The sequence below is a fragment of the Triturus cristatus genome, chromosome 3_2 (genome assembly GCF_964204655.1).
Source record: "Triturus cristatus chromosome 3_2, aTriCri1.1, whole genome shotgun sequence".
NCBI lineage: Eukaryota > Metazoa > Chordata > Amphibia > Caudata > Salamandridae > Triturus > Triturus cristatus.
The window spans coordinates 862,172,187-862,460,544 of record NC_140584.1 but is presented as its reverse complement, the minus strand read 5'-3'; the positions used below and the strand labels follow the sequence as shown (position 1 = coordinate 862,460,544).

Genomic DNA, 288,358 nt, shown 5'->3' with positions numbered 1-288,358 from the left:
GCCTACAACCCTAAGGGCTGGCGGCTCAACCAGTCCTAAGCAGTAAACACAGCTTTTTGGCCAACAACCCAAAGGGCAGGCAGCATATTCCAACCTCTGATTGCAGGTGTAATGGCTCTTGGAACACACCAATTGCATTTAGCTATGCAGTCAAGATATACAGTCGTATACAATCTATCACATCATAAAGTGCAAATGCCCATTCAGTCCCCAGCAACCTGTGTCATACAGTGTGTTGCGACTAGCGTGTCTCCCCGCCTCCCCTGTTAGGTTCTGATCTGTTATTCCCTCTGGATGCCTTGCGCTTCTCGCCTGACCTGGGTTTGATCCAATCACCCAATACCAAGGGGGTGCCAGTTATCCCTTATGTGGTGCGTCTATCATCAGGATCTCGTATATTATTGGTCGGGTGCCGGAAGCAGTCCCACCTTGGTCATCTTCTCTAGTAAGCAGGTACGAAGTATGTAGTCCCCAGAAGTTTTGGGCCTACTCTTGGGGGGCATCAATTCACTAAAGGTTTCAGTTTGTGTACTGCAATAAAGCATGTCCTGCGACCATTGTGCTAATGTAGGTACCGGGCCTTTCAACCAACACATTGCCACTCGCCGCTTTGCCACGAGCAGACCCATAGCCACCAGTCTGCGGATCGCCTCAGGTAGCCTCTTAGAGTATCCCAAAAGCGCTAAGGAAGGGTCTGGTGGTAATTCCGTGCCCACCACCTTTCCCAGTTCTAGAAAAATCAGTTCCCAATATCTGTACACGTCCGGGCAGTGCCAGGCTAGATGGACAAAGTCCGCTGAAATCTGTCACAAGCCGAGTTGTCCCGCAGCCCATATCTGCACATTCTCTCTGGAGTGTAATACAATCGGTTCAGAAACTTAAAGTGGACGAGCCTGTGAAGCGATATGCGTCGGGTGTTGGTACAACAATAGAACCATATAGAATCATCTATCTCCGTTTGCAAGTCTCGTTGCCAGGGGAGTCGAGATTTCGTGTATTGATTCGCCCTATGAGACATTGCTAATTTCTAAACATTAGACACCATCTTGCGTGGGGATTTAGCTTTAATAATGTATGACAGTTCCGGCATCTCTGAAGGTTCCTGTAAGTCATCACCCAGTATTTACCGTAGAGCTCTCCTCACTCTGTGAAACTGAAATCTCTGGAGTAGAGTACCGTCAGCAGCAGAACCTTCCACCTCGTCACATGTCTTCACAACACCGTCTTGGAACAAATCTCCCACAGTCAGAACTTTCAGCGCCTGCAGAGCTCGAACTACCCCTTTGTCCCTACACGGAACTAGCCAAAGAGCCCACTCCAGAGGCATGACCAGAGAATACAGCAGCGCTCCCGCCTGGAGATTCAGCAAAGTATGCCAAGCATGGCACGTCAATTTAAGTGAGTCTAGTATCCCTGTCCTGCGGTTAGCTGGTTCACAAAGCGTGGCAGGAAGAGGTGTCGGATCTGCAAAAAGCCGCTCGAGGCGGAGAAATGGGATATCTGGCGAGCCATGAATCCAATGGTACGCGTTCGTGCTCTGCGCTGCCCTGTAATATAAACTCAAATCTGGTGCTCCCAGACCTCCCATGTGGTATGGGAGTGTAAGTATCTGCCAGCTGACCCGTGCATGCTTACCTGCCCAGGCTAACCTAATCAGCAGTGTTTGGACCCGCCGAAAAAACAAAACTGGTAGGACAATAGGGATATTTGTAAATAGGAACAGGAATCGGGGTAGAATCACTATCTTTATGATGGACACCCTACCAAGCAGTGATAGTGGTAGTTTAATCCAAGCTTCAATGTCATCCTCCAGAGCACTGACTGCCCTGCCGTAATTTTCCCGGAACACAATCTCCGAGTCAGTGTGTATACGTATGCCTAGGTATCGTATCGCCTAAGTGGACCAACGTAGTGGATAGTTTGGTTCAAACTGTGCTGTAGCCGGAGTGAGTGGGAAGAGAATAGATTTGGACCAGTTGATGCGTAATCCCGACAATGCTCCGAAATGCACTACTTCTCTGAGGATGGAGGAGAGATTGTTCACTGGGTCTCGGACATACAGCAGCGTGTCATCCGCATATGTGGAGACCACTATCTGGTAAGTTGGGAAACAGATACCTTCATGTCCATGAAACTCACGTAGGGCGCACGCCAACGGCTCCACGACCAAAGCGTATAAAATAGGGGACAACGGGCAACCTTGTCTCGTACCACGCGTTATAGCTATGGGGCCGGTGACCAAGTTACCTAGTTTTATTTGTGCCCTGGGTGAGGCGTATAGAATCCCTATCAGTTGAAGAAATACAGGGCCAACTCCCAGTTTGTTTAGAACATGTCGCAATAAAGGACACTCAACAGAATCAAAGGCCTTTTCCATGTCCAGAAAGACCGCTGCAGCAGGAACATCCTGCCGAACTTGTTGAATGGTGTCAAACACCGTGCAAATATTATAAGTAAGATTCCTATCCGGGACAAACCCCGTCTGCTCCGGAGCTACCAGTTCTGGCGCTAGAGGTGTAAGGCGGTTGGCCAGTATCGTAGCAAATATTTTGGTGTCAACATTGCGCAAAGAAAGTGGGCGGTAAGACCCACACTCATCAGGCAGCTTATCTGGTTTAGGTATGGCGACAATAATTGCCTCCCCAATCGAAGGCGGCATTGTGCCAGACACGCACATGTCATCAAACAGCTGAGCGAGATGCGGGAGTAAAAAATCAATAAAGGCCTTATAGAACCCCACTGTCAGGCCATCCACACCCGGGGCACTAGTCGCACGCATTCCTGAGAGTGCGAGTAATATCTCCTCCTTTTCAATAGGACGCATAAGAAACTCGCGATGCCAGTCCGCAAGGAATGGCCTTTTAATATGTTCAAGGTAGTCCAAGATTTGGTCTTCTATACCAGGAGATCGAGAAGTGTATAATTCCCTGTAGTACCTTTTAAACCTGTCTGATATGTCCGCTTCGTCCGTAAGCAAGTCCCCCTCCTCAGACTTAATCTCAGTTTTCAGTGTTCTACTGCGTTTGGCTTTGATGATTTGTGCCAATACTGACCCCGGTCTATCCCCCTCTCCGTAGGTGCGTGCACTCGCATATTTGCCCATGTGTTTTAGTTCAATATCTGCCGCTTCCAGATACTCCCCCAATCGGTCCTTAATTGCTTGCGTGGTAGTCCCATCCGGATGTTCAATCAGAGACTGTTCCAGCGCTCCCAATTCCTTTCCCAGAGTCGGCCTCGTATCGAGCGAAGTACCCCCGAGTGCTTTGCCATAGCCACACCCCGAATATATATTTTAAATGTTTCCCACACTACTTAGAAACTATCTACGGAGTTCGCATTTATGGGAAAAAAGGTTTCTATGGCCGCCGCCAATTCTGCTTTAAAAAGCGGGTCATGTAGAGAGTAAGGGGGGAATCGCCAGGTGAATGGCGGGATTGTTTTCCTCGGTGTACTAATAACCAGTAGAAGCGGAGAATGATTGGACAGTGTCCGCGGAAAGATCAATCATTCCCGGACCTGCTCAACAAGGGAATTGGAGATTAACCAGTAGTCTATTCGGGTGTGCAAGTTGTGATAGGCAGATTAGTGTGTGTAGCCCCCCTGGTGTGGATGCCTTTTGCGCCATGCATCGCATAAACCCAGGCTCATCATTACGCATTCAAGTGCCCTTGCCGCTGCCGATGCTTTCCTCGCTGGTCCCCCAGATCTGTCTAAAGTCGGCTGTCTGACCAAATTAAAGTCTCCGCCCCAGATATACCGTGCAGCTTCGTATCTGGCTACCACAGCCGCCAGCGCCGTGAAGCACTCCGGACAATCAAAATTGGGGCCATAGACATTAACTATAATGAAGTCCATGCCCCCTCCCTGACATTTGGATATAACATAACGACCATTCTTATCAGCTTCCAATTGGACCAATGTGTAAGGGGATTTAGGGTTTACCCGCGTCAGCACCCCTCTAGCATGCGTAGTGAATCCCGACACATTAATGTGGTTCAGCAGGCCTCTGCTACGCAGTACTGCGCTATTCAACGGGAGGTGTGTCTCCTGCACCAGGGCTACATCAATATTCTTTCTCTGCAAATAATGTAATACCTTACGCAGTTTGGGATGATCCTTGAGCCCCCATACATTCCACATAAGCGCGCGAAGGGAGTCTATCGGTCTTGACATAGGGGTGTCATCAGATCCGGCCATCTATCTGAATTTTGTGTGTAGTGCAACCTGATGTGAACAGCCTTAGACTATCGAGTACGCACATATGAGGCACATCGGAGACTTTAAACAATAAAACGCTCCCCCCGACCACCCCCTCCCACATCAGACCTCCCCCAACTTGGCCGTGTAGAATTTTCAGTAGCAACCCCATACCCACCCTCCATCCCCCCAAAAAGACATTATCCCTTTCGTGTGATGCACACGTGGGCAGATGTTGCTCAACCTTGTTAGGAGAACTAACGCTAACAATCAACAGTCCCGCCCCCGTACATCGTCCCTAACATAAACAACAACATCGCTATCCCTGAGTGTCCAGGTCAGAATTAACACTCAGTGCCCCAACTTAATAAGAACAGCTCCTGACCGTGTGTGTAAGGGCACCGATTACCCATCTAGTATACACCTATCACTCTTTACCAGACTCCAAAGTATTCTCCCCCTGTGCCACCTTGTTAACTTTATTCCAAGTCTCTAAGAAGTTATATATCTGGTGCTCACACAGCATAAGCGCTAAGGCGAGAGTTGCGCTCAGCAGTCCAGAACACCAGTGTGACAAGAGTGTACCCATCGGCACTATGTCCAGTCAACAGAGCCCTGGGATCCCAATACCACCCCCCCAGTTTCCCATATCTGCGTCATACTTAGCAGTGTGGCCCAGTGTTCCGCTGCTAATCTTGTTTGTCCAGCTCGCTTCCTGTTGCCTCACTCCGCTGCCGTCGTTCCGGGCTGTGACGCTTCTCTTTAGACCAGCCTTTTAAAGCCTTCTGGAACGCTTTTGGGTCCGTGAAGATATGGGAGCACCCCTGCGTGTTGACACGGAGCTTGGCAGGATACAGCATGGTATAGTCAATGCCCAGTTCACGGAGTTGCTTTTTCATGGGGACAAACTGCCGGCAGGCTTCCTGCACTCGTATCGTGAAGTCCGGAAAGAGCGAGATCTCTGAACCCTCATAGGTCAATAACTGCTTGTCTCTAGCAACTCGCAGGGCAGTGTCTCTATCCCGGTAGTTAAGTAATTTTGCGATAATCGGGCGCAGAGGCGCTCCTGAGGGTGGTCGTGGACCCAGGGAGCGATGCACCCTTTCTACAACGAACATTGAGGAAAATATCCCTTCTCCCAGCAGCAAGACCAGCAGTTTTTCAATGAATGTCTCCATGTTACCAGTTTGAGTGGTCTCTGGCAGGCCGACAATTCTGAGGTTGCATCTATGAGAGCGTGCTTCCAGATCTTCTGTCTTGTCTTGTAGAACATGCATAACTTTGCCCAGCTGTATATGTTCAGTGTCCAATGCGGTGTGCGCTTCTTCAACCTCCGTAAGTCAGTGTTCCGACATATCAAGGCGTTCTGCATGCTTGTCTAAACGCTCGGCCATTCTATCCATCCTTTATGAGAGGGCGTCCATCTTAGTGCCCAGCGAGGTGATGCCGCCCTGTAAGTTCTTTTCCACAGTCAGTAGCATGCTCCATATGTCCATGCCAGGATCGTCTGGCGTATGAGCCTGCATACTTGCGACTGCTTCCGTTGAGGCATCGTGTGACTTTGACCGTTTCTGCTCAAAGGAGAGTTTGGGGTGAGCCCTGTCCACCCTGCCCATAGTCAGTGGTAGGCGTGTGCCTCTTGTCGCACCTCTGAACTCCTCTGCGCTGAGGTTCCTCAAACCATTCCTCCGGGCCAGTTGTGCGCGTCTCAGGGGCCCCGTGAGTCGGAAGTTCTGCCAAGTTGAAATTTGGGCAGTAATCTCCCCAACCGGTTCAGCTGTCTTACTCACAGACGTCCTCGCTCCTCATCCAGCAATCTCCCGCAGTTCTCTCTCAAGCAAGTTCCGAACAGCGTTTGATGTGTTCTACCCCTGCACGTCTTGGTCAATGCAAGATAGCGTCTCTAGAGCATACCCCCAGTATGTCCCATTCGTGCCCAGGGCACCGTCACGGTGGGGGCTGCCTCTGGGTGAGTTCACCGCCTGTCCAAGGCAGTAGCGTGCACCAGCCTCCACTCACCCAGGGAGAGGCGTTCTTCCTCCAGGCAGCGTCAGGTTAAAGATCCACACCCTCCTCGTATCTCCCTGCAAACACCGTGGGATTCTTCTTCCTCCTGCTGCAGTTATTTCTGCGCCTGATGCCGGCTATTCAGGGGCTCCCACCAATGTCTGGCCCCACTTTCCTGATCTACAGTGGTCAGTCACTTCACATTCCGCAGCAGCAGTGCCCGTGCAGATGGCTTCCCAGCCCGATCTACAAGATGGCTGTCTCTCCCAGCATACCAGGCCCTAATTCATCCCCAGGTGGGCCTCAAAACTAGCCCAAGGTGGAGCAAATTGCACCACCCGGGCAATGGGGCAATAAGTAGGGAAGGCAAGTGTCCGCAACACGCTCCGACCTGGGCTCCATCAAAAGGGGACACACTGCTTCTCACCTGGCACTTCGCCTCGCTTCACACCAGTCAGTGCTCTATGGCTGCCGCCTCTCGGCGCTCTTCCTCCCCAACTCGGGTCAATATTCGCTTTCCGCCTTGTAGCGTGGATTAAACACTTCGCGCCGTGCGCCCTCCGACTGAGTCGTAGGCCACCGCACTCTGTCTGCCATAGGAGCCCCAGGCTCGTCCGACACCACCTCTCGTCCGGCAAGGGGAGGGCCCACGCCATGCCGCAGGCAGCGACTGCCACCACCCCAGGTGGCCAACACCAGGAGTCCCGCGGTGCAACAAGCTCCTGCCGCTGAGCAGCGGCTGGGCACCGCCGCCCCGCGCTTCTCTGTTTGTCCGAGCCAGGCTAAATGTACAGGCCTCCGATCTAGAAAATGGCAGACGTCCATGGGAGGAGGCACCCCGAGCTCCGCCGCTTCCCAGCGCAGTCCATACTCTTGACGGCGGGCAGCCCCAGGAATGTTCCACGTCGTGTCGCTGCACCGGTATATGTCCCCTTAATTATCCCTGGGCGAGCGGGCGCCGGCAGCAGTGTGTAGCTCCACAAGCTCCGCAGCAACCTCCCAGCTACTAAGAGTCGCTAGTAACTCACCGCCGCTGCACAGCCCTCTCTGTCCAGCCAGCTCTTATGTACTTTCTGGCATTAGGCAGCTCGAGGCGAGAGCAGCGATAAGGGCCCCAGGCCACAACAGCACCAGCAGGGCAACAGGGGGCATCCTGTCTTGGCCCCAGCTTTCGTCCGTCCCTCCAGGCAACTCGAGACCGGGGATACAGGCCCCGTCAGCCAAGCAGCGGCCGGGCCCTTAATCTCAGGCATTACTGGTCGTAGGAGCTCCGGGAAACCTCCCCCGCATTCCCCGCAAGCTCCTGTGATCGATTTTCGGTGGCACAGCCGTGTGTACTATGCAATGCTGGCGGATTATTGTCGGATCAGTGGACGATACTACAGAGCTAAAGGCTCAAGCGGCCATCTTGGTCGCGAGCAAGCTCCGCCCCCAACAGCTTTGGAGACTTATCTGGCAGTAAACTGGGGGACCATGGACACTAGAGCGGTTGAGTGGGAGGCTGTCAAAGTGGTAGTTAGGGGAGAATGTATAGGGACCATCTGTGGAGTTCGGAGGCGCCTAATGGCAGACTTTAAAGTCCAGGAGGGACGGTTAGCAGACCTGCAGAAACGTGATGTGTACTCTGCTGACGGGCGCACAACAATTCAAGGGGTACATAGAGAAATGCAGATACTCTGGGACACAATGGATAAGACTGCCCTTAAATCCTACCGTCTGTTATTACATAGAGAGGCTGATAATATGGCAAGCTCCTGGCTTGGATCCTCAGGCGTGAAACGAAGTTACCTCACATTTGCATATCCCGAACAAATGCAGGTAGTTAGAGGCCCGGCGACAACACATTTTTTCGGCCCTGATGGACCACTTTAAGTTGGTGTACTGGACTGGCCCGACAGACCTTGAGAGAGAGACAGATAGGTTTTTGGCTAGGGTCGGGCTCCCCCAGCTGCGACAAGACCTCATGCAAGAATTGGTATGTTATGTTATTAACATTTATATCGCGTCAGGCTACTCAAGAGTGTCCAGGCGCGGAAGCCACATGAGAAGGCTCCGGAGCTGAAAGCAACTGCAAGTTAGATGAACAGCAGGGTTTTTAGCCGTTTCCTAAACAGCCTAATTTATTGCATTTTACGCAGTTCATATGGAAGGGAATTCCAAGCTTCTGCTGCCTTAAAAGATAAGGAACTGCCACCCATTTGTGTAAGATGAAAGCCGGGGATTACAGCAAGACACTGTGAGGCTGAACGCAATTGTCTTTATGGTGCGTAAAAACGAAAGCGTCTCCTGAGATATAGCGGGCCAGATCCATGAAGGGCTGCATGGGCCAAAGTAAGGACTTTAAATTTGACACATTGAGCCACAGGGAACCAATGCAAATCATGCAAATGTTGTTTTATGCTTGACCTTCCTGGGATGTTTAAGCAAAGCTCTGGCTGCAGCATTTTGTATTACTTGCAGTTAGTTTCTTTAACTTGTATCTTGGCAAGCCAATGTACAGTGTGTTAGCATAGTCAATGCGTGTGAGAATCAGGGCGCGAGTAACCATTTCCTTGGTTGACCTGGGTAGAAAGGAGAAGAACTTTCTAAGGGTTTTCAGTGTTCCAATGCACTGTCCAGCTAGTTTCTTTATCTGCGTGGAAAACCGGAGATCTTCATTAAACCAGACCCCCAGATCCTTAACTAGTTGACCCACAGAATTCGGTAGACGATAATCTGCCGGCGAAAGTGCCTCCCTAAACTGCAGAGGAAAGGACCCATACAATAGAACCTCCGACTTATCCTCGTTACACTTAAGCTGAGCAGATGCGAGCCATTTAAAGACAGCTGTAAGACAGTCTTTGGCCTGGTCCAGGGACAAGTCATTTAGAGGTGGACCTCTCACTAGACGAGTAAGGGGGAGGCCATGAAGGCGCTCAATAGATTCTAGGCCCTGGGTGGAGATGGGTTTCAACCTAATCTGCTAGCCTTTAGGAGAAACTGCTGGAGGTCTTTCTTGAGGTGAAGGAGAAAGTCCTCCTCCCACTGACACTGCGAGAGGGGATAGTACACTTGGCAGACTCTTCCTCTTACAGCCCCCTCAATATGCTTAATACAGATCTCAAGATATCATGCAAATAAACTAGCAACTAGATTGCAGTGAGTGATTTTCGAGCTGGTCCATGAGGACACATAACACTACTCATAACGTATGCAGGCTGACCCTTGGACAGAGAAAGGGAGACAGCTTTGGTTTCCCTTGATCTCGAAAAGGCAATTGATACAGTGGAAATAGAGCTGTTTTATGGCAGTGCTGCATGGCATGGGTTTTGAACTTACTTTCTGTGCCTGGATACGACTCTTGTAAACAGAGCCCTCTATACGAATCAGGGTGGGTGAGATCTTTCTGAGTCCCAGACGGTAGATAGGGGAACCTGCCAGGGGTGTCCTCATTCACCCCTTCTTTTTGCTCTAGCAATCAAACGTCTTGCACTCTTACTGCACAAGGAATTGGATCCTGGGGGGATCAGGGTGAGCGACGCTAAACATATTGTCTCATTATATACGAATGACGTGTTGGTGTATGTAAGATCCCCCGGAGGATCTGCTCCATTCCTGCTAAGGCTGCTGGGTTCTTTCACGCGAGGTTTAAGGCCTTAGGGGCAGATTTATAACGGACTTGCGCCACTTTTACGCCGCCGTTGCGTCACTTTTGTGATGCAGCGGCGGCGTAAACCCTGCGCCATGTTGCGCCCCATTTAAAATGTGACGCATCTAGGGAGATGCATCACGTTGTAAAGCCTGCGCCACATGTGGGCGTACCTGCACAGGGGGGGGGGGCGTTCCGGCGCAGGAAAGCCTCCGAAAAGTGGCTGAGTGAAATCTACAAGATTTCACTCAGTCACTTTTCCGGCCATGCTGCGTCAAAACCCTGCGCCTGCTTGAAGCAGGCGTAAGGATTGACGCAGCATTGTAACGATAGGGCACCCCCGAGCCTTGCTGGAGCTGCGTCGCGCTTGCGACGCAACTCCAGCAATGCGCCAACCTTCCGCTATCAGATGCGTCACGCATCTGTTTATCCTTGCGCCACGATGCGCTGCATTGTAATTGCGGCGCATCTATTGTGGCGCAAGGGTAAACTATCGTGACGCATCTTCCCTGGCGCATCCATGCTGATTTGCAGGGATGCGCCAGAGAACATAAATCTGCCCCTTAGTGTCAATGCCTGCAAATAACTTGTTCCCCCTAGGTGGACTGATCGGCAATCAGATAGGCGAATTACCCAATGTGGGTCTTCTTTGGGAATTGGAGGGGTTTCATTATCTGGGGTTATGGGTCACACACACAGAGGCACAACACCAACTTAAAAATGTAGATAGGGTCTTGACGAGCCTTGAGAATTCCATCTTGTTCTGGACCAGGCTCCCTCTTTCTGTAATGGGAAGGGTGGCCGTAGCAAAAATGGCTGCTTGTACCTTGTCCAAAATTCAGTTTTTCCATTGGCAGTGCTTAAGTGGTACCTGGAGGATGGAGAATTGGCAGTCCCTGATTTACAGTTTTATTATTATGCTGCGTTTCGGCAACATGCTGCAAGATGGTTGACAGTCTGATAATTGGGAGAAATTACTATTGGGGAACGTGATGGGAGGAGACTGCTGCACGGGGGCAGGTCGGAATACCCATTCCTATATCTAATCAAAACCACAGCGGAAATCTGGAAGAGGGTGGTCTAGAGGGTTCTCCATAGAGCCCTCTTCAGTAGGGAGCTATGGTTGTGGGATCTTGCTCCCTTTAGAAACAAAAATGTAGATATTTCCATAGAACACTGAAGTGCGGGAGAGTGTCAGGTAAGGGTGATATCTACCCCAGACAAACCTTCAGCACTTTTCAGGATGCTCAGGACTCTTTTGGGATCAGACCGGCCCACTTCTTGCACTATGCTAAGCTGGAGAGCATTGCGAGGGAGCTATGGATTTATTTCCCTATGTCGCCGCTGCCCTTCGGGGTGCTAAATGGCATATTTGGATGGGGAGGGATGACACTTAATCATGCACTTTTACAAAGCCCTCAGGTGTGACATACAACACAAGCTATTTGCAACACGTTGGGCATGGGAATGAGATTTGGGACTGCCCATTTCTGATTCAGAATGGGCAAGTGCAACAGACCTGATGCGCACAGTGTCTTGTAATAACAGATTCAAACTACTTCATTTTCACTTTCAACACCCTACATATGTAATACCATATAAATTGAACAGACTGGACCCCACAAGAGGAGCTAAATGTGTGCGTTGTGGGGAGGAGGGCACTACTTTTTAGTTCGAGCCTGGGCAGCACATGCTCTGCTCTGCGAAGCATGCTGTATTCGAGTACGGCCTTGAAGCTCCGACACTCTCCGCCCATATTTTTCATTGCTTGTGGCATTGTCCTTTGAAAATGCTGGCTTCTGATTCATTAATAGGCTTGTTAGCCCCTCCTTAGTACCGCCTTGTCTTCATTTGTAACCTGTATCAACAAAGAAGGAGGGAATGAGGGCGTTTTCGGAGGTCCAGCATACGTGCTCCCGGTGAGACAATAATATTGAATAGAGTATGCAGTTTCTGAAAAGAGGAGGTAGTATAACGAGAAAGTTAGGAAGGTAATGCCCTGATTTAATGGTGGAGACAGGGTGTCTCCCAATTTCGGAAGTGGTGCCCTCATACACCCAGGTTGGGTGTCATGCTTCATCATAGGGCATGCTCCTCATCAGCCCGGCGCTGCAGTGTCTGACGGGCACCCTATGAGGGGCTCTTTGTCAGAGATCTTTTGTCCCAAGCCGTTTGGTGCAGTGTGGGTGAGGGGCCTAGAGGTGTAGATGTGTGAGTGCAGCTGTGCAGGGTAGATGTGGGGGGTTAAAAATAAAAAGGGTTGCCAGTGGTGCTCTGGAGAAACAATTTTAATCAGATGAGCCCACTGGTCCCTGTTAAAACCAGATAGTGAGCGCCACCGTAGGAATAATGTCCAATAGTGGCTATGGGGTCGACGTGTTTCTTGCCTGTTATGTTCAAATTATCACGTGGCAATTCTTCAGGACTAATAACTTATGTTCTATCTACACTTGTGGTTGGATTACTGGTAGTATCACATTGTTGACCCAAAAATTACAACCTGACAGTGAGGTACCTTGATTAATTAAGACCAACCCACTGTGGGCGACTCACTTGCTCCCTCGAATCAATGGCAGAGGAACAACGCTAGATTTTAGCGTTAGTTCAGCAGTAGCTGAGACGGCCGGCAGCTACCCTGTCCTCCGTCAAGTCGGGACTCCACTCACTCGCTGCACTCACACATCTACATCTCTAGGACCCTCACCCACACTGCACCAAATGGCTTGGGACAAAATATCTCCGACAAAGAGCCCCTCATAGGGTGCCCGTCAGGCATTGCAGCGCCGCTGGCCTGATGAGGAGCATACCCTATGATGAAGCATGACACCCAACCTGGGTGTGTGAGGGCCCCACTTCCCAAATTGGGAGATACCCTGTCTCCACCATAGAATCAGGGCATTACCTTCCTAGCTTTCTCGTTATACTACCTCCTCTTTCTAGGAACTGCATATTCTATTCAACTTCATTTGTAACCTCCCATGAGGACTGTCCATTTTACTTCGGTTGTTACACGGTACATCTTTTTTAGTCTGTAAGCACTATTTTCTTTAATGCGTTTCTGCTACTGCAGGCACGACATGCTTTCCTGCAATATTCAGCACCCATGTGCGCTTTCACTTTCCAAGCAGCCTGGGACAATGGCGACCGCTTCCTGGAAGTGAAATAGGTCTGGCATTTTAAAGAGTTTGAGCTATTAGCATTGTAAATGACAATGCCTTTTATTTATGTGTTAATTAACAAAACAGATAAATAAAAGGCATTGTCGTTTACAATGCCAATAGCTTAAACTATAGCAAAATGCAAGACCTATTGCATTGCAAATGCTTGTTTACATCTGGCTTGGGAATGTGCCAGGGTCCAGGATTACTGGGGACAAGTGTTGCCATGCACTGAAGAAGCCACTGGGATACTGAACCCTCTAACGCTTATGGCTTACATGTTGGGCGTGGTGGTTGGACCTAAGGGGTGAAAAATTCCCTATAAATTTGTTCAGCTGGCCTTCCTCCTTGAGAAACGTTGTGTGGCCATTGGATGGTTGGGCTCTAGAGTCCTGTTGCTGGATCACTGACTGAGGGACCTGCTTGAATGGGGGGTGGCAGAAGAACACCATATGAGACTTTCATGTAATGATGAAGGGGCGGCTGATGAGATATTGTTATCGGCCCAATTGCTCGAAGACTTCCATGAAGACAGCGACTCTAGCTCCGATGACAGCTCTGATGCAGAGGGTTGATTGTGTGGAAGGCTTTTATTCTTGATATTTTTAACCGAGTGTGAAACTATTGTACTTCATATTGGAAGTTTAGCTCTTTGTCTTGGTTCATTACATTAGATTCATTGAATATTGTCGGTACCGCCCTGAAGCTATCACGATTGACGCCTGTAAAGAGATAATGTCTGTTACAGCCTTTCATTTGTACTCTCTGGGATGATATACATGAAACTGCACTCTTGCTTTGTATGTTTGTATGTTTTGCTTGTTTTACTGAAAGTAATAAAATACAGTTATAAAAAAAGTATTCAACCACTAAGGCTTCATCCACCAAACACATCAATCTTCGGATATGTTTATTGTACCTAAGATAAACATACAATTAAAAAACATCACCATATCTTCCTCATACATTCATTGCTCTTAGTGAAACAGTCCTTGTGGTCTCCATGTACAGAAGAGCATCATACTGAGAGTTCAGTATAATAAATTTGAGATTGAGGCTGAGATAGAGTTATCTAACAAAGACAACAGTCCTTCTTTTTCTTAAACATGAGTTCAACAAAAGCCTCCCAATACTGTTGATACATTTCAGCCCTTTATCAGTAATATCTGGGCCTCCTCAGGGCCATCAATGCAGGGACCTTAACATTTATTACTCAATTTCTTTAGACGTGTCTCTGAATTATGCATTTCACCTACCTGTGCCTTAAGGGTGTATACTTTGATGAGTTTTCATGTGTAAAGAATATTATATAGAAGACACTGCAGTCAATAAATCACCTGGTGTCGAGAGTGAGATGATGCTTTTTGCCTTCATATCTTAGAGGATAGGAGCATCAAAAGAATCCCCACCACCACGTCCATCAGTCAGCTTGTACGGCAGGGCTGTTGCATTGGCAGTGTGACGTGTGAGAGTATCCCTCATGGTGGCATCTGGAGTTACCGCTGCGAGGACTTCAGTGTATGCTAAGGAATTCCTACTCACGCGACCGCAATCCTCTGCTGATGACGTCAGATATTACATCACTGTATTTAGACACTTATTTACCCATGTCTTCTTCCATTAATCTTTAGCTATACATATATTACAAATATTTATTTTTCATAAAGACACATATGTCATCAGTGATGTAATATATGACGTCATCAGCAGAGGATTGCGGTCGCGTGAGTTATAGTTGCCTGCACTAACTATAACGGGGGAATTTCATTGGTTTTTTACGAGTGAAATGTCCAGCTAACTATAACATGTGTGAAACCTATGGTTTTTTAAGTGAATTTGCAAGGTTTTTTAAATGCTAATTCGTAACTATAACGTGTGTGAAACCTATGGTTTTTTCAGTGAATTTGTACGGTTTTTTAAATGCTAAGTTATGTATTTATTAATTATTGTTTTTTTCAGGTTTTTCACCGTGCGCGAGCTGTGGGCGCTCGGTGCGCTTCGCGCACCGAGCACCCACGGTTCGGCGTGCGCGCACCTCGCGATTTAAAAAAAAAATAATAATTTTTTCGCCCTTGGGGGTCCTTCTGTGACCCCCTGACCAAGGCTATGGGGTCAGGAACTGTCCACTCTGCCCCCTTTTCACGTTCTCCACCTTTTTTTTTCACCCCCTCAGACTGCGAGAGACAAAATGGCGGCCGACACTTCCTGGTTTCGACCGTTTCGAATGTTTACCGACATCTAACAACCAATCAGAATTGCACGGCAGGGTGCGCGCGCGTATAGATATTGATATGCTTTTAAATGCTATTTTCTCCGGAAATACTGAACAGATTTACACCAGACCTGCAAAAGGCACTTCCTTGACCTTATGGCTACCTCTCTGCCAAATTTCACGTAATTCTGTTCAGCCGTTCGGGCTGTAGCTGCGACTAAAGGTCCTATGGAAAAATGCATGGGAAAAATGCGTTTTGGGACCCCCCTTTTTTCTCAGCCCCCACTTGACGAATCACCCCGAGACTTTCAGGGTAGGAGCTGAACGGAGCGCCCCATTTGTTTTGAAAATTTCGCGAAGATTCGTCGACCGGCGCCAAAGTTATTCCAAATAGAATGTTGCGGTTTTCCTATGGAAACAGGGTCCTAACTATAACTACCTACTGGCGACCGCCAGTAGGTAATATATATATATATATATCAACGCTCCTGCTTGTGTCACACGACTCGAGAGGCACTCGAAAAGACAACACAGAGCTCCAAGCTTGAACTCTCATTTAATAGGTATGGAGGACGCCGGACAGCCGATTTCTTTCGCAGCCGATGCACCATGTACATGTAATTGCGCGCCCTCCAATGGGCTGTTCATAATGATGCTGCGCAAGTACTTATGGGAGTTGGAGTCCTGGTGGGAAATGCGTTCCCTTAGAAGTGCTTAGAATGTTCTGCTGACACATTTCAAACCCGCAGATGGGTCTCAGCAGGCGGGCTCCTCCTAAATCCAGTGTTGCCGCTCCACATGGTGGGAGATAGTGAATACAATCCCTCGTGGCCCCCTTTGTTTCTGGGGTGGTCCCATAAGTACTTGCGCAGCATCATTATGAACAGCCCATTGGAGGGCGCGCAATTACATGTACTTAAGAGGCGGGGACCGGACTGTGTTTTACTCCTTTCACCGTCAGCCTCTGAAGAAGAAATTGATTTTCGAAACGCGTCAGGCAGCGGTGCATCGGCTGCGAAAGAAATCGGCTGTCCGGCGTCCTCCATACCTATTAAATGAGAGTTCAAGCTTGGAGCTCTGTGTTGTCTTTTCGAGTGCCTCTCGAGTCGTGTGACACAAGCAGGAGCGTTGATCTATGGTGGCAGTCCAGCCACTGAGAGAGCACCACCCCAGAAACAAAGGGGGCCACGAGGGATTGTATTCACTATCTCCCACAATGTGGAGCGGCAACACTGGATTTAGGAGGAGCCCGCCTGCTGAGACCCATCTGCGGGTTTGAAATGTGTCAGCAGAACATTCTAAGCACTTCTAAGGGAACGCATTTCCCACCAGGACTCCAACTCCCATAAGTACTTGCGCAGCATCATTATGAACAGCCCATTGGAGGGCGCGCAATTACATGTACTTAAGAGGCGGGGACCGGACTGTGTTTTACTCCTTTCACCGTCAGCCTCTGAGGAAGAAATTGATTTTCGAAACGCGTCAGGCAGCGGTGCATCGGCTGCGAAAGAAATCGGCTGTCCGGCGTCCTCCATACCTATTAAATGAGAGTTCAAGCTTGGAGCTCTGTGTTGTCTTTTCGAGTGCCTCTCGAGTCGTGTGACACAAGCAGGAGCGTTGATCTATGGTGGCAGTCCAGCCACTGAGAGAGCACCACCCCAGAAACAAAGGGGGCCACGAGGGATTGTATTCACTATCTCCCACCATGTGGAGCGGCAACACTGGATTTAGGAGGAGCCCGCCTGCTGAGACCCATCTGCGGGTTTGAAATGTGTCAGCAGAACATTCTAAGCACTTCTAAGGGAACGCATTTCTCACCAGGACTCCAACTCCCATAAGTATTTGCGCAGCATCATTATGAACAGCCCATTGGAGGGCGCGCAATTACATGTACTTAAGAGGCGGGGCCCGGACTGTGTTTTACTCCTTTCACCGTCAGCCTCTGAGGAAGAAATTGATTTTTGAAACGCGTCAGGCAGCGGTGCATCGGCTGCGAAAGAAATCGGCTGTCCGGCGTCCTCCATACCTATTAAATGAGAGTTCAAGCTTGGAGCTCTGTGTTGTCTTTTCAAGTGCCTCTCGAGTCGTGTGACACAAGCAGGAGCGTTGATCTATGGTGGCAGTCCAGCCACTGAGAGAGCACCACCCCAGAAACAAAGGGGGCCACAAAGGATTGTATTCACTATCTCCCACCATGTGGAGCGGCAACACTGGATTTAGGAGGAGCCCGCCTGCTGAGACCCATCTGCGGGTTTGAAATGTGTCAGCAGAACATTCTAAGCATTTCTAAGGGAACGCATTTCCCACCAGGACTCCAACTCCCATAAGTACTTGCGCAGCATCATTATGAACAGCCCATTGGAGGGCGCGCAATTACATGTACTTAAGAGGCGGGGACCGGACTGTGTTTTACTCCTTTCACCGTCAGCCTCTGAGGAAGAAATTGATTTTCGAAACGCGTCAGGCAGCGGTGCATCGGCTGCGAAAGAAATCGGCTGTCCGGCGTCCTCCATACCTATTAAATGAGAGTTCAAGCTTGGAGCTCTGTGTTGTCTTTTCGAGTGCCTCTCGAGTTGTGTGACACAAGCAGGAGCGTTGATATATATATATATATATATATATATATATATATATATGCATTTACACGTATATACTTAGGGCTTGATTATGACTTTAGCGGTCTTCCAGCAGCGCTGCCACCGTGCCGTCTGCTGGAGGACCGCCAAAGCCATGGTGAGCCTGCCCGCCGGATTCAGAGTTGAATCCTGGTCAGGCGGGTGGGTCTGCGGCAGTCTCACGGCGGTGGGCTGTTAGGCTCATAGGGGAGCCTAACATGCAGACCGCCACCTTGTCAGCGCCGGCAGGATTTTCCTGCATGGTGTGGCATGCATGCCACACCGTGCATGAGCAGGGGTGCAATTACAGGGGGGTATAACATGTGCCCCTTCCCGCATGCACTCGCAGGCCCAGATCCGGCAGGGGGCCAGTTGCCTCTCTGCCACTGCCACGAAAAGGACGCTAACAAGGCAACTCAGAATATGCTTGGCGGTGCCGGCAGCAGCACCGTAGGCATATTCATGTTGGTTGCAGACCACAGGACCAGCAGGATCCTTGATCCCGGCATAGCCAGTGGTCTAATGGTGGTCTGACCACCAAATTCTGAATCCTGAGGGCGGACCCACAGTGTGGCTGTAGTTGGATCGCCACCATGAGTACGCTTGTAATCAGGCCCTTAATGGTTTGAGTTATGATTGTTCCACAATGGGTAGTGCATGGGGTAGTAAGAAGTGTTTAGGGTGTTAGGATGGGTAGTAATTAGTAGTAGTTACGAGTTTTACAGCACCAGGGATTGGTTGTTTTTAGCAATAGTAAGGCTTTTTAGGCTTCAGGGATAGAGAGTGCATTGGGATAGTAAGACGACTTATGGGTTCAGGGATGGGTTGTGTATTGAGGTAGTAAGGATGTTGTAGGGTTCAGGGATGGGTAATATATAGAGTTAGTAAGGATTGTTAGGCATCAAGGATGGGTAGTGAATCATAGTAGTAAGAGTTTTTCATGGTTCAGGGATGAGTAGAGTAAAGCGGAAGTAAAGGATTTTTAGAGTTAAGGGCTAGGTAGTGAATAGGAGTAGTAAGGAGTTTTTAGGTCTCAGAGGGAGGTAGTGTACATAGGTGAGTTCAAGGATGGATAATGTGTAGTGGTTGTAAGGGCTTTTACGGGTTCAGGAATTAGTAGTGCATTGAAGTAGTAAGAGTCATTTAAGGTTCATGGATGTGTAGTGTAGAGGGCTCAGGAGGGACCTAAAATGCATAGGTACTGGCATTTTAAAATTAATGTAAATTATTTTAAAAAGTCAATTTCTATATTTAAACATGTTAAAATTATATAATTAAAAATAAAGTTTAATCTGACAAAATTAATGACAATATTAAAATATATAGGGTATGCATATATATTTATATATATAAATTAAGTTTTATATATATTATACATTAATATGTATAAATTAATTAAAAATGGGTTTAAAGTAATAATACTACTTAACTGAGAAGTAAAGGGCAGCAGAAGTAAATGCATGCTAAGTAAATGTACACTTATACAATGATATGTGATGTAAAGGGGTTCCTGATGTCAGTGCCTTCCAGATGTAAAATTGGCAATGCAAAGACTCGTGATGTAAATGGCTCCTCAGTATCAACTGGCTTGTCTGTGAAAGAATTTAGTGCTTAGGGGCCTGGAGTGGGGTAATCTCCAGGCAGAGTGAAGGGAATTTCAAGCAGGCAACCAAGATCAATGTGATCTTCCGCACATAGAAAGAGCAGGTGGAGAGCCTCATCAGTGATGTTCACCGTGTCCTTATGGATGTGATAAGAGAATCCAGACATTCTGACAAAGGTATCCCACAATATTAACCAGTTCTTGTCATTACTGTTGATTGGGACCTACTCACTTGTCTGAAAGGTTCAGGCGCTGGTATACCTAATTGTCGATACTAAACTGATTGACACAAGTAGATGTCTTAAGGAGCTCAAATGTGTACACCAAGAGTGCTGGGAGGCCAAAGAAAGGTCTGTCTCCCAGGTCCTCCTAAATCTTCTAGTAGGTGAGAAAACTGAGTGTTAAAGTTTGTTTAAGTAACCCAACCTGGAAAGCAGACGCTTTCATTGTGCAGACTGATGTCTCTGGTTCTCAGGATGGGCACTAGCGGTCTACCTCAATGGCAAGGGCTGAGAACACCTTCTGGTCTTCATCAAAAGCAGATTACCACCCAGAAACTGGGCAGCAGTCTAGAAAGAGTGATATGCCATTGTTTGGAATTTGAAGTAATTCCTTCCCTACATATTAGGTTCCTTTCCTACATGTTTGGGATTATCTTTACCTTTCAAGCAGATTACAAGTGTTTGTAAATGGCTCATTGATTTGAATGGTGACAACTCAAAGATGCTGCAGTGTTCTGTTCTACTCCTCAGACTTCACCAGGGAGCACAACGGTGAAACTTCCTATGTGAATGCTGAGGAAATTACAAAGAAGTCCAACAAATTAGAGGGTAAGGATTCTTCAAGATTCAGCTGTCTGAATTATTTACCCTTTAGTGTATGACTCCAAAAAGTGACCACAAGGCTACCAACCCGACTCTTCCTCTGCAGAGCCTAAAAATACAGATGGCTGGTGGGGGTGCCAAAGTACCCTCCCCGCTTTGCTCTAAGGGAGAGGTCTCCTTAGATTGACTATTGGAGATAGCTTGATTGGCATCAACCTATCAAATATGTTGATGTATAACTGCAGGAATACTGTGCCACACTGATGAGACTTATTTGATGTTGTGTAAAATCTATTCTGTCCCCCATGTTGAGGCTTTTGTTCCTTCCCATAAGAGTGTTGTAGATATTGCTAGTACATAAGTCCGACCCACTACTAGAAGGATGAATGAGTAAGGATAGTGTTGCTCCCAATGGGACAGAGTTGTGTATATAACTCTCCCCACTAGAGATCTCCCTTGCCCTTGTCAGAATGTCTTCCATTTGTGAGCAATCTGCCGTCTATAAAACCTCCTGGAAATCTTGTTCCCTATAAGGCGTCAATTACGATGTAGTCCGGAACGGCTTTGAATCTGATTCAGGTCTGCAGAATCCGATTCGGAACCCGTCTTTCCGACCAAATTGGAAAGCTTTCCGAATGACCGATCACAATGTTCAGAAAGCATTCAGACTTTCCGAGTCTGTTCCGGATGGTATTCGTTTGGAGCCTACTCGTGCAGATCAACAGACCACATTTCCGACCAAGCGATTACGATATCAGATTCGGACAGCCTTTCCGAATTGGTTGTTCCAACTCAGATCGGCTGTCGAAATCTGACTTTTGGGGCCCGTAGCAGGCTCCCCTTCACCCGGGGCCTTCCCAATCGGGCCTGTGGGGGTACCCATAGGACCTTCTTTCCAACCATGCACCCTAGGTGCCTGCCACAGGGTGCACGATTCCCCCCAACCACCCCTTTCTTCAATGGTAGCCTGTGTATTCGGTCGGAACACAGGCCCTAATTGAAGTCAATGGAAGTCCAACTGAATGGTATCCGGAATCATCATAATCGGTCAGTTGGACTCCTCGAATCCGATTCGGTCGGAAACTTTTCCAAGACCAATTCAGTTGGAATGCTTTCCAAATTACATCATAATCGACCCCTAAGTGTTCTCAGGAAGAATCTAGTGACAATGTTTCTTCCTGGCAGGTTGCTACTTTCAAACGTCAGACAATGCCTCGTCTGACTGTGAGCTGGACCGGCCCTGGATCGTATAAGAATGGTTGTTCTCCAGCCAGTACTTGAAATCACATCAAGACCTGTGTGACCTTGACAGGGACTTATATGGTGCCCATTTTCTTTCTACCTGGGGCAAGTTGGAGAACTTCTCATCCTTGGAACCCACAGTTAATTCTTCTAGGTATGCTGTATTCCTGCAACCTAGGATTGCAACTGAGTAGGCTAAGAGGCAGGAAAGACCCCTAGGCTGCAGTGAATCCCAACCAAAAACAACTGAACTAAAAGAACACATTTTCTGTATCCCTGGGTACCCGCCATCTGCAAAATAACCAGAATAAAATGAAACACCAATCTCTACACGATGACAATCCTACCAGTCCTCATCAGGATGTGAAGCTGCTGGTCACATGAACCATCTGAGTCTCACTGGAGAACTGACCAGTTCACTCACAAAACCAGCTACTTGGGTAGCCCAAGTGATGGCCCAGCCTAGTGGGCACACTCTGTGTTTGTGCTGCAAACAACGACACATGTCCCTCAAGCCACATACCTCAAGACCCACTGAGAGAGTCTATATTTCGACTCTGTTTCCCATTAAGGTCACTTCTCTTAGTCCTTTTTCACAGCTCACCTAGACTGATATTTAGCTGGAATCACCTAACACCAACCAATGTGCTGTGTGTCCGCTGAAGAATATAAGACATTAACCTCTCACTGGCGCTGGAGCAGGCTTTGCAGCGAGGCAGGTATTTGCAAACTTGTTTCTGCGTTTGTGGAGAATCCATCAGGGTTTCCTTTCTCTTGCAGTCCCTTATTCTCACCCAGAGACAACGGGCTGGGATTCTAGGCAGAAAACCACGAACAGCAAACCCAAGGGCACAACCTTCCAGGCCTATCTCACCCAAATCCTAAGCTAGCCAAGGCTGGTAGAAATGTCGACACAGTGCCATTTTGCAATTTGGTGCACCTCACCTCTAACCTGAAGTGTCAGGAGCCTGGCACCCTAGGGGAATCCCGACAAGATCACTGCAAATATGAGAAATTAACGTAACATCAAACAGTTATTTATGATGACCGTGAGTTAATTTCCAATTGTGAGGTTTTGGCTGCAAGAAATTGTGGAGAACCCCTCAAACACTGCGAGGTAATCCTTGCGGAGCATGTGACACCTGTTTTCATGCCTGTTCCACATCCCATTTCCCTTTAGAACTAACATTAGAACATTTATTAGCACAGTCTGATGTTTTTCTGGTCTCTGTTTCCTGTGTGTTTCTTAAGATGTGAGCTATTTCCTTTAATTTCAGAAGGAGTGAGATGTGTGGTATCCTGCTTGTCGGGTTTCTCAACTTTGATGGTTATAAGGGTTCCCTGGAGAGCAGTTGAGCCAGACGGACCAAGACTGAGCATCTAATTACACTTGCTCCTGGTGGAGTCATTTATGTATTAATTTAGCTTACCTAAAACTACTTATCCTAAAAAAAAGGGCTAACATTAGAACTAACATTGGCCTTGGAGCTATCCATGGTGCTGGAATTGCCCATCTATGAAGTCCGTTGAAGTCCAGGGTAGAGTTCCTTGCAAGAATATTTGAGAAAAGGTTGTAGGAGATTGGCCCTGATATATAGAGACTTTCCTCTCTAAGAGTGGATGGCTCTGGTTATGGATAAAGAGGTTCAGAGAATGACACTTCTATGACGGTGTTTCTTGGGGTAGGGTTAAGGTCACAAAGCCTGTCACTTGTAGGAGTGGCGACTCTTAGGGCTGACAGTTTGATAAAGAAATTGTCACTACCAGGACTGAATAGCTCAAGGGATTGTCATGACATCCAGATCAAAATATGATTGGCTCAGTAAAAATGTACAGAAATATTGAGCTTCCCACCTTTAGTGGGGGCAGAGCGAATCAGATTGATGCAGGAATACAGAGCCTTTCACCTCTTGGATTGGATGGATTGCCACAGGGATACGAAGCCTTTCACCTCTTGAAATATATGGATTTAGGAGACTGACACAGCGATACGAAGCCTTTCACTTCTTGGAATGGATGAACGGAGCAGACCGACACAGGAATACAAAGCCTGTCATCTCTTGTACAGTGCTTAATTTGTAAAATATTAAGTGCCAGGGCTCTGACCAGGAGGCCACTGCAGCTTGCACCCCCCCCCCCCTGTCATCTCTGCCGAAACTACTACTAACCATCTCTCTTGTATGTAAATGTGACAGTTCAGATTATTCCAGGTCCCCGGAAACAAATTAAGTGCTGGTGCTCAGCACCCGAAAGCTTCGGCTCAAATTAAGCACTGCTCTCGTAAAGGAATGATTTAGGAGACTGACACAGATACAAAGCCTTTCACCTCTTGGAATGGATACCTTTAGATGACTGACACAGGAATACAAAGGCTGTCACCTCTTGGAAAGGATACATTTAAGAGACTGACACAGATACAAAGCCTGCAAAGCCTGTCATCTCTTGGAATGCATACCTTTAGGAGACTGACGCAGCGATACAAAGTCTTTCACCTCTTGGAATGGTTACCTTTATATGACTGACACAGGAATACAAAGGCTGTCACCTCTTGGAATGGATGGCTTTAGAAAAGTGACAGAGGGATACAGAACCTTTCGCCTTCAGGAGTGGATGGCTGTTAATACATGCAGAGAGGTACAGAGCCTGCCACCTCTCAGGCAGCATGGCCCGGGGATGGCACACCACTCACTTCCTGTCACGTCTAGGGCTGGTGGGGCCCTGGATGGGCAGTTAAATGGCATGTATCACCACAGGACTGGACAGCTCGAGGGATGGAGACAGTATTCGTTTGGCCCAGTGGTGTCCCGGAGGGGTACAGAGCCTGTCACCTCTAGGAGTCACTGGGCTCCGGAGACTGGAGCAGGGATGCAGAGCCTTTTACTTACAGGACTGGGCGGGCTGAGAGATGTAAGTATTACTTTGGGCGTCTGTGTCGTCTGTGAAATAAACACTGTGCAGTTACAGCCAATTTAGGCGCGGTGCTTATATATTATTTATGTGTTAAAGTATTTATATAGCTCCTCACAGCACCTAAGAGGATCCCTCGCCACATTAGAATGAGCTCGGTGAAAACACATTATAAATCACATATAACCAAGTTAATGGAAGCGAGGGTTTTAAACAACAGTCTGGTCTAATCGCACAGCCCCTGCGGCATGTCGGCGTCTCGCCGCCCTTCAGGAAGAAGCCGCCATTGATTGTAGTGTAGACCCGGCTGAGGCTTAAAGGCACCGGCTGGACTAAGCCGCGCCCTTCTGCTGAGAACAGGCCGCACCAGGCTCTCACCAGAAAGTGGCTGCAGCAGACTCCAAGCCAGGAGCCGAGACCTAAAGGCCATAACTGCATAAGGCCTGCTGCAATGTGTCACAAGCGCACACCATCATTCGTGAGCCGGATTCTCCCACTAAAGAATATTTTGAACAAATTAATCCATCCAGGTCATCACATACATTTGCAATAAAACCCCTAGATTCTGTAGAGGGTGCATTAAGATGCACTCGCCCCCCTCCCCGGGGGTGTGGAGAGTGCTGAGGAAAATGCAATTTCATATGCCCTTCTATTCTTAACATATCTCTCTTCACCTCTTCATATTACTGCCTTTCATCTTCGCATCGTGCTACTTAGAGCCTCAATCGTGTCATGACTGAGGAGCGCCTCAAAAGGGGGAAGGGATGAAAATACACACAGCTCACAATTTCAGTCTGTACAAAGCATTGCTCCAGGTTTGATGGGCTCAGACATAGTCGGTGCTATCACTCAGGTTACGAAGACTTCACGATTCAGGAAACCGACTGGGGCCTGATTCACAAATGTAAACATCTAAATGTACATTTACTCATGGGTATGTGTATTGCTACATCTAGGTAAAACTCTACACGTTTTACTCTATACTTTCTTCTGTTTACCATTTCCGAGTGTAGAGTTGCACCTGTTATAGGAGGCTCTATTTATTTGAGAGGGTGGAAATAAGAGATGACATTTTAGATTTTATTAGGGAGGGTAAAAACAAGTGATCTAAAATTTCATATCTAATTTCCACCCTCTCAAATAAATAGAGCCTCCTATAACAGGCTTTATGAGTGTAAAGTTACCATTAGTAACTTTGCACATGTAAGTGGAGTTCCCTTCGCCTGTGCCTGAGTTCTCCCTATGAGAAAAATAGGGAAAATGATTCAATTAAAATATATATATATATATATATAATATATATTTTCAACGTATAACAAAAAGGTGAGTGATTTTAAATGTGTACACTCCATACTGCTTCATTAACTTAAGATAGGAGGCACAATTGAAACAAGGGTGCATGTTTTGGCTTTCCCTCCCTGGTCACCCTCAGAGTCATGTTACATGTGTGTTCTCTAGCAGACCTGTGCCTGTATCACTTACATCAGTTTCCTTCTGAGCCACACCATTGCTGCTTCCGCGTTGGCCATTTGGCTTTGCACAGTAGCTCGGTCGGCTCTGATTGGCTGGCTGCTAAGGCAGCGCCACCCAGCGCTGAGGGATAAGCATTGTCGAGGGGCCCTGCCATCGTCTGCAGTGCTGAATGAAAACCCCCAACTTAAATTCGTGTAGCGGCAGATGGGGCTTCTCTTGGTACCCAGGCACGGAAGTGCACGAGCAAATTGAACACTGACTGGAGCCAATCCTGTGTGCACAGGTGATCACTGCATTAAGATGGAATCCATAGGAAGCAGATCACTACTTGTTTGCGGAAGTGCATAAAACAATGTACATGACTAACATTAGCCAGGTTTGGGCGGCTATGATGATGCTCACATGTCCTGCTGTAGCAAAGCCAACCTTTACAAAGCAAGGTCCCCGCAGTGTGTCTGGCTTATCTTGTAATTTAATATAGACACATGTGCCCTATGGGACACCCTGTTGAAAGTCTGCCTGGGGAGTGTGCCATACATGCCTGGAGCGCAACTCTATAGTAGAGTGTTTCCTGAAGCATAATTCATCCAGGAGGCTGCAAGAACCATGATGTTCAAGCTTTGCACACCATCAGGTCACTTCTCTGGAGCTCAAGGACAACAAAGGCATCTCTGTGGCACTTGTTGCTGTTGGCCTTGGAACTGCAGGCACCAGTGGCTGCTGCCAGCTCACTGAATTGCTAAGTGCCTAATTTTCAGGTTTTGACTTTTATCGGATAACCAAAGTAAACCGTCAAGGTATATTCTTGGAGGGTAGTGAGTAGTAGAATGCCTACTTTCAGTTAGCATTCACTTAAAATCTGATTAATTTGATTTGATTAATATCTGTAGAGTGCGACAAATGCTTGAAAGTGTCTTGGCGTTGGCGCCTGTACTACAGAATCGCTAGAAATATAACCAAATACTGTTATCTTTAGTAGGGGGAAGAGAAAAGCCAGGTTTTGAAATGCTTTCTGAAGCCGATCAAGTTAGATTGAGACAATAGGTACAGTGCAATTCGATTGCACAGCAAAGCTGTCGCATGCACAAAAGTCCTACCTCCCCAGGAGGTTTTGCAAACCTTACGGACTTGCATGGTCTTAGCTGAAGCTGTACAAACATCTTCTGGAAGTGTGACATAGCATTTGTTTCCTTCAGATAGACTAGGCCTATTCCATGCAGGGTTTTGTGTGCCAAATGAAGTGCTTTAAAAGCAACTCTGCTTTTCATAGGCCACCAATGAAGTCCCTTGAGCCCTTTAACAGCAGACTTATATTTTCTAATATTCTCAAAAGATGGACTGCTGCAAATGCAGCCTCTGGAGTGTTTGGAGCGGACCTTGTTGCATACCCAGATAGATGGCGTTACAGCGATCCATCCAAGAGAGCAGTAAACAGAAAACCACAGGTGTCTGAAGATCCGTAGAGAGGAATCGCAAAAAGTTTTAAAGTATTTTTAAAATATATAAGCAGGAGGAAATCAACTGATTTTACTAGTCTTTAAACGTTCATTTGGAATCAAAGATCACTCCTAGATTATTTACTTTGGTGACTGGAGTGGGTGACATAATAAATATGTCTTGACAGTATTATTTCTTTTGAAAAGGAAAATGAAACTTTATTTCTGATAAGGTGCATAGCAAGTTATGGAAGTTCAACTGAAATAATTATACTGTATTAAAGTTCCTTGGATAATTTGAATCTAACTTGATAATTTAATCTAATTTATACTCTAGGGATACTGTGAGTAAAGATACAACGTGTGAACTCTTCAAGCCAAACTCAGCATCTGGTTTCTAATTGAGCTCAGAGCTCCCAGTTCAGCCCATCTTCCTTTCTTAGAGGTCCTGGAGCACACAGTTTTTGCTCTGGGTATAGATGGGCCTCATGGCCCCGGCCCTGGTTGTACTCTGCTGTTTTCTTCTCACTCTGGACGTGGCCAAGAGCGTTGGCCGGTTTCAGAAGGAAGAGTCACAGACTGGAACCAGGGAGTCTGGAGGGATGTGTGGGTGCAAAGTCATTGGCTTCACGCCACTGCCACTTTGGGCGGGAGGTTTGGGGCAAGTGCAGTGAGAAGAAGGCTCATGATCATGTCGGCCCCACAAAAGTGTAAACAACTTGGCTCTGCACCAAAGTGGAGATTATGTTACGTCAAGTTTGCTGTTGTAAAGCATAGGCACTCATCATCCCTGAGGGGCTCTCTGGACGCCATGGCAGCGGAGGACCGTTCGCAGTGCAATATCGAGGCTAGAGATTAAACAGCCAGGTTTACAGAAGCTTTTTAAAGAGAGTTATCTTGGAACTACCCTAGCTGGGGCAGATCATCCCTAGACACTAACAAACCCCATAAGCATGTCAGAAGTGGTAGGCCTGCAGAGCTTTTTGAAATAGGAGCGAATTGTCTACATGATGCCAATGATGAGGGCGGGCATGTCATTTGACAGATGCAGCTGTGGAAAAAGTGCTTCCTCCCAAAGATTTCCGTGGAACTTTTGGAACTGAATGAAGAACTGATCAGATGATCATAGCTGGTGACTGGGTCCTTAGAGAGTGGGGGTAAATGTGCCATGGAGTGATATGTGAACACGACATGCTTCTGGAAAGGCACAAAGTGTATCGAGGCAACAGCCACAGACACAAGGGGAGAGATTCACAAACATTTTGCACTGGGTTAGCATTACAAAGGTGACGCAAACAAGTGCAAAATGTTTTTTTTTAAATTTACTTTCCAGCGCAAAAATTGTTTTGCGCTGGAAAGCACCCTCAGTGTTTGCATTACTTAGCGCCATGGGGGCGTTACATGGGTGGAACATGGGTGTTCCCATGCAACCACCCATGCCTTTTGACGTGAAACCATATTTACAAAGATTTGTAGACATGGTTGTGTGCCAAAAGTTAACACCTCTTCAAAGGAGGAGCTAACAGGAGAATGCAAGGACTCTTTGGAGGAAATTTATGAAAACTTCACGCAGTACGGCCCCCACACGGCTGCGCTGCATTGCACGGCAGGGAGAGAGCAGGAGAGCACCGTATCTTCAGAGATATGGCTCTCTCCTCTCCTTCCCCTTGCGTCGGTGCTGATTACAGCTGTCGTGCGCCATGCATACACCTTAACCAGTTAGAGTGTGTGCATTAGTCTAACATAGATTTTGTACAGAAAGGGTACCCTTCCTGTACAAAATACGATGCCCAGACACCATGTTAAGTTTTTCCCACTTTGTATGTGTGCTGCACAGTGCAGCACGCATGCAAAGTCGGTAAAGGAAGGAGAAATTAAATAATTTCTCCTTCCGTGCACCTACATGAAAAGGGCGCAGTATTCTCAGGCTAAACCCAATCTGTTTTATTCAGTAAATTGGGTTTAGCGTGAGAAACCTTGGGTGGTTGCATGGGAACGCCCATGCACCAACCTTGGTACGCTCCCTTGGTGCAAAGTAATGCAAAGCAGTGCAATGCGCTGCTTCGCATCACTTTTCCATTATTTCCAATACTAAACAAGTTTAGTGCTGGAAAGTAAATAGGGAAGAATAGATTTTGCAACGATTTGCATCACTTTTGTGATGCAAACACGGCACAAACTCTTAGTAAATCTACCCCTTCGTTTCAACAAACCCAAAACTAATCTGGCCTCATAGTTTTGAATCAATTGCAACTTCCTAACAAATACAGAGGCAGAAACAGAACAAAGTTGCAATAATCCAATCTGGAAACGATTAAAGCTTTCACATTTGGCACTTTGTGCAAAAAGAAGAACAGGTGAAAAATACTCTTTAAAGAGCGCAGCTAGAAAAACATGAACTGACCACTGACTTAGTTTGGCCATTAATGGATAAGGCTGAGTCAATTTTCACTCCAAGGTTTTTCACACAAGTGGGGACAAGTGTCCTTCCCTGAGAATTTGGCCAAAAAGGCAGCTCCTAAAAAGGGCACAGAATCTTGGTCTTCTCCCCGTTTAATTTTAAATAGATAGTCCACATCCACGTCTCCACCTTAGACAGTCAATCACAGAGAGAAAAGGCCACATTAGTCACATCGCTAACAATATCCAGAACAACTTCTGTATCATTAGCAAGTTCAATTCAAAAGCATGAGGTTGGATAAGGTATGCCAAAGGAACCTCGTACAAATAAAAGAGCAGAGGTGATAACACTGAGCCCTGAGAAACCCCATGGGGGACTCTTTTATCTGAGGACATGAAAGGGGCAAGCACCGCTTGCTCAATTTTATCTGCTAGGAAGTTAGTAAACCCAGTTAGCTCCATTTGTTTGATGCCCCAATCAGACAATCCAGCAATGAGGGTTTGATGATTCATCACATCAAAAGCTGCAGACACAACTAAAGGGATCCATCAGGAGGTATGTCACTTTTGGCACAGAGGTGTAAATCTCCTACTGCAGCCCCCCTCCCCCGCTATCTCGGTGCTGTGGCCTAGGCCAGAATACACCTGAAAACAATGTAAAAACTGGTTGTCTCCTATATGATCTTTTAGCTTGAGACAAACAACCAATGTAGCCTTCTCAAGCAGCTTGGCCATTTAAGGGAGCTGAGATATGAGGGAAAAATTCATAATAGCTCCAGACTCTGAATGTTCAATCAGCAAGAGGTCCCTATGTAGTGTGCCAGGGAGAAAATCAGCGGGTAAACCCTATGTTCTGCTACTATGAATTAGAGGAAGTCCTCTGCACTCATAGGGTGGAATTCTGATTAGAGTTTCCTCTGAAGCGATGAAGAAAAAGTAGAGGGCACCTGGAATGGTCTATCGTAGGAGAGATAAAAATTATTTTTTGTTTGAAAAATTCTGCAATGCGATTACATTTCTCAGTCAAAGGCGACAGATTTGTCTGTCAATGGGGGATCCCTAAATTCCATAATAGGCACAAAAGTAGCTTCACTGATGTCAGGGGCTGAAATTCTTTTTTGACAAAGTAGGGCGCTTTGCTCTGTTAAGACCCTGCTTATATTCATAGTTACACCTAAGTCATACATGTTTTTAAGGCTGCTTTATATATTCGCTTCAGGCAGCATTCCAGATGACGAAAAGGAAATGTTAAGTTTACAAGGTGGGCAAAAAGCCATCCACAAGGGGAATGGGCCTTCCTGGGAGTACCTGTAACCAAAGGAGCGAGTATGTCAACTATTAGACATAAGTGTGAAGTATTACACTCTAAAAGCAACTTGGAGGGTCAGAAGCCCTCTTGTTTCAGATGGGGACACTGAGTTAGGGAAATGAGGGTAGCACATGTACAACACACTCTTTGATAGCAGCCTGCATCTGCCCCATGGTTTCTTCATTAATTCGCCACATGCTTCAGCTCACTGGATAAACAGAAACATGTACAGGTGCTCCAACTGGCCATCAATCATATCGATTTTGTGGGATTATTGATGTGTGGGCATATTTCTCACATCATTGGTATTTATTAACTGAGGACTTCTAGTCTCATAATACACACAAATACAATTACCACAACCATGCTCATAAAAAATCGTAATAAACAAGTATTAAAATCAATGTATTATTTTGCGAAAGAAGATAATTACAATTTTGCCCCAGTGAGCTTTTTACCCATCAACATGTAATAGCAGCTCAGAAAAGAGAAAAAATTTGTGAACAAATTAGCATTGCATTAATTATACTCTGGTAAACGTCTGGTTAAGTTCGGGTAACATTCCTTGGGTACCCTGGGGCCGATTCCGATGTGGTAAGGAACGGCTCAGACCATTGTGCGGTGCCGTTCCGACCGCATCGAACTTGCCCGTTCGGATTCCTTCCCAACTGAGCTATTCCGATGGGCTCGGTCGATAGGGAATCCAACTTGGATTTCCCAATGGCTTCCGATGGGCTCGGAGAGCCCGTCCACCATTGGGAAATCCTTCAGTACTCCCCCGACCGGCTCTTTCCGGCCGAGGGAGTACGATGGCAGTTTCCCAATGCCTTTTTATGCCAGCCTTTCCAGCACAGAAAGGCATGGGTAAACAGCTGTGAGGGCCCCCTACAGGACATTCAGGGGTGCATATGCCAAATGCTCCCATTGAAAGGTATAGGCATGCGGCTGAAAAGGGTTTGTCTCATCCTACTTCCAGGGCTGTAGCCAGCGACATGAGGTCATTCGGTTACAGTTCGGGAGTCCGTCTGAAATCGGAATCGGCCCCTCTGTATCTAACTTATACTTTAGGGTTACTGTACGAAAGTATACAATTTGAAAAAATATTTCAAGCCAAATACAGCATCTGATTTCTAATTGAGGGCTTACAATTCAAATGACCTCATTTAGCTCTCGTATCGGTCAGTGAACACACATAGTTTGTTGTTCTGTGTGGAGTCGGCGACAATGACTAGAAACTAGTTGGACTTGGTATCCACTCTGTTTTCTCACTCTGAGAGTGCCCAGGAGTGGATGAAGGTTTGAGAATGGAGAGGCTCATACTCCAATCAGTGTGGTTGCAGCATCATTGGCTCCAGGTTGCCTGACAGAATATTGTGATCAAAAATATTGTTTACCATAATATTGTATTCCTATACAAACAATGGGAATCAGCTTTCAAGTTAAATAGTTAATTAATTAAAAATAATGTTAAATAATTTTAATAATTTATTTACATATACACACACATATTTACTAATATATATATATGAATAAAAATATACATATTTAAGGTGTACATACATATATATGTATATTTACTTACAACATATGACAACAGTGAATTGCATTTTTCAAGGCATTTAATTTTAAATATTAACATTAAAATAAATGAAAATATGTACAATCAAAATACATATAAAATAAAAAATATGTAACCTAAATATAGAAAAATTATATACACATATTTTTTTTTAAAACCATGCCAACGATATTCTAACAATTAACAACATTACAATAATACAAATAACAGAAACAAAAACAAATAAAGAAGCACAAATAGACGTATATAAAACGTTTTAATAAAAGTAATATAATACATACACAAAACAATTACAACTATTTTTCAAAAAATAATATAAAATTAAATAACAAAATATTATGAAGCAAATAAAATTTAACAACACTATTAAAAATAATATAAATTCACTGTAACCAACATTAGAGAAACTGATAGAGTTAGAGTTGTTTGATTTACTATTCCCAATCCAATTCACACAACAGTAAGGAAGGCGTTGGGTTTTGAAAGGCCTAGATTTACTATACCCACTAAGTAACAGTAGGTAAACTGTTGGACTTCAGAGGGGTTAGATTTACTATTCCCACTCCAGTCTAACCGAAAATAGGGAAAGTGTTTAACTATGGAGGGGTTATATTTACTATTCCCATTCCAATGTATGCCACAGTATGGAAGTGTTGGACTTTGGAAGCATTACATCTACATTTACTATTTCCACTCCAGTGAAAGCAACAGTTGGGGGCTATAGTTTTTTTTTTTTTTTTTTTTTTTGGTTGTAAGACATTTATTATGATCAAATGAAACAGATGTTGTACACTGCGTCACGCCAACAACCCGGAGGCAGGCCGCTATCTGGTAGATTATACAAAGATTACATGTAGATATCTTTAAGGCCCTCATCCGGCCGGTGGATCATTCAGAGGTAAACTTAAGATACAATAAAATCTGCAGTGTGTACTGTACATCTCTAGCGAGTAAACGGTCTTACTTTTGTCTCAGTGCTGCTGACAATTGAAAGATAGCGAAAGTCAATGAAGCCGCCTCCGAATAAGCAGCAGTCAACCACCCGCTACAGCAGCCTATAAAAAGGACGTGTCAGACAGCACCATGTTTCTCCCAACAGGACCCCCCAACAAGCCAAACCAAAAACGTCAAACATAGGTGCAAGTACTTGGAAACAGCGTTCGTACCACATTTCAGTTCACCAAGGGGTCGCGCGGGTCCGCCACTGGTCTCCCCAATAGAGGGCCAGCCATGTTCAGGGCGGGCTCGGAAAGGTATCCTGGCTGTGTACGAATTAGCAACGGACGGGCGGGGTGGGGGGGAGGGGGGAGGGGCAATGAATTATCCACAGTCGGCCCAGTAGGGCGGGAGGGGGGGGGGCAGGGGACTCTATTCGGGTCAGTGGAGGCAGTAAACGCAAAGCTTACGTCTGGGCAGTTCCTGTCAGTGTAAGCGCGGGGGCAGCGGGACCTCTATCGTTAACCTACGCAGCGCGCACCTTTAGCCCATGTCGTCTGAAATACTAGTAGCACGTGAGGTACCGGCGGAGTCAGGGGCCGTGCGTTCTGTAGTCCACTGTACAAACGGGCCCCATATGTCAGTGGGCCTGGAAGCGGTGGGCATGGTCTCCCAATAGTGTGTCAGTTGAGTGTGGCCGTAAGTCACATCTCTGATCCAGCTCTCAAGCGTGGGGAGGGCCGGCCTGCCCCAGTGTATAGCGATCTGTCGTTTGGCGTATAACAGGAGTAATGCATGTAGTTTCCTGTCGCAGGGCACAGTGTGTTTAACATACCCCAGTAATCCCAGCAGTGGAGACGGTGAGTCCCTCCTCCCCGTGATTTGATTGATGGCATTGAAGATCCCTGACCAGTATGCCCCCAGCTTGGGGCAGCTCCAAGCCACATGAAGAAAGGTGGCATCGTCACCCCCACATTTCCAGCAAGAGGCGTCCTCACGTATACCCATGCGGCGTAGTAGCGTCGGAGTGCGGTAGTATCTGTGTAGGAATTTGAAGTGGATAAGCCGCAGTCGGTAACTCGGTGATAGAGCTGTGAGTTGAGCGCAGCAATACTCCCATGCGTCATCCGGCAACTGGTCCCCCAGGTCCTCAGCCCAAGCGGCCTCGGCCGCGGCTACTGTCACCGGGGCTTGTTCCTGCATGCAGTTATATAATCTGGACACCAGTTTTTTAGGGGAGGGCCGTGAGAGCAAGTTTTGCAGGGCTTCCAGTGCGCAAGGCTCTTCCGGAAAGCACGGTCCTATCTTCTTGCAAGATTCCCTAAGGGAATGATATAGTAATGTGTCAGCAAACGTGCAAGGCTGGGCATCCCCATCCGCAGGCATCTCGAAAAATGAGCCATCTGGATATAGGTCAGCGAAGGTGAGAAGTCGACTCCCACGGATAGTGAGGACGTCCCCTCTTGCCGTCAAACAAGGCAGCATCGGGTTGCCCCTCAGAGGAACCGCCGGCGCATAAAGCAGGGAGAGACCTGCTCGTTTCCGAAGTTCGCGCCAGGACCAGCGGACCATTTCCACTGTGTCTACATCACGCGACGGGCACGTAACCTCTCCATATAGTGCCACTCGTAATGGCAAGGGGGCGACTACTGCCAGTTCCACCGCCACATGCGGCTGGTAGGGGGTTGGGTAGGCCCAGAAATGTAAGAACTGAGCTTGTGCACAGAGTGAGTAGAGCTTCAAGTCCGGGGCCCCCAGGCCACCCTGTCGGAGCGGAAGCGTGAGTAGGTCCCAGGAGACTCTGGCCTGGCCGCCGGCCCACACCAGTTTCAGCAGTAGTGAGCGGACCCGGGTGTGGAAGTGCGCTGTCATAGGTAGTGGCACGTTGACGAACAGGTACAAGAACTTGGGAAGGACCACCATCTTGGCCAGAGCAATTCTAGCGACCAGGGACAGCGGTAGCTTATTCCAGACTTCGACCTTTCCTTCCAGCCAGTCCACCGCCCTGCCAAAATTCAGCGACCACAACTCCTGTACATCTCGGCTGATCCAGATGCCCAAATACTTGACAGCTTCCGTCTCCCACCTGAGGGGGTAGTCAGGGGCAGGCCTAACAGTGCGCTCCGTAAGGGGGAAGGCCACTGACTTCGACCAATTAATGGATATCCCTGCCAAGCCCTCAAACCTCACAAATTCACGAAGTATCGGGCTCAGGTTGTCTTTAGGGTTCAGGACGTACAAGGTGACATCGTCCGCGTACAGCGAGATCAGTAAGCTTCTAGCACTGAATCCGATGCCCCTGGCAGTATGGTGCTGCCGAACTCGAGCCGCTAGTGGCTCCATCGCAATCGCAAAGAGGAGCGGGGAGAGAGGGCAGCCCTGCCTAGTACCCCTCGAGACATCGAACGGCTTGGAGACAAGACCATTAACGCTCACTCGGGCTCTGGGTTTCGTGTATAGGAGCTTAATAAGGGTCAGGAAGTTTTGGCTGAATCCCATCCGCCTCAGCACACAGAAGAGGTAGGGCCATTCTAAGGAGTCAAAGGCTTTGGTGGCGTCCAAAAACACCACCGCTGCCTGCACTGACGGGTGTAAATAGTGAAGGACCGAAAAGATCATTCTGAGATTATGTGATGTTGCTCGGCCAGGGATGAATCCCGATTGATCTGGGAGCGCTATCATCGGCAACATCGGTTGCAATCTATCGGCAATAACTTTTGCGTATATTTTGGCATCTACGTTGATGAGGGACAGGGGCCTATAAGAGTCCAGCTGTTGGTCGTCCTTGTCTGGCTTGAGGAGCGTGACAATGAGAGCCTCACGCATGGAGTCTGGGAGGGAATGTGACTCGAGAGCCTCGACAAACACAGAGTGTAGTCTCGGCGCTAGTTCGGCCACGTAGGTTTTATAAAAGGAGGTGGTCAGGCCATCTGGGCCAGGAGCTTTATTGGCCGGCATGCTTTTAATCACCTGGGCGATATCTTGCACTGTAACGGTGAGGTCCATGTATTGTCTGTGATTGTTATTGAACCACACAAGTGCTATGGAGTCAAGGAAATCCCGTAGTGACGCCGGTGTCGTGGGCTGTCTCGAGGTGTACAGAGCAGCATAGAAGTCTGCGAAGGCGCCTAACACCGCCTCTTGACCTACCACCAGACGTCCAGTGTTATCATAGATAGTGTGTATGTAGTTCGACTGTGTGCGAGGGGCAATCAGTCTGGCAAGAGTCCTGCTAGGCCTATCTCCCTCCCCATATCTGCGCGCCTCTGCCTGCCGCCCTAGAAACCGCACCTCTCGCTCCGCCTCCTCATTAAATGCCAACAGCTTAGTTTTCAGAGCGCCAGCAGTCGCCAACGCTGGGTCGGAGCTAAAAGCAACATCCAGGTCTTTGAGTTCCCCCTCAAGTTTAGCTAGCGTGTTTCTTATAGTGCGTAGGACCCCTGCTTTACGTGCAATACATTGACCCCTTATAACAGCTTTAAATGCATCCCACACAATGGCTCCAGAAGTGGCTGACCCAGCATTCTCAGTAAAATAATTAGTGATATCCTCTCTTATCTCCTCTACAAACACAGGGTCTGTGAGTGCGTGTGGGGGAAGGCGCCATTGGAACGCCCTATGTACAGCGTCGGGGGGATGCAATGTTAAATGGTAGCGGCAGTTTCAGTCGATAATCTTTCAAGTATTTGCCCGGCGGTAATCGCCTCTCATACCACTCGATAATTTACCAATAAAAGAGGCAGGCGCCGGAGACTGGAAGGCAGGAAACAAAGTTTTATTCCGTCGGAGCAGAACACATCAGATCAGACAGCAAGGTATCGTCACGAGGTGCTCTAACTGCATCTCTGAGACCTGGTCTCTTATACACTGGTTTATTGCTTTATTACATATAGTACATTCTTGAGATTCCCTTGATGCCTGAAAGAACATCCTCTGAAGCCCCGGCTCAGATCCGATCCCACACATAGATACAGTAGAAGTTCCCACCCTACCCGCAATGGGAGATGGCTATCGCGCAGTAGGGAATTCCGCTAATTCCCGGGGGTGTGTGCAACTGGCCGGGTCTCAGGGGGTAGGGGCTTTGATCTACTGTAATCCCTTTGATGTGGGGTGTTTCCCTTACAGTAGGGGCAGTAAACTGCATCCGCAGGGCTAGGTGATGGCCTGGGACCAGTTCAGACAATGGGGCGCAGAGGAAGGGGGTTATCAAAGGAGAGGCATGACCATGTATGGGTTGTCGGTTGGAAGTGGTTCCGTAGCAGGGTCGCGCAGAAGGAGAGGGTTTATGGCCTGTATGAGAGAGCGGGGGTGGCCGGCGCGCGGGGGATGTTTGCAGCGCCAAGGGAAAACGCTGGCGGTCGAGAGTGAGCGGGGAGAGAGCGGGGTGCCTAAAATGGCGGCCGTGCATTCGTTGTGCGTGGCGCTGGGGAGAGGCAAGATGGCGCAGATAATGTTCAGTTTGCACGCTAAATTTCCACAGTCCTCCCTTTTAACATGTCTCGCCAGCTTGCCTAGTTTGGATCTATCCCCATAATACCCCGTACCTCCACCTCGTTCAGAGCTTTCATCCGCTCAGTTTCAAAGTCCAAAGTCTTGGGGCAGATGCAGTTCATAAAAAGCGAACATAAAGGTGGCAGACACTGAATCCCCAAGCAACATCCACATAGTAACACAATCGGTATCAGGATAAATGAAAACAGCCTCCATCCCCAACCTTTAATAGTGTCCCAAAACCAACTCCCCAGTGACCATTCTTCTTGTTCTTGATGAACCTCTGCGGACAGTCTGTGGAGATGTTCAATTGCTTTGTAGACTGAGGGTGAGTTATCCGGTACGTAGGTACAACAGCTGGACCCAATGATGCGGCATGCTCCTCCACGATCTGCCAGAACCACGTCTAGAACAAGGCGGTTCTGGAGAGCCACCAGGCGGACGGCCTGAAGCTCAGCGGTGTTGTTGGCGAGGGCGCCAGCTGTAATGTTCATTGCCGTTTCGACTGCCTGGGTTAAGTGGCGGATGGCACGGCTGTTTGCCATCGGACCCCAGAGTGGAACAAGGCCTTTGACTGCGTCCATGAACTGTGCTCCGGTGGAGTCGGCCTGCACAATGTCTTTGGCCCGTTTCTGTCGGTGATGGTTTGCTGGAGCCACATACGTCGGAGGAAGGACAAAGGCGATGTAGCAGGTGCCTCCCCAACCTTTCGGAAGCCAGGTGTAGGCCTTAGTACCACAGACGAAGTACATATTCGGGGAGGCAACAAAGGAGGGTGGGTCAACTGAGTCCAATGTTCGGGTGATGAGGCAGGAGCTGTGGCCCACCAGCTGTGCCCCCAGGCCTTCGAGGCATACAGACCCAGTGATGTTGATGACGGACAGGGCCACTGTTAGGGTGGCGGCCGTCCGTTTCCGGAGGTAAGAGAAGGTGGGTCTGGCTGGATTGTTGAACACTTGCATTTCAACTCGTTCTTTGGCAGGGATGTCCATGTGAAAGGAAGTGTTCGATCTCAGAGGGCAGAAGAGGGCAGAAGTTCTTCCAGTTTTGTTCAGCCAGAACCCATGGTAAAAGTGTGACATGGTTCTGCCGGAAGTGGCATTGTCCTTGTAGCTTTCTTGCAGGAGGATTAGCCAGGCGAGGCAGGAACCATGGACAGAAAAAGGTGAAGGGATGAAAGGGATAGAGTGTCCAGTGGCATGTGGTAGCAGTCCACAGATCCAGCAATTAGTGGCGTTGGTAGCAAGATTGTGTTGGTGGAGCAACTGCACAAAAGAGTTATTCCAGAACTCCTTACGCCTTTCTCGGAGTTGGGGTGAAAGCGAGATCAGATGATGTTCTTTCGTGGTGGTAGGTTGAACGGTGGTCAGTAATGTCTTATGAGCGGGTGTGCTCTCCTCCATGATCCAGAAGGTGACCACGAGGAGAAGGCAAAAGAGAAGGGTAATGAAAAGTGCAATAGTCTTTAAGCTGTGCATTCGGTCAGTCTTTGGGTTTCTGTAGTGGATCTTCGGACGTCCGGTTGCTTCCATCATCTTCATGTCGGGCGCTTCCATCACCTTCAAGAGACTCGGTAGCGGGCAGAACCACAGACTTTGTTTTTAGTTTCTCTCCTGGTGGCCTTTTAGGTGACTAGGCTACCGTTCTGAGATTTCCACTTAGCCTGTGGTCTGCTTAGCCGAAGTTCTCTCCTTTCGTCGCAAGTTATACCCTTCTTTGGATGGCACAGTGGGATCGGGATATTCAATCAACTCAAGTGTCTCTGTATCCGGGCAGCGGTTCAGGGATGGTCGGTCTTTGTCCAGTAGTTCCTCTTGGGTGGTGATGTTGTCCGTGGTTGTCAGGGTCGGTGATACCTTCTTGCAGTGGTGTGCATGCAGCCAATTGCGTTTCCCCTCCACTCGAAGAGCTGTTCGGGTGGTGATCAGGACTTGCAGGGGGCCCGTCCACCGGGGCTCCAGACTCTTGGTGCGCTGGAAGTTACGCACTAAGACGAAGTCACCGGGTTGGATGTCGTGTCCCGGGCCCCTGGAAACATCGGGAATGGCGTGCAGCACCTGCTGGTGGATAACAGACAACGTCTTAGTTAGGTTATACAAATAGTCAGACATGAGGACGTCCGGGACGTCGTGGATGGATGATGGTTTTGGTGCAGTCCAAAGGTTCATGGGCCGCCCAAAGACGACCTCGTAGGGGGTTAAGTGGTGTTTGGTGGGGGTGGAACGCATTGATAGCAATGCTAGTGGGAGAGCGTCTGGCCATCTTAGTCCTGTGGTGGCGACTATTTTTGCTATCTTAAGCTTCAATGTGGCATTGTGTCGCTCAACCAGGCCTGCAGATTGGGGATGGAAGACCGCATGGAACTTCTGTTTTACACCCAACCCTTTTAAGATGAGTTGGATAACTTCGGCTACGAAGTGGGGGCCATTGTCGCTCCACAAAATTCGACAAAGGCCGTATCGGGGGAAGAATTCCTTCAGTAGTACTTTTGCGGTAGTCATAGCGGTGTTATCATGGGTCGGGTAGGCTTCCACCCACTTGCTGAAGGCACATACAACGACAAGCACATACTTTAAACCTTGGCACCTTTCTAGCTGGACGTAGTCCATTTGTAGGACTTCGAAGGGGTGATTGGGGACCCCAAACCCTCCCCGGGGTACAGCAGTTCCTTTCCCAGGGTTGTGTTGGAGGCATACTAGGCATTGTTGGACCAGACGTTTGGCTGAGTCTGGTATTCTGTCGTTGTGCCAGACTTTGGAGATGAGTTCGATCATGGGGGCAGACCCTATGTGTGCGGGGGAGTGTGCCATGGTCAGCATGGGGATCAAGTATGAGTCGGGTAGCAGCCATTTGTTCGAGTCTTTAGTTCGCCAACAACCGTCATCGTCCTTCAATCCTACCCGGGCCCATTCAGTTAATTCGTGTGGTGTGCTGGCTAGTTGGATATCCCTAATCGTTTCCCTAGCATCCTTCCATTTCTCAGTTTGTGACCTGGTCACGTACATACGGGTCGTGGACCTATTCTCGGCTGTGGTTCGGGCAGTAATGTCAGCTAGTGCATTTCCCTGACCTATAATGTCTGTCACCTTCTTGTGTGCCTGGCATTTGATCACAGCTAACCGTGTGGGGAGGAGGACTGCTTCGGTCAGGGCAGAGACTAGGTCTCCATGCAGGATGGGTGTGCCATGAGAAGTCAAGAATCCCCTCTCTTTCCATAAGAGCCCGAAGTGGTGAACTACCCCAAAGGCATACTGACTGTCTGTGTAAATGTTTGTGGTTGTCCCTGCTGCCAGGATGCAGGCTCGTGTGAGGGCAATTAGTTCAGCCGCCTGTGCGGATCGCTGTGTGATGCGGGCTGTCTCAACAACTGTTCGAGCTGTGGTGACTGCATAGGCAGCTGAGGTGGTGCCATCAGGGAGCTTGATGCATGAGCCATCCACCCACAGTTCTCCGTCAGGGTCCGGGAAGGCAGTATCCCGGAGGTCAACCCTACTCTTGGTTTGTTCGTCGGTGAGGGTCACGCAGTCATGTATAGGGGATGCATTGGGGTCAGCGTCAGGGAGAGGTAGTAGAGTAGCTGGATTCAGAGTGGTGCATCGTTTCAATGTGATATGGGGTGCAAGTAGAGTCAGTTCATACCCAGTCAGTCGTGCGCTAGTCAGGTGTTGAGTCTTGGTTTGGTTCAGGAGGGTATCAACAGCATGGGGTACCAATACTGTGAGGGGGTTCGAGAGCACGATCCCCTCACTTTGTCGGATAGAGACAGCAGCGGCGGCTACTGCTCGAAGGCAGGCGGGCAAGGCTCTGGCTACGGGGTCGAGAGTGGCAGAGAAGTAGGCACAAGGGCGTTGCTTAGGGCCTATGGACTGGGTTAGGACAGACAACGCACATCCCTCCCTTTCGTGGGTGTAGAGGGAGAAAGGTTTAGTGTAGTCTGGGGTTCCTAGGACTGGGGCCGAGCAGAGGGCGTCTCGTAATTCTTTGAAGGAGGATTGGCATTCGGGTGTCCAGGGGAGGGGGAAGGGGACATCCTTAGCCAGCAGGGAAAGCAGAGGCTTTATGGTGAGACTGAAGTTTGGCAACCACTGTCGACAAAAGGAAGTGAGGCCCACTAGGGATCGTACTTGCTTCTGAGTTTTGGGAACAGGGGTTTCTAGGATGGTTTGAATTCGGTCAGGGGTAAGTTTCCTCCCGTCTTTGGATAGTAGGTGGCCTAGATAAGTTACCTGGGGCTGGCAGAATTGCAATTTCTTTCTGGAGACCTTGTGACCGTTCTCCGCAAGGAAGCGGAGGAGGTGAATGGTGGCTGTGACGGCAAGAGGAGTGGTGTCGGCCGCCAAAAGAATGTCATCGACGTACTGTATCAATACCACTCCATCGGGCAGTTGGACTGCATCCAGTTGCCTCTTGAGGGCTTGGCTGTAAATACTGGGACTCTCAGTGTAGCCCTGGGGTGCCCTGCAGAATCTTTACGAACGGGCTTTTAAAGTGAAGCCGAACAGGTAGCGGCTGTCTGGGTGGATGGGGATGGAAAAGAATGCGTTCTTGAGGTCAATAACAGTAAAGATGGTGGCGGTGGATGGAATCAGGGTGAGGATGGTGGTGATGTCTGAGACTACGGGGTACTGGGGTATGACTACTTTGTTAACCTCTCGCAAGTCAACAATGAAACGGTAGGCTTTCTCATCCCCCTCGCCTTGCTTCTTTACAATGGGTAGGATAGGGCTGTTGCAAACATTACTCACTACTTCTTCTACCACTCCTGCCTCGACCAGGGACTCGATGATTTCCACCAATGCCCTCTCGCCTTCGGGTGATATCCGATACTGTGGAAGCTTTGGGAGCACTGCGTCCGGTCGGACGGTTATGTGTACCGGGTCGATCACCATGCGCCCTACATCTGAGTCGGTTTTAGCCCATAGATGTGAAGGTAATGTGTCGAGTAGGGACATATCAGCATCGGTTATAGAGAGCATACGCCGAGTGTGACAGGGTCTGGACAGATCTGGGTTATCGTGTAGGATGACTCGAACTCCGTCTGGGGAGCATCTGATAGTGGCTCGAAAATGTTTTAGCAAATCAAGTCCCATAATAGCATCGGGGGTGTTGGAGGAGAGCAGAAAGGTCGTGTCAGTGGTGTTATCTTCTAAGTCAAAGGAGATTGGTGCTGATAAGGGGTTAGTGGAGGGCGTTCCGTCAAAGCCTATTGAGGTTACGTGTGAGCCAGACAAGGGTGCCCTAGGAATCAGTCGTTTAGATAACGCACTACGTGTCGCCCCAGTATCTACCAGGAATGGAGATTTTGTGCCCAAGACCTTAGCGGTGACGTAAGGACCTTGCTGGTCAACACGGAGTTCGACTGGATCCCTCCCTTGCCCCTGGCGGTCCTATGCGAAGTCATGAGTGCTCTCATAGTCGGACTGCTGACACTGGTTTTGGCGGGGGCGATCAAAGGTGTTTGGTCTGCCTGGCCTGTCGTTGATGGTGTTGTTCGTGTGCCCTCGTCCCTGTCCTCTATTTCTGTGGTCGTATGCTGCGTCTCTGGGGTCCCTATTCTTGTTTATTTCCAGAAGGACCGGGCACTGGGATTTCCAGTGTCCGAACCCTCTACAGAACGCACATTGATTTCCATCTAAGTCTCTCCGTCCGTTGTAGGGTGTAGGTGTATGGTCTCTAGGGGGTAGCTTTCTAGGGGCGGTTGGTTGGTAATTCTCTTTTGGGGGTTCCCTTCCTATGGTCACCCCTTGCAACTGCGCTATCATCACCCTCTCCTTTAATTCCTTTTTCTTCTTCTCTGACGCCCTATCGTTCTCGTTCTTCTGATTTTCGTAGTATTGGGCCATCTGGAGAATTGCTGCGGGTTTGGAGGCTGCCCAACTACTCTCGCTGGTCTGTAGCTTCTGGGAGACTTCTTGAGACAGACCCTTTACATAATTCTGGACAAAGAGGTGGTGTCCGGTTGCGGTGGTCATGTCTTGGCCACTGTAATCGGAAAACACAGTCTCGAATCGGGAGAAGTATTCAGACACATCCTCCTGGGGTTTCTGGCGGCAAGCCGTCACTATCGACCAGTCTACCTTCCTTTCTGGGATTAAAGTCTTCAGCTTTTGTACAATCTTGTCTGGGAGCTCTAAGATGGCTTTCGGGGGTTTCTGTCCAGGTTCTCGCTGTTTATCTATGGTATCGAGTTGTACCCAGGTATATCCGAACGGCTCAGCGTGGTCAACTTTCCGGATTTGTTTCCACACATCAGCCGGCAGACATAGCCCAAAGAACAAGTCGATATCTGCTAACGTCATTATCGTTGAGCCTAAGGCTGTGCCTAATTCAGTGTAGAAGGCAGTCGGGTTCTTTCTCAAGTCGGGTAGGGTCTTTCTAAAGGTCAAAATATCTTGCCGGTCCCACGGCTGGTAGACCCAGTTATATACAACCCTTCCCTTCGCATCTTGGTGGTTGATGTCGTCGTGCGTTCCCTGACCCCGTGGGGGGACCCAATAGGGGGCAGCTTCTTTAATGGGCATCATGGCATCGGCCCTTCCTCCCTGGGGCTTAGTTGCTATGGGGGTTTCTGTTTTGGTTGTCTGTCCATGTTCTTTAAGGTGTCGGTAGACCTCGAGTGTACGAGTGAAGAGGTTCGTTACATCGCCCTCTCTTTCTTCCCCAATGTCTACCTTCCTATATAGGGCCGCTAGGCCTTCGGGACCTTTATCGTGGTACCTATCCTCATATGTATTCAGGGTGTGATAACAGAGCCGTACGACGAAGTGTCGTCTGCGGCTGTCGGCATACGATTTATACACGTCCGTTATATACTCCTCACTTTCTTTTCGCTCCACCAGCGTCCCTACTATCTTGTCAATTCCTGCTCGTTCATCTTTAGTTAACCGATTCATTCTGGTGGACTCTTTCTTTCCTATTTCATGGTCGTCTAGCGTTGTAGTCGACGTTAGGTTCAGTACAAGAGGCTCAGCCGGCGCGGAGGCCGTGAGGGCCGAGGCCCCTGTACTGCTTTCGTTCGTGTTCGGGGGTTGTGGGTGTTGCACTACCGATTGGGAGGGTGCATACGGAGGGGGCATGTAAATGGTCGGGGGACCTAACAGTAATTCGTCATTCGTTTGCTGCTTGGAGGACAATACAGGGTAGAGCAAAGAAGGGGTCCTAACAGCGTACTGGCCTGAGGTTTCGGGCTCCTGTCTTAGTTTAGTTTCCCTTCTCTCCTTTATGTCTTCTTCTAACTTTTTAGCGGCTAGGTGAGCTGCCTTTCGTAATTCCTTTTCTGCTTTTACTTCTTCCCTCCTTTTCCGTTGCGTCGCTTCTTTGCGCCACATGCCAATACTGTCAAGCATAGTAGGCGTCGTCTTATTGCTACGCAGAGCTACTTCTAGCGCTTCTATCTTGCGGTCGTCGAAGGATCCCATCAGTGGCCACTGACTTTCGGGGTCCTTCTTGGTATATTTATGCCACAGCTTGCTATAAGCTACGGCGACTAGTCCATATTTAGTGAACATGTCCTTATTAGGGGTGCCTTCCAGTGGAGCCGGATGGTTCACCTCTAATAAGCGGTCCGGGCAGAACCAACTACCAATCAGTGGGGAGAAGATAGGCATGACGGGTTTCAACGGGGACAAAAGTCAGCACTACCTATCTTTTCACTGCTTGCAAAGACTAGACAGAATATCTCTATTCTTCGTTATTTGTAAGCAGAGAATACCTCCAAAGAACCAATATCGAACAACTAGTGTTCGGACAATCAATCAATCAATCAATGGGGAGATAAAGATAGGCACGACGGGTTTCAACGGGGACAAAAGTCTGCGTTACCTACCCTTCACTATTTGCAAAGACTAGACAGAATATTCCTATTCTACGTTATTTGCAAACAGAGAATATCTCAAAAGCATTATTCTTCAAAACAATCAATGTTCGGACAATCAATCAATGGGGAGATAAAGATAGGCACGACGGGTTTCAACGGGGACAAAAGTCTGCGTTACCTACCCTTCACCATCTGCAAAGGGAGAGAGAGAGAGTATTTCTACTCCTCCCCGTTTGTAGACAGCGAATATCTCAAAGAGAACAATCAATGAGCACAATCAATGAGCAATACTAGTATTCAAACAATCAATCAATTATTTCGCACTTTTGTCGTATTTCACGACCTTACCCGGACCGCGTGGACAGTTTCTCGTCTTCCGCCTCCAGCGCCCGATCGTCCTCTATTCTCCGTATTTGCCGCGGCACTCCTGATGGTTCCCAGTCAGGACCGTAGATCACTCGAGAGAGGTCTGCTCGGAACCAGTGAAGTTCGGATGATCGGCTGCCAGACGAGGGTCTATTGGGCAGGAGCTCTCCCGATCGTTGCAGTCGTTCACTCTGTCGTCGGGACCTCTCCCACTGGATCCACGTGTCGCTGATGGGCCCCACGTTTGGGACGCCAATTGTTAAATGGTAGCGGCAGTTTCAGTCGATAATCTTTCAAGTATTTGCCCGGCGGTAATCGCCTCTCATACCACTCGATAATTTACCAATAAAAGAGGCAGGCGCCGGAGACTGGAAGGCAGGAAACAAAGTTTTATTCCGTCGGAGCAGAACACATCAGATCAGACAGCAAGGTATCGTCACAAGGTGCTCTAACTGCATCTCTGAGACCTGGTCTCTTATACACTGGTTTATTGCTTTATTACATATAGTACATTCTTGAGATTCCCTTGATGCCTGAAAGAACATCCTCTGAAGCCCCGGCTCAGATCCGATCCCACACATAGATACAGTAGAAGTTCCCACCCTACCCGCAATGGGAGATGGCTATCGCGCAGTAGGGAATTCCGCTAATTCCCGGGGGTGTGTGCAACTGGCCGGGTCTCAGGGGGTAGGGGCTTTGATCTACTGTAATCCCTTTGATGTGGGGTGTTTCCCTTACAGTAGGGGCAGTAAACTGCATCCGCAGGGCTAGGTGATGGCCTGGGACCAGTTCAGACAATGGGGCGCAGAGGAAGGGGGTTATCAAAGGAGAGGCATGACCATGTATGGGTTGTCGGTTGGAAGTGGTTCCGTAGCAGGGTCGCGCAGAAGGAGAGGGTTTATGGCCTGTATGAGAGAGCGGGGGTGGCCGGCGCGCGGGGGATGTTTGCAGCGCCAAGGGAAAACGCTGGCGGTCGAGAGTGAGCGGGGAGAGAGCGGGGTGCCTAAAATGGCGGCCGTGCATTCGTTGTGCGTGGCGCTGGGGAGAGGCAAGATGGCGCAGATAATGTTCAGTTTGCACGCTAAATTTCCACATGCAATACCAACATACACGGAGCATGGTCTGATAATGATCTAGCAATAATATCAACATTTGACACCCATGTCGCAACTTCAGGAGACACCAACCAGAAATCGAGTCGCGACCAAGCAGCCTTATGAGAGGTGTAGCAGGTCCCTACTTTGGCACACGGATTTCTAACTCGCCACACATCTGAAAGTAGACCCTCCCTCATGATATCAAAGATCGCTTGGCGCGCTCTAGTGTGCTGCGGTCTACTCACACCTGTGCGATCCGCGTCATCGTTTAACACAACGTTGAAATCTCCCCCCAACACGACCGCCTGACAATCCAGCAATACGATTTTCGCCCAAACATTTCTAAAAAAGTCAGGATCGTCCACATTCGGGCCATAGATTGCAGCTAGGACAATGGGTCGCCCCTGTAAAGCCCCATGGAGCAGGACATATCTACCCTCCGCATCCCTCACCTGAGAGTACTCCCGCCAATCCAACCCTCTGCGAATGAGTATAGCTACGCCCCTCGCATAATTTGAGTAAATGGAAGAGTAAACGTGCACCCATCTGGAATTCTTCAATCTAGCTGAGGGGGTGACATTCAGATGTGTTTCTTGTAGGAAGCAAATATCTACATTGTGTCTTGACAACATGCCATGCAGCAAGCGGGCTTTCTTGAAGTCCCCAAGGCCTCTAATGTTCCAAGTCCACATTTTGATTCCTCCCATTAAAGTATTTGACAGTCCCGGACCCCCATCACCCAACCCCGCCCCCGGAAGCCACCCTGGCACCTGGACCCCACACCTGTAGACCTAGCGCACTGAAATATAGGCATGTGTAGTAGTACAATGCACCCAATACGAACCAAAACTCGCAACATAATAAAACCCCCCCTCCACCCCCTACCCTCAGCAACCCCCCAATCAGGTCGTGACATATCCCAGTAACATGTACTCAATGCGGTGAAATACCCCAACATCATCAACAAAGGGAGGCACCCCATGAGGCGTGGTGCGCTCGGCTAACACCCCCGTATACTCGGGGTGGCTACCATCAAACTTTAGCGGTCCTGGGTTCTGGCAGTGCCCCCACCCCGTAATCCTCAAGGTCCGCAGCCAGCCTGTGTCCCAGTGGGAAAGCGGAGACAGCAGCACAAGTCGGTGTACAATGGTGTCGCATCCACCCGCCCCCAATAAGTCAGTTCGGGAGGAGCAAACCTGTGCGAGAGTTCAATCCAGCTTTCAACTGTGTCGCAAAGAGTAAATTTGCAGCCTGGCAGGGTGAGCATGTCAGAGACCTCAGTCGTTGTCACTCAGGTGTTCCGCAGCTTCCTCGAGCCTGGGCGATTTCCTCCTGACCCCAGCACAAATGTGTTTAGCAAATTTGAGGGCTGATTTGGCGTCAGTGAAGAAGTGTGAGGTGTTGTCGTGGAGTACCTTCAGCTTTGCCGGGTATAAGAGAGAGTAAGGCACACCGGCTTGTAATAGAACTTTCTTCGCTGGTAAAAATTCCTTCCGGGCTGCTTGCACCAGAGGGGTGAAATCTGGGTAGAAGGATATGTGATTACCCTGATGTGTGATCTTGCCCTTCTCTCTCGCCAGTTTGAGAATGATGTCCCTGTCTTGGTAGTTAAGTAGTTTAGCCAGGATCGGACGCGGTGGGGCCCCCACCGGGGGCTTCTTCCCCAGTGATCTGTGTGCCCTCTCCACCGTGAACACCGGGGACAAGTCCGGGTCGAACAGTTCATGCAGGAGGTTCGACACAAACGATTCCATCTTTCCCGTGTTTGTAGTCTCTGGAACGCCCGTAATGCGGATGTTGGATCTTCTGGAGCGCGCTTCCAAATCATCCGACTTGGCGCGCAGAGTGTCGAGTTCGCGCTCCAGCGTCGTGATGTGCCGCTTAGCCTGTTGCTGGAATTCGCAACACTCAGTTTGCCCATTTTCGAGACAGTCCAGCCGCTGCTCGTGGGTGTCCACCTTAGCCTTCACTGTTTCGAGTTGCGCCGTCATGGTGTCGAGTTTAGCATCTATGCTCTTAAGGCTGGTCCTCACCTCCATGATCAGGGCCCCAAAGTCTATGTCTGGGGCAGCACCCTGCGACGTCGACGTGCCAGCATCCGGCTCCATTATCGCGTTCTTCGGAGGTCTTTTACCGTCAAATGTCAGCTTAGGTTGTTTGGCGTCAGTTTTCCCCATCGCAGCAGTCAAGAGCTATCCACCGGCCAAGCAATGGGGCAGCGCCCCTCTGTGCCACCTCTAGCGATTGCCCCGTATGTGCGCGACTGTCCAGGCGGCGCCAGTGCGCTCCAGGCGTGACTCTTAACACGTGGCAAGTAGGGCCAGCCGCGTTAGTGAACTCCGAAGGTGCCCAGTGAGCTCAGCAAGCCTCAGCGTTCAACTAGGGCCTCCCCCGGATCCAAAGTGGCGGGCTTCCGCAGTGCAACGAGGTGTCCGCTCACTCCACTAGGAGAGCGCCGCGCCGGGGCTCAGGGGGTTCAGGGCTGCAAGGGTCCTCTCCGGGTGTTCAATTGTGTGACCCGCCGAGCTGAAGATCCGTGGGAGGCCCCGGCGCTGCTACGAAGCGGCAGGATCGACTGTGCCCCTCATCCCTCCGCGGCACTCTCTCACCTCCTCTGCGGTCGTCGCCTCGATGTTGTTGGCGCAGACCAACTTCCACGATCTCCACCGGGCTCGACCCCGGCCAGCGCCGCCCTCGGTGGCTGCAGGATCCCCTCACCGCGGCTCGGTCGTTCCGCCAAAGCGCACCGGTCTCCTCTATCTCCCCGCAGCCTTCCGACGGGGGAACCCTCCGTCGGCAGCAACGGGGATTTCGTTGCGAGGCGCCCACAGCAAGTGCCACTCAATCCGCTGGGGCCTCTGAAGCCGCGGCCCACCGTGACTCGCGGCTCCCGGCGAGGGGCACTTCCGGTGCGGGCCAGGACCAGCCCGCCAGCCGGCAAAACAGGCGTCCGTCTCCGCTGCAAGGGGGAACCGTCCCCGCTCTCCCGGCTCGGTTCGGAGGATCACCCGGGTGTAGGCTGCAGGACCCGGGAGGTGTGGGGTTCCGCAGTCGCCAGGAACAGGATTATGAAAGGATTAATCGGAGTAGCCGGCGGAGCTCACTCAGAGAGCGGCCATCTCGCTGCTCGGCTAGCCACGCCCCCCTCCACAGTTGGGGGCTATAGTTACTATTTAAACTCGAGTATAAACAACAGTAGGGAATGTGTTGGACTTTGGAGGGGATAGATTTACTATTCCCACTCCAGTCTAAGCAGCAGTAGGGAAAGTGTTGGACTTCGGAGAGGTTGCATTCACTATTCCCACTCCAATGTTTGCAAAGGTAGAGAAAGTGTAGAACTTGGCAAGGTTTAACAACTCATAATTATTTTCTACTAAACATTGAAATACCTAACAACAATACATTTTTAACTCATATTTTATATTTAAAAAATGCATACAGTTGCAAACTTGAAAAAATACAAAAGTACAAAATAATTGAAAAAAAAACGTTCCAAAAAACACAAATACTCCAAACGAAAATAAAAAACATATTTAAATGGATATACTATTTAAATTAAACAATATATAATTACATCAAAAAACAAACAATGCAGTTTATAATGAATAAAGTTATAAACATGTACAAATATATTAATAAATACATCAAATAAAGCAAGTCATTTAAATAATAAATAAGTGATAAAAAATAGTGTTTCCGAAGTTTCCAGAGGGCAACGGCTTTGAACTACATATCCCAGGTGCCCCAGCTACCACCGGCGCACCTCTGACGACGCTACTTGCGCCAGGAGGCACTATTAAACAGCTGAGCGCCGAGCGCTCTGAGTGTTTCGGAAGTTTCCAGTGGGCCCTGCATAATTCGTTTCTACACCAGACAACCTCGGCCGTGAGGGGAACGGCGCTGGGGAGAGCTATCATCCATCGCACGCCGTGAGGGCAACGGCTTTGAACTACATATCCCAGGTGCCCCAGCTACCACCGGCGCACCTCTGACGACGCTACTTGCGCCAGGAGGCACTATTAAACAGCTGAGCGCCGAGCGCTCTGAGTGTTTTGGAAGTTTCCAGTGGGCCCTGCATAATTCGTTTCTACACCAGACAACCTCGGCCGTGAGGGGAACGGCGCTGGGGAGAGCTATCATCCATCGCACGCCGTGAGGGCAACGGCTTTGAACTACATAGCCCAGGTGCCCCAGCTACCACCGGCGCACCTCTGACGACGCTACTTGCGCCAGGAGGCGCTATTAAACAGCTGAGCGCCGAGCGCTCTGAGTGTTTCGGAAGCTATCATCCATCGCACGCCGTGAGGGCAACGGCTTTGAACTACATATCCCAGGTGCCCCAGCTACCACCAGCTACCACCGGCGCACCTCTGATGACGCTACTTGCGCCAGGAGGCGCTATTAAACAGCTGAACGCCTCCCGTCCCGCGAGGACGCACGCGGGACGCGCCGGGCTGAGCCCGGGCAGAGGGCGGGCCGTCTGTGGCCGTCGGGGGTCGGAGGAGGCCGGGCCGGGCCATCTCCCTAACACACTGTTATCCAAACACTCAAGGAACAGGCGTGATCGGAAGGAAAATATAAAGGTACTCCTACTGGGACATTTATAGCTTTTGCCACTATTACCTGACTGTCAGGGTGTTATTTGGACCCCTTGTGCTATATTTGACTTGTGCGTGACTTTTTCTCATATTCGTTAACTCATCTGATTAATATATCTTTTTTTAAAAAGGAGTAAATCGGCCAAGATATCAAAGTTAGCTGCGTCCCGCCCGAACACTAGATTGCACGCAGCATTGCCTCAGCCCTTACCAACGCTGACGGCCATTGACAAAATGTTACAACAAACTATTGGGGTCGTGGCCAATGCAATTGAAAACACTGAAAGGAGACTATCCCTTACTCCCACAGTATGTTTTCAAGAACAAGGAGGGGATTGCTCAGTAATTACTATTGACCCTATGGTCTCAAATTCCTACCTTGCATCCACTTATGCTGAGTTGCCATGCACACAGATGCCTCCCGAAATTCTAAGAGACGAGGAAATAGGGCAGGCCCTAGTGGAGTTTCCTAGAAATGTTGAAGATCCACACCTTGACTCCCTCCTCCCTTGCGCCAATAGCTAAATCCGGGAAGCTAGGACCCAAGATGGGACAAAATAGTCTCCCCAAAAAGAAAGAAAAATGGGCAAAAAAACGTTGGCCAACCATAATTTGGTGAACCCATCCGATAGTACCCTGTATCCACAACTAGGGGTACCGTGCTGGGTCACCAATATGGTGGCTGATCTTCAGGCATGCTTGGAGCAGACTATTGCAACCTATATTAAACCTTTAGTTTCGAAATTGGATAGAATAGCTTCCATTTTAAATATTAGGGTGGTGGGAACAACGAAGTCAATAATTCCCCATGATAATTTAACATCCTCTGCATCTGGTAGTGGGCCTATAAAGGCCCCTTGTCCGGGGGTAGTTACACCTAATATCCCAGTAGCACAGAAGAAAAATTTAGGGATCCCAACAACTATTCCTAACCCTGTAAGTTCCGTACCACCACCCCCTTCTACTTCAAATGTATTAGGTCATACCTCGCAGTCTATAGGGGTCCCAGTTGATAATTCTAGACCACATTCTAAGGAGGACGAAATCCTGGAAAAAACTGGTACATTATTGTCAATGAGATCTGCTCAGTTCAGGGCAGTCTCTTGCCAGTTGCCTTCAATAAACCTGCCTCCAGAAGCCCAATCTTATGTGGTAGTTTTAGTAGGTGTTCCGGTACTTAGAGAGGGGAAAAGAGAATATGAGACTGACCTTAAAAATAAGTGTATCCAGTGGTTGAGCATAAATAGACCTCTCCCTCCTAATATTTCAGGGGAAAAACTGGCGGTGAGAAGAATAAATTGAATTGGAGGGGGTCCCAAAACAGTGGCAGGAGATGTTATCACAATAAACTTTAGGGACCCTTCCGCAGTGGACTATATCTGTAAAGCCCCTTTTTGGCGGAATTCTCAGATATTTCCACTGCACCTGTCCTATTTTTATCCTACCCCCAATCATAACTCGAATTATATCCAGAGGCCCCAACATGATAGGAATCACTATCCACCATCTAATAGGATTCGACATTGGAAGTCATTTGGGGAGTGTCCCTTAGACCCCATTCCGACTTTTCAGTTGTATACCCACTGGAATAGGTTTAGTGTTCTAGAGGAGGTTGACTGACTGACCCAGACTGAAACTCCCATTCCAGAATCGATTAATAGTGAACGCACGGATGGTTTTGGATTAGTGGAGGATATTTTGTCCCTACCCACTGGTGATGATCTTCGCCCCACTGATGCTAGGAGGGTGGATAAGAGAGTAGAAATTATCCTAGATCAGGGCCCCCCAAAAGAACAGGGGGACGAACAAGGTTCAGAAAAAGCGACGGAAGGGTGCATAAAGATCCTTTCATGGAATATAGCGGGACTAAAGAATAAATTACTTGTACCAGAGTGGACGGCCTTTATGGCCATGTACGATATTTGTTTGATGCAAGAGACCTGGGCCCTGGAGGAGAGTGTAAGTCTTGGTTTTGCGACCTTTGACACTCCTGCAGTTTCCAGGGGCAAGGGCCGCCCTTCGGGTGGGCTATCCATATGGGTAGGAAGACATCTAGGTATACGGGCTATTCAGCTCGAAACAAATTCCCCAGATATTCAATGTGTTCTATTAATTCTACTTGATTAATCACGAGGGGCCATTATAAACATTTATTCTAGGCCTACCATGAATGGAAAGGAATCGAGTACTATTATTGCACTTTACCTTTTCATTCAGTCACTTGATCCCTCAATATCGATAATTTTGGGCGGCGATTTTAATTGTCAGTACGAACCTCTGAGCGATCCTGAGCAGTGCGATTAAGATGAAGTTGATTCGCTTTGGTGTATTCCGGTTTCCACGATCACCCCAGTAAGGGCCTGGACCAAGTTGGTTTTGCAAATTAAATCCTTCACACTTGCAGCGTCTTTATGGGCGTGCAATGGAAGGTCCGATAATGTTAATTCCGGTCTACCCACATATAACAGGATTAATAGTACTTTCATTTTAGATTATATTTTGTTGGAAGCTAAACACTGGGACAAGCTCAAAGACTTTAGGGTTGTATTAAGACACGACAGTGACCATAATGCTCTGGTCCTGACGCTTAAGCCTGGTGCATTTGGCTTAACCAACCCAGAATCAAGCGTAAACCTGGCTGCATTACCCCTTATTATATCTAACAATAGGAGAAGGGTTAAGTGGCCAACATGTGTGGAATCCCCGACTCGACTTGCAGAAATCTATCAGATTGCCACTCCACTCATAAGTGAAATGGGGGGTCTTATTTCCTTTGGGCAGGCTATAGAGATACATAGGAAGTTGACTACGAGCCTAGGGGAGGTATTCTATCCAGTTACTGGGACTAGGCAGTCAAGGCCTAGAACACACCCCTGGTATGACCATGCTTGTAAAATAGCAAAGAGGGATTTGTTGCAGCAATTAAATCTAAAGACACTCTTAAAATCAGAGCATCGAGAATGCTGCATAAGAAGGAATTAACCAGGGGCAAGAGAGAGTGGGAGGAATCCAGATGGAACGACCTGAGACAAGCACTCCTCACAAAGGACTCTAAGACCTTTTGGGGCATCGCCACCTCAATGATGAGTGGGGCGAGAGAGGAAGGGGTCTCAAATATTGCTCCCCTAGTGTGGGAGGCGCATTTTAAAGCACTTTACACAAGTCTTGAGTCGAGGGCTTCTGTGTGCCAGGACCAGGATAATATACAAGCTCCTGGGACTTTGGCGCCTTTAGACTCCCCCCATGAATATAGTTTGCCGGGACTTTTGGGCACTCGGAAAGGGATAAGCTTGCAGGACCCTCAGGATAGGATCGACACTAATTACCTAGATCCCATTTCTTTTAAGGAAGTGGAATCTGCAATTGAGAGACTGCCCCTAAATAAAGCACCAGGACTCGATAAGCTCCCGGGGGACCTCTTTCGTTCCCAACCAAAAATCTGGGCTCCATACCTGGTGGTTCTGTTCAATTGGGTTCTGCAAGGCTCCGCATTGCCGGACACCTGGTTCGGAGCCGAGATTGTTCCCATCTTTAAGAAGGGCTGCCCATTAGTCCCATCCAATTATAGACCCATCAGTTTATTGGATACTACTCAAAAACTGTTGGTCCGAATTTTATTGGATAGATTGTTAGGCTGGATGGAGGAGAATAAAATACTGACTCCCTTACAAGCCGGGTTTAGAACGGGTGTTTCAACCTTGGACCAGATTTTCCGGCTCCAGGTCCTATATTGGAAAACTGCAAGAGTAGAGGGTGGCAGCCTCTACCTTGTTTTTGTGGACCTGCGGGCCGCATTTGATCTGGTCCCTATGGAAAAGCTCTGGATGGTGTTGGAAGAACTTGGTCTCCCAACCTATTTACTAGATGTATTGATCCGATTCCATACAGGGAATTTTGCACAGGTGAGGTGTGGGAAGAATGGGGAACTATCGGCTCGCTTCCCTGTAACTCAGGGGGTACGCCAGGGCTGTGTACTGGCCCCTACACTTTTCAGCCTACATGTTAATTGACTGATAGATGAACTAAATAGTCTCAGGGACAATGATGCCCCGCGATTGGCCTCCGGTCGGGTGCCCGCTCTGATGTTCGCGGGCGACACTTTGTTGTCGCGGACATCATCGGGCATCCAGCGGGTCCTGGATGGGTTTATGACCTTTTGTGCCTCGCAGGGATTGGAGATCAACTTGGGGAAAACAAAGTTTATGATTTTCAATCCCCCGAGGCACACCCGCCCGAATCCCGTACTAGGTGGTATTCCCCTAGAACGAGTTAAGACCTTTATATATCTGGGGGTCACGCTGACTGAGCACTTTGTATGGGATGCACAAGTAGCAAAATCTTCCCTGAGGCTATCTCAGATAATGGGGGGTATCGGTAGATTCTATAGAACCTCTATTTTTAAACCTGTCACTCCCGTACTAGAGATCTATAAAATACAGGTGAGGCCAGCAGCCTTGTATGCTGCTGAACTTTGGGGACACACAAATACATTCAATTTACGGAAGGTAGAACACGCCTTTATGCGTGGCCTGGTTGGCCTTCCCCTGAGCACGCCTCTCATACCACTGCGGCTGGATATGGATTTGGAACCCGTTAATGAATTGGCAGCGGCACGACCATTACTTTATTGGAGAAGGCTTTGGTCTGTGCCTGAGCTTGCATTTTTTAGAGCAGAATTCACTGCAATTCGGGGGCAGCTAAAGTACAAGAGTATATCCTGGTTACTTCAAATAAAGACTTTTCTCTATCAAGTCGGTTTGCCCCAACTCTGGGATAGTCCGGAGATTAGTTGTGTGAGGACTAAAAGGTCTGTGATATTGGCAGCTGTTAGATCATATAACCTCAAAACATTATACTGCTCAACTTCCCTGGGCAGGCTGACCTCTGAGTTCCTATCGGTGAAAATTGAATTTAAGATGGAGGTATTCTTAGACTTAGTACAGCCTCCATTGGCAAGAAAACTATATACTCAGCTGAGACATGGCTCTCTTCCAATTGGGGCGCTGACATCTAGATGGGAAAAATCGATGGAGGGTAATTGTCCTGCTTGCAAAATTTACAATGAAGATATTGTGCATATCTTGTTTTTTTGTCCAGCATACAGTGCGATTCGAAAACGTTGACTTATTCCTCTGTGCAAAAATTTGGGTCTTAGACAATGTGCACAAGCCTGCAGAGTTTTAACTTATGACACTGATCCTCTCATTGTCTTTGTAGTTTCCCGCTTTGTATATGGTATGTGGCGGAGAAGGCTGGGTTTTATTAACATAAAGTAATGGCCCTTTGTGCTTTTTTCTTTTTTTCTACTATTATTCATGATAACTTACTGTCTAATAACTTTTTTAAAACTTTGTCTGTATTTATGGTTTTATTCTTGTACTTGTACATATTTTTGCACTTTTATGGTCTTTTGATCGAAATAAAGTTACCATGATGATAAAAATATGCATACTTGTCAATAAGAATATTATGATTAATTATTAATTGAAATATATAACTTCAATAAGCTCCTACCCTATTCCCCGACAAACCACACACAATCTTATACTAAAATGCAAATTACTAACAAATGTTTAAACAATAAAATATAGATTATAATTTACAGATCAAATTTATATAAATACAAAACCAGATTACACAATTTCAAAACATAATAATTAATTAAATATTTAATTTACAATAAAAGTTAAATGACATGTAAATTAAATTAATCATAATTTGATTAACTTTCCACCATTTTCAACTATAAATCAAAAACCCGCTACTAAAATATAATGCTAACAAAAATGTAAAAATAAAAAATTAACTTAAATACATACAATAAAAATGAAATAATTTACATAATTAATACTCAATTACATATTTAATTAACAATAAAAAATATTTTAAATTGAAATTAAATTATTCATAATTTAGCCTCCCCCATTCACCTACAAACCAAACAACCAGCTACTACACTCTTAGGAGCTTCTTACGAGTCTGGCGGCCCACAGGCTATGAAATATTTCTATTATTCTTATGTCAAGGGTCTCCACTCGGATGGGCTTTTGCAAGAATTGCATGAAACTGAGCTGACCAATGCTGCTGTGATGCGCCTGTTGGCTCTTTTCTTTTATCATCACTCACACTAGCAGAAAATATGCTGCAAGAAAAAGATGGCTGACTGACTGCCACTGAAACATAACCCACGTCTGGCACACTGATTGAGGGTGGTTGTGGGGAACTAATCACTGTCCCACCTGTCCATCAGCCATCTTAGAACACATTTCTGATTTCAAATATATATTTGGTGGTTCTGCACCAACATCCCCATCACCAATAAATTCAGTGAACGTATAGTCTATTATGCCATAGTACAAGGATGCCTTCCACCATGATACTCAATGGTGTAACAGAAGTAGTAGAAAGATAGATAAAATCATTAATTACACATTTATTTATATAGGGCAAATCCTTAAGGCTTTGATGAGCGCTATGATAGCTTACACTGGAGTTACTGGGTATGGTGATGTTGGAAGCTGCATCAATCAGTTATTGCCAAAGAGAAAGCAGGTCAAATGTCAACCTGGTCTCGGAGCTTCTGTGTGAAATGCAAACAACAGCATTGGATTTAACGCTATTCAAATTCATGCACTCATCTGTTAAAAATAAAAAGAACAGTTCGGGAAGCCCTCCAATCTCATACATGTTTAATACAAAAATAGCACAGCAAATAAACAAAAGACAATTGACATTTCAACTGACCACAGCTCTCACTAGAAATGGGTCCTTTGGAGCCTAATGCTACAAGACATGATGCTTAGTACAGTGTATATTTGTTTCTTCTCAATACATGTCTACAGAACCTAATCACCTGACAAAAACGTGTTACTTTCAGCAAAAACCTATCTAATGAGCAGGTGGCAGGATGTTCTCCTGGAGGAAGCCTGAGGCACCCTGGAGAGGAAGATTTCATCCATGAATACAATACTGAGAACATTATTCTTCTAAACTCCGGCTTCTGTTTGCAAACACTAAAAACAAGGTTACGCTTTGCAGAATGTGCAAATGTTCTACCCTAAGTAAAATGGCAAGTGGGCTTTCTAAAACCATGAACCTAGCAAGCACAATTGAGGCTAAGAGACACTTTAGTTCAATAAGAAACAACATTCATATTTGATTATAAAATATATCAGTACAGATAGTGGTATGCAGATTTAAATGTATAAAAAAACAATACGTTTGAAGTACATAAGAACATAGAATTACGTTTACTCATATGTCACCTGCAAAGATGTGCTCCCACATTAATAACAGAATGTCCTTTGTTCCTGTCACTGCCTTTAGCCATAGCGTCGTGCTTCACATACCCCATTGTTACTGTTGTTCCAAAACCATGAAAAATTGTAGCCCTTGGCTCCTCCCAAACAACGCTCACCCTTGGAAATGTATGCAGGTGGTACATTGTTTTGCTAGTGACTGACGTTAACCTGTGGAGGAGCAAGTTTGCGTTTTAGGTTGTGGTTTGTGCATTCTAATTGAGAGTAGTAGGGTCAAGTAAAAATTAGTAACGAAACTCAATTCCATGTAGAATCCACCTGGGCCTTCAGTTCCAGCTGCCTTGTATACACGAAAACAAGACTGGACTGGCTTATAAGGCAATCTGGCAGTGCCAGAAGGACTCGCTTTACTGTGCCACAAGGGTCAGTCTGACATTTCATTGTGTGGGCCAGCTTTCTGGCTGTTTGTGGCCATGGTTTGTGGTCTGGTAGCTAGTTTTAACTTTTGATTTCCACTGATATTACCACAAACAGCAGGCACAAAACATGCAGTCTTCCATAATTGCAAAACACATGTACAGCATGTCATTAAAAGTTTAAAAAACACTTTTTTATCTATGCCATTAGCTAACAGGGGACACTTTTTGTTTTGATGCCCGGTCTCTGTTCCAGTCCATCACTGACAAAATCTAAAAACTCGCCCAGGGTGAGCAGATTGACACATTCTATATTCCATTCATCCCAGATAAAGAGGTACAGTGGGGGCTAGCTAGATCTATTGTGCAGTTTACAGTAGGGGTGGGTGGAATATGCAATTTCACTCCAGGGAATTCCGCGGAGTTACATAAAAAGTCAACGAGATTCTGCAGAGTTCTACATGCTGGTAGAATTTGCACGTCACACTAGTAGCGGCTCCTCAAGGGAGTGCTGCGGGGTGGTGAGCCGGGGTGAGGGAGGGGCAGGGTGGAGGGTAGTAAACTCCGGAATACGTCCAAGCGGATTTGTGTATAAAAATAAATAAAACTAATTACATTGCGCGCTTCAACGCCGATTTGGCGTTGCAGCACGCGCAATGTAATTAGTTTTATTTATTTATATACACAACTCCCTTTGGCCGCATTCCAGAGTTTACTACCCTCCACCCTGCCCCTCCCCCGCCCCACCCCATCGCCCGGCAGCACTCCCTCGAGGAGCTGCTACTGCGTCACGCTGACCTTTAGCATCAGGAGCTTGTTTTGCGCCGCAATATCAGTGAGAATGACAACACACAGCACACCAGGGGACACTGCTTCTTTGTTGCCACTATAGTAGATTTTCTACTCCAGCTGCAGCCTTCTCACCGCAAATGTTCGTGACTGCCCGCGACCACCCGCATGGAGTAAATCTCACCAGGAGCCATTCTAGTGCCCGAAAATCGCACTGGGGGATGTCAACTCACGCTCACTAACTTAACGTTGGCGAGTCATGCGCGAAAAAAAACCAAGCATAACGCAAAATGAGCAAACCTGTGCAGAATTTAACACCCAGCCCTAATTTACAGCCATATATTAAACTCCATATGGTTATGGAAAGGGCACTGTGCACATTCACTTTACTGGATCACCTGAAACAAGATGAAACTGATCAAGGCGACAAACATTCTCTCACATACATCTGGGTCTCATTGCACTCGAACTACCCTCAAAAGATGCACTACTGCCTTCAGATGTTAATACTGCTGCTCTGGGATGCAGGGAGACCTCTACCTTCCCACAGGGACCCCTAGGGGTCTTCACTTCACTCTGGGTGTGCAGACAGCTAGCTATGAAGCTATTGGGATCATATAAGCTGATGTGAGGGCCTACATTTGCTAGACCTCTGGCTGTGAGCGAGGTTTGAGACAAAACCAAACTCTTAGAATCAAAACAATCAATTAATCATTCCATGGTAGTGTACTGACATGCATTTCCCTCTTAGTATCTGCAAGGCCTGCCTTTGATTCAGGTTCCTAAGGGTTTCTCTTGATCTCTATCACTGTCCTACAGTACAAAGATGGCTGGGATGCCCCAGGGAATCTGCTTTCTGTGGCACAACCCAGTGACAGCCTGTTGCTCCCTTGTATCTATGAGGGCTATATCCTTTCCTTCTATTCATACCTGGAGGCCCTTGGATGCTATTGTCTCATTCTTAAACCCCTGTCTTGGGAGGCCTGCGACCCTCGGATCTTCTCAGGTTCTTGCCAAGACTTACTGAACTTCTGGAGTATTATTGTAGCCCTCTCACATCACCTGGGATGTAACACAAGTCTGTGCACCAGGCTTCCCCTTTGTGGAGGGGGGTCCTTCAGTCCCTTCTGCACTTGCTGCAATGCCATCGCTTGAAGAGTGATCTTCAGTCTGGAGAAGTCTCTGATGTTTTGCCCGAGCTAAAAGCAAAAAACAAAATTCAAATTGTAACCTTGTAAATTTATTTTTTGTGAGAGAGAGACAATGTAAAAGGAATCCGGGAAAGGAGAGAGGAAGAGAATGGTGTGAAAAGGAGAGGTGAGAAGAGAACAGGAAGTGGAGGAGAGGGAAGTAGAAAAGAGATCAGTGCTGGAGTTGGAAAAAATTTACTCTGAGATCACATAAATTTGGGGTCAAGGTGTGGCAGCAGAAAGGGGGTAATGTCATAAGAATAGAGTAATAATCGAGGAGGAGCCTAGCGCGCAACCAAGATGGCCGCGTAGGTGCGAGGCTCCCGAGGACCTCCGCAACCTCCTACGATTATCCTGAAATTATCCTGCCCTGGATGAGGGGACTATGTTGGTGAACCTGAGCTGAGGTGGCACCCGTTTCCCGCTTCCGAATCGGACCTCGGACACCGGAGTGAGCACCGATTGAGGGTTGCGGCCTTCCCCTCGCCGGACCCCGGATTTGCGCTGTGGGGTGATCCAGTGACAAAGTGAACAACAGCGGCAGGCAGGGCCTGGCGACTCGCGTACCCCGCACTTTCGCTTTCGCACCCCCTTGCCGTCTCTGCTAGGTTGGGTCGCGGAGCTCTTGGTGTTGGTGTGGCCTTGCTGGGAGACCCTGCCTGCCTGCAGGCTGTGATCCACCCCGCTGCTCTGAGGTGCCCCCCCCCGGAGCTCGTGGCCCTGCTTTCCTGCCCTACACGACGTGGCTGGTGCGACTGGGAGACTGGTGGCCATGGCCACGAAACAAGATGGAGACCGGGCAAAGATCAAATCGACCCGGCGTGGCGCCGTCCACCAGGCCAACAGTATGGACCGCTATACCCTCCAGAAGGGATCTCCCGATGGACCGCGCAAGTCCCCTGATAGCCCTCCTGATGCCCCAGACCTGCCCGCAGATCTGACACTGCGAGATGTCATGGGCGCCATTGCCGAGATGAAGGCCTCGGTGGGCCAGCGGTTCGATACACTGGCGCAGAAGATCGACTCGGTCCTCGTGGATGTTGGCCTGGTGAGGGCCGATCTTTCCAAAACCAACGACCGAGTGGATTCTTTGGCCCACACCGCATCGGGCCTTACGACAGATGTGGCGGCCTTACAAACAGAGGTGCGCCGGCTTAGTCAGGCGAGTGCGCTTATGGATCGACGCCTGGAGGACTCCGAGAGTCGGGCACGGAGGAACAACATCCGCATCATCGGGGTGCCCGAGGGACGCGAGGAGGCGGCGGCGGATCTCTTTGTGGAGGACCTGATTGCTACCCATCTCCAGCCACGGGGGCTGAGTAAACTCTTCGCTGTGGAGAGGGCCCACAGGGTTCCCGGGGGAAGGCCGAAGGTCGGAACCCCTCCGAGACCTCTCATTGCCCGGATTTTCAATTTTCGGGACAGAGACGCTATCCTGCAATCCTCCAGACTGCATGGACCGGTCAAGTTTGACAATATGGAGGTAAATTTTTACCCTGATTTCACCCCAGTGGTACAGAAGCAGAGACTGAGCTTCCTAGGCGTCAAGCGCCGTCTTCCTGACCTAAACCTCAAATACGCCATGCTCTTCCCAGCCAAGCTGCGAGTGGAGGTGGATGGTCGCACGCACTTCTTTGATCGTCCCGAAGCGCCGGGGACTGGCTGGATACTCTGTCCGGGGATCGTGATCGGGGGGGCGGGGGGGGGCGGCGGGGGGAGACGGCACGCTGGATCGGGACTGAGGGTTTAATATTGGGCCTCACTCTGGACGAAAATGATGCCACTTTCGATTCTGCGTCAGTCTTTGTAAGTTCCCCTCCTATGGAGGTTGTGTTGGGTCTATTGGGGGTTCTCCCTCCTCCTCTAGGGGGTCTAGTTAGTTTAACTATATATGGGGCGACAGGCACACTGCACGTTGGGGGGGCTGTTCGGGCTCATGCAGGGGTGCAGGGAGGGGGGAGTTCTGTTGGGGTGGGTGGGTAGGGATGGGGTGTTGTTCGTTTTTATCACAAGGCAAACGTATTTTTGTGTTAGTTCTAAAGTGCTCTCCGGGGGACGAATGATGGCCTCTGTATATGATGGGGGGTAGGGAATTAACTTTGTTGTCTTGGAATGTGAATGGACTGGGGGACAGGATCAAACGAGGTGTGGTCCTGCAGTTTTTGAAGCGAATCTCGCCCGATGTAGTCTTTCTGCAGGAGACACACCTCATTGGCAACTCCTTCTGCGCCATGAATCGGCGAGGCTATCGCCTAATGGCCCACTCGGGCTTCACGTCTGGCTCAAGGGGTGTGGGCATCATGGTGAAGAACTCGCTCCCGTTGGAGATTGATGAGGTGCTCCACGATGACAGGGGACGTTACACGGTCTTGGTGGGAAGACTGGAGGGCAAAGTGGTTGTCTTTGTGTCAGTATACATCCCACCGGGGCTGCAGTCGGCTTTTAGTTGTGGGGGGGGATTTCAATGCGGTGGTATCTGGGACTATGGATCGTCACCCCCCTAGGGACCTCCCCCGGGCACAGGCGTGGCTATCCGGCCTCTTGGATACATTTGGATTAGTGGACTGCTGGCGTTTAAAACACCCCACGCAGCTGCAGTACACTTTCCACTCGGGAGCCCATGGTAGTCTCTCACGACTAGACTATGTCCTTGTCCCGGCGGCCTATGTAGGGAGGGTGGGAGAGGTGCGCCATTTGCCACGGGGTATTTCGGACCACTCCCCGCTCCTACTACACTTTGATGTCTTTCCGAGGGGTGAGGGTAGGGTGGTCCCAATCAATCCTTGGTACCTGCGCGACCCCACCATTCGCGCTGAATTGATTAAATCCCTTCAGCGATATTTTGATGAGAATGTGGGGTCCGTGCCTTCGGCTGTACCACTGTGGGAGGCCTTCGAGACAGTACTCCGAGGGGAGGCCCTATCCCTTATTTCCCACGCCCGGAGGCGCGAGCGGGAGGAGGTGACCCGGATGGAGGCTGAAATAGCCGAGTTGGAGGGTAATCTAGAAGGTGGGGTGACGGATGCCGCATTACATGTCCTCCAACTCAAGCAAGCGGCCTATAGGGCCCTCGTCACGGAGGCGGCCAGGGGCCTCAGTAGAGAGCAACAGGGGCGACTGTATGATGTGGGTGATAAGGCTGGTAAACTGATAGCGTGGTTGGACAAAAAAGAGAGAGCGAATCGTGTGGTCCCGCTGATTGAGAAAACGGATGGTGTGTGTGTAACTGAGCCAGAAGAAATCGTCTCCTGTTTCGCGGATTATGTCCGTGGGGTGTATTCCCCGGTGTCTCCCTGCTCGGAAGAGGATTCCCGTGCCCTGCTCAGGGATATCGCGCTGCCGTCCCTTTCGGGGGATGACAGGGTGTCGCTGGACGCCGCTCCCACCTCCGACGAAATCGCCCTCGCCATACGCTCGGTCGCTTCCGGCAAGGCCATGGGTCCGAATGGTCTCCCTATCGAGTTGTACAAGTTGCGACCGGATACGCTGGCACCCCACCTCCGGGCTATGTTCCTGGCAGCACACTCGATGGGCTCCCTCCCGCTGGACCAGCGTCTGGCTACAATCGTGGTCATGTTATGTTATGTTATGTTATGTTATGCACTTTTGTATTGCGCACAGCTGCCCCAGCTAAGGGGCGTCCTGGCGCATGGCAGGCAATGTGCAACAGATAACAGAAACACAACACAGATAAAAGATCTATTTAAAAAAGAAACGTTTTCAAAGCTTTGCGAAAGGCCAAGAGGTCAGTCCGAAGCCGCAAGTCCACTGGGAGGGAATTCCAGAGTTCAGCCGCCCTCACCCTAAAAGAGCGACCACCAGCCCGACACAACCTGTAGCGGGGGACCAACGCGAGCGCTTGGCTTCCCGATCTCAAAGTGCGGGAAGGAACATACCACGACAGGAGGTCAGCAAGAATTGGCGGACCTACTCCCCTCAAGATCTTAAACGCCAAACACAACACCTTGAACTGGATGCGTGATTTAATGGGGAGCCAATGCAAGGATCTCAAGACGCCTGAGACAGAGCTCCTTCGGGGTAAGCCTACTATGGCTCTAGCCGCGGCGTTCTGCACTCGTTGAAGGCGGGTAATCTCCGCCATATTGGCCCCTACCAAAAGCGAACTGGCATAGTCCAGGCGAGATAATACCGTGGCCTGGACTATCAGCTGCCTGGTACCACGGTCAAAGAACTTAAGAATGGGCCTCAGCGACCGCAGGATGCCAAAACAACCGGCCGTGATTTTCTTCGAGTGGCCCTCGTAACTTAGAGCGGGATCCATCCACACTCCCAGATTCCTAAGTTCAGTGACCGGGAGAGGGGCCGGCCCCAGTTCAATGGGCCACCACTTGTCCCCCCACAGTTCCGCCTTCCTGCCAACGATCATGATCTCAGTTTTCTTCGCGTTGAGCTGGAGACAGTTGTTCTTCATCCAGCTTGCCACCGCCCTAAGTCCACTCTGAAACCTGGGGGCATCCCGATCTGCATCCCCGCTGATAGTCACCGCTAGCTGAGTATCGTCAGCATACGAGACCATAGTCATGTCCCATTGCTTGACGATCTCAGCCAGCGGTCTCACATACAGATTGAAAAGAGTGGGACTCAGCGAGGAGCCTTGCGGGACCCCCTGTCTCAGAGGAAGGAATTGGGACTGGTACGGTGGCAGCGCAACGCTAAAGAAACGATCGTTTAAGAAAGAGCGAAACCACTGGAGGGCAAAGCCACCCAGCCCGACCTCCTCCAGGCGATGCAACAGGATAGGATGGGACACGGTGTCGAACGCGGCGCTCAAATCTAATAAGACGAGCGCCGCTGTCTGCCCCGCATCCATCACTGTGCGTAGATGTTCGGCCATGGAGAGAAGGGCAGACTCCGTGCTGTGACCAGCACGGAAGCCATTTTGGGTGGGATCCAAGATGTTAAACTGGATGAGGTGGGCCGAGAGAACTTTGTTGACATGGGCCTCCATTACTTTGGTAGGCCAGGGAAGCAAGGAGATAGGCCGATAATTTTCAGGCTTGTCTGGGTCCAGTGAGGGCTTCTTAAGAATGGGGGAAACCACCGCCCGCTTCCAGCTACGGGGGACCGTGCCTGACTCCAACGAGATGTTGATCAGGGAGTGTATCACGGTCCGACCCACGAACGACTCCTCTCTAAAGAGAGCCGAACTGAGAGGGTCGGCGGGGGACCCAGATTTCACCTGCTTTGCCAAGATGTTAAACCCTTCAAATGTCAATAGGGGAAGCGAGTGCAGGGCTGCGTCTCCACAGATGGAAGCCGGAGACTCAGCTGGAGGTCCTGTGGATGGAAAGGTCATATAGATGTTTTGGACCTTTTCCTGAAAGAACACCGCAAGAGCCTCACAATGAGCGGTAGAGCCCGTCGTCGGAGCATCGGGGCGCTTAGCTAGAAGGTCCTTCATCAATTTGAAAATAGTTTTCGAGGGGTTAGAGCTGTTGCCGACTTCGGCAGTATAATACAATGCCCGAGCACGGCACACAGCCCGATGGTATACCTTGACGGAGGCGAGATAGATAGCTTTTTTACCCGAATCATACGCCTTCCGCCAAGCCCTCTCTGCACGCCTGCAACTGCCCTTGAGCGCACGAAGGGCATCATCGTACCATGGGCTAGATTCTCTGGCACTGGTCTTACAGGCAGTGAGTGGAATAAGCGCATCTAGCGCTTTGGAGATCCACGCGCAGAACCCATCGTAACCTGAATCAACAGTTACAAACGGATCTAATGGCTCTGCCGCGAGGACACGGTGCAGATCTTCCAACCGTAATTTGCCCCAGTGCCGCCTTACAATCAACTTAGCAGGAGGGGTGACGGTCCTACCTGACAAAGGGGTACTAATGGCGACCAAAGAATGATCCGTCCAACCCAGGGGCGAGACGGCAGTGACAGAGGCATTTGTCAAATTGGTGAAGAAGGGATCTAGCGTATGGCCACAGATGTGGGTGGGCTGCTGAACAAGCTGCAGCAACTGTAAGGCCTCCAAATCCGTGAGAATGCCACTGACCGCGGGTAGGTCAGATCTATCGAAATGGAGATTAAGGTCCCCCAGAATCGAAAAATTGGGGCACCCCACCACCAAGGAGCTGACCACGTCCGGGAAAGCGGCGCGAAACGCCGTCTCGCTCCCTGGGGGACGATAGACCACCATCCCCGAAAGTGAGAAGTGAGGAGTAACCAGAATCTTAAACAGCGCACTTTCACATCCCGCAATGGTCAGTGCAGTCCAGGAGCAAGTAAGACTGGAACGAGTAGCCAAGGCAATTCCCCCTCCCCTAGAAGATCTATTAAGGGTATGGACTATATAGTCCGGGGGGAATGCCAGATTGATAATGGCTGCGTCCTCGTCTTTCAACCATGTCTCGGTGATAGCCACGATGTCCGGGCTTGCATCCTGCAACAGGTCAAATACTGCCTGATAATGTGACACCAAAGACCTAGCATTAAAACTAAAAATACGGAGAACATGCTCCGTGTAGCGAGCGGCTGCCACCGGACATGAGGGGGCGATAGAAGTAGCTTGCTCCAAAAACCACTGACAATCGGCACAATGATAGGGGCCGTCCAAAGGAGGGGAGACCTCGGGACCGGGTTACATCCTATCGGCCCATTTCGCTACTGAATGCGGAGCCCAAGATTCTCGCCAAGGTACTGGCCAATCGGCTGGTCGGCGTGGTGGGCGATTTGGTTCATCAGGACCAGTCCGGCTTTATTCCCCATCGCAACACAGCCCTTAATCTGCGGCGTTTGCACGGTGTGCTCGCACGTGTCCCGTTCATACGGGAGCCGGCCATTTTGGCGTCCTTAGACGCCACCATGGCGTTTGACACGCTTGAATGGCCATACATCTGGGCTATGCTTGCGAAGTTTGGATTTGGCCCAGGGTTCATCAGTTGGGTCAAATTGCTGTATTCGGGCCCATTGGCGCAGGTGGTGGTGAACGGAAGAGTATCGGCTCCGTTCGAGCTGGGCCGGGGCACACGGCAGGGCTGCCCCTTATCGCCGCTCCTCTTTGCACTTGCCTTGGAGCCCCTGGCGGAGTGGCTGCGGTGGGAGCCTTCCATCCGTGGTCTCCGCTGGACCCCCGAGTATGAGGACCGCGTATCCCAATACGCTGATGACATCTTCCTGTACCTAGCTTCCCCACGTAAATCACTCTTAGTACTGGTTGATGTTTTGCATTCATTCGGTCGTAACTCCGGTCTTGTCATCAACTGGGCTAAATCGTGTGTGTATGTTCTCTCCGGGGAGGCTCCTATCCTCCCGCGGGGCTGTCCGATCCAGGTCGCCCCGCAGGGATTCAGGTACCTGGGTGTCTTCATTACTCTGGACCCGGAGGCCCGGTATGATCGGAACTTGCTTCCCCCCCTCCAGCGTCTGAAAGAGGATGTCGCGCGCTGGCGGCGCTTGCCGCTTTCGCCGCTCGGCCGGGCGGCATTGTTTAAAATGATGTCGCTGCCGCGTTTCCTGTACGCATTGCAGAACACTACGGACCTCGTCCCAGCGCGCTACTTCCGCGAGGTGGAGAGTTTGCAGCGCCGCCTGTTCTGGGACGGGAGGCCACTTATTGCCCTGGCGAAGCTGACGCTCCCATGGTATGACGGGGGGATTGCCCTCCCGGATATTAAACGGTACTATTGGGCCTCCCAGCTAGCTGCGATTAATCAGGGCCTATATGGGCCCGCCTTAAACCCGGCATTTGAAATGGATAGGATGCTACTTCCAGGTGGTGACCATAATCGAGCGCTCTACTCTAGCGCGCCCGACGCTCGCCTAACGGGCCCCACGCGTGTCATGGTGCGAGTGTGGCACGCGGCCAATGCAGCTATGGGGTGGAAGGACCGTTTGACCCGGGCGTCACCACTATACGCGTCTGAGCGGTTGGGCTCCTTGTGGACCTCGAAGGGCTTTGAGAAGTGGGACATAATAGGCATTAGCAAAGTGGGGGATCTCTGGACGAGGGGAGGATTTAAAACGTTCGAGATGCTGCAGACGGAATTTCAGTTACAGGGCAGCGAGTACTTTCGGTATTTGCAGGTCCGTCATGCACCGGGCTCCGTCTTTCCGGACGTTGCCTCCATCCCGGAGTATTCCCCCCTGGAGGATAGAGTGCTGGATGGACACGTCCCTGACAGCACGATCTCACTGATCTACAAAAAACTGATCAACGACCGCTCAGGCTTGTTGACGGCCCTTCGTGAGGCTTGGGTAGCCGATGGGCTGGAGCTGGACGACGAGGACTGGATCTCCGCGGTGGCCTCCCCGAAAGAGGTGGCCATACCGGCTCGCCTTCGTTTCGTCCAGCTCAAGATACTCCACAGGGTCTACATGACGGGGCCAAAGCTCCTGCGTATGGGCTATGCTGAGGACGGTTTGTGTAAGCGTGGGTGTGGTGCGTTGGGGACTTTTCTGCATATCTTGTGGGAGTGCCCGGCGGTGGAGGGGTTCTGGCGTGGTGTGCATGAGGTGCTGCGAGTGGTTACGCATGTGGCGCTGTTGCCCGAAGCGAGGAGATGCCTGTTGAATGTGTGGGAACCTACCGATTACTCGGTGCCGCAGACGTGGTGGGTGACTCTGGGGTATATGGTTGCTAAGCGTGATATTGCTCAACTGTGGGGATCCCAGAGGCCCCCGACTGTCTCAGCCTGGAAGGAACATATGGATTGGTGCATGTTTCGGGAAAAGGTGGTGTATGTGGCGAGAGGTAAGCCTGGGACATGGGTGAAAGTATGGGGCCCCTGGAACGCCTACCGCGGGGGAATCTGTGCTCCACCGTCATTGCCCGATCCGTCGCCGGCCCCGTCCCCTTAGCCAACTCATCCCCCCGGTACCGGGCATTGGGTTTACCCAGCCCTAGTTTTGATCTCTCCCCCCTCTTGAGATTCCTATGGATGGCTAGGATCCCCCCTCTAGGGGAGCACGTGTTGCTATTTCCGATTGAGGATTGCCTTGTGGGTTTGTTTGTACTTGTTGTTCTTTAAGTTTAAAATGGAACCGTATAGTGGGGTCTGGATGGTGTGGCTCTCAACGATGTTAACTCCTGTGCATGCTCATCCGCAGCACCATGTGTTTTATAAATGTATATCGTATGCTCCTTTCATTGCTAGTGGCCGGCCGGAAGGTTGTAGGCCCATATTTGTATATTTTTGAGTCTTGTAATAAACGGTTTCAAAAAAAAAAAAGAAAAAAAAAAAAGAATTGAGTAATGGAAAGCGGAGCAAGACAGTCAACTTATACATTTACGTTTTCATAACTGATGCAAAGAAATCAGCAACAAGGACAAATGTGACAGTAAATCTGTTCTAGCTTACTTAATCGGTAACAAACAAGATGCATTTATTTTGATAATCAACTTTATTGGTTTTGAGATCAAACACGTTAGCAGCACAGGACACTGAATAAATACTACATGCACTTGCCACAAACACCATTTGTGGAACATGCAAAATATTAGGCGGAGGCACCAACTTGACATGCTAGCATTACACTCATACATTAAAGGGAGGTTTCATGCACTTAGTCCAGCAGGTTCAGCCATTTGCGCCAAACTCTGTTATATTTGGCGTGGCATCCTCGGGCCTCGAATAAGGGTTTTTCCTGTGTGGCACACCAGTCCACTCCGCGGCGCCATTTTGCCATAGTGGGGGGCTGAAATGTCCCGCTTGGCCACTGCGACTGCAATCCCAAGAAATGCTTTGTCTGCTCCTGAACTGTCCAGTCCCTCCATCACCCGCAAGACAAGATGTACAGGATCGTGGGGAACTGTCCAGCCCAGGACCTGTGTGAGCTATGTCTCAATTCCCGACCAATAAGGGGCAAGGCTAGGGCAAGTCCAAATCAGTGGATCAAGAGTTGCCGGTCTGTTGTTAACAAGGGTACGGTATATTCGGGAGACCCGGACCCTCCTCAGATTTCCCATCATAGCTTGGGCTTCTAGTGGGCTGAATTCGGGAAGGGACGTGCCTGTTGAAATATGTATGTTGAGGGCATGACGAAATTGTAGATATTTATAGAACTGTGAAGCGTGGTGAGTGTACCGCCCTGTAAGTATTGGAACATCTTATTGTGGTCACCAACCCAGACTTCACCCAGCAGAGAGATCCTTATGAGGTCCCATTGCTTGAACCCTGAGAGTGCCGCCACCTCACCCAGCCATGTGCCTGCCAGAGAGGCGTGTGTTGGCTCAGACGGTTGTCCCATCGTGTGTGCCTCAGTGCTGTGCGGGATCACTTTAGGTATGTGCATCCATATAAGTACGCTTGCACTTGAGCGAGTTCCATATCTCTGAGCTCCATCATGTAGGCTGGATCGGACCATCCCCCAGTGAACCAGTCGTGGATTACAAGGAGCCGGATGGCTAGGTAGTATAGGTGGAGATCGGTCATACCCATACCGCCATCGAAGGGTGGGATCCTGCAACGGGCAAGAGCAATTCTGGACCTCGCCCCTCCCCCCATAGAAACCTCATGATCACCCCATCTAACTCCTTAAACCAGCTATATGGGAAATAAAAGGTGGTGTTCTGAATGATGTACAAGGAGCGTGGGAGGATCATCATTTTGAACAGCGCTATCCTCCCGAGCGGGTTAAGTGGCAAGGTTTGACAGCGCTTGAGATCTACTTTGGCTTTACGGACCAGTGGGGTGATGTTCATTGCCCATTCCAGCACAAGAAGCAGAGCGACCCAGACACCAAAGTATTTGAATGACTGTCTCCTGATGGGGATGGTGGACTGCCAGTCAAAGCACTCCCTGGAGAGGTGAAGGGGCACTGTGCACATTCACTTTACTGGATCACCTGAAGCAAGATGAAACTGATTAAAGCGACAAACATTCTCTCATATACATCTGGGTCTCATTGCACTCGAACTACCCTCAAAAGATACACTACCGCCTTCAGATGTTAATACTGCCGCTCTGGGATGCAGGGAGACCTCTACCTTCCCACAGGGACCCTTAAGGGTCTTCACCTCACTCCGTGTGTGCAGACAGCTAGCTATAAAGCTATTGGGATCATATAAGCTGATGTGAGGGCCTACATTTGCTAGACCTCTGGCTGTGAGCGAGGTTTGAGACAAAACCAAACTCTTAGAATCAAAACAATCAATTAATCATTCCATGGTAGTGTCTTAGTATCTGCAAGGCGTGCCTTTGATTCAGGTTCCTAAGGGTTTCTCTTGATCTCCATCACTGTCCTACAGTACAAAGATGGCTGGGATGCCCCAGGAATCTGCTTTTTGTGGCACAACCCAGTGACAGCCTGTTGCTCCCTTGTATCTATGAGGGCTATATCCTTTCCTTCTATTCCTACCTGGAGGCCCTTGGTTGCTATTGTCTCATTCTTAAACCCCTGTCTTTGGAGGCCTGAGACACTCGGATCTTCTCAGGTTCTTGACAAGACTTACTGAACTACTGGAGTATTATTGTAGCCCTCTCACATCCCCTGGAATGTAATACAAGTCCGTGCACCAGGCGTCCCCTTTGCGGAGGGGGGTCCTTCAGTCCCTTCTGCACTTGCTGCAATGTCATCGCTTGAAGAGTGATCTTCAGTCTGGAGAAGTCTCTGATGTTTTGCCCGAGCTAAAAGCAAAAAACAAAATTCAAATTGCAACATTGTAAATGTATTTTTTGTGAGAGAGAGACAATGTAAAAGGAATCCGGGAAAGGAGACAGTATTGAGAGAGGAAGAGAATGGTGTGAAAAGTAGAGGTGAGAAGAGAACAGGAAGTGGAGGAGAGGGAAGTAGAAAAGAGACCAGTGCTGGAGTTGGAAAAAATTTACTCCGAGATCACATAAATTTGGGGTCAAGGTGTGGCAGCAGAAAGGGGGTAATGTCATAAGAATAGAGTAATGGAAAGCGGAGCAAGACAGTCAACTTATACATTTACGTTTTCATAACTGATGCAAAGAAATCAGCAACAAGGACAAATGTGACAGTAAATCTGTTCTAGCTTACTTAATCTGTAACAAACAAGATGCATTTATTTTGATAATCAACTTTATTGGTTTTGAGATCAAACACGTTAGCAGCACAGGACACTGAATTGATACTACATGCATTTACCACAAACACCATTTGTGGAACATACAAAATATTAGGCGGAGGCACCAACTTGACATGCTAGCATTACACCCATACATTAAAGGGAGGTTTCATGCGCTTAGTTCAGCAGGTTCAGCCATTTGCCCCACACTCTGTTATATTTGGCGTGGCATCCTTGGGCCTCGAATAAGGGTTTTTCCTGTGTGGCACACCAGTCAATTCTGCGGCGCCATTTTGCCACGGTGGGGGGGGCCGCAATGTCCCGCTTGGCCACTGCGACTGTAATCCCAAGAAATGCTTTGTCTGCTCCTGAACCGTCCAGTCCCTCCATCACCCACAAGACAAGATATACAGGATTGTGGGAAACTGTCCAGCCCAGGACCTGTGTGAGCTATGTCTCAATTCCCAACCAATAAGGGGCAAGGCTAGGACAAGTCCAAATCATGTGGTAGAAGTCCGCAGGCGCATGACTGCAGCGTGTGCAGTTTGGGGAGGGATGCAGCCCTGCTCTGTGTAATCGTGGTGGAGTGATGTAAGCCGCGTGGATATAGTATAATTGAATAAGGCGGAGTCTGGCTGACGTCGTGACCACTTTAGGGACCATGAGGGCGTCGCGCCAGTCTTCGTCCTTCAGAGGACCCACCCACCCCTCTCAACGGATCCAGAGTGGATCAAGAGTTGCCGGTCTGTTGTTAACAAGGGTACGGTATATTCAGGAGACCCTGGCCCTCCTCAGGTTTCACATCATGACTTGGGCTTCTAGTGGGCTGAATTCGGGAAGGGATGTGCCTGTTGAAATATGCATGTTGAGGGCATGACGAAATTGTAGATATTTATAGAACTGTGAAGCGTGCTGAGTGTACCACCCTGTAAGTATTGGAACATCCTATTGTGGTCGCCAACCCAGACTTCACCCAGCAGAGAGATCCTTATGAGGTCCCATTGCTTGAACCCTGAGAGTGCCGCCACCTCACCCAGTCATGTGCCCGCCAGAGAGGCGTGTGTTGGCTCAGACTGTTGTCCCATCGTGTGTGCCTCAGGGCCGTGCGGGATCACTTTAGGTATGGGCGTCAATATATGTACGCTTGCACTTGGGGGAGTTCCATATCTCTGAGCTCCATCATGTAGGCTGGATCGGAACATCCCCCAGTGAACCAGTCGTGGATTACAAGGAGCCGGATGGCTAGGTAGTATAGGTGGAGATCGGTCATACCCATACCGCCATCGAAGGGTGGGATCCTGCAACAGGCAAGAGCAATTCTGGACCTCGCCCCTCCCCCCATAGAAACCTCGTGATCACCCCATCTAACTCCTTAAACCAGCTATATGGGAAGTGAAAGGTGGTGTTCTGAATGATGTACAAGGAGCGTGGGAGGATCATCATTTTGAACAGCGCTATCCTCCTGAGCAGGTTAAGTGGCAAGGTTTGCCAGCGCTTGAGATCTACTTTGGCTTTACGGACCAGCGGGGTGATGTTCATTGCCCATTCCAGCACAAGAAGCAGAGCGACCCAGACCCCTAAGTATTTGAATGACTGTCTCCTGATGGGAATGGTGGACTGCCAGTCAAAGCACTCCCTGGAGAGGTGAAGGGGCACCAATGTTGATTTCTCCGGGTTGAGTCGGAGGCCCGAAACACTTTTAAAGGCTTGTAACACCTCAAGGCATTTAGGGTCGGAGTTGGCCGGGTCTGCCTGGTAGAGAAGGACATCATCTGCGTATAGGAAGATTTTGTCTGTGTAATGGGTTCCCCAAGTCCAGCCTTGGATCTGGCGGTCAGATCGAATAAAGCCAGCCAAGGCATCCATTGCCAGAGCGAATAAAAGGGGCAAAAGGGGACAACCCTGTCTCATGCCCCTTTGGATTGGGAACGCCCTGCAGAGGGTTCCGTTGGTCAGCACCCTGGCTCTGGGGTTATAGTAGAGGACTTGGACAAAGCGCCGGAGCTGCTGCCCAAGGCCCATCAGCTGCAGGACATCCTCCAGATAGTGCCAGTCCACCGTGTCAAAGGCTTTTTCAAAGTCGATAAGGAGAAGTGCAAGGTAGGGTGTAAGAATTTGGCGGCCGGCCAGGGCCAGATGGAGGTGGTGTCTGGTGCTCTGCACTGGCATGAAGCTGCATTGGTCCGTGTGGGCCATTTTATGGAGAAAGGGATGGTGTCGCTGAGCCAGGATCGTGGCGTATATTTTTATCTCCGTGTTGATAAGAGAAATTGGGCGATAGTCCGCACATCTGGGGGAGGGTGGTTGGGTCTTGGGAATGACAACAATCGTCGCCACATCAGTCTCGGAAGGGAAGGAGCCAACCTCGGCAACATGCTGGTAGAGGCGCACGAGGTGGGGAACCAACAGGTCTCGGTATGTCGCATAGTATTCTTGAGGGAACAAGATGAATTTAAAACATCTTATGGAGTTAGGGATCTGCTGCAGGGATTTTTATGTGCCAAGCAATTTGCAAGGTATGGCAATGGTATGATAACTAATGGTTAAAGCACTTGCTGGAAAGAGCTGTGTTTTGTCTAGTCACAGTTTTGACACATCAAAAGGTAGAATAAAGGGTCAATGTGCCTACTACAAAACACAATGTGTAATGTGCAGATCCAAATATTGCATTTTATGTAGATCGCTCAGTTGGTTACTGCTTTTGTCACAGAGATCATTTTGTTAGTTGTAGTTCATAAGTAACAATCTTTCTACTGTTTAACAGCGTGCTATGAATTGGAATCGAAGAATGCATGTAAACTTCAAAGCAGAGGTACAGAACCTTGTTGTTTTTTTCTCAGTCTTTTGTTCTTCTACATTTGCCAAAAATAGTTTCTTTAGGAACTAATAAAGTCTCCTTATACAGACAACCCCAACCATTGGTTTGTTTTAAATCCTGACTGTGTTTCTTCAGACCACAAACATATAACGCTCCTACCAGCATGGATGATATTTCACTCCTACATTTTGTATTTCCCTCAATGTCTTAGAAAACATTTCCTTTACATTGATTTACCCACTTGTATGATTCATTGTTGCTGTATAATATGCATGTAATGTAAACCACTCCGACACTCTACATTGAGGTGTAACTGAACTGACGGATACATCTGACATTCATACAGTACATGTGATGGAGCAAGGACTCTTGGAAAAGAGACTTGCTCGAACACAATCTACTCGTTTAACCTATTAACAAGTTATTAATGTCGTTTCGTGGAAAACTTATGCGCACCACATAAATACGCAGGTTAGTGAAGCTTGCTTATGTGTTTACGAACATGGATAATATGAACAACGGACTAATACCGCTTTAAACGGGGAAATCTGTATGTGCATGCATCAACTACACCTACGTAGGATGACATCATAACGCTTGGAGGGAAATTCTGGCGCATGAGCAGAAGATACTAAAACGGAGTCTTGAAGACTCACATTCATGGCACCTGCTTGGCTGAAATAAAAACGAGCTATTTTACTAATGCTAATACGGGTGAAAGTATTAATAAGTAAAGGGGAATAGAGTAGAGGTGGGTGGTATACAGTGCGACCACTTTATTTGTGAAATTAATATTTGTCTTTCTGATTTTATCACTAGTGCGCATTTGGGCCTCTCATGTATAACTGAATGGGCTGAGTGACGCGAACTCCGCGCATGTCTATTGAATGAAGCCATGAAGGTCAATGACAGAACACTTGAACGGAAGCTAAATTTGAGTGCCATCCCCTGGGAACAGATGGCTAAATGTTCAACGAAGAAAAAGTCTCATTCAAATGTTATAATATTGTTTCAAGTAAAATGTAAAGGCATGTGAGAACCCAATTTATGAATAAAAATTAAGGGGATGGGTTTGCGAACAATAGTTGAATAGATATTGATGACATGTTTGATGGAATTTCTAGACGCCTAAGGTTTGATTGATGTATGGCGTGCATGTAATCCAACATCTAGGCAATACACTTTTCACTACGGGGTACACAGGAGTATGTCTCGCATTGATTATTTGTTTTGCAAGGCAACCCAGCTTCTGCAATTTGGGGAAATTACTTTTCTTCCGAGGGGTATTTTCAACCACTCACCTATTGTAACCTATTATGGAGGCATTTCACCCCCCAACGGCTGCAAAATTACACTCCCTCCTTGGTATCTTTGCGTACCAGCGGTATGCACCAAATTGCTGGACGCCACCCAAAATTACTTTATTGATAATGATGGTTCTGTTGCCTCTGACATAATACTGTGGGATGCATATAAGACTGTGATCCGTGGGTACGGAGTGGCAGCTGTGGCAGGGCATAAGAAGGAGAAGTGTAAACAACTTCAGGATATAGAGAGGGAAGTGATGAATTTAGAAGCCGATATGATTCCCTCCGCATCCTTGGAAGTCTCCCATACATTGGCTATAAAGCAGAAAGAATACCAAGACATAGCTGAAGACGCTGCTAGGATCCATTATCGAGCCACTCAGCATCTTATTAACGATATTAACGATAAAGCTAGTAAGTTGTTGGTGTGCCTGGATAGGAGGGAGTTGGCCAATAGATAGGTGGTGGAGATTTTAGACTCGCAGGGTGTTTGGCACAGAATTGCAGAAGCCTTTGCCAGTCATTTCAAGGTTGTTTATACCCCCTCGTCCACATCCACCCAGGCCACGGCAGCTGAATTGCTTTCCATGTTACGTTTACCACAACTGGATCCGCAAGAGGTGTCAGAACTTGACTCCGATCTGATCTTGGAGGAGGTTTCCAGAGCCATTGGGGCGCTACAATCTGGGAAGGCCATGGGTCCGAGTGGCCTCCCAATTGAACTTTACAAAATTACCGCCTCCGTTATCGCGCCCTTTTTGGTGCGTATGTATGACGAAGGAGTATCCCTCGGTACTTTGCCAGCTACACAGAGATTGGCAAATATTCTGGTCATCCATAAAACGGGCAAACCACCAGACCACTGCTCCTCGTATAGACCTATCTCTCTTTTAGACCCAGAGGTCAAGATATTGGCCAACTCTTGGCCCTTCGCCTCTCCCCATGTCTTCACAAATTGATCCACCCAGGTCAATCTGGCTTTATGCCAGCCAGAAATACTGGGCTTAATCTGCGTCATTTGTTTAGGGTGCTGGGCCGGGCCTCCACTATTCAGGAGGATTCAGTAATAGTGTCCTTGGACGCTAAGATGGCCTTCGATATGATTGAATGGCCCTTTTTGGTTGCGGTGCTGGAGAGAAATGGGTTCAGCGCTCGTTTTATATCCTGGGTGCGCCTACTTTCGCCCGCCCTTTGGCCCGGGTTACGGTAAACGGAGGCCGGTGAGCCATTTTTGAGCTGGGTAAGGGCACACGACAGGGATGCGCCCTGTCGCCTCTTCTTTTCGCCCTAGCCTTAGAACCCCTAGCCATATGAATTAGAGGTGACCCCCTGATTCGCGGTTTGAATTGGTCACCAGATTGGACAGACAGAATTTCCCTCTATGCCGATGATATTCTACTTTACTTGGCCCGACCCCGGTCTTCAATCCATAGAGTTCTACACATTTTCACCCTCTTCCAATAATATTCCGGCTACACGATCAACTGGGATAAATCCCTGGTTTATGTCTTGAGCGGTGAGCCACCGATCCTCCCATTGTTTTGTACGGCCCAGATCGTCACTGAGGGTTTTCGATATTTGGGTATATATATCACCAAAGATGAAGGTGTTTTCCACCGTCAAAACTTAATCCCTCCGCTCCAGCGGTTACGTGCCGATGCGCAACACTGGAAATCTTTACCCCTCACACTTCTGGGTAGGGCCGCTCTTTATAAAATGATAGCACTTCCCCGCTTTCTATATGCATTGCAGAATACGCCTTTTTTGTGTCTTCCCAATACTTTCTCTCTATTGATTCCGAGGTACGCTCCTTATTATGGAATAATGGTACACCCAGAAACGCTCTCGTCAAGCTCACTAAAAGCTGGTATGATGGGGGCATAGCCCTGCCTGCCATTAAATATTATTGGTCCTCGCAACTGGTGGTGCTCAACCACTGGATGCATCGGCCCATAGCGGATCCGGCGTTCACAATGGACAGGTATAAATGTCTTCGGGTAACGTTCTCAAGGCTTTGTATGGCGGGGAAAAATATGCACCTAAGTACACTCCGACCTCTACTACTGTCTCTTTGTGGTACTCGGTCACTGCGTCGTTGGGATAGAAAGGTAAGATTACTAAGGCCACTCCGCTGCAGGGTTTGACAAATGGAACTTAATTGGCCTCTCGATGGTGGGTGACCTTTGGACTAGGGGGGGAGTTGTCCCGTTTAGTGATTTACAATAGCAATACCATATTCAGGCGGGGAAACTTTCCGGTACCTTCAGGTAGGTAGTGCACTGCGAAAGGTGCTATCTAGAGACTCCGACCTGCCGGTTTCCTCAGCATTAGAAGATAGATTATTGGATGATTACCTCCCAGAAAGAGCTATTTCTCTGACATACCGTCAGATTCTTAATATGATGCCTGACTCCATGGGTAAATTACGGGCAAAATGGAATGATGAGGTGAGAGAGCTTGATGACGAGGAGTGGAGAGAGACCTTGACATCACCTCGGGAGGTAGCGATCCATTCTCGTTTTAAATTGCTACAACTTAAACTGCTTCATAGGGCATACTACACCAGTTCGGCACTCGTTAAGATGGGTCTCTTGTCCTCTCCAGATTGTCCACGGTGCTGCGGACAGCTAGATACTTTCCTACATCAATGGTAGGACTGTCCCGACCTTCAGAGATACTGGGGAAGAGTGGGTACAGAATCCGAAGCAGAACTTTATATCCTAATTTAATTGGGTTAGATCTAAAGACTTGTGGAAGAATCTCGAGGAGGAAGACTTTGCCTCCTGACCTATCCCGGGGGACCCTTACCAGCTCCTTGGCCAGGGGGTTGGTCTTTCACACCATCCTTGGTAATTATTATTTTTCGTTAATTGTAAATGTTCTTTTCGCTCTGTCCTCTCCCTTTCTGAGCATTTTTCACTATATGAGTCCGAAGTATATGCTTGGTGTCTTATTAATTGAATTTTCTCTCCCATGAATGATGGTGACTGTACTGTATATTTGAGATGGTTCCCATGCCCTAAAATTTAGATAAAGCTTTGAAATCCTAAAGGAGTCTGTGGTTATTTCCTTATAAAAGTATAAGTAAGTTAGTTTTAAGATATTCTCAAGTTCAACTAATGGTCTATCGACCAGAGGAAAGAACTTTTTGATCCGTGAAGGGTTAGTTAAAGGTGAATAGAGATATTTCAGACTAATCCTAAACATTGGAAAACTTATAAACTTGTGTGTTTATGGGCCCAGGTGAGTATATGGTAGTAGAGTATCTGTTGTTGGTACACCGCTGGATCAGTTTTCTTGTAGCAGAGATATGGTTATTATTGACTAGTTTGGTGATGAATATTGATTAATGATTTATGTTTAACAAAAGAGTTGGTGTTTTGTTTTATGTTGTCTAGACGCACAGATACAGGGGTTACCTGGACATTCCTGGGAAATTGAATAGCGGGTGGTGACAGAAGCCATACTGCAGTGAGGTTACTCATCTGTTGGAATAACACTGAGGAGCTACGTAGGGCTGGCAGTGTTAAACTAGGGATCATTTCGTATAAAAGTAGAGTGTGAGCGATAGCAGAGGGTTCGCTGGTGAAACTTTGGTCTTATTTCCCAATAGGGGTAACACTGAAGGAGTAACAGGTTCTTCCGAGCTTGAATGAAGAGTAAACAGCGGTTTTACTTGCAGTGAAAAGGAGTAATTCTGAAACTAAAGAATAAGTCGAAATCTATCCTTTGTTTAGTGGAGCAGACAGAGTAGCGAATGTTTTCATCTTGTCACTAACGAAGATTTAATAAATAAAATGGTTTAAAGAAAAGTTATCATATTACCTTGTGAAGGGAGGGTCAGTCGCTGGAGTTTTTTGGTTTTTTTGGTATATAAGGCCTTTATTGACATCGCACAACAGTGAACACAGCAGTATGCCTATATCCCAGCGGGCCGGCATGGCAGCTAACATTAGTCTAAACAAATGACATCGGGGAAGTGATCACAGCAAGTTGCCTACAACCCCTGTGGGGCCGGCCGCGTCAAGTGGGCAAGCATTAGAGGCAATTAGCAAGAAAGGCCACATACAAAACACAACACCATCAAAACACAGTACGCCACGATGATAAAGCCAACAGCACCGAGCACACCAAAATTGTACCTCCTCCCCATCAAAGGATCGTATTCCAACCCAAGTCCTATATCCTCATCTATGCCTAGCACAGGCCCCCAAACACAGGGAAGGTAGTCAGCACAGCCCAGTCTCCCGGACATTCCCAGTCCCCACCTGCCCCCCCGCAGCCCCCGGCCATATCCCCTCCACTAAGTCGTATCAATAGCCATATCCGCTGGTGTGGTGTGAGCCAACAAAAATGTATGTAGAGGATCCCAAATATCCCTAGGGTGAGAGGTAGGTGGCATCAGGTCAGCATAAGTGTGTAACTGCTCCTGGCAATAAATCAGATCGGACATCCAGTCCTTGAATTTAGGAGCTCGATCTCGTCCCCATTTACTAGCTATTCGTCTCTTCGCCATAAGGAGAGCAAATGAGACGTACCTCCGAACCTTGGCGGGGATTCTCTCAGTATAACCGAGGAGGGCTGTAAGAGGGTCATCAGGCACATGTATTCCCGTCATTACATCCAGTGCATGGAAAACTTCCCCCCAATATGCCCTGATCGGCGGACAGCTCCAAGCCAAGTGCCCAAAGTCCGCCCCCTCAGCTCCGTATCTATCACAGCAGTCAGTGTCCCGCAAGTGCAGGCGATGAAGCCGGGCTGGCGTGTAATGCAATCTATGAATATACTTATAATGTATAAGTCGCAGCCTACTGTTGGCGGAGAGGGTACCAATCTGCCGGTAGCAAAAGCCACCGGCTGAGCGGCAAGATGTGAGGTGTGTGTGACCCAAGAGGCAAGACCCTTGGTTATAAGCCATGCATCAATTCTGGACCATGAGGCCCGGGCTGTAGTATAACAGGTGCCTTCCCTCCCCAATAGATGCATATGTCGTCAGGCATCCACCAATTCGAAATCATGCATAATCGACTTGAGGGTGGACTGCACATGAGAGTAATGATGCAGGTGCGGGTGTGATCTATCCATCTCAGGGTTAACTGTAACATTATAATCCCCCCCCAGAGTAGATGTGTGGAACCTATCTCTAAGATCTTGCCCCAGAGAACCCGGAAAAACTCGGGATCATCAGTATTCGGCCTGTAACAAGAAACAAAAGTAAAGGAATGATTAGCCAACCTACCCCACAGGATAGCGTAACGCCCTTGTTTGTCCGTGATAGATCCAATTGGAGTATAGGGGAGGGCCTTCCGTATGAGAATGCATGTGCCACGAGCATATGACGAATAGGAGGAGAAACAGGTATGACTGGCCCAGCGCGCGGCAAAGGAGGGGGGGCGGTAACACTGAAATGCGTCTCCGGTAGCATCGCGCAGTGTTCCCCGTCCCAGTCTAAATAGGAGAGTATGTGTCTGCGCTTGCGGCGTTCCATCAGTCCTCGTACATTCCAAGTGAGGAATCGGTAAGCGAGGGGATTAGTGCTGTCAGTCATGATAATCCCCCAAGTATGTCATTGGTGAGAAAGGGCCGGAAATCCCTCGGTATCGGTGTCTGTGCATAACGGTGCTTGGCGTACCATGGGCCCGTGGCTTAGCATTTGGTCTTGTATAACTCAAGCAAACTAACATCCCCCTCCCTCCCCCCTCCCACATCAGCAGCCCAAACCTGCCGTGATTTTCAACCCCTCCCCCCTTCATCCCCGTTAAGGTCATGATCCTAACGTAGGAATATGGCTCAACCATTAACAGCCCCAACAAATGATCAACTATCCTGGTAAGTGTTCACCTATGGGGTGGAGTCCAGAGGGCAACCAGGAGCTTCCTCGCCCAGGCGAGGATGTTCGGGTGGTCTGGCGAATACTCTAAAGGTCCATTGGCAGTTGCATCCGATACTATCAATAAAGTCCTCCATCCCTGCGATATAGTCACACAGAGTAGCCATGCCATCAGCTGGGCCAGGAGCACGAAGCTCTTCGTCCTCTCATACTTCCCCCGGAATTCCTCATCACTGAGAATATAAGCGGTTCCCCACGGGGGGGATGGGGCCACCAGCGACCCCCCCCCCCAATACGGGGGGCACCCTAGTCATGACCCCACCTCCGACTCCCAGCTGTGTCCACAGTCAGATCTTATGAGCGCAAGACTTATTGCAGTTTCATAAAACTGGGACCACGCCGATCGCCAGATTCAACAGTCACCGCTCATTCCACATCCGAGGTACCGCCTCCGCCACTCAGGGGGGGAGAGGAGCGACCCGACCAGGTCGGCCAACCAGAAGTGAGTAGCAGGGCAGAGCCCACCAAGCCATCCGTCTCGCCAGCGATCAGCAGAGACAGCCAGTTGAAACAGTGCTGCCAAATCCCTTTCAGCTTCGCATGCACCCCCAATCTCGAATTTCAGGTAATGGGATCCAGGGCATAAGGAGGGGGCACAGTATCAATCCAAAGGCGAGCCCACACTGGTCATGCAGCTACCCTCTCAGCAATGACAAAGCCAGGTCTGCCTGAGATAATGGGGGAGATGGGGCAGCGCGTCCTCTCAGTAAGCATAGAATGCCCCCTCAGCAATGGGGCCAGCACAGCTTCACGCGGCACTCTGCACCTTGCCGCAGCGCTAATCTCCCGGTCGTCCACCGATTCAGTACAATCACTGAACACTTTAGCGCTAGGCCTCCCGCTGAGCGGCTGCTCGGATGCAGTCTCCCGCGTCTACTGCTGTCGCGCGGGATCGGCACTCGGCCCCAGTGAGAGGCAGCTCACTACCCGGGTCCCCAGCCACGGTGCACGAAGTCCGCGACTCGGCCGCCGCCCGTTTCCGCTTCAGTCACTCGGAGCGGCAGCCAGCCGCAGGGAACAGCACTCACTCACCGGCTCTAGCGCTGCATTGTCCCCCAGGCCGCAGCACGGCTCCGGCACAGCCCCGCACTCCTCCCTCACTCCGTATTGCCTCCACACCACAGCAGCAGCGCCGCAGCCCTCAAAGCGGCAGGGATCTCCGGGCAAACTCCAGGCACCACCTTTCTGCCAGCACTTCAAGAATTCGATCGGCAGTCAGCCACTGTGCACAGCGCTCCCGCTGCACGCCGAGCCGTTTCCCAGCCTCAGTCCGCCGCCGCCATTTTGTCCTAAGACTCGGACAGAATCTCCGGCGTCTTCGACTAGAATCAGGTCAGACTCCGCCGCAACTTCAATAAATATCTGTTGTCAGCATGTTCCTATGCCTCTTAGAATGATTTTCGCGCATCACTGCCCCCAAGCATGTAGGATAAAAGCCGGATCAAACCCCGAACAGCAAGAGCCTCACGCAAGTGCGGCCATCTTGCTTGGCGCCCTCTATCGCCCCCAGGGTCAGTCGCTGGAGTTGTACTGACGTCACAGAGAGCCGCACTGGGATCGGTTGAAACAGCGGGCGTGAGACAGAAGCAGATTGTAAAGGAGGAGTCAGTAGTGAGGAGCAATACTGACGTTACAAAAGGCCACGCTAGTATTGGTTAAACAAACAGCGCAAGCCTGAGCTTTGGTTGGATGTTAGATACAAGCTTTGTTAGCATTGGTTAAGAAAGAAATTGTATGTTGGATTCTGATTTGACTGCTGGTGTGTATCGCACAGATAGCAGAGTTCAAGGGTTTGCAGAATACTCTTTCATATATCGTTCATCTAGAATGTATGGAGAAAAGAGAAAAATGTCGTTAATAAAGAAAATTAAAAATGTCTTTAAGAAAGACAAGCCTGTGTTGACTAGAGAAGGAATTCCTATTTCGCTACCAAAAACACTTGCTTCCTTTATGATGATGGAAAGAGGATATCATACTTGTGTATGGTTGGAGAATTGGATGGTATATACAAAAGGTGATGGAGTTTTAGCTTTTCCAGAGCATGTTACGTTTAATGGGAGAATACTTCAGAATTTGAGAATGAGAATGAATGATTTGGAACCAAGACCTAGGTTAACTCAGTACGAGGCTTTGGAAGAATGGGAGACTGAGTAATTTGAACGAGAGAAATGCAGAGGCGGTAAGAGATATAGAGGATTTCCCCCCAGATTTTTGCATGAGTGACACGAAGGTCAGATGAAGCAATGGAGAAGAGCTATGGTATCAGAAGGTTTATAACCAGTGTTGATGGCTGAAGAACAGTCGGGAAGCAAGTTTAAGGAGAAAACAAGACACATGAATGTGACAGGATATGGTGAATCAGATGACGAATTGTTGGAGGAAATAGTAACTAAACATCCTCCACCGTTCCAAGAAGGACCCAGTAGAGTCACCCCAAGTGCACCGGTAATGGGAACACCCTTAATTCCTCAAATATTACAGGATACATCAGTTAATAGGGTGCTTCAAGATAAAGAAAGAGAAGCATTGAATAAAACTAGAGAGGAAGTAGTACAGAAAATAAGTCAATTGAATTTAAATACTGAAGCTTTGACAGTACCAGTGACTATAGGTCCTGTTATTCTATTATATGGAGATAACATAAGTTGCCTAAAACCTCAAGCTGTAACAATTCCTTTGAGTAATCCCAGAAAAGAGGTAGTAATATCTGATGATCAGGCTAGTGAGTGCGATTCAGTCATTTCATTAATGGACCTTCCAATAAGGGAAACTTTAATTGAAACTCCGAAAAGAGTCACACCCGGAAATTTGAAAGAAAGAGGGTCCATTGCACCTTTAGGAATTAGAAGCTCAACAGCGGTCACTCCAGAAGATTTGGAAAGATGGGCTCAGGGAATAGAAAAACGAAGCTCAACATCAAAGATCTAAGATATTTACAGATTGAAAGTGGAGTTGGAAGAGATGATAGCTGAAAATGTGGGAATAGAAAGGCTGAACCTTTACAATGAGGAGGAGTTGTTGTTATATGTAGGAGTCTAACCAGAAATGCAAGATTGTTTCATGAGAGATTGACAGAGGTTGCTTCAGAGATTGGAGTGACTATAGGGAGATCAAAATTATTGCAGAAACCATATAGAGAGGACTTTACTGGTAAGGATTTGGAGAATATGAATGTGTTTGGTAAAAGACTACAGATAAAAGAGTTAATGACCATTTTGCAGAAGGTGGGAGACATTGACAAGTGGAGGACTAGATGGACAAAAAAAAGGAGGAAACACAAGCAAAGGAAACATCATCTGCATTTTTACTAAAAGAATCAGAAAAAGCAGAGAGATTGTGTCCCATGAGAGAGGTTCCTGGTGGTGGATATGTTCATGTTTCGTGGAGCAGACAGGACATTTTGTCATTTACAAACGATTTCCCTAGGTTAAGAGAGAAGCCCGTTGAATGGTATAAACAGGTGGAAAGATTTGTGAAAGTTTCAAAGGTTCTGTTGAAGGATCTGGATGGTCTGTTTGATATTGTGGTACCTGCTGACTTATGGACAGAGTGTAAGATCACAAATGATTGGCCAAGTGAGGAGAATGCTAGAGACTCGAAGAAAGGTGCACACTCAGAGGAGGTGATGAAAAAATATCACCAAGCAATTACTTTTCTGAAAGGGAAAGTCCCTCCTAAGGAAACAGATTGGGTAAAGATAGACAGAACAACTCAGGAGCCAAATGAGTCTGTTTTTTTATTATTTTTTTATTGATTTTATTGAATCAGCAACGATGATAACAGACTTGCAATGAAAGGAAAGAAAAAAAAACACACAATTGTCATTCAATAAAGAGTAAACAGGGACAAAAATGGAGCGGTCAAACCCAATTCATTACTGGGGCCCATAATGCAAACCCAAATTCTTTTCTTCGTATACCTTTATGATTGTATAGAGCAATTTCCAATTTATACAGGGATAACAGTTTAGACTTCCATATAGAAAAAGACGGTGCATCCGAGCTGAGCCATTGAGAAGTGATACACAAGAGGGTAATGGCCATACATAAAAACAAAAAACCTTTCTCAGGGGTTGAACGCTTTCTGCTATTAGCCCCAAAATCATAACCAAATAGTACTAATTGGGGTGTAATATCAACAGAGACTCCTAAACCTGAGTTCAGAAAGCATTGTATTTCATTGAGAAAAGGGACTAATACAGGGCATTCAAATATCATATGCACCAAGTCAGCAGCCCTCAGAGTACATCTGGGACATAAATCCCTCCGATTTGTTCCCCATTTAGCTATCTTCGCTGGGGAATAGTATAAATCAAAGATTGCCATATAACATTGGCTTTTAAAGCTACCTGAAAATATAACAACATCAATAAAGTTCAAAACTAATTGTAAATCAACACCTACTATCCCCAGCCGCCTGTCCCAGCGTTGCTCAAAGTGAGCAAGATCGTCCTGTTGGGTTGAAATTATAATTTTAGACAGTTGAGAAATCTTACATCTCCCTTTTATACATTCCAATAATGGATTCTTTTCCAAGCTAATCTGCCCTCTTGAGTCTAATTTATCTAAAAAACTTCGAATTTGGAGATGTTTAAAAAAGTCCGTACGTAGGAGCCCGAACTTCTCTTGGAGTTCGGAAAAGGACATCAATTGGTTATTGTTATAAAGAGGACAGCACACTGAAGTAAGTAAGAGCCTCTTTATTCCACCTCCACAGCGCTCCACAGTTCGTCTCTAGTGCTCTTCACTGGAACGTTACCAACATTCTAAAGCAGCCTCTCGGCCAACAGAAGGGAATTACCATCAGAGGGCAGGGAAGGGGGAATGGAATGAAAGAGGGAGATTCCAAAGGAGGAGAGGGTTAATGAGAAAGGGGCTAAGTGGAGAAAAAAAGAACACAGTTATAACACATCTTTCCCCTTAAAGAAGAGGAAGTGGAACATCACATACAGCTTGTAATTACAAACTGGATAAAGACAGTTCTCATACATTATAAACAATATTGTTATAATAAGGCACAAGCTAATAAGACAGGCCAAGAAAAACCATAGGGTGTCACGAGATAGGAACAGAAGATCTGGCCAGTCTGTCCATGCTCCAGCATTGACCATTTTCAAGGATGACAGTATTCTGCCTCACTTCTACAATCTTCATAGGTTCAGAAAATTTGGATTCACTCTCCCCACTACGAGTGGGTCTTTTAACAACCACCCAATCTCCAATATCCCACTTCTGTTCCTTAGTACCCTTCTTGGTATCCTAGTACTGTTTATATTTGGTCTGGTTGGCAACAACTTTCCTACTCCTCTCTTCCTCATCATATTCAACAGATTCTCCCACCCCAATCCAATTGGGAAAGAATTTGGTTCCTGGTTTCCTCCCTCTAAGAGAAGAAAATGGGGAAATGCCAATTGATTGTGACAAGCAAGTTGGATATGCTCCTTGATCATTCTGTTGACTCTTTCAACCATGCCGTTCGCCCTGGGACAATAAAGAGCTGTTTTATCCTGTGTGATCCCTAACTTAGACAAAAAGGACGACATGGCTGTTGAAGTGAATTGTACTCCATTGTCAGTTACAATGGTTGATGGGATTCCTTCAGATGCAAAAGTATCCCTCAAGAAATTTATCAGTGTTTCAGTATTAGTTTGATTAACCATCTTAATGACCACCCAATGGGAATGATAATCAGTTAACACAAATGCAAATCTTTTGCTCACTCCTTTCTTGTTGATGGGACCTATCATATCTAAGGCTAGCTTGTCCCATGGTTTGCTAGGTATAGATACTGGGGATAACGGCGCTTTGACAGTAGCCTTGGACTTGTCACTGTTTGCGCACACACTGCAATTCTTTACTTTACTCTCTACCAATGAATCCATCCCTGGGAACCAATAACGTTCCATAAGTCTAGACTTAGTCAAACTGCGTCCTAGATGTCCTTCATGGACGAGATCAATGATTTTCTCTCTCAGCCCTGATGGTGGTATAATTTTGTCATTTCTCCAAATACGGTCTTGGTGTAGATTAATTTCATATCTCACCTCCCAATATTTCTTAATTTCTTGGTTGAGTTGATCACATGTGTCTGGCCACCCTTGTAATGCGTAATTCTTTAATTGTGTAAGGATCGTGTCTTGTTTCTGCGAATTGCCCCACTCTTCAGGGTTTATGGTGGATGAGTGTATTTCTAGGATGGGGTACTCCGTGATCCCAAATTGTTCTTCCACATTTAAAGGTGCCCTCGAAAGGAAGTCGGCAACCAAATTGTGTTCTCCTGCAACATATTCTACCTTGAAACAGAAGCCCTCTAAACCTAACACCCTCCTTGCCACTCTTGGGGTGCTGTTGTGAGTCCCTTTCGGGTTGAACATAAATATAAGAGGTTTGTGGTCAGTGCGCACAGTAAATTTTATGCCCCACAAATAGAATTTAAAGTGTTTAATGGCCCAGAAGCATGATAGGGCCTCCTTTTCTATTACGGAGTAGTTTTTTTCTGGTTTGGTAAGCACGCGTGAAGCAAACGCAACTATGCGTTCCTTACCCTCAATAACTTGAGATAGAGTAGCACCAAGACCTTTGTTACTAGCATCTGTAGTGATTATAGTCCTCCTGTTGGGATCAAAGTTGCACAGGTATGGAGTGGAGAGAATGGCTGCCTTCAATTTTTCAAAAGTATTTTGGTGTTCTTCGTGCCATTTAAACTGTGTGTTACTCTTAGTTAGATCTCTGATATTGCTGGTGAGGTCTGCAAAATTTTTCACATATTTCGCCATATACTCTGCTAGTCCTAAGAAGGACAGGAGTTCTTGCTTGTTAGTAGGAGCAGGAGCATTCTTCACTGCTTCCACTAAGCACATTTTAGGTTTAAAACCCTCTTTGGTGATAGTATGTCCCAGGTAGTCAACTGTGCTCACCCCTATTTTACACTTTTCTTCCTTGAGTGTAAGACCAGCCTCCTTAAATTTTGTGAGTACTTGAAATACGTTCTTATCATGCTCTTCTGTGGTAGCACCATAAATTAGGACATCGTCCTGGAGGCATAATGTCTTGGGTATACCTTCCAGTGCGTGCTGCATGATTTTCTGAAATACTGCAGCCGCAGACGCTAACCCAAAGGGCATTCTGCAGAACATGAATGTGCCCAAAGGGGTGGTGAAGGCCGTAAGTTCTCTCGAATCCGGGTGTAGCTCTACCTGGTGGTATGCCATAGATAGGTCTAGAACACTAAAGAAAGTTGCTCTGCCCATCGTACTGTCATTTAGATCTCTAAGATCAATGCATAATCTGATGTCCTCTCCATGGGCCTTACGGGCAATTACAATGGGGGCCACCCATTCAGAGCAATCTATGGGACATATTATCCCTAAGTCCTGTAATTTTGTTAACTCTTTCTTTAAGGGTTCCCACATGAGGTGTGGTATCGGTCTAGTTTTATGTACCTTAGGCTTAGCGTTATGTTTGAGTTTAATGCGGTGCTGATAATGTTTGAGAAGCCCTAACTCTTCAGTAAATACTTCAGGGAATTTCTTACAAATTTCTCTTCCTGACACATCCTGGTCTACGACCAGCACTTGCTCTGGGTTGTTGGGGTCTAATCTGATTCCTAATTCTTTTTGATGCTGCCAACCCAGCAGATTGGACCCTTCTTCCACAACATAAATTTTCCCTGTGGTGGAACGGTCCTTAAAAGAAATTAGGGTTTTCATCATCCCTTTTATAGGAATTGAGTCTTTTGTGTAACTGCTAGGTGAAATATCAGCAACCTGTAATTCTTCCCCTTGACCAATGTTCATCTCATTGAAATCAGACACATTAAGTAGGGTAAACAGTGAACACGAATCCGCGTACATCTTAATCACTTTACCATTCAACTTGACATCACATTGAGGATACTTTTTTTTTTTTTTTTTTTTAAAGCTTTATTTAGATTTGCAAAATCAAACGGTACACAAATGATAGCTGTGCGTTCACCAATGACAAAGTATGGAGGTACATCACAACACTTCCAGCTCCCTGACAAGATGTGTAACTTATGGATGGCATCCGACATCAGAACCCCCGCGATCAATCCCCCATCAATACTTGTCTAAATTGAAACATATGAAACTGACATCAACAATCCACACCCAGGGCCCATAGCCACCCCATCCCTCCACGCGTATCACATTGAGGATACTTGATCTGATTGATCTCACTGCCATCATGAATCTGAAATACAATTTTCTTCACACTTTCTTGTTTTCTGTCACTTACATCACTGCCAATAAAAGGTTTCTTTTGATTACTGTGGCATAGCCTAGCCAGGTGACCCTTTTTATTACACTTCCTACAAATATAGGACCTTGCTTGGCAATTTGGACTATTGGCTAAGTGATTGCTGCTGCCACAGCGATAACATTTAAGTTTAGTGTTATCATCATTACGTGAGTTTACATTGCTTTTCTCTTTCACCTTGCATACCGTATCCTCAAGGGTCAGCTTAGCTACCTCTGACACTTGTTCACTATTGGTAGGTGTTTTCATCTCTTTGATGCATAGCGCTGTGTGTTCTATAGACTTCGCTATTTCTATAGCAATTTTAAGATCAGGTTGTTTCTGTAATAGCTTTTCTTGTATTCTAGGATTGTTAGTACATCTAACCACCTGATCTCTAATCAGTGAATCTCTAGGATCTTCAAACTCACACAATTCACTCAAACCCCTAAGTAGAGCCACATAACTTGAGACACTCTCCTCCTTTCCCTGAACCCTGCTAAAAAATTTGTGTCGTTCAAGGACAATATTCACTTTATCACCAAAGTGTAACCTCAATTTTAACAACGCCAAGTGATAAACATCCAACTGATCATCTGCTAAATTGGAATCTTGCGGGATGTCGGGAAGCGTATCAAAAACTTTTCTGCCATGGGAGCCAAGATTATGCAATAATATGTGCTGTTTTCTTATCGGACCAAATCTCTCTCAACCAATGGCTATCAAATATGACTCAAACACTTTTTCCCATTCATTCCAAGGACAATTGGGTTCTGAGAACTCATTTAAGTATGGAGGAGGTTGGGACATATTTGCTGCCATTATAACAAAGTTATATATGTACTAGTAATTTAAACAGTAAAATTCTAAAAGAATTTTCCCACAACAATTTCGAAAATTTGAATGGAGTCTGTCACTGAACAACCAGCTGATGTGAGAAAGCGCTACAAAGGTTCAAGTTGAAAGTATATCTTCGTCACTGCAGAAAACTTCCACAGAATGCTTAGGAATGGATGATATCTGCTGTTGAATTAGAGATGACAGGCTACTAAGGAGTTGAGGTGTGCCTGTCACCGTTAACGAAGAAACAACACAATAACCACCGAATGCTTAATAATGGAAGGCATCTGCTGTTGAATGGAGATGACAGGCTACTACGGATTGGAGGTGTGCCACCTGTTGAAAGTATATCTTCGTCACTGCCGAAAACTTCCACAGAATGCTTAGGAATGGATGATATCTGCTGTTGAATTAGAGATGACAGGCTACTAAGGAGTTGAGGTGTGCCTGTCACCGTTAACGAAGAAACAACACAATAACCACCGAATGCTTAATAATAGAAGGCATCCGCTGTTGAATGGAGATGACAGGCTACTACGGATTGGAGGTGTGCCTGTCACCGTTAACGAGGAATCAACACAGCTGAGGCAATGAAGAAGAAAAAACCTTGCTAAATCATCACACAAGGACCAGTTGCAAAACGTAAACTGTGGTACATTAGGGGTTAACTGTTCATGAGGAACCAGCCCCGCCTCTCAATGACACTACGCTCTGCTGACAACAGGCGTGGCTGAGCTGAGGACGGCTGCGCTGGAACCGTCGAACACGGAACAAGGAAGCAGCTCCCAATAATCTGAGGCAGAAGAGTTGAATTATCCGTTTAGTAACCCTCCAAATTCCGCTCCAAAGCTAGATACTGGACCCACACGCACATCAGAAGCCTGAAGGTGTACGGGCACGTCGAAGAAAAAGGGTGTGCTTCGTGAAAAAATTCCCTCAACGAGAAAGCCAAACGCCCTTAATTAACACCAGGAGCTTGAAGGTGACGGAACACCATGACCAGAAGACGACTGCTGGACAAAACCCCCCAGCGATAAATCACCCTGAAAACAAGCACGGGGACGTGGTAAACGCTGATGAACAGAAGGCAAAAGCTGTAAGTTTCCCCACAGTGCCGTCAAGACATCGCCCACGGGTTTAGTTCCACTACACCACTGCTCCGCTGGACAGGCTACCAGAAATGGCATCAACTTTTCCTTTGACTTTGTAAAAAAGTACCTGACCTCGTGGGCCACAAGGTGTATGAACAACACTCCGAGCACGAATATACCAAAGGGATGGAGGTGGAAACTGCTCCCTCACGCAGTCTTCTCGTCGCCAGTGTTATAAAGAGGACAGCACACTGAAGTAAGTAAGAGCCTCTTTATTCCACCTCCACAGCGCTCCACAGTTCGTCTCTAGTGCGCTTCACTGGAACGTTACCAACATTCTAAAGCAGCCTCTCGGCCAACAGAAGGGAAGTACCATCAGAGGGCAGGGAAGGGGGAATGGAATGAAAGAGGGAGATTCCAAAGGAGGAGAGGGTTAATGAGAAAGGGGCTAAGTGGAGAAAAAAAGAACACAGTTATAACAGTTATGTAAAAAGAGGTCCCCAATAATTCTAATCCCCTGAGTATTCCATCTCCGCATGGTTGTATCATAGAAAATTGTGGGAAGTTTCCCTATTATTCCTAAAGGCATGTATCGATTATATTCCTTTAAGGTAAAGAGTTTATGCACTTTTGACCAGACTGCAGCCGCAGCCCCCAGAATCTTAAAACGAGTTCTTTTGTAGTAGCTAGGCTCAAAAAATTTTGAGAATAAGTGTTTGGCTTCTGGCCCTATAATAAGCTCATAAATGGATGGTGAAGAAGCAGGGTCTAAGTATGCCTGAGCGCCAAAGAATAGGATCCCCATGTGTTGGAGCATCGCCGCCCAATAATAATACTGAAACTGAGGGATACTCAGTCCCCCCCTTGCCCTAGGTAAGGTGAGTTTCTTAAAAGCTCTCCTTGACCTCTTATACCCCCATATAAAGCGAGAACACATTCTTTCTATTTTTGTAAAATATAGGTTGGGTACAAGAAGAGGAATTGAACGAAGTAAATAAAGAAATCTCGGAAAACCACCATCTTAATAACATTGCAACTACCATATATGGATAGGTGTAAATAATCCAAATTTTCCAACATTCTATTGGATGAGATTAGAATTGGATCAACATTTAGGTTAACAATGGTTTGTACCTTCGAAGCAATTTTAACACCCAAGTATACAGCCTCTGAGACAGTATTGACACCAGGAAGAGGACCAGTACCGGTAAAAAGAATTTGCGTCTTGTGTAGGTTCAGTTTGTAGCCGGATACAGATCCAAATTCCGTAGTCAGAATTTCAATACGTCTCATCGATTTAGCGACATCCGTTGTAATAACAGCCACATCGTCAGCGTAGGCTAACACTTTAGTGGGTTCAGACATAGGTTTAGCTGGTATAATCTCTAAATCATGCTCGATTTTTGCCAATAGGGGCTCGATATAAAGGGCAAAAAGAAGAGGTGAACAGGGGCAACCCTGCCGGGTGCCCCTGTGTATCTTAAACTCCCCAGAGTACTTCCCAGATATACAAATTGAAGCAACAGGGCAGATATAGAGAGCTTGTACTGCTTTAATGAAGGATGATGGGAATCCTTTCCAATGAAGAGCTGCCCATAAAAATTCCCAGGAAACCCTGTTGAATGCCTTCTCGGCATCCAACAGGGCTACCCCTATTGGGACTTCTGACACCTGAGACCAATCCAAAAGGGAGATTACTCGACGGACGTGGTCGATGGTATCTCTACCTGCTACAAAGCCGTGTTGACGGAGAGAGACTAATGGTGCTATAACCCTTCCCAATCTTCTAGCAAGGAGCTTAGAAAAAATCTTGCTATCTGCGTTAATTAGTGTGATTGGACGGTATGAAGCAGGTTCGAGGGCGTCCTTCCCTTTCTTTTTGAAAACTATAATAGTTGTTTTGGACCATGAGTCAGGTACTATACCACTAAATGCAAGCTGAAATAAAGAAATTAATATATCTCGTAATACAGGCTGAAACAGAATATAAAACTCCGAAGGGATCAAATCTGGCCCCATTGCTTTGCCCCGAGGTAAAGATAGCATTGCCAATTCAATTTCCTCCCAGGTTATGGGAGTAGAGAGAATATCCTTCTGAGCCAAATCTAAACCTAAAGAGGTGATTTCCCCCAGATACTCCCCTGGATCAGCAGTTTCCTCGTTCACATATAGCTTTTGATAAAAGTTTTTGAATACCTCGCATACATCAGACTCCGAATCTTGTAAAAGCCCGTCTACGTCTTTAATTTTATCGATCTTGACTTGTATCTGTTTTTGCCGTAGTCTGTTTGCCAAGACCTTTCCCACTTGCTCCCCATATTCAAAACATTCCCTTCTAAACGTTTGATATTTAGCAGCCATTTCGTCAGCATAGTGCTGAAAAATTAGAGACCTCTGTTTAATTAGATTGTTTTGTACTACAGAAACGTCCAACCGATCTTTGATCTTCTGAGCTAGCTCACACTCCAATAAACTTAACTCTAGGGTAAATTGTTCAAATCTGTGTCTAAGAGTATTGCGCTTACGTATTGCAAATCTTAGGGTTTCCCCCCTTACCCCGGCCTTAACAGTATCCCAAACAACTGTGTCAGGAGCCAAATTTTTGTTAGTTGAGAAAAAACCTGGTAGCCAAGATTTAATGTGGTCCCGGTATTCCTTATCGGCTAAAAGCTTCCTATCAAAAGTCCAGTTAGATCTTAAAAGTGACACAGCAGACATCTCAAATTTTAACATTAGGGGATTATGATCAGAAATTAGTCTCGGCAATATAGTAATAGTAGCTCTTTCCAGGATAGAAGGCGAAGCCAGTATATAATCAAGCCGAAATAGTTTGTTGTGAGGAGCAGAGTAAAAAGTACTTCCCTGTTGTGCTTTATTAAGTCTGTTCCAAGTATCGTAAAGACCCTGCTTCATTGCTAGGTTACATAAAGACTTATAGACTCTTGGTTTTCGTCCAAAATAAGTTGGGCCTGACCATAAATTAGCTGATTCATCTATATGTATATTAAAGTCCCCACAGAGTATAACAGGTTGGGGCCACATATCGAGTTCCAAATTTAGAAAATCATATAGCTCAGGCTCATCCAAGTTGGGCCCATAAATAGTACAAATGGTAACTGTCTCCTCATTACCAAACAGTGCTTCAACAATCACCCACCTTCCTTTTTGGTCTTCTTTATATTTCTTGCAGGACAAAACCCCAGCTTTACAGAGAATAGCCACACCTCTATTGTTGGAGGATTGCTTTGAGCAAGCGACTAACTCCATCCCAATTCTTTTGAGCCACGCTCTGTTAGCCCAGGCTATATGTGTCTCCTGAAGACATAAAATGTCCCAGGAGAAACCACTAGCGATCTTGGCCAAAACCTGCCTTTTTTTAAAGTCGTTCAGTCCACATATGTTTAGGGTACATAAAGATAGTGTTCTCATTTTAAGCCTTGTGTATTTAATATTAGACCATTTGACCCAGCTACAGGTAGGCCTGGGCAAAAATTTCGTTCCGTTCGCGGAAATTGCGATAATTTGACATTTTTGCGTTCCGCGGAGAGCGCGAAAATGTCAAAAATTCCGGTTTCCGTAGCTTGGCGATAATTTGTTTCTTGCTCGCGCTGTAAAATAATACATACTCGCGCGCGCGCGATCGCCTTACCTGAATCCCTGCGTTCGCCGACAAGTTTTCTTGATCCGGTCGCGTTCTCCATGAGATGTTGTATTGTTTTTAGCCATTTGCGCTGTCTCGCGACAGTTCGCGCCCGCAGTGACGTCATGCGTCGCGCGATCACGTCTTTCTTCTCGCGATCATGCACCGCGAGAACAACTCAAAACAAGATGGCCGCGCCCGCAAGCAACCACATGGGTAAGTTGGCGACCCGCAACCATGCAGAAAATCTCGCGAACATGCCGGAAAAAAACTTCTGCATCTTCGCGATATTTCTGCTTGTTTGCGATAATTTTAAACATTCTCGCGATAATTTGCGAAGGTTAATTCCGCAAATTCCGCCCACCCCTAGCTACAGGTAATGACACAGCCACAAGTAGTATAAACATCAATTTGCTTATTTCGAGAAGAATACACTTTGGGTTCCAACAAAAAAAGACTAACAAAGCCATCAATGCTGATTTATTCTTACACCCCCATCACCACCCCTTACCCAGACCCCCAGCACCAACCCCCACCCCCACCCTGACCTGCCACCCCCCTCCCAACCCACCCTTACCCTTCCCATGAAGCGCAGGGACTATTGTCCCGGTAGATGACGAATCGAGCTGCCTCCTCCCCCCATGACCCCTATGCCACAAAAAAAAAAAAAAGAGAAAATTCTGCCAATCAGGACTGACTTATCTTAGCTTATCCTGACTAATAATGAGTTGATCAATAATGGATAAAGAGTATTTTGGGTCACAACCAACTACATTCGGAATCCCTAAAACTTAGCAGAGCGTTAGTTACTCCTCATTAGCTCATTAGCTCAATAAAGAAAAAAATCCCATCAATCAAAAGTCATACAGGTCCATACTCGGAATCCATAGAGAGAAAGATCCAAGATGACAAAAAAACACTGTCTATAGCTTCTGCAGAAATTCTTTGGCAATACGTTCTTCCGTGAACACTGATGACCGTCCCTTAATAATAACTTTAAGCTTGGCGGGATTTTGTAGAAAAACCTGTGCCCCTTTTTCTTGAAGCTTAGGGATTAGCTGTCGAAATCTCCACCTAAGATCGACTGTTGCTTGGCAGAAATCCGGGCGTACAAAGAACTCACAGCATTTGGCATGGGCTTTCTTATTGGGACGAGCCAAATCAAAAAGGGCTTCCTGGGCCAGATAATGGTTCAATGAAATTAGAATGGCTCTAGGGAAAAGGTTTTCTTGACCTGTCGTTTTTCTCTGAAAAAATGGGAATCGATGAGCCCTTTGAACCTCTGCCTTCCAGTCCCAACTAATGATTTCGGGAAAAGCCTCAGAGAGGAGTTCCACAACGAACTTACGGGGATCTGTACCTTCCTTTCCCTCTGGAACCCCAAGAATTCTAAGGTTATTACGTCTGAGCCTATTTTCCATATCCGTCAGCTTCCATGTATAGTCGTCCCTATGGGCATTCAATGCCATAATTTCTTTTTTCTGGGAGATCACATCGTCCTCTAATGTAGATATGCGGGTTTCAGCTTCGCCGATTCTAATGGCAGTATCAGCGCATGACTTGGCGACTCTACGTAAAGAGTGCTGTAATTTCTTCAGCGTGTTTTGGGTGTGGACACTATTCGCCTGAGCCTCTGCCCTATGTGCCGTGATTACATCATAGATAGTGTCGAGCGTAATTTTTCGGTGCTCACGGTCTGAAGGATCGAGGGTGATAGCTGAGGGTGATACAGTGGGGGTTTGGGTATTGGTTTTAGGGTTGGGCGAGTCTTGGTACGCCCAATTAGAGGAGTCATCAGATCCTTGTAAGCTCCCCATACCCGATGGACCCCCTTGAGCATCTTCCATGGATATTTGCCTCAATTGTGCTACCAGATCTTCATCATCCTCTCCTCCTGAGAAGCCCTCGCCCAGCCACCCGTTCACCAAACTTTCAGCAGAAGAGCGATCAGACAAAGAAAAGAAATCGTCTCCAATTGATAGTTTATCTTGGGCTTCTGTACTACAATCCTCGGATTGAGCGACACCCAATAATGGTAAAGAGTCCTCCACAAACCCCCCACGTTCTTTGTTAATTGATCCATCAATACAGTTCGTACCTGTAGGGGTTTGGTGTAATTCTTTGGTAGCACCTTCCTTTTGCACGGTTTTCGGAGTCATTGGTAGTTGCAGGACTGCAGCTCCCATAATCCCATTCCCCAGTAATTCAGCGTGAGACACCGTTCTCTGACCGCTAACCTCTGTCCCCGGCGCCACAGCATCCAGAGCAGGTAATGAGGCAGAGGGTTGCGGTTGCGGCGGGTTGAACTGCACAGCATTTTGTGGATAGTTCTTACCCCCCCCGAGCCTTAAGAAAAAGGGGCGGAACTATGCGCTGGACATCCCCAGAGACGATTGTTGGTCCTTCGATGGAACTTTTGCGGGCATCGGTATGAGCTGGGCCCCCCTCCTGCATCCCTACGGTAGCATTTCGAACAGGGCGCGACTTAACCGGCGGGATGGCTGGTTTGGAGCGGGACGCTCGATTCAACCCCTTGGGCGGCATAAAGTCCTGCAGTCGAAGCTTTGGCTTGAAGGAAAGTTTTCCACCGGAGCAGTCGTGATAAAAAGAAGTCTCTTTGTACAAGAAGAGCAATCGCCGGAGCATCCCGAAGAAGTAAAGCCTGTCGCTTAGCTCAGTGTTCAAGGCATTCAGTGGCGAGGGGTCCGGGAGGTAAGCAGCCTTGCTCAAACGGCCGAGCGCTCAGCCGCCATCTTGCTCCAGAGCCAAATGAGTCTGTAACATGCATATTATGAGTGGTTACTACAAGTGTTTAAGCAGTATCGTGGCTTTGAGAACATTAGAGATAAGGATAGGGGACATTTTGTGTATCAGTTTGTGTATGGTCTGAAACCAGAGATTCAGCAGCACATGTTGTGCTTGCAGAGTAAGACAATTGACGAGATTTTGAAATATGCCAAGTATTGTGAAGATGACATTGAGGCAAGGCGTAGAAAATTCAAAGAGAAAATGATGTGGGCACAAGTGAAACTAGCAGAACAGCAGGAAAATAAATTAAATACCCAGACTGATAATCAGGTGAAAGAACAGAATCAGCCGCAGCAGGTAGTTACTCCATAGTATCAGGTACCATCAGCTCCTATGCCAAACTTTGTGAACACTCAAAAATACAGTTCAAACGCCGGATTTCACGGCGAAAGTGGTAAGAAAAATTCTGTGGTTACACAATATTTTTTACAGAATGATAATGATGAAACGAATTTTGTGCAATGACGGTGCCTGAGGGGGGAGGAAGAGGAGTGCATGCTTGGCCCATCCTTGCCGGTAGATTAGTCAGGTCCATTTATTGATGGGAGAGTGGAAGGTGGTGATATCACTTTTCTATTGGATACTGGTTCTACCCGGTCTACTGTGAGAACAGCAGACATCCCAAACCTACCCCTCTCTGGAGAATCTATCCAAGTTGTAGGAGTATCAAATCAACAGATTAGAACCCCAATCACAAAACCAATGGAGGTACATATTGGAAATTTTAAAGACATGCATCAATTTGTAGTCTGCGATTCCAGTCCATTAAATTTGTTAGGAAGGAACCTATTGTACAAAATGAATTGTACAATTTACTGCACACCGGAGGGTGTTGCTTTCCAAACCCCTGATGAAGACGTTGTATACAAAATTATGTTAGCTAAGCAAGGTCCTGAGGTAGATGAGATGTTTTCATTGATAACTGAAAGTGGATTGCCAGAAGAATTGAAAACCACTATGAATCCAGATGTGTGGGATTTTACAGGAAAAGATATTGGCTGATGTCAAATGTAGATCCAGTGAAAGTAACGGTGAAAGAAGGTGCAGTTTATCCAAACACACGACAGTACAAAATGAGTCCAGAAGTGAAAGCAGGAGTTGCTCCAAAAATTGACCGAATGATTAAACAAGGCATTTTAAAAGAAGTAATGAGTAGTCCTTGTAATACGCCAATAATGAGACTTAAAAAGCCTAGTGGAAAATACAGAATAGTGCAAGATTTGCGGAAGATTCATAAAATTGTAGTACCTTGTTGTCCAGTGGTGCCAAATCCAGCAGTGATCATTTATCAAATACCCTAGAATGCAGGCTGGTTTACAGTAATTGATTTGTGCCAAGCATTCTTTTCTATTCCTTTGCACCCAGACAGCCAATATTTGTTCGCCTTTAGGTTCGAATACCATGTCTTGGCATGGTGCCGAGATCCTCAAGCATATACAGAAAGTCCCTCAATTCAAAAATTCAGTTCTGGTTCAGTATATTGATGACCTACTGGTGGAATCAAAGACGCGAGAAGATTGCGTCACTGACACAATTGCATAACTGAACCATTTGGCTGAAGGAGGACACAGTGTCCCCAGAGAAATTACAGTTTTGTCAACCAGAAGTTAAATATTTAGGTCACAAAATAGAAAGAGGAGTTAGGAAAGTGACCTCAGAGAGAATAAAGATAATCAAGCAAATGCAACTACCTGAGACACAAAAGGAGATGAGAATGTTTCTCGGAGTAGGTGGGTACTGTAGGCAGTGGATAAACAGCTTCTCCCTGCTAGCAAAACCATTGATTCAATTGACTCGGAAAAGAGCCAAGGATTCGATTGTCTTGAATGATGAGTGCGTGGAAGCGATTGTGAAATTGTCTGTGTGAGGCCCCTGCCTTAGGCATGCCTGACTATTCGAAAGAATTTTCACTGTTCTGTTGTGAGAGAGAAAGTTGTGCACTTTCAGTTTTGACCCAAAGACTTGGATTAAGCCGACATTCAGTAGCATATCTCTGGATCCTGTGGCTTCAGCTTTACCCGGCTGCTTCAAAGCAGTAGCTGCTACCTGTATGAATTTGGAGCAAAGTGAGCAGATTGTGAAGGGACTTCCAGTTGAAGTTTATGTCCCACATTCAGTTGAGATACTTTTGACAAGAGTGATTATGGGAGCAGAAAATGTGACAGTAATAAGATGTACAATAATGAATCCTGCCACTTTAGTGCCAGATCCATGTTGTGAAGAAGTGAAAGATGAGATGGATCATGATTGTTTGGATGTCACTGAATTGTGTACTAAACCCCGACCTGATATAAAAGAATCACCCTTGACGGAAATTGATCAAGTATTGTTCGTGGATGGGTCATGCATGAGAACAGAAGGAGGAGGACTTAGTGTAGACTATGCTGTATGTAAAATATCAGGAGTCATTGAAGCATCCTGTTTACCGGGAGTCAAGTCTGCACAAGTAGCCGAATTGGTGGCCTTAACAAAGGCATGCAAAATTGGGAAAAATTGGAGAGTAACCATATTCACGGATAGTCAATATGCTTTCGGAGTGGTGCATGACCTTGGCCAACCCAGGTCCTCGTCAGCAGCAGACTGGACTACGGCAGCGCCCTCTACGCAGGAATCCCAACCAAACACCTAAAACGACTACAACGCATCCAAAACTCCTCCGCCCGACTGATCCTCAACGTCCCTCGCCGCAACCACATCACCCCCCACCTTAGAGACCTGCACTGGCTCCCCGTTGACAAGAGGATCACCTTCAGGCTCCTCACCCACACACACAAATCCCTCCACAACACCGGACCAGCCTACCTGAACAACAGACTCAACTTCTACACCCCCGGCCGCCAGCTCCGCTCCGCCATCCTCGCCCTGGCCACTGTCCCACGCATCCGACGCACGACCTCCGGCGGCAGATCCTTCTCTTTCCTCGCCGCCAAGACCTGGAACGCCCTCCCCACCCACCTATGGCAGACTCAAGACCTGCTCACCTTCAGAAAACTCCTCAAGACCTGGCTCTAGCATCCCCCCCCCCCCCTCCCAGCACCTTGGGAACCCCACGGGTAAGTAGTGCGCTCTATAAGTTTCTTGATTGATTGATTGATTGACTCTGGATGCAGAGGGGATTTCTGACTTTTTCAGGATCTCCTATAAGAAATGGCAAAAATGTAAAAGAGCTGTTGGAAGCAATGCAATTGCCAAAAGAAATAGCAGTGATCAAGTGTGCTGCTCACCAGTCAGAAAATGACTATGTGGTGGCAGGTAACAGATATGCAGACCAAATTGCTCAATATTGTGCAAGAAATAACGTGGCACTTAACAGAATAATTTAAACAAGTGAAATCAGCTGCCAACTTATGTTTTTCTCAGCTCTAGAAACATGGAATGAGGTTAGACAGTTGCAGGATGAAGTTGAGGCAAAAGAAAAGGAAATCTGGATAAAGTCAGGTTGTGAAAGAAGGACAGAATATGATGTATGGGTATACACCGATGACAGACTAGTCATGCCAGACTTCCTACTCTCTCAAATGGCAAGAGTATACCATGGAACAACACATATTGGCAGGGTTTCAATGATCAGACTATTCAGACAGAGTTGGTAAAATCCAAAGTTTAGGGTAGTCACAGAGAGCCTTTGCCAAAGATGCTTAATTTGTCAGCAGTTAAATCCAGGCAGAAAGACAGTGGTCAGTTGGGGAAAAATTGGAAAGGCAGGAGGACCATTCAGGAGACTGCAGTTAGATTTTATTGAGCTGCCTCTTTGCAATGGATTGAAATATGTACTTGTCATAGTGTGCCTGTTCTCGAGATGGGCAGAGGCCACAAGAAGAAATGACAGTCTCACAGTTGCTAAATTACTGTTGAGGGAGTTGTACCTCGTTTCGGTTTTCCAGTCACTTTGGAATCAGACAGAGGACCTCATTTAAAAAAAAAACTGATTTTATTTGTCAAATGGCACATAGACAGTAGGGCTCTGTACCCTAGAGGCGTCTGCACAATCAGAGCATGTTATACTGACTTTGACATTTCCATATTGATACACAGGAAAATGAAGAGCAATACAAATTAAATCTAACTCCCCCCACCCTAAACCCCTCCCCCCGATCGCACTGAACACCCACACCAGACAGAACCATTTTGATAGAGTTCTCAACCACCCCCACTCCCTGGATCCCCCCCAAGGGAAAGAGAATCTCTATAGATGGGGGTCCCATGCCACTGGAACCGTCTCTAACAGCAATCCCTGATAGTCTGCCCACCTTTTCCATATTTTAAAGTGTTTGTGGGGGCACCCCCGGCAATGAAGATGGGTTTCTCCAGGCCCATGCAAAAGTCCAAACCATTCTTCCACGCAGCCCCTGAAGGGGGCCCCGTTGCCTTCCACGCCCTCGCTATGTCCCTTTTCTTCAATGTAAAACCCAACAGCAATAAGTGTCGTTTGTAGATGTTGCCTCCTATCCCCTCCATGACATGTGGCAGGGCAAGTTTCGGCGAGCGGGGGAGATCCCAACTCAGAGCTTCTGATAAGCATGTGTGAACCCCCCTCCAGAAATGAGCTGAGGAGAGACACTGCCAGACTGCGTGTATTAGCGTACCCTCCTCCCAATTACATCTAAGGCACACAGGAGAGGCAATCAGCCCTGCCCTCCACAAAGGTACTCGTGTATAGTAGGCCCTATGCAGATATTTAAACTGGATGAGGCGCAAACGCACCGCTATGGCCGCCCCCTGCGGAGCAGCCAGTGCCTCCGCCCAGTCCTCTTCATCCAAGGGACCCACATTCCCCTCCCAATCCCCCTGGAGTTTCTGTAGCGTGGAGGAGCAATTAATAACTAGGGATTGGTAGATCTATGAGATCCTGGAGATCTCCCATAAAAACGTTCGCCTCAAGGGGGCTGAACTCAGCCAAGGACTCCAAGCCCTCCAGGTTGGGGGACAGAGCATGCCGAAATTGAAGGTACTTATAGAATTGGGATTTCGGCATGTGAAAAACTTTCTGGAGGTCCTGGAAGCATTTCAGAACCATACCACTCATGACATCTCCCAAGACCGAGGTATCTATATGATCCCAACCCCGGAAACCCTGCAAGGCCACCAGTTGCGGCAAGCGCCCTTTATCCCAGAGGGGAATCTCCCGCGTCAGTGTGTTTCACCATCCCATCATCCGCAGCGCCTGCCTCCAAACCTGAAACACGACCTTTGTTGCCGATGGCAGCGAGCCTCGCAGTGGTGCCGAGTACAATATCATATGCAGCGAGCGATCTCCCATAAGCCACCGCCGCGTTTGCCGGATCCTCCCTACTGCCAAACCACCATTCGTTCAATACGAGCACGTGTGATGCCTGATAGTATGAATGAATATCCACAGACGCTAGCCCCCCGCAATAGGTAGATAAAAAACAAGTCCTCAGAGCCACACGCACCTTGCCCCCTTCCCACAAGAACTGCCCGAGAGGCGCATTGACTTGCCGGAACCATTGTGGGGGAATGGGATAGGGATGGTCTGCAGCTGATATAGAAGACGGGGGAGCGCAACCATCTTAAATATAGCCAATCTGCCATATATGGTCAGGGGCATGTGGGGCCAGGTCTTAAGATCATCACACACTCGCTCTCACAACGAACCAGGTTGCGCTCCCAAGGACCTCATTTTATTAATGAAATAATTTGATTAATCTGTGAAGCATTCAAAATTGAAAAAAAATGCACTGTGCATACTGCCCAGAGGCTTCTGGAGTGGTTGAGCAACTAAATGGCACAATCAAGTCAAGGTTAGGAAAGGTGTGGGCATCCACATCACTGAAATAGCCAGATGCATTGCCTCTTGTGTTAATGGGACTCCGAAGCATTCCTGATAGAAAAACAGGATTGAGTCCACATGAGATACTCATGGTAAGGACGATGAAGCAAGCATTTATTCCTGGACATAAATTGATGAATATAACTGATGATCTGGTATTGGACTTTTGCAAAGGATTGGCTGACGTACTGCGTTCTGTCTCTCACCAGGTTGGAGACGACGCAGTTGCCAGGTAGCCAACGCAGGTGCATGATTTGAATCCTGGAGACTGGGTCATAGTGAAGAAACATGCCAGAAAGTCGTGCCTAGCACCCAGGTGAGATAAACCACATCAAATCATACTGGTCACTACCACAGCAGTGACGTGTGCCGGTTTATCCAATTGGATTCATGCCAGCAATACCAAAAGAGTTCCAGACCCCACTTAAGAAGTACAGCAACTAATTGAACCAGTTGAAACAGCTGAAGGTTGTGAAGTAGGAGAATCTAGAGTGTTAGATTCTGAAGTGATAGACAAGGAACAACCAAGCACAAGTCAGGGGGAATGGATACCAGTGATTGAGATACCTGAAGTTGTTATTCAAACAAGAAGAAGAACAAGATTAGAGAGAAAGGAACGTAGTAAGGATCAGATAGATATAGAAGAACACACTTAGGAAGAAGTAAATAAAGTTACTCAAGTCCCTGAGCAGGATCAGACAGGAAAAGAAGAACACACTCAGGTAGAAGTAAACAAAGACACTCAAAAACCTGAGCAGGGACAGATAGCGAAAGAAGAACTTGTTCAGGCAGCAGAAGAACAAATTGTAGTAAGACCTGAACAGGACCAGTTAGGAGAAGAAGAACAAGTTCGGGCAGAAGAAGAAGATCAATTTGAAATAAGACCTGAACAGAACCAGATAGAGGAAGAAGAACAGGTTCAGGTGGATGAAATAACAATAATAAGACCTGAACAGGAGCAGGTAGACAGTGATTCAGAACAAGAACAGATTGTGCCTAAACACACAGAAAATAAAAGAACTTTAGAAAAAGACCGAGAGGGTGAAAGTGCAGTCCAGGTTAAAAGGGTCAGAAAGGGTGACAACTGGCCAGGTGGAGTGAAAAGATTGAGATACTATCTGAGAAAAACAATAGAAAGACCAGAGCAAGTGAATGAGATTACTAGTCAAACTCAGTCTAACCAGTCAATTGTGAAAAAGACGCGAAGAAGCCCAAGACTGAGAATTTTAAACAACAAATACAAGGCCCCAGAGTGGACCTAAGTAATATTAGAAGAATTTGAGAATCTAGATTTGTGTAAGGATCCAGAAGAAGTAAATGCTGCACAAATTGATGAAGGAAAATTGAGGCCAGCTTAAAAAAAAAGTTTGAATTTCCAAGTGAAGAAAGAAAAATAAGAAATATCTTCTTAGATTAAAATGGCGAAAAACGAAGTCACTGAGCAACCGAGACAAACTTTAAAACAAAGATGTTGTGGTGCTTGTATATTTATTATTTTATTAGTGATTTCAGTATAGTTATTTCTAACAGTAGTGGTGCCTTTGCTAATGGTGACATGTCACAAGAATGAAACGGATACTAATGAGAAAGCAGATACAGTAAAAGGAGATAGAGTTGATTTAGAAGCAGCAGATGAGACAGATTTTCATCACACAGTATTAGATAACAATACGTCTTTAAATGCTTTTACAAAATTGTTATTTCAATATGTAGATACAATGGAGATTAGTGATTGTTATGTCTGTATGAAATTACCAGCGTCAGAGGGAGGTACATATCACCATTTACCTTTAGCATATGGTATATTATGTAGTGTTCTAGCAAGTCTGTTCTATAAAACAGGAAAAGCTCAGTATTATTATTCAAACTTGGATGTAGTATTTCCAGAACTACCTATTCGAAAGAATATGAATCCAGTACTTAGTAGCCAAGATGCACAGTTCATGGGTGAATTCTTCTTAACAATTAAATCAATAGATGTAGTAAAAGCACACAAGAATAATTTAACATGTATATTACGTGAAAAAGAGAAACTGATTTTGAATTTAGTTGAAGAAAAGAGACAGGATTTTACAAAGAAAGCTGTTGAACAGAAAACTCATGCACCACTATGGGCTGGGAAAGAGGGAATTTATACAGCTGGCAAGGCTCATGCTGCGATGTCCCTAGAATTTGTAAAGAAAGGGAAATCCTGCCTCCGTAGGTTAAAGACAGATTATAATAATGTATTTATTGGTTCCAGTGAATGTGACTAAAAGGGGGAACTGATCCAGTATTTTCTGGGGTTTACTACGTGTGTGGGAATAGTGCTTATTATAAGTTGCCTGCACGGTGGTACGGAAGTTGCTACTTTGGGATAGTATTTCCAAAAATGTATCATGTAAAAAGAATCACTGGAAACAATGAAAACACTAATGTACTAACACGGGAAAGAGAGCTAGTTTTTCAGAAATAGTGGGAGATATATTTGGTGCAATAATAGTATAATACCTTCAGTTGGAGTCATTCTGAATTCACATAGAATTTGTAAATTGTTGACAGTAGTTGATCGTCTCTCGACTGATACTGTTGGGGGTTTCTTGATGATAAATACAGAAATGGTTGCAATTAGGTCCATGGTTTTACAAAATCGACTTGCGCTTGATATTTTATTAGCAAAAGATGACGGAGTCTGTAGAATGCTGAAAGTTCGACATTGTTGCACTTACATTCCTGTTAAAAAAAAGTAAGGTAATCAGAGAGTATATGAAGGATATTACAAGATTACATGAAAATTTGAAACCACTGGAGGTTGACAGTGTATGGGACAGACTAACAAAAAGTATTTCTCCAATAGGGACTTGGTTTTCTGATTTAGGGAAAAGTATTTTAGGTCAGATAATTCTTCCAGTAGTTTGGTATAACGATAATAGTTTTAACAATAATGATTTGGTGCGTATGTTGCAGAAACAAAGCAAAAGAAAGAAAATATGAAGTGAATGGAAAAGGAAAGAAAAGAAAGAGGGAATATGAGGAAATACAAATGGAGGAAATTAAAGGGAGGGTGTACAAAAAGATGAGAGATTTAGAAAACAAAGATGAAAATAAGAAAGAAGAAAAGGAAAATGAGAAATACTGAAGGTTAACATCTGGTTAGTGATGGGTAATTTTGTGATGGCTCAAAAATGCCATCAGAGAGGGGATTGATGGAGCAAGGACTCGTGGAAAAGAGACTTGCTCGATCGCAATCCACTCGTTTAACCTATTAACAAGTTATTAATGTCGTTTCGTGGAAAACTAATGCGCACCACATAAATACGCGGGTTAGTGAAGCTTGCTTATGTGTTTACTAACATGGATAATATGAACGACGGACTAATATTGCTTTAAACTGGGAAATCTGTTTCAACTACACCTACGTATGATGACGTCATAACGCTTGGAGGGAAATTCTGGCGCATGAGCAGAAGATACTAAAATGGAGTCTTGAAGACTCACATGCATGGCACCTGCTTGGCTGAAATAAAAACAAGCTATTTTACTAATGCTAATGCGGGGAAAAGTATTAATAAGTAAAGGGGAATAGAGTAGAGGTTGGTGGTATACAGTGCAACCACTTTATTTGTGAAATTAATATTTGTCTTTCTGATTTTATCACTAGTGCGCATTTGGGCCTCTCATGTATAACTGAATGGGCTGAGTGACGCAAACTCCGCGCATGTCTATTGAATGAAGCCATGAAGGTCAATGACAGAACACTTGAACGAAAGCCAAATTTGAGTGCCATACCCTGGGAACGGATGGTAAAAAGTTCAATGAAGAAGAAGTCTCATTCAAATGTTATAATATTGTTTCAAGTAAAACGTGAAGGCATGCGATAACCCAATTTATTAATAAAAATTAAGGGGATGGGTTTGCGAACAATAGTTGAATAGATATTGATGACATGTAAGCATGGTGTGATGAGATTCCCCCCTTGCGTGACCAATCATATTTCGTATTTTCCCGATATTGAAACTTTAATGGGTGGAACATGGAAAACGAAAGGTATAGTTAAGATAGCTTTGGTTAGTTAGTTAGCATTGCGAGGTTCGAGAGACGGAGATGCTGTGCGTGGTGTAGCAGAGCTGAGAGCAGAACAAGCTGAATGCTGTGGGGAGATGCTGACGGTGATGCTGAGATGCTGATGAAGAATTGAAGAAGTGCACAGCTGAGGATAGGGAGCTGGTTACAGAATCCGAAGCAGAACTTTCTATCCTAATTTAATTGGGTTAGATTTGAAGACTTGCGGAAGAATCTCGAGGAGGAAGAGAGTGTCAGAGAAAAGTGCGGCGCAATCGTTGGTATTATAGAGAGGTAACTATCCTGTCCTGAAGACTTTGTCTCTTGACCTATCCTGGGGGTCCCTTACCAGCTCCTTGGCCAGGGGGTTGGTCTTTTACACCATTCTTGGTAATTATTATTTTTGTTAATTGTAAATGTTCTTTTCTCTCTGTCCTCTCCCTTTCTGAGCATTGATCATTGTATGAGTCCGAAGTATATGCTTGATGTCTTATTAATTTAATTTTCTCTCCCATGAATGATGGTGACTACTGTATATTTGATATGGTTCACATGCTCTAAAATTTAGATAAAGCTTTGAAATCCTAAAGGAGTCTGTGGTTATTTTATTATAAAAGTATAAGTAAGTTAGTTTTAAAAAATTCTCACCATCAACTAGTTCAACTAATGGTCCATCGACCAGAGGAAAGAACTTCTTGATCCGTGAAGGGTTAGTTAAAGGTGAATAGAGGTATTTTACACCAATCCTAAGCATTGGAAAACTTATAAACTTGACACCAGCAGTTTACTCAATTGTGTGTTTATGGGCCCAGGTGAGTATATGGTAGTAGAGTATCTGTTGTTGGTACACCGCTGGATCACATGCATGTCTCTCACATAGAGGGGCTGAACAAAGTCAAAAACCTGCCTCCAAATCATACTTTTTCTTGTGAAGTGACAACACGCTGAGAGGCTTTGTTTCCCTCCATTGTAACAGAATTTCTTTCTGTGTTAAGCTCCAGATAGCTCCCAGCCAGGATCAGACGCCAACAAAAGAAGGGCTGATGGCCCTTTAAGTGAAGCCTTTGTCTTGAGCTCAGCTAGAAGGGAAAATAAAAAACTCTCCTCACCCTGTGAAGGTTGCTGCTCTGAATGGAAAGGAGACAAAGTATGGGCACTGCATCATGTGTCCATGGGGACATATTCAGCATATTTCACTGGAGCCCGGTTCAATACTGGATTTGGCTCAATAACAGCTGTCAGATCGTTTCCTGCACTGGAAGAGATAAGGGGAAGGAAGGAGAAATGGTGGGGGAGAGATAGGGGATGCACAGACATTTCATAGAGGAAAGAGAGAGGGAGAGGGAAAGAGAAAAGGGGAGAGAGAGAAAGAAATAGCTAGAAGCAAGAGAGCAAGAGAAAGGAATTGGAAGTTGAAAGTGAGACACTGAAAGACAGAGATGCAAATGGAAAGAGGGACAGGTAACAGCAGTGGTGTAACACAGGCACCCTCCTAAACCACGATGCACAGGTCTCAGGCTTCTAGTTTCAAGGTGAAGGCACTCCCCCACCGGTCATCTTCACCCTGAACCAGCTACATTTATATAAAAATGGTGCTCTGCAACTGCTCCCATATATTTATGAAAGCGTTCCTAGGTGTGGAGCCCCCATTTACTTTGCAGTGGGTTCCCCCACACCCAGTAGTAGATTGGAAAGCAGATTTTTACTTCAAAACAGTTCACACAGGCTGGTATGGCACAATCATGTAGTGGTTGCACATATTTTTCTATAAACAAACTCCCACAAGTTCCACAGTGTCCTTGATGAACCGCTTAGTGAGTGGCTTCCAGTCCACATTAAGAACCTCACCACCTATCGCGCTGTTGTTATCTCAATAAGGGCAGGTCTTTCCAGTTTTGGCTCAGGCCATTCGATATTTAGAAAAATATAAACATACAAAGCAAGCAAGCAGATGCATAGGTAGGCCAAAGTATGAAAAAAGCATGCGAGGCATGGCAATCATTGAATTGTTATGTTGCTTTCATTTGGCAGCTTGCACACCCTAAAATTCGACCTTTCCTCTATCAGAACTGCCATCCACCCCAGCACTCCATCCACAGACCAAAGACTGTTAATGTTAAATGTTCTTGTGGAGCGCTCACATACCCAAATGGACATCTTGGCACTAGCTGAGTGAACAGATGCAGGAATAAGCCAAAGAGGAAGGTTAGCATGTAGAGAAAAGCCAAGTTTTGAACGCCTTCCTAAAAGCCAGAAGATTAGGCATGGATTTAATGTGTAAAGGAAGGGCATTCCATGCTTTAGGTACTCCGAACACAAAACCTCTGCCTCCCCAATTCGTATATCTGAATATGGGTGTTAACAAGAATTTGGCAGAGGCAGAGTGCAAAGACCGACTTGGTGAGTACCAAGTAAAACTCCTCCTCAGGAAGTCAGGGTCTGTCCCATGCAGTGCCTTGAACACAGTGCACACAGCCTTGAAGGTGACCCTCTGTCAAACAGGGAGTTTAAAGTGATATATTTTGAAACAGACTGATATCTGGCAATAGAGCATGGCAGTGTGTAGAGTTTTTCCACCACCATCGGGCCTGTTTCCAGCCCTGACTGAACATCTCTGACCTTCACCAGGAGAGAAAAACAAATAAGCATTGATTTTGTCACACAAAGCTAGCTTGGTTCTGAAACCAGAAGCCCACCTCTGGCCCGCCAGCGTAAAAACACCACAAAGACAGAAGACTTAAGATTCGGATTGCCGCAGGCGGAAGCTGGAACGCAGAGCTGGTGTAGTTTACGGACATGGTTGGAGGACTTCGTAGGCCTTTTCAGACATTGCTTTGTGTGCACGCATAATGGATGAGAGTATTATGCAAGTATCTAACTGTGCATTTTCAGCACCCACTTCCGCTGCTGTGAGCCAACTCCAGCGTCAACTAGTAACCATTTTACTGGGATGAACCTCATTAGGGACGACATCGAGTTCTCAAGAGGGCGTCAGAAGTGGGCGTGGGTGGCATGTGTTATAATAAACAAGAAAATCACCCAAGACATTATTCTGCCGCGGCTCAGCACGCGCCCAATCTGCATCTCATTAGAAGGAAATCAGCCCCGCTGTACCACAACAGCTCTGCAGACACTTGCAGCAATTAAGATAAAAAAGCGCCAGAAAAAAAGGCGCCTCCAACAAGAGGATAAAAGCGGGGATGGCTGGGCTTTAAGTGCTCTGTGATTACATCCTTTGAAGGTGTAAAATGTCTCCATACAAAATAACACAATCACTTCAACCTCCAGAGCCTTCTGAATGCAAGGGGTCCTTGTTCCTATGGCGTTCGGGGAACCATTTTCTAAAACCAAAACAATGCCTCGTGCGTTTCATTCCCAGGATTCCACTGCACACCTGTGGCAACATGTGCATGTTAAGATCGTACCAGTCCTTCTACAATATACCTTCGCCACTGCCTCAAATCCTGATCGTACCCAAGGCGGTTGGGTCTGCAAATGAAAAACATGGGGCTTCCGGCCTGGGCAGGCCTTCTCTAGGGCAGATGGACCTATTTAAGGAATAGATATGGCTGCAGGCCTATAATTGGATTTATTTATCTGGGTCTATTTCCCAAGAGTTCATAAACATGCGTCTACCTCAAAAGGTGTTTTGTGCTAAAACAATGCAGACGAGTGAAAATAGCGACAGCAGTGTTTATTTTGTGAACCGTGTCATCTTTGATGTCTCCTGGAAATTGATGTGCTCTGCCAAACAGTGGCATCGCCAATGTGTCATGGGCCCTAGTGCGAGGAAGCAAATGGGCCCTCTGGCTGCTGTTTGAATTGAAAAATACAGTAAATAATCATGATATGGGGGTCCTCTCAAGCCTCTGGACCACATGCCGCTGCACCTGCTGCAACAGTGGAAGCTCTGAACCTGCTGCACAGCTCTGGGGGAGGGATGTGCATTCCATGTATCACAGGTGGGGCGAATGCAAGAGCAGCTCTACCACCAAGGCACAACTTACTTGGTGGTACCTTTAACAAGCATTTGCAATGCAATAGGTCTCGCATTTATACAAGTTTGAGCTATTGGCATTGTAAATGACAATGCTTTTTATTTAAGTTTGTTTTTTTTTAAAACATAAATAAAAGGCACTGTCATTTACAATGCCAGAAGCTCAAACTCGTATAAATGCGAGACCTGTTGCATTGCAAATGCTTGTTTTAACCGGATATAATGTTTTGAGTGTTGCAGGCTCGCTTTGGTATTGCATTAATGCGTATTGCAAAGTTTGTAGCAAACAAAACAATTTAGGTAATTTACTATGATTTCAGAGACCACGCTGGTAGACGGCACGCATCAGTTCTTTACATATCTGCACTCTGCCTGTTTCCACTGCGGTTTAGAGTGTGTATTACTGGCTGGTATGGGAGCTTAGTAAGTAATTCAGTTTTGGAGCTGCGCGAGGCACTGTCTGCCCAAAGGTTGGGTGGTGGTGACTTGCGCAACCGAGAAAACATTATCTAGTCACAGTTTGACAAGGTATCACGTTTCTTCATGTGATCCTCCCAACTACAGCCCCCAGACTTCCCAAAGCCCGCCTCCGCCTTGGCCCGCCCATTACACAGATTGACTTTCCTGCTGTCCAATCAGAAATCCCGATGAAAGGACGGGCCTGAAAAAAAAAAAGAAAGTTACTCTTCCTGACAAGAGAGTTGCGAGTTGGTGCCCTTCTGGCACTGCCAGTCCCCTCGCTTGTTTTGGGGGCTAGGGTGTTTTTCTGGTAAACGTACTTCTTGCATCTGCACTGCAGCCCTGTATTCGTGTGCATTATTTGCACAGCGCTGACGGAATGCGCCGCGACTCCCCCAAGGACGCAGGCACGCGAGGGGTAAGTAAACAAGGGATGTGTGCCAGAGGGCACGGGGCTGCGTTGCACACTCTGCCGTTGCGGGGGTTCTGACACTGTGCACCCCCCACTCCCCCCCCATACACGGACTCCTGATGCTGTGTGCCGCAGAGCAGTGCAGTGCCAGTGTGCAGCGAGTGCAGTGAAGAGACCCGGTGCGTCTGTGGCAGTCTGAGGCTAAAGACACCCGCAAGGGGCTTTAGGGAGACTGGGGCAGAGAACAAAGGGAGGGGGGAAATAACTTTCCAACGGAAGTATTTAGTTTAAATAAAAAACATGGTGCATGGACGGCTGCTTGTCTCATAAATGTTTGCAAATTTGCATCTAGATTAAGTGTTCAGTTCCAGTGCGGAAAATCGATGTTTGTCTAATGGGCTGCCAAAAAGAATGCGCTGCGTGTGTTTTCAAGGGTGTTTTGGATTGTGTTTGTGTATGGCAGTTATTACTACATATGTTACCCTTTCGTGGCGTTGTATTCCTTTTACTTGGCAGTACTCTCTTTGTAAACCTCGCAAGGATAATAGATCGCGTGGGCCCTGTCGAGTTTCATATCGACAGGTCTGTCGGGTTCCGCATAGATCTAATCAACAGCAAGCGCTTTGCGGTTGTCATGTAGCGCTTCACGTCAGTCCTTGATAGTGCTGGTGATGGTAACGATGTGGTTATTTTTGCCAATATAGCGCTTAATACTGGCGATCGAGTGTACTGATGTAATATTGCTAACTAATAGTCAAAACCTTCACTAGATGTTACCTGTGTAAGCACGCATAATTTTGTCAGATGACACATGGGGAAGGGAAGTGCCTTGTCCAGTATCACATACCAGTGGTCACAGAGTGTGACCACACAGAGTGTATTCATTTTTGCGTCTTTATATAGCGCTAATGCATACATGCCAACATTTCAGAAGAGCAAAGTAGGAGATTCTTAAAAAACAAGTATTTACAATGCAATAGGTGTCGCATTAGTTAAATGCAGAGCTATTGCTTTGCAAATGTAACAAGCTTTGGCAACGCGGCCAAAAGTGAAAGTGATCGCAATCGCGATTACGATCGCGTGCAACGGAGGGCGCGCGTGCACGTTCACGTGCACTGTAGCTTTAGGCCACGGCAGCACTTTGAAAAAGCCTGTTTACAAAATGTCTCGGCCAGATCAGCGCAAGCGCTGAATCAGGCGAGACCTAAAAAGGGCAGGGGATGATCTCAAGAATATTGAAAGAATGAAGTGTATCATTTTGACTTCTTAGAAACAGCGCCCTCTGCTATTGAAGTTCTGGTGTGAGAAGCAAAGCACTTTAAGGTTACTCCACCATGACATCTTGTAGATTGAGAATCTTTTTGCGCCTCAATCAGAAAGGTGGACCGCTGAGTTCTGCAGCCTGTGAATAGATGATTAAGATTCCCAGACGGGCCCAGATAGATCCCTTGTGTATGATCTAAGCCCAAGAGAACAAATCATGCTCACTCCCTCTGGAGTTGGCAAATATGGAACCAATTTCCACAGTGACTAGTGATGGAAAGAGCCAACCTTTTGTACGGTTGCATCTTGGAACTCCATTGTCAGTCCTTGGATGAATAGATATGGACTTGAATAGTTGAAGAAGAAACAATTGATGGACGGAATGCTGGACAATGTAAACATTCTCCCCCAGTCACAGGGATCTGGGTTAAATTCATCATTCTTTTGCTCACTACCCCACCCCAGTTGAAGTCAGTCAGGCATTATTCCAAGACTGACAGTCACACAGAAGGTCACCAGAGATGTGATTGTGGGTTTTTTAATGGTTCTGCTGCATTTGATGGATCAGTTGCAGCTGTTTTAGACACCGTCAGATGTTAATGACTTGCAGTCATCGCCCAAAATTGTCCATAGCATTGTCGCTGCAGCTGATAAATTTACCACATTTGTTTATGAGCCTTTAGCAGAGGTATCAGAAGTGATAAGCAGACATTAAAACAAGCATTGGCAATCCCAACAGGTTTTGCCTATGCAAGATCTGTTGGCTTTGTCAATGATTGTACCATTTTCTTTTTGGAGTATTCAGAGAATATTGATTTTAGGATTATGTGCTTTAGCGCTTTTCTGTTACTTATGCATGGGTTTTTCTTTTTGGAGATGAGGGGTGGGTTAATCAGCAGACAGTGGGAGGAGGAGGTGGTATTTCAAAAGCAAGGGAGGTGTTAAAAACAATGGTGGTGGCCAAGGGGTGGTCGCTTGACACAACTAATGCATGTCCAAGGGAGAGCTGCCGATCTTGGAACTGGTGGACCGAGTTCAAGTCTTGGCGTCAGCTCAACATCCTGTGATCCTAGTGAAATCACCGAAACCACCCGTGTGTAATTGAACAAACAAAACAAAACAAAACAAAAGTGTGTATGTGTTATGTATATGGAGCTCATGTAAAACACTCCAATACCGAGTGAGGGTGCGGGAGGTGGCTGCAGCAGGAGGCAGGGTTAATCAACAGAGAGTGGGAGGAAAGGATGGGGGGGTTGTTAAAAACAATGGTGATGGGCGGAGAATCGGTGAGTTAACACAACTAATGCATGTCGAAGGCAGAGCTGGCTGGCTGACAGCAAGATGCACATCCTATCAAGTGATGCAGTGGGCACCTTTGAGTAATTTCTCAAGACAATACACCTTCCATGCCTTCAAAAGCTTGCTTTAATATTGCTAGCACAGTTATGAACAATATTTAGTGGTGGCTTTTATTTTGGGCATAATTGCAAACTATTTCTCATGATTCACTATACAACAACAGCCACCCCAGTGGTTCATGTATTCCATTTTTTGGGCATTCTCTGTTAACAAATACGTGCTGCTGCTTGGGAGAAGGGGTCAAGCTAGCATAAATACCCTAAAATTAGCCACACAGTCTTCTTGTGCTGATGGCTTTGCTTGTATTGTGTAAACATTTAGATATGCGAACTGGCATGAGGTAGACTTTGGATAGACGATGTATATTCATTTATGGTCTGTGGCCCTAGTACGAGTAGAAACCATGGATTGGGCTGGTAAAACATAGCAAGTACTTTAAAGTTGAAATATAAATGCGACAAAGCGTGGTAAACCTGTCTAAAAGTGGAAGCTTTATTGAAGGTCTGAGCGACAAGTAAACATGAATAATGGGTGGAATAGAGTGTTTGAAGGTGCGGTGAGCATCATGCATGTGGGACAGGTACAAACATAATCCTAATAATAATGGAAAATTTATTAAAAGAAAGCTCAGCCCTTCCATTTTTGGGTGGTTCTCATTCGTGCTTCCTCATTGGAACAGGGGAGGCAGGTTAGGGTCTTGGCATTGCCTCAACACCCTGGGCAAATCACTTAATACCCCTCATGTGTGATAGAAAGAAAACACAAAATGAAAGTGTCTATGTGTAATGTAACTGATGCTGATGTAAAGCACTCCAATACCTTAGGGAACACAAGTGAGGGTGCTGGAGGTGGCTAAAGCAGGGGTGTGAGCAAAACAGCAGAAAGCAGGGAGGAGGAAGTGGTGGGTTAAAGGGGGGGATTATAAAAGACAGCTCTGATGTGCGGGGGGTGTGGGTTAACACGCTAGGGAGGAGAGAAGATGGTGTGCAAGAAATTAAAGTGTTTAAGTGTGATGGAAATAATGCTCATGTAAAGCACTCCAATACCTTCAGAGACAAAAGTGAGGGCACTGGAGGTGGTTTGAAGTCGGGGGTGGGTAAAAGAACAGAGAGCAGGGAGGAGGATGTGGTGGGTTAAAAGCAGGCAGGAGGGTTCATTAAAAACAATGGCATAGGTCAGGGGGTGGTGGGTTAACAAGTCGGGGAGTAGAGACGATGGCCTGAAGAGGCACTCTTATGAAGGGCTGGATAACAAATAAAATAATAAAGTGCCTGTAGAGTGCGTAGCCAGTGGAAGGACACTAGCCACTAGCCAGTGACTAATGACCGGAAGCTGTTCTTGAGCGAATCTCCACACCAGAGCATGGACAGGCAAAGCAGAGCAGGAAGCCTGGAAAGTGAAAGCAGGCGGCATGCTGACCAATCAGATGCACGTAAATTACAGCAAGTTGGAATCGGCGAATGTTAAGTAAAATTAAGTATTGGGCGGACTGTAAACCCTTTTTAAAATGTATTCTTTTAATTACAAGAGATTTTGCAAAACCTATAAAAGGTGATGGATAGATGCAGATTTTAATGTAGAAAGAGTGAGTGCTGAGGGTCAGTTAATAAGTAAGCGCCTGAATCAGTGTAGAGCTGTGCTCTGGAATCCAATTCATAATCAGCTGTCAAAGACCACAGACGGTGAAAGGTCAAAAAGCACCAGGTTGATAACACTATCAGGGTTACCTTCTTGGCTAAGAGACAGTTTAAAGAGTGATGGTTCTCATATTTTTGCAGTTTTACATAGCACAAACTCGAACCAAAGGTACTGGAGCAACTTACATGAGCACCAGTTAGACTACTGGAGGACTTTCATTTTTGTTTTTGTTTTTGTAGGCACAGGGAGAGATTAAAAATATAAAGAAAGATACAGAAGAGTGACAGAAAATATAAAAACAATGAAGAAAAAGACAAGGTGATAACGAGATTGTGAAAGAAAAGTGGTACTTAATATGTAAAAAACATAAGTGCCAGAGACCAAGATATTTCTCAGAAGGCCACTGTATCTTGCACCACCCACTTCCCATGCCAGTGCTACCAAATGCCAGTACCGACACTGCCTACCAATAATCACACTCCTACAAACAGGGACATCTTAAGGATTTTGGGGGCCCTGGGCCAAAAATATTTTGGGGGCCCCTGTTCAGAACAGCTTTGAATTTATGGTCCAATTTGAGCCCCTGTTTTCCACGCCGTTTCCGCTTCCTCAGCTGCATTAGCGATCCAGTTCACATCATAGGCATTAGCCTATATATTCCCGATGTAAACGGACGCGCACAGTTGACTGCGGTAGGATTTAGTGTTTCCTGCCCTGCTACTACGTTTTTAATACTTTTTAAATAGTATACGTGTGGCTGAATTACTCTGTGCTTTTTAACAATTTCTCCTACCATTTTTTTAACACAAATTTTATTAGGCATTTCAGATAAAACATTACATGGATAATTGCATATTTAAACAGGTGGTAATTACTAATTAGATAAGAAGTGATGTCCGAAGTACAGCTGTGACAGTGCATAATCTGATGTTGATGATTGCGTATGTTCAAAATTTACATAGTATCCATATTCAAACCCCAGAAGGAGTCAAGTTTATTTCCATAGGGTAATGAATTTATGTAGTGAATGCCTGAAGGGTATTATGTCTGATACCCATTTTAACCCACCCACTCCAATCCACCCCTTGAAACCGAACTCAAAACAACAAAACAGTTGCCGTTGTGATGAAACCTTATTATATCTTGGTAAAGTGTGCCAGGTGACATTCACATCCGATATTGCTAGGGAGGACAAGGGAGAGGGGGCAAGAGGGAGATCAGGGGCAGGGGAGAAAAGAGGGGGGAAAGAGCAGTCGTCACACAAAAGAAACAAATGCCAAGAGTCCAGCCACTTTGGGGGAAAGGGTCAAGTAGCTACCGCACCAACAGTTCGTGGAGTCTGAGAATTAACAATTTATCCTACCTATGCACACTTGCACTTTAGTTTATTCTGTTTGCCTACACCTTCTTCGCTGCTTCGATTCGCATCTCACTTTTCCTCCAGTCCTGGTCCGCCACGCCTGATACACCGATTGTGTGGAGGGCTGGGGCTACTATCAGGCTTCTCACTTCCGCCACACAGTTTCCGCTTCCTCAGCTGCGTTAGCGATCCAGTTTGCATCAGGCATTAGCCTATATATTCCCGATACAAATGGACGCGACCTGCGGCTGCGCTTCTGGCGCGCCAAAGGCAAGCCTGTCTGCTCCCGTCAGTGTCCCGTCAGCGTACGGCACCAGCCATGCTGCCCAGCTCCCCTCCGGTGAGCTTCTTCCACTATATTACAATAGGGAAATACTGCTTAGCGGCTACCATTATGTCAGTGTACAGCTGCTGATCCGAGCTTGGAGGAAGACTTTCGATGCAATAAGTGAAACTGGTCTCTCCTTCAGCACAGGAAACTCGCACGCAAGAACCTCCCACGCAACACTAAGTGTAAAAACAATAAGTAAACAGAGGACTTAAAGGCCACCCTTTTAAATTGTCACTCTATGCAAAAGCATGAACCACACATTTATGACCTACTTTTAGACGAACAGCCTGATGTTTCATTTCTCACTGAGACATGGCTGTCTGAAGCCTCCAACCCTACTATCACCTCTGCAATCACTATGAATTATAAAATCCTTAGGAGGGACCGACCGAGTAGGAAGGGGGGGACGGTGTCATAATAATTTACAATCAAGAACTAGACTGCTCTCCCATCCCGATGGAAAACTTCGAGGGCGCAGAGTCCTTAGGCTTCCGCTGTGCCTTATTCCCCTATCATAGCATAGCTAGTTTTCTGATTTACAGACCTCCCGGTGCAAATGGAAAATTTATTACCACGCTTCATACAGCCACCACCTCCCTGGACTTAAAGTACAATAACTGCCTTATTCTGGGAGATTTCAATATACATATGGACAATGGAAAATACCCTCAAACAATTTCCTTGATGGAGACGCTGCAGACCTGCAACATGTTTTCATCTATTTTCCGGCCACCCAGGAGAAGGACCATACCCTAGACCAAATCTTTCACAACTTTGACATATCAGTAAGCCTACCTCTTCCCATTACCTGGTCTGACCACCTCCTATTAAAATTCATCATTCCCAACTCTGACACAGCCCCTCGGGCTTAAGCAGGGCAGAGGGTCCCTAATTACAGAACGTTCCATAAAATATACATCCCGATGTTAGCAGATGCCCTCCGTCGTTCCTCACCGGAGCTGTCTGGCTGCCCCGACTTGGACACCCTCTCAATAGATTCATGGCTCTGAACCAACATTGGTGCAGCTGTACCGGTTGTTTCCCGCTCCTCAAAGAGGTTGGCCCCACCAGCTCCATGCTTTAAAGATTCCCTCAGATCTAGCAAAAGAAATTGTAGAAAAATGGAATGGAAATGGCGTAAATCCTATCTACCTGAGGACAGGAAGCTGTATAAAGACACCTTAAAAGCTCATTACATTCTTGTGAAGGCAGCCAAGAAAAACTTCTTTCAAACCAAGATAGAAAATGCCTAAATAAGAGTAAGGAAATCTTTAGCATAGTTAAATCCTTTACCGCCCCGAAAGCCAGCACAAAGGAAGGGCCATGCAAGGAAGAATGGTCTAAGTAAATAGCTCAATTCTTCCACAAAAAGATCTCTGTGATCCAACAAGCCTTTACTAACATCTCAGAGGAAGAACTGATCTTCTACCTTACTTCTAATAGCAAATTTCACCTCTTGGATCCTCCATCTTTACTAACTTTCCCTGAGTTTCAGCTTGAAGAGTCACTGACCCTTCTCCAAAGCATTAAGTTTGGCTCTCCTACCGACCCATGTCCAGCGAATATCCTGAACCTATTAGCTCCCACCATAAACCCACAGTAAACCAGCTCTTTAATGCTTCCCTCTCCTCAGGCAGCATGCCGAAATTATGGAAGAATGCCAAGATTCTTCCACTGATAAAAAAGGCTAAAGCCAAACCGGCAAAGCCTGCCAACTACAGGCCAATCTCCCGTCTTACGGCCCTCTCCAAAGTATTAGAGAAGCATGTAAACAAGGCCCCCCAAAAACACATTGAAGATGGGCTGATCCTTCATGAGTCCCAATCCGATTTTAGGGCTAACTACAGTACAGAGTCCGCTCTACTGGAAGAGACTGAATTTCTCAAGGGTAAGCTGGACCAGGGAGGCAAGGCTGTTCTGATACTGCTTGATCTGTCAGTGGCCTTCGATACGTTCCCACATGAGAGGCCCCTGGAGAGACTCGCTAACATCAGCCTGGGGGGGGCCGCCTTAACATGGATGTCATCCTTCTTGGCAAATAGATCTCAGGAAATCTGGCTCCCCCTGTCAGACTCTAATTACGGCACTCGAAACTTACACAGGAACAGAGATGCTAGTTCCCAAATCCACCCCGACAGCAATCCAGAGCTTAGTGTGACAAGTCTCTAGAGTGGCTATCCAGGGGGAAGGGGGAAAGTGGATAAAATAACAAAAGAGAGAAGAGACTGTTCTGCGGCTTCCTTCAGGAGTCCGTCCAGCAGACTTCTTTTGCTGAAGAGATAACCTGTAGATAAGAGTTATTGTTATAATAAACTTTTAGCCTTTAACCTCTCTTATCTCTCAACCCCAATTGCCTTATTTCCTTACCATGCCAATTTCAGAACTCTGCTTCTCTTCTATTTCTTTTCTGTGTGTGCTTTTATTTCATTAACTATATTCTTCGTCTGCAATTAAAAAGGAAATAACTAGAACCCAAGGTTTATCTGCCTCATATAAATCTTTCTCTCTGAGCTTCTCACTTACTTTCCTATTTTTCTTTTTACACTCCTATGTCTTATCTTCCTTGGTATCTGCCTTAATTCACAGCTTCCTTTTCTTTTTGCACACCTGTAATATAGTTACATTTATCTGTTAAGAACTTCTGCTTTCTTTTTAACCTGACATTTTCTATTTTAATTTGGTGTACTACTTACTGTGTTTGAGGTCTTTTCCTATTGGTAATTATTCATCTGTGTGTTTAATGCTTTCTCCTCTTTTCGTGGTGGTATTTCACTCTCAGTACTTAGCTATTGTTCGACGACTTATTTCTGTGGTAAGTATGTTTTTATCTTATTCTATTGTTTGTAGTTGCTCAAGAGTTCTAATCTATATTGCAATTCTCTCCTCGACTTTTTCAGGACTTGTCGTTACTATTCGTTACCTCTGTGATGAATTACAGTAAAGCCACTTCCTTCACAGTAAGTTCTATGACTCTATTGCTTTCGGTAATTTACTTCAGTTCTCTGACGTGACAAATATTTACTTCAGTTCTCTGACGTGACAAATATACACTCGTTAACTTAGCTTCATTTCTCTTGTTCTTTCTTCAGATGCTCCTGTTGACGCTGCTTCCTCTCCCTGACGACTCGGTGCGAAATCTCCACAACTAAGATTGCTGTTCTCCTCAAAAGTCACTTTACTTCTTGGAACTCAGATTTCGAACTTGTATCTATGACTTCCGAAAACTCTTCAGGGTAGATTCTGAAAAGCCTTCGAGCGAGAACTAAAACACTTTTAGTCAGCGCGCACTGGAATGTGCACCTGACTCTCTAGAATTCTTGGTGAAGTGCGCAGTTCCTAGGCAGCGCGAGCCTCACCTAGGATTCCAGCGCGTTCTCTGCCAAACACTAGAACGCTAACAGATACTCAGTTCTGGTGGCCTTTTCTGGCGCCATTTCCGAGTCAGCTCCACCCATGAACCTTCCATTGCTCGGGGTGTACAAACTTTGAGTCTTCGATGCGCAATTAAACCTATCTGTAATCTTGGGTTCCTGACAGTACCCTCCAACAAGGTAGGTTCTCTCCTCTGGGGTTTAGTTGGTGATCGTAGGTGAAAGGCCTTGACTAGTCTTGGAGCATGGACATCTTCCTCTCGTTCCCAAGACCTTTCCTCGGGCCCATACCCCTTCCAGTCCACCAAATAGTATAACTTCCCTTTTTGTATTTTGGAGTCTAGAATTTCCTTGACTTCAAATTCAGTACCAGTCTCTAGCTGAAGAGGCCTTGGAGGCAGGTTTTTTCGCAGATCTTCTGGAGCCTTCTTCAACAGGGATATGTGGAAAACTGGATGTATCTTCAACTTTGGTGGCAATTGAACTCGGTAAGTCACCGGATTTATTTTCTCCTCTACCAGATATGGACCAATAAATCTCGGTTGAAACTTCCGATTACCTTTCAATCTCAAATTCTTAGTACTTAACCAAACCTTGTCTGCTATTTCCAATGAGGGGCCTACTCGTCTCTTTCTGTCTGCATAACTCTTATATTTTTCTTTAGCTAGTTCAAGATTTTCAATTGCCCTCTTATGTACCTGACCTAACTGTGTTACAATCTCCTCCACCGCTGGAACTGAGATCTCGGTTTGCCTGAGGGTCGAGTTGGGATGTCTTCCATAATTCATAAAGAAAGGGGAATACCCAGTGGAAACATTCTTTGCATTATTATGGGCAAACTCTGCTGCCCACAAATAATCCGACCAATTTCCTTCTTGTTTCAAAAGAAACAATCTCAGATACTGTTCAAGTTCCTGGTTCACCCTCTCGGTTTGACCGTCAGTCTCTGGGTGGTAACTGGTGGAATAACGGACTTCCATACCCAACCCTTCCATGAAAGATTTCCAAAAGTGGGAAATGAACTGTGGACCCCTATCTGTGATCACGATTTTAGGGATTCCATGTATTTTCACTATTTGAGCACTAAAATGAGTCGCCAACTGCTTAGCTGTTGGCACTCCCTTTAAAGCTGTAAAATGGGCCATTTTAGAAAGGGAATCTACTACTACTAAGATGGTATTGTAGCCCTGACTAAGGGGTAAGTCAGTTAAGAGGTCTAATGTAACAGTGTGCCAAGGATAAGGTGGAGTGGGTAAGGGCATAAGTAAACCTTTTGGGGCCTGCCTTTCGGATTTTCCCTGAGCACAGATCTCACAAGTCTTAACATATTGCTCAATACTCTTCGACATTTCAGGCCACCAGTAGTGTCGCTGGATCAGATCTCTGGTCTTTGCCTCCCCCTTATGTCCTGCCAACTTTGCATCGTGGCATTCCTTGATAATCTGTTGTTGCAACTCTTTAGTGGGAATGTACAGAGCTCCTTGGAAGTAGGGCAACTGATTACGAACCTCACTTCCTTCCTCCTTCGCCCACTCTTTCAAGGTCTTTTCATCCATGGCGTCAGTGATACCCTGTTCAAGATCAACTGAAGTGATTGCTCCAATAATCTTCTCACTTGGGATAATGTATTGATTTCCTACAGGTGTCTTTTGATTTTCTGTGTCTATCCTAGACAAGGCATCTGCTTTTCCGTTCTGGGCCCCTGGTCGATAAGTAATGACGAAATCGTAATCAGCAAAGTACAGCGACCATCGCAATTGTCTTGGTGTTAAGGTTCTGGCTGTTTTTAGAAATTTTAAATTTCTATGGTCTGTATATACTGTGACTTGATGCTGTGCCCCCATTAAATGGTGTCTCCAATCTTTGAATGCGTCTTTTATGGCCAATAGCTCCTTCTCTGTGATGGTATAGTTTACTTCTGCCGGAGTTAATTTTCTTGACCTATAGGCGACTGGATGCAGCTGCCCCGTTTGCTTGCTTCGTTGGGACAAAATTCCTCCCACCGCCTGATCAGAGGCATCGGTCTCCACATAAAATGGTTCAGTCGGATCTGCATGTTGTAGGATTGGGGCTGACGTAAAACTTCTCTTTAGGGATAGGAAGGCTTCTTTAGCTTCAGTTGTCCATTCAAATTTGACCCCTTTTTTCAATAGACGGGTGAGTGGCAAAATCTTATGCGAAAATTCTCCGATGAATCTCCGGTAAAAATTGGCAAAACCAATAAAGCTTTGTACTTCTTTGACGCTCTCGGGGGACTTCCAATTTATCACCGCTTCGATCTTCTTGCGGTCCATAAGAATGCCTGTTGGTGAAATTATGAAGCCCAAAAATTCAACCTGAGAGACACTGAAGGCACACTTCTCTAGCTTTACAAACAGTCTGTTTTCTCTCAGCTTCTGTAAGACCCTTCTAACCTGATCCTGATGTTCATCCTTGTTCTCAGAGTAGATAAGGATGTCATCGATGTACACCAGTGCACACTGGTCGATGAATTCCTTCAATACATCGTTAATGAAGTGTTGAAAGGCTGCGGGAGCGTTACACAGCCCATAGGGCATAACCTGATATTCAAATAGGCCGATCCTCGTTCTGAAAGCTGTCTTCCACTCATCGCCCTCCTTCATTCTCACCAGATGATACGCTCCCCTCAGGTCCAACTTCGTGTAAATTGTTGCTCCTTTCACTTGATCTAGCAAAACAGATATTAGTGGCAATGGATAACGGTTCTTTTTTGTAATCTTATTGATGGCTCTGTAGTCGATGCAGGTCCTCAGATCTCCTTCTTTCTTTGGCACAAAAAATAGGGGCGAGGAGACTGGGGACTGCAAGGGACGAATGAAGCCGTTTGCTAGATACTTGTCCAAATACTCTTTTAGGTGATGGTGTTCTTTTTCCGTAAGGGCATACACACGGCTGCAAGGTAGATTTGAACCGGGTTCGATCTCAATTTTACAATCATAAGGTCTGTGGGGTGGTAATTGTTCTGCCTCCACTTCATTGAATACGTCTTCAAAATCTCGATATTCCTCTGGTATGTCTTGCACATGAATTACACAAATTGATTCTCCCGTCTGACACAACGAATGTGCAGGATTCACCTCTTGCTCTTGCAGCTGGTCCCTGAAACAATTTCCCAAACAATATTCTGATTCCATTTTAATGGCTCTGGTACTCCAGTTGATTGTTGGATTATGTTCAGTAAGCCAGGGAAGTCCAAGGATCAACTGGAATTGAGGGGCATCGATTAAGTTAAACTGGATCTTCTCCTCATGTCCGTCATTCGAGATCAGATGAATTAATTCTGTGTGACTGACTATTGGACCAGAGGACAGGTTGGTTCCATCCACTGCCCTAACGGGCTCTGCTTTTAACTTTTTGATGGCTTCGATTCCCACCTTGCTCGCAAACTTTAGATCGCAAAAGTTTCCAGTGGCTCCTGAGTGGATCATCACTGAGACTTCCCTCAGCGTCACGTGTCGAAACCTGATTTCCATGGATAAGGTTAGATGTGGCGCTGCAGACTGTAGAGTATTGGCCACCCTATGTTCTTTTGGAGTCTGATCGAAAATCGCATCCACCTGTTCAACTCCTCCAACAGATGGTGCCTTTAGTTTTCCTTCGGCTTGAAACTTCCCTTGGGTTTCTTCGGACACGCACGTAAACAATGACCTCCCGATCCACAGTACATGCATAGGTTGTTGGTTCTTCTCTTTTCCTTCTCTTCTTTGGAAAGAGGACCCCGTATTGTACCAATCTGCATTGGTTCGATGCCCTGCTGACCTTCATTGCTTCGTCCTTCTTCCGACCTTACTCGATCAAATCGTGGAATTACTGACTTGAAATCTTTCCTTTTTTCACCTTTTCTTTCCCCATGACGGAAATCGATTTCCAGCACTAAATCCACCAACGCGGAGATTTCTGTGGGTCTATTGGGTATTCCGGCCAATGCATCCTTTAGCTCATCTCTTAAACCTCGATAAAAAACCGCGGCTCTCTTACTCTCAGGCCAGTTGGTTTCCACCACTAGTTTATTAAATTGAGCCAAATAAGAGACCACATCGCGGTTGCCTTGTTTCAGGTCGAGTAGTTCGTTGTCTACGGCTTGGGATATCCGCCTTCTGTCAAATATTCGAAGGAACTCTTCTTTGAAGTTCTCATAATTCCGCAATATGGGATCGTCTTTTGAAATCAGAGGCAAAGACCAGGATGCTGCATCCCCACTTAAGTATGACAACACAAAGGCCACTCGAGACTGAGCATCTGGAAAAATGGAAGGGCGGCACATGAAATGTAATGAGCACTGCGTAATGAATATTTGAGCCTTCTGCGGATCCCCACTAAAACGCTCGGGTGCCGCTAATGGAATGACAGGTGAGAGGGAGTGAATCACCTGAGTTGTCATCCTATTAGTCCCTTCTGTCAACGAAGCTTGAGCGTCCGACCCTGAACCAAAAGGTTGTCTAAGTCTTTGTGCCAATTCTGCGGTTTCTTTTCTAGAATTAACTACTTCTAATCTGAGGTTCTGGTTTTCCTCTCGGACTGCACTTAACTCTTTTTGTATGGTATCTAATATTGTTCCTAAACCTTGTACGTCTATTCCCTCAGCCATCTCTGTTCGGGTGTAAAATGCAACGTGGGCACTTCACTCTGTCAGACTCTAATTACGGCACTCGAAACTTACACAGGAACAGAGATGCTAGTTCCCAAATCCACCCCGACAGCAATCCAGAGCATAGTGTGACAAGTCTCTAGAGTGGCTATCCAGGGGGAAGGGGGAAAGTGGATAAAATAACAAAAGAGAGAAGAGACTGTTCTGCGGCTTCCTTCAGGAGTCCGTCCAGCAGACTTCTTTTGCTGAAGAGATAACCTGTAGATAAGAGTTATTGTTATAATAAACTTTTAGCCTTTAACCCCTCTTATCTCTCAACCCCAATTGCCTTATTTCCTTACCATGCCAATTTCAGAACTCTGCTTCTCTTCTATTTCTTTTCTGTGTGTGCTTTTATTTCATTAACTATATTCTTCGTCTGCAATTAAAAAGGAAATAACTAGAACCCAAGGTTTATCTGCCTCATATAAATCTTTCTCTCTGAGCTTCTCACTTACTTTCCTATTTTTCTTTTTACACTCCTATGTCTTATCTTCCTTGGTATCTGCCTTAATTCACAGCTTCCTTTTCTTTTTGCACACCTGTAATATAGTTACATTTATCTGTTAAGAACTTCTGCTTTCTTTTTAACCTGACATTTTCTATTTTAATTTGGTGTACTACTTACTGTGTTTGAGGTCTTTTCCTATTGGTAATTATTCATCTGTGTGTTTAATGCTTTCTCCTCTTTTCGTGGTGGTATTTCACTCTCAGTACTTAGCTATTGTTCGACGACTTATTTCTGTGGTAAGTATGTTTTTATCTTATTCTATTGTTTGTAGTTGCTCAAGAGTTCTAATCTATATTGCAATTCTCTCCTCGACTTTTTCAGGACTTGTCGTTACTATTCGTTACCTCTGTGATGAATTACAGTAAAGCCACTTTCTTCACAGTAAGTTCTATGACTCTATTGCTTTCGGTAATTTACTTCAGTTCTCTGACGTGACAAATATTTACTTCAGTTCTCTGACGTGACAAATATACACTCGTTAACTTAGCTTCATTTCTCTTGTTCTTTCTTCAGATGCTCCTGTTGACGCTGCTTCCTCTCCCTGACGACTCGGTGCGAAATCTCCACAACTAAGATTGCTGTTCTCCTCAAAAGTCACTTTACTTCTTGGAACTCAGATTTCGAACTTGTATCTATGACTTCCGAAAACTCTTCAGGGTAGATTCTGAAAAGCCTTCGAGCGAGAACTAAAACACTTTTAGTCAGCGCGCACTGGAATGTGCACCTGACTCTCTAGAATTCTTGGTGAAGTGCGCAGTTCCTAGGCAGCGCGAGCCTCACCTAGGATTCCAGCGCGTTCTCTGCCAAACACTAGAACGCTAACAGATACTCAGTTCTGGTGGCCTTTTCTGGCGCCATTTCCGAGTCAGCTCCACCCATGAACCTTCCATTGCTCGGGGTGTACAAACTTTGAGTCTTCGATGCGCAATTAAACCTATCTGTAATCTTGGGTTCCTGACAGTACCCTCCAACAAGGTAGGTTCTCTCCTCTGGGGTTTAGTTGGTGATCGTAGGTGAAAGGCCTTGACTAGTCTTGGAGCATGGACATCTTCCTCTCATTCCCAAGACCTTTCCTCGGGCCCATAACCCTTCCAGTCCACCAAATAGTATAACTTCCCTTTTTGTATTTTGGAGTCTAGAATTTCCTTGACTTCAAATTCAGTACCAGTCTCTAGCTGAAGAGGCCTTGGAGGCAGGTTTTTTCGCAGATCTTCTGGAGCCTTCTTCAACAGGGATATGTGGAAAACTGGATGTATCTTCAACTTTGGTGGCAATTGAACTCGGTAAGTCACCGGATTTATTTTCTCCTCTACCAGATATGGACCAATAAATCTCGGTTGAAACTTCCGATTACCTTTCAATCTCAAATTCTTAGTACTTAACCAAACCTTGTCTGCTATTTCCAATGAGGGGCCTACTCGTCTCTTTCTGTCTGCATAACTCTTATATTTTTCTTTAGCTAGTTCAAGATTTTCAATTGCCCTCTTATGTACCTGACCTAACTGTGTTACAATCTCCTCCACCGCTGGAACTGAGATCTCGGTTTGCCTGAGGGTCGAGTTGGGATGTCTTCCATAATTCATAAAGAAAGGGGAATACCCAGTGGAAACATTCTTTGCATTATTATGGGCAAACTCTGCTGCCCACAAATAATCCGACCAATTTCCTTCTTGTTTCAAAAGAAACAATCTCAGATACTGTTCAAGTTCCTGGTTCACCCTCTCGGTTTGACCGTCAGTCTCTGGGTGGTAACTGGTGGAATAACGGACTTCCGTACCCAACCCTTCCATGAAAGATTTCCAAAAGTGGGAAATGAACTGTGGACCCCTATCTGTGATCACGATTTTAGGGATTCCATGTATTTTCACTATTTGAGCACTAAAATGAGTCGCCAACTGCTTAGCTGTTGGCACTCCCTTTAAAGCTGTAAAATGGGCCATTTTAGAAAGGGAATCTACTACTACTAAGATGGTATTGTAGCCCTGACTAAGGGGTAAGTCAGTTAAGAGGTCTAATGTAACAGTGTGCCAAGGATAAGGTGGAGTGGGTAAGGGTATAAGTAAACCTTTTGGGGCCTGCCTTTCGGATTTTCCCTGAGCACAGATCTCACAAGTCTTAACATATTGCTCAATACTCTTCGACATTTCAGGCCACCAGTAGTGTCGCTGGATCAGATCTCTGGTCTTTGCCTCCCCCTTATGTCCTGCCAACTTTGCATCGTGTCATTCCTTGATAATCTGTTGTTGCAACTCTTTAGTGGGAATGTACAGAGCTCCTTGGAAGTAGGGCAACTGATTACGAACCTCACTTCCTTCCTCCTTCGCCCACTCTTTCAAGGTCTTTTCATCCATGGCGTCAGTGATACCCTGTTCAAGATCAACTGAAGTGATTGCTCCAATAATCTTCTCACTTGGGATAATGTATTGATTTCCTACAGGTGTCTTTTGATTTTCTGTGTCTATCCTAGACAAGGCATCTGCTTTTCCGTTCTGGGCCCCTGGTCGATAAGTAATGACGAAATCGTAATCAGCAAAGTACAGCGACCATCGCAATTGTCTTGGTGTCAAGGTTCTGGCTGTTTTTAGAAATTTTAAATTTCTATGGTCTGTATATACTGTGACTTGATGCTGTGCCCCCATTAAATGGTGTCTCCAATCTTTGAATGCGTCTTTTATGGCCAATAGCTCCTTCTCTGTGATGGTATAGTTTACTTCTGCCGGAGTTAATTTTCTTGACCTATAGGCGACTGGATGCAGCTGCCCCGTTTGCTTGCTTCGTTGGGACAAAATTCCTCCCACCGCCTGATCAGAGGCATCGGTCTCCACATAAAATGGTTTAGTCGGATCTGCATGTTGTAGGATTGGGGCTGACGTAAAACTTCTCTTTAGGGATAGGAAGGCTTCTTTAGCTTCAGTTGTCCATTCAAATTTGACCCCTTTTTTCAATAGACGGGTGAGTGGCAAAATCTTATGCGAAAATTCTCCGATGAATCTCCGGTAAAAATTGGCAAAACCAATAAAGCTTTGTACTTCTTTGACGCTCTCGGGGGACTTCCAATTTATCACCGCTTCGATCTTCTTGCGGTCCATAAGAATGCCTGTTGGTGAAATTATGAAGCCCAAAAATTCAACCTGAGAGACACTGAAGGCACACTTCTCTAGCTTTACAAACAGTCTGTTTTCTCTCAGCTTCTGTAAGACCCTTCTAACCTGATCCTGATGTTCATCCTTGTTCTCAGAGTAGATAAGGATGTCATCGATGTACACCAGTGCACACTGGTCGATGAATTCCTTCAATACATCGTTAATGAAGTGTTGAAAGGCTGCGGGAGCGTTACACAGCCCATAGGGCATAACCTGATATTCAAATAGGCCGATCCTCGTTCTGAAAGCTGTCTTCCACTCATCGCCCTCCTTCATTCTCACCAGATGATACGCTCCCCTCAGGTCCAACTTCGTGTAAATTGTTGCTCCTTTCACTTGATCTAGCAAAACAGATATTAGTGGCAATGGATAACGGTTCTTTTTTGTAATCTTATTGATGGCTCTGTAGTCGATGCAGGTCCTCAGATCTCCTTCTTTCTTTGGCACAAAAAATAGGGGCGAGGAGACTGGGGACTGCAAGGGACGAATGAAGCCGTTTGCTAGATACTTGTCCAAATACTCTTTTAGGTGATGGTGTTCTTTTTCCGTAAGGGCATACACACGGCTGCAAGGTAGATTTGAACCGGGTTCGATCTCAATTTTACAATCATAAGGTCTGTGGGGTGGTAATTGTTCTGCCTCCACTTCATTGAATACGTCTTCAAAATCTCGATATTCCTCTGGTATGTCTTGCACATGAATTACACAAATTGATTCTCCCGTCTGACACAACGAATGTGCAGGATTCACCTCTTGCTCTTGCAGCTGGTCCCTGAAACAATTTCCCAAAAAATAATCTGATTCCATTTTAATGGCTCTGGTACTCCAGTTGATTGTTGGATTATGTTCAGTAAGCCAGGGAAGTCCAAGGATCAACTGGAATTGAGGGGCATCGATTAAGTTAAACTGGATCTTCTCCTCATGTCCGTCATTCGAGATCAGATGAATTAATTCTGTGTGACTGACTATTGGACCAGAGGACAGGTTGGTTCCATCCACTGCCCTAACGGGCTCTGCTTTTAACTTTTTGATGGCTTCGATTCCCACCTTGCTCGCAAACTTTAGATCGCAAAAGTTTCCAGTGGCTCCTGAGTCGATCATCACTGAGACTTCCCTCAGCGTCACGTGTCGAAACCTGATTTCCATGGATAAGGTTAGATGTGGCGCTGCAGACTGTAGAGTATTGGCCACCCTATGTTCTTTTGGAGTCTGATCGAAAATCGCATCCACCTGTTCAACTCCTCCAACAGATGGTGCCTTTAGTTTTCCTTCGGCTTGAAACTTCCCTTGGGTTTCTTCGGACACGCACGTAAACAATGACCTCCCGATCCACAGTACATGCATAGGTTGTTGGTTCTTCTCTTTTCCTTCTCTTCTTTGGAAAGAGGACCCCGTATTGTACCAATCTGCATTGGTTCGATGCCCTGCTGACCTTCATTGCTTCGTCCTTCTTCCGACCTTACTCGATCAAATCGTGGAATTACTGACTTGAAATCTTTCCTTTTTTCACCTTTTCTTTCCCCATGACGGAAATCGATTTCCAGCACTAAATCCACCAACGCGGAGATTTCTGTGGGTCTATTGGGTATTCCGGCCAATGCATCCTTTAGCTCATCTCTTAAACCTCGATAAAAAACCGCGGCTCTCTTACTCTCAGGCCAGTTGGTTTCCACCACTAGTTTATTAAATTGAGCCAAATAAGAGACCACATCGCGGTTGCCTTGTTTCAGGTCGAGTAGTTCGTTGTCTACGGCTTGGGATATCCGCCTTCTGTCAAATATTCGAAGGAACTCTTCTTTGAAGTTCTCATAATTCCGCAATATGGGATCGTCTTTTGAAATCAGAGGCAAAGACCAGGATGCTGCATCCCCACTTAAGTATGACAACACAAAGGCCACTCGAGACTGAGCATCTGGAAAAATGGAAGGGCGGCACATGAAATGTAATGAGCACTGCGTAATGAATATTTGAGCCTTCTGCGGATCCCCACTAAAACGCTCGGGTGCCGCTAATGGAATGACAGGTGAGAGGGAGTGAATCACCTGAGTTGTCATCCTATTAGTCCCTTCTGTCAACGAAGCTTGAGCGTCCGACCCTGAACCAAAAGGTTGTCTAAGTCTTTGCGCCAATTCTGCGGTTTCTTTTCTAGAATTAACTACTTCTAATCTGAGGTTCTGGTTTTCCTCTCGGACTGCACTTAACTCTTTTTGTATGGTATCTAATATTGTTCCTAAACCTTGTACGTCTATTCCCTCAGCCATCTCTGTTCGGGTGTAAAATGCAACGTGGGCACTTCACTCTGTCAGACTCTAATTACGGCACTCGAAACTTACACAGGAACAGAGATGCTAGTTCCCAAATCCACCCCGACAGCAATCCAGAGCATAGTGTGACAAGTCTCTAGAGTGGCTATCCAGGGGGAAGGGGGAAAGTGGATAAAATAACAAAAGAGAGAAGAGACTGTTCTGCGGCTTCCTTCAGGAGTCCGTCCAGCAGACTTCTTTTGCTGAAGAGATAACCTGTAGATAAGAGTTATTGTTATAATAAACTTTTAGCCTTTAACCCCTCTTATCTCTCAACCCCAATTGCCTTATTTCCTTACCATGCCAATTTCAGAACTCTGCTTCTCTTCTATTTCTTTTCTGTGTGTGCTTTTATTTCATTAACTATATTCTTCGTCTGCAATTAAAAAGGAAATAACTAGAACCCAAGGTTTATCTGCCTCATATAAATCTTTCTCTCTGAGCTTCTCACTTACTTTCCTATTTTTCTTTTTACACTCCTATGTCTTATCTTCCTTGGTATCTGCCTTAATTCACAGCTTCCTTTTCTTTTTGCACACCTGTAATATAGTTACATTTATCTGTTAAGAACTTCTGCTTTCTTTTTAACCTGACATTTTCTATTTTAATTTGGTGTACTACTTACTGTGTTTGAGGTCTTTTCCTATTGGTAATTATTCATCTGTGTGTTTAATGCTTTCTCCTCTTTTCGTGGTGGTATTTCACTCTCAGTACTTAGCTATTGTTCGACGACTTATTTCTGTGGTAAGTATGTTTTTATCTTATTCTATTGTTTGTAGTTGCTCAAGAGTTCTAATCTATATTGCAATTCTCTCCTCGACTTTTTCAGGACTTGTCGTTACTATTCGTTACCTCTGTGATGAATTACAGTAAAGCCACTTTCTTCACAGTAAGTTCTATGACTCTATTGCTTTCGGTAATTTACTTCAGTTCTCTGACGTGACAAATATTTACTTCAGTTCTCTGACGTGACAAATATACACTCGTTAACTTAGCTTCATTTCTCTTGTTCTTTCTTCAGATGCTCCTGTTGACGCTGCTTCCTCTCCCTGACGACTCGGTGCGAAATCTCCACAACTAAGATTGCTGTTCTCCTCAAAAGTCACTTTACTTCTTGGAACTCAGATTTCGAACTTGTATCTATGACTTCCGAAAACTCTTCAGGGTAGATTCTGAAAAGCCTTCGAGCGAGAACTAAAACACTTTTAGTCAGCGCGCACTGGAATGTGCACCTGACTCTCTAGAATTCTTGGTGAAGTGCGCAGTTCCTAGGCAGCGCGAGCCTCACCTAGGATTCCAGCGCGTTCTCTGCCAAACACTAGAACGCTAACAGCTACTCAGTTCTGGTGGCCTTTTCTGGCGCCATTTCCGAGTCAGCTCCACCCATGAACCTTCCATTGCTCGGGGTGTACAAACTTTGAGTCTTCGATGCGCAATTAAACCTATCTGTAATCTTGGGTTCCTGACACCCCCCTTTCTCATCCCCGGTTCCGGCAATGAATGTAGGTGTCCCTCAGGACTCCATTCTCAGTCCTACTCTTTTTATTATATATCTATCCCCCCTTGCATTTCTGATAGGGGAAGAGGGCGCCAAAATATTTTCCTATGCTGATGACACTCAGCTGATTTTTTCATGTGAAAAAGAAACCAACTTTGACGGGGCAATGATTAGGTCTTGCCTCACAAATGTTTTTATCTGGCTTAAGATCAATCAGCTGAAGGTAAATCCTGACTAAACTGAAGTTGTTTTCTTTGGTAATCCAGAAACGCGTGACTGGAGCTCTTGGTGGCCAAAAGATCTGCCGCCCCCGCCCGGGAAAAAGGAGAATGTCAAAACCTTAGGAATTGTCATAGACAAGACACTCTCCATGTGCTTTCAAATCCAAAATCTAACTGGCACTTGCTTTGGCATAGTCTGGATGCAAAACAAATTCCTGCCACTGTTACTGCTTGAGAGCAGAAAGATCGTGATGCAGGCTCTGGTGACATCAAAGCTTGGCTATGTCAACAGCTTGTACCTCGGTCTTCCCAAATCCCTTATCCAGCGCCTACAAGTGGTACAAAACGTGGCGGCCAGATCCATCCTGAGACCTAAACCCAGATCCAGTATAACCCCTATTCTTAAGTCTCTACACTGGCTCCGCATAAAAGAACAGATCGACTTCAAAGCAATGACCATCTTCTTCGAAGCTTAGGAGCCAGCTACCTAAATAAGCGTGTTAATCGCTACACAACATATAGAAACCCTAGGATCTTCCAATGCCAACCTGGCCATCGTGCCTAAAATATGCTGTGCCCGCACTGGAGGCAGATCCCTCAGCTGTCTAGGTGCAAAAGTGTGGAATAGACTCCCTGAGTCTCTGAGACTAACCACAGACCTACTCACTTTCAGGAAGAACTTAAAAATCTGCCTTTTTAATAACTGATGGGTCTTTTATGAACGTTTTCCACCCGCGGTCACGCGCCAGGACACTCTAGTCTGAGTAGCTGCGCGCTTTATTAAATACACTATTTCATTTCATTAGGTCCCTGACAGTGCATAGGAACACTCGTCCAAATTCTAAGGGCCTTATTTATGAGGCCTTGCTTCACTTTTATGCCGACGGTGTGTCACTTTTTGTGAAGCACCGGCAGCGTAAACAAGCATTGGCATAGGTCTCGCTTTTGGGATATTTAGTTATGCAGCACAATATCCTTGGTGCAACAACATCAACTGTTGCATGGCTAAGCACTTACAAGGTCCCAAAGGCGAGACCTATTGGCTATGCCAATGCTTGTTGTTTTTTCTTTTGTTCATGAAAGAAATATTTATTTTCCTCTTTGTATACCATTTGTATGCCACCATTCAGTGACGTCTTCAGAAACAACATAGAGCACCCACAAAAAATATATTTACAACATTGGTAAATCCATGAAAATGTGTATCTCAGATTGTGTGGATACTGAAAGTGGGGTGGTAGGTCTGCCTTTGTACTTCCTGTCTGGAGCGCCAAACACAGCAAGTGTACAGGGCAGTAAAAAATACAGCAATGCTCCCTATGCGCTGTATTTTATCTCTTAGCACCAGTGACAATGATTTTTCATTTTCCAAAGACAATCCTCTGCTTTGAGAGTTTGACAATGGAAAATTTAAAAAACAGTGCCGGGTCCATCTTGCTGCAATGGTATAGTGGACCAGCCGGCACTCGGTAATTGCCAAAACTGCTCCTGTCATGTCAGCGAAAACAGTTTTGAAGATAAATGTTTGCCTGATCCACTGCCATTACTAGAGTTTGTGAGTGGCTGGAGCTGAGCCAATGGAGATGTTACCTCCTCCTCCACAGCCGCTTGGGGAACCGCTTGAAAACTGTAAACAGTGAGAAGAGTAAAAGGAAGGTGCCAGCAATCAGGATGAACTTAACTATTAAGAAACGATCAGAAGGATAAAGTTAAATCAGAGTCTATGTATTCTCTGCACAAGGCGTCAAAGCTAAACACGCATTGGCCGCGCAGCTGTAAAAGTAACGCCGCGCGGCCGAGAAAGTCATCGCGATTACGGTGAAAGCGAAAGTGATCGCGATGACACGCTCTGTGCTCGCAAAAATGAAAGAAAAAAAACTCGAGTGGTGACGCGTGTGGTGCGCGCGCGCGCGACGGGGAAAAGTGCTGTGCATGTCGCGCGTGCTTGTGCGTGTAATAGCAAGCTGGTGGCCGGCAAGGTAGCACTTTTGAAGCAGCTGCTAAATGTCTCGGCAGAGCAGCGCTTGCGCTGGCTCAGGCGAGACCTAAGAATGTGCCCTGTTGCGCCCTATTCACAAAGTGACGCATCTAGGTAGATGCGTCACTTTGTAAACCCCAGCCCCACATTATACCTGCGCCAGGTATAATGTATGCAAGTTGGGTGTTCCCCCGCAAAAAGCCTCGTAGAAGTGGCGCATTGAAATCTAGGAGAACTCAGTGCGCCACTTCTAGGACCCCATTGCATCAATATCTTACACCTGCCTCACAGCAGGCGTAAGACTAATGCAGGCCCTTTCACATGGGGCTTGCCCCATGTGAAAAGACACATTGCTGGAGTTGCGTCTATTTTCAGACACATCCCAGCAATGCATCACTTTTGCGCCTACAAATACATCAGAAATACTGACGTATCTGTAACTCCTTGCGACATGATGCGTCATACAGTAAATATTATGCATCCATCATGTTGCAAGGAGGGCGCACTAAGAAGTGATGCATCCCTGTTTTCACACAGCGATGCATCACTTCTCATAAATAAGGCCCTAAATGCGTTTACATCTAATATTCAGGGATGGTTATGTGTATTTTCAACATTGTAACACAGCATTAGCTCATCAATATTACTGCAAATATTCTCTGTGACGCCCTCCCATTTCTTATATGTTAGGCCTTTTTTTGATGTAAAAGAAACTTTTTTTATGTATATTGCATGAAACATAAAAACAACATTTCTCTGCAAAATGCCTATACTAGACTTACACATCAGGTATATAAAAATAGATTAAAGGAAAACAGTATTTAAAACAATCTGTTTAAGAAATATTCAAAGTCGTTAGGGCAAAACTCTGGAGAACGGAGCTGACTCTGTCAGGGGGCCCCCTGAAAGGCTGGGGCCCTGGGCCAGAGCCCACTTTGCCCATGCATTAAAACGTCTCTGCCTACAAATGTGTCAGTATGGGCTATTCCTGGGCACCCAAACCTGCATGTATGTCCCAGATACACTGGCAGCAGTACCTTTCAAAAATATTTTTAATTCTTAAACTTGCTCCTGAAGTTCTCTTGTCAAAAAAAGATGCACTGCGCCACTCTGTAGTAGACTATCATTTAAATGGCAAACACCAGCTCAAATAAAGCACTGAGTAAAAGAAGAGAATGGAGTTGAGACAGAAATTAAATAAAAGAAAGATATATGGTCGGATGGAAGATATAAATTAAAAGATTACAAGAGAGAGAATTATGACAAAAGACAGAAAAATAAAAAAAAGATAAAGAGATAAAGGAAAGAGTGTTAAAAAGAAAGAATAAATAGAAATACACAGAGAAGGGATAAAGAAGTGAAAGAGAAATGAAGAGAAGCAGAAAAAAAGAGAGAAATGAGAAAAGAAATGAAAATGTAAGAAAGTGGGATGCAAGAAGATAGAAAAGGAAAGATAAATGAAGACGGAGGAAAAGGAAGGAAGTAAGAAGAAAGGAAAAACAAATGAATAAAAAGCAGACAAGGAGGATACAAAATGGAAAAAGGCATTTCTGGACAAAGGTAGACAGAAGCCGGAAATTTAAATGAAAGAATATCAAATTGAGAAATAAAGAAGGAAAAGAAAGAAATTAGGAAACAAAAGAGATGGGAAAAAGAGGAATGTCGAAATAAACTCATCTAACATTTTGGTCAAGTCTGAAAATGTATTGTAATAATTATAAAATTGAAAACATACACTCTATGCTGCTAAGCAAAAACCCATTGCATAGCCTGTCAGAAGTTATGGACTCACCAAATGTTAGACGGGTTCCCGATGTAAATGCTCCTACAAGTAATATCAGTTCTCTTTTCGAATTGGAAAATTGGGCTTCTTTGGACTCTACGTCCTTCAAGCACCTTCTTTGCAATATTAAATATGGCTCTCCCCGTGACCAACTTCCCCCACATGTGTTGAGAAAACTTGACTCTTCCATATAATTGACGATAATTGATCTTCTAAAGAGGAAGGCGGGGCCAGCATCGGCCCCGCCGCCATTATGGCGGTCGGCCGTGCCCCCGTATCCCGCTCGTGCCCCGGAAGCGATTGAATCGCTTGCGGGTCAGATGAGGCTCTCCCGCGCCCCGGAAGTGATCGGATCACTTCCAGGGCGTGGGAGACTCTCCAGATCCTTTAAAGCTGGGGGGAGTGCGAAGGGCGGTCTCCTGCTCCCCCCGGCAGCACACCAGTCGCGTGTGCCTCCTCCATCGGGAAGACAATTAATCATTTTTCCCTCTTTTCTCTTGCAGGGTCGTCGGCTCCTTATTCCCGGACTGTTCGTGGCCGAGGTGCAAGCCGGAGAGGACGGAACAGCGCGCAGCGGGATCTCGGTGATCTCGGCGGCGGGTGCGCCCTCCCTCGGTCGATCTTTCGCATTCTAAATATCAGCAGCTCCGGGCATTATTTTGAAAGTATTGCGCGCTCCTGAAATCGACCGGCAGCCCTGGGCTTGAGCTGGGATCAACGCGACGAGCACATTGAAGCGGAGAGGGCGGGACAGCTCACGGCGCCCCCGCACGCGGGGGTCTCTTTTAACCTGCTGTGGTTTTTGTTTACAGCTGCTGGGAGCTCTATCACAGTACACGCATCGTGGAGGGAGCCGGTGGTGCAATCGACGAGCTCCTGCGATCAACGAGCTCTGGAAACGGACGGCCTCATTTGTCTCACGCATCTCGAGTGACCAGATGCCTTACAGCAACGCTTGTGAGAGGGAATCCTGGCCATCTTGAGCACACCGGGAAGTGCACGTGAGGACGTGGAGGTCGCAGAGGGTGCCTGAGGACACGGACAGGGGTCTGCATCCCGGCGCTGCTGGGAGCCAAGCGGGTTAGAGCCTGTTGCTCACCTGCCTTGCTGGGTTAGCCAGTATTTGAGGCTCCGGTAGCGTGGGTGCTGTGGCCGGTCGTGTTTCCTCCATCAAAACAGTGGTAACAGTGTTAACAGGTTGTAGGGTAGTCATGCCTCCTAAGGCTAAGCGCAGCGGGCGGCGCCCTGGTATTGCGAGTGTTTTAGACGCCCCGATGAGGAAGATTGGGGAAATGGATAACACCATGGCGCAGCTGGCAGATAGGCTGGATGCGCAGGAGGGGCCATCGGGGAGGTCACGCAGGGACGCTTTACCCCCAAGGGAAGCTTCCCCTCCCTTGCCAAAAAAGAGTAGGGTAAAGAAAGTGCCGCAGGGTGTCCCTGGCAGTGGTGGGCCCCCAATTTTGCCGGTAGTACCCGCATCTCCCAACATACCGGGAGGCGAGCCTTCTCATGTAGAACCAGTGGGTGGGTCTGTTCCTTTGGTCCCTGCGACGCCCGGTATCTCACCATCAGCACCTGGAAATCCAGTGCCCGCACCGGCGGTGCCAGTAGTCCCTGCAATGCCCGGTTTTTCACCACCAGTCCCTGCAAATCATATCCCCGCACCGGCGCTGCCAGGGCCAGGGGTGCCTAATGTTCCGTTACCTGTTCTGCCCGCAACCGGGGGGGTACCAACGCTTCCCGCCGATCTTGTCTCCAGCTTAGCAGCCGTACTTCCCTGGCTCGGGGGCATGGGATTGAATGTGAGTGCAGCGGGTATGGTCGAGGCGGACGCGTTGGAAAAGGCGAGGCAGCTTATCGATCAAACCAAGCCTAAAGAAGTGCCGGCGGTCGGGGCCCCCAAGGACACCGCGGGACCTGCGCATGGTAAGCAACAGACGTTGCCATTGTTGGGCATGGGCGAGGCGCGCACATCTTACGAATCTCTCTCACGCCATTTGTCGCAGGAGGTGAAGGAGAGGATATGGAAGGGGACATACATTGACATATTTTCACTCCTGATAGATGAGGTTGAGTGGGAGGAGATGAGGAGGAAGAAGGATTATATGAATGCGCGTCAATGGGCGACTGAGATGTTGAGGTACAGGGTGGAAGAGAACATCAGGCATTGGATGCTGGCCTATAATATTTACATGGCGGTGAGGACGGAGCGTTTTCCAGAGGAAGCGCCCGCAATGGCCTGTTATATGTCTAGGATCAGCACGGCGCAGGCGACTAAGGGAGGCTCAGGGTGGTTAGATTATGATAAGAAATTTAGGCGCATCAGGTCATCTGATCCAACGCTAAAATGGAATCAGGTTGAGGGGATTTCTTGGTTGGATCATGTGGGCGGTCTTACAGCAGAGGCTGTGAGTGACCCGCCGAAGCCGCAGCCCTTTCGGTCGTTCCCCTCAGCTTCACCAGGTGGGGGGACAGGGAAGAAGGGATGCTGCTGCGATTTCAACAGGCGCACCTGTGGTAGAGCACCAGGGACATGCAGATTTAGGCACGCGTGCAGTTTCTGTGGTAACTCAGGGCATGGCGAGGCGAAATGCCTTAAAAAGCAGAGGGATAGGGGGGCCAAGAAGTCAGATTGAAGGAGCGAGGTCACCTATTCTCCTCCACGTAATGATATCCTGGTTAAACAGATATAAGTGTAAGACCGCAGCAAGGACGTTAATGAGGGGGTTCGGTGAGAGGTTTAGAATCCCAGTGGCAGATTTTGTAGGTCCCTCGTTTTGTAAGAACCAATTGTCAGTCAGTTAGAATGCTGGGGTGGCGGCTGCCAAGATTGAGAAAGAATGCAGATTGGGCAGAGTGGCGGGGCCTTTTGACAAGATTCCCGTGCGTAACTTTGTGTGTTCCCCCCTGGGGGTAGTTCCTAAGAAGGAACCAGGGGAATTCAGGCTAATTCACAATTTATCAGCACCAAGGGGGCAGTCAGTGAATGATTTCATTGATGAGACTTTCTGCTCGGTGCGTTATGCATCTATTGACCAGGCAATTGAGATGTTGAAGGGCCTGGGCCCGGGGGCATTGATGGCGAAATCTGACATAGAGTCTGCTTTCAGGCTGCTGCCCGTTCACCCGAGCGATTTTCACCTTCTGGGGTTCCAGTTCGAGGGCAAGTTTTTCATGGACATGTGCATGCCAATGGGGTGTTCGGTGTCGTGCGCCTATTTTGAAATGTTTAGTACTTTCTTAGAGTGGGCTTTCAGACAAGTGACAGGGCATAGGCATGTGCTGCTTTACCTAGATGACTTCCTCTTTCTGGGACCATCAGGGACCACAGGGTGTAGGCAGGCGCTTGAGCACTTCTGTGCGCTGATGAAGAGTTTTGGTGTACCGCTAGCTCAAGGAAAAACCGTGGGACCATCCCCGGTTATAGAGTTCCTAGGTATCGAGCTGGACTCAGTCGCGGGTTGCTCACGGCTTCCCGCTGACAAAGTGATGAGGTTTGGGGATGCGCTGAGGCAATGTCTGGAAGCTAGAAGGGTAACGTTGCACCAGCTACAACAGGTGGTAGGACAGTAAAATTTTGCATTACGCATTATACCAATGGCGCGCCCCTTTTCAAGATCCATTGCTCAGGCAATGTCAGGCCTTAAGCAGAAACACCACCACACCAGATTGAGCAGTGAGGTCAAGCAGGACATGCGTATTTGGTTGGCATTCCTGCGGGACTTCAATGGCTCTGTCCTGTGGCCCGGACCAGTCACTTCCTGCGCAGAGTTGGGTTTAATGACGGACTCCGCGGGCAGTGAGGGGTTTGGCGCCATTCTGGGCACGCAGTGGGTGGCGCAGCGTTGGCTGACGTGGTGGGTAGACAATGGTCTCACCACTAACATTGGTTTCCTGGAATTGTTCCCCATTTGGGTGGCATTGTGCGTCTGGCCTGAGCAACTGCGCGAAAAAGCAGTGGTTTTCTGGTCTGACAACATGGCAGTTGTGGAATGCATAAACAATCAGTCAGCGAATTGTAGGGTGATCTTGCGTTTAATTAAGGAGATAGTTTTGAGATGCCTGCAGTTGAATCTTCAGTTTAGGGCAAAACATGTCCCAGGGGTGTTGAACCACGCTGCTGACGCTCTGTCTCGTTTCAAGATGCAGGTTTTCAGAACTCATCTCCCGGGAGCAGCACCACGCCCAACGCCATTCCCCGAACAGCTCTGGCAGATTGGTGCCCCCACTTACCGGACTTGGTGGCAGCAAGCCTAGCGCCAGGAACAAGAAAGGCATATGAAGGGGCGTTTGGGGCATACTGTAATTTCTTGAAAGTCCAGGGTGGGACGCATTGGGCCGATTCGGCCGGGGTGTGCTCGTACTTGCAAGCCCTGCGGGTTGAAGGGAAGTCAGTGGGGTCGGCTAGGAGACACATGGCAGCCATTTCATTTCGGCAGGCGGGATCCTACTCAGGCATTCGTAGTGTGCAAGGCATTGAAGGGTTGGCAGCGGTTACAGGGTTCTGCACCTGACACTAGGTGCCCGATAGGGTTGACTACCTTGGCATCAGTCCTGGCAGCATTAGAGCAGATTTGCGCCAATAAAACGGAAGGTTTATTGTTCAGGGCAGCCTTTAGCTTGGCCTTTTATGGGGCCTTTCGAATAGGGGAATTGGTGGCTAAGAACAAAAGGGACTTGGGGGGTGGCTTGCAGCTTAGTGACATACACTTCCATAACGGGGCGTTGCAGGTTACAATTCGGCGATCAAAGACAGATCAGGAAGGGAGGGGCCAAGTGGTGTTTCTCAGACGGGCACCGGGCAACCCCTGCTGCCCGGTTCTTCATATGGAGGCTTTCCTGCCCTACAGACCGAGTGATAGGGTGGGGCCATTATTAATGCATGCGGGGGGGGATCCATTGACGAAGTTCCAATTTAAACGAGTCTTAGATAAGGCAATAGGCGAGGCGGGTCTGGACCCCAGTAGTTTTGGGACACATTCTTTCAGAATAGGTGCCGCCACCGAGGCGGTCGCACGGGGTCTGGGGGAAGAGGATGTGCGGAGGATTGGGCGGTGGGCCTCCAACTGTTTCAGGCGCTACGTGCGAGTTGATATGTTATGACTTCTGGCAAAAAATAGTACTGACGGTGTATTTTTTGCTTGTTTTACCACCAGTTCCCTCGGCCTGCCACGCAGGAAGAGAGACAGCGACGCATCGCCGAGAGCGGGACACAGGCAAGACAACAGCGGTTTCCCCGGATGGAAAATTGGACCGTCAAGTGTGTGTTTTTGGTCATTCATATGTTTCTCGTTTAGGGAGTTTTTTCAGGGCAGGTAATGGGGCAGCGCGCGCACAGCAGTTAGGTGTCAGGGTCTCCTTTTTCGGACATGGGGGGCTGCGTTTTGACAGGTTCAGGGAACGGATAGGTCACATGCTCACTTCTTTGGACACCCCTCCTGATGCTATCATTTTACACCTGGGGGGTAACGACTTGGTGCACCTGAATAGGAGGGTCCTTCTGGAAACGGTGCTGTCAGAGGCGGCATGGCTGGCCAGGCGCTGCCCTGGTTCGGTCATTGTGTGGTCACACATGATACCAAGGCTTCAGTGGCGGGGAGGAGTATCGGTGAAGGCGCTCAATCACTCGGCCCAGAGGATTAATAATAAGATAGACAAACAGTTTAGGACCCCCAGATTGCAGGTAATTGCCCATGGGTGCATTAGGGGGGACTCATGCTATGTCCAGGATGGGGTGCACCTGTCGCATCTGGGCAATGAGATATTCTTGGGCAACATTTTAGCGTGGCTTGAGGGAGCTCACTGGTAAGTATAACCTTGGGTTTTGGGGGGGGGCCCTGATAGTCGGTCTACTATGCAGGCCTGTGCGGTAAGGTCATAGGTTGGACAGGCTAAATTGACTAATCTTTTGGGGCGCCTTATGAAGTGGGGCGCCCAGAGGGGAGGGACATGTGGCTCCCACCAGACTCCAGGGGCAGTTACAACCAGTTGGTTGGAACGGTGCGGGGACAAAGGGGGGGTTACACTTTCCATTGGCTGGTTGGCCACCCCGCACGCGGGCGTTAGTAAGCTGCGCTGTCTGCATGGCCCCTTTATGGAGTAAGTCTTGAACGTATGGGGGTTGCCTTGGGGTAAGTATTTCCGGGTCAGCTGGGCCCCCTGTGCATGCGCACTCCGGTTGGGGTGTGCGGGACAATCTGGGTTAAAGGGGGAGGGGCCAGCGTTTGACCTTGCCATAGGCCCGAAGGAATACGCAGAAATGTGATTACCATTGTGTTTAGACTAGGATAGGAACATTTATGTATTAGAGTTTTGTTAAAGCTAGGAATGAAACAAATGTACCGAATCCTGTCTTGGCATTTCTGCGTTATTGTATGTATATATAATCTTGTGTGTTTGTTAATAAATACGATCGGGGGTCAACGACCCCCTATTCCAAACAAAAGGTTATATTGGTTTTGTCTCAATGGGGGAGAAGGGGGCGATAGGCCGTACCAGACCATAGAGGAAGACGGGGCCAGCATCGGCCCCGCCGCCATTATGGCGGTCGGCCGTGCCCCCGTATCCCGCTCGGCCGTGCCCCCGTATCCCGCTCGTGCCCCAGAAGCGATTGAATCGCTTCCGGGTCAGATGAGGCTCTCCCGTGCCCTGGAAGTGATCGGATCACTTCCGGGGCGTGGGAGACTCTCCAGATACTTTAAAGCTGGGGGGAGCGTGAACGGCGGTCTCTTGCTCCCCCTGGCAGCACACCAGTCGCGTGTGCCTCCTCCATCGGGAGGACAATTAATTCTTTTTTCCCCACCCACCATCCCTGAAATATGAGTTTGTTGAAGTAAAAGTGTTTTGATGTGTTTTTTCCCACAGGGTGCTATTTGATAAAGTATGTGGTGTATAAATGCCTTTTTGTCGTGTTATAGGCGGTATTCCGTGGCGGGCGGTAAGGTCATAGGTTGGACAGGCTAAATTGACTAATCTTTTGGGGCGCTTTCCATTGGCTGGTTGGCCACCCCGCACGCGGGCGTAAGTAAGCTGCGCTGTCTGCATGGCCCCTTTATGGAGTAAGTCTTGAACGTATGGGGGTTGCCTGGGGGTAAGTACTTCCGGGTCAGCTGGGCCGCATGCGCACTCCGGTTGGGGTGTGCGGGACAAACTGGTTTAAAGGGGGAGGGGCCAGCGTTTGACCTTGCCGTAGGCCCGAAGGAATACGTAGAAATGTGATTACCATTGTGTTTAGACTAGGATAGGAACATTTATGTATTAGAGTTTTGTTAAAGCTAGAAATGAAACAAATGTACCGAATCCTGTCTTGGCATTTCTGCGTTATTGTATGTATATATAATCTTGTGTGTTTGTTAATAAATACGATTGGGGGTCAACGACCCCCTATTCCAAACAAAAGGTTATATTGGTTGTGTCTCAATAGGGGAGAAGGGGGCGATAGGCCGTACCAGACCATATGCCTCCTTGCAAGAGGGACGAGTCCCTCGTAGATGGAAACATGTCATAGTCCTCCCTCTTCTAAAGAAAGTCAGTTCTGACCCTGCCATTCCCTCCAACTTTCACCCTATCCCGCTGCTCCCCACCTTCTCTAAAATTTTGGGGAAACATATCAATGGCCAGCTGACCTCCTTTGTTGAATCGCAGAACTATCTTCACACCTCTCAATAGGGTTTCAGAGCTGGTTTCTCTACTGAATCCACTCTCTTTGGGGTAACGGAAATGCTAAGGCACTGTTTAGATGAAGAGGAAACTGCGGCACTCATCCAATTAGATCTCAGCACCGTTTTTGATACAGTGTCCCACAACCTCCTTGTGAGTGCCCTACAGTCTCTGGGCTTGGAAGGAATGATGCTGAACTGGTTTAGGTCCTTTCTCAAGGACCAGATCTTTCAGGTGTCCTCAACGTCGGCCTGTTCCAATTCTCATGCCTCTCCATACGGAGTCCCACAGGGCTCGGTGCTGAGCAGGGGCGGATCCTCCATTACGGCAGAGGAGCGTCACCCCACTGCTTTCTCGCAGTGCAAGAAGCAGAAACATAAAATGGTATTTCAAATACCATTTTATGTTTCTGCTTCTCGCACTGCGAGAAAGCAGAAGGGTATGCTTGGTTGGGGGCGGGTGGGGAGGAGTGGCTTGCCCAATGCTTTTGGCCCTGAGTGTTTGGTCGTCCCTGTGAGGCCTACCAAACCAGTCATGCGCACTCTGCCTTTTCTCGTTGTAGGCTGCATGCAACCTACATAGAGAAAATAGCCTCCCATAGGTGCCAGGCTGGGTGCTTGTAGTAACTGAGCTGGCACAGTAGCGTAGAGGGCGACCGATGTAAAGGTCACTGGTGGCGCTGTGGTGTGCCAGTTGGTTGAATATACGCAGCTGTCGATTGAGGAGTTGTTTCAACTTGAGAGTAGGTACTCAGATACTCCAGACTTGAAATTGAAGGCCTTAGAGGTAGCACACGCAGATTCTTTGCTTCAACTCGTCGTCATAAAATTGTAGTAACTGACTCCAGGCTGGTTGTAGCATTTCAAGTATATTTATTGAAGTAGGTACAGGTTCAGATGTCAAGTCCAAGACTAGCCCCACCTGGAGCAGCCAGCATGCTGCTCAGCCCTTCTCCAACTGTAGTCTCAACCCCCAACATTCCATATGACATCATTCTAGGAGGAACTCTCTGGCAGAGCATGAACACATAGAAGCCAGGATATAACAGCGCTGTCCCCACCAATCACAAAGCTGCCATTGCAGCGTTGTGATTGGCTTAGGGGAGGGAAGGGGGGCTGCCTGTGGCTTCTTCCTGTTCAGGAGAGCAGGGCCCAGCCAGGAGCTGAAGCCACGCTGGACCCGGGAATGTAAGGTTTTTTAAATTTACATTAAATGCGTCCCGCCTCACCCCTCCCGCGAACCCATGCGACCCCGCGCAACCTCCTCACCTGCTCCCCCACCCGCGAGTCATGCCGGTCCCGACTGTTGCTGAGCCCACTGCTATTCAATGTATATGTCTGTCCCTTAGCTGAGATTGTTGAAATGCAGGACAGTCCCTTTTCTCATACGCTGATGACATCCAGATTATTTTTTCCCTCTTTTCGTCACAAGGACTAGAGCCTGCAGACCTTAATTTAGGATTGAGCAAGGTTGTGTTCTGGAATTGGGAGCCTTAACCGTGCCGATAAACAAGGTGCTGAACCTGGGTTTCATTGTGGAAGAACAGCTGTCAATAAAACAACAAGTAGCCAAGGTATCATCCACCTGTTTCGCAGTCCTGAAATGGCTAAGGAAGATCTTACGGCTGATACCTCACCCAGCACAGGCGACTGTAATCCATGCCCTGGTCACGTCAAGACTGGACTATGGAAATGTCCTATATCTGGGAGCCGATAAAGTAACTATCCAGAGGGTACAGCTGGTGCAAAACGCAGCAGCTAGACTTTTTTTTTGCCACCATTGTCCTCCTCTGTCTCGGAGATTCTTCGGGACTCACACAGGTTGACGGTACCAAATCAAGTAAAATTCAAGGCCCTGTGCTACATGTTTAGAATCAAAATACGCACAGCCCCTATATATCTGCAGGATTTGGTTCAACGCAACCATCCCTCTCGTCCCCTCCGTTCCGCCCAACATAGCCAGTTTGTTGTCCTGAAACTCAGACATGCCTGCATGAGAGGCTCTTTCTCATACTTGGGCCCGACTTTATGGAACTCCTTACCAGCCTCCTTGCGAAATGAGCCCTTTCTCTGTTCCTTTCGCAAGGGTCTGAAAACCTGGCTGTTTTAACTTCAGTTTTTCTTCGCTTTTTCTTTTCTCTGTACTGTCTTACCAGGCTTGTCGCCGGGAAACCCCTTGGGGTAGCTGGGCGCCCTACAAATCTTTAATAATACTATTAATAATATTAGTCTGTCAGTAACAGGGATTACAGACAAGGGCACCCCCATACTTTGGCAATAGGAATAGGGTCGTTAACATGAGGCAGAGCCAAAATATATACTCGACTACAAACACAGTTTAGTGTTGATCACAAACCAATATGTTTACCAAAAGAATATGCAGGTGCCAAGCTGAGCTCATGAGAGTTAGTAGATGCTATTCAAAAGTAACAAAAATGCAAACAGTTTTGGCAGAGCAAGCAGTTTTCAAACTTTTGTATCTTGTGTGCCAGGGCGTAGAACAGATCAGCAGCAGGATACAGTTACAATAAAATAGGACAATGTGGTTAAAGTCCTTAACAATCAAAAGGGAGAAACAAGGAACGACAAGAGAAAACATGTTAGAAGAAACAAAGCAATAGAGGGATAAAAACGGGTAAAGACAAAAATAAAACGTAGAGAGGGAAAGAATGAAGGAAAGCAAGAAAAACACAGAAGGAATGAAAGAAAGGTTAAACGAGTTAAAAAGAGGAAGAAAGTAGTAAAATAGAGACAGAAGAAAAGTAAAATAGTGGAAAGAAAATGAGATAAGATAATATGTAGACGAAATATGAAGGAAAGAACGAAAAAAATTCAAGAAAGAAAAAAGAAATTAAGAAAGAAAGACAGACAGACTACTCACTGCTCAATTAAAAATATTGCACTCTGCTCATTTGTTGGGTACTTGAATCTCAGTGCTAGTCAGATGCTGCGGGGGGGGGGGGGCTTTTACACACCTGAATGTTACAATTATTTCATACTATATCAACAGCAAGAGAGACACAAAGGAAACACATGTTCTCTTTATTCAACAGTGCCTTGGGAATAAAGGTATTAAAAGAGTGATCTAAACCAAGGCTCATTAGTTGAATTTGGGTGGCGAATCCACGTTTAACACCTCTCTGACTTAGTATTATGTTTGTAACATGTCCTAGTTCCATTTATAATTGAGAGCAGTGAAACCCTAACATTACTGTGTTTGCCTGTAAGTCAATGCATAATTGATATAAAATTCTATTTATCTTTCTCCGTACATATTTGCACTCATTTACAGGTCATGCAAATGTGCAGGAAAAGGATTTCTGTACATATTTCCATTTCAAGCCATTAAGATCTAAGCTATAAAAACAATTGCGTGAGGCTGTTTTGCTACATCAGTAACAAGGTAAAATGATATCCCAGCATGCAAATACACTGCTCAATTACCACTAGAAAAATGCTGCTGGTAAATGGGCATGTAAAATTGTGATGGGGCGCACTAGCCGTGTTACTGCACACCATGCCTCACTTTATATAACTCCCCTTGCTACACAGTTTGGGAGATAAAGCATAGAAAAAAAATACATTTGGGCCTTTACCTTCTTATTTAACACTCCGTCGAAATGAACAACACTGCAATTTGTTTCCAACTTTGTGCTCTGTGGTATTTTAATGTTTTATATGTTATGTTATTTTTTTGTTCCACAGTATTCATCTACTTTTGTTTGGCCTGTGGAGCAAGCACAATAACCTTTTGAACTACTGTGCCATTAATTGTTGCTAAGTTGCTCTTTTAGGGTCAGCTCCAGGTACTTCAATCATGTTTAGAGGAGCTGATTTTTTGTTGCAAGTAGAGTGTCAGAAATCTAGTATTTTCTAAACACTGCATAACCTTGGGGCCTGTAAAAAAAAAAAAATGAAACAACACCATGGCTCTATCCTGATAAGGTCTGTAAGCATCATTTGTTCCCAAGGATAGGCTTCTGGAAATACTACTTTTCTTTGAGACAGACAGGCTGCTATCCAGACCATAGGTGCTTCAATGCGGGCAGGGAAACAGATGAAAGGTCCGCTCAAAGTGGGTGGTGTAGTGTTCAGGGGCGGCAGACCTGGACTGGGGTAGGCCTAGGGGCAGGGGGACTACTGGGACACAAAGGACACAACAGCCGGGGTTACTGTAGTGGGCCGAAGACCCCGAGCGGTCTCGCGCCCTTTTATTTATACCGTCGGGCGTGCCCGCCCTCCGGGTGCGTGGGTGCGTGAACAGCGTGCTGGAACGGGCCGGGTGGCTCCGTTACCACATCCCTCCAATCTTTCAGATACAGAGATTATTTATCGCCAAACCGTTCAGTTCTTGTGCACACCACGCAAAGTCTCTAAGTCTCTTACTTGGGGCCGGGTTTGGCCGAAGTCCATACGGCCGACTCCGTGGAACATCTCCTCGGCCTGTTCCTCCTGCCCCACAGCCACCGGGCGCCTCGGCCTCGGCGGAGAGCCCGCTTTCTCGATCGCCCGCCCCGGGCAGTGAGGTTGCGCTCTGCGATGGGCTCGCCGGCGTTCCTGGTGAGCCGCACCCGTCCGGGGCCTCAAACTCTTCGTCCTCCTTGTCGGTCTCAGGGGCGCCAGATGATATGCGTTTGAACCAGGACGCATTTCGCGTTACTGTCCGCGCCCCTCTCCTGGCGGACACCATGGTGCCCCGCACTCCCGTCACTTCCCACACCTCCGGTTCGAACGGGGTACGATACTTCCAATTCGGGTACCGGTCTTTCAGGATGACCCCGTCTCCCACCTGGAGACTCCTCGCCCGGGCTCTTCTCTTCTGACTGGCCTTCTCGTTGGAGGTCCGCCTTCTCCCTTGCGCCGCCTCTGGGTCTAGCGGCGTGGGCTGCCACACATGACTCGCCGGGATATTGTCCCTGGGGGCCTTCTTGAACAGGAGGTGTGCTGGCGCACACCTGGTCGTACAGTGGGGGGTCCGCCGGTAAGCACTTAGGAACTGTGAGAGGCACTGCTCCGCATCTTCTCCTTGCTCGACTCCGATTCTCAGTGCTCTGTTCATCGTGCGCATGAAGCGCTCCACCTCCCCATTCGCCTGGGGCCACTGCGGGGTAATCTTCCTGTGTCTGACCCCTCGAGCCGCGAGGTATTCCTGGAACTCTCGCCCTTGGAACGGGGGCCCGTTGTCCGACCGGACTTCCTCAGGTAGGCCCATCATGGCAAATATGCGATCCAGCGCCGCCCGCACCAGGTTGAATGCCGTCGATGACACCACTTCCACCACCGGGAACTTGGAGTGTGAATCCACCACCACTAAGGTGTGTCGCCCATCCGGGAACGAACCAAAGTCTATACTCAACTTGGACCAGGGTTCCAGACAGGGGTCCTCCGTGACCACTGGGTGAGGCGTCGGCTCCCCCCCCGTGATGGTGCACGAGTGACAGTTGCGGATGGCCTCCTCAACCAGCACGTCCATCCGAGGGAACCACACCTTGCTCCGCAGCCTTGCCTTGGTCTTGGAGATGCCTTGATGCCCTTGATGCGCCAGCCTGACCACCTCTCCTTGGAGACTCCTCGGAATGACGAGCGTCGCACCTCGCAGGACCACGCCATGCGGCCCCTCGCTGAGTTCACTCCGCACATTCCACACCTGCTGTCTATACACTTTCTCCTCTTCGGTGAGGGCTTGCACCCCATCCAGGAAGTTCCGCCAGTGGTGGGTCGCCAGCGTGCGCTTCACTTTCGCGAGGCAGTCGTCCAGCTCCGTGGCCTTGCCGATGTCTTCCAACGTGAGCGCCACAGGGCATGCAGCTTGCGACACCAGTCGGACGAACTCCTCCGTTTCCGCCTCATCCGCCTGATCAGGGCGCACCTGTTCCGGGTGGCGGGACAGGAAGTCCGCTGGGTTGCTGGCCCCGGGTCGGAACACGACCTCGAATCGGTACGCTTGTAACTGGACCGCCCATCTCTCGATCCTTGGGGGCCCTAGCCTCGCCGTGCCGGCAAAGAGCGGAACCAGGGGCTTGTGGTCGGTGACCACCCGGAAGTCGTGACCATAAAGGTAGAGATGGAAGTGTTGACAGGCCCACTTGATGGCCAGCGCCTCCCGCTCAATCTGCGCGTACCTCATCTCCGTAGCCGTCAGAGCCCTGCTGGCATACGCGGTCGGGACCCATTCCTTCGCCTCCGTCTCCTGCATCAGGACTGCGCCCAGCCCCACGGGGCTCGCGTCCACCACCACCTCTGTCCGCCGATGGGGTCTGAAATACGCCATCACCTTGTCATCGATCAGCGCATCCTTGACCGCCTGGAACGCCATATCTTCCTTAGCCGCCCAGGTCCACGGATGACCACTCTTTGTGAGAAGCCGGAGCGGCTCCGACAGGGACGCCAGATTGGGAATAAACCTCCCGCAGTAGGTTGCCATCCCTAGGAAGCTCCTGACCTCGGTGGCAGATGTGGGCCTCGGGGCAGCGCGGATCGCTACCGCTTTCTTCGGATCCACTCTCAGGCCTTCCCTCGAGAAGATGTAGCCGAAGAACTCGACCGACTCCTGGTAGAAGGAGCACTTGGCCTCATGCAGGGTGAGGCCACTATCCGCTAGCCGCTGCAGCGTGTCTCGCAGATGCCGATGGTGTTCTTCCAGAGTCCGCGAGAACACCAGGATGTCGTCACTTAGGTTGATGACTCCCTGGAGACCCGAGAGCGTCTCCCTTATGGCGTTTTGAAACACTTCGGCCGCCGACGAGATTCCGAAGCTCAAGCGTTTATACCTCCGCAGGCCAACGTGGGTGGAGAAGGTGGTTATGTTGCGGCTGTCGGGGTGGAGTTCAAGCTGGTGGTACCCCGCGTTGAGGTCCAGTTTCGTGAACCACTGCGCGCCGTTGAGGTCGGCCACAATATCGTCCATGGTGGGCGTGAGGTGCCTTTCGCGCTTGACTGCCTTGTTTGGGAGGCGCATGTCTACACACAGTCGGATGGCGCCCGGCTGCTTGGGTTTGGGCGCCACGACCAGGGGGGACACCCACGGGGTCGGACCCGATACCTTCTCAATCACCCCCAAGTCTTCCAATTTTTGTAACTCCTCTTCTACCCGTGGTCGCAGGAGGAACGGTATTCTCCGGTGACGCAGCGCCATGGGCCGGACTGTCGGGTCCACGTGTAGTTTGAACTGCTTCCCGCGTAGGCATCCTAGACCTTGAAACAACATCGGAAAGTCCTTCAGTATCTCCCTTGCATGCAGGTCATGCACCTGATTCGCGAAGAACACCAACGCCAGATCTTCGGCGGTGTGGCAGCTCAGCAGGGTGCCCCTCTTGCCTTCCGCCACGTGGAATGTCGTGGCCAGCTTCCGGCCTTCGCTGATGACTTCAACGTCGATCACCCCTCGCAGGGACAGTGGCCGGTCACTGTCATACGTGTAGATTTGGGCTTTAGAGGGTCTCAGGGGTGGGCGTGGCGACAACCTCTCATACTGGCAGCTGTCCATGACGTTCACCGACGCCCCCGTGTCGATGAGAGCACTCACCGGGGACCCGGCCACCATGATGTCACACATGGGCGGCGGTCTTCTCTTCGTGCCTTCCCGGCCTACGAACGACACGAAGAACACTTCCTCTTCTTCTTCCCCATCTCCATCGAACTGTGGCTTGGAGTTTTCGCGCAGGGCGGCGGATTCTTCCACTGTCAGTTGGTGTACGCGCGCCGCAGCCCCACGTGGGCCGGAAGCACCTCCGCGCCCCCTGCGGCCACTCCTGCAGACCTTCGCAAAGTGGTTCGCTCGGCCGCACTTCAGGCATGTTTGTCCCATTGCGACGCACCGGCCGCTAGGTGGGTGACCTAGGCCGCAGTTGCCACATGTGCTGCCCTGCGGAGCCCTTGCGGCTCCTCGCTGATTGTTCGGTCGCTTCTGCAGCGCGTCCACTCTCTCTTCCTTGATTGCTGGCGGTTTCGGGGCAGTCGCTGGCCGATTGAGGGCCGCCTCCATTGCATCCGCTCGAGCATTGGACAGCTCGTGAGACCGGCCTAGGACCAGGATGTTGTCGAGGGAGATGCCTGGCTCCCGCAGGATGAGACGCCGCAGCGGGACCGACCTGCACCCTTGAATGAGTTGAGCCCGGATCTCTGCCCTCTGGTCTGGCAGCTCACAGGACAGGGAGAGTTTCCGCAGGCGTGCATAGAAGACGTCAATGCTTTCATTTTCTTCCTGTCGCGCCTGGCGAAGCTTAAACCACTCAAAATCGGGGTTCGTTTGGGGATCAAAATGGCGGTTCAGGGCCCTTATGGCGCCCGCATAGTCGTCGTCGTTCCCCCGGTCCGGTAGAGTTTCGAAGAGGTCATACAGTTCTTCACCCCCGTAGCACATGAGGAGAGATCTCTTGACCGTGTTGTCCGTCTCCCGCACTCCGACAAAGTAGTGCTCCAGCCGTCCGATCCATGATCGCCACCGCACCGCCGCCGTGGAGGGGTCTGACAGTTCGCTGAACGGCGGCAGCGGGGCCACCGCACTGTGTCCAGGCGCGGCGGCCGCGGGCTGCGCGGCGGCCGCGGGCTGCGCGGCTGCCTGCTGAGGCTGCTGCGCCGAGCTACTTCCGCTGGTGGTAGGGGTCGACATGCTCGTCACCTCTCACTGTGCTCCTCCCCCGATCGTGGCTGCTTGGCTGGTGTCCAGGCGAGACCTTTTCCCCTGCTGGTGCTGCGCGTGGGCGAGACCTGTGCTGCAGATGGTGCTGCCCGTAGGCGAGACCTGCTGGTGCCGCGCGTGGGCGAGACCTGCTGATGGTGCTGCTGTTCGTAGGCGAGACCTGCTTCTCCACCTCTTTTTTTTTTTTTTTTTTTGACGCTTTATTGTCCTGGTTTCCCTCAGGCACCGCTGAGGACGCCCTCTGCAGCAACCGGCTGTCGGGGCCTTCACCGGCAGATCCAAAGCCAGCTACGACACCCGGACGCCCAGGCAGCTCACGAGGGTCGATTTCCCCCCTCCGACGGAGCTCACCTGCCAAGCACCGGCTTCGAGACCTCGAGCGCGAGGACGCGCGCGGAGAGATCCTCCCTGTTCCGCCTCCGCGGAGAGCGCCGGGCACCCCCAGGCAAGTGTGTGGAGCGCCGGAGAGGCGAGGCGCGGGTAGGCTCCGCCCTCGTCGCCAATGTAGTGTTCAGGGGCGGCAGACCTGGACTGGGGTAGGCCTAGGGGCAGGGGGACTACTGGGACACAAAGGACACAACAGCCGGGGTTACTGTAGTGGGCCGAAGACCCCGAGCGGTCTCGCGCCCTTTTATTTATACCGTCGGGCGTGCCCGCCCTCCGGGTGCGTGGGTGCGTGAACAGCGTGCTGGAACGGGCCGGGCTGGCTCCGTTACCACAGGTGGGAGCATGTTCCTGCCTCCAGGGAGCAGACTTAGGGAATTATTACAACCTTGGTGGTCCTCCTGTAGAACCGCAGTGCCAACAGGTGGACAGCCAAGGCCGTTTTGCACCCGTCCACTGGAATCTAAGCTGAAAACAGGGTGGGCAGGCGATACAGTGGCGGTGGTATGTTAGGCTCAGATGAGATCCTACCAGGCAGACCGCTGCCATTAGAGTGTCGACTGCACATTCCTGCACTGTGTGGCATGTGCCTTCCACACCAGACAGGAAGAAGGTGCAATTGTAGGGCCAGCACAAGATGTGCCCCCCGCACGCACCCCTCCCAGTTTATATGTGGTCAGGGGCCCTGTCAGAGGCCCCTTAACTTCATCTCTGCCACCTTTTTCATGGTGGTCTCCACACCATGGAAAGGGTGGTGGAGAGACAAGGCGTAATATGCTCGGCATCAGCACTGCCACCACATTAATTTCCCTTTTCGCACCGCTACCGCTGCATGATCTTGGTGGAGGCAGAGGTCCTGTGGTGGTTCAACCGCCACTCCAGAATACTGCGGGCGGACCTGCAGTGGTCAGACTGCCACCGCAAGTACAACAGTGCTGAGGACCGCCGTACTCGTAATAAGGCCCAAATTGTTTGCACATGCGTGGCAGGAGTTTTGAAATTGCTCCTGCCTAGCAAGGACAAGCCCAGGTTTCCCCTACTGTGCCAGTGCTGGAAGGGAAACCGCTGTTTCCACGGGTGGGCACCCTGTGAAATAGCAGGAGTCAGCCCTAGGTGGTGGGGTCCCCAGGTCCATTAATCGCTCCAGAAGAAGGGCTGGGTGGCCTCCCTCTCTTTTAAAATTGCATTCAGGCACCTGCAGATGGGGTTACCGGAGCTGAAATCGGACTGGGGATGAGAGCCGAGCGTCCCCCTCCTCTTGTCAACTACAGCCAGGCTCCCGGGATCTGACCTACCCAGGGGGCATTTTTAAAAAAAAGCAAGCGCAGGAGACTGCACTTTTTTTTCTTTACATTGGAATCTCAGCAAATTTGCAGCAAAATGGAAAGAAAAAAGATTGGCCTCAGGTGGGGTCCCTGTGGGATAAGGCCTAGGGAATCAGGGTATTCCTACACTGCTCCCTTTTGGGGAATTTTTTCTGTTTGTTTGGGACTCGGGTCAGCTCCCAAGATGGCTGCCACCACTTCCTGGTTGAAGTGGTGGCAGCCAATCAGACCTCAACGTGAGATCTATAGCATCAGCAGACCATAAGCGTTCCCATATATTTTTTCTTTAATAACTCCAACACTACTGAACATTAGCATATCGATACCCACAATGTTATCCGGCGAGGTAGGGGAAAGCGAAAATGGACATGCTGCAGTGAATTTATCAAGACTAAATGCAAGTGGCTGTGACAGTGAGCTAGATGTAGGTGTCCTATCGAATCCTATCGATGTTATCATTGCACTAGACAGGGGAACCCTATGAACCAATTCTTTAGACAGAGTACTACGAGTAGCTCCTGTGTCAACCCGAAACCGATCAGTAGAGCCCAAAACATTTGCATCAACATAAGGACCTTTCTGATCTACTGGGACCTCAACCGGTTCCTTACCCCATCCTAGACATTCCTATGCATGATCAGAATCCCTAAGACCATCAGCCGAATAATCAGACATTTGATATTGATTTCGTCTATCAAAGGTATTAGAAGAATTTGGGTTGTGTTCAACTGCCTCAAATCTGGTACGATTATCCATGCCTCCCCTATTTCCTGAGTTCCTGGGTGGCCTCATACTTCCTCTACCCCGCTGATACTGCTGACCTCGCAAAAGGGGGCACTCAGAACGCCAATGTCCAATCTCTTTACAATAAGCACACTGATCAGAAGACAAAGTTGCTCGAGGGAAAGGAGGTACACCAGGGCGATACATCGCACGTCCACCTCGTCCACCTTCTCTAAATGGTGGATCACAGACTTGAGCCAACATAACTTTTGTTTTTAAATCCTTAACCTTTTTATCCTCCTTGCCTTTTGCTTCCAATTCTTGACACTCATAATACTGGGCCAAAGTCAAAAGGGAGACTGGGGAAGACGTAGTCCATGAACTCTCGCTGGCCTTTAGGCAACTAGCTATTTCTGGCAACATGTTAGCGGCAGATTTGTCGACAAACAGATGCTTACCCGTGTCATCTGTCAATGACTGCCCACTAAAGTCATGTAATGTCTCTTCAAATCGTGTAAAGAAATCAGAAACTGACTCATCCACCTTCTGTTTACAAGACGCTAATGTTGTCCAATTTATTTTCTTAGGGGGTGTGAGAGTTTTTAGCTTAGTTACAATAGCTTTGGGAAGATCTAATATCTCCTGTTGTGGTTTCTGCGCAGGCTCTCTAGCCACATCTTTTTCCTCTAAATGAACCCAAGTATCACCATAGGCTACATTATAATCTATTTTCCAAATTGTTCTCTACAGATCAGGGGGCAAAATAAGTCCAAAAAACATGTCAATATCTGGCAGAGTCATAGTACAGGAGCTAATAGCTCCTTCCACTTCTTTCTAAAAAGCGGCCGGATTATTCCATGGATCAGGCAAAGCAGCTTTAAGAGCCATAACATCTGCTCTACTCCAGGGAGTATAGACCCAATTATAGACAAAATATCCCTTAGCATCATCTGAATCTTTATCGTCATTCGTTCCCGCTCCCTTTGGTGGAACATACAGAGGCACAGCTTCACGCATCGGTTTTACAGCAACCACAGTATCACTAGGGCCATTGTCTGTCCCCAAAACTTCTTCTTTCTGCACTGGGGTCTGAACTGTTTGTGCAGTTTTAACTTTACCAGCTGATTTTTGCTCCACTTTCAAATGTAGTGTATCATGTCTTTAATTTAACTACTCACCTAATTAATTCAGGTATATTTGAAAAAAGAAAAGTTCCATCATTTAAATGTTATAATCAGAATTGATATCAGTGGGCTCTAAGTTCTTAGAAACGTTTCTAAAACCAAGTATTACTTCCCAGGAAAACTTCTCTGCAAAATATAGCTGCTCTAAATCCTTCCACTGCTGAACCATTGCTACAAGGTCTGGGGCAGAAGTAGTCCCATGAGCTTCTTTGCGAGCAGTGGATCTGATAGTGGCTTTTTCATCAACAGTCAAAGTAGAGCGAGTCTGCTGCCCATCTTGCTTATCTAAGTCTTTATCATCTGAAGAAAGATGTTCTTCTTCAGAAAGATCATCCTCAGGGGCAGAGGGAAATTTATACGGGGCGGAGGTCGATCTAACAAAATGGAGTCATCCTGAGGTGTATTAAGTATGGGATAAATGGGGCGCCTAAAAGGATACTGGCCAGTTACCTCTAAACGTTGCTCACTTTCTTCTTTTTCTTTTATTGCATTCATCTCTTTACTTTTTAATTCAAACGCTTTTTGATATATCGTTTTACGCTGTTCTTTTTCTGCTATAGCTTCTTCTTTCCTCACTCTCTCTTGCACTTCTTTCTCCCACATTCGTACACAATCAAACATATCTTGTCGACTCTTATACTTAAACAAATGCTGCTCTACATACTGAATCTTTTAAAAAATAAATGACCATTCACAGCCCATTGTAAAACAGGATCCTTTTTCGTATATTAGTTCCACAGTGTACAATACATTATGGAAGAAATACCATATTTAATGTGCAGATGCCTATTAGGTGTACCCTATGGGGGAGCCAGCTGACTTCTTTCTAAATCCATTTTGGTACCACCAAGACAGCAACACAACCTACGCAGTGTGCTAGGAGTAGGCATGCTACCAAAATTTTTTCAAATATTACTTATCCCAGATATGTCAAAGTAGAGAAAAATCTCCACATTACCTGCCTTTATCTTTTGCAAGAAATAAACAGACAAAGAAAACCAGAATCTTGGCCAAGCAAACCCAAAATCAAGAGTGCCACTTCAGCGACCATACAAAACAATAGTCTCCAACCTCCAACTACCAATATCTTGGTAGACCTACTGGTCACTGCAAAACGTGCAACAAAGGAAGTCCCAGTTGGGACCGGCCACCACCTGGAGGGTCAAATCGAGAAAACCAGAAAAGTCGCTTTGGTCTGCAAAAACAAGGGTCTCCTCATGCAGGACGTCTCCTCGGCAAGATTCCATTCCTCCGTCAAGACCACTCCTTCGGGCGGCCGCGTCTCCGATGAGCCTCACGAGTCGTGGAAGCGGACCCATGAGTAATAAGCATTCCCTTTTACTTAGTCCAACTTTCCCAACAAATTAGTTAGCGGGCATACTGTCCAAGCTCAACTGCACTATTTTTTTAACCCTAGAGAAGGTGTTTTTAAATATATGTTAACAACAGGGAGATCATGTATTTGCACTTTAACATGAAAGCTTGAGTTGCCCAAGTGAAGTGGGTATAGTTGTTATGTCCCCTGATTAACTGAACCGCTTTCACAGTCACTGTCCTCATTGTGGTCCAAAAGGGTGAAGGATGTGGGCTACATCTCTTCAATGGATGGAACCTGTAAATGTAAAGGTCGACAATCAGAAGAAGCTATGCAGGATACCTCTGTACTCACTAAAACCGAAGGTAAAGGAAGGAATCCCTCCAGTAATAGCAGATTTGATTAAGCAAGCATTTTTTTGGTAGTAGATGTAAGACCCTGATTCTCGCGATACACATGTCGATAAAAAAGTCAACATGTTCGCATAGGACCGCAGAGTCATTGATAATGTGGTTATCAAAAGCTTATCAGTAGTCCTCATCCCTGTCACCACCATTTCTTACATCCACACAAACAACCAATGGCTTATGATGGTTGAGCTTTGACCCACTTTTCTCTTCACCCCCACAAATGAGGAGAGTCAGTATCTCTTCTTGTTCACATTGTGAGGGTCTCAGCTTTCATGGACCCGACTTTAACAAGGATTTAGGGAGTATCCCTCAATCTTTTCAGAGGCACCGGTGAAGGACCATGATGCACTGATTTTCCCTCGGGCTCTATTTCAGTGGCGGCTGGTGACATTTGAAAGTGGAGAGGCGTAAAATGATTGTCATACTGTCCCGCAGCGAGCAAGCGTAGTGAGCGAGCCCGAACAACCTAAGGGGGTATCGGGGGGATTCTACCCCGAGAAAATTTTGAAAAAAGAGTGGACAAATGGTGCATTTTCAAGCAGATTTGAGAAAGCAGAAAGGTAAATAAAGCAATTGTGAAAGTGCAGTTATTACAATAATAAAGAGATGTCATATAACATAGGCAGCTGCTTATTCAAGCTTTCTTTCACCCCATAGTCCACCAGGGTCTTGATACAAGATAGATAAGAGAAAAAGCAGTGTTGTCCTCAACCAGGAAGATACTCATATTTCGTTGGTAAGAAGTTAAAAGATTGGTCAAATTGAAAACCTGAAATGCAATACGCAATCCAACAATTTACAAGTACATCTCATCTATGTTCAACAAGCCATGTTTTACCCATGATTGGTGTTAGAAATGGGATTTCTGGTTGGCTAAGGCTTGCGCCAAAGCCAGGGAGAAACCACCACTCTAGTCAGGGCTGGGGAGTTACACGCCAAAGATAACCCCTGCTCACCCCCTTGGTAGCTTGGCACGAGCAGTCAGGCTTATCCCGGAGGCAATGTGTAAAGCGTTTGCGCGCGCACCCAGCAACAACACCCAAGGCCCACCACAAAGGAAACTCCACACAAGGTATTCTATAAAAATAGCCTTTGTATTATACCAAACACATTAGATAAAAACACACACTTTACAATGTGCCAACAGGCCCGGGCAGAATTTACAAGGGATTATATATACAGGGGACAGGGCCACATGGACCACTGTCAGGAATTAGCACTTTTAGAACTTAGCACAAATCACCAATAGTAAATGTAGAACATAACACAAAGTAACTGTAGAGCACAACCAGTAACTACTTGCACACTAATGACCTCAGCGTCATCACACTAGCATCAGGTGTAAAACCTATCCTGCATCTATCACAGGGGCATAAATCACATTATGCAATTCTCATTGGTCTAACGCATTAGACCTAACCCCCTAAGTATAACTATACTAGGGGCGCACATCGCACAGGGAAGTACATTTCCTAGCACCAAAATCACATCAGAGTCCAGGTTGCGCCAGAACCTAAACGTAGCAGCTGCCCACTACTTGCTGGGCAGCTGGGGACAAGCACAGGGCCTAAACGCTGCAGCTGGCACTAAGTGCTGCGCAGCTGTGGTAGGCAAATCAGGCATGGGCTCTCAATGGTCCTTGACACAATATCCACAACGCTGGAGCCACCTAGGCTCGAAAATGACATGTCCCCATGGAGCGCACGGGCTCCTGAAATAATGGTGCGCCAATATAGAAAAGGGGCTTGCCCCAAAGGACTGTGGAGCGCACTGGCGCTCTCTGGAAAACCAATGCTGGGTTGGAGCCTCTCTGGCTCAAGACAATTCTGCCTCAGTCACTTTGGAGCTCACTAGCGCTCTTCAAACAAACAATGCGGGGGGCGGTGGAGCCCTCTAGGCTCTATAGACAATTTTGCCCGTCTCGTTGGAGCGCAGGAGCGCTCTAAGACAAATCAGTCCCCCACGTTGGAGCCTCATAGGCTCTGTAAACTCTCATGCCCGTCGTTGGAGCCACGCAGGCTCGGGAACCAACTTGCACCGGGGTGGGAGCCAATTAGGTCTTGGAAATACTTATGCCCCCTTTGGGAGCGGCCCGCTATCAGATGGGGCCGCCCCAGAACTCTACAACCCGTGCCTTCACCGGCACTCCCAACACCAACGTAGTCCTGCCCCAGCCCTGCTTCACTTACCGGGCTTCAGGCAGGACTCCTCTTCGGGAGGCGGTGGCAGCACTTCTCATGCGGCGCGGGGCTTCCCTCGCAGATGGGAGCCCCGCGCTGCGCTCACACTAAACCCGGGTCTCGGGCTTCCTCTCTTCGCCCGGTCCCTCTTCCGGGACCGGGACTTCTCTGGTAGAGCCTGCGAGGCTCCGGAGACAATGGCGGCACTTCCGCTTCCGTCCCGCGGCCCCGCCCACAACCAGGCGGACCGCGGACGGCAGCGGCGATTTTCGAAGGCGGCTCGGGCCGCGGCGGTGACTCCATCACGGCTCAGATGCGGGGTGGGCACCCGCAGATAAAGATGAAGCGGGTTGGACACCCGCGGCTCAATTAGCGGATATAAACGGGGTGGGCTCCCGCATAGATCACGGACCAAGTCGCGGGGTGGGCACCCGCCGGGACAGCATTGATGGGGGAATCCCTACCTCGGGGATTCCCTCTCCTCCTCCTGCAGCGCATCGCTGCCAAGGCCCACATGTTCCTCCTTCTTGGGGGGCAAGATAGTGCTTTCCAGGCGCTAGGTCAATGGAAAGTCCTGGAGGAGTCCAGGGGGGCAAAGCAGGGCCCAGGGGCCTGCACACAGGGCCCTCCAGCACGGAGGTAGCCCCCATGGCGGTCCCTCCTGGGCCCCACCAGCAGCAAGCCCCCCTCTGTCAGGATCCAAGAAGAGAACAAGCAATAAAGCGCTCACCAGGCGCTAGAAGTAAAGTCCTCCAGTGTCCAGGCCATCCAGGGGCTGGGCAGGGCCCAGGGAGGCAAGCCTTCCCCTGGGCCCCAGCAGCAGCGCGCCCCTGGTAGATTCAAGTGCCGAACAAGAACATTTTGTAAGGGGACACAGCCCCTTTTTATACACCAAATCCCTTTGTTCTGGGTTCAGGGTGAGGGGGAAAACCAGTTGCAGCTGGTTGGGGAGCACCCTTGATGTGCTCAGCCCCTCACTCTATTCACTGGCAGGGCTAGGGTCGTCAGTCGCACCACAGGGGGCGGAGCCAGCATTGTGTGGGGAAAACCCTGCCCTATTCAGGACCCAGGTGTACTCCTCCCACCCATCTAGCTGCTGATCTCCCCATTCACCACTGGGTGACTCATCCTGACTCTGGGGAATCCCTAGCCCGTCACATGACCTCAACCAGCCAATCATGCGACAAGGCACACATTTTACACTGCACACCGAAGTGCCCACTTCTAGAAGTGGCACTTCCATACTAGGTACATGCACGCCGCACACATCATCGCGCAGCATTCAATCACACGAGTCCGCACATACCAAACTCGGGCCTGCACACCCCACGCATCAGGAACTACTAGGGACACATACATTCCCCATGCATTCCTATGGGAGGGCAGGCCTATCTCACCACATGCACTCAGAGCGCGCACGCACTTTACCCTGGGACACAGGGAAAGTGTGCAGAAACCAAAAATCACCACACCAAGTCACCAATAAAAAGCAAAAAGTTCTGGGGTGAACCTGCCAGAAGGGCCAAGTCCAACACAACCCCCTTCCAGCCAAAACGCAGGGCAGACCAATCACCACCGTGATGGACTTCCCTGCTTGGGGCGATAGAACACGGACGCAGGCCCGCACTGCAGGGACACTCTCCGGTTCTACGCCATTCTCAATCAACATGGTTCCATCTGAAAAAAAAACAACCGAAAAGAACTCAGGCCCAACTAGGCTACCCCACTGGTACTACCTAGTTGTCCACGGCCAGGACCAGGCCCTAGGCCACCCAGATACCACTGGTCCTTGCCAAACCCAGAGTGGGGGGTAGTAACCCCTGGCATACAAGCCATTCTCCACTCTCCCTCTCAGTGTAGTTCCCAACTACCACTGATCCTTCAACCTAGGGTCCGCACCCTCAGGCTGACCAGAGGTCACGGGCAAGAATGCCCCACCCTACCTCTACTTCTGGGGTTCCGCACCCTCCCAGGGAAGCACCCACCAGAACACAACTCTCCCACCAGTTCAGGACCTCTCTCCATCCACTGATCTACCACCTGGGATCCAAGGGGTCAGAGGCGAGGACCCCCTCCCTCTGCACCCCCTTCCACTGTAGAGCAGGGTCTCTCCACTTAAGATGAGCCCCACCTGCCCTCAGGACTACAGCCGCCCTTACGTCCAGATCCGGAAACACCGACTACTGGCTCCCCAACCGAGGGACGTACCCTTTGGTCAGATGCCTGGCGAACCAGGACTTAACGGGGGTGACACATAACTAATGGGTCGTGTGACAGTCTGCCTGGCGCTGATCTCACTACCTCCTGTCCATCTGACAGTGCGTGCAGACCCCCCAGGACAGAAGTGGCGACACCATGGTCACTCAGTGGCGACACAGCCCTCCCGGCTGGTCCCTGACCTACTGGTTCCCACTGGGGAATCCCTCCCCCTCTCACCCCTCCCTCTGGACTTCTGCACCCTCCCAACTGGAGCGGTACCGCCAGACACCAGGACTACTGGAGCTCTGATTACAGACACTCCACATCCTCTAAACACTGGGAGATCCTCCTCAAATGACCTATTGGTACAGCCTAGGCCCCCGACCTGATGTTCCCTAAAGAAACCATCCAGGCCCTGACACTGGGTTTCGGGCACCTGGAGACACGCAGTCCCACCCACTCCTTCTCCGCAGAGACAGGACGTGAGCCCCTACACCGAGACCTAGCTGGGCTACTCTGAACCTCTTCCACCACGCTGGGCTGGAAGACACCTCAGCCAATACTTTTGGAATCACTCCCCAATGCAAGTTCCCTATCCCAGAGAACTCACACCCAATCAACCAGCAAGCTCCTTATTTCAGAGAACTCACACCATTCATCCACATACACACACCCCCCAGACTAGTAAGACAGTTTCTACCGCCCCTGATTTCTCAACCTAACCACCACGTGACACAGGTACTATTACTCTGGGAACTGGGAATGGGACATTCACATTCATCCAGCGCATTACACATTCATCCCCAAACCCCTCCCAAGACTGGTAAGACAGTTTCTACCGCCCCTGATTTCTCAACCTGACCACCACGTGACACAGGTACCACTACCCCTGGAACTGGGAATGGGAATACATGCACTGGACACACATCTGCTGCCACCACTGGATCCCACCCTCTGGTGAATCCAGAAAACACAATGCACTTAGGGGGATGATCTACCCTCCCGAGCTAGGGACACCTAACTCACAGTGCACAAGAAACACATTTCCAAAGAAATGACATTTTAAAATCAAACTTAAAACAATAATCCCTATACCATGTGATTTATCTAAATGCAGAGTTTTGTAGTGCGGCCAGTTGCTGCTGCGGTACAGTGCAATTGCAAGTCCAAATCCCACCGCTGATCACCAATGTTAGAAATGGGATTTCTGGTTGGCTAAGGCCTGTGCCAAAGCCAGGCAGAAACCACCACTCTAGTCAGGGCTGGGGAGTTACACGCCAAAGATAACCCCTGCTCACCCCCTTGGTAGCTTGGCACGAGCAGTCAGGCTTATCCCGGAGGCAATGTGTAAAGCGTTTGCGCGCGCACCCAGCAACAACACCCAAAGCCCACCACAAAGGAAACTCCACACAAGGTATTCTATAAAAATAGCCTTTGTATTATACCAAACACATTAGATAAAAACACACACTTTACAATGTGCCAACAGGCACGGGCAGAATTTACAAGGGATTATATATACAGGGGACAGGGCCACATGGACCACTGTCAGGAATTAGCACTTTTAGAACTTAGCACAAATCACCAATAGTAAATGTAGAACATAACACAAAGTAACTGTAGAGCACAACCAGTAACTACTGGCGCACTAATGACCTCAGCGTCATCACACTAGCATCAGGTGTAAAACCTATCCTGCATCTATCACAGGGGCATAAATCACATTATGCAATTCTCATTGGTCTAACGCATTAGACCTAACCACCTAAGTATAACTATACTAGGGGCGCACATCGCACAGGGAAGTACATTTCCTAGCACCAAAATCACATCAGAGTCCAGGTTGCGCCAGAACCTAAACGTAGCAGCTGCCCACTACTTGCTGGGCAGCTGGGGACAAGCACAGGGCCTAAACGCTGCAGCTGGCACTAAGTGCTGCGCAGCTGTGGTAGGCAAATCAGGCATGGGCTCTCAATGGTCCTTGACACAATATCCACAACGCTGGAGCCACCTAGGCTCGAAAATGACATGTCCCCATGGAGCGCACGGGCTCCTGAAATAATGGTGCACCAATATAGAAAAGGGGCTTGCCCCAAAGGACTGTGGAGCGCACTGGCGCTCTCTGGAAAACCAATGCTGGGTTGGAGCCTCTCTGGCTCAAGACAATTCTGCCTCAGTCACTTTGGAGCGCACTAGCGCTCTTAAAACAAACAATGCGGGGGGGCGGTGGAGCCCTCTAGGCTCTATAGACAATTTTGCCCGTCTCGTTGGAGCGCAGGAGCGCTCTAAGACAAATCAGTCCCCCACGTTGGAGCCTCATAGGCTCTGTAAACTCTCATGCCCGTCGTTGGAGCCACGCAGGCTCGGGAACCAACTTGCACCGGGGTGGGAGCCACTTAGGTCTTGGAAATACTTATGCCCCCTTTGGGAGCGGCCCACTATCAGATGGGGCCGCCCCAGAACTTTACAACCCGTGCCTTCACCGGCACTCCCAACACCAGCGGAGTCCCGCCCCAGCCCTGCTTCACTTACCGGGCTTCAGGCAGGACTCCTCTTCGGGAGGCGGCGGCAGCACTTCTCATGCGGCGCGGGGCTTCCCTCGCAGATGGGAGCCCCGCGCTGCGCTCACACTAAACCCGGGTCTCGGGCTTCCTCTCTTCGCCAGGTCCCTCTTCCGGGACCGGGACTTCTCTGGTGGAGCCTGCGAGGCTCCGGGGACAATGGCGGCACTTCCGCTTCCGTCCCGCGGCCCCGCCCACAACCAGGCGGGCCGCGGACGGCAGCGGCGATTTTCGAAGGCGGCTCGGGCCGCGGCGGTGACTCCATCACGGCTCAGATGCGGGGTGGGCACCCGCAGATAAAGATGAAGCGGGTTGGACACCCGCGGCTCAATTAGCGGATATAAACGGGGTGGGCTCCCGCATAGATCACGGACCAAGTCGCGGGGTGGGCACACGCCGGGACAGCATTGATGGGGGAATCCCTACCTCGGGGATTCCCTCTCCTCCTCCTGCAGCGCATCGCTGCCAAGGCCCACATGTTCCTCCTTCTTGGGGGGAAAGATAGCGCTTTCCAGGCGCTAGGTCAATGGAAAGTCCTGGAGGAGTCCAGGGGGGCAAAGCAGGGCCCAGGGGCCTGCACACAGGGCCCTCCAGCAGGGAGGTAGCCCCCATGGCGGTCCCTACTGGGCCCCACCAGCAGCAAGCCCCCCTCTGTCAGGATCCAAGAAGAGAACAAGCAATAAAGCGCTCACCAGGCGCTAGAAGTAAAGTCCTCCAGTGTCCAGGCCATCCAGGGGCTGGGCAGGGCCCAGGGAGGCAAGCCTTCCCCTGGGCCCCAGCAGCAGCGCGCCCCTGGTAGATTCAAGTGCCGAACAAGAACATTTTGTAAGGGGACACAGCCCCTTTTTATACACCAAATCCCTTTGTTCTGGGTTCAGGGTGAGGGGGAAAACCAGTCGCAGCTGGTTGGGGAGCACCCTTGATGTGCTCAGCCCCTCACTCTATTCACTGGCAGGGCTAGGGTCGTCAGTCGCACCACAGGGGGCGGAGCCAGCATTGTGTGGGGAAAACCCTGCCCTATTCAGGACCCAGGTGTACTCCTCCCACCCATCTAGCTGCTGATCTCCCCATTCACCACTGGGTGACTCATCCTGACTCTGGGGAATCCCTAGCCCGTCACATGACCTCAACCAGCCAATCATGCGACAAGGCACACATTTTACACTGCACACCGAAGTGCCCACTTCTAGAAGTGGCACTTCCATACTAGGTACATGCACGCCGCACACATCATCGCGCAGCATTCAATCACACGAGTCCGCACATACCAAACTCGGGCCTGCACACCCCACGCATCAGGAACTACTAGGGACACATACATTCCCCATGCATTCCTATGGGAGGGCAGGCCTATCTCACCACATGCACTCAGAGCGCGCACGCACTTTACCCTGGGACACAGGGAAAGTGCGCAGAAACCAAAAATCACCACACCAAGTCACCAATAAAAAGCAAAAAGTTCAGGGGTGAACCTGCCAGAAGGGCCAAGTCCAACAATTGGCATTGCTCCCACACAGAGAGTGTGCCTAGAAACAGGCCAAGCTACCGGCAGCCAGCCTTGGCTTCAAACACACCAGAACACGTACAGTAGAGACAGCTTCAGTGCAAGCTTCACGTAAACACACAGAGCGATAGTACATGCTTTACTCACAATCACAGAGCAGGAAGATAGGCCTCAGCGCTCTGAGCTTCCTAACACACGCACGCGCAACACAAAAGTGCAGCACTGAGACCAGCCGAGCACGTGACTGGGATATAGCAATGAGAGCAATAGTACAAGCTTCACTCACAATCACAAGTATAAGTCGAGTGTGAAATACAGAAATGGAGAGGATGGAAATGAAGTATGAGATATGCACATGGAGGGACTTCAGAAGGCTGTGTGGAGAGAAAAGGCATAAGTGACTAATGCAGAGAGGGAATATAGTGTTGTGAAGGGGACTGAAAGAATTAAAGACCTATAAAGAAAGTTTTTACCCAGCAATGGATTTCCTGGTGCTAAGAGTGGTAACGCATTTATCTGATATTTGGTAAAAATCAGTGCCAACAAGCATGGGTAAAGTCCATACGTCCGTTTATTGTAGCCCATTGATGTGTGTGTGTGTGGTGTTTAGATGCATTACCAAAACACAGAGGTACCAAAATACTGGTCAGATGGCTAGCTGTGTCAAGCACTGGTTTCTAATTTAAAAGGTTTAAGGTAAGCTTATAATTACATAAGCCATACCTCTAATATATGATATAATCAGTTATGCTTGTCTGGCCATGTCACATCCCTTTTAGAGACCACCTCCCTCCTCTGAAAAATTGTCACCACACTGAAAACACTGAATAGCTCAGAAATGCCTTGCTTAAGAGCAAAGTAAACTATAAATGAGTCTAGTGAATTTGCAATAAATTCAGTTCCTAAAATATCCTAATACTGTGTCTGCAAAAAGGTCACAATATTAGGTTTGTTAATAAAATAATCGTCACAATATTATGACCTTTTTTCAGACACAGTGTTCCATGTTTATATATTTGCAATACGCACAAAGCATATCTTAACGCTACAGGGGCATCTTGGGTGTAGCAATGCTTTGAGGCTGTTCGTGGTTATATGGATCATGCTTGCAGTTTCTTATTGCTTATAAAACTACATATAGATTCTGCACTGCAGCATGTACTGTGATTGTGCAGCAGATATTCATTGGGATTGGATGTCCTGAACATTGATAGTTACAAAAAGTGGCCCGCAGAGAGCCTAGTTTCTACATGTTGGTGATGTGCTTTAATGTTTTAATTCCTAAGTCAGTTAGCATGGATAAACTAATGTTAAAACATCTGAGAACAGAGAGACAGGCCAGTCAACATGAATTGTATAGGTTTGAGCTTTGGACAGCAAAGCCATTATTCAGGTAAAACGGACCCTAATAGAAGCTCAAGCTTCAAACAGGAACAGCACCCCTCAGGCTACGCATATTGAGGCACACTGAGCTACTTTATCCAGATTGTAGCTTGTGACTTGCAGAATACACAATGGATTCTGCAACAAACACACTTATCGTCTGAGCTACGTAACAAGCAACCTGCAGGTAATATGAAATGCTCTGCAACTGCCATATTAACCCACTACATTTTTTAGATGTTGACTAAAACCATAGACCAGCAGGTTATACAGAAATAACCACCTGAGATACTTTACCAATAATATATGGCGTAAGACTTGATGGGGTCCCGCAGAAGCCAAAACACAACGAGATTACATTACAATGCACACTGAATATGATCAAAAAAATAAAGTAAAACAACTATTTTTCCTTGTCGGTTTGCACGGAGACAGTTTCTAAAAACACATATGCATTTGTACTGTCAGAACATAAGCTGTCATGGAAATTCATGTGTTTTCCTGATTCAAGTCACCCAAGCCGCTTTTCGGTAGGGGTGGGCGGAATTTGCGAAAGCGACTTTCGCAAATTATCGCGAAAATGTTAAAAATCTCCGCAAACAAGCGGAAATATCGCGAAAATGCGGAAGTTTTTTTACGGCATGTTCGCGAGATTTTCTGCATGGTTGCGGGTCGCCAACTTACCCATGTGGTTGCTTGCGGGCGCGGCCATCTTGTTTTCAGTTGTCTCGCGGTGCATGATCGCGAGAAAAAGACGTGATCGCGCGACGCATGACGTCACTGCGGACGCGAACTGTCGCGAGACAGCGCAAATGGCTAAAACAATACAACATCTCATGGAGAACGCGACCGGATCGGGAAAACTTGTCGGCGAACGCGGGGATTCAGGTAAGGCGATCGCGCGTGCGCGAGAATGTATTATTTTACAGCGCGAGCAAGAACCAAATTATCGCAAAGCTGCGGAATGCGGAACTTTTGACATTTCCGCGCTCTCCGCGGAACGCGGAAATGCCAAATTATCGCAAATTCCGCGAACGGAACGGAAATTTTGCCCAGGCCTACTTTTCGGACACATACTTCAAATTTGTTAACTTTCGTCAGCTCTAAACCATGAGCTCAGGTGTGTAAATCTAATAGAGGTAGACTAGGACTACAACTCCCACAAGACACGAGGTTGCCAATTAAAGGTAAGCACTGAGAGTACGGTGTCCAGACCAAATGGATCATTGTGTCAACCCTGTCTATGCCTCTTTGAGCAGTCCATTCTACCTAAAGCTAAGGGCTGTTACCTTAACCCCTTCCTCCGTCTAAAATAACGCTGCATATTTCGTGTATAGCTGTCCCGAAGCATCAACAGAAGTTCGCCAGAGAGCCTCGATCACCCATTAAATGCTGCTTGCCTGGGCAATTTGAGAATATCTGGTGCCCGAGAAAAAATAGGCTCAATTTGGCAGCACTTGATTTATTTTGTAAAGCGCTCAAAAGCGTATTTATGTGATTATGTTTACCCATTTGTAGGGCTAAATGGCCTGCTGAATACAAGACAGCCCGATATGCAACACCAGCGCCATGAGACCCAGAGTGGCAGAGAGCTCTCTGCTAAGACACCCTCTGCCAAATTACAGCGTTTAAGCAGAAATAAAACACAAGCGCGCGTGCACTCACTCAGGCATCCCACACACATAAACACATCCTCTCCAATCGTACAGCTGGGCCCGAGTGAAGACCAGCCATCTCTCTACACACACACACACACACACACACTCTCACGCTTTGTCAATGTTTGTTGGTTCCTCTCTCTCACCTTGTCGTGCTCTGCTTGCCCAGAAACCGCCGACGACAGCCAGCACGGTGCTGTCACTTCCGAGTACCTCACCATAATATCCTGGTTAGCCAGGCTTTGTGACTAAGCGTACTCACGCATTCCAGGGATCTGTGGTTGACCCCATAGTCACCGATGTGCGAATCTAGCAGGGCCATTCACACTTTCGTTTTTCTCAACGTCGATAAGAGGAGAACAATTGTGTTGAATAAAATAAACATCCCTCATATGTGACTAACAAGAGTACCTTTGCCCCTGAGAGGTAACCTTGCACTTTACAAATAGGGTTGTTATGTTATGTTAATCTGGTCTCAACTGTAACAAACTTCTCTATGGCACAAAAGCTTATGATTGAAATCTGTTGCAATCAAATGTTTCCTATAAAGCGCTCTGCTGCTCCTTGGAGTCAGATCCGCACGATAGAGAATCACCAACATTAAATGAACTCTAGTCAAGAGAAAACTCTCATTCTGAAATCGCCGATTTAAACAATTTAATTTACGGTTTTTCTTTTTGCTGTAAATTCTAAATAGAAGTTAGACAATGTACAAAAAAATGTTAGCTAATGTTGTTTCATTAAATCCTAAAAGTCCGACTTCACAGTCAAGTTGCAACGAGGAAGACATTTTCATGACCGTTAATCGATCCCACTCCTCAGGCGGGAGTCGTGCAGCCTTCAAACAGCAGCCAGGTGAGTAGTTCTAGCCTAAGTTAACAGGCCAGTTTTATGGCTCGAGACTCACTTTACGAACACAGTGGCCCAATTACACGTTTCTTGGAAGCAGCTCGTCTGGCTGGAAGGAACGGGGTTGTGTCCTTGCGGGGCCCGTGCACACAGCTGCTTAATAGTTATTTTCCTCAAGAGTACACTACACAATAAAAGTAGAACGCCGGCCAGGACAGTGATGTCACTTCCGTTCTGCAGTTTACAGCTTTTAACCACCAAACCTACGTGACTGTTTTGTTTATTCGAGGGATGCCTGGAGAGGACAAGCCTTTCCAGGATACTGGCCACTGGGCAGTGGATCCGAAGAACGGGTGACCGCTTTTGTTTGATGATGCATCTAGGCTTCGCATGAACTTGTGGGCCGCTTAAACCATACAGTAAATCTCTCGCAAAACATACTCCTTCGTCTGGGGCTTTTCTGCACTGCCGCATGCGTGCTGTCTCTGCGAAGCAACATGGACCCCTGTGAACTACCGAGCAAGCCCACTGAATCAAAAGCAAGAAACATCTAGCTTTCGCTTGTTTTAGTAATGTATCGTTTCCACCTGTTATGATGTTATCACTTATCAGACAGTCACAGTTTAATAACTTGCGGCAGCATCAGATTTCTCAGTAAAGATCTGTGGAAAAAAAGACATGAGCCAGGACCTGAGCTAAAGATCATAGAACGCCACATCCTGGTATGCAGTCTCGGCTCGCGCGCAGGGGGGGGGCGGGGGTTGGCGCACATGGGGAGTATAAATAAAATACAAATCCTACCTGAGCAAGGTCCGCGCCGCCTCGGTCCGTTCTCGCCTACAAGACAACAGCCGCATCTCTGCTGGCAAGTGGCAACCCCTCTCAGCCAATCCTGGCTCTGCCAGCAGCGCCAGGATTGACTAAGGGCACGGTTACTCACCGCCCGCCTGCCCATTAGGAGACCGAGGTTTGAGCCTTTGCTCAACCCTCGCTCTCCTAATAGGCATGCGCCAGCCACAGCACACACCAGTGCGCATGAGTGGGCACGGCGCGAAAATTCACTCACCTTCCCCACTCATGCGCACTTGTGGTGCTGCTGCCTGCCCCTGACAATGCCAGTCAGTCAACGTGACGCCGGACCGCCCACCCCCTTCACTAAAGGGGGTGGGCGGTCCGACGTCATGCTGACTGACAGGCATTGTCAGTTCTCCCTCGGTGTCTGAACTTAAGTAAACTGAGACTTTACTTAAGTTCAGAGACGCCAGGGAGATGCGGGCGCGGGCAGCTTGTGGGGCAACGCCCCAGCGCCCTAATGGACGCACCACCCCTGCTCTATTTACATTCAATATGTTGATGACTTACTTTTTGCATTTGTTGGTCTAGACCAGGGTTCTCCAATGTCGGCTCTGGAGGGCCGGATCCATGCCAGATTTTTTGCATATCCACTGTTAGATAAATGTAGTTATCATAAAAATCTTGCATGGATCCTGCCCTCCAGGATCAACATTGGAGAACCCTGGTCTAGAATATTGCAAGGAGGACTTAGGTTATCTGCTCACTGAATTGGCTAATAAAGGGCACAAGACTTCAAAGGAGAAAGGGCAGTTCTGCATTTACCAAGCATGATACCTCAGTCAAGAAATCTCTGCGTCACCTGTCCACTGAGTGCGTTTAAGCCATCTGTATCTTGCCCCGCAATGTAACCATCTTCCAGGAAGCCATCTTTCTGGGAAGGGACGGGTATTGTAAACTGTGGATCCTGGTCTTTGCCTTTGAAAGATTATGTCAGAAAAGGCATCCCTGAACCTTTGCAGTGGTCTACTGAAGCTAAAAATGCATTTGCGAAAATTACAAACCATGACTTCTCCTGCTTTCGGACTCCCAGATTATACCAAATGTTTTACTTTGTGTTGTCATAAACATAATGGATTTGCAATTGGAGTGTTAGTACAAAATCCTGGATCAGAAAAAACCCATAGCTCATTACTCCACTTCTTGATCCAGTTGTGGCTGGGGTCTCACCATGTTTACGGTCTGTGGCAGCTACCACAAATCTTGTTGAAGCATCTGAAAGCTCTGTGTTGCATTCTCATTTAGCTGCTACTGTGCTGCATTCTGTTGCTGTGCTCCTCAGTACAACAACCCAGCACCTCTTTACAGCGCGATTGTCTCAAAATAAAATACAGTTGCTGCCTGCTTCCCATATCATCCTTGTCCAGTGTCCCGCTTTGAGTCTTGCCTCGTTTATGCCCACCAGTGAAGATTGGGTGCCCCACTATGGTATCTTCGTCACTGCCCAAGGTTCCAAATCCTACACTAATTTAACTGTTGTGGCAGTTATTAACTGTGAAATAATGCGTTTTCCTGATAGGTCATGTGTCATAAATATCAACGGTAATGCTGTGTGCGCTGTGTATCAATTTGTGAACAGTTGTCATCTATCAAATGTTAAATTGGCTCAAGTCGCAACGCTTAATGATCTCACTGGAACCTGCCTCCTAGCCAATGAAAAGACTGCAACTGTATACATGAACTCGAAGGACCCTTTTGGAGTAGCACATGACTTTGGGCTCCTACTGATGCAAATAGGCTTCCTAACCCCAACCTGAACCATATTAAAAAGGACAATATGTCCTAAATCTTTTGAATGCTTTATAATTACCAGAGAGAGTGTCACTGGTAAAGTGTGCAGACCAGCATCATCCTCATGAAGATGTCTGAAGGGGCAATGCTCTAGCTGATCCAACTGCTAAAACTGCCACCTTGTATAAGGCTGCTAACGTTGCAATGTATATTATGAGTACTGATTTGGTTCCTGTAGCAACGTTAAGAGACTTGTCTCAATTGCAAGAACAAGCTTCTGGAAAAAAAGAAATGTTTAGGCTCAAGCAGTAATGTATATGAAATCCTGACGGGGTATGTAGAGAACGCACTGGGCGTGCAGTTGCCCTGAAATTTCTACCCACCAACCTTGCTGGGTTGTTTCAAGGAGCATCCAATATCTGTAGGGGTGGCATAATTCATGCCACAGACATCTAATGGTATGCTCCCTCCTTTTCCTCTGTAGCCCAGAATTATTGTCAATCCTGTGCCATCTTCAGGTTACACAATATCAGAAAAGGGCTTAAGGCCACCTCGCTGCTTACACTCCTCCTTGGGAACCCTTTGTGGACAACCACATTGGACATTTATCCAAATGTGCAATTTATTAATATGTCTTAGTTCTTGTGTGTATGCTCTCGGGATAGGTAGATGTGTATCCCTGTACTCGTGCTGATGCCATTACAGTAGCTACGAGATAACTCAGAGATTGTAACCCTCAGGTGAGGTAAAATACTAAAGTACTCACCGCAGGACTCACTCTGTGTCAACAGTGGTGCAGGCATAGACCAGTGGTATAGGCGTGGACCAGCATTTTCATTGTGCATATCACCCTGAGTTCTCAAGCAAGAAAGAAGAAATAATGTACCCTTGAGAACAAGACAGCAAGGATATGTTCAGAAACCCAGTTAAAATGGACAGACTTCCTGCCATAGTATTATGGTCCCTCAGACCAATACCTCCCAGAAGAGAAAATTGAGCTTATATGAATTAATCATAGGCCAACCCATGATGTCTCCCTCAAATCCCCAGTCTCTACTGCCAAGCTGGATTTAAATTTGAATGATGGTGCAGTTTTACAATATTGTAGAAATCTTAAACAATGTCTTTACAGTGTCTATTCTCAGGTGCAACCAGCCTTACCTCAGTGTCGCACTGATGGATGCCACTCTGTAGCTTGGTGAGTGGGTTAATGTCAGTATAAACCAGAGGAAGATCATATTGCAGCCTTGTTGGTGTGGATGTTGTCAGATCCTGCTTATCACAAACACAGCTGTCAAATGACATGGTTTGATGACCTGAATACACTCATCTCCCTCCTAGCGAGCTGCTCCACCTAGAGATAATGGTGATTCTGCTCCCAGACCTGTGCAGGCTTCAGATTCCCAGTCAAACAGTTCCTGCTGTGGTCCTTTTATCTGCTGGTGGCTCAAGTTCACCACCACTACCTGATGTGGCCCCGCAACCTCTCATCGTTACCAACTCCGCCCAAGCTAAGTGGCCTCCTCCTTCTGGGTTCCAGATTCCACTGTGGGACTGGGCTGCTATCTTTGCCACTGCTGTGAGAGTCTGGTTGGTAGTGGGATACATCATTGCTGCACTAAGGGGAGTTATTCTGAGATGGAACTGTATTGAACCTTCCCTTCTTTAGTCCATCACTCTGCCTATAGAAGTAACTCCTATTGATGTTGGAAAATGTACAGACAAACAATTAATGTTTCCTCCTATGGATGTGGGGTTAGCATGTATTTGAAAAGTTTAACAGTCCTTTCAACCTGGACAGATGTGACTCAGTTTGCAATGACTGAGCAAGAACTTATTTGCAAGCACCGAAAAGCAAATGTCTTCAGTTTTTTTTCTGTTGAGCATAGTACATGTGATTTAACAGTAGAGAACATTCTGTTTGCATTACCTCCTTTGAGTACCGTTTTCCTTATGGACTGTCACTTTCTAAGTGCCACCGGCAAGTAGGTCATGCATATTTAATTTGCAGGTCACAAGCCTACCCTTGACTGCTCTTCGATTGTTACCAATATGAGACGCCTTGAAGATCATTCTGTAGAATGAAGGAGGGGTAGGGCGGCTGTTTTAACATCTACTGGATTCTTTTTTGACATAATCCCCATTTATGAGATAACTGTTGATTTAGATGAAATAAGAAGAAATGCAGACATCTTAGAAGAAATTGCTAATTCTACCTCAACTAGCCCCACCCATGCCAAGATTCTAACTCAAAACAGAACAGCATTAGATTACGATGTATGGGCTAAAGGGGGGTTGCGCTGGTGTAGATACTGAATGTTGCACCTAGGTTTTTTGGGTGCCCAAAACCTCCTTTAGCATAAATTAACATTACAGAGAGTGCCAGGAAACTACACAAGATAGAGAGTGGGCCAAAATTAAGTCTCAACAGCATCTGGACTTGGGTGGGGGAAATCTTTGGATCCTGGGGAATGAAAATATTTGAATCAATTATCGTAATAATATTAATTGTGTTCGTCTTTTATCAATAAAATGAATAATGTGCACCATCCTAGGCTTTTGGAAAAATATAGGCACTTAAAATACTTTTACACTTGCTCCTTCTGAGGATCATAAGGAAGGTTACAATCAAGATATAAAGAAGTAAGTGATGAGTCCAAACTCTGTTGTACGGTTTTAGAGAATTGTCCTCCTACAAAAAGGGGGGGGGGTTATGAAATATAGTCATATATTTCTATGCACATCAAATGTTTTTTTCGATTGATCTTAAGTGTTCTTTAGCCGCAGTTATGCCTGTTAAGTTTCATGGCTCAAGTGGACCCAGAAAGCAATTTTTGCTCTCCTTATCATTGCAAAAACAACAGTTGATGGACAGAATGCAGAACAATGTCATACATTCACCCCAGTACAGAGATATGGGCCTCAATCCATAATTCTTTTGCTCACTATGCTATTCCAGTTTGAACACAGCCATATGCAAATCAGTCTTGACCCTGTGCCTCATGGGAACAGTCCAGCCCAAACTGCCAAGGCAGGAACAAGCATCCTAGGACCGGTTTCGGGGTTTCACCACTGTTCAGCCAGAATAGCTTGATTCCAGTGGCATGGAGAGCACGGGACCCACGTCTGGGCATACCTGTCCCACTCGGGGTGACAAATGCAAAAACAACAGTTGATGGACAGAATGCAGAACAATGTCATACATTCACCCCAGTACAGAGATCTGGGCATAAATCCATCATTTTTTTGCTCACCCAGCCATATGCAAATCAATCTTGACCATGTGCATCATGGGTACAGCCCAGCTCCTTATCATTTGCGGCATTGGAGAAACCACCTCGGGGGGAGCCAGACGATATTTATAAAGTGCATTGAACAAGGCGTTATGTGCGCCGTTCAAAATAAGGATAAGGAATACTAATGATTTATACGTGTACACGGATGGGATAGTTCACCTCCTCTACTTTGTACTCACATTCACAAGCAGCTCGCATAGAATTTTGCACTATTGGAAAGTAACTTCCTTGTGAGAAATATTACCTATTGAGGTCGTGACAGGACTGGATTTCCCCTTGACCAGAAAAAATATTCTTTTTGCCGTCAAGAAGTCAATTTTTTAGTGGATGAAACGCGTTGGCTGGTTTTAAGAACACTCATAAGAAATAAAAATAAAAAAAGGAAAATACATTTACGGTACTGTCGGATTTCATTACCATCTGCTTCCGAGCAACATTTGTACCTAATGCAGAGACGTTTTAAGACATGGGCAAAGTGGGCTCTGGCCCAGGGCCCCAGCCTTTCAAGGGGCCCCCTGATACATTCAGCCCTGTTCTACAGAGTCTTACCCTGATGAACTTCAATAATTCTTAAACAGGTTATTTTAAATACCATTTTACTTTAATTTAGTTTTTTAAGGTCAGTGATGTGTGAGAGTCTATTATAGGCATTTTACAGAGAAATGTTGGGTTTATTTTTAATGCAAAGTCCATAAAAAATATTTTTTTAGATCAAAATAGGACTACACATAGGAGAAATGGGAAGGTGTCACAAAGATTATTTTCAGAGATATTAGTGAGCAGCTGTGTTACAATATTGGGAAACACACGCCACTAACCCTGAATATTAGATGCAAACACATTTAGAATTTGGAGAAGTGGACCTATGCACAGTTAGGGACCAAGCCAAAGAGCTGAAATAGAATCATAAATTCAAAACAGTTCCAAACAGGGGCCCCAAAAATATGTCTGGCCCAGGGCCCCTAAAATGCTTAAGATGTCCCTGACCTAATGCTTGGTTGTATGTGGTGCACCTCTGCACTTTATGTTTCGGAATTAATTTAAAGTAGTACATTTGCAGAATTCTGCAAAGTGTAACGTTGTTTTCAGTTTTGGGGAGTAGAAGTGGGATTTAGGTGACTAATAAAGTCAAAATTTAATTAATTAATCATATTTCCTCTTTAAGGATGTCTCGTGCTTCTTCAAGAAGATCCTGCCACTGCTCATTAGATACATTTTTGCTGTAAGAAACAATTTTCTGTGACCTATTAGGTTCCATGGACTTGTATTGGGAAACATATATATACATATATATATATATATATCAAAACAACACTCTTTCAAGCATACAGTGATGCATAAATTATGCAAAAAAGAAGCAGAGAACTCTGAGTAGTTCTCAAGTTTTGGTGAAAAGCACCTACTGTATTGAGCACCCTCAACACCAGCAACACTCTAGATCTGCTCACCTCAAATGTTTGTTTTTCTTTCAAAGTCTTTAAGCATAAAATTAGCACAGTGGCATCCACACCGTGATAGAAATGAACACAGGGGCAGATTTATGTTCCCTGGCGCATCCCTGCAAATCAGCATGGATGCGCCAGGGAAGATGCGTCACACAAGTTTACCCTTGCGCCACAATAGATGCGCCGCATTTACAATGCAGCGCATCGTGGCGCAAGGATAAACAGATGCGTGACACATCTGATGGTGGAAGGGCGGCGCATTGCTGGAGTTGCGTCGCAAGCGTGACGCAGCTTCAGCAAGGCTCGGGGGTGCCCTATCGGTACAATGCTGCGTCAATCCTTACGCCTGCTTCAAGCAGGCGCAGGGATTTGACGCAGCATGGCCGGAAAAGTGACTGAGTGAAATCTTGTAGATTTCACTCAGCCACTTTTCGAAGGCGTTCCTGCGCCGGAACGCCCCCCCCTGTGAAGGTACGCCCACATGAGGCGCAAGCTTTACAACGTGACGCATCTCCCTAGATGCGTCACGTTGTAAATCTGACGCAGCATGGCGCTGGCTTTGCGCCGCCGCTGCGTCACAAAAGTGACGCAACGGCGGCGCAAAAGTGACGCACAGGGCTTATAAATCTGCCCCACAGTCTTTTACCATTTCTACAGCAAAGTTTTTACGCATAGGATTAACACAGTGCTATTCATGCCGAGCTGTAAAATAACAAAAGCCTTTTACCACTCCAGGCACAGTATTACAGCTCTGAATTGGTAAAATATCAACCAAGCCAACCTGAAATGAATACAAGCAACCCCTGACACGTGCTACACTCTCATTAGAGCTCTTCAGTGAGGTATAGCTTTGTCCAGACACAGGGGAAGAGCACCTAGTATAAGCCAAAACAATACCCTTTCAGAGTTTAAAAACAGCCATGGTGGACAGGGGTGGTGGGTTAACATGCTAGGGAGGAGAGAAGATGGCGTGCAAGTTTAAGTGTAATGGAAATAATGCTCATGTAAAGCACTCCAATACCTTTGTGGACACAAGTAAGAACGCTTGAGGTGGCTGAGGGAGGGAGGTGGGTAAAGAACAGAGAGCAGGGAGGAGAATGTGGTGGGTTAAAAGCAGCTGGGGGGTTACGTAAAAAACAGCGATGGGTTAACAAGTCAGGGAGGAGAGAAGATAGGCTGAATATGCACTCGTATGGAGTGCTTGATAAAAAATAAAATAAAAAGTATTTGCAGAGTGCGTAGCCAGTGGAAGGACATTAGCCACTAGCCAGTGACTAATTACCGGAAGCTGTACTTGGGCCACTCTCCATACCACAGCATGGACAGGCAAAGCAGAGTAGGAAACCTGGAAAGTGAAAGCAGATGACGTGCTGACCAATCAGATACACGTAAATTAGAGCAACGTTGGACTCAACGAATGGTAAGTAAAGGTAAGTATTGGGCGGACGGTAACCCCCTTTAATATTCATTTTTTCCTTACAAGAGATTCAGCAAATCCAAAAAAATTGATGGATAGATCGAGATATGAATGTAGAAAGAGCGAGTGCTTAGGGTTAGTTAATAAGTAAACGCCTGAATCAGTGTAGAACTGTGCTCTGAAATCTAATTCATAACCAGCTGTCAAAGACCAAAGACTGCGAAAGGTCAAGAAAGACTAGGTTGATAACACTCTCAGGGTTCACTTCTTGGCTTTGAGACATTTTAAATAGGGATGGTTTTCATTTTTTTGCAGTTTTATATAGCACAAACTCGAACCTAAGGTATTGGAGTGCTTGACATGAGCACCAGTTAGACTACTAAGGACGTTCATTTTAGTTTTGTTTTTGTAGGCACAAGGAGATTAAGCATATAAAGAAAGATGCAGAAAAGTGACAGAAAATAGAAAAACAATGATGAAAAAGAAAAGGAGATTGTAAAAGAAAAGTGGTACTTAATTTGTAAAAAAACATAAGTGCCAAGGACCAAGATATTTCTCAAAAGGCCACTGTAGCTTGCACCATCCACTGTGCATGCCACCGCTGCCAAATGCCAGTACCAACACTGCCTCCCAACAATCACACTCCTACAAATGTGTCATTATTGACTATTCCTGGGTACCCAAACCTGCAAGAATGTCCCAGATATGCACAGCGCCACTAAATGGCAAACACAAGCTCAAATTAAGTAAAAGAAGAGAAAGGAGTTGAGACAGAAATGAAATAAAAGAATGATATATGGTCAGATGGAAGGTATACATTAAAAGAGATAAAGAAAGAGAGTTATGACAAAAGACAGACAAAATAAAAAAGAAACAGAAAAAAGAGAGACATAAGAAAAGAGATGAAAATGTAAAAAGGGAAGACAGGAAGATAGAAAAGGGAAGATAAATGAAGAGGGAGGAAAAGGAAGAAAGTAAGAAAAAAGGAAAAACAAGGACTAAAGAAGGAAACAAAATGGAAAAAGGCATTTTAGGACAAAGGAAGACAGAAGCCAGAAAATAAAATGAAAGAATATCAGAGTGAGAAATAAAGAAGGAAAATGAAGAAATAAGGAAACATAAGAGATGGGAAAAAGAAGAGTGTCGAAAAAAAACTCCATCTAAAGTTTTTGGTCAAGTATGAAAATGTATCATAATAATTATTAGTCTGTCAATAACAGAGATTACAGACAAGGGCACCCGCATACTTTGGCAATAGGAATAGGGTCGTTAACATGAGGCAGAGCCTAAATATATATCCTACTACAAACACGTTTTAGTATGGATCACAAACCAATATGTTTACCAAACGAATACGCAGGTGCCTAGCTGAGCTCACGAGAGTTAGTAAGATGCTATTCAAAAGTAACAAAAATGCAAACAGGTTTGGCAGAGCAAGCCGTTTTCAAACGTTTGCGTCTTGTGAGCCCGGGCGTAGCACTGCAACAGCTTAGAGACTGGAACATTCAGCAGGAAAGGGTAGAATGAGGAAGAAAACAGACTAACAGCGGGATACAGTTACATTAAAATAGGACAATGTGGTTAAAGTCCTTAGTAATCGAAAGGGAGAAACAAGGAAGGATAAGAGGAAACATGTTAGAAGAAACAAAGCAATCGAGGTATAACAAGCATCTGCAATGCAATAGGTCTCGCATTTATGGGAGTTTGAGCTATTGGCATTGTAAATGACAAAGCCTTTTATTTATGTTTTGTTTTTTAAAACATAAATTAAAGTCATTGCCATTTACAATGCCAATAGCTTAACCTCTTGCAAATGCGAGACCGATTGCATTCCAAATGCTTGAAGCCATCGCTGAGTTGCCCCTTTCTGTCGCCCATGGCCCCTGAAGAGCTCTCCGTTTGCTACCAGTTAAATAAACAAGCCAGTGGTCACAACTGCCCACGAGAGACCCTCCTGCAGTAAGAGAAACCCAAGAAAGAAAGATGTACTTACAGACTAAAGAAAACGTACCGTGTAATAACCGAAGTAAAAGGGCCAGTCCTCATGTGAGGTTACAAATGAAGACAAGGCGGTACTAAGGAGGGACTAACAAGCCTAATAACGAATCAGAAGCAAGCATTTGTGAAGGACAATGAGACAAGCCCATGACAAATATGGTTGGAGAGTGGTTATGTCTTCAAATGAGGGACAGACTCAGTATGTTATTTACGCTCTCCTTTATTCCTCTACTTTCTCCTTCTTCCTCGTCCTTCCCAATTCCCTTTCTGCCCTTCCAGTTATCTTTACCCCGCCCCCTCCTTCCTTCACACATCTCATCCTGCCTGGTTCTAGCGCCGCACTCATGAACCTTGCATGACGTAATTATATCTCCACCTTTCTTAAAATGTTCAGCGCTCACTTGTTCACAGTTATAAACCAGGTGGGTCACTGAATGGTTCTCTGCGGCCGGCGTGGAAGGTGTAGTTCTCTTGATTCTCTTGAGCTTGCCAAGGCTTCAGGTCTTTCACAGTTGTCTATTTCTCGACCTGAGTCATCCATGTCGTGTTCTGACTCTGCTGCCTGAGTGTAAGCTGTGGGATTGCATTTCTTGAAATGCTACACATTTTGTGTGATTCTTATGTCCTCAGATACGGCCGTGACCATGGTTCCTTAGCGACTTTTCACCTGTAGGGGTTGGTTACGATATTTGCTGTCAGTTTTTGTCTTTTGTTTTTGTCTGGCTAGCACCCAGTCTCCTTCCTCGTTGTCGGAGGCTCTGGCTTTTCGGCAGATATCTGCATACTCCTTCATTGTAGCTTTCTTGGTCTTATTGAGTCCCGCCAGTGCCGCAAGATCATGATAGTGGGGCCTTGAACGCACAACGGCGTCTACGATGGGTATCCTGGTGCGCAGTGTCCTTCCCAGCATCAGGGTAGCTGGACATTTGTTGGTGGTGCTGGGAGGAGTGATTTGATATGCTCGCAACACCTCGTTGAGTGCGAGTTGGACATCCCACCAGGCCAGTTCTGCTTGCTGTATGGTTGTCTTTAGTGTGGCCATAAACCTCTGGGTGCCCTGACTTCAATATGGCTGCCCAGGAGGACAAATGTGCACTAGGCTGCAGGCAGGTGGTGAGCAGTAAGGCTTACCCTGGGAGCAGTGATGCGGTGATGTCAGGCACAGGGGCTGATGCAGGCTTGCTTGAAATGTGGGTGTTGAGGTTTGGCAAGCACAAAGACGAGAATCTGCAGCAGACAGTCTGGAGCGCGGTGGGCGTTTGCGCACTTCAGAGAGTACGTCAGAAGGCTAGCGCTCATGGTGGTCTGCCTCACCCACTTCAGGAGTCGATTTGGCTAGGAGGTGGCTGTCGGCGAGATAGGTATGCGGTATGAGGTGTCCTGTAGCCTGCGTGTAGCATATAGCAGCGTCTCGTTACGGCCGTTGGCTGCTGACTTGAAGCTGCAGTGTGGGCGGTGAGCCACGTTGCCGGACTTGAGGTAAACGGCGTGACCCAGGATCCCAGCCTAGTTTGTTATGCCCTCATCCTTTCCAATTCCCTTTCTGCCCCTCCAGTTACCTTCACCCACCTCCTCCTTCCTTCCCACATCTCATCATGCCTGGTCTTAGCCATGTATGACGACATTACAAGTGGGCGGGGCTTCCAGTACATACTCCAATACAGCATGGTTGCAGAGCAGCGCATGCTCTGTCGAGGCTCGACCTAAAAAAGGGGTGAGACGAACATTAAACGTAGAGAGGGAAAAAGAAGGAAGGAAAGCAAGAAAAAACACAGAAGGAAGGAAAGAAAGGTTAAAAGAGTTGAAAAGAGGAAGAAAGTAATAAAATAGAGACAGAAGAAAAGCACAATAGTGGTAAGAAAATAAGAGATAAGATGAGATGGAGGCGAAATAAAGAAACAATGAAAGAAAGAGTGAAAGAAACAATGAAGGAAAGAAAAAAGAAATTTAGAAAGAAAAACAGACTAATGCCCAATGAAAAAATTTCGCACTCTGCTCATTTGTTGGGTACTTGAATCTCAGTGCTAGTCAGATGCTGCGGGGGATTTTATTACACACCTGAATGTTACAACTATTTCATACTATATCAACGGCAAGAGACACACAAAGGAATCACATGTTCTCATTATTGAACAGTGTGATGGGACTGAATGTCTTAAAAGTGTGAACTGAACCTCATTGGTTATATTTGGGTGGCAAATACACGTTTAACTCCTCTCTGACTCAGGGCCCAATTGAGATGTCTGACGGACTGGAGTCCGGCCGACACCACTCTGAAAATGGAACCGATCGACCTACTGTTGTCGGTTCCAGCCCAGCTATTAGGATGCGCCTAAACCCTATTCGGTCGCATTCCTATACTTTTCTATGAGAGCATGCATTCCAAATGGAATGCATGATCTCATAGCAAAGAGCAGGGGTGCAGTTCATCCCTGTACCTTAGGTGCCTGCCAGCGGGTGCAGAGATCAACAGGAGGGCACCATAGGAGCCCCCTAGGCTGTCATTCGGTGGACTTGCACCCATGGGGGCCCTGCTGGGGGCCCCCAGAACCGTTTCTCCTTGCCTTTCTGTGTCGGAAATGCCGGCACAGGAAGGCAGTGGGAAACAGCCATCGTAATCCCTCGGCAAGAAGGAGACGGCCAAGGGATTGTGGAAGGCCTTCCGAATAGCGGGCGGGCTCTCTGAACCCGTCGTCAGCCACTTGAAACTCCTGTTTGTTATAATTACCGACAGACTCCATCAAATTGGGTTGGTCGGAAATTATACAAACAGGAGATTACGACCCAGTAAGGATGGCTCCTATTACTTACCGCATCCTAGTCCGGCCCTTAGTATTTTGTTTGTAACATGTCCTAGTTCCATTTATAATTGAGAGCAGTGAAACCCTAACATTACTGTGTTTGCCTGTAAGTTTAATGTATAATTGATAGAAAATTATTTTTATCTTTCTTCGTATATATTTGCACTTACTTGCAGGTCATGCAAATGTCAACTATGTGCAGGAAAAGGATTACTGTACATATTTCCATTTGAGACCATTAAGAGCTAAGCCATGAAAACAATTGTGTGAGGCAGTTTTGCTACATCAGTAACAAGGTAAAATTATATCCCAGCATGCAAATACACTGCTCAATTACCACTAGAAAAATGCTGCTGATAAATGGGCATGTAAAATTGAGATGGCACGCTCTAGGCGTGTTACTGCACACCATGCCTCACTTTATATAACTCCCCTTGCTCCACGTGTTTCAGAGATAAAGCATAGAAAAAATACATGTTGGCATGTACCTTCTTATTTAACATTGCATCGAAATAAGCAACACTGCAAATTTTATTTAACTTTTTGCTCTTGGCTGTTCTGTATTATTTTAATGTTTTATATGTTATGTTATTTTTTATTCCACCGTATTCATCTACTATTGTTTGGCCTGTGCAGCAGGCACAATTACCCTTTGAACTACTGTGCCATTAATTGCTACTAAATTGCTCTTTCAGGGTCAGCTCCAGGTACTTCAATCATGTTTTGAGGAACTGATTTTTTTGTTGCAAGTAGAGTGTCAGACATCTAGTATTTTCTAAACACTGCGCAACCTTGGGGCCTGTAAAAAAAGGAAACAACACCATGGCTATTTTCTGATCAGGTCTGTAAGCATCATTTGTTCCCAAGGATAGGCTTCAGGAAATACTACTTTTCTTTGAGACAGACAGGGTGCTATCCAGATCATGGAAACTGGTGCTTCAGTGCGGGCAGGTAAACAGATGAAAGGTCAGATCCAGTGGGTGGGAGCATGTTACCATCAGCAGAGAGCAGACTTAGGGCCTCATTACAACCTTGGTGGTCCTCCTGCAGGGCCACCGTGCCAACAGGAGGACCACTAAGGTAGTTTTGCACCCGCCCACTGGAATCCTAGCTGAATCCTGGGCGGGCAGGCGATGCAGTGGTATGTTAGGCTCATATGAGAGCTTACCATGCATACCGCTGCCATGAGAGTGCCGACTGCACATTCCGCACGGTGTGGCATGTGCATCCCACACCATACAGGTAAGAAAGTGCAATTGTAGGGCGGGCACAACATGGGCCACCCAGATGCACCCCCAGTCCATATGTGGCCAGAGGCCATGTCAGAGACCCTGTAACCTCATCTCCACCACCCCTTTCATGTCGGGCTCCCCGCCAAGGAAAGGGTGGTGGAGTGACAAGTCGTAATATGCTAGGTGGTGCCGGCATCGGCAACGCCAGCATATTACTTCCCCTGTCTGCACCGCCACTGCTGCAGGATCTTGAATCCCGGCATAGGCAGCGGTCCTGTTGTGGTCCGACTTCTCTTTCAAAATTGCGGCCTGGCCCCAGGAGATGGGGTCCCCGGAGCTGAAATCGGCCTGGGGAGGGGGACCGTGCATCCCCCTCTCTATTACTAAATCGGCTCGGCCCCAGGGGATGGGGTCCCAGGGACCAAAATTAGCTGGGTAGGGGGACTGCGTGCCCCTCCTCTTGTCAACTACAGCCAGGCTCCTGGGACCTGACCTACCCAGAGGGTATTAAAAATAAAAGAGCAGGATACTGTGCTTTTTAAAATTTAATTTTGCTTCGGATCCTCCGTGAATTTACAGCAAAAGAAAAAAAAAAGATTTGTGGGGTCCCTGTGGGATTAGGCCTACGGAATCAGGGTATTCCCACACTGCCCTCTTGTTGTGTTTTTTTGTGTGTTTGTTTGGGACTCGGGTCAGCTCCCAAGATGGCTGCCATGACTTCCTGGTTGAAGTGGTGGCAGCCAATCAGACAGCAGCACGAGATCTATCCGATCAGCGGACCCTCTGCATTCCTAATTATATTTTCTTTAATAACTGCAAAACTACTAAACAGATTTATACCACACTACAAAAAAAGATCTTTCTGGACCAAAATCTACCTTTCTGCCAAATTTGGTGAAATTCCGATCAGCAGTTCGGGCTGACACCTGTCTAGAATCCTATTACGTAGTCCAACTTCCCGACAAATTAGTTCGGAGGGGACATACTGTCCAAAATCAACTGCACTATGTTTTGTACCCCGGAGAAGGCGTTCTTAAATATATCATAACAACAGGGAAATCATGTATTTGCACTTTCACATGAAAGCTTAAGTTGCCCAAGTAAAGTGGGTATAGTTGTTATGTCCCATGTTGAACTGAAATGCTTGCACAGGCACTGTCCACATTGTGGTCCAAAAGGGCCAAGTATGTGGGCTTCATCTCTTCTATGGAATCTGTAAATGTAAAGGTCGACCATCAGAAGAAGCTATGCAGGATACCTCTGTACTCACTAAAACCGAAGGTGAAGGAAGGAATCCATCCAGTAATAGCAGAATTGATGAAGCAAGGGGTTTTAGCATTTTTTGGTAGTAGATGTAATACCCTGGTTCTCCTGATACACATTTCGGGAAAAGTCAACATGTTCATGCAGGGCCTCAGGGTCATTCATAATGTGGTTATCAAAAGCTTATACGGTCCCCAACCATGTCACCACCATTTCTTGCATCCACCCTAACAACCAATGCCTTGCAATGGTTGTGCTTTGTGCCGCTTTCCTCTCCATTCCCACAAATGAGGGGCGTCACTATCTCTTCTTGTTCACATCGTGAGGATCTTAGCTTTCATGGACCCGACTTCAACAAGGATTTAGGGAGTCTCCCTCAACCTTTTCACAGGCACTGGAGAATGATCAGGTTACAATGATTTTCCTTTGGTGCTCTATTTACATTTAATATGTTGATGCCTTACTTTTCCCTTTTGTTGGTCTAGAGCAGGGTTCTCCAATGTCGGTCCTGGAGGGGCAGATCAATGCCAGATTTGTAGCATATTCACAGTTAGATAAATGTAGTTATCATAAAAATCTTGCATGGATCCAGCCCTCCAGGACCAACACTGGAGAACCCTGGTCTGGATTACTGCAAGGACTTAGGCTATCTCCTCAGTGAATTGGCTAATAAAGGGCACAAGGCTTCAAAGGAGAAGGGCAGTTCTGCATTTACCAAGCATGATACCTCGGTCAAGAAATCTCTGCTGGTAAGTGTCACGTGTCCACTGAGTGCGTTGAAGCCATCTGTATCTTGCCCAACTTTCAGGTATCCATCTTTCTGGGAAGAGCTGGGTATTGTAATGTGTGGATCCTGGGCTTTGTCTTTGCAAGACTGTCAGAAAAGGCATCCCTGAACCTTTGCAGTGGGCTAATGAAGCCAAAAATGCATTTGCGAAAATTAAATAAGCATTGACTTCTGCTCATGCTTTAGGGCTCCCATATTATACCAAATGTTGTCATAAACATAATGGATTTGCAATTGGAGTGTTGGTACAAAGTCCTGGATTAGAAAAAACCCATAGCTCATTACTTCACTTGTGGATCCAGTTGTGGCTGGGCTCTCACCATGTTTACGGTCTGGGGCGGCTACCACAAATCTTGTTGAAGCATCTGAAAGTTCTGTCTTGCATTCTCATTTAGCAGTTAATGTGCTGCATTATGTTTCTGTGCTCCTCAGTACACAGACACAGCACTTTTTTACAGCCCGATTGTCTAAAAATAAAGTACTGTTGCTGACTGCTTCCCATATCCTCCTTGTCCAGTGTCCTGCTTTGAGCCCTGCTTCGTTTATGCCCACCAGTGAAGATTGGGTGCCCCACTATGGTATCTTTGTCACTGCCCAAGGTTCCAAATCCTATATTAATTTAACTGATATGGCAGTTTTTAACTGTGAAATAATGCATTTCCTTGATAGGTCATGTGTCAGAAATATCAATAGTAGTATATGTACACACGGGAAACCCAAAGATCGTAAGGGACTAAGTGTACTTGAGTATATTAATGTTGGTCACTGTTTGCTTGCCTGTATTTGTTTATGTGTCTTTCATTGTCAGTTTGTAACACCTGGTTTTCTGTGCATTATTGTTTTTTTGGTCATTGTTTGTTTTAGTTCATTGTTTGATTGCTGTCTTGATCTTTGGTTTTTGAAATTATTCCGGCTAGGGTAATTCAAATTTTTGATCGAATTATGGTAATAAAATTGAAAACTCTGATCATGGAATCTGTTTATGGGACTGATTTATGTATCTAGAACAACTGTATTTCATTGTTTGATAAGGGGCCATTGTCTCTAGAATCAGAAATATCAACGGTGTCCTAGTTGCTGGTAATGCTGTGTGTGCTGTGTATCAATTTGTGAACAGTTGTCATCTACCAAATGTTAAATTGGCTCAATTCGCAAAGCTTAATGATCTCACTGGAACCTGCCTCCTAGCCAATGAAAAGACTGCAACTGTATACATGAACTCGAAGGACCCTTTTGGAGTAGCATATGACTTTGGGCTCCTACTGATGCAAACAGGCTTCCTAACCTCAACCAGAACCATTTTAAAAAGGACAATATGCCCTAAATCTTTTGAATGCTTTATAATTACCAGAGAGAGTGTCACTGGTAAAGTGTGCAGACCAGCATCATCCTCATGAAGATGTCTGAAGGGGCAATGCTCTAGCTGATCCAACTGCTAAAACTGCTTTGCTAAGGCTGCTAATGTTGCAATCTATATTATGAGTACTGATTTGGTTCCTGTAGCAAAGTTGAAAGACTTGCCTAAATTGCAGGAACAAGCTTCTGATTTTTTTTTTTAGGCTCAAGCAGTAATGTATATGCGACCCTGATGTGGTATGGGGAGAACGCACTGGGCGTGCAGTTGCCTTGAAATTTCTACCCACCAACCTTGCTGGGTTGTTTCAAGGAGCATCCAATATCTGTAGGGGTGGCATAATTCATGCCACAGACACCTAATGGTATGCTCCCTCCTTTTCCTCTGTAGCCCAGAATTATTGTCAATCCTGTGCCATCTTCAGGTTACACAATATCAGAAAAGGGCTTAAGGCCACCTCGCTGCTTACACTCCTCCTTGGGAACCCTTTGTAGACAACCACATTGGACATTTATCCAAATGTGCAATTTATTAATACGTCTTAGCTCTTGTGTTTATGCTCTCATGATAGGTGGAAGTGTATCCCTGTACTCGTGCTGATGCCATTACAGTAGCTACGAGATAACTCAGAGAGTTTAACCTTTGGGTGAGGTAACGTACTGAATCAGTACTCAACGGAGAACTCACATTGGCGATGATTCCGATCCGGGTCGGAAGGGCACCGAACGCGATCCGGCCGGAAAAACTACGCGCCGTACGTCTGTTTTCTGCCTGACTCGTACAGCTGTACGAACGAGCAAGTACGATGCGAGCTACATGAAATTCACCGACCGACTCGTTTCTGGGTCTGAACCGCACCGTACGTCTCGGTCGGAAACTAACCGTGGCGTGCAATGGATGCGATTCACGACCGAGCCGGTACGATGCACGCGTCGGACAGCCTGTGCGAGCCGGAGTGTCCGGCTCGCAAATCGTCCAGGTGGTTGCCTTTGTGGGTCCACGTCGGACCCCCTGTCACCCGCTGCCCTACAACTCGGACACAGTGAGAGACCCATGGGTCTCCCCAACGCAGGTATGTATGGTGCGGATGGCACCGACGCGTAGTCACTGTAGGGGGCTCACTTGTCCGCGACGGTTGTATGACATAATTTCGACAGACAGAAAATCGACCTACAAATATATCGCAACAAAAATATCGATGTCAAGAATATCGACATCCTATCTACAACATGGTAAGTACAAAAATATCGAAAATTAAATATCGATGTCAAAAATATCGTTATTAAAAATATCGGTTCTTTTACTTTAAAAATATATGTAAAATAAACCAAATTATACTTAGAAATTAAATACACATAATTAAATATATTGTATAATATTTAAAATGTATAATTAATATATATAATTTAATAAAGCTTTAATTAAACATATACATATAATATATAATATATATACTTACTTAATAATTAATTTTACTAATTTCTGTAACGTATAAATTATTAAATGTTTTTAAAAATTACCAATACATCTATACACATAAAAAAATAACATTAATAAATATTTAATAATTACATATAGCAAATAATAATCAATATTTTTAATGTGAATAATTTTTATTATTAATGATATATTACAATAGCAAAAATAATACAAAACATATGAGATATCAGACACAATAAAACTACTAGTCCAACTCCAACAAAAACAACAGAATGTAAAATGTTGGATACCGTAGGGGTAAAAATTACTATTCCAACTCCAAAGAGTGCAACAGTAGGGAAAGCTTTGGATAGCGTAGGGTTAAAATTACTATTCCAACTCCAGAGAGTGCAATAGTAGGGAAAGCATTGGATAGCGTAAAGGTAAAAATTACTATTCCAACTCCAGAGAGTGCAACAGTAGGAAAAGCGCTGGATAGCGTAGGGGTAAAAATTACTATTCCAACTCCAAAGAGTGCAACAGTAGGGAAAGCGTTGGATAGCGTAGGGTTAAAATTACTATTCCAACTCCAGGGAGTGCAATAGTAGGGAAAGCGTTGGATAGCGTAAAGGTAAAAATTACTATTCCAACTCCAGAGAGTGCAACAGTAGGAAAAGCGCTGGATAGCGTAGGGGTAAAAATTACTATTCCAACTCCAGAGAGTGCAACAGTAGGGAAAGCGTTGGATAGCGTAGGGGTAAAAATTACCATTCCAACTCCAAAGAGTGCAACAGTAGGGAAAGCGTTGGATAGCGTAAAGGTAAAAATTACTATTCCAACTCCAGAGAGTGCAACAGTAGGAAAAGCGCTGGATAGCGTAGGGGTAAAAATTACTATTCCAACTCCAGAGAGTGCAACAGTAGGGAAAGCGTTGGATAGCGTAGGGGTAAAAATTACCATTCCAACTCCAAAGAGTGCAACAGTAGGGAAAGCGTTGGATAGCGTAGGGGTAAAAATTACTATTCCAACTCCAGAGAGTGCAACAGTAGGGAAAGCGTTGGATAGCGTAGGGGTAAAAATTACTATTCCCACTCCAGAGAGTGCAACAGTAGGGAAAGTGTTGGATAGCGTAGGGAAAATAATTACTATTCCAACTCCAGAGAGTGCAACAGTAGGAAAAGCGCTGGATAGCGTAGGGGTAAAAATTACTATTCCAACTCCAGAGAGTGCAACAGTAGGGAAAGCGTTGGATAGCGTAGGGGTACAAATTACTATTCCCACTCCAGTAAGTGAAACAGTAGGTAAAGCGCTGGATAGCGTAGGGGTAAAAATTACTATTCCAAATCCAAAGAGTGCAACAGTAGGGAAAGCGTTGGATAGCGTAGGGGTAAAAATTACTATTCCAACTCCAAAGAGTGCAACAGTAGGGAAAGCGTTGGATAGCGTAGGGGTAAAAATTACTATTCCAACTCCAGAGAGTGCAACAGTAGGGAAAGCGTTGGATAGCGTAGGGGTACAAATTACTATTCCCACTCCAGTAAGTGAAACAGTAGGGAAAGCGCTGGATAGCGTAGGGGTAAAAATTACTATTCCAACTCCAAAGAGTGCAACAGTAGGGAAAGCGTTGGATAGCGTAGGGGTAAAAATTACTATTCCAACTCCAGAGAGTGCAATAGTAGGGAAAGCGTTGGATAGCGTAAGGGTAAAAATTACTATTCCCACTCCAGAGAGTGCAACAGTAGGGAAAGTGTTGGATAGCGTAGGGAAAAGAATTACTATTCCAACTCCAGAGAGTGCAATAGTAGGGAAAACGTTGGATAGCGTAGGAGTAAAAATTACTATTCCCACTCCAGTAATTCCAACAGTAGGGAAAGCGTTGGATAGCGTAGGGGTAAAAATTACTATTCCCACTCCAGAGAGTGCAACAGTAGTGAAAACGCTGGATAGCGTAGGGGTACAAATTACTATTCCCACTCCAGTAAGTGAAACAGTAGGAAAAGCGCTGGATAGCGTAGGGGTAAAAATTACTATTCCCACTCCAGTAAGTGAAACAGTAGGGAAAGTGTTGGATAGCGTAGGGGTAAAAATTACTATTCCAACTCCAGAGAGTGCAACAGTAGGAAAAGCGCTGGACAGCGTAGGGGTAAAAATTACTATTCCAACTCCAGAGAGTGCAACAGTAGGGAAAGCGTTGGATAGCGTAGGGGTACAAATTACTATTCCCACTCCAGTAAGTGAAACAGTAGGGAAAGCGCTGGATAGCGTAGGGGTAAAAATTACTATTCCAACTCCAAAGAGTGCAACAGTAGGGAAAGCGTTGGATAGCGTAAGGGTAAAAATTACTATTCCCACTCCAGTGAGTCCAACAGAAGAGAAAGCGTTGGATAGCGTAGGAGTAAAAATTACTATTCCCACTCCAGAGAGTGCAACAGTAGTGAAAACGCTGGATAGCGTAGGGGTACAAATTACTATTCCCACTCTAGTAAGTGAAACAGTAGGGAAAGCGCTGGATAGCGTAGGGTTAAAAATTACTATTCAAACTCCAGATAGTAAAACAGTTGGAAAAGCACTGGATAGCATAGGGATTCTATAAACATAATAACCAATTAAATAATTAGTTATAAAAAAATAGCATATTAATAATTAATTTACAAAATATGTATTATTAAATACCAATTATTTAAAATAATTATTTATATAAATAACTTTAAATTACATCCCACACTATTCCCCCTTCAACACACAACACACTACACATACAAAATACACAATACATTTAAATATCAGTGTATCTATTATTTACAATTCATAATACATTCTTTATAATTAATATACTTATTATTTACAAATTTATACATATTAACTACCAAATTACAATTATTCACAAATTAATTATTAATTAACAATACATTAATTAGCAATAACAACAAATAACATGGAATAATAAATTATTTATATTTACTATATTTAACGTACTAATAACAATTAAATACCAATTAATAATTAATTAACAATTAATTATTATTAATTACAAATAAATAAAAATTATCAGTAATTATTTGAATTTAAGTACATCCCACCCTATTCCCCTATAAACCCACAACCCACCACACATAAAAATTCACATAATTAATTTAATCATCAAATAATCACTTAATAAAATTAAATCACCAATTAATTAGTAATTAACAATTAATTAATTAACAATACCAATAAAAAATATTAATATTAAACTAATTATAACTTATATAATTAACCAATTAATAAAATTAATTTACAATTAATAATGAATTAACAATTAATTAATCAATTAATATATTTAATTAACAATTAGTAATTAATTAACAATTAATTAATCATAAATACCAATTAAACAATACATATTAATTAATTAATTATAATTAAATTACTTCCCACCCTATTCCCCTATAAACCCACAACCCGCTCTGATACTAAAACGCTAAATTATATTTTACATAATTATTAATCTCTAAACATTTATTTTTAAATGTATTAAAATACATTACAATAGTCTTTAACATACAAATAAAATACATATTAAAATACATTACACTAATAAAATATCGATATTCTTGACATCGAAATTTTTGATTACGATATTACTTACATCTATATTAATGACTTCGATATTATTAACTTCGATAATACTTACCTTGGGGTCGATATTCTGTCCATCGATATTCTTGACTTCGATATTCTTTACCTACGATATTTCCAACTCGATATACTTGTAGTTCGAAATTTAAAACTCGATATTTAGACTGCTCACCGTCCGCGACATACCCATTCAGTCAATGGGAGCCCATGTACACGTCGTGCGACCGGCTCCCATTGACTTCTATGGGAGTCCGACCGAACCGAGTCCGACAGCATACGGCCACAACTTACTCGCTTGGTCGGACTGCAGGACTCCGGCTCGGTCGGAAAACACTCCGGATCCAGCTCGGTCGGAGTGCTTTCCGACCCGGATCGGAATCAGCCCCTTTGTGTGAACAGTGGTGCAGGCATAGACCAGTGGTATAGGCGTGGACCAGCATTTTCATTGTGCATATCACCCTGAGTCAACAAGTAAGATAGAAGAAATAATGTACCCTTGAGAACAAGACATCAAGGATATGTTCAGAAACCCAGTTAAAATTGACAGATTACCTGCCATAGTATTATGGTCCCTCAGACCAATACCTCCCAGAAGAGAAAATTGAGCCTATATGAAATAATCATAGGCCAACCCATGATGTCTCCCTCAAATCCCCAGTCTTTACTGCCAAGCTGGATTTACATTTAAATGATGATGCAGTTTTAAAATATTGTAGAAATCTTAAACAATGTCTTTACAGTGTCTATTCTACGGTGCAACCAAGCTTATTTCAGTATCACACTGATGGATGTGACTCTGTAGCCTGATGAGTGGGTTAATGTCATTATAAACCAGAGGAAGATCATATTGCAGCTTTGGTGGTGTGGATGTTGTCAAATCCTGCTTATCACAAACACAGCTGTCAGATGTCATGGACTGATGACTTGGATACACACTTCCCACCCAAAGCGAGCTGCTCCACCTAGAGATAATGGTGATTCTGCTCCCAGACCTGTGCTGGCTTCAGATTCCCTGTCAAACAGTTCCTGCAGTGGTCCTTTTATCTGTCGATGGCTCAAGTTCTTCATGTACACATTCTTTGCCTGCTCCACCACCACTACCTGATGTGACCTCGCAACCTCTCATTGTTACCAACTCCGCCCAAGTTAGGTGGCCTCCTCCTTCTGGGTACCAGATTCCACTGTGGAACTGGGCTGCTATCTTTGACACTGCTGTGAGTGTCTGGTTGGTAGTGGGATACATCGTTGCTGCACTAAGGGGAGTTATTCTGAGATGGAACTGTATTGAACCTTCCCTTCTTTAGTCCATCACTCTGCCTATAGAAGTAACTCCTATTGATGTTGGAAAACGCACAGACAATCCATGGTTCCTCCTATTGATGTGGGGTTAGCATTTCTTTGATTGTAGTACCCATCAGTTGCCTTCATCTTTTCTACTATAGGCACCAACTGTCAGAATAGACTGGCATCTCCCCCACTTCCTACCCAGTCCTTGAAAAGTTTAACAGTCCTTTGAACCTGGGCATGCTAGATGTGACTCAGTTTGCAAAAACTGAGCAAGAACTTATTTGCAAGCACCGAAAGGCAAATGTCTTCAGTGTTGTTTTTTGTTGAGCATAGTACATGTGATTTAACAGTAGAGAACATTCTGTTTGCATTACCTCCTTTTGAGTACCGTTTTCCTTATGGACTGTTGCTTTCTAAGTGCCACTAGTAAGGAGGTCATACATATTTCATTTGCAGGTCATAGGCCTACCCTTGACTGCTCTTCGATTGTTACCAGTATGAGACACTTTAAAGATCTTTCTTTAGAATGAACGAGGGGTAGGTTGACTGTTTTAACATCTACTGGATTTTGTTTTGCCTCAATTCCCATTTATGAGATAACCGTTGATTTAGATGAAATAAGAAATAAAGACATCTTAGAAGAAATTCCTAATTCTTCCTCAAGAGCTTTAGTAGTAGTGATAGAGCAACTAGACACCATGCCAAGATTCTAACTCAAAACAGAACAGCATTTGATTACACTTAATTGGCTAAAGGGGGGGTGGTTGCGCTGGTACAGGTACTGAATGTTGCACCCATCTGCCCAAAACCTCCATAAGCATAAATTAACATTACAGAGAGTGCCAGGAAACTACACAAGATAAAGAGTGGGACAGAATTAAGTCTCGACAGCATCCGGACTTGGGTGGGGGAGTCTTTGTATCCTGGGGAATGAAAATGTTTGAATCAATTATTGTAATAATATCAATTGCGCTTGTCTTTTATCAATACAATGAATAATGTGCACCATCCTATGCTTTTGGAAAAACATAGGCCCTTCCAATAATTTTATGCTTCCTCCTTCTGAGGATCATAAGGAAGGTTACAATGGAGATATTAAAAAAGTAAGTGATGAGGCCAAATTCTGTTGAACTGTTTCAGAGAATTGCCCTCCTACAAAAAGGGGGGGGCTGTGAAATATAGTCATATATTTCTATGCACAACAACTTTTTTTCCTATTGATCCAAAGTGTTCTTTAGCCGCAGTTATGCCTGTTAAGTTTCATGGCTCAAGTGGACCCAGACTGCAATTTTTGCTCGCCTTATTATTTGTGGCATTGGAGAAACCACCTTGCGGGAGGCCGGACGAAATTTATAAAGTGCATTGCACAAGGCGTTATTTGTTCCGTTCAAAATAAGGATAAGGAATACTAATGATCTATACGTGTACACGTACACGGATGGGAGAGTTCACCTCCTCTACTTTGTACTCACATTGACAAGCAGCTAGCATAGAGTTTTGCACCATTGGAAAGTAACTTCCTTATGAAAATTATTACCTATCGAGGACATGACAGGACTTGATTTCCCCTTGACCAGAAAAATATTATTTTTGCTCAGAAGAAGTCCATTTTTTAGTGGACGAAACACATTGGCTGGTTTTAAGAACACTCATAAGAAGCAAAAATAAAAAATGAAGAACTTTATTGTACTGTCCGGGTTTAATTTCCATCTGCTTCCGAGCAACATTTGTGCTTAATACCTGGTTGTATGTGGTGCACCCCTAGACTTTATGTTTCCCACTTTATTTAAAGTAGTACATTTTCAGAATTCTGCAAAGTGTAATGTTATTTTCAGTATTGGGAAGTAGAAGTGGGATTTAGGTGACTAATGAACTCTGAATTGTATTAATTAATAATATTTCCTCCTTAAGGATGTCTCGTGTTTCTTCAAGAAGATCCTGCCACTGCTCATTAGATACATTTTTTCTGTAAGAAACAATTTTCTGGGAACTATTAGTTGGGTTCCATTGAGAGAGAGAGAGAGAGCTTTATATCTATATACAATAAATACCAGGCTCCAACTGACAATTTTATATGGAGAGCTCTGGTCAGTTCAAATGACAAATGTATTTTTTTTTGATGTGCTGCTTGCTATGTTTGCTTGAAATGGCAGGTCCTGAAAAAAATAGGTTTGAATCATAGAGAACACTGCATGGGATATTGTCTGCGATTCTCAATGGCAGTCGCAAGCAAAATGTCACCGTTGGTAATTCGGGCAATGTTCTCTAAAACGAATGTCAACTTGCCCTGATAAGAGATTAGTTTTTTTTTTAGAAAGAAATGACAAAATCCCTGTTACTGAGCATGGAACAGAATAAGAGAAGCCTAGTTCTGTACATTTGCAATACTCTTTAGTGCGTTGCTTCCGTTCCATGCAATAAACAAGTAACCAGAACCCCACTTTGATTTTTACACATTGACACATTTCCGGACCTAGTAAATTCTATATTAAACAGTATTAAAAGTTTGGATCTCACAGGTTGACTTTAGTCTATATCCAAGCTCATTTTCTGACATTTGAAAGGTTTCTTTCCAAATTTTCATAATTTCTTATTTATTTTTCGGGAATATCAGTAGCAGTATACTTTCATAGTCCATATGGATACATACCAAAAACAGAAGGTATTCACTGTACCACAACATATTTCAAATCTCCTAACATTGTAAGGGCTTATTTACAAGCCCCTTGCGCCACCCTTACGTCACTTTTCCCATGTTAAAAATAACGTCAAAAGTGGGGCAAGGGGATTGTAAATCTGCCCCTGTGTTTTAGGGATCTATACATAACCGTACTCTTTTGAACTGGGAAAAGGTAGGGATATGGCAGCTGCCAAACTTGATTCCCACAAGTTTCGTGAACATATTTCTGAACTTTAAAATAGCAAAAAAGCAAAGCTTTTGTGTGGTAAAATTATACAAAACTAACTTTAGTCCCTCATTATGGGTTTGTCAGAATTTGGTGTGGGGATACGAGGGAGTCTGAATCTCTCTATTCAGTCAGTGACCCCACAACAAATTCCGGCCATTCTGACTTTTGCCATTAGAATAGTGAATAATTGCATGGATTTGTGAAGACTGGGCCCTTTTATGTGCATTATATCATCCATTCCAGGGACAAGCTCACTGACAATTTTCACCTGCTGATAGCAGGTGGAAAATGTCAGCACGATAACAGGTTTGGTTCCGGGCTAGAGGGGCTGGGCAGGGTAGGGGCAGTCCAGGGGTGTGCAGTCTCTTCCTCCCATGTTGCATTCTGGGCCGAGGGGAGGATCACTCAGCCCCGGCATCTGTAATTGGCCCGTGCCTGTCTTTCTCCTGGGGGCATCGAGATGGCTGGGTAGGAAGGTAAGAGGGGAGTCCAGACCCTGCTTGGCAATGGAGAGCATGTTATGCTTCCCCCATTGTGCTGCAAAGGTCAGGCAGGGGTCAGGCATGGGCCAAGCAGGGTCAGGCTGTGCTCCTTCCTCAGCCTCTGTCCATGGGGGACTTTCATCATGTCCCGGAACTACCAGGTCTGGAGGTTGTGAACTGAGGATTACCAGAGCTGGAGACTCTGGGTCGCTCAGATTGGTAAGTAGTGAAACTCCACCCAGAGTTACCATTCCAGGTGGAATACTACCACTCGCAGTTTAGACCTTAACTGGAGAATTTCTTCTCAAAGACTATTTGTGCTTTAAAATCCTCCTTCTAAAATGTTTTCTAGGGTAATTGTACCTGCAGGCAAATCTCTGTGTAGGTTACAAACTTCACTAAGAGCAACATTGTGTTTTTTATTTTATTTTGCACAGCTTCCCTGGCAGGAGCTGCATAATCCTGCTTACGCCACCAGTGGTCCAGGAGAGTCATTCAGAGTACCGTCATAAATATCCCCTTTCACAGCTGCTCTGTCAACACAATCTTATGACTTTGATTTTCACTTTATTCAGGAAGAACATCCTCTTTATGCATCCCTGATGTATGGTAAGCCTCACAACCTGTTAAGCCAGACTCTGCCCAGAAGCTACAATGTCTAACTACTGCCTACTGCAATTACAGGATAGCATAGCCCTTATTAATAACAAGCATTGGCATAGTCAATAGGTCTCGCCTTTGGGACCTTATAAGTGTTTAGCCATGCAACAGTTGCATAACTAAATACTTATAAGGTCCCAAAAGCGAGACCTATTGGCTATACCAAGCGGTCGTGCGGCCGCGAAAGTGATCTCGATCAAACATCAAAGCGGCCCTGCGGCCGCGAGGTAATCGCGGTAAAGCGCGGCGCACGCGCCCGCGCACATGCACTGTAGCTCTAGGCTGGCCTGGTAGCACTTTTTGGAGCCCTCTCAATAAGTCTCGCCAGACTAGCGCATGCGCTGGGTCAGGCGAGACCTAAAAATGGCTGTTCTGTCAGCTCCGCCTGGGCATTTGCCGAATGAAAGCAACTCACTCAATGTTTGCTCCCACCTTGCAAACGTATATCAGCTCTTCTTTTTCTACTCTCCCCTCCAGTGAGTTGAAGCAGGCCACGGTGATACCTTTGTAGAAGAAAAATGGCTCCATGTTCTGCCATCCTATTTGCAAAATGCCCTCTCTTTGTAAAATACTGAAAGGGTAGTGACAAAGCAAGAGTCTTGTTGAAGCCGCCGCTCTCGGGGAAGGCTTACACATAGGTTTTATCGTAGATCATTGCACTGCGTCAATAATGGACTAATGTAAGGAAACCTTTCACAGTGCGGCACATGGGCACAGGGTCAATGAACTGATTGTGTTAGATCTATCTGCATTATTAATCGTCTGATGGGTTGGGCAGCCCGCCAGAAACATATCTATGAGTGGATAGATACATAGGAAGTGAAAATGCCCTTTCTCGAGCTCTTTCCTTGCAAAGCTTCAGCTACGTTTTCTGATGAAAGCAGATGAAAAGAGGGGGTGGGGGAGGTCCTTCGTAGTGAATAGGGCTCAACTGGAGGGACTTCAGAGTGAGAGGCAGATGAGAGCTCTGCACACCTGAGCTGAGCCAAGGATTGACCCGCTTGGTTTTTAGGTGCATTGAATTCTGCAAAAGATCTACTGCCATAAGGTGTATTTTCAGAAACGGAAGTGCATCAAGTTGCTGAAAATGTGGAAATGAGAAGATTTCTTAGGATTGACACAGCGATTACCGCCAATGGTCAGCTGATTTAGTCTGTAATACCCCCTGCTTGAGCAACTGCAAGAAGAGAACCTGCTAAGAGTTGAAGAGGAAAATATGACTTTCCTGCTTGCTGTACTACAGTATTCCTGCCTGCCTGCCACAGACGTTGGGGATGACTGCCTCCAGTTCTCTCCTAAACATTTGTTTCCTGCACTGTTTTCAAGAAGTGGTAGTACCTATTCCTTGCCTTGATGTCAGCTAGGCTATCTGGACCCCTGTGACTGCAGGTCCTGCCTGTTGGAGGAATTTATTTCCTGAAGTCTGGTTGCTGAGGAGATAAAAAAACGTATGGCTACGTGATGGAAGCTGCTGGGCATTTTCCTCGAGAAGCCTGAATACTGGGGTGACTGAGAAGTATATAAAAAAGTGATGGATGGAATGCTGAATTAATCTTAGTCACTGTAATTACATGGGCAGCATCTCAGTTTGATTTTGCATACCATGCTACCTCGGTTTGGACCCAGCACTAAGCAAATCAGTCATGACCCAGCTCCAATGGGAACAGTGTAGCCTCAACTGCCGGGCCAGGTTTTCCCTAAAACAAAACACAAGCAATCCAAGACTGGTTTCACCCTTATTAGGGCTCATCAGTTGGGTAGAGCCTGGTTCCAGTGGCATATATTGCACAGGAACCATGTCCCACTTAAGGAATCACACTGAAGTATACAAAAAAATGATGCATGGAATGCTTTAATTAATCTCAGCCACAGGTAATTACTCGGGCCACATTCTATTCCATCAACATTTTGCCCACCATGCGACCTCATTTTGGACACAGCCATATGCAAATCTGTCTGGACTCTGTTCCAATGGGGACAGTCCAACCCGAACGTCCAAGCCAGGTCCACCTTGAACCAGGGCCTGAGAAGGGCACTGACTCAGAGAGAGTTGCTCAGCGAGGCTGATAAAGGGGGTTTTGTGCAGTGTAACTGATGTTGAAGAACCTGGAAAGCTGTACAGTGGATTTTGCAATTTTCTAAAAGCAAATTTGAATCTTTGACTTAATGTTGAGCTACCATTCAGTCCTGATTTTTATGTCCGCCACCCTGTCTTTATCCGCCTACCAAATGTAGATATATCCGTTGGACCGATGGACATCGCACTACATTAGCAGGAACCGCCGCCACTGCGGCTCCTCTTGATGTAGGAAACAATTTATGGACCACTCTGTCAAACATGTTGGCTAGCCGTCAAACTAAGTTTTTTATTTTTCAAAAAACAAACTCCCAAAGAGGGAGTACGTTTTTGAAAAATAAAGACCTAATGGCTCACACACCATGAGAGTGTTCTGACACTGTATGGGGGCCATCCCCGGTGATGAGGGACAGTAAAAGAAAAAGTCATTGGCTGCCCACTCTAAATAGGGCTGACAGTTGGATGGCTTACCTTCCACAGCCGCTATTCCCAGGTGCCGTTAGATGAAGGTTTACGCTGATTGAGTAAATTTTATTCTAGCGTAAACCTGATAGTCCGCCCACATCCAAATTGCGCAGGTGGACCAAATGGTTGGTGAATAGAGTACTCCGTTGTGATGGAGTACCATCTCTGCCAAACTCTAAAAGAGGCCCCTTAGTGTTGAAGATAAAACGTGTTAAAAAAAATTTTTTTTTTAAATCGCAATCAGACTCAAACTAGTGCAAGTCTCTTTTTATAGCCTCCAGTAGACAAACACATCCCAGTACTCAGCTGATACCTGTACTTTAACTCTCAAATAGAATAAACTTTAGTCAGCCTCAAATGGCTGTCAATTAAAACCCTATACTGGCTCCCAAACAGCCTTTAGATTTGCTGATTAACCAACTGCACGTTTACATTTCCTTCTGGTGGGCAGGCACCATGGCAGGAAGGCTTGTTTTCTTTTTCGTGCTCTGTATCTACTTTGTCTTCAAAGAATAGGAGACCATCCCCGTTCCTTCTAGCCAGAGACACCCGCTCTTTCTCATGAATACGCATGAGAAATTGTAAAAGCTTGGAAACGTCATTCCCTATAGGCCCCTTACACTTCAAACACTGAGGCCATCCAATAGGTAGAGGAAGCAATGTTTGTTTTTTCTTTGTTTTTTGTGCCTCGTGGTGGCACGCTCTCTCTGCTTAAATCTTCCACGTGCAAGCTTCCCATAAAACACATGAGCCCCAACTGGAAACTGTGCGGAGTGGAATTCCAGTGTGGATGTCTGTTACGCACAATTACCAGAGGTCTAGGGTTCCTGCGCTTGGATTTACTGGATGCGGGAACAGCCCAGTTATAATGGCCAGAAAATCCAGCAGGTAAAATCACCATGGTGAAATGGTTGCATTGTAGCCTGGACCCCTTCCATGACCCCTGCTAAAACCATACATAAGTCACAGGGGAAGCACTGCATGCTCCTCCCTGCCACCCAACATCATCCACTCCATCCTTCACCCCCTCTCCTACCCCATCTTACAGCAGTTCCCTGCACACTTTTACGAACACCCCTTGAACACTTTTACCACCTGCTCAGTGCAGGGGGTAAACGTGTCCATGAAACCCCACAGAAAAGGGAATTTCATAAAGAATACTGCCTGGTAACTCAGGGTTCGTACAGTAAATCCCAGTTCGATGGAGTTTAACTCACAATGATATGGTTCTGGTGGATTACTACTGCACCGTACTCGTAATTACTGGTGCGGAGTTTGTACTTTGCCACTGCAGTGCAACTTGTAATTGGGCTATGTTGAGCTACTTAAAGTGGCTGGGGATAGATCAACAGGAATGCAGGCCCCGTTGCCACATCCCGCCACTTCCACAAATACAGAGCCGGGGTACTTCTCCACACTATAACTTCAACAAAATGTAATAGAGTCAGTGATAATGACTTGTGCGGCCACATCTACCTTCACACGTCCCTCTTTCACCCATATGTTAGCACAGCTACTTGCTTGTTTGGGACACGGTTGTATGACTTTACAACGCATTCCGTTGTAACGCATGCCTTTACCACGCATGCGTACAACGCGAATGCCATCACCACCATATCCTTTACCACGAAAATGCCTTTTACATGCATACTTTTACAACGATTTTCGTTGTTAAAATATGCATGTTAATGGCATTTTCACGTTAAAGAATATCACCCTAAAAATGTACCCTTTAAATTTAACCCTGCGTGACACCACCCCTCATTCCCCCTTACCTCTCCTCTCCTTGATCTTCCGAGGTGACGTTGCACGTCATTAAGAGGAAGCGGAAGTGTCCTTCCGTTTCCTCTAACGACGCTGATTGCCTCCACCTCTTTTTCTTTAAGCAACGATTTTTAAAATTTTATTTTGGGGGGTGCCCCCCCAAGCCCCCTTTTTTAATCCACGCTTTTTTTGGGGGGGGGCGGAGACACCCCCAAGCCCCCCCTTTTTTTTCTTTTAACTTTAGCACACATGCCTTTACTACGTATCTCGTAGTAAAGGTATGCGTGGTAAAGGCTGTTCGTTGTAACCACGCATGCGTTGTAATGCATGCGTGGTTATGGTTATGCGTGGAAACGGCCGCATTGTAGTGGCCGTTTCCCTTGTGACGGTTGTATGACTTTACAACGCACTCCGTTGTAACGCATACCTTTACCACGCATGCCTTTACCAGTTTTCGCTGTTTCAGCCATATCCACACACTCCAACCACTGGTCCGACTCTTCCGACTGCACTCAAACATTTCTTTCCATCAATTAGAATTGAATGCTTAGCAAACATGTGTCAATCATTTTCTCTTCAACTTCATGCAGAGGCGTAGCAACAAAACTTAAGAAGTGCATTAATGTGGTCCTGATGCATGACATCAAAACATTCCCAATAAAGGCTGCAAAACAAGCAGATACAGTTCTATCCATTGCTTTTCATGGAATAGCATTATAGCCCGCCGCAAATGAGATCTGGCACCTTGCTAGGAGTATGAAGCACGGTACAAACAGCACTAAAATACAATACAGCATACTTGAATATTTGAATAGAGCTAGGCAAATCTCTATTGACAGAACCTATCCCTGTCTTTTATATACATACAAACTTTACTTAGACCCTGATTCAAAGTTGTTTTTTAAATTCTGATTCTGGCACAAACATGTTTGCACATGGATCACAGTTATGAGTTACACATCTGTTACCGCATTCTGCAGTTTTCTCCTGACAGATTGCACCAGAAAAAGCCTGAGGAAATCTACCAGGATAAAATGCTGAGAAATAAATGGAAAACATGCCGTAATCGGTGTGGTAAACAGTGAATCTACACGTTAGGCTTCATTCTGATGTGAAATTTAAGTGTGTTACCTATTCAATACTACACATCAGGGTAGCAGCAATTATCACCCAAATTCTACATATTTGGTAACCATGGCCTCCAAGTCTATTGCTTCTTACCTAATGATATCCCTAAAGGTGCAAGCTTACAATATATTAGTCTCAGTTTGGGGTTCCCCAAGCTCTCCTAGTTTGCCCATTTTCTATCTGCTGTAACTTTGTAGCCTCTAATAACCCAGAGGATGCATGTCCAGTCAGAAATCTAAATTCATTGGGAGGGGCGTGGCTTGTGCCCAAACATGATGGCTGGCTAATTCGTGGGATCCGAGCTCGATCCACTTACATCCTGAGCCCAACATGACCCAGACGGGTACAAAGGGAGATTTCCAGGAGCGGAAAGTCGGGGCTTCCCAGTGCCTCCCCTATGAAGCACCAGCTCCCTTCTGATATGAAAATCTTGTTCTCCCCTTCAATGATTGGCAGATGGCTGCAGTGAACAACAAAATGGGTGAACCCTGCCAGGTGCAGCGCAATGAGGCAGCACAACTACCCAGGGACCATCTGATGCCCTGAGGGGCAGGAGGTTGGTTAATGGATGCTCCACATTTATTGACCACCACCAAGCCGCAGAGTGCCCCTTAGCAGCACTGAGTATCAATTGTTCTGAGTGTGCGTTCAGCTCCTTCTCTCATGGACCATGGAGCAGCACTCCAGACACCCCAGAAACACCCACACTCAACATGCTGCTCTGCTGGCCTATTCGCTGAGGCTCACAAAGTCTGATGACCTGCTTTTCCGAGGCACTCCAGCCGCCGTATTCACCCTACCACTTGTCCGGTCAAAGTAAGTGACTTGTTCGCATTTGCAATTAAAGTTACTGCCCCTAAGGATCTCAGAGTTGCTTTGTGGTTAATGGACACTAACAGAACACTGGCACTTTGAAACGTAGAAACTTTAGATGTAGATGACATGCTCCCTACAGGCGTTCAACGCTCCCTGTTAACTACTAGATCACTGCCTACCGCCAAAGAGCAGCTCCCAGCACTCTGGACTCCCTGGTGTCACCCCCATGAATAGTGCAAGAACAGTCCCAGCCTGCAGACCTGCCATGGAGGCTCTTCTGAGGCCCAGCACTGATTCCATCACTCTGTTACCTGCCTCGCCAAATCACCATAACACCAGTCAGTGGCACGACTGCATTTGTAACCACAGTTCCCACCTCTAAGGGCTCTTAAAAGCGCACAATACTGCCAGTCATTGATTGATCACTGTCACTTTGAGACATTTTTTGAAACTTTTCCACTGGCGCATTAAATCTTGTCGATCATTGCAGTTCAGTGCAAACGGCGTATCCCTTGCAGTGCTACCTCGCATTCAATCCACAACTGCGTGGGACACTACGACACCGCACAATGACAGATCATAGAGAAAAAGAGGTCAAGGATCTCAAAGAAACCAAGGACACTAACGCCTCTTTAACCCCTTCAGTGCCCGCCCCTTTCCCCGCCCAGTGCCGGCCGTTGCATTAGCGGGCGGGGTCTATGACGAGCTGGACTCGTCATGGGCACAGCGCCACCGCGGCCCATGACGAGTCCAGCTCGTCATGGGCACTGAAGGGGTTAAAGCACGCAGAGGCAGACCCATCCCCTCCGGATTCACTGGTCAATCCCAAAACAGAATGACCACAAGCATTGATATCACCCTGTTGCAACCGGGCTCACTTTATGATCTAGCACGAGACCAAAGCCAACGCCGACGCTATGCATCATGACTTACAAGCCCTCTGCAATGACTTTAAAGGGCCGGCCAGCAGACTCTCAAACGCGGAATCTAGGATTGGCTCCCTGGAAGACACCCAATACATCAGGGCACACATGAGCAAATGCAACTACACAAAAGATAGGAGTGATGGCAGGAGATCAGTCAGAGCTTGAGGATCATAACTGTAGGGGCAACCTACGCATTTTTTGTCCCCCTGAGAATTAGGAGTGTGATTTAAACTCTTTTGCTGAATTCTTCGAATCTCGGCTACTATGTTTCCTCTGGCTCACTTTTGAAAAGGACTTAGAAATAGAGAGAGCACACAGGATACCTCCAGGCAGGTCACTGATCACCTCTGCCAACCCACTGTCACGTCCGAGAACAATGATTTATAGACCATTATGTTACCGCCATACAGAAATAATCTTATCGCACATGAGGAAAATCCAACACATACAATGACATGGAACCAAAATATCTATCCTGAAGAACTACTCTAAAGAAACAATGGGTACCAGGAAAGGAATCCTGGTCCTCCGTCAACTTCTGTGAGACATCTCAATTCCCTCCTCCTTTGTGGGCCCAAGCCAAGTTCCGCATTCTGTTTAAATGGAAACTGATGATCTTCACAGTCCCTGTAGTTGCCTAGACACTGCTTCTAAATTGAATATGGTAATATGAGGTTATGCTAAGTGGGGTTCTCCTGACCATTGTTGGAAGTTCCTTCTCTTTCCTGCATTTGGAATGACAATCTTTACTCTACACAATATAATAACCTCATCTACGTTTAACTCAAGTGTTGACCTAAGCGACCATAGCCTGTCCTCAATGCCTTGTTATTTCGCTTAGCACCTGTTTTGTATGTTCTCACTTTTGCTACTACAACTGTCAATGGCAGGGTGATTTTGGTTGTGTTTGAGTTAATATTATGTTGCGAGGCGGTTGAGGACCAGTTGGATCTTACCCGACCCTGTGGTCATCAACTACGTATTTACTAGTTCCCCTACTCCACTATGTATATGTTCTGGAATATCTTACACGTCTTTATATGTGGATAAATGTTCCAGATGGGACTATATGAATATAATCACCCGGATATGGTGATTAGAGGGGCTTACTTATAAGGTTAGGTATTGTTTATATGTTTAATGTTCTTCGTCTGCATGTTTGGGCTATATAATTTCAAATAATTTATAGGATCAGATTGGGACATACGGTATCTGGGTATTGCCTGCATGAGGCCTACCTCTCCCCTAAATGAAGAAAGGTGAGTAAATGCATTTTTTTCCATATTTCAGGGGTGGGCGGGTTGTGGGGTTGGGTTGCTTTTGTGCCTTTGTGTTTACTTTCTATCCTTTTTACTCTTTGTCCTTACATTTTTTCTGTCCCTTCTCCCCCACCTTGGTGACTATGATGGGCTCGCTGCTCTGCACACCTCTACTTGGATAGCCTCTGTACACAGTGAAGGTGTTCCACGCTTACTGGAGCACCCTCTGCAATATTTGATCCCCTTAGCATACCACACTCCTCTGCAATCAGTTGTATGCAGGCGGATAAGATTGCTACATAAATATACACATACTCAACCGCTTTGCTTCTGTCTACACTGAATATCTACTCTGCTTTACAATGACCACACCACTTAAAATTATTTCACTTAACATTAGGGAACTGAACCACCCAGTCAAATGTAAAAAGATTGCAGACGACTGTAATAGGCCGTGGGGGACATTATATTATTACGAGGTTTCTTACTAAGTTTTCTAAGAAATCGAAAGACACTGTACTGTCTCACTCCCATAACCATCAAGGCCAATGGCTTATCACCAGGGCCAAACAAACAAGACTGAAAATTCTTTATTGAGAATGTATATGCCCCGAGGGACAACTCGGTAGAATTCTGGAGAGATCTAGACAAATGATTGTCAGAGCTTCCTGACAATTTAGAAGTGATCATGGGTGGAGACTTCAACCTACCACTGGACGAAACTCTAGACAGAATATCGGCACATCCATTTTTCGGTAGTAGATCACACAATCTGATTAAACTATGCTGTAAGAATAACAACCTTGTTGATATATGGTGGCTATAGAATCGGTCATGCAGCGACTATACATTTTACTACCCACCTCACCACTCCTTCTCCAGGGCTGATTATAATATGGTCAGTAAACAAGTATTCACGATGTCCCAAAACCCCAAAATAGAACTGATAGTAATTTTGGATCATGTTTGTGTATCCCTAGACCTCACATTTAATGACTCCTCCCCACCCCTCAAACAATGGCGCCTCAAAGATGATCTCTTAGAGGATGATGACACTAGAGGAAAGATTGGTGTAACGATTGGCTAGTTCTTGAACGAAAATGCTCCAGAGGACACCACTGCCACTATCAATTGGGACACTTTGAAGGCTTCCCTCAGAGGGCTCATGTCTATAAAAATATGTCAAGAATCAAAAGAGGGCGGGAGGGAAAAGTTAAAGCTCCAATGAATTTCCCTTAAATGAACATGTAAAATCAAAAGGAGTGGAAGAGTTGTGTTGAGACGGGGGGGGGGGGGGCAACAACAAAGTTGTTGTGAGACCTTCAACAGTGTTATTACGCCAAAGACATGTCTCCCGCTGGCGTACTTAGCCACTGATCATTACATCACTGGGTCTTTTCCTCCACCAGGAGGGATTGTCTCTTGAATCTGAGAACAAATGGGATACACCATATGAGGAAAAAAAGTTTTAAAATACCTCATACCTTTAGAAAGGACACATTTTATTAAGAAGATCAAATGTAGTTTTATGATTACAAAATGTGAGATGTGAAAAGAGAGGTATTAATGTCTCTCACATCTGTCTCTTGAAGAACCAGGTCAACATGTTTGAGCCAACTTTGCGCCCTATGGGTTGATGGCTTTCAAAATATGAGCTCCCTGACAAAGAATTCAATAATTTCCTGCAATTAAAGAGTATCATCCGGAAATTGCTGTGGCCCCATACTCATCCTTGGTTTTTGGTCACTTTATGGTTTAAATATTTTATTGAGATTTTATTAAACAGGAACATTACAGTTCTCCCAAAGCATGAAAAACGGCATGGGTAGTGAAAGTCCCCAGTGAGGTAAGTACCATGGTGGGGATGTGCAGTAGATCCACAATACAGAAAATGCTAAAATGAAACTTACGCTATCCCCTCCCTCCAACCCCCTCCCATCCCCCTTCCATCCTGATGTTGAGAATTCTAGAGCCTGTACCAAAGCCAGTAAGTGAGTGTCATTTAAGTAGCTGCCTGCTGTGGATCTGAGAGCCGAGGAAGTCTCAGATACCTGGGGCAAGTTACTTTCCTGTATTCTGAGGTGAGGAGGGACAGAAATGGCTGCCAGAGGTCTCTGAATGCAGTGCCTTTCCCTGCCAGTGTGAGAGTCATTTTCTCCCTCCCTAGGACCTGCCATATTCGTCGTAGCTAATCCGTGAATGAAGGGATCTGGGGGGTGCGCCAGTGGGTCAGGATGTTCTGTATCGCTGAGCCTAACGCGATTGCAATTAGGCGGCCTTTTCGGGATTTGAGAGGGTGTGCCAGGGGATTTGGGAGACCTAGTAAAACATAGGTGGGAAACCTCGGTATTTGTGTGTCCAGATGTTTGTCCACCTCGTCCAGAATCTGAGTCCAGTAGGGTTGTAAGAGTTCACAGTCCAAAGGATATGCACCAGGGTGCCAATTTTCCCACAACCCGCAAGCAGTTTGCGCTCTGTCGTGAGTCCACTAAGTGTAGGTGCTCTGGAGTGTACTACCAGTAAGTAGCTATTTTCGTCAAAGTCTCGGTCAGTCCCGTGTGGTAGGCCGAGTGGCGAGCTCTGTAATACACCCCTTCCCATTCTTTGTGATTAAGTGACGTACCTAGATCTTGTTCCCAGAGAGCTCGGCTGGCGCTATATGTATGTGTGTTTCTGGCTAGGAGCATTTTGTATAAGTCTGAGATGATCTTCTTGTCAGAGGTGCTCGTGAGGAGCCATTTTTCATATGCAGAGAGAGGGCGGTGATCATGTGGTTTAATATCCGGGTGTAGTGCCCAGTGTTGAACCTGGATATATCAAAGTCGCTCAGTTTCAGAGATCCCGTATTCCGACTTAACCTTTTGAAATGAGGTCATCCCATCTAGGTCGAACAGATGACCCAGGGACTGACAGTCGGTGAAGTGCCAGCGTGCACCTGCCGCCTCTTTCATTCCCGGCTGGAGTTCTGGGTTGTCGAAGATGGGTGTGAGCGGGGAAGGAAACGTAGTTAGATTATGTTTAGTGCTCATGTTATCCCAAGCCTCCAAGGACATCCTTGTGATGTATGACGCGCAGAGGTTAGGGGGTCTGTGCGCCCTTCGAAGGAAGGGGACCTTCTGAAGGGACGTGGCAGCTACCGCCAGGTCTTGAAAGAGCCAGTGTTTTTCGGATTCCAACCGGTTCCATTCGCCCAGGTAGCACATTTGTGTTGCTTGGAAATAAAGTTGAAGATCCGGGATGCCGAGGCCTCCATTCTCAGGAGGGAGGGCTGCTATAGTATGTTTCAGCCGGGGCTTGCGGCCGTGCCATATAAATTGCGCCAGCTCTGATTGGGTCTGTTGAATCCACCCATTGGGCGGGCGGAGCAGCCGAGTTTGAAACACATATAGGATCTGGGGCAAGATGGTCATTTTGGTGGCCCCCACTCTACCCAGCCGGGAGAGTGGGTAGTGTTTCCATTGACTTAATTCTGAGCGGATGCGGGCCTAGAGCCGGGCATAGTTGATGGCAGCTGTTGCCGGGATAGAGGGGGCCAGTTGGATCCATAGGTAAGGTATTGAGTCTTCGGACCATTGTACAGGGTGCTGCCCCTGGAGACATGTACAAGTGGAAGATGACAGGGAGAGTTCTAGTGCAACGGATTTGTCTAAATTAACTTTAAACCCGGAGGCCTGGGTTTGAGAGGGAAAGCAGGACGTCGTCCCCGTATAAGCTGATGGTGTGGATATCACTCCCGAATTTAATCCCTGTTATGGAAGGATTACGCCGAACACGCTGAGCTAAAATCTCCATATAGAGTGCAAAAAGAAGGGACGAAAGAGGATACCCCTGTCGTGTACCTCTACCTATAAGGAACCGGGAGGATGTGTGGCCATTCACTCGAATTGTGGCTGTGGGGAACTGATAACAGTTTAAAATGCGCATTCTTAGTTTATCCCCCATTCCCACTCGTGTGAAAACGTTTTCCAGGTAGGGCCAATGCACCCTATCAAAGGCCTTCTCGGCGTCAATGGTGGGTAGCATATACTTCCCCTGTGTCCGGGAGGCCTTCTCTATGAGGTGGAGAGCTTTTTTGGTGTAGGCGCTCGTCTGACGTTGAGGGATAAAGCCCGCCTGATTGGGGTCTATTAACCCCTGCATGTAGGGCGCCAGGCAATTCGCTAAGATTCCAGTGTATAATTTAATGTCGAGGTTGAGGAGAGATATGGAATGGTACGCTCCACAGACGGTTTTGTTGCGCCCTGTTTTCGGTATAACCACTATGGAAGCTTCAAGCATGTCTCGGGGAATCGCCCCTGGTTGGGCAAAAGAATTGAAGAGCTCGGTCAGGAGTGGGGCCACCTGTGCGCAGACTGTTTTATAAAAGGCGGCGGAGTAGCCGTCAGGCCCCAGCAATTTCCCTATTTTGAGGTACGAGATGGCAGAGACGTGCTCTTCTATTCTGATGTCTCTTTCTAGGTGATCTGCCTGTGCTTTAGTTAGGGTGGGGAGGTCGTCTTCTCAATGTAAGCATCGCCATAGGCGTCGTCCAGTGGCATTCCTGTATAGAGTTGGGTGTAGAAGTCACGGAAGGTCTCAGCAATTTCAGGGTCTTCTGTGACCCTCCTGCCGTCCCCTCGGTGAAGTTCCTGGACCCCTTGTTTCTGTCTGGTCTCTCGCAGTTAGTGGGCGAGGAGGCGCCCACATCTGTCCCCCTGGTGTATTAGACATGGCGCTACCTGAGGGCTGAAAACTCTGCCCTGTCTTGGTCCAGCGCAGCAAGTTGCTGGCGCATAGCCTTTAGCTGTCTCCACACCCTAGGGGCCCCTGTTCTCTGGTGCATCTGCTTTAGTTCTTTCGTCTTTTGCATTAGCTCGTCTCTCTTCCATTTGCGTTCCACGTTGTCCGCCATAGAAATAGCAACAAATTCCCCTCGTATGACTGCTTTTAATGCTGCCCATTGAGTCGAGAGGGAAGTGTCCGGATTAGAGTTGTGGGAGAGGTAAACTTTGATAGCGCGCTGTATCTGCTCTACGACATCTACGCGGTGTAAGAGAGTGTCGCGGAGGCGCCAATGGCGTGTGGGGTGTTGAAGTGGGGGAAGAATGAAGATGACTGTCACTGGTGCGTTGTCTGACAGAGAAGCTACCCCTATGTCGACTGTAGCCATGAGTGTGTGCAGGGACGACTTGCCAGGAAGTAGTCAAGTCTGGCATACGTCTTATGTGCACTGGAGTAAAAAGAGTATTTGCGGCTGTCGGGATGGGAACAGCGCCATAGGTCTTTCATGTCCAGATCCCGTAGTCTTGCTAACCCTGTCATAGAGAGTTCGCCTGCCTGGCCCGTGCGCTGACACTACCTGTCCGCTATGTTGTCGAAAACAAGATTCAGGTCCCCGCCTAATAGTATCCGGCGGTCAGCGGTAGCTGTGGCCTCGGTGAGTGCAGTATGTATGAATTTTATTTGCCTTTCGTTGGGAGCATATATCGATCCAATAGTGAGTGTCAGGCCACCCAATGAGAACAGATAAGTGAGGAGCTTCCCCTTTATTTTGGCTTCTTTCTGGGAGGACTTTCCCTGAAATGCGCGGGAGACAAAGATAGCGACCCCAGCCGATTTAGTTGGGCCGGAAGAGAACATTTGAATCGGGAACATGCGGGATCTATGGCGGTGGCAATCTTTAGGCAAGAGATGTGTATCCTGCAAGAGGCATATGTCAGCTTTGGTAGTGTCAAAATAAGAAAGAACCGTCCTGCGCTTGACCGGGTTGTTGAGACCCCGCATGTTCAGGGTAAGAATTTTAAGAGTGGTGGGCGGCATCTATGTGGGTGTGAGGTGAGAAGCTCTGATAATTAGGGACACAGTTGGCCACCTATGTTGTAGTGAACTGGACACTTTCATCGAGGGGGGACCAAGGCCGATGTCCAAGCAACAGGGCGGATGGATGGAGGGAATCCCAAACCAAAATGTAAAAACCCAAAAAAAGAGAAACAAATGCAAAACTGCAACAGTGCATTAAGGGTGAGAAAAATAGTCCGTCATCGTGGGATGACCGGTAAAGGGTCAGTGTGGGGTCCATGTTGTGACCAAGTGTCCGAACTACCGTCCCTCCCGCCACCCACCCCGAAAGCAGCGATAGTGAGCAACATCATCTGAACTGCTTACTTGTCCTCTGCCGTGTGCTGCGTAGAAGTCTCCGACATGAAGTCTAGGACGGCCTGCTGGCCTTTAGCAATCTCAGACCAATCAGGCCGCCGGTTTAGCCATCGGTGGCATTGTAGTAACGGGTCTAAACTCGCATCGCCAGTGCAGAGTGAAGAGAGTTAAGTCCTTGAATAGTACTGGGTTCTGTCCCTGAAATGAGATTGGATGCATGGCTCTGGCTTTATTGATGATATCCTCCTTTGTCCTGAAGTCGTGCATACATACAAAGATGTCAGCAGGTGGGGCGTTACTCACTCGGGGAGGCCCAACTCTGTGGGCGCAATCCAGCTTTATAGGGTCATCGGGCGGAGCACCAAGAATGTGGTTGAAAAGCATCTTGGAGAAGACGAACAAATCCTCAGTGTCAGTTGTGGTTTTGACTCTCCGGATACGGATATTGTGTCTCCGGGAGTGGTTCTCCAGGTCCTCCAGGTGGAGCTGCAGATCGAGGTGCTGATCCTGAAGTCGTAGGACCGCCTGTTGAAGGGTAGCCAGTTCCATGTCCCTATTGTCTCCTTTGTCTTCTAGGGTGGCGACCCATTCTCCGCTACCATCCACATCCCTGCGAATGTCCTTTATTTTAGAGGTCAGGTCTTTTATCACCGGCTGCAGAAAAGGCCCGAGTGATGGGCTCCTCTCCCGAGCCCCCGGTGCCCTCAGAGGTCGATCTTTTGGGCGCAGCCTGCGCCATGGTGTGTGCATTCAGCGTGCGGGCAAACAGGTCTTTTAGAGATTTTTCCCTTTTCGCCCTCATGTTGGACATAGTCCGGAGCTCCAGTGGTGCCTGGGAGATTGCAAGGCAAAGATAAGGAAGGGTTCGGCAGTGGATGGAGCAGTAGGTGGCAAGAGCTGGATGTAGGCGCCTGTGTGGCGTCGCTTATTCGGCTCGGGGACCGAGCACGTCGAGAGAAGGTTCTTCGCTGCGACACCCCGCCCAATCTCCCATCCAAGCCGGTCTGGACATGTAGCTGCCGCGGCCTGCGCTGAGATGCAACAGCGCGGGGGAGTCATAGGGCCTTCCACAAGGCCCGCCCTAGATGATGGAATTCGCGTCAGGGAGCCACCGCACAGTCCCGTAGGCCCCAGGCTATGGTGTGTGTGGCTGGTGATTCCTGGCAGGAGTTGCGGGGGTTGCCACCCACCAGTGGGAAGTAGGATATAGCCAGATAGGGACCTCCACAATGCAGGTGCTGGCGCCACTGGCGAGCATACTGTGAAGGCTCCAGCAGGCGTGTCTCCGTCCCGGGCCTCCGCCTCCCACACCCGCTGGCACCAGGGTCGTTGCAGCCACCCTCGGTGGTTCTTCGTTCTTTGGGCAGGGTCGGTGTGAGTACGGCCCCCTCGCGCAGGATATGCAAGTGTGATGGTCTTGGGGGAGGAGCAGGTCAGCCCAGCGGGTACCTGACCAGTGCACTTCCTCTCAGTTGGTAACCCGAGGGCCCCTGTAGACCTCCCCCCTGTGTCTGCTCTCCTTACCCTGTGTAAGTGGTCGAGGACAAAGTGCTGACTCTCCTCACGACCAGTACTCGATGCAGGGCACTGGGCTTATTCAGGGGGATGGCCGGTGCAGCTCAAGGGTCCGAGCTCCTGGTCTCATCGTCAAAGGCTGCCTCACAGATGTCCCAGGGGATCCAGAGTCGCTGCGCCACGTGTTGGGAGTCGGGCACCTCCCGGTGGACGATGCACTGGATCAACTGGCCGCTCCTCTCTTGATTGACGACCACTCAGGAGTCCCGGGGCCCCGGGACACCCAGAGTCAGTCAGGTGAGAACTTGTGGGGGAGGGGTTCAGAGGCGGAGCAGTGGGGAAAGATTATGCGACCGCAAGTTAGGCCGCACCTCCAGGCCAGAACTTCGCGCTGCTCCCGGGTAGCGTGCCTGCTGGGGCCTGGGGATTGAAAGGCCTGGCCGGCGTATGCCTCCCCTGCCGCACCGTGTCAATGCAGGAGACGACAGGACCCTGCCGAGTTAAAGGGGCCTGAGGCCGGGACCTCGGGGCACGCACCCTTGCTCTGTCCAGCAAATCCGCTCACCACGCGGCGTCTCTGGCAGGCTGGAAGCGTTCTTCAGGCCTCGTCCGGGGAACTGTTTGCGGCACCTAGGGGTGGGGGGGTCGGATCTCTGGGCCCCACGCGCTGTAGCTGGTGCCCCTTCTGTTAAGGATAGCTATGTGGTGCTTGGCAGGGCTTTTGGTGATGGGAATGCCCGCGCAGGGTGGACGGCAGGCAGGAGCTCGATTGCAACACGTCCTATTGTGCCGCCATCTTGGCCACGCTCCATTATTGGTCACTTTAGAAAGTTAGGACACTCAGCGTCATGTCTTTACAAAATGCTCCTGCCCTCCAAGAATTATCTACTCAAGGGATTAAAAAAGAAATTATCTACATATATCCAATCTTCACAGGTTTCCCCTTTTATAGATGCAAAATGGAGTAAAATGTGTCTCTCCCCTTTTTTGGCAAAAGTGATCACTTCTTTGGATCAATCCAGGTTTTGGTCTCTACACAAAACCTACTTGTCACCGGCCAGGCTCTACAAACTAGGCTTCACCAAAACAGACATCTCCTGGTGGTGTGGGTGTGGGCTCCCTCAAATACTTGTTCTTTTTCTGTAAAATAACTCATCTGTTTGGGGGCAGAATACAACGTATGATGGAATATATCTTTAAAATACCATTTATGATTGTCTTCTTGACAGTAGTCGTAGGGGTCTCAGCTAATTCATCCCCTTTGTTTCTCCCTGAGCAAGAGCTGCTATTATTAGGCCTCATGCTAGTGATGTGTACCATGATGATCTTAATGGAGTGGAATTCAACGTTCAAATGGTTTTTTTAAGTTCAGAAATGTTTTATTAACATAAGAAATGCTCAAATATTACATCATATGATACATGGCACGTAAAGTAATGACAATAGTATAGGCTGTAATATGAAACATCAGAGGTTTAAGAATATATAAAAAAGAACTGGCAATTGGTATGAAATAAGGTACTACAAGGGGATATAAAATATACAATATAATCAGTAACAAAGTTGAAAAAAGAAAAAGAACACTAAAGAAATACCTTTGTGTAGAAGGAACAGGAAATCATGGAGGTTTAGAAACTTCTTGCTGTATCGGGGTTAAAGACAGAGAGATACAAGCACTCAAGTCAAAAAATAATGTAACTGGGCTCCACACTTCTCTACGTTTAGCAGCTAAGGATAAGGGATATACAAAAGTAGTATCTAGTCTATGATTGTAGCAAACAGCGTACCACCAAGCCTTATAAGATAATTTGGTAAAATCCTTCCAGTTTTTGGTGATTTGCTGAAATGCCACAGCTAATAGCAAATCAATTATCCTAACGTTACAAGTGCAATGTTCCCAGATGGGAGATAGGCTCCCTAAAAAAATATGAGATGGAGAGAAGGGGTGGGTTGAGGAAAAAATCTTATTAATTTGAGACCAAACCTGCTTCCAGAAATTAAGAACAAAATGACAGACAAAAAGCATGTGGAAGAGATCTGCATCTGGTAAAGAGCAGGACCAACATTTGTCAGAGATATCTGGAAAGTGAGTACTGAGAATGTGTGGTGAAAACAATAAACGATTATAAATAAAAAACAGTGTTTGAGTGGTATTGGCTGCTCTGGAGGATCTACGAATTTTTAACCACAATTTATCCCATAATGCAATAGACCATGAAGTTCCAAAATCTTTTTCCCAATGTTCCTCTATACTGGTTTTAATGCGGGGATGAGGCAAAGTGCGAAGGAAAGCATATATCTTAGAAGCTTTAGAATGTGTAAGGAGTAAAGAATGTAACGAGGGTGCATCAGACGGTGTGGGAGTTGATGAAGGAGGTATATCAAGATGGACCTCATAAGCATGTTGTAATGCGCACGTTAACAATGAGTATTTGGTTCAGAAAGTGAGAGGGAGATTGAAAGAAGCGGCAGCTAAATCAAAAGGAATAATCTGAGTATGATGGAACAGTTGCCTTACCCAGATAAGACCACGTGTTCTCCAAGATTTCCAAAAGATTGGCTTATTATTGATTAGAATTGACATATTATGCCAAATAGGTTGATCAAAAAAGGTTGAAGTAGATAAAGGCAAAATTTTTGAGGTATATTTAAGAATGGGAGTTGAAATAGATTGTGGTCTACGAGAGAACATAAGATATTCTTTGAAAGAAAAGGGAAAAATGAAAGACTGTTCTAAGGTCAGCCAGAGAGGAGATGTTGAAGAGATGTCTTCGGTCCAGTGAGAAGCTTGGTGCAACAGGAAGGATTTATGATACAAAGAGAAGTTCGGAAAATTCACCCCACCCTCCTTCTTAGAGCGCATTAGCTTAGATAAGGACATACGAGATTGTTTATGCCCCCACAAAAAGGAAGAGAGAATAGAATTGATCTTCTTGAAATATTTTGAGGGAATAGCAAGTGGTATGTTGGATATTGTGAACAAAACAACAGGAGAAAGCATCATTTTGATCGTGTCCAATCGTCCCCACCATGATAAGTAAAGCGGATGCCATTTGCTAGTAAGAGTAGTTAGTTTTTGTATACATTCTTCCAAAGATTTAGTGATCGTACCCGAAAGAGAAGAATGAAAATGAAGGCCCAGATATTTAATAAAGTTAGGGCTCCAAGTAAAACCTGAGGCAGAGAAGTCATCCTTGAAAGTTACTTTAGTGAGTGGTAAGATTACGCATTTGTCTTTATTTAATTTGTATCCCGACACCTGAGCAAAAGAATGAACTTCATCTAAGAATGCTGGAAGGGAGGTGACTGGGTGGGATATAAATAGAAGGACATCGTCAGCATAAGCTGCCATCTTAATGTCAGTATCTTGAAAATTAAAACCACATATACTATCATTTTGACGGATTCGCAAAAGAAAGGGTTCCAAAGCAAGGTTAAACAAGAAAGGTGAGAGTGGACAGCCCTGTCTCACCCCTCTTCCCAATGAGAAATAAGAGGATAGGCCTCCATTTGCCGAAATAGCAGCTCTAAGACAAGAATAAAGAAAAGAGATCAAGGAAGAAATTTTTGGTCCAAAACCAAACCACTTCAGAGTTTTAAACAAATAAGGCCATTCAACGCGATCAAAAGCTTTTTCCGCATCCAAAGCTATGGCTGCAAGGGAATGAGGGTGATGAGAAGATTTAGAAAGGATGTCAAAAAATAACCTGGTGTTATCTGATAACAATCTACCCTTAACAAAGCCAGATTGTTCTTTCCCTAAGAGCTGGGGGAGTAAGGATTCTAAACGCAATGCCAATGCTTTAGAAAAAAATTTGTAATCAATGTTTACAAGAGAAATAGGACGATAATTTTTACAATAGTGTGGATCTTTACCCGGTTTCGGGATAATACAAATAAGGGCATCAGAAAAATATAAAGAAGCAGAACCAGTTTGAAGAAAATTAGAGAGAAGCAAATGCAATTTGGGGATTAGCAAATTTGAAAAACAAGAAAAGAATTCAACAGTAAAACCGTCAAGCCCTGGAGCTTTGTCATGCTTAAGAGTGTGGAGAGCCTGAAGGAGATCCCTATGAGTAAGATCGGATTCTAAGGAGGAGAGGTCCGGAGGAGTATCAAAAGGACAAGAAATGGTGGAAAGAAATTGGGAAATGGATTGTTCAGACGAAGAAGCTTCGGAAGAATATAAGGTTTGATAAAAAAGTAAGAATTCTTATAAGATGTCTTCACTGTTACGTTTCAGCAAGCCGTCCCGACCATAAATAGATTCAATGTTGACTTTATTATGTCTAACCTTTAAATAATTAGCCAACAACTTACCAGCCTTATTCTGTCCACCGTAGAACTTGGCGCTTGATTTTAAAAGAAAATTAGAGGCGTTGAATGTGGACTCCCTATTAAATTCAAGTTTGGCAGAAATGAGGTCGTTTAAACAATCTTTTGATTTAGAAGTATAATATAAGTGCTCTAAATGTTTGATTCTAGCAAGGATAGCATTATTGTCATGTTTGGCTTTCTTCCGTTTACGTGAAACATAGTTGATGATGAAATCCCTGGCTGACGCTTTAAAAGCATCCCATACCACAGGAAAGGAAACTTCGCCGGTGTGATTAAACAAAAAATACTCATGAAAAAAGGAAGTGAAGGAAGAAACAAATTGTGCATCAAGAAGGAGAGCGTTATTAAAACGCCATTTTTTAAAGGAGATAGGCTTCTGCAATATATCTAATGTAATAGAAACTGGAGCATGATCTGAAATTAAAATGGAGCCAATGTCAGAGGAAATAAGGGACTGAGTGAGGCGATGTGTGAGAAAAAAGTAATCTAATCGAGATTGAGTATGGTGAGGGGGTGAGAAGAAGGTGTATTCTCGTGAAGTGGGGTTTCAAAGTCTCCAGGCATCAGTAAGTTGGAATTGTGTAATGAGTTGAGTGAAATTTTTTTGTGACTTATGAGGGATATAAGCGTTAGCTGAATGCCTATCCAAAAAGGGGTCGAAAACTTCATTGCAATCGCCTACTAGAATAAAATTATCAACATAGTGTTGAGTAATTAGCGGAGCTAAAGAGGACCAAAAAGAGGCGTCCCCACATGTGGGAGCGTATACATTTAAAATGGAAATGGGAACATTATCAAAATTAAAATTAACTAACACCCATCTACCTGAAACATCAGCAAAATGCGTTACTGACTGGATTGGGAGGGATTTTTTGAATAAAATCAAAACACCATTACGTTTACCATCCCCTGGAGAAAAGTATACATCACCCACCCAACCCCTTTTTAATTTGGCAGACTCAACGTCCGACAGATGGGATTCCTGTAGACAAGCTATATCTGCATTGAGTTTGGCCAGATGAGAGAGTACTCTCTGTCTTTTAATCGGCGAATGTAAACCTCTAACATTCCAAGAAAATATTTTCAAAGGCATAGAATAATATTAGAAAGACATATCGATAAATCAGCATATGGAATAGCATAGATATAAACAAAAAGAAAAATATTAAAAGCATATAAATATATCAAGAAGAGACAGCGAAGATAAAGAAGAATAGTGTCATAATGAACCGTGAAGTAAAAACCAGTTACACCAGTTACATGATAAAGAAAAAAAATAAGAGCAAGGAACAATAGTTGGAGCAAGGGTAAGAGCGAAGAAAAATAGAAGGACTGGAACAAGAATAAAGAAAGAGTAAAATAACAGAAAGAAGAGAAAACAATACATGAAAGAACAAGAGAACAGAAGAGGAAGAACAATAAACTTACATATTGTCGAGAAGAAACAAAAGGAGAGGAGGGTGGAGGCCACATAAAGCAATGACGAGTCATGGGCTCTCAAGGGAAGGCAGGGAAGAAGGACAACCGCAACGAACTCCAGGGGCACAAAGGTGAATGGTGATATGAGGGAAGGAATCTGTACAAGAGGGAAGAAAGAATTAATGTTAAATACGCAGGAGAAACAAAAGTAACAGAACAACAAACAATTAGTAAAACTGCGTAAGCATAAAAATCTCGAAAGACCAATCAGGAAATAGGCATATAAGCATTAATACAGAACAGGTAAATGTAACCATATATTAAGAACTGGGCGAGGCAGTAGTATCCATACTAGTAGCGTTGTGGGAGTACAGGAAGCTCTTCAATTTCAGCGGATCATCATAAGTAGTAGTCTTATTATTGAAAGTCACCTTGAAGAGACAGGGATGAAAAAGACCATATCTCGCTCCCATAGATCGCAGCTGTGGTCGAAGTGAAAGGAATTCTTTACGCCGATCTGCAGTAGATTTTGCATAATCCTGTGAGAAGAAAAGCCGATTACCAGACCAAGTGAGCCGGGGGAGTGCCCTGGCAGCAGATAGAACGATGAGTAGGTCAGTATATTCCAAAAAATAGAGTATAACACCTCGTGGCTTTCTTGCTTGAGTGGTAGAAAATCCAGTAGAAGGCGGACCTAGCCGATGAGCCCGTTGTATATTAATATTGGTGGTATCCGACAACTGGAGAATCTTCGGCAAAAAAGATTTAAAAACTGCTAAGGCATCAGACCCCTCTGAATTTTCCGCCAGGCCATAAATGCGGAGATTGTTTCTCTTACTTCTGTTTTCCAAGTTCTAAATTTGTTTGTGGAGATTAGATACTTGAACACATAGTGGATCGACCTTAGCAACAGAGGAAGCAAGAGTGTCTATGTGGTGTTCTAAATGGGTTACGCAACCATCAATATTTGACCACTTATCGGAAAGCATCTGAAGAGTGGATTTGGTTTCTTCAAGAGTGGTTTTAGTGTCTTCAATAAAAGGGCGTAAAGCTTTAATTTCCTCCAAAAGGATATCCATAGTGACTGATGAAGATTGTTTAGGAGGAGAAGGAGGGTCCTTTTTGAGACGTTTGGTAGAAGCCTTAGCAACGCCACTGATATGCGGGGCTACAACAGAGGAAGAGCTCTTAGCAGAAGGATCGGAGGAGTCATCCATCTCCAGACACTTATACCTGGACCCCGTCTGAAGAAGAAATTTACGAGGAGTTGGAGAAGGCTTGCGTAGCTCCTTATATAATCTGCCCATAGATGAAATGGCAAAAGCAAAGGTAGTAACAGCAGAATGAGGAATGATGGACAGCAGCAAAAAAAAAAAAAAAAAAAAATGACATTAACGTCCAAACATATGATGAAGTCAATACAGTACCAATGCAGTTGAAAGAGCCAGGGCTAAACAATCTGAAATTGAAGCAGTAAGCAACATGGAGCACGATTAGAACCACCTCCACGCCGAGAAACTGCGAAGAATTGGGCACAGTCTAAAGCATCAGCAGGATAACTGTAACAGTCAAACGTATTGGCTCCACATACATTCAGGACATAAATAAAAACATGTCACGTTGGGGTGAGACATGTAATGCGGTCCATATCCAATGAATTAGAAAAAAAAAGTGCCTTCAGAATACTACCCACACATGTTGTAATATCAAAGAAAGAAAAATGGGCAGTCCATAAGAGGCAAGTACCTCAAATTGCACAGACTACGCTCTAAAAAGAGCCAAAACTGCACCTAAAGGTGAGAAGGGCATATCAAGGCAGGCAGCAGGTTGTAAAATTAAAGAATAGTCCACCAGTACCTCCGTCGTGCAAGAAATGCTGTGACTGAATTTCCGTCAGCGCTGAGGGGAGAGCTCCGTCAGCGCTGAGACAAGATGGTGGCCGCTGTAGAAGGAGTCACTTCGCATCGTTCATCGGAAGAAAGCAGCGCCGCTGGTAAGTATTAGGATCCAAAAAACACCCTAGGCATGCCCCAGCCGTTCCCAAGGCAGACTTCATGGCCTTTCATGAAAAATGAGGCGCCAGGAGTACCGTCGCGGCTTCACATCACGGCGCTGCCCGGGAGAGCCACATAAACACCGCCACTGTCTGCGGGCGCTAGCCACGCCCCCGTTCAAATGGTTTTTAAAAAGTTGGAGAACATGCTATGCTCCATTAGAAGCACAGACAACATAATGTACAAGAGATTGCATAATGCATCCAGCGCAAGACACTCATGGGACTCATTTGATATGTACTTACAGAAGACCAAACCACCGTAGAGGTCGTGTTGCCATGTGGGTCACACAGCATGCTCAGGAATCTTATGCTGGAGACCCCGATACTGCCAGTATTCTCCAGCTAAATGCTCTGTTAGGCTTGTCAACATAATATGATATATACCCCCTCTTACCTACCCCTTTCTCTCTTCCACCCATTGCTCTTCATACTCTTTCGATTATCTGAAAACTTTACTAATGTTGTTAATCATTTCAAAGCCAAAATGTCGTAGGGTGTTGATTGCACTTCATAAATATCAAATCAGCTCAACACATATCTTCCATGTGTAGGTTTTCAATATATTCAGTGGGTAACCTCAGGCACTAAATGAAGGGCCGGTGGAAATTCAGAAGAAAGTGAACAGCAATGATAGGTGTGGCTCTTGTCCTATTGCAATGAAGCATTGTCACTGGAGGGATAGCCCCGTGTCAGGTGCCTGACGTATGGGTAGTCAAAGAGGTAGCTGAGCTTTATGAAGTCTGAATATATAATCTAGGTCTAACCAGAGTCAACCTCTACTGCCTAAAGCAAATGCCCATATGATCAGCTTCTCAGAGTGTTTTGTACGACAAGTGTAGAATTTGCTTTAATGTACGCTTTGTGTGTTTTTTTGTTCTGTGATAGTTTATTTGCAGAGGCAATACACATGCACTCCCTTTGTGCAAGCATTGCATTGCTATGTCCCACCTATTTAAACTACTGAAGTTTGGCAGCAAAATGTTTGATAAAGCTTATTCTGCTGCCAAACGTAGCCTAGGTCTGTCCAATAGCAGCTTAACACTGATATGGTGTAGAACAGGACACCAATGCATATGTATTGCACAATGAATACACTACTTTGTGTACTACTTGTTGTTGTATTACTTTGACAAACTGTTAACTGTTTTGTCTACCCGATGCATCCCTTGTGCCCTAGTCAAGGTTTTCCTTTTCTCCACCCAGGCTGGGCTAATTGCTATAATTACTACAGACATTTAGGAACAACCATTATAGAGAATTTGCAAATTACTCCAGCAGGATTTAAAAACAATATTGAGGGGGGCGTGGCAAAGAGGGCGGAGAGCTAAGACGTGCTTTGTCTTCGCTCCTCCATCCGCCAACTTATTGCACTGGCCTCTGGGCCCATTTCGCACGGAGGAGGGCTGAACTGCTTCCCACACCACCCAGGTTCCCGTTATATTCTACCAGAGTGCACCCCGGGTCTCTGTGACCGCGCTTGTGGCTGCCGGGCCACTCTGGATCCGGGCGCCAGGGAGTGGCGCGAGGTACCGGACGATGTGGCGGTGAGGCTGTGGCCCTGAGTTCGTAGAGACAGTGCTTAATTTGTAAAATATGAAGTGCAGGTGCTCAATTTTCCCCCGAAGGCCACACCCACTTTCCTTGGCTCCACCCACCTCTGCCAGTGGCTCCGCCCACTGACTCTAGTTGCTCCACCCCAATGCTTAATTTGTAAAAAACAGAAGTGCCAGGGTCCTTTTCGGGAGCTCACGACAGCTTGCACCTCCCGTTGCCCCTACAGAGCTGTCAATGACAATACCAACACAACTACATACTATCTCACACCTAAAAATGATACGATTTCTACTATTTTTATGTATTTTGACCAAAACACAGTTGCTGTGCTCTTGTGGGCAAATATTTTACAGGCATGGTTGGGACTTTAATTTTAAGGTAAATAATAATTAAGAAAAAAGAGAGAAAAAAAAAAAAAAAAACTACTGAGGAAGTCATCCAAAACCGGCGTTTTCCCTTTTGAAACATACACTTTAAAAAAAATATACAAGAAAAATACAATTCAAATCTGTTTAGACCTGTCTCATCTATCCATAAATAATTAGTAATGCAAATAAAGACAGAACAGACTTGTTAAAAAGGTGATACAGAGGACCTTCCAGAATCACAAATTAAGATCAAGTAAAGGAATATTTATTTCACTGAGTAAGGGGCAGAGCTGGCCTCATAAATAGCAAGAGAGGGGCAGAATAGGGAGAAAGAAGGGGGGAGAGATGATTGGAAAAGGACGACGAAGAATAGAGCACCTGCAAGAGCGAGAAATTTGAACAGAAGTGGAGCGAGGTGCAAAATAAGAATGAGGGAAATTAAGCAACCTTGCCATTAGGATGCGCCGACAGGCCCCAGAAATCCTTGAGGCCCCTGCGCTAAATATTTTACAAGATAAGCATTGTGCACAATGCACCTCAATCGGGTCCAGCAGCAAAACATGACACCCATGCTCAACTTCTCTGCTAAGCACCTCAACAGTAAACTCGCTTCCACAGTTAAGGCAGGGCAGAATAGAATGGTAAAGAAACACAAGAATAATGCGAAATCCCATCACAAACTCATGTCCCCCGCCGTAACGAAGAGCGTTTTGTTTAAAATTAAGGAAACCACAAAGGCCAGTCTCCTTACCTCCACGGAGTCTCCCGAGACCGCCTCCATAGCTGAGGCTGACACTGGCGAGGGGAGAAAACCAAACTAAACCAAGAGAATAACTACCCGCAGGCAGGTAACCCCGGCCATTCTCAAAGACAGACTGCTGGAGCCAGAGAGACGAGGCTAGCGCTGCGAAACCGAGAGCACTTAAAGTCTTGGACTAAACCAGGGTTTCTGAGCCCAAAAGTGTGTCTGGGATTCAGGTGAAAGTGGCATAGAGGGTGCAGGAGGATCAGGCTGGGAGCCACAGCCACTGTATTATTTATTTGCAAATGTTCTTACAGGAGATGCTGCTACCTCTACATAGCTGGCAAGGTTTCAGATTGCTTATGTGTGACATCTTCATAATTTCAGTGTACTTATGACTGACATTCAACGACTATGAGTGACAACTTCTCGCAAGCAAAATCAAGCAATAAAGACCAGGGAAACACATATATCAGAAATGACACCGATTTGAGCAACCCGAAACTCTAAGTATATCTTAAAACTGCTGCAAATCACCAGAAATGGAAGGGCACTAACCTAGTGTCCAGTTTACTTGTGCTCATGATCATGACGCGTTAAAAGTAAATTAAATAAGGATTGGAGAAGGTACCAGTGACACTTATTCCTCTGTAGTGAGCAGCACATGGCTGGACAGACAATAAACTGATCAAACACTGCAGTGAGTGTGTTTAATTCTTATATCACCCTGACCATCATAGCTGCTAGGTCTTCAGACTGCTTATGTGGGACATTTTGGTGGTTTCAGTGTGCGTATAGGTGACATTCACTACGTAACGAGAGACACTTTCTCGCAAGTAAATCTAAGCAGTAACTAGTATTTATGTGATCCTCTGTGAATTTTCGTTATGCACGGTAAAAACCCAGCTTCTGTAGTGAACAAGGCCAGACAAATGGAAAACCTTGCAATACAAACAACTCCTCAACGTTTCCCAGATGACAAGTACATGAAGATGTGCCCCTACATTAGCTGTACCTGAAATAGCCTTCTCGTAAAATGCACCTAAGTTACATATTTTCCTCACTAGCAAAACCCAGAAGTTCCTGCCACATTGAAATAAGTAAAGGGTTCTGCTGAAAACAAAACTGTCCACCCGATGACCTACCAGCTAAGAGACGCCAGCACGGATCTCAGCTGCTATGAATCAATAAAGATTAAAAACCATCTGATGTTTGGTAAAGCTTATCAATCGATCATAATTACACATCCAAAGTGCCACAATCAACACCCTATCAATCATGCACCCAAAGGGCGCCCAGAAACCTCCTTGTGAGTATAAGCGCTATATCATCAACTAACACGAAGTGGCACCAGTTTACTCAACACTTCAAAAGTGTCTCAATCCTATAATTTGGAACGTGCTACATAAATACTAACACAGTACTTAAAAAAAAATCCCTATTAATATCTGCTCCACGTGTTGCCTCTTTAATAGGCCGAAATAATGCCTGAACTGGCAGTGCAAAGCTGTCCTCCAGTTTTAATAGTTCCACCTCTACTGCCTTTCCCTCGGACCCCACTTTCGCAATTATATGATGCTGCTCAGAGCATCACTCCAGGCCTCTCTATCCCAGGAGGGACCCAGCCTGATCCCAAACGGAATGTGAGGCCCCAACAACAATCTTCTCACTTGCCACTTGTGCCTAGGGTTCGCAGGTGGGGCAGCAGAAAAACCGTTTAAAAGAGATTGCCCGCCTTTGCCTCGTCAATGGTCCTGCTGGAATCAATCAGGAGGGCATCAGTATTCCAGAGCCTCTCTCTGTCCACGTGGGACCCGGCCCTACAGGAAGGGTGTGCGAGGCCCGAACATGAAGAAGTTGCAGACCGATCCAGGCATCTCAGCTGCCAAAGTGTGAGAGTCTCAGCTGACTCGCACCATTTATTAGTCTAACAAGCTGACTGCGACCTGCGCATTATTCTCACGTACAAAGTTGTCTGCTAGTACTGTGAGAAACTAGTTCTTAAGCTACCTCAGATCTTTTGAGATATAAACCGAAAAGATATTAAGGGGACACAGTTGTTCCGAGCCCGAGCCGTGGCCTCTCCAGGGCAGAACGTGTGTAACACGGCGGCCCCACTGACTGCAGGCATCTGCCCAAAGGAAATATTTGCAGTTTGTTTGTACAATACAAATTATTTAACGCACACACATACTCACTCCGGTGCCTGCACTGCACCCCTCTGTCTCACACTTACTGCAACTTCACAACAGGTTTCTTTCTTGCTTGCATTCGGCTATTCATGCAGACCACAAACCAGCAAGCGCGAAGCCTCGCCTTCCTCAATACTTCCCGCTTTCTGTCAGCAGGAAGTGACGTCCGCTGCGGCGCAATGAGCCCCTTTCTGAAGCGTGCGATAACAGGACAGCTGGGGAGAATGATGTTCAATCATCAGCCTTACGTAGGAGCATGGGCAGGTACTGCTCCGCTGTGTGCTCTCAGGCAGTCCCTCCCCAGAGAGGCTGAATGGGCCTCGTAATAAAGCATGCTGCATTCAATTTGAAATATTTTACGGCGTTCACCGGGAAGACCCGTGTGAACTTAAGTGCGTCAATACGAAGTCTAGACACGGCCCTGAGAAATAAGTGCCGGTGCTAAGCACCGGAAAGCACAGGCACAAATTAAGCACTGCGCAGAGAGCGTCGCCTACCTGCAGCATCAGCGCCGCCCAGGGGCACTTCCTGCGGTGCCAGATCGATGGGCGGAGGCGGGCGGTGATGAGACCTGGAGCACTCGAGCAGGCTGTGCAGCGATCTCTTCTGCGGGATCCGAGGCGAGCGACGACCCTGCATGGGTGCATCGGAGCCGGCGGACCAGATATCGGGAGGCATTCCTGCCTTCAACTCCGTGGGATCCCTGGCCGGGTGACAGTGGTGAGTCAAGCCATCGGCCCTGCATCCCGCTGTGTTCCTACCTTCCCGGGGCCTGTTGGACACGCCTGGTTCCCCTTAAGCTGCGCAATGGTCCTCCCTGGATCTAAGGCCTCTGGCTGCGGCCCTGCTCTGCGCTCACAACGCCGAGTTCTGTCACCTTGATATGCCGACTGGGTCCGACACCATTGACTCACTGCATCTGCCGACCTGGGGGTGACAACGGTGGTGGGCCGCCACACACTGGGCACTATTTTGCGAGCTCTGTTGCACACCACGATCCCACGCAGGGACCCCGAGTTTGGCGTGGTGTGGGGGAGGTGCATCGGCCTCCGGCCCTGCAGGACATATCAAAGAATTACTGCTGTGGGCCTCGCTGCCACCCATCCTCCTGCTGTGACCCTGCTTGCTTGAGGCCTTCTGGAGGTGCTGGAGCAGAGTTTTCTGTTGAAAATTTATCGGGTTTTTAAGCTCCAGTTTTGTCTATATGTAGAGAATTAAAATACTAATTTGTAATCATTAATTATTTGTTTTGTGTGAAAATTCTGACTAACCAACACAATTAACAAGAGAAATTACACGTGGGAATGCATATATGTTGCTTAATAATAATGTGCGGTTATTTAACACCTTCGACGCGCTTGACGGAACGGTTCCGTCATGCACGTCGGTTGGGCTGTGCTTATGACGGAACCGTTCCGTCATGGCCCCGCCCGCGCACGGAATCTTCAGCGTGGCGCGGAAATCCGCGCCGCGCTGAAGGGGTTAATAGGTGTGCTATTTGTTTTGTGTTGATGCTTTTAAATAATAACATGTACTAATGCTTAAATATGTTGCAGATGGCTAGTTAATTACATACACATAAGGGTATTAGTGGGAATTAACACTGTTTAATCATTGCGATGATGTAGTAACGTTGTTTGTGTTTCTTTCAATTAAGATGGTTCGTTTTGGCCTAAGAAAAGATGGCTGACATTTACAGCCTGTGCTCGAGTGAATATGAGATGACGAGAGGCCTTGTTGAAAGTCACCTGACTATGGCTTCTGCTGGAGTTTTGAAAGTTTCCGTGATGACAGCGACTCCAGGCAAACATCCAAGTAACCTTGGAGGGAAAGAGAGTCACAATGAACTTTGTGATTACAGTGGTGGTTTCGCTATGGTTCCGAGGAAGACTATTTACAAAAGTAACATTTGCAAACTCGAGTTTCCTTCTTCCGTCTTTTTATTTTTGTGATTTTTCTGAGCGGAGATTTTCCAAATGTAGCGATGCTACATCCTTTCCTGCTCGCTCTGCTCAGCGGTTCAACGGATATTCAGAACATTTTATGTTGCGTTATTTTTGAAAGTTTTGTTATAAATATGTTAGCCTAGAGAGGGTTTAAGGCCACTTCTTCCCAAACCTGCGTTGGTGAGGATCGATGCTGTGAGGACGGCGACTCGGGAGACTTCTACTGAGAGACCTGTCCTGACCCATTTATGACATTTAGCTAGAATAGGTAATTATGAAAATAATGATTTTGCTTTGATTGACTTTCTTTGAACTAATTTTAGATAAAGAATCATTTATGAATTATAGTGTTGGTGGTTATTTCTTGTCGTTTATTGAATACTCTAATGTAATTATTGTTGTTTATATCATGACTCAGGACAAAATCAATTTGGTCGCATTGACCTTACTGTAGATGCAGGGTGTTTAGGAGGTTTCTCTCTCCATGGTTGGCACTGATAGAGTAATCCGAGTGTATGTTAGTGAAATGGGCCCAAGCGTATGATGAGTGCATGTGCGTGTATCTGTGAAATTACTCTATCCGTGGAAGTAGGGAGAATTTGTATGCCCTGATCTGCACCAATTTCCTGGTAGCAGAGGATGGTTTCGATTCATCGACAGCTGGGTTATCGACCCAACACGCTTCCGCTACGCCACTCTGCTGTTAAAGCTTATCGCTGGGGAAGTAATAGGTATTCTCTGAGCTTGTTTGAAGAACTGAACAGAGGTAAACACTGTTTGGTTAATGTGTGTTATAATTCTGTAGTAGGGCAGACTGATTGCTGTTCTCGGGAAAAGCAGGATTCTGTGTGTATGTACTACATTTCCTTGTATGAAAGTGCGTGAATGTATGAGCATTTAGTTGATTGTAAGACTCTTTGGAGCAGTCCTAGAGGAAACAGTTAATAAATGCATGTTAGAAGGGCAGAGTAGAGGGATGTGCTACTGTGTCAACGAGAGTAGTAATTCCGTAGTGAAGCAGAAGTGAGTGCTGTTTCAGGGAAAGACGGGATTCTTGTGAAATAGATTTTCTTTACTAGTCTATGGTTAGCAAAGCAGACAATGGAGATGTTTATATGTTGTAACTAATAGATTTTGTAGAATTTGACACGAAGTCTACTGAGAAGATTTTGTAAAGGAGGGGTAGACGAGTGACAGGAGACAGGAGCAGGAGCGACTGCAGCGACTGCTGACGTCAAACAGACCGCGCTCTGATTGGATATTGGATCAGAACAGTGTTCGCGCTGGGATTGGTGCGTTGGTGTGAGCCGCGCAAGGATTGGAAGGGGTACAAGGTGACGTAGACGCTCTAGGATTAGTGCGCTGGTGTGAGTCGCGCTGTTATTGGATGAAATATCGTACTGTACAGTTGTATTACGGAAGGGATTAGAAACTTTTGGTAAACGCAGAAATGTATTACCAAGAAGAGAAAAAGAAGAAATCCTTGTTCGGAAAAATAAAAAGATGGTTTGACAAGGATAAAGATGTTAAAACAAGAGAAGGTGAATTGTTACCTCCAACGAAAACGCCTGCATCCTTCATGGCTGCGAAGTATGGGTATCATACCTGTATATGGTTAGACAATTGGGTTAGGTACACTAGAGAGGATGGTGTTTTGGCTTTCCCGGAACATGGTTCATTTAATATGGCTGTGTTGAGAAATTTACGGGAGAAAATGTTGTGTCTTGACCCAAGACCAAGGCCGACACAGTTTGAGGCTCTGGTAGAATGGGAAGATGAAGTACATGGGCGAGAAAAACAGAGGTCTGGAGGCAACTATAGGTACATGTTCGGGAGGAAATATGATAGTGAAACTCATCATGATCGAATGAGGAGATGGCGAGATGCTAGTATGTCAGAAGGATTATATCCTATGAGAACAGTTGATGAGAAGGAAGAAAGGAAAGGTACGGAAAGGGTTCCTGAGGCAGAAGTGAAAAGATATAGAGTTAATGATTATGAGGATGAGGTCTTGGATGACATGATTTACAAGAGACCACCTCCATATAGACCAGAACCGGAAGAGAGCACACCAGTTGCTTCTCCGATAAGAGATACATTGCGTATCATTGAGACAGAAGTTGTGACACCTGATTTAAGAAGTGGTAGTTCTTTCAGGGAAAAAGAGAGAGAGAAAAGATGTGGTGATGAGAATACGAGAGAATTAGCCAGAACTACATCTGAACTGACTGAAAAGATTAGAGAACTGACGAAGAATCTAGAAGCTGTTACGGTGCCTGTAACCATAGGTCCGGTTATGCCTATTTTTGATAAGCAGAGGACGGGTGAAAATGGTTTGGTGGTTCCATATGTTGGGAATAAGATAACAAGTTTGGCTGGTCTCTCAGGAGAGTCAGGAAAAAGGACAGAAAGTAGTGATTTGAGACAATCCAGACGTGACACATGCAGTGGAGGATTAGAGGTACAGTCTAATTCGAGATTGGATACTAGTGATACTAGTTGTTCAGGGATGCCAATTTTAGAACCACAGAGGATGCCAGAAAAAGTGGTTCCAGTGAAAAAAACTACTGAAATAACAGCTGAAGATTTGAATGATTGGATGAGAGTCCTTCAAAAGAGGGATAAAGATTCACAGGCAATTGATGTGGCCAGGTTACGCATAGAATTAGAGGAGCTTGTTGCAGGGACAATTCCTACAGATATTCTCAAAAATCATCATGATGGAGAATTGTTATTTATGTGCAAAAACATTACCTGGAGAGCTAAAAATACACATGACAGGTTAAGAGCAATAGCGAATGAACAAGGAGTTGACATTAATAAGGTGAAAGCATTGCAGAAGTCTTACAGGATGGATTTTACGGACAAAGATATTGAAAATCTGAATGGTGCTGGTAGAACAGGACAGGTCGCATTATTGCGAAAATGGGGTGATGTAGAAAAATGGAAGGATAGGTGGTACAAGAAAAGGGAAGAATCAGTGGACAGGACTTATTCAGCATTTCCTGTGAGAGAAAAAGAGAAAACAGTGGATGCTTATCCTATGAGAGAAATACCTGGAGGAGGATATGTACATGTTCCATGGACCAGACAGGATATTTTATCATTTACGAATGATTTCCCTCGACTGAGAGAAAAGCCCGTCGAGTGGTATGGGCAGGTAGACAGGTTTGTGAAATTGTCAAAAGTGCTGTGGATTGACCTGAATATTCTGTTTGATATAATTGTTCCAGCAGATTTGTGGGCTGAGTGTAAAATAGTTGTAAGTTGGCCTACTGAGGAATATCCAAGAGATCAGAGAACAGGAGCACCAGATCCAGAGGTAATGAGGAAGTATGATCAGGTGATTGTATACCTGAAAAGTAAAGTTCCTCCAAAAGAGACAGACTGGGTTAAGATAGATCGAACACATCAGGAAGCAAAAGAATCAGTTCATGCTTTTTATGAGAGGCTGATACTGGCTTTTAAACAATTCAGTGGGGATGAACACCTGGGTGACAAAGATTTGAGTCATTTTGTATACAGATTTGTATATGGCCTGAGACCTGAGATTAGTGAGAGAATTCGTGAGCATACAGTGGACTGGCAGAGTAAGAAAATAGATGAGATTCTGAGACATGCGAAGTACTTCAGTGATGAAATTGAAGCAAAACAGAGAAAGCTGAAAGAAAAGGCAATGTGGGCACAAGTGAAAGTTGCGGAGAGACAAGAAGCACAGTTGGTGGAACAGGCAAATAATTCAGGGAATAGGCCCAGATATGCAGGGAAAGGAAAGGGGAATCTGGAGGAAGCTAAGAAAAAGTTCCCTTGTCACAACTGTGGCCAACTGGGACATTGGAGATCTGAATGTACCAATCCACCATTAGCGAATAACGAGAGTAAACCCTTAAATCAACAGGTGCAGAAAGAGGGGAATAATCAACAGCAGCAACAACAGAAGGTTGTGAGACAGCAGAGCCAAGAGCCAAAACCACCCTTGCCGCAGAATAGAGGGTCACAAAAGTACAATCAGGATTCAGGATTCTACAATGATGAGCAGGTAAACAAACCAAGGCGTTCTAACCAGGTACAACAGTATTTGTTAAAGAATGAAGGGAGTGAGTCTGAAGGTGATTATTGACGGTGCCGAGGAGAGGAGGAAGAGTGCATACTTGGTGCAACTCTAGAAATAGACCAGGCAGGACCATTTGTAGATGGGAAAATAAATGAAGAAAGTGTTACTTTTTTAGTAGACACAGGTGCGACAAGATCAACTGTCAGGTCAGCAGATATTAGAAATCTTCCTCTCTCGGATGAAGCAATCCAAGTAGTTGGTGTAGCTAATACACAAATCAAGACACGTCTTACTGAACCAGTAAGGGTAAGAATAGGGAAATTTTCGGACATGCACAGATTTGTGGTCTGTGACACTAGTCCAGTGAACTTGTTAGGCAGGGACCTGCTATGCAAGATGAATTGTACAAATTTTTGTTCTCCGGATGGAATAGCATTTGAAACACAAGATGAGGATGTTTTGTACCGAATGACTCTAGATAATAGAGAAAATGAGATGGTTGGTACATATGCTGTGTTTAATCCAGAGGATTTGCCTCAAGAACTGAGAGACACAGTGAAAAAGACAGTTTGGGATTTTACTGGAGAGGATGTGGGATTGATGAATAATGTAGATCCTGTGAAAATTTCAGTGAAAGAGGGAATTACTTATCCTAACATTTCTCAGTACAAAATGACACCAGAAATAATTGAAGGAATAACTCCTATAATTGAGAAAATGATTCAGCAAGGAGTTTTGAGAGAACTACTGAGTAGCCCGTGTAATTCACCGATAATGGGGCTAAAGAAACCTAATGGGAAGTTCAGGATTGTACAAGATTTGAGAAAAGTTAATAAAATTGTGGTGGCATGTTGTCCCATTGTGCCAAATCCATCAGTGATTTTGTATCAGATTCCACATGATGCTGAGTGGTACACAGTGATTGATTTGTGTCATGCTTTCTTTTCAATTCCATTGCATCATGACAGCCAGCCGATTTTTGCATTTAGGTTTGGCCAGCGTATTTTAGCATGGTGTCGTATCCCACAGGGGTATACCGAGAGTCCTTCGATATTCAATCAGTTATTGAAAAAATCATTGGAGAGTTTGATCATGCCTGAAAGCTCAGTACTAGTGCAGTATATTGATGACCTACTTGTGGCATCAAAGACACGTAAAGCTTGTGAAGTGGATACCATAGCTTTACTGAACCATCTGGCAGATGGAGGGTTAAAGGTATCTCCAGCCAAATTGCAATTTTGCAAGAAAGAGGTGCATTATCTTGGACACAATATTGAAAAGGGTCTGAGAAAGGTGACTGATGACAGGATCAAAATTATCAGGGGAATGAGAGCCCCAAGGACCCAGAGAGAAGTGAGGATGTTTCTGGGGATGGTGGGTTATTGTCGTCAGTGGATTAGTAATTTCTCCCTGATAGCAAAGCCACTGATTAAGCTGACAAAGAGTGAGATGAAAGACCCATTGGAACTAGATGGAGAACAAATGGCAGCATTTGAGGAGTTAAAGAGCAGAATGTGTGAAGCCCCTGCTCTGGGTATGCCAGACTATGAAAAAGAGTTTGAGTTGTACTGCAGTGAGAGAAATGGATGTGCACTTTCAGTGTTAATTCAGAAGCATGGACAACTGAGAAGGCCTATTGCGTACTTCTCATCGACACTTGACCCTGTAGCTGTGGGTTTACCAGGTTGTCTAGAATCTGTAGCTGCAACATGTAGAAGTCTGGAACAGAGTGAGGGAATAATAATGGGATATCCTGTAAGGGTATTCGTTCCTCATAATGTGGCAATTCTTTTGACAAGAAGCAGAACTCAGCACATGTCACATAGTCGGCTGACTAAATATGAGAAAGTCATTTTGTGAGCATCAAATGTGACTCTTGAGAGATGTGTGAATGTGAATCCAGCAACATTGCTGCCAGATAATGAAAATGTGGGTGTGAAAGAAGATGATCACAATTGTTTGGATGTGCTTGATTACTGTACAAAACCAAGACCAGACATAAGAGATCTTCCATTGCCTGAGAGTGATCATGTGTTGTTTGTGGATGGATCATGTCTGAGGAATGATGATGGTGTGCTGAGTGCAGCATATGCAGTGTGCAAGGTTTCAGAAGTTATGGAAGCTTCACCATTAAAAGGAGTAAAATCTGCACAAGTTGCTGAATTGGTGGCATTGACGAAAGCTTGTGAAATTGGGAAGAATCTGAGAGTGACTGTAATGACTGATAGTCAGTACGGATTTGGAGTTGTGCATGATTTTGGCCAGCTTTGGCTACAGAGAGTTTTTTGGACGTCGAGTGGAACTCCAATAAAGAATGCTGAAGTGATTGGAAAATTACTTGAGGCGATACAGCTGCCTAAAGAATTAGCAGTTGTAAAATGTGCTGCTCACGGACAAGGAGATGATTTTGTGACTCTTGGAAATCGTTTTGCAAACGATATAGCACAATATTGTGCTAAAAATAATCACTCGATTAATAGGGAACGAGAAAGGGAAATGTATTTTTCTTCTGTGATGTTTACTAATGTCCTAGAAACGTGGGATGAGGTGAAACAGTTGCAGGATGAGGCAGGAAAGGAAGAAAAGAAAGACTGGATCAAGGCAGGTTGTGCCCCAAGAGAAACAGATCATGTTTGGATCTATAGAGATGGTAGACCAGTTATGCCAAACTCTATGCTGTCGACAATGGCAAGGATGTATCATGGCCAGGGACATTTGGGAAGGGATGCGATGATCAGGTCTTTTAAACAGACTTGGTATAATGCAAAGTTCAGGATGATTGTAGAAAGCATTTGTCAAAGATGTTTGATTTGTCAGCAATTTAACACTGGGAAAAAGACAGTGGTGAGTCTGGGAACGATAGGCAGAGAAGGTGGTCCTTTTACGAGAATGCAGATTAATTTCATTGAGATGCCACAAGTGAACAGATTGAGGTATGTTCTAGTGGTAGTGTGTTTGTTCTCGAGGTGGGTGGAGGCCTATCCGACTAGGAGAAATGATGGAATAACGGTGGCAAAGTTACTGTTAAGAGAGTTGATTCCTAGGTACGGGTTTCCAGTAACGATTGAGTCTGATAGAGGTGGACACTTCTATAATGAGCTCATGAGTTTAATTTGTGAAGCATTGAGCATACAGCAGAAGCTACATTGTGCATACAGACCAGAGGCTTCTGGCGTTGTGGAACAGATGAACGGCACGATAAAGAACAGGATTGGTAAGATGTGTTTAGCCACTGGAATGAAATGGCCTGATGTCTTGCCTCTAGTACTAATGAGTATTAGATCTACTCCAGATAGAACTACTGGTTTGAGTCCACATGAGATCTTGATGGGACGTGCAATGCGTCATGCATTTGTGCCTGTCAATAAGTTGATGACAATAACTGATGACATGATTTTGGATTACTGTAAAGGCCTGGCTGACGCAGTTCATTCTGTGTTTCACCAGGTTGGAGAAGACGCTACTACACTTGAGAAGAAGCAAGCTCATGATCTGAGTCCAGGGGACTGGGTGAGGATTAAAGTGCACAGAAGAAGAAATTGCTTGGTCCCAAGGTGGGGAAGGCCAAGACAAGTTATTCTGACTACAACGACTGCAGTAAAGTGTGCCGGTGTGAAAAACTGGGTACATGCAAGTCATACTCTGAGAGTTCCAAATCCAAAGGAAGGAACTGGCAAGGAGTATTTTGAAGAATCAGATTCAAGTGATGAAGAAGAAGCTGAACCAGTGAGGAGGAATCAGAATTCTGGAAGGAGTGAAGGAGAAAGAGGGTCAGGTGATTCTTTCTTTCCAGGGGAGACTTCAAGAGAAACATTGAGAGTCACAGAAGGGAGATCAGATTCTGTGAGAGAGCCTGAAGTTCTAACAAGCAGTGGAGAAGAAAGAAGAGAAAGGAGCAGTTCCACGGTGACTACTTCTGAATCAGATGAGGAAGTTGAAATTCCACTTGAGATTACACCTGAAGAAGTAGGGTCAGAAGAAGATAGAGAGGGACAGATTGTGAAAGACCCCCGAGGAGGTGTAGGGAATATTTCTGATGAGCTAGGTGAAGGGACAAGTAGACAGCAAGAAGATTGCGTGTCGGAGACCCGAGGAGGGACAGGAATAGGGAAATCTCGAGTGGTGAAAAAGAAGTCTGTGGAGAATAAAAGAATTGCTGAGGGACAAAAGGCAGATGAAGTTTTCTGTTGAAAATTTATCGGGTTTTTAAGCTCCAGTTTTGTCTATATGTAGAGAATTAAAATACTAATTTGTAATCATTAATTATTTGTTTTGTGTGAAAATTCTGACTAACCAACACAATTAACAAGAGAAATTACACGTGGGAATGCATATATGTTGCTTAATAATAATGTGCGGTTATTTAATAAGTGTGCTATTTGTTTTGTGTTGATGCTTTTAAATAATAATGTGTACTAATGCTTAAATATGTTGCAGATGGCTAGTTAATTACATACACATAAGGGTATTAGTGGGAATTAACACTGTTTAATCATTGCGATGATGTAGTAACGTTGTTTGTGTTTCTTTCAATTACGATGGTTCGTTTTGGCCTAAGAAAAGATGGCTGACATTTACAGCCTGTGCTCGAGTGAATATGAGATGACGAGAGGCCTTGTTGAAAGTCACCTGACTATGGCTTCTGCTGGAGTTTTGAAAGTTTCCGTGATGACAGCGACTCCAGGCAAACATCCAAGTAACCTTGGAGGGAAAGAGAGTCACAATGAACTTTGTGATTACAGTGGTGGTTTCGCTATGGTTCCGAGGAAGACTATTTACAAAAGTAACATTTGCAAACTCGAGTTTCCTTCTTCCGTCTTTTTATTTTTGTGATTTTTCTGAGCGGAGATTTTCCAAATGTAGCGATGCTACATCCTTTCCTGCTCGCTCTGCTCAGCGGTTCAACGGATATTCAGAACATTTTATGTTGCGTTATTTTTGAAAGTTTTGTTATAAATATGTTAGCCTAGAGAGGGTTTAAGGCCACTTCTTCCCAAACCTGCGTTGGTGAGGATCGATGCTGTGAGGACGGCGACTCGGGAGACTTCTACTGAGAGACCTGTCCTGACCCATTTATGACATTTAGCTAGAATAGGTAATTATGAAAATAATGATTTTGCTTTGATTGACTTTCTTTGAACTAATTTTAGATAAAGAATCATTTATGAATTATAGTGTTGGTGGTTATTTCTTGTCGTTTATTGAATACTCTAATGTAATTATTGTTGTTTATATCATGAGTCAGGACAAAATCAATTTGGTCGCATTGACCTTACTGTAGATGCAGGGTGTTTAGGAGGTTTCTCTCTCCATGGTTGGCACTGATAGAGTAATCCGAGTGTATGTTAGTGAAATGGGCCCAAGCGTATGATGAGTGCATGTGCGTGTATCTGTGAAATTACTCTATCCGTGGAAGTAGGGAGAATTTGTATGCCCTGATCTGCACCAGAGGCACCCAGAACACACTACGCCACAAAGCGGACACTCTTCAGCTCTGGGCTCCTAATTGCGCACCTGGTCGTGGCCCGCGCGGAGGGGCCTGCTGGAGCGAGCCGTGGGAGATGTAGCAGATTAGGCCCCTTACAATCGGGCCCTATGATCCTTGCTGCAGTGTGCCACGACCCTCCCCGGGCCCCGACAGCGCAGATGCCTTAACTTCAGCAAAGGGCCCGACTGACTGTTGCTGGGTACGTCCCTCCACACCAAGCGTGATTCCCTGTTGGCGCTCACAGATTTTACCCCTGGGAGACAGTGTGAATTTGCTGAGGCTGAGGCGGCCGACGCGCGCGGCTGTTACTCTGCCCTATTCCAACCTCTGGTTGCTGGAACCAGTGCTACGAGGTCACTGAGTATGACATCTACCAGGAGCAGGAAAGACAAGTCGGCCACCAGAGAAAAATCGCTTAAGGACTTATTCGCTAAAGCTCAAGGAGGACGACACGGGGACATGGAGCAGCCGAGTTCAACAGCTCAGATGGCTGCCCCTGCAGAAGCACCAGTGACACAGGCCTTTTTTGGAATCCCTATTTGCTGCCCTGCGAGATGACCTCCAAACCGTGAAGCACAATCTCACAGCAGAGATCAAAGACATCTGGCGGACAGGGGTAATGCCAAGGACACTGAACTGGCGGCTATGCAGCAGGAGTTAATCCGACTACATGAGTGAAATGTTGATGTGCAGTCTCATCTGGAGGACCTTGAGAATCGCTCCCGCCACCACAACATTAGAATCCGAGGGGTGGGTACCAACGAAGAAGCTGGTGATATCTTTACATATGTGCGAGAACTCTTCAATCATATCTTGGGCAACCCACTGGACGCTGAACTGAAGCTAGACCGTGCACATAGAGTGGGCCCACCGAGAGCAGTGACGGCAGATCAGCTGACATCCTGGTCTGTGTCCAAGACTTTCACACCAAGGAAGAAATCTTGTATAAAGCCTGCTCGCTTCGGCAGATCTCCTTCCGCAACCAGACGCCCACCCTTTACCAAGAGCTTGCCGCCATCACGCTCCAGAACCGTAAGAACTTTCAGCCCATCACTGAGGCTCTCCGCCAACGCAACATCACCTATTCCTGGGGACACCCGGTCTTCCGGCATGTTGGCAAACTGTACCAACTTTGCTCCCTGTCTGAAGCGAGCAAACTGCTGGGGATCACTCTCCGAGAGGACAGAGACTCAGGGGAGTGCTCAGACCCCGGGTCCAACGATGGTAGACTAAAATGGCAACAGTGGAGACGTCGACGCCGCATCCAATGTCCGGACTCCACAGTGGTCAAGAAGGATCAACCGGCCGCCCTGGAAGCCCTGTCGGAAGCCCTGGCCAAGGCGTCTTCCGAGAGACTGAACCTGGTCATTGCAATGTATCCTTCCTTTAAGGCTTTTGGGGTGGAGGGGGGGGGCTGGGCTGAGATAAGCCACACAAACACCCAACAGACTCTTCCTCTGATCATCCCTGGATGAAGGATAATGACTGTGTGTTCAGATTCATATTGGCGCTTGTTGCGCCTTGTTGTTTTTTTTGTATCAGGTACTTTGGGTCTTTCTCTCGCTTCTTTTTTCACGTACTCTTTCTCTTTCTTTCCTCTCTCAAGGGAACCACCGGTCCAAAGAATGCCATTATTGTTCTGTCCCTACATTGACGAGACATGGAGCACCCGATCGGCCCCATCAGGGTCCTTGCTTTGTGGGGGCTTTTGCTTGGTGTTGCTTCCCCCCTGAGGTCTAGATGCCGCTATCCCCAGTTAAGATTATCACTCTCAATGTGAGAGGACTCAATAATCCCGTCAAATGGAGGGCACTCCTCTCATACTTGGAGAGCACTGGGGCGGATATTTGCCTTCTCCAGGAGACACACTTACTCCCCAAGGACTGTCACAGTCTCCGGTCTCGCACCTTCCCAACACAATTCTTTTCCTCTAGACCCACTAAGACTGCGGGTGGCTATCCTGGTTTCAAAGGGCTTTCAGGGCAGGGTGGCACAGAAGGGAGTTGAGATCAAGGGCAGGCTTCTCACATACCAATTTACCATAGGAGGACACACTCTGACGGTGGGGTCTATTTCCGCACCTAACGACGGTCAAGAACGATTCCTACACGAGGCACTCACTGAGGCGACGGCCACTCAGGATCGACACATTTTGATGGGGGGGGGACCTTAACTTGGTGTTTGATAATGACATGGACTGATTGGCGCAGCGCACTAGCCAGGTAGGCGCTCTCTCCCATGCAGGGCTTAACAGACTACAGCAGGATCTAGGCCTCACAGACCTGTGGTGACACCACCACCCTGAGTCACGGGAATTTTCCTTTTACTCTAACGCACACAAAACATATGCAAGACTACATTACTTTTTCTGTTCAAAGACTCTTCAAGACACCACACTTTCGACTGACATACTAGTGGTGACCCTGTCTGACCACGCCCTGGTGGTGGTCACTTTAGCTCTTCCACAAATACAGCGGCCGACCAGACACAGTCGCCCAGATACAGCAAGCCCTCGATAATTATCTATTGCATAATGATAATCTTGACACAGCCCTTTCTACTTGGTGGGAGGCCCTCAAGGCGGTAATTAGGGGTGAAATCATAGCCATCTCCTCTGCTGACAATGCGGAAAGTAAGAAGAAACGGGAGGAACTGACAAAAATAAGTGCGCGAATTAGAGCAGATGCACCAACGCACCGGGACCCACGCGTCTGGAGACAGCTGTCTGCGGCACGGGCACAGCTGGCAGCTCTAGATAGGGACAATGCGGAATACGCCGCGGTGCACCTGCGACACTCCTTCTATGTTGGCGGGGACAAGTGTGGGTGACTCCTCGCACACAAGCTTCGGGAAGCTCGGCAACGCGACGGGGTCCGGAAGATTAGGGACCACACAGGAACGCTGCGCTCGGATGACGCGGCTATCGCCGAGACATTCCGCGATTTTTATGCACAGCTTTACGATGAGCAGCCCCTGGAGAGAGCGGATATTGATGCTTATCTTGCCAAGGCTCACCTGCCCATTCTCGGCCGTAAAAGGCGACTCACATAGAGAGGGATATCAGACCCGAGGAAGTCATATCCACCATCGCCCGCTTGAAGCTGGGCAAGTCACCGGGCCCCGATGGCTACACCGTGGCCTTTTACAAACAGTTCTGCTCCATGCTTACCCCTTTACTCACCCGGCTCTTTAACTCCTTCACGACGCCAGGGACGATCCCCTCTTGCATGTTGGAAGCGGCATTCACCGTTATTCCCAAGTCAGGGAAAGACAGGACGACCTGCGAGTCGTATCGACCCATCTCACTCTTAAATATTAACCTGAAGCTGTACACAGGGATACTAGCCACGCGCATTGGGTCTTATATGCAGGGGCTTGTGGATCCCGACCAGGCTGGATTCATTCCACAGAGACAAACAAGCGACAACACCAAGGGGGGGGGGCACATCTTATAGAAAAGGCCTCCCGCATTCCTGGTGCTTACATGCTCCTAACCATAGACACGGAGAAGGCCTTCGATCGGGTCCACTGGCCCTATCTTGAGCAGGCACTGATAGGCGTCGGCATAGGAGACAAAATGCAGACGCATATTTTTAACTGTTCTCGCTCCCCTACAGCTACTGCGAGTCAGTGGTCAGACATCCATGCCGTTTCCTATCCGTAGGGTACGAGGCAGGGGTGCCCTTTGTCGCCCTTGCTTTTTGCCCTCTACATGGAACCTATGGAGCAGAGGGTTAGGAACCACTCCCAGATCACGGGTATCTGCTTTGGTGGGGACATTCACACTATAAGTCTGTATGCGGACGATGTCCTGGTCACTCTCACAAACCCTCCGACCGCTTTGGGGACCTTCTTGGAGGAACTAGACTCCTTCGCGAGAGCATTCAGCTTCAAGGTCAATCTGATGAAGTCCACGGCGCTGAATTTATCCTTGCCACTACAAGTACAGGTGGACCTCCAGGCCCGACACCCCCTGCAATGGTCCAATGAGAAGGTCCCTTATCTGGGCCTACATCTGGCTCCGACCTTGCAAGCCATGAGGACGACCAATTACTCCCTCCTCCACACAGACATTCGCTCGGCACTACAGAGATGGAGGCATTACCCAATCTCGTTGCTAGGACGTATCGTGGCCATTAAAATGACGATCCTCCCCAAGATTCTGTATCTTTTTCAGACGCTCCCTTTGCCACCCCCTACCGGCTGGCTACAAAGGGTACAGTCAGACCTCTCCCTTTTCATCTGGGAGGGGCATAGGCCAAGAATGAAACGGTTAGTGAGCTTCCTCCCACCTCAGGGGCCTCGGAATCCCAGACCTCATGCTCTACTACGATGCCACACAGCTCCGACACTTGGTTGAATGGAGCCGAGCCGAATCCGAGAAACACTGGCTCTTCCAAGACAGCAGTAGCCGGTGCGTCTCATGAAAATTCCCTTTCTTCCGAAACCTCAACGCCCACCCAATTTATACGCCTCACAGGTGACGTGCACAACTCTTAACGTCTGGGACCGGACCAACACACGACACGCCCTAATAGCCTTCCCTTCCCCGCTCACTTCCCTCTTTGATAATCCGGACTTTAGCCCCTGGTGGGCTTGCAGACCTTCCCGCTGTGGAGAGAAGCTGACTGCAGAATCTTAGGCCTACTGTTCAACAAAGGCGATATTATTCCTTTCTCGCGGCCTTCCTGAATCTGAGCGATTGCGCTACTTACAGGTGCGACATTGGGCCATGCATCCTGATAACCGAGCGCAAGAGACTAGGCTTCTCACCCAGTATGAACAATGGCTTATCACACGGTCCTCGGGCAAGAAGTTAACCTCTGAATTATACAAGCTACTCTTGTCCAGATACACCCATACCTATCATGCTGGACACGCGCGTTGGGAGAGGGACCTGGGACGGAACCTTAGCTCCAAGGAATGGGAGGGTGCATGCCATAGAGTGCGCCAAACAGTGACTCATGCCGGCCAAACCGAAACATTCACCAAGCTTGTATATTACTGGTACTATATCCCAGAGGGATTACACCAAGCTGATGCCACACACAGTCCTGACTGCTGGACAGGTTGTGGGAGGAGGGGCATGCTGATTCACCTTCTATGGGAATGCGAAAATCTCCAGACTTACTGGGTGCACATTCTTGACGAGGTCGATAAATACCTAGATACGGAACTCCCTTGGCTCCCCGTGTATGTTTTATTGGGGGTGCCAAACCTGCTCACCTACCCCTTGAAATCTAGACGAGGGAAACAGATAGCCATAGCACTAGGCACAGCTGTCCAAAACATATTGATACACTGGAAGACTCCCCGCATCCCCGCGCACACGGGGTGGTACCAGCGATTGTGGCACATACTAGGCATGGAAAAGATTTCTCTTACCTTGGCTGGGAAGGGCTCTTCATTCGGCGACCTCTGGCAGCCATTCCTCACCTTGTTAGCTCCAGAATTTAGGGAGTTATATTACCCGAAATATTTGCGCATCTTGCACCTCACCACACTGGACTCCACCACATAGCTTATCCTAGCTCCATGCATGACAACATGTTCCATGTGGCGCTGTTTCAAAGTGATGGATCGGGAGAGGGTGGGGGTGGTTCTTTCTATGCCTGTCTTCGTTTTCTTTCTTTCTCTTCTTTCTTGTGGGTGGCGGGTGGGAATGCATTTGGTATGTGTTGTTTTCTTATTTTCAATGCACCTACTGGAAGACCCGGTGGGCCCTGCGTGGCTCATTCCTGGTCCGTTTGTCTCTTGCGTCATTCAATAAAAAAGATTTAAACCTAAAAACAATATTGATACTTTAGTGGTCTGATACTTTGCGGCTGATTATGGGTCTGGCGGTCTGGGGACCGCCAGACTTGTGGGGTGAGTCAGTCTCCCGACCGCTCTGTTATGAGTCGGGCATTCGGACAACCACATCCTCACCACAGCTTCCAGGGAACAGCTGTTCCCTTGTGGTGTTGTGGCGGTGTAGATGCATCCATATGCTTGACAGGACTGCCACTGTCCTGCCAAGCATATAAGGAGTTTTCTCTCCACCAGGGTTTTCACGGCAGTTCCTTCTCCATGAAAACCCTGGCGGAGAGGAAACAAAGGGGGACGCCCGCTGGTGCCTCTAAACCCTGAGGATGCACAAAGGGGACAAAACATGTGCTTGCACACCAGTTCCCAGCACGGCATGGACTTTTCAGTCCATGTTGTGCAGGGACTGTTTTTAGCGTTCCCATTGCGGTGCCAGTTTTTAGAGGCATCGCCATGGGAAAGCCCAAAAAAAGCCCGCCACACAGGAGGAAACTCCTAATCTGGCGGGCAGTCTGACCACGGCTCTGGCGGTGAGGTGGCAGGGCGGACCTGGCGATGCACGACCAAAGTTGGAATCAGGCCCTTTATGTGCTAAGGCATTCAGAATAGAATTGAAAGCATGATTGTTATTATTACATATGCAATTAAGATGTACTATTTCTGTTTCTGTTGGAGCCACACATTATTTTTGTTCTGTAGCTTGAAGGAGTGCTTGCATCCATTGCATGCTAGAACACCATTTGCTGCAAAGTTATTTCAAGGCAACTACCTTTATTGTCTGTTCCTAAGGCCTGGTGATTTCCTGAATGTATGTAGCTCAGTCACCACCTAAGAACTGCTCAATGTGGGTGCTAACAACAACTGTTTTATTTTGATTTAGAATAAAGCAGATTCTTAGCACAGTAATAAACAGGCAATAATATTCCCAAGTGGTGGCACTCACTTATTCAATCTCAGGAGGAGTGGAAGCTGTATTAGAAATCAATCTCAAGACTTACAGGTTCCCTTTCTGGTGTGTTAACCTAGTGTGACCTCAATATTGTGAGATAAGACCATGTGTGCGACCACAAACAAGTATATGTTGCAAACATAGGCGCTGGAAGCAGGGGTGCTGCAGCACCCCCAAAATATCCATGACTGAGTTCCAAACGTTAATAAACACTAAAGATGATGTTAAATTTATTTTTTATGGTGTCACTTTTGCTGTGCGTTCAAAGACGGAGGTCTAATGTCAGTATAGTCATTTCAAAAATTACTACTTAGGCTTTTAACATGAGAACGCTGTCTTTCTCTTACTCCAAAATTTGAGAATTTTGTAAAGTGAACTATGTAATAATCTTGCTGGTGTGAAAGGATCATCTGTATGGTGTTGTTTTCTTCGACTACACAACAAAATGCAAATACCTATAAATGAAGTGTACACATTTCAAAATAAATTAATTTAGGAAAACGCAAATGAGGCACTTTAAAAAAAAAAATTCTGAAGTGTGTTAGAAGCAAAGATTTTAGTAGGATGAAAACAAATCAAGACACTATAATTGGTAATGCGTAAATCACAAATATTTGAGGAAACCCGATTTCCACACATTGTTGTTTTTGCATCATATAGTTATATCAGTAAAACTGAATGTCTTTTTAGGACCTGAGTAGGACATTATCGGAAGCACTGCCAGTCTGGTCGGGAGAACGCCGCCAAGCTGGCGGCATCCTGGCCGCCGCATTAAAATCTTACCATGGGGCTGGAGGTGTTGCGGCCGTGGTGCCACAGTGGCAGCAGGCTTGGGCTCATGGAGAGAGCCTGAAGCAAATGCCACCTCAGTGCAGTGCCTCTTACTTGTTGGGCACATCTTGCTCGCACAACAGTTTAAACATAGGGGGGCAAAATATGTACTCCCAGCCATAGTCACCATGGGCTAAACCGCCTTGGGGGCCTGTTTGTGGCCCCTTACCTGCCGTTCCGCTGACCTTTTCATGGTGGTGTCCCCACAATGAAAAGGTCTATGGAAAGGCAGGTTGTAATGGCCACAGCAGTGCTGATGCCGGCACCACCTCCATTGACCACCGCTGTCCACACCGCTGCCGTCGCAGGAGCTAAGATCTTGGCGGTGGTCTGGAGGCGGTCATACCGTGGTCCAACCACACACCTCATAATCGAGCATTCGGACCACTGAGGAGGCAGTAATCAGATCGCCAACGATCGTACAGTTGTCCCAGGACCGCCATACTTGTAATCGGGCCCTAAGGGGTCATTTCAATGGAAAATGTCCTGTCTGTAAATTACAGTGTATTACTACACCATGCTTTAATAATATAATGGTAACAGTGTGCTCCGAAATGCAATGTCAGCTCCATACTACACTCTTACAAATCTCCTACTGAAACGGCGTGGCTCCTTTGTGACACTTGTTCTTTGTGTGATAAGCGAATTTTCAGAGTCTCTAGAAGTTAAGTGATGTAACATTGATGACAGCAGCCCCAGTCTGAAAATTGTTCCAGCATCACTGGTTGCAAAATCCCGATGAGTAGAATGAAAACGACCCTTTGGGCAACAATATACCAGGAGCATTTTTCTGAAGCTGGAAGCCAAATATTTTGTGAGGTCATTGTTATTTCATGGAAGGAATTTTATGAAGAATTGTCAAAATGGTTGCCGTTTTGTACAACTTTCCATCACTTTTCTAAAGTGGTTTGTATTGAAATCTGTTGAGGCTGCTTTTTGGTTATTATATCACTTAGTCCCCTTTTTTTAAGAACTCTATCAGTAGCCTGCAAATGTTGTTAATTTCACTAGAACATTTTTGTTGTAATCATATCAAGTTTGACCAATAGGTTTAAAATGCACAAAGATCACTCTGGTTGACCTGTTAGCCTCCCCCCTCCGAAGTTAGGAAGTTCGGATATACATACATATTATAAATATTTATTATGATATATTTACTATATATATTTATTACAGTGCCAGTAGCCACTCTGTAGTTATGGGTAGGATTACCAGAGATAGGAATTACTTGCATTTTTGATCACTAATAACTCTGTGCCTGTTTGATGAATCTCCACGAAACCTTCCACACCCATAGCCTTTTCTACATTGGTGGACGATGCATAGTTTTGCAGAGATTGGTCAAGAGGTGCAAAGAAAAAAGGGGGTCACAAAACGTGTTTTGGCACCAATCCATTTTCTATCGACTTTGTACTCATGCATACCGGCCAAACGGCTGAACAGATTTTCATGACATTTGGCAGGATTATACATTATGGGGTGCAGATGATCCTTTTGGGTAGTAGTGATAAGTATTTTTAAAATTATAAAGCATTTAAACTTAGTTATATGTGTGACCGCAGTAGTTTTACAAAATTTTGCAAAAGTACCGCAGTACATTGCGATGACAAGTAATTATGTGATTGGCTAATGACTGCTTATCAAAAGTTAAAGATAGCCATGTTGTTTTAAGGACACTTTCTATGTGTTCTAGGCTAGGGGCTTAGATGTAGGTAAGTATTTGGTTTTATAATTTTCCCCTACCTATTACCACATAGGGAAAAATTATATCTAGTTTTTATATATATATATTTTTTTAAATACAAGGTGTTTCGTAGTACTACCTAGAAAGTACTGTAGTACTTTAAAAAACATAAAATATATAAAAAAATGTAATTCTTTACATATGTAATTCTTTACATAAAAGTGTACAGAATACTGGAGAAATAATGAGAAATTAACGCGCAACTTAAAAATATTTCTTTTATAAAGGGACATTGCTTAAAAGACATGGTACTTCCTAGGTACTAGTGCGGTACTCTGTAAACTTTTTAAAAAATATATAGAAAAATATAAATATATTTCCCTACCTAAATCCCTTTAATAAAGTAGTAATAAGTAGGGAACAACAATTAAACCTACTAGTTACCTATATTTAAGGCCCTAACCCAAAACACAGCTATAATGCAGTAAGAAAAGTACGCCTACCTTTTATTTTTGTAAATTTACCCACTAGCCAATGATATACTGCTCTGTCATCAGCATGTATGGCAGTACACCGTGAAGATCCTGCGGTATACCATGGCACAATATATAACTAAGGTCCAGAAGTATTATTGTATTGCTCTACTCTTGTGTCATGCAAAGTCTTGCATGGGCAGCGCAATACTTTTTTAAATTGTTAAAAAAAAGTTTTTACTGATAACAAAAACAGAGACATAACAAATATGCCACAATGTACACAGTACATAAAGTCTAACACAGTGGGGCAATGCTAATGTCGTGAAGTATACTGTGTCAATATCATCAACGTTCAATTTGCAACAATAACGCGCACAGTGCGGTATAATGATGTAAGTGCATAGCGCACAGTGCTACGTCAGAGGCAACAAAAGGACGAACATTAGCCAAGGGTTTACGCTCAGATCAACAACAGGAAGCATATCCACGCACCGCTCATCTGTACTATGGTTCATGGGGATCAGCACGATTTGAGCCACCTGCCTTGGTAGCTAAATAAGCCTGGTACAGACCCCAGAAGTTTTTGGGTCGGTTGCGGGGAGGTAATAACTCACTATAGTGTTCTGTATGTGTACTGCCATACATCATGTCATGTGTCCAGCCCTTTACAGTGGGAGTCGGGCCACGTGCCCAGCAGATCGCAACCCTGCGCCTTGCCATGAGGAGCCCAATATCTATCAGTCGTCTGATTCCCTTAGGCAAGTGTTTGGAATATCCCAATAAGGCGAGCATAGGGTATGGTTCAAGTGTGGTGCCCGTGATTTCCCCCAGTTTTTTTAAGATAAATGCCCAAAAGGTCGCTATCCCAGGGCACAACCAGGCCAAATGGTAAAAGTCTGCAGGGTCCAGTCCACAGGGTTCGCACGCTGCTGTGTCACGCAAGCCATACCTGCAAAGCCGCTCTGGAGTATAATACACCCTGTTTAAAAATTTGAAGAGTATCAGTCGGTGACGCCCATTTAGTGAAATGCGTTTCGTACTCTTGCTGGAGCAGAGTTTTCTGTTGAAAATCTATTGGGTTTTTTAAGCTCTGGTTTGTCTATTGTCGAAAGAAATTAAAATTATTAACTTATAATTACTAATTATTTGTTTTGTGTAAATGTTCTAATTAACCAATACGAATTAACAAGAGAAAACTACACGTGGGGATGCATTTGTGTTGTTTACTAATAATGTGCATGTTTTATTAATAAATGTTGCTAAGTGCTGTTTATTTTAAAGCACAAAAACGCTTTTTAAATGTCGTGTACTAATGCTTTTCTTGTGTTGCAAAGGCTAGATAATTACATACACATAAGGGTATTAGTGGGGTTAACACTGTTTAATCACTATGCTGTGGCAACGTTGTTTTTGTCTCTTTTAATTAAGATGATACGTTTTGGCCTAGTGAAAAATGGCTACTGTTTAAAGCCTACATTCGAGTGCTGAGATTTTGATGAGAAGGCCTTGCTGAACATGGTCGAGAGTCATCTGACCACAGTCTTCGCCTGGTTTTCCGTGAGGACAGCAGCTCTGGGCGGACATCCAAATGTCCTTGGAAGACAAAGGAGCCTCAATGAACATTGTGATCACCATGCAGGTTCCGAGGAAATATGAACATGAAAAAGAAACATTTCAAGATTTAGTTCCGTCTTCCGTCTTTTTATTTTTGTGATTTTTTCTGAGCGGAGATTTTCCAAATGTAGCGATGCTGCTACATCCTTTCCTGTTCGCTTTGCTCAGCGGTTCAGCGGATATCTAAAACATTTTATGTTGCCTTCCTTTTGTTAAATTTATTATAAATATTGTTAGCTTAGAGAGGGTTCGTTCGTTGCATTTTGGATTCTGAGGCCACTTCTTTCCGAACTTGCGTTGGTGAGGATTGATGCTATGAGGACGGTGACCTAAGAGACTTCTATCGAGAGACCTGTCCTGACCCATTTATGACATCTAGCTAGAATAGGTAATTATGAGAATAATGATTTTGCTTTTGAATTGATTTTCTTTGAACTAATTTTATATAAATTACCATTATTTGAGATACTGTGTTGGTGGTTATTTCTTGTCAATTATTGAGTACTCTATTTTGATTATTGTTGATTATTATTGGTTAAATCATGACTCAAGACAGTGTCAATTAGGTCTTATCGACCATAAGTGTAGATGCAGGGTGTTTAGAAGGTTTTCTTTCCACAGGTTCAGTGCTGATAGAGTAATCTGAGTGTATGTTAGTGAAATGGGCCCAAGCGTATGATGAGTGTATGTGCGTGTATCTGTGAATTTACTCTATCCGTGGAAGTAGGGAGAATTTGTACACCCCAATCTGCACCAATTTCCTGGTAGCAGAATTTGATGGTTATTGATGATTGTCTTGATCTGATTAGATTGCTTGTACATTGGCTTTTGATTTATTGATTATTGATTGATGTTGGTATATGTACTAATACTATATGTTGAAGTCGTCATGTTGAGTTTTATGTAGTGCTTCTGGAATTTGGGAGCTGGTAGCAGTTCCGTAGTAGGACAGAGGGAAGTATATGCTGCTCTCGGGAAAGACGGGATTGTTGGTCCTGTACGTATGCAGGAAAAAACGTGTGACAATTGAAGTTGCGCGTCACATTGTCTGTATTCGGAATTAGTCACATCGTCGTGTGTTACTATTAGAGAAATATTTCTGGTATAAAAGGAGTGTGTATGGTAGCGAAGGTTATCTGTGAAACTCTGGTCTTAAGTCCCAGGGATCCGTAAGGTTCACCGTTAAAGCTTATCGCGGGAGGAGTAATAGGTATTCTCTGAGCTTGTCTGAAGGACTGGGCAGAGGTAAACACTGCTTGGTTAACATATGTTATAATTCTGTAGTGGGGCAGATTGTTCGCTGTTCTCGGGAAAAGCAGGATTCTGTGTGTATGTACTACATTTTCTTGTATGAATGTGCGTGAATGCTCATACATTTAGTTGATTGTAAAACTCTTTGGAGCAGTCCTAGAGGAAACAGTTAATGAATGCATGTTAAAAGGGCAGAGTAGAGGGATGTGCTACTGTGTCAACGGGATTCTTGTGAAATAGATTTTTCTTTACTATTCTTTGGTTAGCGAAGCAGACAATGGAGATGTTTATATGTTGTAACTAATAGATTTTGTAGAATCTGACACGAAGCCTACTGAGAAGTTTTGTAAAGGAGGGGTAGACGTCTGACAGGAGACAGGAGCAGGAGAAACTGCAGCGACTGCTGACGTCAAACAGACCGCGCTCTGATTGGATATTAGATCAGAACAGTGCTCGCGCTGAGATTGGTGCGTTGGTGTGAGCCGCGCAAGGATTGGAAGGAATACAGGGTGACGTAGACGCTCCAGGATTGGTGCGTTAGTGTGAGTCGCGCTGTTATTGGATAAAACATCGTACTATTCAGTTGTATTACGGAAGGGATTAGAAGTTTGGTAAAAACTAAAATGTATTACCAAGAAGAGAAAAAGAAAAAATCTTTGTTTAGAAAGATTAAAAATTGGTTCGACAAGGATAAAGATGTTAAAACGAGAGAAGGTGAATTGTTACCTCCATCGAAAACGCCCTCATCCTTTATGGCTGCGAGATATGGGTATCATACCTGTATATGGTTGGAGAATTGGGTTAGGTATACTAAAGAAGACGGTGTTCTAGCATTCCCAGAACATGGTTCATTTAATCTGGCCGTGTTGAAAAATTTGCGGGAAAAGATGTTGGTGCCGATCACAATCCGGTAAAAAATTCCCCCGTGCGACTCGTATCGGGTCTTTTTACCGTACGAATCGTACAAGTGCCGTACGAACTGGCAATCACGATTCGCATGGTAAAAAGTCCATACGAACCGCACTGGGAATCATTCCCCACACGTCCTCGGGTCGGAAAATGTGTCCGACACGTCCTCGGACGATTTACCTTACAAACGTGAAAAGCCAAGTCCGACCGAGGAATCACGATCCATCCCGTGCGTCCGAGCGTACAACCGTATGGAAAAAACACCGTCCGCACCGAACACCCATAGCAACCATGGAGACATGTGCCCGCATACGCGCCCAACACTCCCCCCAGCCCCCGTACGTCCGACACGTACCCCCCGTGTATGTATACCCCCACCCGTCTAGGTACACCCCAGTACGTTCCAGTCGTACCCCCACCCCAGTACGTGTCGTACCACCGTCAATGTACACCCCCCACCCCTGTACGTGTCGTACCACCGTCAATGTACACCCCCCCACCCCAGTACGTGTCGTACCCCCCGTGTACCTACACCCAAGTACGTTCCAGTCGTACCCCCACCCCTGGACGTGTCGTACCCCCCGTGTACCTACACCCCAGTACGTTCCAGTCGTACCCCCACCCCAGTACGTGTCGTACCACCGTCAATGTACACCCCCCACCCCTGTACGTGTCGTACCCCCGTGTACCTACACCCAAGTACGTTCGAGTCGTACCCCCACCCCAGGACGTGTCGTACCACCGTCAATGTACACCCCCACCCCAGTACGTGTCGTACCACCGTCAATGTACACCCCCCACCCCTGTACGTGTCGTACCCCCCGTGTACCTACACCCAAGTACGTTCCAGTCGTACCCCCACCCCTGGACGTGTCGTACCCCCCGTGTACCTACACCCCAGTACGTTCCAGTCGTACCCCCACCCCAGTACGTGTCGTACCACCGTCAATGTACACCCCCCACCCCTGTACGTGTCGTACCCCCCGTGTACCTACACCCAAGTACGTTCGAGTCGTACCCCCACCCCAGGACGTGTCGTACCACCGTCAATGTACACCCCCCCACCCCTGTACGTGTCGTACCCCCCGTGTACCTACACCCAAGTACGTTCCAGTCGTACCCCCACCCCTGGACGTGTCGTACCCCCCATGTACCTACACCCCAGTACGTTCCAGTCGTACCCCCACCCCAGTACGTGTCGTACCACCGTCAATGTACACCCCCCACCCCTGTACGTGTCGTACCCCCGTGTACCTACACCCAAGTACGTTCGAGTCGTACCCCCACCCCAGGACGTGTCGTACCACCGTCAATGTACACCCCCCCACCCCAGTACGTGTCGTACCACCGTCAATGTACACCCCCCACCCCTGTACGTGTCGTACCCCCCGTGTACCTACACCCAAGTACGTTCCAGTCGTACCCCCACCCCTGGACGTGTCGTACCCCCCGTGTACCTACACCCCAGTACGTTCCAGTCGTACCCCCACCCCAGTACGTGTCGTACCACCGTCAATGTACACCCCCCACCCCTGTACGTGTCGTACCCCCCGTGTACCTACACCCAAGTACGTTCCAGTCGTACCCCCACCCCTGGACGTGTCGTACCCCCCGTGTACCTACACCCCAGTACGTTCCAGTCGTACCCCCACCCCAGTACGTGTCGTACCACCGTCAATGTACACCCCCCACCCCAGTACGTGTCGTACCACCGTCAATGTACACACCCCACCCCTGGACGTGTCGTACCCCCCGTGTACCTACACCCCAGTACGTTCCAGTCGTACCCCCACCCCTGGACGTGTCGTACCACCGTGAACCTACACCCCAGTACGTTCCAGTCGTACCCCCACCCCAGTACGTTCCTGGCGCACCCCCAACACAACCTCCTAAGTACGGAGCGCACCCCATGCCCCGACATCACAACCGCATGTACGAGTCTTACAAAGCCACACACAAGGACAAAATCGTACAACCAAATGGCCCATGTACACACCGTACACACGCTCAAAACGCACGTACACAACCAGGACAAAATAAAACAACACAAGAATACACCAGTCGAAAGGCACACAGCCACTAAACATGGCCAACAACCACTTAAATAACACAATCACTGACCTGCAACTGCCAAAAACAAACAGAGGCCCAATACACCACCACTCCTTATAACACACCCACCCAAAATTCAAAAACTGCCACACCCACCCATGGACCAATAAAAAGGGCCCACACACACAAACCATGAGCCTTTCCAACAGACTCACTGCTGCCAGACACCACAGAACCAGACTACAAGCTACACCACACCTTACACTTGCACACCTTCAAACGACCACCCTCACAAACACCCTCTCATCACATTCACACACACACACAACCATCCACACCCCCCCCCCAACATCCACACCCCCCCCCACACCCACACCATCCCCACCCACACCCCTCACCATGCCCACTACCAAGAATCCAAAGTTCAGTCACCGAGAGTTGGAGGTCCTTGTTGATCAAATCCTCAGAGTCGAGCCACAGATCTTTGGAACATTGGTCAGAAGCACCAGCCAGGCAGCCAAAACAGCCATGTGGCAGACCATCGTCGATGCTGTGAATGCTGTTGCGGACACCAGGAGGACCAAGCAGGATTGCCAGAACAGGTGGTACGATCTGCGGAGGAGGGTCAGAGCCAAGAGGCAGGAGGAACACGACCAGGCCAACGCCACCGGAGGAGGGCCCTCCCGCAGAGCCGTACAGTACCATCCCTGGGAGGAGAGGGTGATGGCCATACTGCCGGTGGAGGCAGTTGAAGGAGTAGAAGGACTCCGAGACCCGGGTGAGTACACAAACAACGCACCTCACATGGGGGGAACTGCAACCACAACCAAAATTAATAACAGGCACGCAACCACCACAAGCCATCGCATTACTCAACCACACTCCATGAGCAGGCACATGCCACTGCTGCCACCATGCCCCATGCACCCAGCTGGACAATGTCAAGTCACAGGCCACAGAAGACAACAACACATGACACGGTAACCCGGATGGCGGGAGGCTGGGCACCAAGAATCACATAGTGCGACTCCAAAGCAGACAACAATGCCCTCTGCCCATATGGCCTAGGTCACAGCCAGACAAACACTGTGTCCCAACACAGGAATGACTTGCCAGCAAATGGCGGACGCCTTGCATCAACACATGGGGGTGAAGGCACTGTTTTGCACATGCCAGCAGCTAATGAACAGCCAACAGTGTGAAAGAGTGGCAGCACACACCACCACAGCAGCAGCGCACAGACACACAGCAGACAAAATGGGTGCCTGGAGATCAGAAACAAACTCACATCAACAGGCCAAGGGCCACTCAAAGATCTGCTAACAGTGTGTGCCCAGGAAGCTGGGCCAAGGTGACAGAGGGTGACACACGGAGGGAGGGAGAGGGGGACACAGAGGGAGGGAGAGGGGGACAGAGAGGGAGGGAGAGGGGGACAGAGAGGGAGGGAGAGGGGGACTGAGAGGGAGGGAGACGGACAGAGGGAGGAGGCTGACACACGGAGGGAGGGAGAGGGGGACAGAGAGAGAGGGAGAGGGGGACAGAGAGGGAGGGAGAGGGGGACTGAGAGGGAGGGAGACGGACAGAGGGAGGAGGCTGACACACGGAGGGAGGGAGAGGGGGACACAGAGGGTGGGAGAGGGGGACAGAGAGGGAGGGAGAGGGGGACTGAGAGGGAGGGAGACGGACAGAGGGAGGAGGCTGACACACGGAGGGAGGGAGAGGGGGACAGAGAGGGAGGGAGAGGGGGACAGAGAGGGAGGGAGAGTGGGACTGAGAGGGAGGGAGACGGACAGAGGGAGGAGGCTGACACACGGAGGGAGGGAGAGGGGGACAGAGAGGGAGGGAGAGGGGGACAGAGAAGGAGGGAGACACAGGGAGAGCAAATCAGTCCTTTGGTGTGTGGGAATGTCTGCTCGTCAGCAGGTGGACTGCGTGCATGTAGACAAGGGTGGCCAGTGCCAGAAACCCCCCTCTTCATCATGGCAAAACGCAGGGCCATGTTACAACCTGTACACGAGCACAAGGACAGCCACCTGCATCATATGAGTGTGTGGATCCACTCCATGTGCACATGTACAGTGCTACAAGGAAGGCGCAAATGCATAGCTCGGCACACATGCACACTCCACTGCTGACTGCAGTCACACTTGACGCAGCAAGTAAGACTGTGCCACACATAGTTAAAGGGGCCAAATTGGTGCCCAAGGGACACACACATGCACAAGTGCACTGTGAGTGGAATGCAAGACAGATCCTAATTCCAAGAGGAAATGTGCCAACTTTGTAACGGATGAAACATGGATGTTGCATGGATCAAAATTAACATTGTCTCTCTCACACACAGGTCAACGTCGTGCTGCACCCCCCAACACTGGGGGGGAACACTCACAGGACCCGGATCTGCAGGAGACCGATCCCACCGGCAGCGACCACTCTCACCACTCTGCGGACGACCCCGACCGACCTGGCCCCTCTGGTGTCCAACCACCTGCAGCACCTGCGTCAGGTACAACCGTGCCAACCACCACCCCCACTCCTGCCACATCCCAGGAGACACCCAGGATCCCTGCCCCAACACCACAATGCAGCCAGGCTCGCCAGGAGGGACACGGTGTCCCGGGCACCCAGGAGGAGGCAGGCGACAACGCCAATGCCACCCCTCAGGGGTCCCGGAGACCCCATGTGCCCACAAGTGCAGGCCAGACGCAAGTGGGCAGGGGTGGTGGGAGTGGAGAACGGCGGAGGCGCGAGCCTGACCAGTTGGCTGGGGATCCGGTATTTTCCCATGTCCGTAACATCCTGGACTCATACCGGCAGGACACCACGGGCATGGCCCAGGTTGTGTCCGTCCTCGAGGGGATCAAGGTCCAGCAGGCCCAGCAACATGCGGAGCTAATAGCCTGTCTACAGCTACACCAACGGAGGATGGAGGACAGACAGGCTCAGCAAGTGACGGCGTCCCAGGGGATTCACGCTGAACTCCGTCGGATGGCCGACACCATGGCCGACCCTCCCTGTGCCAGAAGGCGGAGAACATCACCACCCACAGGGAGGGATCATGAGGAGGAGGAGGAAACATCCGACGGAGCATCCCAGACGTCGTCACGGCCTGCTGCTGAGGTTCCCCGCAGGAAGCCGGGTCGTCCACGGAAAGGACCGTGAGGGTGGCTGCTACATCACCATCTCCCAGGACACCTGGCCTGGCACCTGGCCCACTGGAGCAACAGCATCACAGCATCAAGAGACATTCTCTGCCACATGGCCCTGCTGGTCACTGGCTGACCAATGTTGACAAAGACTGTGGCATGGACTCTGAGGATTTCCAATGGCAAGGACACCAACTCCCCTACTGAACTTTGGATTCCCTAATCCCGGAAAGGCCCTCACTTGGCCCCCCCCCCCCAATAATAAATCACACTATTAAGAGTAGATGCCTGCTGGTAGCATTATTACCTAACATGTGTCTTGTACAGTCTAAACATGCCTGAGTCATCTGTTCACTTCAACCATCCACACCCTGGGGCCTGAGTCTGGCACAGGACACATGGGTCACAGTTTTCTAGGCAAGACAGACATGGAGCACCATACACACCCGTGATGGTCAGAACCAGCTGAGGGGGTGGCCGAACAACCGTGCTGACAGACACATTGAGTACAGCAACAGTCATGCGCAGAGGTCAGGGATCCTGGCCCGTGTCCGGGGGGGCACCCAGGTACGTGTAGACAGGTGGCAGAACCATGTCCTGCAAGCTTGAGTCCGGTGGATGCAGAGAATGGGGTCATGGACAACGTTGGATGCATGGGGATGGCACATGTCACAATACCCACACAGTCATGGACATCATGCCCATTACACAGTCTCAGCACACACACACAGCTTGCATCTTGCCACTCGACACATTGACACATAGCCACAATCAGGGAATACCATGCCAGACATGCAGGATGCACCGTGCCAACACACCAGCATTGACTGAGAAGAGGCACCTTGGAGGCATAGGGACACCTTTAATAGTCATGTGTTTGGGATTGCAGAGGCAACTTGAAGTACACATGAACACATCATGTGGAGTAACATGTGGCTCCAACACTGGCACCCCCCTTCTGCAGCACAAATGCGTGATAGCCATGGAACTGGCACACAAGTGTCGGATAACAGCTAAATACCCACAGCTGCTCACGGAGAGACTGCCATACACCATACATCCGCTGATGTGGAAGTCCCACGCCATGTCAAGACAATGTTAACCGTATGTGTCCGAGGGCAGTGTCACACACATTGATGCCTTCATCACAATCCACTATCCCATCACTGATGACTGACAACCAGGCAGCCCATCTATTCAGGTGTACCCAGCTGCATGTCGTGTCCCATGGGGATGCCACATGTCTGCATAGGACCCAAACCCCGACCGGGGCAGTGTGCACACATCGTGAACAACTGCCACACCCAATACACCCCAGATGCATCCCTTACCCCATGGAGACTTCCAAACGTGTCCGTGCCTGTAACGCTGAGTCAGCCCACGATGCCATGTCCATGAGGAATAGCAGTGCCACAACAATGCAACCAGCAAACGGCATGCGCAGGTACCTGGGGAAGAGAGACACACAAGAAGTCAGCCACAAGAAGCACAGCCACTTGCATGTGCATTTACTCGACACATGTATGTATGACAACATGCTAGGTCACAATTATGCCTGGGGAAATACTACCATCACTGCCACCATCACTCCAGTGACACACCCACACACACCTCTGACCCACGTGCCATACATGCAGGTGGAGACACACATCACAACGCATGCCACACGGGGACCAATGCGTGCACACTCAGACCCTGGTACTCACCACTAAGCAAAGAAGTCGCGTATGAGCCGAGTCCGGATGTCCTCTTGCGGCTCCACATCCTCCACATCACTAGCCCCATTGCCAAGCCCTTCGTCCTCCACGGGTGGATGGTCCTCGTCATCTTGATCCAGGATGAGGGGCACAGCTCTTTCAACTGCCATGTTGTGCAGCATGCAGCAGACCATGAAGATCTTGCAGACCTTCGCCGGGGCATATGGGAGTGCGCCGCCGGTCTTGTGGAGGCACCGGAATCGGCTCTTCAGCATGCCAAACGTCCTCTCTATCACTCGCCTTGTCCGGCCATGGGCGGTGTTGTAGCGGAGCTGGGCCGGCGTGATGGGGTTGCGGAGAGGTGTCAGCAGCCAAGGCATGTTGGGATAGCCAGCGTCCCCTAAATGGAAAGCACATGGATATCGTTAGAACTGGCGAAGCGGTAGTGCTGCTCGGCCAAACAGAATACAGGACAGACAGACTGTACCCACCAACAACACATGCCCGTTCGTTGCGCAGCTGCATCATCATATCAGGCATCCCGCTACGCCTCATGATGTAGGCATCGTGTGCTGATCCTGGAAAACGAGCACAGACATGTGAAATCACCATGTTGGACAGACACACCACAAGGGCATTGATGGAGTGGTAGTGCTTCCGATTGCGGTACGCCACCTCCCGTGCGTGTGGTGGTACCAAACCTACATGTGTCCCATCTATGGACCCAATGACATGGGGCATCCCTCCCAGGGCATAGAAACCACGCTTGACCTCAGTCATCTGTTCAGGGGTTGGGAACTTGATGAAGTCATCCAGGTGAATCAACATGGCCTCCAAGAAATCATGCAGCACACCGCTGAACATGCTCTGGGACATGCCACCAACATGAGCTATGGTATATTGGAAGGTACCCGTGGCAAGGAAATGTAGGGCAGCCATTACCTTCAGCTGGGGTGTCAGTGCCGTAGGATACCTGTGCTGCGGTTGCAGGTGTGGTGCCAGTCTCGCCGTCAGCTCCAGAATCAACGGTTGGGTGAAGCGGTAGAGCCGGATCCTGTCATTCTCCTGCATGGTGGCCAAGTCTGGAATTCTTCGGGCAACAGGAGGCGCTCTGCAGTAATTTGGAAGTGACAAGGAAGAGTGAGTGCACTACGAGAACAACTCATGTCTACTGAGCACATGTAAATCTGGCAATACACACATGCCACATAGGGAGTCAGGCATGTGCTACATGCCCAGGACACGTATGGATGCAAGGTGACACTCCTTCCAAGACCCAGCTACACACGGTGATTGAGAACCTCCCCATGCCACGCCATGGGAATAGCTGTGTCCCAGTGCAAGTGCACTGCCCGACGCAAGACAGGAGTGACATACACCCACACATCAGCAGAAGTGTGATGCTGATTGCAGAGACTGGCAGCGGAACACTTGAGCCACAGGTCACATGACATTACACTAGTCCAGCCCACACACCTTGCCATGAAGGTGCACATGTCATGACTCCCCACACATTCCTTGTGAGTTTGCTGACATGGCCTTGTCACGCTACTCCGTGTCCCTTGCATACATGTGCACCTCACATCCGGTAACACACGTGGCATGGTGTTGGGAACAGTGTGCAATGACAATCTACACACAGCCACATGTTGGTTGCTGCAACGGCTGCAGCTTTTGAGGGTGCTACAACATCAACCCGATGTAAATCCCGGACACATATATGGCATAGTCACATTGTGCACTGTGGGTAGTGATGAGTCATGTGTCATGACCCCTGTACCGGGCATCATGGGACACTTCCGTGTGTTGGTGTCCGTGCCATGCCAGTGACGCTCACCCCAAGTGCGCAGTCCCACATGCACACATGTCAAAGGAGTCAAGGGCATGCCTGGCACACATTGCACCCTCACACAGTACACATGTACAACACATCTCATCATACATCTGGTGCCTTCTCCACTCAGGAGGCATGTTCCACATCACAGCCTGTGACACCTGTGCCCCACACATGTGGTAATGCACAGACGATGCCTTGGTGTCCATTCCTGGACAAGTATGTCCATCCATGGACAAGTATGTCCGCCCTATTCCGACATGTGTGTCGCCTATCACCACAGTGATGTGTAAAATCCGCCGTACTGCTGCTGAGAGGGCCTGTGCATGTTCCCAAATCACTGTGGGAGTGCTGCCGTATGTGTACCCATCGTGATGGCGAGCGTAGATGCGAGTGTACGGTCCGTACCACTACGGGTACGCATACGCGTGCAGACCCATAGTGATAGTGAGCGTAGATGCGAGTGTACGGTCCGTACCACTACGGGTACGCATACGCGTGCAGACCCATAGTGATAGTGAGCGTAGATGCGAGTGTACGGTCCGTACCACTACGGGTACGCATACGCGTGCAGACCCATAGTGATAGTGAGCGTAGATGCGAGTGTACGGTCCGTACCACTACGGGTACGCATACGCGTGCAGACCCATAGTGATAGTGAGCGTAGATGCGAGTGTACGGTCCGTACCACTACGGGTACGCATACGCGTGCAGACCCATAGTGATAGTGAGCGTAGATGCGAGTGTACGGTCCGTACCACTACGGGTACGCATACGCGTGCAGACCCATAGTGATAGAGAGCGTAGATGCGAGTGTACGGCCCTATCACTATGGGTCTGCACGCGTATGCGTACCCGTAGTGGTACGGACCGTACACTCGCATCTACGCTCACTATCACTATGGGTCTGCACGCGTATGCGTACCCGTAGTGGTACGGACCGTACACTCGCATCTACGCTCACTATCACTATGGGTCTGCACGCGTATGCGTACCCGTAGTGGTACGGACCGTACACTCGCATCTACGCTCACTATCACTATGGGTCTGCACGCGTATGCGTACCCGTAGTGGTACGGACCGTACACTCGCATCTACGCTCACTATCACTATGGGTCTGCACGCGTATGCGTACCCGTAGTGGTACGGACCGTACACTCGCATCTACGCTCACTATCACTATGGGTCTGCACGCGTATGCGTACCCGTAGTGATAGTGAGCGTAGATGCGAGTGTTCGGTCCGTACCACTACGGGTACGCATACGCGTGCAGACCAAAAGTGATGGAGAGTGTAGGCATGCATGTACGGGCCGTTGCCATGCATTTGGGGTGCCCTAGGGCCCCCACACGCACCGTACCTGTGTGTGATGCTCCAAATTACATAGGGGACAAGTATTAAGGCCTACATGCATGCTGGTTGTCATGGAGACCAAGTTCAAAATTCGAAATTGTTCTGGAAGGTGCACAGCAGAAGTCAGTTGGGATTTGTCTACTTTGTTGCAATGTGTTTGTGGGGCTGACATCATGCAGGAGAATGAAACCGATAGAGAACCCACAGACTGCTAGGTTTGAAGGGATTGGTGGAAACATAGGATGCAAATGTGAGTGACCAATCTCTCTGTACTCCTGTGCATGAGACTGGGCAGAAGGGCACATATAAGGCAGCCAGGTCCCATGAGGGAGCACTTGCCTGCACATCTTTGCATTCGTCGACCCAGCTGCTGCTACTGATTCCCTGGAACCATGTCAAGGGCTGTGGAGAGGACACAGCCATTCACCCTGGAGGAGAACATGGCTCTGCTGGATGTGATCCTCCCACAGTACTCCATGCTGTATGGGCGACCAGGTTATCAGGTGAGTGCATAGGCCACTGCCACAGACTGTCCCTATGTGGTGACTGTGACTTCTGCCATTGCGTCCAGGTGTAACACACATGCCATGTACTGTCGGGGGGGCCCCAGGGGGGGGGGTGCCTGATGTCTCCCAGCAGTGCCCTGAGACAGGAGGGGTGGGGGCCTATCACTCACAGCAGTGCCCTGAGACAGGAGGGGTGTGTGCAGAGTCCTCCCAGCAGTGCCCTGAGACAGGAGGGGTGGGTGCAGAGTCCTCCCAGCAGTGCCCTGAGACAGGAGGGGTGTGTGCAGAGTCCTCCCAGCAGTGCCCAGAGACAGGAGGGGTGTGTGCAGAGTCCTCCCAGCAGTGCCCTGAGACAGGAGGGGTGGGTGCAGAGTCCTCCCAGCAGTGCCCTGAGACAGGAGGGGTGGGTGTGGAGTCCTCACAGCAGTGCCCTGAGACAGGAGGGGTGGGTGTGGAGTCCTCACAGCAGTGCCCTGAGACAGGAGGGGTGGGTGCAGAGTCCTCCCAGCAGTGCCCTGAGACAGGAGGGGTGGGTGTGGAGTCCTCACAGCAGTGCCCTGAGCCAGGAGGGGTGGGTGTGATGCACAGTGTGAGCCTAGATCATTGATTGTGACATTGCCATCATTCCACCTGTGTACCCACTGTGGCACGTACTGCTTTTTCCCTCACCAGGGGATGATGTCCCTATGACAAAGGTGCAATGCGTTGGCTGCATGACATGCCTTGTTGTTACCAGCTAATTTGTACCCATATGTCTCTCTGTGACATGTGGCTGGTGTATTGATGTGGTGTCACTTGTTCCTCCTCACAGGTAGGCGCCACTGCCAAGGAGCAGATCTGGCTGACCGCCGTCAGTGCCGTGAGGGGTGTGGATGGTCGGAGGCGGCGCCTGGCCCAGGTGAGGAAACGCTGGCAGGATATCCGGTGCTGGACGCGGAGGATTGCACGGCTCCTGCTGGGGGACTCACCTGAGAGCCACAAGAACCGCGGCCGCCGCCGTCTGAGCCACCTCCACAGGCGTGTGCTGCCGGTGGTCTTTCCAGACCTTGAGAGGCGCTTACAGGCGATGCAGCAGCCGGAAGGGGGTAGGTACATGTGTGTTTGTTGTGTGTCACCGGCATTTGTAAGGGCACAGTAGCATGAATCCACTGGCAGGGTTTAAAGGTGCTGTGCAGATCCTGTTTGCCCCAGTATAGCGCTGTGCCCCTGCCACCCTTCCCCTCCTTGCAATGTGTTCCCTGGTCTGTGTGTAGTCACTCCTTCACAGGGTAATGTAGGCTGGCGCTTTGTCCACGGGAACAATGTCTGTAGCATCATGTGTGGGGGTGGTGTGTAACAGGTTGTGGGACCTTGCCTGTGCACTGTCAAGTTCACTGCATGTGGGTTCCATGTCAGTTGGCACTGATGCTGACTCCAGACATGGGAGTTGGTCTCTCATGTGTCATGCCTTACAGCGCGCATGTCCTATGTAGTGGCCTGTGACATGATGTGCATGACTGTGCGATACACATTGTGCAGGGATGGTGACGTGTGTTGCTGTCATTACCATTCAGTAGCATGTAGTTGCGTGCCCACTACTGTCCCCTGGGGCACCTTTTCCTCAGTGGTGTATGTGTCATCATGAACGTGGCCACTGTCAGTGTCTACAGCGTAAGTTGTGCTCTGTGCCATTGTCCCCTGTCACCATGTATATAGACGTGCTAATTTGTACAGGTGTCCACTGTGCAGCCTGACCTGATTGTCCTTCTTCATACTCACAGTTGCCAGTGCCTGTGTGTCTTGTTATACTCATCTGAGGATGGGCACTGGTACCTCATTATTTGTACAGGCGCACCTTGGCTGTTTGGCGTCCAATCTTGCTTTTTGCCTGCCCCTGTGTGTATCACCCAGACCATGAGATGTTGGTGCCACCTGTGTCTCCACAATTTGCCTCGTGTAGGGTCTTGTTGGGGCGGGCAATGCCTATGTGTTAAATCCTGATTACCACTTGCTGGGTCTGGGCAGTGTGTGATGTGCCTGGACACACACGCAATGTGCAGTGACCGAGTCATGTTGTGCATGTTTTCAGCATTACCTATGCAGCATGTGTCTCAAGTTCATGGATATGGTCCCTGGTCATCGGTATTTTCGCCAACGCTGTGTGGTGCAGATGCAGTGCTGGATTGTCCCCAGGACCTGGGTGCTATGTCAGACTCCTTTTCCTGTGTTTAGCTATTGTCTCATGCTCTCCATGGTATTTCAGTGGCATGGTGGCTCAACCAACTGTGTGTTTCATGCCCTACATCGGTACCCTGTTCAGTAGATGTTAGGGATCTTCCTTTTCAGGCCATGCAATGTTACCTATGTAGATTGGACTCATGTGACAGATGTGTACAGGTGTCTGAATAATTTCTGTCTCTCCACCCTGCCCACAGCATCGTCGGGGGACACAGAGGGAGACATGGACACAGACCAGGCGGAGGGACCGAGCACCAGTGCCAGCCGTGACATCGGGTCTGGCACATCGAGTGGGACAGAGGCGGAGGAGAGTGTGGCCGAGGACCTGTCGACTGGCACATCAGACTACGAAGCTGACAGGTCCGGGGACGATGTCGCCGAGTGGGCGGAGGCTGCACCAGCAGCTGACAGCGGAACAACACCTCGCACCGCCCCCTCAGTTTCCACCAGCCGCCTCCCACTTGCTCGTGTCCCTTCCCAGCGTGCCCGGTCACAGCATGTCTCCTTCCTGCCAGGCACCGCGCCCCCTGCCCCTGTCTCCACTGCTGCCGCCAATGCAGAGTCTGTGGACATCCAGCGGCAACTGCAGGTTGGTCAGGCTGCGATCCTTAATGTCCTCCATGCCCACGGCAAAACCCTCACCAACATCGAGGCTTTCTTGGAGGGCATTCATTCATCGCAGGCTGACCAACGCAACTTGCTGAGGTCCATCGACTCCACACTGACTGCAGCAGTGGGTCTCCTGCAGCGCGACCTCCCCCCACCTACCCCTGCCCCATCCACACTTCCCACTCCCATGCCTGTCACACGTACACCCAGACGTCGGCATGCACCCACATCAACGGACACGGGCACCACACCAGCAGGGAAGGTCCACCGCACTCCTCCTGACACGCACACACAGGGTGAGGTAGGCACACCCACTGGGTCGGGGGGCAAACGTGTGACACGCAGCCATAGTGGGAGTCCGCATTCCACCCAGTCCACTCCCTCCAAATCCCCTCCCCTCAGCTCTCCTGGCCACATCTCCCCCAAGGACTCCTTCATGGCCGCTCTGTCCCTGAGCCCCACAGTTACACCACCACGCAAGCGGTCACGGAGGTCCCCGGTCAGGGTGGTTGAGTCTCCCCCCCTGTCTCCACCCTCCCCCGGTGGCGCTGCGACCCATCCCTCTGACCCCCCCCCCTCCTTGGGGCCTGAGGTCCCTTCGGGTGCAGGGGACTCCCTGGATGACCTTGCAAAGGTGTGTAGTGCCATCCTGGCCTCCGCCTTTGGCACTGACCCACCCCCTGTGGTGGACTCCTCCATCCCTGCACCCACAACGCCGCCCCTTTGCCCTGATGTCCCTGCGGTGCCTGTTGCTCCCCCCCCCCTGATGCCCTCACCAGTGTGGAAGACGATGCCATTTGACTGTGCAGGCAAGGTAGGGGACACGCATCCCACTGTGTCCCCCATCCAGCTGAGAATCATTGACTGCCCTATGGGCTTTGTGAAGATTGAACTGCCTGCGATCCACGGACATTGTGCTCCTGCTGAATAAAGCTTAATTTTGTTTTCATTATCACACTACTGCTATGCTGGTATTGGTGTTGGTGGGGCTGCTACATGGTTTTGGGTGGTGTGTAAGGGTTTGGGTGTGTGGGATATGTAGTAGTGTACTGCTCATTGGTGGGACCCTGTGATCTGTGTCCCATCACAAGGTGTTGGCTAACTTTCTTTGTTCATGTAGGCAGTTACTGCATGGTGCACTTGTCCAAGGGTGTATTCCTTCCTCTGTGTACCCAGCTTTCTTCCCTGCAGGGTGTTCCCAATGTTTAGCGCAGAGCTGTGTCTACATGAGCTGTGTGTGTGACGGAGCCCTTCTACTTTGGCCATGCATGCAGGGCCATGTCTCCACCTGCGACAATCGTGGCATCCTTGGTGATCACTGTACTTGTGTGTGGAGTCTGTTGACATGAGTTCATGGGGACATGTTCCCTTGTAGCCAGTATGCATGTGGATAATTCTGGCCTCACACACATGTGTTACACCCCTCCAGTCTCAGGGCACTGCTGGGAGTGATGGACACCCACCCCTCCTGTCTCAGGGCACTGCTGGGAGGACTCCACACCCACCCCTCCTGTCTCAGGGCACTGCTGGGAGGACTCTGCACACACCCCTCCTGTGTCAGGGCACTGCTGGGAGGACTCCACACCCACACCTCCTGTCTCAGGGCACTGCTGGGAGGACTCCACACCCACCCCTCCTGTGTCAGGGCACTGCTGGGAGGACTCCACACCCACCCCTCCTGTGTCAGGGCACTGCTGGGAGGACTCCACACCCACCCCTCCTGTGTCTGGGCACTGCTGGGAGGACTCCACACCCACCACTCCTGTGTCTGGGCACTGCTGGGAGGACTCTGCACCCACCCCTCCTGTCTCAGGGCACTGCTGGGAGGACTCTGCACCCACCCCTCCTGTCTCAGGGCACTGCTGGGAGGACTCCACACCCACCCCTCCTGTCTCAGGGCACTGCTGGGAGGACTCTGCACACACCCCTCCTGTCTCTGGGCACTGCTGGGAGTGATGGGCACCCACCCCTCCTGTCTCAGGGCACTGCTGGGAGGACTCTGCACCCACCCCTCCTGTCTCAGGGCACTGCTGGGAGGACTCTGCACCCACCCCTCCTGTGTCTGGGCACTGCTGGGAGGACTCTGCACCCACCCCTCCTGTCTCAGGGCACTGCTGGGAGGACTCTGCACCCACCCCTCCGGTGTCAGGGCACTGCTGGGAGGACTCTGCACCCACCCCTCCTGTGTCAGGGCACTGCTGGGAGGACTCCACACCCACCCCTCCTGTGTCAGGGCACTGCTGGGAGGACTCCACACCCACCCCTCCTGTGTCTGGGCACTGCTGGGAGGACTCCACACCCACCCCTCCTGTGTCTGGGCACTGCTGGGAGGACTCCACACCCACCACTCCTGTCTCAGGGCACTGCTGGGTGGACTCTGCACACACACCTCCGATTTCTGGATATGTGCGCTTGGCACATACACGGTGGGGGTACGCACACTGCATTAGAGGTGAGGGTACGAGTCTACTGACACTGGTGTGGTGGGGGTACGCTCCGTACGTCCGCGGGTGTGGGTACGGGTCGTACTTACACTGTTGGGCAGGGGGGTACGCTCCTTGCATTCGTGGGTGGGGGTTCGAGTCGTACTTACACTGTTGGCATGGGGGGTACGCTCCATGCATACGCGGGTGGGGGTACGGGTCGTACTTACACTGTTGGGCAGGGGGGTACGCTCCTTGCATTCGCGGGTGGGGGTACGGGTCGTACTTACACTGTTGGGCTGGGGGTACGCTCCGTACGTCCGCGGGTGGGGGTACGGGTCGTACTTACACTGTTGGGCTGGGGGTACGCTCCGTACGTCCGCGGGTGGGGGTACGGGTCGTACTTACACTGTTGGGCTGGGGGTACGCTCCGTACGTCCGCGGGTGGGGGTACGGGTCGTACTTACACTGTTGGGCTGGGGGTACGCTCCGTACGTCCGCGGGTGGGGGTACGGGTCGTACTTACACTGTTGGGCTGGGGGTACGCTCCGTACGTCCGCGGGTGGGGGTACGGGTCGTACTTACACTGTTGGGCTGGGGGTACGCTCCGTACGTCCGCGGGTGGGGGTACGGGTCGTACTTACACTGTTGGGCTGGGGGTACGCTCCGTACGTCCGCGGGTGGGGGTACGGGTCGTACTTACACTGTTGGGCTGGGGGTACGCTCCGTACGTCCGCGGGTGGGGGTACGGGTCGTACTTACACTGGTGTGGTGGGGGTACGCTCCGTACGTCCGCGGGTGTGGGTACGGGTCGTACTTACACTGTTGGGCAGGGGGGTACGCTCCTTGCATTCGTGGGTGGGGGTTCGAGTCGTACTTACACTGTTGGCATGGGGGGTACGCTCCATGCATACGCGGGTGGGGGTACGGGTCGTACTTACACTGTTGGGCAGGGGGGTACGCTCCTTGCATTCGCGGGTGGGGGTACGGGTCGTACTTACACTGTTGGGCAGGGGGGTACGCTCCTTGCATTCGTGGGTGGGGGTTCGAGTCGTACTTACACTGTTGGCATGGGGGGTACGCTCCATGCATACGCGGGTGGGGGTACGGGTCGTACTTACACTGTTGGGCAGGGGGGTACGCTCCTTGCATTCGCGGGTGGGGGTACGGGTCGTACTTACACTGTTGGGGTGGGGGGTACGCTCCTTGCATTCGTGGGTGGGGGTTCGAGTCGTACTTACACTGTTGGCATGGGGGGTACGCTCCGTACGTCCGCGGGTGGGGGTACGGGTCGTACTTACACTGTTGGGCTGGGGGGTACGCTCCTTGCATTCGTGGGTGGGGGTTCGAGTCGTACTTACACTGTTGGGGTGGGGGGTACGCTCCTTGCATACGCGGGTGGGGGTACGGGTCGTACTTACACTGTTGGGCTGGGGGGTACGCTCCTTGCATTCGTGGGTGGGGGTTCGAGTCGTACTTACACTGTTGGCATGGGGGGTACGCTCCATGCATACGCGGGTGGGGGTACGGGTCGTACTTTCACTGTTGGGGTGGGGGGTACGCTCCTTGCATACGGGGTGGGGGTAGGGTCCGTACATATCCGTCCCCACGCTATGTGATGTTTGTGCGGCCCGTACCCAGGCCTTTGCCACGTGGGTGCGATCCGTCCCGCCATTGTTGGGGTGACGTGTGTGGGCGTGGTCCGACTCGTACCCACGCTCTTCAGGCGTGGGTACGGGACGTACCTGTCTGGTTGTGTTGCCGGTTCGCGTGGTGACGGACTTCCGTTGTGGCGGTCGCTGGCTTATCAGGACACGCCCCCACCCCCTCGTGGTGACCAGGGCATGGGAGTCAGGTATGTCCAGGCCATGTGTAGTGTGTCACTCATGTGGTTGTTTTGTGGCCTGCCCTGGTAGTGCCACCCCCACCCCACCCCACTTTCCCCCCTCCCTTAGTTATTCTGACCTTCTGCGGCGTCTGCGTCGTAACCTGTAGAGGAGGTGGACTGCTATGAGGGCAGGGATGACTCGTAGGTTCGGGTCCATGTCTGTCCGTCACGTACTGGTCCTCCTTGTTCGCGGCGTCGTCTGTCCGTCGCGTACTGGTGGTCCTTGTTCGCGTCGTCCTGATTTCCCGGCAGTTTTTGGCTGCCGCAAAATATTCACCGTGCGGGGTGACGTCGGTGCGAATCGTGATTCCTGGGTCGTGAATGGCTGGCTGCGTGCGTCCCGACGTCAGGTCGGCGCTTTCCCGGATCGCATTGGTAGGTGTTTTTTGTTCGGTCGGGCTTTTTTACGATTCGTACGGTAATGGTGTACCCGTGCGAATCGTAATTCCTTGTTTGTAAAATTTGACGACCGGGTACGCGTCGGGCGGAGATTATGCTCCGTCCGACGGTTCGTACCGGGTTTTTGCCGGATCGTGATCGGCACCGTTGTGTCTTGACCCAAGACCAAGGCCGACACAGTTTGAGGCTTTAGTGGAATGGGAAGAGGAAGTACATGAGCGAGAAAAACAGAGGTCTGGAGGAAATTACAGGTACATGTTTGGGAGGAGACATGATCGTGAAACTCATCATGATCGAATGAAGAGATGGCGAGATGCTAGTATGTCAGAGGGATTATACCCTATGAGAACAGTTGAAGAGAAGGGTACAGAAAGGGTTCCTGAGGCAGAAGTGAGAAGATATGGAGTTAATGAGTATGAAGATGAAGTCTTGAATGACATGATTTACAAAAGACCACCTCCATATAGACCAGAACCAGAAGAGAGCACACCAGTTGTTTCTCCGAAAAGAGATACATTGCGTATCATTGAGACAGAAAATGGGACACCTGAGTTAAGAAGTGGTAATCCTTTCAGGGAAAGAGAGAATAGAAGCGGTGGCGAAAATACGAGAGAATTAGCCAGAACTACATCGGAGTTGACTGAAAAGATTAGAGAGCTGACAAAGAATCTAGAAGCTGTTACGGTGCCTGTAACCATAGGTCCGGTTATGCCTGTTTTTGATAAGCAGAGGACGGGTGAAAATAATTTGGTGATTCCATATGTTGGGAATAGATTGACAAGTTTGGCTGGTCCTTCAGGAGATTCAGGAAAAAGGACAGAAAATGATGATTTGAGACAATCCAGACAATAGACATGTAGTGAAGGATTAGAGATACAGTCTAATTCAAGATTGGATGCTAGTGAAGCTAGTTGTTCAGGGATGCCGATTTTAGAACCGCAGAAGAAAGTGGTTCCAGTGAGAAAATCTACTGAAATAACAGCTGAAGATTTGAATGAATGGATGAAAGTTCTTCAAAAGAGGGATAAAGATTCACAGGCAATTGATGTGGCCAGGTTACGTGTAGAATTAGAAGAGCTTGTTGCAGGGACAGTTCCTACAGAAATTCTGAAAAATCTTCATGATGGTGAATTGTTATTTATGTGTAAAAATATCACCTGGAGAGCTAAAAATACACATGACAGATTAAGAGCAATAGCGAATGAGCACGGAGTTGACATTGATAAAGTGAAAGCTTTGCAGAAGTCTTACAGGATGGATTTCACAGACAAAGATATTGAAAATCTGAATGGTGCTGGTAGAACAGGACAGATTAAAGAGATGATCGCTTTATTGCGAAAATGGGGTGATGTTGAGAAGTGGAAGGATAGGTGGTATAAGAAAAGAGAAGAATCAGGAGATAGGACTTATTCAGCATTTCCTGTGAGAGAAAAAGAGAAAACAGTGGATGCTTATCCTATGAGAGAAATACCTGGAGGAGGATATGTACATGTTCCATGGACCAGACAGGATATTTTATCATTTACGAATGATTTCCCTCGACTGAGAGAAAAGCCCGTCGAGTGGTATAGGCAGGTAGACAGGTTTGTGAAATTGTCAAAAGTGCTGTGGATTGACCTGAATAGTCTGTTTGATATAATTGTTCCAGCAGACTTGTGGGCTGAGTGTAAAATAGTTGTAAGTTGGCCTACTGAGGAATATCCAAGAGACCAGTGAACAGGAGCACCAGATCCAGAGGTAATGAGAAAGTATGAGCAGGTGATCGTATACCTGAAAAATAAAGTACCTCCAAAAGAGACAGACTGGGTTAAAATAGATCGAACACACCAGGAAGCAAAAGAATCGGTTCATGCTTTTTATGAGAGGCTAATACTGGCTTTTAAACAATTCAGTGGGGATGAACACCTGGGTGACAAGGATTTGAGTCATTTTGTATACAGATTTGTATATGGCCTGAAACCTGAGATTAGTGAGAGAATTCGTGAGCATACAGTGGACTGGCAGAGTAAGAAAATAGATGAGATTTTGAGACATGCAAAATACTTCAGTGATGAAATTGAAGCAAAACAGAGAAAGCTGAAAGAGAAAGCAATGTGGGCACAAGTGAAAGTTGCGGAAAGACAGGAAGCACAGTTAGTGGAACAGGCGAATAATGCAGGAAATAATCCAGGGAATAGGCCTAGATATGCAGGGAAAGGAAAGGGGAATCTTGAGGAAGCCAAAAAAAAGTTCCCGTGTCACAACTGTGGCCAACTGGGACATTGGAGATCTGAATGTACCAATCCACCATTAGTGAATAATGAGAGTAAACCCTTAAATCAACAGGTGCAGAACGAAGGGAATAATCGACAGCAACAACAACCTTCTGTTGTGAAACAGCAGAGTCAAGAGCCAAAACCGCCCTTGCCGCAGAATAGAGGATCACAAAAGTATAATCAGGATTCAGGATTCTACAATGATGAGCAGGTAAACAAACCAAGGCGTTCTAACCAGGTACAGCAGTACTTGTTAAAGAATGAAGGGAGTGAGTCTGAAGGTGATTATTGACGGTGCCGAAGAGAGGAGGAAGAGTGCATACTTGGTGCAACTCTAGAAATAGACCAGGCAGGACCATTTGTGGATGGAAAAATAAATGAAGAAGGTGTTACTTTTTTAGTAGACACAGGTGCGACAAGATCAACTGTCAGGTCAACAGATATTAGAAATCTTCCTCTCTTGGATGAAGCAATCCAAGTAGTTGGTGTAGCCAATACACAAATCAAGACACGTCTTACTGAACCAGTAAGAGTACAAATAGGGAAATTTTCAGACATGCACAGATTTATTGTCTGTGACACTAGTCCAGTGAACTTGTTAGGCAGGGATCTGCTTTGTAAAATGAACTGTACAATTTTTTGTACACCGGATGGAATAGCTTTTGAAACACCAGATGAGGATGTTTTGTACCGAGTGACTCTAGAAAATAGAGAGAGTGAGTTAATTTGTGCATATGCTGTGTTTGATCCGGAGGATTTGCCTCAAGAGCTGAGAGACACAGTAAAAAGGACAGTTTGGGATTTTACTGGAGAGGATGTGGGATTGATGAATAATGTAGATCCTGTGAAAATTTCAGTGAAAGAGGGAATTACTTATCCTAACATTCCTCAGTACAAAATGACATCAGAAATAATTGAGGGAATAACTCCTATTATTGAGAAAATGATTCATCAAGGAGTTTTAAGAGAACTGTTGAGTAGCCCGTGTAACTCACCGATAATGGGGCTAAAGAAACCTAATGGGAAGTTCAGGATTGTACAGGATTTGAGAAAAGTTAATCAAATTGTGGTGGCATGTTGTCCTATTGTGCCAAATCCGTCAGTGATTTTGTATCAGATTCCACATGATGCTGAGTGGTACACAGTGATTGATTTGTGTCATGCTTTCTTTTCAATTCCATTGCATCATGACAGCCAGCCGATTTTTGCATTTAGGTTTGGCCAGCGTATTTTAGCATGGTGTCGTATCCCACAGGGGTATACGGAGAGTCCTTCGATATTCAATCAGTTATTGAAAAAATCATTGGAGAGCTTGATTATGCCTGAAAATTCAGTACTAGTGCAGTATATTGATGATTTACTTGTGGCATCAAAGACACGTGAAGCTTGTGAAGTAGATACCATAGCTTTACTGAATCATCTGGCAGATGGAGGGTTAAAGGTATCTCCAGCTAAATAGCAATTTTGCAAGAAAGAGGTGCATTATCTTGGACACAATATTGAAAAAAGGTCTGAGAAAAGTGACTGATGACAGGATTAGAATTATCAGAGAAATGAAAGCCCCAAAGACCCAGAGGGAAGTGAGAATGTTCCTGGGAATGGTGGGTTATTGTCGTCAGTGGATAATTAATTTCTCGCTGATAGCAAAGCCACTGATTAAATTGACAAAAAGTGAGATGACAGATCCATTGGAACTAGATGGAGAACAAATGGCAGCATTTGAGGAGCTGAAGAGCAGAATGTGTGAAGCCCCTGCTTTGGGTATGCCAGACTATGAGAAAGAGTTTGAATTGTACTGCAGTGAGAGAAATGGATGTGCACTTTCAGTGTTGATCCAGAAGCATGGATTACTGAGAAGGCCTATTGCGTACTTCTCATCGACACTTGACCCTGTAGCTGTGGGTTTACCAGGTTGTCTGAAATCTGTGGCTGCAACATGCAGAAGTCTGGAACAGAGTGAGGGAATCATAATGGGATATCCTGTAAGGGTATTCGTACCTCATAATGTGGCAATTCTTTTGACAAGAAGCAGAACTCAGTACATGTCACATAGTCGGCTGACTAAATATGAGAAAGTCATTCTGGGAGCATCAAATGTGACTCTGGAGAGATGTGTGAATGTGAATCCAGCGACATTGTTGCCGGATATTGAAAATGTGGATGTGAAGACAGAAGATGATCACAATTGTTTGGATGTGCTGGATTACTGTACAAAACCGAGACCAGACATAAAGGATCTTCCCTTACTTGAGAGTGATCATGTGCTGTTTGTAGATGGATCATGCCTGAGGAATGATGAGGGTGTGCTGAGTGCAGCATATGCAGTGTGCAAGGTTTCAGAAGTTATGGAAGCATCACCATTGAAAGGAGTGAAATCTGCACAAGTTGCAGAATTGGTGGCATTGACGAAAGCTTGTGAGATTGGGAGAGATCTGAGAGTGACTGTGATGACTGATAGTCAGTATGGATTTGGAGTTGTGCATGATTTTGGCCAACTTTGGCTACAGAAAGGTTTCTTGACGTCGAGTGGGACTCCAATAAAGAATGCTGAAGTGATTGGGAAATTGCTTGAAGCGATACAGCTACCTAAAGAATTAGCAGTTGTGAAATGTGCTGCTCATGGACAAGGAGATGATTTTGTGACAGTTGGAAATAGATTTGCCAACGACATTGCACAATATTGTGCTAAGAACAATCACTCGATTAATAGGGAACGAGAAGGGGAAATGTCTTTTTGTTCTGTGATGTTTACTAATGTCCTAGAAACGTGGGATGAAGTGAAACAGTTGCAGGATGAGGCAGGAAAGGAAGAAAAGAAAGACTGGATCAAGGCAGGTTGTGCCCCAAGAGAAACAGACCATGTTTGGGTCTATAGAGATGGCAGACCAGTCATGCCAAACTCAATGCTATCGACAATGGCAAGGATGTATCATGGCCAGGGACATTTGGGAAGGGATGCGATGATCAGGTCTTTTAAACAGACTTGGTACAATGCAAAGTTTAGGACAATTGCAGAGAGCATCTGTCAGAGATGTTTGATTTGCCAGCAATTTAACACTGGGAAAAAGACAGTGGTGAGTCTGGGAACGATAGGTAGAGAAGGTGGTCCTTTCACGAGAATGCAGGTAGATTTCATTGAAATGCCCCAAGTGAACAGACTGAGGTATGTTCTAGTGGTAGTCTGTTTGTTCTCAAGATGGGTGGAGGCCTATCCGACTAGGAGAAATGATGGAATAACAGTGGCAAAGTTACTGTTAAGAGAGTTGATTCCTAGGTACGGGTTTCCAGTAACAATTGAGTCTGATAGAGGTGGACACTTCTATAATGAGCTCATGAGTTTGATTTGTGAAGCATTGGGCATACAGCAAAAGCTACATTGTGCATACAGGCCAGAGGCTTCTGGTGTTGTTGAGCAGATAAATGGCACAATCAAGAACAGGATTGGTAAGATGTGTTTAGCCACTGGAATGAAATGGCCTGATGTCTTGCCTCTAGTGCTAATGACTATTAGATCTACTCCAGATAGAACTACTGGGTTGAGTCCGCACGAGATTTTGATGGGACGTGCAATGCGTCATGCATTTGTACCTGTCAATAAGTTGATGACAATAACTGATGACATGATTTTGGATTACTGTAAAGGCCTGGCTGACGCAGTTCATTCTGTGTTTCACCAGGTTGGAGAAGAAGCTACCACACTTGAGAAGCAGCAAGCTCATGATCTGAGTCCAGGGGACTGGGTGAGGATTAAAGTACACAGAAGAAGAAATTGCTTGGTTCCAAGGTGGGGAAGGCCAAGACAAGTTATTTTGACTACGACAACTGCAGTGAAGTGTGCTGGTGTGAAAAACTGGGTACATGCGAGTCATACTCTGAGAGATCCAAACCCAAAGGATGGGACTGGCAAGGAGTATTTTGAAGAATCAGATTCCAGTGATGATGAAGACCCAGAACCAGTGAGAAAAAATCAAAGTTCAGGAAAAGAAGCAGAAAAGACTTCAAACGAACCATTGAGAGTCTCAGAAGGGAGATCAGATTCTGTAAGAGAGCCTGAAGTTCCAAAAAGCAGTGGAGGAAAAAGAAGAGAAAAGAGTAGATCCACAGGGACTACTCCTGAATCAGAAGAGGAGATTGAAGAACCACTTGAGATTATATCTGAAGAAGTAGGGTCAGAAGAAGATAGAGAGGGACAGATTGCGGAAGACCCCCGAGGAGGTGTAGGGAACATTCCTGATAAGCTAGGTGAAGGGACAAGTAGACAGCAAGAAGATTGCGTGTCGGAGACTCGAGGAGGGAAAGAAGTAGGGAAGTCTCAAACAGTGGTGAAAAAGACTGTGGAGCGAAAGAAAACTGTTGAAGAACAAGAGGCATTTGAGACAGAATCGGATGAAAGTGAGAATGAAAAATCAGAAGGTCGAGTTCTGAGAAAGAGAACTTGGATTGGAGAAAGAAATAATACAGAAACAAGACCGAAAAAGGTTGTAAGAGGAGATTTTTTGCCTAACAACAGAGTAAAGAGGCTGAGATACAGACTGATAAGAGCAAATACATCGAAAGCTGAACAAGTGAATGAAGTGTCGAGTCAAGACGAAGTAAAAAGGAAGGAGCAAAAGGAGTCAAGAGAACCTGAGGAGATAAAGAGAATTAGAAGACCCAACCAAAAGTACAGATCACCGGAATGGTCTTATGTGGCACTGTCTGAAGGAGGAGAAGAAGAAGAAACAGTGAATCGAGACAATCCGGAGGGGATCTTGAGAAAAGTGGTTGAGGAAAAGGAAAAATCTGTTGGAATCTTAAAAGTTATCCTGACTGACATTGGAGAAGAGTCGGATGCACAGGATGTTGTTGATGATCTGATACAATTTGATGTTGCTGAAGAAGAAGGAGTGAAAAGTGATGAATATCCAAATTGAGTGAACTGAAGAAATCACTTGGAGAAAAGTGAAAAGGAGAAAGTCTGAAATTCAGCTGTCTGAAGTAATCCAGAAATAAAGAGTGATACAATAGTGGAGTAGTAGAGGCTAAGTAAAAAGACACGCTCAAAGTAGTAAAATGGCTAACATAGAGAATAATCAAAGTAGATGTGCCTTCTTGAAAAGATGGTGTAGAATGTGCTGTTGCTGTACTGGATTATTAATGCTACTATGGGGTGTTTTAGCTTTATTAGTTACATTTAGAGTTACGATAGGTACATTTGAAATACATACTGAAAATGAGACTAATGTAGAGAAAAGTTCACAAAAAGTAGTTCCAACTAGAATTAGTAATATTTACATGCATAAAGATAGGTCAATTAATGATTTTTCTAGCAATGTTTTTTCGAAATTGTTGTATGAATATGTGAAGACAATGGAAGTGAGGGATTGTTACGTTTGTATTTAATTACCTGCATCCGTTTCAGAGGGTGTTACTTATCACCATTTACCAGCTACGTATGGAATTTCTTGTAGTGTGTTAAGTAGTGTTTTTTATTTGCTAGGGAAAATAGATTATGAGATGTCTAACAAAGATAGTATTTTTGGGCAATTGCCTATGAATGAAAAGCTGAATCCAGCTAAAGAAGCTAACATTTTTGGTGAGATTTTTATTGAGAAAGAAGAATTAACATTAGATTACATTTTTAAGAATAATTTAACTTGCAGTTTGAAAGAAGAGGAGAAAGCTTTCCTAAACATGGTGGAGGAAAGGAGATTGAGTATGCATGAAAAGGCAGGGAAATACAAAGTGAGTGAGACTATTTGGGACATTGAGATGGGAAAAGAATTGAGAAATGGAGCTAGTCCAACTTTAGCTTTAGATGCACCACAGAAGGGTAAGCTGTGCATTACAAGAAGGAAATCTCAATATGATACATACTTTGTTGGGACTAGTGAGTGTCATGATACATACTTCATTGCGACAGGATGGGGTTTTAGAGGAGGAGAGGATCCAGTTTTCCCAGGAGTGTATTATGTTTGTGGGAACAAGGCTTATTACAAGTTGCCTGACCATTGGTATGGCACGTGTTATGTGGGCCTAGTCTTTCCCAAAATTTTTCATATAGATAGAATAGAAGATGTAGAACATATTAATTTACTAACACGTTTTAAGAGAGAAACTTGGTCAGAAATAGTGGGTGACATTTTTGGAGCTTTAATTCCAGCAGTGGGAATTTCTTTGAATGCTTATGGGATTCGAAAACTGTCAACAGTGGTGGATCGCTTATCGACAAATACCGCTGGAGGGTTTGTTTTGGTGAATACGGAATTGATTGCCGTACGTGCCATGTCTATGCAAAATCGACTTGCCCTTGATATTCTATTAGCCAAGGAGGGTGGGGTCTGTGGAATATTGAGAGTTCAACATTGTTGCACTTACATTCCAGACGAAAGCAAAGACCTGAAGGTCTATATCAAAAATATTACTGATTTGCATGAAGAATTAGTACCACTGGAAGCTGAGAGTATTTGGACTAAAATAGCTAATAAAATAGTTGCTGTTAAGAGTTTTATTGCAAAAATAGGTAGTACTATTATAGGTAAGATATTGTTTCCTTTGACTTGTATAATTGTTGCTTTATTGATACTAAGATTGGTGTGTTTGTGTTGTAAAAACAGGGGAGGGAAAAAGAAATTAATTAAAAGAAATATTGAAAGGAGAAATAAAAGAAAAAGAGATCCACAAGAAATAGAATTAGAAGAATTGAGGGAGAGTGTTTATTTGGAGACAAAGAGGGATGATGAAAGGGAGTCTGGTGTCTAGTGTTGTGAAAAAAGAAAAAGACATTTCCAGTTTCTCCTAAAAATTGGGATTAAATTTTACTAATTTTATTTTTTTGGGTTGTTTATTTGGTGATAATATCACCAAAGGGGGGATTGCTGGAGCAGAGTTTTCTGTTGAAAATCTATTGGGTTTTTTAAGCTCTGGTTTGTCTATTGTCGAAAGAAATTAAAATTATTAATTTATAATTACTAATTATTTGTTTTGTGTAAATGTTCTAATTAACCAATACGAATTAACAAGAGAAAACTACACGTGGGGATGCATTTGTGTTGTTTACTAATAATGTGCATGTTTTATTAATAAATGTTGCTAAGTGCTGTTTATTTTAAAGCACAAAAACGCTTTTTAAATGTCGTGTACTAATGCTTTTCTTGTGTTGCAAAGGCTAGATAATTACATACACATAAGGGTATTAGTGGGGTTAACACTGTTTAATCACTATGCTGTGGTAACGTTGTTTTTGTCTCTTTTAATTAAGATGATACGTTTTGGCCCAGTGAAAAATGGCTACCGTTTAAAGCCTACATTCGAGTGCTGAGATTTTGATGAGAAGGCCTTGCTGAACATGGTCGAGAGTCATCTGACCACAGTCTTCGCCTGGTTAAAAGTTTTCCGTGAGGACAGCAGCTCTGGGCGGACATCCAAATGTCCTTGGAAGACAAAGGAGCCTCAATGAACATTGTGATCACCATGCTGGTTCCGAGGAAATATGAACATGAAAAAGAAACATTTCAAGATTTAGTTCCGTCTTCCGTCTTTTTATTTTTGTGATTTTTTCTGAGCGGAGATTTTCCAAATGTAGCGATGCTGCTACATCCTTTCCTGTTCGCTTTGCTCAGCGGTTCAGCGGATATCTAAAACATTTTATGTTGCCTTCCTTTTGTTAAATTTATTATAAATATTGTTAGCTTAGAGAGGGTTCGTTCGTTGCATTTTGGATTCTGAGGCCACTTCTTTCCGAACTTGCGTTGGTGAGGATTGATGCTATGAGGACGGTGACCTAAGAGACTTCTATCGAGAGACCTGTCCTGACCCATTTATGACATCTAGCTAGAATAGGTAATTATGAGAATAATGATTTTGCTTTTGAATTGATTTTCTTTGAACTAATTTTATATAAATTACCATTATTTGAGATACTGTGTTGGTGGTTATTTCTTGTCAATTATTGAGTACTCTATTTTGATTATTGTTGATTATTATTGGTTAAATCATGACTCAAGACAGTGTCAATTAGGTCTTATCGACCATAAGTGTAGGTGCAGGGTGTTTAGAAGGTTTTCTTTCCACAGGTTTAGTGCTGATAGAGTAATCTGAGTGTATGTTAGTGAAATGGGCCCAAGCGTATGATGAGTGTATGTGCGTGTATCTGTGAATTTACTCTATCCGTGGAAGTAGGGAGAATTTGTACACCCCAATCTGCACCACTCTCACAACAATCCTTCCAAGTGGGATCGTCAATAGGTTGGCCTAGGTCTGCCTGCCACGCCAACCTAGCTTTGGTATAATGGTTGGCTCTGTAGCCCTGCGCTGTGTTACAAATCTTTGACACCATTCATACTGGCGATTCAGCCTTAATGACATATGAGAGTGGAGCAACTTCTGGCAGCTCATCCAGCTTGCTGCCTCGGAGCTCTCTCAGGGCATGCCTCACCCTGTGGAAGTGGAATTGGGTCAATAGAGTGACCGACTGAGCGTCACGTGTAGCGTCACCCCACGATATCGCCTTACCCTCGACAAACAACTCTCCTATAGTGTGCATATATATGGCGTTAAGGGCTCTAATAACTCCTCCTTCTCTGCATGGGGGCAACCAGTAACACCACTACAGCGGCGTGTTAGGGGAGTATAGGATGACGCCCGCCTGAAGTTTCAGCAGGTGATGCCAGGCATGCGTTGTCGCATTGATGTAGTCCAGGATGCCAGTTCTGTGTTCAGAGGGCTTAAACAAAAGTGCTGGCAATGGGGTAGGGGCCGTCACTACGATCTCAATGCGAAAATGCGGATCGTCTGTGGGGGCCGTGCATCCAGTGGTGCACGTGGGCTCCCTGCGCCGCCCTGTAGTATAATTCTAAATCTGGAGCTCCAAGCCCACCCAAACTGTATGGTAGCTTGAGAATTTCCCACTTAAAACAAGTGTGTTTCCCAGGCCAGGCCAGCTGCACCATCAGTGCTGTCAGTAACCGAAAAAAGGACCTCAGGAGGACAATGGGGATGTTAGTGAATAAAAATAAAAATAAAAAACGTGGGAGTACTACCATTTTCATGATCGAAACTCTACCCACTTGTTACAGGGGCAAATTTATCCATTTGTCCACATCGTCTTCCAATTTGGACACCGCCGTACCATAATTTTCTTTGAAGACTATCTCTGAATCAGTATGCACTCTGATGCCTAGGTATCGAACTGGCTCTGTCGTCCAGCAAAGGGGGTAGTCTGGCGTGAACTGGGCCGTCTCTGCAGTCAGCGGGAAAATTAGCAATTTATTCTAGTTCACCTTGAGGCCGGGCCTGGTCCCAAAAAGAATCACCTCATGCAGTACCGTCGAGAGATTCTGGTCAGGATCTCTAACATATAGTAGTGTATCATCTGCGTACGTGGATATAATTAGGTTATATTTCGGAAACCGTGTACCCCTATGACTATGATATTTTCGCATTGCACAGGCGAGAGGTTCAGCGACCAGGGCGTACAACAAAGGGGAGAGTGGGCACCCCTGGCGTGTACCTCTAGTAATGCAAATAGGATCTGTAACCAAGTCTCCTATCTTAATCCTAGCTGTAGGGGCGTGGTAAAGCACTCCCACCATTTGCAGAAAGACTCTCCCATGCCCCATTCTTGTCAACACATGGGTCATGAACCTCCATTCCACGGAATCAAATGCCTTATCCATGCCGAGGAAAACAGCCACTGCCTGTGTGTCCCGACGGGTATGTTGTACAGCCCCAAATACAGTTCTTAAGTTATAAGTAAGGTTCCTGCCGGAGACAAATCCAGCTTGTTCTAGTGAAATCAGCAGCGGAACCAAAGGAGACAATCTGGTCGCAAAGACCTTAGCATAGATTTTGGTGTCCACATTGAGGAGGGACAGCGGACGGTAAGAGGCGTAGGCGGATGGAGGTTTCTCCGGCTTGAGTATGGTGACAATTAACGCTTCCCGCATTGATGGTGGCATTTCGCCAGCTTCCATGATTTCCTCAAACAGTGCCTGTAAGTGCGGGACCAATAGTTCCCTGAACTCTTTGTAGAATGATACGGTGAGTCCGTCCACCCCAGGAGCACTATTAGATTTCATCCCAGCTAAAGATGAAGAAATTTCATCAGTTTCTAGTGGGCGCATCAGGTACTCCCTGTGTCCATTTATCAGCCAGGGCAATTTAATATGGGAGAGATACTCTAAGATAGCTTCGTCATCACTTCCACCTTCAGAGCTGTATAGTGATGCATAATATTGCTTAAATCTGTTGGCTATGTCAAGTGGGTCAGTCAGGGGCTCCCCTTCCGCATCATGCAGAACCATCACATGAGCCTTCTCCCTCCGAGTTTTAAGCAGGGAAGTCAGGACCGACCCAAGCCGGTCGCCCTCCCCATTTATGCGGGCAGTCACGTATATACCCTGGTGTTTCAATTCAGTATCTGCAGTAGAGTGATATTCCTCCAGTGTGCGGTGCAATTCTTGTGTGACCCCAGCATCCGCCTCTGCTAGTATCTGCTGCTCTAGGGTGGCCAGAGTGGCCCCCAAATCCGAGAGGCGCTTACGAAGGGTGCAGAGGACTCCAGAGTGCTTCGCCATGGTGAAGCCATGAATGTATACCTTAAAGGCGACCCATACTGAGGTAAAAGAGTCAACCGACCCGATATTGATCTAAAAAAAACGCCTCAATGGCCTAAGCCAGTTCCGCTTTGAAAACGAGGTCAAGTAAGGAATATAGGGGGAATCGCCAAGTAAAAGGAGGAATAACTGTCTGCGGAGTATCAATGTCAATCTGAATAGGGGCATTGGCTGAAAGTAGTGCGGGGTAAAACTACACAGTCACGGATCTGTTTGAACAGATCTCTGGATATAAACAAGTAATCAATCCTAGTGTGGAGGTTATGATACGCTGAATAGTTTGTGAAACTGCTCGGACCCTGTGAACGTGTACGACATACATCACATAGATCTAGTTGGGTAGCAGCAGCCAAAATGGCCCTAGCACTGGCGGTTGGTCGTTTAGTTGGACCTCCTGATCTGTCTAGGTAGGGGTCTAATACACAGTTGAAATTTCCCCCCTAGAGTAGAGAATGTGTGCATTAGCGGCTAATTCTATCTAATAAATTTCCGAAGAAGGTGGGGTTATCAAAGTTAGGAACTCCAAAACACTTGCAGCAACATTGTGCATCATTCCAATCGCACAGCAGCTCCACAATTATGACAACTCTTCCACTTGTTCAAAAAATCCAAATTTATTCCATGTTATCCATAATTCATCAATTTTTGCTCTACTATTCATTATATTTTTGGGACATTTGTTTGTTTTTAATAATACAGTGTTTTTCCTTTAAAAGATGGTTGATTTTGCATGAATCTAACAGTCACACAAGACAGTATTTTGATGACGGGGTGAAGGTTTCTGATTTTAG

General features: G+C 47.0%; 1 long non-coding RNA gene across 1 annotated transcript; it reads right to left on the bottom strand.

Annotated features, from left to right (window-relative positions):
* Positions 1-60,377: 60,377 nt before the first annotated feature.
* Positions 60,378-231,732, bottom strand: LOC146858332 (uncharacterized). The gene is made up of 4 exons (XR_014979680.1): positions 231,632-231,732; positions 224,685-224,832; positions 72,971-73,145; positions 60,378-61,557 (listed from the first exon to the last, which is right to left on the bottom strand). It is a non-coding gene; the product is annotated as an uncharacterized LOC146858332 (long non-coding RNA).
* Between the last annotated feature and the right edge of the window lie 56,626 nt (positions 231,733-288,358).